This window comes from Acipenser ruthenus, chromosome 4 (genome assembly GCF_902713425.1).
Source record: "Acipenser ruthenus chromosome 4, fAciRut3.2 maternal haplotype, whole genome shotgun sequence".
NCBI classification, from domain to species: Eukaryota; Metazoa; Chordata; class Actinopteri; order Acipenseriformes; family Acipenseridae; genus Acipenser; species Acipenser ruthenus.
Window position 1 is genome coordinate 9639847 of NC_081192.1, and position 288358 is coordinate 9928204.

General features: G+C 38.2%; 6 protein-coding genes and 1 long non-coding RNA gene across 9 annotated transcripts in view; 5 read left to right on the plus strand and 2 right to left on the minus strand.

Annotated features, from left to right (window-relative positions):
- Positions 1–2830, minus strand: part of LOC117399604 (tetraspanin-13-like) — a 12504-nt gene extending 9674 nt beyond the window's left edge. Inside the window, exon 1 of the mRNA XM_033998893.3 lies at positions 2590–2830. Coding sequence (XP_033854784.1) covers positions 2590–2652 — 63 coding nt within the window. The 5' untranslated portion in view covers positions 2653–2830. The remainder of the gene's footprint in view (positions 1–2589) is intronic.
- Positions 2831–13309: 10479 nt separating this feature from the next.
- LOC117399311 (uncharacterized) lies at positions 13310–25733 on the minus strand. Of its 2 annotated transcripts, none has more exons than XR_004544074.3 (5): positions 25415–25733; positions 16682–16843; positions 14983–15048; positions 14291–14574; positions 13310–13724 (listed from the first exon to the last, which is right to left on the minus strand). It is a non-coding gene; the product is annotated as an uncharacterized LOC117399311 (long non-coding RNA). The 2 variants fall into 2 exon arrangements; XR_009328391.1 differs by having other exon boundaries at positions 14348–14574; positions 25415–25731.
- A 34-nt stretch (positions 25734–25767) lies between these two features.
- LOC117400406 (ankyrin repeat and MYND domain-containing protein 2-like) lies at positions 25768–40858 on the plus strand. 2 transcript variants are annotated; one of them, XM_034000317.3, is made up of 11 exons: positions 25768–25973; positions 26454–26518; positions 30436–30574; positions 30849–30947; positions 31240–31400; positions 32380–32594; positions 33117–33252; positions 35834–35962; positions 36218–36362; positions 36629–36786; positions 40707–40858. In XM_034000317.3, exons 1-11 carry the CDS (start codon positions 25907–25909, stop codon positions 40734–40736), a joined length of 1344 nt encoding a protein of 447 aa, XP_033856208.1. In that variant the 5' UTR covers positions 25768–25906; the 3' UTR covers positions 40737–40858. The 2 variants fall into 2 exon arrangements, with proteins under 2 accessions (XP_033856208.1, XP_033856207.1); XM_034000316.3 differs by lacking the exon at positions 40707–40858 and having other exon boundaries at positions 36629–38462.
- Positions 40859–54903: 14045 nt separating this feature from the next.
- LOC117400407 (sclerostin domain-containing protein 1) lies at positions 54904–58061 on the plus strand. Its single transcript, XM_034000318.3, has 2 exons — positions 54904–55338; positions 56467–58061. The coding sequence occupies exons 1-2, from the start codon at positions 55137–55139 to the stop codon at positions 56904–56906; spliced, it is 642 nt and encodes a 213-aa protein (XP_033856209.1). The 5' UTR covers positions 54904–55136; the 3' UTR covers positions 56907–58061.
- A 5896-nt stretch (positions 58062–63957) lies between these two features.
- LOC117399487 (D-ribitol-5-phosphate cytidylyltransferase) lies at positions 63958–130391 on the plus strand. Its single transcript, XM_033998713.3, has 11 exons — positions 63958–64216; positions 64305–64549; positions 65572–65851; positions 79958–80107; positions 87358–87462; positions 88969–89014; positions 95790–95884; positions 101669–101758; positions 103076–103168; positions 107160–107291; positions 130162–130391. The coding sequence occupies exons 2-11, from the start codon at positions 64314–64316 to the stop codon at positions 130264–130266; spliced, it is 1332 nt and encodes a 443-aa protein (XP_033854604.2). The 5' UTR covers positions 63958–64216; positions 64305–64313; the 3' UTR covers positions 130267–130391.
- Positions 130392–204295: 73904 nt separating this feature from the next.
- Positions 204296–222729, plus strand: LOC117400771 (homeobox protein MOX-2-like). The gene is made up of 3 exons (XM_034001097.3): positions 204296–205069; positions 216802–216974; positions 220282–222729. Exons 1-3 carry the CDS (start codon positions 204571–204573, stop codon positions 220498–220500), a joined length of 891 nt encoding a protein of 296 aa, XP_033856988.3. The 5' UTR covers positions 204296–204570; the 3' UTR covers positions 220501–222729.
- Positions 222730–229675: 6946 nt separating this feature from the next.
- The window catches only part of LOC117400687 (alkylglycerol monooxygenase-like), a 74320-nt gene continuing 15637 nt past the window's right edge, over positions 229676–288358 (plus strand). The window contains exons 1-12 of the mRNA XM_034000963.3: positions 229676–229930; positions 234836–234966; positions 236851–237002; positions 270567–270670; positions 271275–271370; positions 273863–273929; positions 274714–274779; positions 274960–275039; positions 275359–275493; positions 276186–276302; positions 279454–279536; positions 282704–282809. Coding sequence (XP_033856854.1) covers positions 229808–229930; positions 234836–234966; positions 236851–237002; positions 270567–270670; positions 271275–271370; positions 273863–273929; positions 274714–274779; positions 274960–275039; positions 275359–275493; positions 276186–276302; positions 279454–279536; positions 282704–282809 — 1260 coding nt within the window. The 5' untranslated portion in view covers positions 229676–229807. The remainder of the gene's footprint in view (positions 229931–234835; positions 234967–236850; positions 237003–270566; positions 270671–271274; positions 271371–273862; positions 273930–274713; positions 274780–274959; positions 275040–275358; positions 275494–276185; positions 276303–279453; positions 279537–282703; positions 282810–288358) is intronic.

A 288358-nucleotide genomic window follows, 5' to 3' on the forward strand; every position in this document is an offset into this window, starting at 1 on the left:
CTGAGGACGACCATCACAGCACTTCAATTGGTCAATTGTACAATTTTTATTCATTCATTACTTAAAACAGGGAAGAGGTAAAAATAACTCAACATTTATTCTGAATGTCGCACAAAGAAAAAACAACAGTTGGAGAACCCTGTAATAAATAGGCTATTTGATCAATATGTACACAATCGAAATCCTGCTAATGGTTGGCATAACAATGCCGGTATTTAGTTTCAGTTAATTAAGTAGTCTCAATTTTCCCCATTTCCAGTTTTGCCAACCCTGGTCCTGGAGACACAATCCTTTAGTGTTGACCAATTAAGAAAATAATTTGTTCAATTAGAAACAGAAGACCCAGCAGCTCTCCAGGACCAGGGTTGGCCACCCCTGCATTAGACGCTCCAAGAATAAAACAGGTTATGCAAACCAGTCCCGAAAGTGTACGTTAATTCCACAGCATTATCACGTGCTAGCATGGAAAGATTACAAACACACATATTTTCAACTTCCTGTTGTTCCAGATTAGAGGACTTCCCACATTCAGTGTTGTGATTCATGCTGGCTGTGAATCAATTTCCAAGGAAAAGGTTGTTACTTACTGTACACTTACAGTAAAATAAAAATCATGAAGCAAGCTTGTAGGACATCAGACTAAATTATAAAATATGAGTCTCATCCAGGAAGTAATACTTAGAGATCTATATATTTTGTTGCAGGAGAAATACATGACTGGAAGCACACAGCATATGGTGTGTGTGTGTGTGTTTGTGTGTGCTCGTGTGTGTGTGTGTGTGTGTGTGTGTGTGTGCTTGTGTGTGTGCGTGTGCGTGTGTGTGTGTGCTTCCAGTCATTGGCGGAGCAAAATAAAAATACTTCCACATTTGAAGACCATTTTACACCACGTTTACCATTTGTTATTTTCTGTGATGCATTATTTTATTCTCAGTTAAGTCAATATGCTATAATGGTCAACACTATCCTCACTTTTTTAGCATCCAATTAGTTAGGCAGGTTTTAACTTAGTGATATTTTCCATTCGTTCATATTTTTCTCAAAACTCATGGGCTTGTTGGTTCCTTCATGCTGAGAGCATATTAAAGGAGTGATAACCTAGGCATTCAAATTCAGTTTCTTATCTTGTATTAGCATTTCACAATATTACCACTGGTCCCATTTCTTTGTGTGGAAGATTTTTTCTTCACTTGTTTTCGCTTTAGAAAAGTATTATTTCCATATGTCAGACATACTTACATAGTCCACAAGTGAGGCTATTTAAGCAGACCATGGAATTGTACATAACAGGAGGAATGAAATGTGTAAACCTAAACCTACATAATTGTCCTTGTAAAAATGTTAATATCCCCAATACAGAAAATAAATCAGAAAACACAAATATTTACCATACTAAGGGGACCAGTGACATTGCTAGCTAATATGCAGAAAATAATTTTAAAACTGGGCTCATAACTTCTTTGAAAAAGTGATCTTGTTTTACCACTAAAATACCTCTTTCAAACCTCATAGAGAATGCATTCCATGCAAGCCAGTTTTTCAAGCACTGAACATTTAGTCTGAGCTCTCAAAGAACTTAATGTCATGCCCCAAGCTGTGATAATATTAAGATAACAAATGTTCAATAAAAAACAAAGAGATCAAATTAAGTCACCTGCAAATATTCCCTCAGTCTGATGCTCAATAGGAAAGTGCTAAAAATAATTACAGTCCAAAGTTCCATCAACAGTGACAAGGCTCTCTCATATATATATATTTTAATTATAGACCTTTAACTATATGGAAAAATAACGTGTCATACAGTTGCCTCACATTGTTTACATTCCCACTGTGTGTGGGTGTTGTCACAGATTCCCCTGTGCACACACATTTGAAGGGATTTAATCACACTAATGGGCTGACACAACCATGTTCCGCAAGAAAATTACTTTTAAATCCTTTTTGTCAGTACTTGATTTTCTCCCGCAATTGTTGAGCTGTATTTAAATGAAGAGAAGAGCAGCTACATGTCGAATAACTGAAGATACACACATTAAACGAACTTGTTTTAACGTAACTAAGTTCTTGCTTATACAAGTTACATCTAAAACACACACACACACACATACACATACATATATATATATATATATATATATATATATATATATATATATATATATATATATAAAATACTGCAAATTAAATTAGTTGATCAAAAACAAACAAAAAAAAAAACACCACACAACATTTTAGGTAGCGCATTTTTAACACGTCTATAAATAAATTAAAAAAAATAATAATAATTCGAACATACTTTAAAAACAGGAGGTCATGCCATGGAGTTTTATTAGCACAGCAACTCCCAATATGCGGCAGTGCAGGTGACTTCCCACAGGTGCTTTGGCTACGTCATTCCAACGTTTCATTTAGCAACAATTTGTAGAATAATTCCTTAAGATTTCACTCTACGTTATATAGTGTATGCACAAACAAAGGCCTACGTTTATACACATTTGAACATGAATAGTGGCTATAATTACCCATACAGAAAAAATAATAATAATAATTCTTATTACCAGCCTACATCAGGTTATTTCACATACTCACAACGTAGAGAATGTTCAGGGCGCAGAGGGCATTCTTGGAACACACAAACCCGCCACAAACCATAGTGAATGCTGTAATAATTCAAAAATTAGAAGGAACAACAGATTATTTTAACACGCGAAGAAAAAAAAGATAAGCGTTGCAAAAACCTATATCAGTATTTTCACAGCAGTCACATGCATACAGAACGTCTTGCAGCGAATGCAGTGTAGATCAAGCAGCACAACCAGAAACACCTACAGTGCTCCGATTGGCCAATGTGCCATTTTCTTTAAACATATGCAAACCAATGCGGAGATGCATATGATTAACCCGCACTTCGCGAGATCAACATCCGTATATGACGTAGTTGAGCAAGGTGAGTCAGGGTTGGCAAGGCTGAGATACAGTACAGTATGTAAAATGTTATCTTCCTATTTCGTGCAGGTTGAAATCTACCCATACATTCTTTCATAAATGAATAATGCTTAACCATCACCTGCAAACTGTGTGTACCTATAACTAGTATAGCAAGGGACTAGTGGTTTGTACTTAGGGGATTTGATGATGATTATTATTTTTCATCTTCCAGTTTATTGTCAAATTACCTTTACACAAAACATATACAGTACAAACAGAGTTAGTTTCCTTTCATCTCACTGTGACAGGGTAACTGAGTTTCATACATTGTGTAGGGGATGTACCATGTGAAAAAGCAGAGGGCCAGTATCACATTGCAGATCCTCCCCCCACCAGATCCCCCCCTTGGATAAATTCTAATTATGAGCAGCCATGGCAGATATTCCCTCTTCATGGAAGATCTTTATAGAATACATTTCTATTTCTTCTTCTTCTTCTTCTTCTTCTTCTTCTTCTTCTAGGGGGTATGAGGTGGTAGATCAGTAGATGGTAGTTTATTGGGGGGTGCAAATGCATACACAAACATACACAAGTAATGTAATGCTGATCTTTTTCTGTTAGTATGTCCCACCCCTTTGGTTTCCTTGGTTAATAATTGATCATTTTTCCTCTGAGTTTGAAATAAGGTGATGAATGTTGCATGAGTATGGTGTAATGGGAGCCAGTATCAAGGAGGTAGGTCAGATTAAAGCAAGTGGATTATGCAACTGCAAAGTTAGTGCATCTTTATTTTATTCATCCATCAAAATTGTTTATAAAGTCGACGTTGAAAATATCTGTCTAATTTCCTTTGCCGACTGATTGGTAGAATAAGTCACTTTTAATACGGTCACACCTGTCTGTGCCTAGACTGCAGAATTCTCAGTGTTGGTGTTTAGTTTCAATTTACCACTGACTGATAAGCATTGACTGAATATTTTAGCATTGATAATGGTCAGGTTTCACTTCTGCGGAGCAAAATTGCAAAGGCAAGGCAAATATTCTAAAGAGGACTGTAACAGGGTACCCCCCACACCCCCAGGGTACCCCCCACACCCCTGGCTTAATTTGTTTATTTTGTATTGTCTATTGTTGTTTGATGTATGTATTGGTTCACGGGGTATTGCTTTGGTTGTGTTTCATGGGTGATTTAAAATGCATACTTGTATTTGGGCCCCGGTGTCGGATACAATAGTTTCCAGCATACAAAACGTCCTAGTAGGGCTGGTTCAGTCGCATTGTTCCTTTAATTAAATGTTGGCTAATATTTTTTTGGAGACGTGTAAAACATGTAGGGTCAATTGCAACGAAATGAAAGCAGCGTACTAAGTGGGGATGACCCCGTGGTTAGTTCGCAGCTCCATTACGTACTAAACTAGTTCGCAAGTTAAATAAGCAACGAACTTGGCGGCTGAAGTTAGTCCACAGCTGCGTACTAAAAAAGGTCTCAATTGCAACAAACCCAAAAATAACTGCTGCTGCTCTCTAGAGGACTACTATAGTACGGGACTAACTTAGTCTAACTCTTGCTATGAACTAAGAATTTTAGTATCGTTCTAAGTGGAATAGTGGAAGACATGTGAAAGTCCCAGAATGTACTGGCAGTTTATCTTTGCTGAAATACTAATGTGTGCATATAATATACACATATATGTGTCTTCACTATATTTGAAGCATCTGCTGCCTGTACGTATATTGTAATAGTAAAATAAAATTAACGACTACAATACTGTTAACTACTAATAATGAAGGAAGGTGTCGGCTGCTTTACAGTCATGCATGTAGAGCCTGTAGTATGCGACAGTATGTTTCACATTTGAGAGACGTATTTTTTTTTGGCGGGGGGTCGGGGGGACTCGACACTGGTGGTTCTTAGGGGCGAGCAGGGATATTGAGAAATAGGGACACAGTTGGTACAGGTATAATGTGAGTTAACTGCTATTGTACGTAGTCGGAACTGGAAAAATAAAATAAACAGTGCTCTTCTCAGGGAGTTTTTAGAAATTATTATCTATGATACTACTTCGGAATACCACCCCTTCCCTGTTTTGTACTTTTGTTGTGGTCCAATGAGAACGGTGTCGAAACAGCCCATCTGTGTTGACCACGGTTATCCTTTACTCCCTTTAAAACACCCTGGGCCCCACTGCACCAGCTGCAACTGTCTGTATCATGTATAAAACTAATGTTGTAATCAAAAACAGAATTAAAAATTAAACCAGCTTTGCTAGTTTATTTCATGGCATTGCACTTGGTTGAGTATTTTATTGGCAGTCCGTGTGCCTTGCTATGGAGTATTTTACCATGCATATATACAGTATATCTTAAATAAAAAAAGAAATGATTACGTGCACACATATAAATATATGTTAGAGACTAATTAACATTTATGTATAAATGTCGGCCTATTTGTAACACTGTAAAAATGATTATTAGCTCATAATATCGTAAAATACATACATTACTGTTACAAATATTTCAAATGTTCTGATTCCGAGCCATCCCGTATCTACATATTGTCAGAATAGAAAAGCGCACCCATTGAATATAATGAAATATAATGATCTCCACAAAAAGACAGAATAGTACTATGATAATGTGAATACAATCAATATGTTTTTGCCAAGGGGACGTTGTGGATTCACAGTGATGTACTGTCTGGTGTTTTGTCCGGTTAGAATATTGCCATCTGTCAGCCACCATTTGTACTGCAATTGAACATGGATAAGCTAATTGTAAACAAAACATAGATAATTAATTGCCCACAGTTCCTCATATTTTAGGTCAATTAACCCCCAGAAATCAAGCTAACATTTACCTAGCAGGTTGTCGGTATACTAAGCCTGTTTGAATTTCAATCAGCCTACAAGTAGCATGGCTTCCTGATAAAAGACTACAAAAATGGCCCTCCAAAGTCTATACACACTGCCCTGCCACAGGCCCAGTTTGTAAAACCCTACGACTTTGTGTTACCTGCAAATGGTGCAATAATGAAGATGAACACAGAATGTCAGGAATGGGCAACTCCAATCCAGAAACAACCTTTTAAACTAAGTTTAACCAATTTGGACTACGTAATGGTATTTTGGGTAAGGTAGTCCTAGATTAGTGTTAATCAGGATCTGTGAAACCAGCCAATAAAGTAATTGTAGCTAATAAAATAATTCCATCAATCTTAATAATTTTGCATTTCCATTAGTTACATAGGTCTCAGATGTACAGTTTGTATGAGGAAATATGGGCTTGAAATATCAGAATTATTTTATTGTTGTTTAGATTTACTTAAGATAATTTTCTGTTTCAGTCATTACATCTAGGTGACTTTTTAAAGCTTTGATTTTTAAAGAACACCTGTGGCCTCAGTATAGCTCTCAGAATCATGTCAAACCAGTGCATTTGATAGACCAGACTGCAACCATTAACCTGCCCCAATGTAACACATTACCTCCAGTGGATGAACAAAATACTGCATTTGCTTTATGCTGTTTAGAGAAAGCATTGAAACACAACAATAAACCCTAGTTGAGAAAATGTTAATGGATAACAAACATTTGATCATTCTTTTACTGTGTTTGAATTTGACAAAACAGACTTAAAAACAAATGTGTGTAAATACAACCTATATTTAGTAATTATAAAACACCACCAGAGGGCAGCATTTCTATTGCATTTTATTCAAGATGACAATTTAGACTGGGCAACAACAAAAAGAGGGGGTAGCTAATCCAATTTGATCCCCATTCCGAGGTGTTTAAAATAAAGGTATATAAAGACACATTAGCATCAGCATATATCACATTATTTTGATATCATTAGATATTGTGTGTCATATGTCATGAGCTAAACCTTGAAATTCAGTTTAGTAATTACCAGTAACTTCTCTCAAAAAGCATTTGTAGTATGTGTTGCAGAGTGATGCAGTTTTGCAGGGAGACAAGTTGATAGTAACTTGGAGGTTAGACAGTATTTCACTCCCATACCAAGTTTCACATTAAATAAATATATAGTATTACTTGTACTTGTATTGTAACACTTGAAATGTATTTGCTTACGATTGTAAGTCGCCCCGGATAAGGGCGTCTGCTAAGAAATAAATAATAATAATAATAATAATAATAAATAAACATTATTTTTAAAAATAACAATATAGCAATAAACCAATATGCTAGTAGACTTTATATACCTGTAGATTCACACACACACATTATATATATATATATATATATATATATATATATATATATACACACTGTATATATATATATATATATATATATATATATATACAGTGTATACATATATATATATATATATATATATATATATATATATATATAGTAGCGATCCGTGCAGTTGTCTTTGTCTGTGCCAATTGGTCCTAGTGTGCGGCTGAGTGCCAATGAGATGTGCCTGAGCCTTAGTACCCTATCTGCATAACGGGGCATGGCTAAGGTTATAAAAAGGTGCTGTGACACAATTTTGGTTGTTGTTGTCACTGTCTTGTAACCTGAGTAGCTGAAAGAGCTGCGGTCTGTGTGTGTGAGAAAAAGGTGTGCTGAATAAAAGCCTTTGAATGAAACAAACGTCTCTCGTTTTCTGCCTCCTGATGAAACGCTACATTGGCGTCAAGCAGTTAGGAGACAGGAGATGGACCAGTGGACCCGCTGCTACCTGACCCATTCCAGACCCAGTGGGATGGTGGCTGGAGGACCTCCTCAGTGGCCTTCAGGACCAAGGCTGGTGCCTTGCCTTCGGGGAGTTCGGGCACAAGGGAGGTGCTGTCTTCTCGAGTAACTGAGAGGGAGGTGCTGCCCGTCCGGATGCCAGAGAGGGAGATGCTGTCTGCCCGAATAACTGAGGGAGGCGCTGCCCGCCCGGGTGCTGGAGAGGGAGGTGCTGCCCTCCCGGGTGCTGGAGAGGGAGGTGCTGTCTGCTCGATTAACTGAGAGGGAGGTGCTGTCTGCCCGGGTGCCGGAGAGGGAGGTGCTGTCTGCTCGATTAACAGAGGGAGGTGCTGTCTGCTCGATTAACAGAGGGAGGTGCTGTCTGCTCGATTAACTGACAGGGAGGTGCTGTCTGCCCGATTAACTGACAGGGAGGTGCTGTATATGGTATATATAGGTGTATATTCGTAATACTAATATTATGTATGATAATGTATTACAAACAATATAATGTGCACGATAATTAATATTACCAAATGTTTGAGGATATGTTTCCGAACACAAAAATCACGTAAGTAAATTGCTCACAAACAATTATGGATTAGCAGCATTTGACTGATCATTTATATTAAGAAACCTCATTCCATGTGAACTGTGATGCACAATACATACAATATAGTTGTGAAGAGACTAGGGCAGCTGCATTTGAACAAAAAGAAAACGCAGTGCTTAAAAGTGTTTTTCAAGTATCTGGGAGATCCTGTTGTTCATGATTATTAGCCTATTATTTTGTTTATTATTATTATTATTATTATTTATTTCTTAGCAGATGCCCTTATCCAGGGCGACTTACAATTGTTACAAGTTGTCACATTATTTTTACATACAATTACCCATTTATACAGCTGGGTTTTTACTGGAGCAATCTAGGTAAAGTACCTTGCTCAAGGGTACAACAGCAGTGTCCCCACTTGGGATTGAACCCACAACCCTCCAGTCAAGGATCCAGAGCCCTAACCACTACTCCACACTGCTGCCCTTTATATTAAGCGATTAAATGGTTGAATTGATTGTATGGAAACGTGCCGTTCTCCTCCTAATGACGGATTTCAGTCAAAGTACATTTTTAAACAAGGTAGAAATATAAATACATTTAGCAATATATTCATATTGTTATTAATAATCAATCAGATAACTAGCCTTATATAAACATAACTAAAATATTCATGTTTTTAAAAATTATTAAAAATATAATAGCCTAATAATAATAGCTTGTTTTATGTATGAGAAGTCTATGTATATGTGTATAACGTATCTACGTGTTTCTTATACAAAAACAAGAGTTGCACCACAAATAAAAAAAAAAAAAGCAAACCAAAACCATCCTTGAAGATATACAGAGGACTACAATCTACCTGGAGAGATCTACTGTCCATTGTATATAAATATCATGTTTTAAAATCAGCCTTCTAGTGTAAAAACAGCTGACAATTCTGAAAAGGATGGGAAATTATCAGGTAAGGCCAGCACTGCCGAGAGGAGAGGAACAGGAGCTGCCTCTGCCTCCACCACCAGAAGGAGGAGAAATTAGGTATGGGAGTGCCTACCCAAGATCCAGAGAGGGAGGAGCTGCCTACCCAAGAGCCAGAGAAAGAGCCAGAGGGAGGAGCTGCCTGCCCGAGAACCAGAGAAGGAAGAACTGCGGGCTACAGAGAAGGGGGAGGAGGTGACGAGAGCACATCCACCACATCCCGGACCACCACCCATCTGGTGTCGTTGGGTCAGGTACCTTGCCCTGAAGTCCAGCCTTCCAGCAAAATATAAGGAAGCTGGACAAGCCACATGGGGGTGAACCAGGAAGTGCTGGAGAGATTGTATGTGTTGCAGTAAATTGTACCGGTGAAAAACCTTCATGAAGGAATATAAAATTGAATAGAAAGTTTTGTTACTTTAGCCGATTTTGAGAATTGGAAACAAAGTAAATTCAAAACTAAAAGTGTATTGTTTTACTTGGTGAACAAAACGTTCTTGTGGGTTGTGTTCAGCCAGGAGGCTGGACAAGCAAAGGATCTGCACGGAGGATACCAGGAGCTGCAGCGCCACAGAAGGGAGACGGAACAGCTTGGCGACACAAACCGTGTGACTACCACTCTGAGTTTGTTTTGTGTGTCAGTGCGCAAGAAGAAAGTAACTTAAAAATCACAGGGCATGTATTGGAAAGAAAGATGCAATTAACATCTGCAACTATAAGAAATCAGTGATTATAAACGTGAATTATTTACCTGGAGGGACTGAAAGAAGTCACTGTTCCTGGATGATCCACTGGGAGGCGTGCAAGTTAAATACTGTCACAAGAAACACTATATCCACAGTTACCACAAGAAAGTTTTTAACTTACCTGGGATATTCATTGAAAGAGACAGCAGCTCAGTATCCTGCTTGCTGCGGTTGTATATATTGGGGGAGTGGGTTTCACTCTATAAATAATAAACATGCCAGGTGGCTTATAAAATACTACTTTTCAGTCTGGTCATTACAAGGTACAGCAATGGTCTTGACACAATGTCTGTGTATGCATATGCACACATATATATATCTATTATTATTATTTGTCTATTTAGGCGACTTACAGAGACTAGGGTGAGTGAACTATGCATCAGCTGCAGAGTCACTTACAATTACGTCTCACCCGAAAGACGGAGCACAAGGAGGTTAAGTGACTTGCTCAGGGTCACACAGTGAGTCAGTGGGATTTGAACCGGGGACCTCCTGGTTACAAGCCATTTTCTTTAACCACTGGAACACACAGCCTCCTATATATATATTGTGACGAACTTGCACCCACTCAGGTTCGTTGCCCCTTTAAAAATGGACCCAGACACAGAAATTGGGGGTTCAGCGCTTCCGCGCACTTTTAATAATACAAACAGAAACACAAAAACAAAACAAACACCTTGCTCTTTACGAGCACTAACTTAACTTTCAGGAACACCCTGACTACAAGTAGGACGGCTAAGCCGTTTCCCCACCAAACAAAACCCAACAAACTAAAACCACACAGGTTTGACACAGCACTTACTTCTATATGACTGCTCGGAGACAGAGCACACTATCTGCCTCCTTCTATACAGCAGCACTGAGCAGACTGACTGCACCCCGTATATACCCTGCACCTGGTCCTAATTTAACAATAATTACCAGGTGCAGGGGATAATTAACAATTAACACAAATGTGCATTCGCACATGTTTTCTACCATGCAGGGAGGATTAACCCCCGCCCTGCTGTGTTACACTTCCCCCCCCTTAAGTGCACAGCACTGATCGGCCATTCCAAGGCCACATCCCCCCCCCCCCTTTGACTCCCTCACCTCCTCTGGCTCCCGAGATGGCAGCTCCAGCCCCTCTGGCTCCCGAGACTGCAGCTCCACCCCCTCTGGCTCTCGGGTTGGCAGTTCCACCCCTTCTGGCTCTCGGGACAGCAGCTCCACCCTCTCTGGCTCTCGGGGCAGCTGCTCTACCTCCCATTTCTGGAGCAGCAGGTCCAGCTCTGTAGGCTCCGGCTCTGGTAGCCCTAGCTCCACTCTCCACTTCTTGTTTTGCTCTTCCTGAGCAGCTGTATTTCTTTTGATCTTCTCGATCAATTCTTGAAAATCCATTTTTTCTTTTTACTGGGTCGTAGGGGCGCCCACAGCTTCTGACACCACGTGTGACGAACTTGCACCCACTCGGGTTCGTTGCCCCTTTAAAAATGGACCCAGACACAGAAATTGGGGGTTCAGCGCTTCCGCGCACTTTTAATAATACAAACAGTAACACAAAAACAAAACAAACATCTAGCTCTTTACGAGCACTAACTTAACTTTCAGGAACACCCTGACTACAAGTAGGACGGCTAAGCCGTTTCCCCACCAAACAAAACCCAACAAACTAAAACCACACAGGTTTGACACAGCACTTACTTCTGTATGACTGCTCGGAGACAGAGCACACTATCTGCCTCCTTCTATACAGCAGCACTGAGCAGACTGACTGCACCCCTTATATACCCTGCACCTGGTCCTAATTTAACAATAATTACCAGGTGCAGGGGATAATTAACAATTAACACAAATGTGCATTCGCACATGTTTTCTACCATGCAGGGAGGATTAACCCCCTCCCTGCTGTGTTACAATATATATAAATGGGTCACTCCATATGAAATCAAAAACCTTGACCTCCTTTGATTTGGATTTAAATGTCCATGCATGTTTGCCTTTGGGAGAAGTGGTTACAGTATACATTGTAGGCCTGAGTGAAATTCCGTTCATGAGATACAGCTCATCAAAGTTGACCCATTTTGGACCCCCCCCCCAACCTTTCCATGGTCATAACTTCCTCCATTGACACAGAAAGGTAGTTTTGTTGTTGTTTTAAAGCTCTCGAACGGCACTATATTCCAGATAAATATTTTTGTTTAATTGTATTGGGTGTGTAATCGCTTCACTTAGAAGACTCACCTGACACTCTGCATTCAACTCTGTGCTGTGCCTCAACTAATGCAAGGCACAAAGTGAAACTTGCAGGAAATGTAGATAAGGGTCTAGGCTAAAATCTATCAAAAACTGACAAAAATCCAAGGTTATGTGATTTGGCCTGGTTGAGGTCAAGGTCACAGATTCACACAACTTTTTTTTTTTTTCTTAATATTGTATTTCACATCAGTTTTGATATAATGCATATATAGTTCTATTTGAGAGCTTTTAAACGACACCAAAACCAGCTTTCTATGTCAATTATGGAGGAAGTTATGACCATGTAAAGGTAGGGTGGGTGTCCAAATCAGGTTAAGCTTTGATGACCTCTATCTCATAAATGAACTGAGGCCTACAATTCACAGTGTAACCATTTCTTCCAAAGAAAATAATATGTGCAAAAGTTTATCAAAATCAGAGGACGTCAAGTGAAAAATTGGCATTTTTTGATTGATTTCATATGGAATGACCCATATATATATATCTGTGCCTCATTATGCTAATCAATATTTGGAAAAAGTGATTGTGGAATATTCTGCTCTTCATGCAATTCTGGAATTGTCTTTGATGCTATGGCAGACATCAATGTGTATCTGCTGTAGGTTTCATAAGCAACATGTTGACAAGCAGTATCCTATTGCAGTGGGGTTAAGCCATTATCTGAATGTCATAAAACTAGCTCGAAACGTATAAATAAACACCTAGTTTTATAACATTTATATCCTGTAGTTTTTTCTCCTGCTGAAAAGTGAGGCTAGCTTTGCACTGGTGCAAACATAATGCAAACTGGATCTTTGCAGAAATGGTCACTTTGTTTATAATCTGGATATTGAAAAAAGGAAACGTTATATCAAAATATCACGACTAAATTGTACCAAGTTTATGCTGTGTTAAGTTTGTGGCCCTGTGTATACGACAGATATTTAAAAAAAGTTAGTCAGGTTGAAACGGTAAAGGGTGCTCTTGTTGACCCGAGGTGATAGGATTTCAAGTGTAATTGCAGTGGCTTTTATGTTTGAACTCTTGAACCCTGAAAATAAAAAAAAATAAATGCCCACAATAGGCAGGAACTCTTAAAAACATCAAATTACATAACCCTGTTTTGTTAAAGAACAATAAAATCAGAACTATGAGGTGACAGACTGTGCAGAAGACGGAAGGGATTTAATATATAAAACCCATTTATTAAAAAAATCAAGTAACATAAACAAGTCAATAATGAACTATAAAAATACGGACCAAAAAATAAAAACTACAATAGGGGTGTTCTCATAATATCTGAAACGAGTCTGTAGTTGTTTCATTTCACCTCACTTTTGCTATATGGCTCTTAGATTAATGGCTTTTCCTTTAATGTAGAACACAATAAGCCAGAGGTAGAGGCCCACAGAATACAATTGATACCACAAGGCTACATCTACAACATTTACTCTGCATTACAAAGGAAAAGGCTAGCCTGCAATGTCTCATCAGCTGCTGGAGTGAAATCATTTTTGCTGCCAGAGGCAACTGAAAGATGCTGACTGCTTTAGACTATGTCTTTATGATTATTGTCTTAGTCTTCACATGATTCAGACTCTGAAAAAGAAAGAGAATAAAGAATTGCATGAATATCTTTGCATTGTTTTATAAATACTGTACCCCATGTCTGAAAATGAAATAAGAATATATAAAAGTGAAGTCAGACGTATTGTCTGAGTTGTGCTGAACCAGGGTAAAAAAATGTAATCTTATCAGGATACCTAGTGTAGAGATGTTTAGATAAGATTTCAAATAGAAAAGTGATGCTTTGATGCAGATACATAGCAGTTAAGTTGTTTGTGAATCCAGCTGCAGGAAATATAATGCGTCAATAGTTTGTAAATAAGGCCTATTTTTTTAAACTATACACACCACTAGATGGCAGCATTTCTACTTAATTTCATTTAAGATGACATTTCAGTCTGATAAACAACAAAAAGAGGGAGCAGCTAGTCGAATTTAACCACCTATCTGTGTTTATAATAAATGTATACAAATCAGATTACGAATCTGCAAATATTATATTTGTCTTAGGGTGCCATGTAAATAGGATTAGCAAAACCTTGTAAATCAGTTTAGTTACACAAGGTAACATATTTTCAAAGGACCTACACAATACATACCTAAAACAAAAGTAGAAAATGGACCAGTCGCTCAAAAGTACTGAACTAAATAAGTACCTTCTTCAGCATTTTAAAGCCATTCAATAAACTTCTTCATTTGCTCCAGAAAGATACTTTTGCCTTTGGCCACGTGTGCTTCTTTGTACCTCTTCAGAATGGCTTCTTCACTCAGGTCATCAGTTGCAATGCAGAGCATTTTTGGGTCAGGTTTCAGAAACGGGCAACTGGGTCTCAGAGAATGTATGATAAATGTATCTATAAACCATGGCAGTCACTGTGCAGTTCTGAAAATAATTGAGATGACAGCATCTTATTTTCAATAGTCAGCATTTCAAAGTGCGTTGTCTTGATCATTGTTCCTAATTGTTTTTGTTCGATTACTAAGACTGAACTTGACCTGTAAGGTGATGTACTGGCTAATTCCCATTTTATATTCAACTTGATTGCTTTATTCAAGGTTTACAGTTCAGCACATAATAAGCATAGCCTTAGAAAAATCACAACCTGTTTGCCAGTTTCCCTCAGAGTTCAGAGAAAATAGCAGTGCAACATTATAAAATACTGTAATTTTTCACTTTATTCACCCAATTGCTGTTGTTTAAGAAAAAAAAAAAACCATTAGGAATGCAAATTTGAACCCGTGTAAATCTATCCAATTCAAACTAAACTGAAATATCTAAAGATAATAATACCTTCTTGATTTCTTCTTCAATCACCTTTTCGAGATATTTGTATCACCTAATGAGCTTATTGAAGACCTGAGGAGCGAAAACTCATTAGCAAAGCATACAAGTATGTGATTAAATATAATTACTGTATCTCTGCATGCATGGCAATTATATTTAAATAAGCAGTACAAAGAATGCATGGGTTTTCACAATTTAAAAGCAGATTGAAGAGAAATACATTTGAATACATGTTTAATGGACTTAGTAGTTTGAGCAACTTTTGGAACGGTAAGCACTCCATCAAGAGCTCCCTTTAGGTTTACCCACATTCTCAAAAATGTGTAAACTCACAATTCTGATATAAAACAGTTCATCACAAGTACTTATGTCGGAACAGTGACATCACATTTTTGAATAGGCTAGGCAGCAGTTACTTGTCCATTGTAAGATGTATAATGAACATGCATATAACTGAATGCCAGTTGTTTTACACCAGTGGTCCCCAATAGGCAGCCCACATCAGGCCCTTGAAAGCCTGATTCATGGCCCGCACTACGACCAGATATTGTACTGTTCAAATCATACTATATTTAGAAAAATAAAAGCAGTGTCTGTGACATCACGCGAGAACACAGAAGGACATGAGAGTGAGAAAGGACCTGTGTGTGAAGCTGAGGAAAGTGAGAGAGAAGGGGTGCTTTTCAGCAAAGAAAATGGTCTATTCCGCGGAAACAGCCAATCAATCACTGCACAGAACAGAACGTCCTTCTCAGCTCTCCAGTGATGTCAGATACAGTGAGGGTGAGAGACTCTGTATCTGCAGTTGAGGAAAGTGTGGAAATTTACAAGGACAGGAGCAGTTATCACAGTTAATTAAAAAACAAAGCTTACTTTAAAAAAAAAAAAGGCTTCCAAACGGAAGTCGATAGTGAAAATCGGTAGTTTAATTGCGAGTGGATAGAAGAATATTTACTAGGCCGTGAGAATGGAAACCTAACCTGCTGAGATGAAACACGATCATTTTAATGACAGCTTTCCTTTGAAATCTACAATCCGCAAAGAACAAATTAAAGCTTAATTTCTTCTTACAGGCGTTCTATCCTTATGATCAGTCGAACAGCATCCCAACAGGAAAATGCGACCGCAGCATCCTTACGGGTAGCATGACACTGAAGATCCACTGAAGTGGAGCTTGTTAAGGCCTGTGTAATAGAAAGGCTGCATGAAGTGCTCAGTAATGATGAGAAAGTGAGTAAATCAGCTATAGATCTGTAACAGGGTTAAGCTTTCTTTGCACTTTATTTAGTATTTATAATTTAAGATGTGTCGTTTTTTATTAGTTATTTTATATTTATGTTTTTTTAAAGCATACCGCATTGTAATTGATTAGTTAGTCCAATTGTTTGTAGCTGAATACTTTATAAAGCTTCATTAAGAAGAACGAGGGAGCTGGGAGGACGAGGACGAGTTCAGGATAACAAGCAGTTTGTGTGAGCATGGATGTCGGACTGGGAAATAGGAGCAGCGGTAGGGTTTTCTGAGAAACTGCTACTTTGTGTGCGAAGTTTATGAACTGTAGCGTATGCTGGCAGTGGTGTGTATCTGCATACAGTCAGCACTCGGATATCCGTTTCCCAGATACACGTCAGTCACGTTTTACCGCCCTTGTATTAAGAATAAAATCAATCCCCATTATATATATGTAACAAATTAATCTACTTACCTGTCACACGGGATTTCCGACTCCATCACCAGTTTTGTGATACAAAGCCCTTCTCTTCAATGTTACAATTTATTTGAATATCCGTCGCTGCCCGTGGTTTTTTTTTCCTCTCCGCATGCCAGATCAGTCTGTGCAGTTACACTGCGCTTCATCCAGTTTCACCTGACGAAAATGCAGCCAAAACAAAGCGAAGAGACAAGCTACGACAATGTAATCATTAAACAGTTTTAGATGCTGTGATGTATTTTTTGTAAATCTGTGATCTTTACTTGTTTTTGTGCATTTTCATTTGCAAGTGAACTGTGACATTAGGGCCTTATCGAGCACTATATTCTGCAATTTTTAATACTGACTTTGGATACTGTCTTTTTTAAAAATCTTTTGCTAAATTGCATTACCTTTTACGTTGTGTGCAGTTCTGTGCATGGGTAACATTTTGATTTAATTTTACTGTTGGGTCGTTAATGAGGAATTTTACATACTGCCACAATACGTATCAGATTTAAAAGTATGTACTGTATTACAATCCACATGCCGTCTCTTTCGGCAAGTGATATTTTCAGAATCATATGTTCTGAATTAAAATACTTCTGTTGAAAATATAGTACTGTACCAACAAAACCAATACAGTACATCTAAATGGAAGCCTACTTATTTTCAGATATGTATTTTTGATATTGTATCTTTTTTGTGTTCCCTGAAAAACGGGCAAGGGCTGGAACGGGGCAAAATGAAATAATCACAAAATGAAATAATCACACTGTAGTGAGAGGGGTAGGAGGAGATCTAGAATGACTCCTATGTGATTATTTAGCCTGTAAAATGAAAACCCAGTTCCTTTCTTTGATAGCTGTGAGAATGGGAATATTTAGTCCATGGAATACATGCTCGATATCTGAACTCCATTGGAGGTGAGATTCAGGACTCGCTAGGTTTTGTTTTGTTGGAGCACCACGTTATTTTGATTTGAATATATTTTGTTGACCGAGTCCTCAACCACGTCTCCAATTCACCAGTGCAATTAACTCTGGATTGTTGTATTCTGCTTAGGTGCCCTTCAGTGCTTTATAACCTGTGAGGCTGACATGTTAACTACTGTGTCTAATTTGTGAAGCTGATATGCGAAGCGAATATGCCTTTGTTTTTATGAAGCCCTGGAAAAAAGGATCCATTTGATATATTTTATTTTTGTAAATGCAAAAAGCATATTTTACCTTATAAATAAAAACACTGAACCCCATTTTGCTTGTCCTCTACTTTCCTTGTGGTTCATGCATTGCTCCTTCCCAATAAAATAACCTGTGCTGTTAAACTACAGGGGAAAATTGGGAAACATTAAATTTTGGTTGCTCTTTTTTATAGAAGTGGCGTAGTCGGATTACTGCACGGCATGATGGTGGCTTAGCCTGAGTGTAATTTCCCTGCTGTAGCCGTGCACACCCCTATACTGGTTTGGTTTCATTACCCACCCCTGTTACAGATCTGCTTAACCAGATTCCGTTGTCTGACAATAGCGCAGTAAGACATGAGGACTCTTTTAAAAAGGCTGAATTTATGTCTATTGCACGATGAATCCTGCGACAACAACATTGCCCAGTTGTCAACTTTCGTCCGCTTTTTTGATGACAAATCTTTTAGAGGAGCTGTTATGATTGCTACCTTTGCACGGCCAAACCACCGGAGAAATCATTTTTGGAGAACTAACCGTTTTTTTTTTTTTAAATAACCATCTGGATTTCCGTAAAATAAGCTTGATTGTGAATATGCTTGGTTCTCAAAAAGGTTTAACCAGCCGGCTGGCTGCACAAAACCCAGCTGTTGTTTCTATTCACTGACTAATTCACCAGACTGTGCTCTGCACAAAATTGATTGAGGAACTGGTGAACACAATGGCTTCAGTAAGGAAACTTGTTCATTATATTTGAGGGAGCTCCAGTCTTCAGCATCAACTCTTCAGCCATCTCAGAGGATGTTTCGGCTATGTACAAAGATTTGTTGCTACACAATGATGCGCGTTGCTTAAGCAAAAGTTAAATACTGGAGGGGTATGCGCTCTTCAAAATGAGATTTGTGTTTTTTTAACTAAACACAGTAGCCAGCAGGAGAGAAGACAGCTACTGCATTCTGCATCAAAAACATTTTTTAAAAAGCACAATGTGCTCATTCAAAACTGTTTTAATTCTGAAAAGGTTGGAGTGGGTACTTTGGGGGGTTTTATTGACAGCTTCTGGGTTATCAAAATGCAACCTTATCAAAGCCCCAAGAATAGAATCGAGCAGTTCACAAACTCAGACTGAGCATTCAGCCAACAGCTTCAGAAAACAGTGGTGTAGTTTACATTTGAAAAGAAACTGCCATTAGTGTGTAACTAAGAAGAACATAGTTGATAAAAAAGAACCAGAGCTGTCGCCAGAGGCCAGTACAAACCCGGACTACATGTGTTGTGCACAGGGGTAAAGGACTTTGTATAATTATACAGCATTGTAATGAGGAAATCTCTTTGCTCAAACATATTTCCTGTATTACTAATATTCATGATCTCTTTGCCCTTCCCTCAGCAATTTACTGCATTTAATCCTGTACTTTAGAGTACTGTAATCTTTCAAGTGTTATTTAATCTGTAGTATTTTGTATTTAATTATATCCTGATGTAACTATCACTGACACTGTTATCTGCTCCGTTATTGAATCATATTTTGTCATACTTGTACTTGCAAGAACTAAAGTCATTGTATTTATCTTGCTCTTAATTGTATTATTACTTGTACTGTGATCCTTGAAATGTATTTTTGTTTACGACTGTAAGTCGCCCTGGATAAGGGCGTCTGCTAAGAAATAAATAATAATAATAATAACTAATCCAAGCCTCAACAAAGTTCAATGCATGGGTCAGTGTTGCTACATTGATATTTCAGGATTTGTATGGATTGGACGATTCCCTTTCAGCTCCTAGTCTTCACAGAAGTACAGTACATGTGATGATATGCAATATTTTTAAAACCATATGGGGAATGGTTTAAGGTAAATACAAGCAGTTTGCTTACCAAGCATGCTCCCTGCAATGAGGATGTCAAAGAGGGTGTCTGCATGGCGACGGTAATCTAGTCTTGATCAGGTGACATCCAGAAACTTTTATTATTATTATTATTATTATTATTATTATTATTATTATTATTATTATTTATTTCTTAGCAGACGCCCTTATCCAGGGCGACTTACAATCGTAAGCAAATACATTTCAAGTGTTACAATACAAGTAATACAATAAGAGCAAGAAATACAGTAACTTTTGTTCAAGCAAAGTACAAGTGTGACATCCAGGTCACTCCCAGCCTCATTGAGACCTTGAATAATGATGTCTTGAAACACTGTAGGCTCGAACTTCTCCTTTTCATCTGCATAAAAAGATTGCAGTGTCAAATATAGAAATGGTCTTTTTCTGTATGTATTATTATTCAGCACCAATTCATTTCGTCCCCTCAACCGATTCTAAGCAATTCCAATATTTTAATTCAGCGGGAAGTACTATACACGCCTACATTACAAAAAGTTAACTTTCACAGCTAGCAATTGTAGGACCCGAAAGCTGTCAGTTGCTCAAGTTGTGTGGTTTCTAACTTCTGAATATGCAGAACCCAAGAATAATCCCTGGTATTTATTTCACAAAGAGCACATGGTATATTTGACATTGTGGAACTAGATCATGTTAATTAGTAGTAAAGCCCATATGAATCACCTATCCCTTGATAACATGCTGTTTGTTTTGTGTGAATGTGGTGCCTTGAGGGACAATTTCCATTCCTTGCTTTTGAAAGCAGAGGGAATACAATTTTTCAAATGTTAAAAAAGTGAGGCTATAGGAAGTGAATTCAATACCAGTAGTTATTTACATATCAGAACTTCTAGTTCTAATATGTTCGAATATGCTTTAGGAACACACACTGAACTCCCAACCTTTTACAGAGGTCTGTTTCTGTGCTTTCAGAAATACTGCTAGACAGGCAGACGGATACACTATGCAGATAAAGCTGCCATTGCACTGAAGTCTAAGCCATTTAATGCTTTACAAGGAGACAACTGTTTTTGCATTTTAACAGGTGTCAGATTTTTTTTTTTTTTAAAAACTGGCTAACAAATGTTATGCTATATACAGTAAACAGTCCCATTAATATTCATTTGTTTACACTATATAATCTTACACAGAGGTTACCAGTGTGGACAATGATCAATGGGCACAGTTTCAAAAGGCTGTTTATTTCAGCTATGAATGGCAGCGTGACTAATACGATTTTCTGGATTCAGTCAGACACTGTTCTACATTATTATAAACCAAACACAGGGTATAATGGTTGTGCTTGGAATAGTCTTTCGTCCATTATGGATAATGCCAGTGATACACCTTAAGTGTGTGGGTATTTCAAAGTTACATTTTTACCATTAAACAATGGCTAGCTCCAGAGCCTAGTTTGAACATTTTCAATGGGTGTAAAAACATTATAGCGCAGAAAAATCTTATGTATTCATTTTCAAGTCAGATAAAAAGAAAACCTAATGGTTTTGTGAGGGTAATTAAATATCTTTGTGATGGAGACTGATAAAGACATAACAATACAGGATTTTATCCTTTAAGGTTTTCCTTATATTGTGTGGTTGCACAGCATTACTCCTACTGTGTTGATTTTCAAGAGAGCTATGGTGTGTTTAACTCTGTGCCTCTTAAATTGGAGTAAAATCAACAGCCACAACAGGCAATTAATAGACTAACACATAAACAACCACATAAAGCTCAAGGGAATACAATTATAGAAACAAACCTGCACTGTGAAATCTAGGTATTGGACAGCTAGTGGGTATGATATTAAGGTTATCAATAGTTGGAGTCGAATTTGATATTGGATCAGGTAAATGCAGTTTGGTTATATCAAATTAAGCAAACATGAAACATTTAAAACAGAATAGGATAACTGTTGCTTAGCAACAGCTGCACATAACCCTTTTCTTGGTTTTGAACCGCTGGCCTGTTAGCACTGGTTTCTGTTGCTTATTAATAAACTTCCTGAAAGTCAAGGAAAGAACCGAATTGACCACAATTTCACAATTAAAAAGAAAAAGATGTATGTGGCAAATACCTGGATTTGAATCGTGCTTAGGTCATGAGTGTTATTGTTTTTAGATGAGTATTCCAGTCTCAAAAAGAAAGACCAAAGATTGGGTGTGCATCACAGGGCAGAACTGAGACATGTTTGCATGGCAATCAGGGAAAACATTGACAATGCAAGTGTTACCCTGGATAAATAGAGAATTCAGCTACCAATCCTGCATATTTCAAACAGTACTGCACTATGAAGTACGGCTGCTTGGCTCTTGTGCAAAGAAATCATTTTGCAAATTGTACAAATTAAGACAGTAAAACAATAAAGGACACACATGTTGTGGTTATCCAGCTGATGTAGGCTGCAGACATTTGGTTCACAGAAGAAGCAATGGTGAACACAATGAAAACAATTCCCATAGGGTTGCTGTTGAAGCCCATGCCCCATAGTTAATTAACTACTGAATACAAAACATAGAGACAAAAAAGACAGCAAACTGAAAATATCTGACAGGATAGTCAAAGCTAACCATATAGAACATTTGTTGTAACTACCCTGGGAGACATTTTTCTGAAAAATAAGATTTGTAATACCTTGAAACTCTCCATGCGTACTTACTATCTACTAAAAGGAGAACATATGGCAGAGTATTGGATAAAATCAATTTTAGTTCATTTCTAACTAGAAGCCACTGTACTTACTACTTCTTCCTTCTTGGCAACTGTTTTGGGGATTTGAAATGTTTTATACCACAAAAGCAGATTATACAAATATAGGTTAAAATAGTGATGAAAAATAAAAAAAATAAGCAGGTGAGTAAATACACTGTACTTTCCAGCTAAAGTTTTCCAGCAGTAACAAAGGTTCACAAACTCTGGCTCTGGCCTTGTATGTATGTATGTATGTATGTATGTATATACAGACGTGCTCAAATTTGTTGGTACCCTTACAGCTCATTGAAATAATGCTTCATTCCTCCTGAAAAGTGATGAAATTAAAAGCTATTTTATCATGTATACTTGCATGCCTTTGGTATGTCATAGAATAAAGCAAAGAAGCTGTGAAAAGAGATGAATTATTGCTTATTCTACAAAGATATTCTAAAATGGCCTGGACACATTTGTTGGTACCCCTTAGAAAAGATAATAAATAATTGGATTATAGTGATATTTCAAACTAATTTGTTTCTTTAATTAGTATCACACATGTCTCCAATCTTGTAATCAGTCATTCAGCCTATTTAAATGGAGAAAAGTAGTCACTGTGCTGTTTGGTATCATTGTGTGCACCACACTGAACATGGACCAGAGAAAGCAAAGGAGAGAGTTGTCTGAGGAGATCAGAAAGAAAATAATAGACAAGCATGGTAAAGGTAAAGGCTACAAGACCATCTCCAAGCAGCTTGATGTTCCTGTGACAACAGTTGCAAATATTATTAAGAAGTTTAAGGTCCATGGAACTGTAGCCAACCTCCCTGGGTGCGGCCGCAAGAGGAAAATCGACTCCAGATTGAACAGAAGGATAATGCGAATGGTAGAAAAAGAACCAAGGATAACTGCCAAAGAGATACAAGCTGAACTCCAAGGTGAAGGTACGTCAGTTTCTGATTGCACCATCCGTCGCTTTTTGAGCGAAAGTGGGCTCCATGGAAGAAGACCCAGGAGGACTCCACTTTTGAAAGAAAAACATAAAAAAGCCAGACTGGAATTTGCTAAAATGCATATTGACAAGCCACAATCATACTGGGAGAATGTCCTTTGGACAGATGAGTCAAAACTGGAGCTTTTTGGCAAGTCACATCAGCTCTATGTTCACAGACGAAAAAATGAAGCTTTCAAAGAAAAGAACACCATACCTACAGTGAAACATGGAGGAGGCTCGGTTATGTTTTGGGGCTGCTTTGCTGCGCCTGGCACAGGGTGCCTTGAATCTGTGCAGGGCACAATGAAATCTCAAGACTATCAAGGCATTCTGGAGCGAAACGTACTGCCCAGTGTCAGAAAGCTCTGTCTCAGTCGCAGGTCATGGGTCCTCCAACAGGATAATGACCCAAAACACACAGCTAAAAGCACCCAAGAATGGATAAGAACAAAACATTGGACTATTCTGAAATGGCCTTCTATGAGTCCTGATCTGAATCCTATCGAACATCTATGGAAAGAGCTGAAACTTGCAGTCTGGAGAAGGCACCCATCAAACCTGAGACAGCTGGAGCAGTTTGCTAAGGAAGAGTGGGCCAAACTACCTGTTAACAGGTGCAGAAGTCTCATTGAGAGCTACAGAAAACGTTTGATTGCAGTGATTGCCTCTAAAGGTTGTGCAACAAAATATTAGGTTAGCGGTCCCATCATTTTTGTCCATGCCATTTTCATTTGTTTTCTTATTTACAATATTATGTTGAATAAAAAATCAAAAGCAAAGTCTGATGTCTATTAAATATGGAATAAACAATGGTGGATGCCAATTACTTTTGTCAGTTTCAAGTTATTTCAGAGAAAATTGTGCATTCTTCGTTTTTTGTGGAGGGGTACCAACAAATTTGAGCACGTCTGTATATATATATATGCCTTATCCATGGCACACTAACTTCAGAGACTAGGTCAGGCTTTATGCAAGTGTTATATTACCTCATTGAAGTCATGTGAACAGCATGGAGTTCACACAATGTTTAATAGAAGCTAGGCATGTTGTAGAAAGAACTACATTGATGTATGTTTGCTGTACTTGAATATTAAACCTAACTAAATTGAATGGGCAAGCTAATTGTGGTTCTTTCTGTGATGTTTACAGTGGCTTTTGCTCCAATACTGAACGTTAATATCACCTGTTATTATCATAGGACAGAAACTACTCACGAACCATTGAACAAGCTTGTTCCATGAAAGTGTATCAACTAGATTAATTTGCACCAACTGCTACAGAGGTCTTACCCTCATTTAATCTGCTGCGTCAGAATCTGCAACAGCAGTGTGCTACACTATGTAATAGGATGGGGGACCACACACCCTGCCTCAAGTTATACCAAGAAAAAGTTAGACCATGACACTGGAACAAGACCCAATAAAGCCATGCACTGTATCATTTCCTAGGCATTGGGGGTATAGTGTGGAAGTCTATATGTTTTGACATCACACTTTTTTTTTTTTAACATACAGAGCCTCTTATACAGTTGAGATGAAACTTTGTGGAATAATCTTTAGCTCACATTGTTGATTGAATCAGGGAATAAAAGAACACCCCAGTACATCCATAAATACAGTGCACAGCTAATGTTTATCTTTAGCAAGAAAACTTATTTTCTAGTTATGTAGGCTTCATTTTGGTTCTGTTTATTTCTTAGTCCTGAAGTGTCAGTGTTAAAATCTTCTAAATGTAATGATCAATCACTAATTAACAACAACAACAACAATAATAATAATACTGCTGTATTTAGGTAATAGTTGTACATAGTGTCCTGTAATCAACATTTAATATTATATACACTATGCAACATGCCCAATAATAAAGCCACTATCATTATCCAAATAAAATAATACAAACGTGTATTGTGGGCACAATACCTATACCTCTGAGTATCTTAGTAGCTTAACACAACTCTGCATCTACAGCAAACAGTAACAATTTAGTATGTGACACTTACCGCTCAGTAGTTGCCGTTGTTGAGAAGACGTATTTTAGACAATTCAGGAGTCAAGAGCAGATAGATTCACGTGGACACTACGACTACTCTTCAGCCTACTGAACTAGAAAGGGACTTTGACGGGACCCGGCTAAATGGGGGTGTTTCTCTATTTAGCCAGATTATACCTCAAATAAGTCTAACACATGACTCCCCAAAACTGTTTTAATATGTTAGTTATAATTATTTAAAACTTTTAAAACGTATATGCCTTCTTTCACCCTTTGTATATATGTGCTAAAATTGAACAATTATACATTACCAAACCCCTCTCTGGTTGCCTAATGGAACATCCAGAGGAAGTCTTAACGCGCCGAGCTGTTTATACTCTGTTGCTTGTGAACTGATGGGATGCAGGAAGGTTCCCTTGTTTTAGGAACACGTTAGATTTTGTATACACTATATTGCAATTATATGAATAGTTCTCCAAGTAATATTTAAAATAATAAAAGTATGGCTCCTCCGAAAAAAGGAGATCTTGCCGATGAAGAGAAAGAGTTAATAAACGCTATTACAGCAGGTAAGATGGGGGCGTTATATGTAAGGGATTTTCAATAAAATTACATACAATTATCATGCTTTTACTGTACATACTTTATGTTAAGCTAGGTGTTGTTAAAAATACGTGCATTAAACATTTACAGTAAGTGAGTAGCTCTCAACGTTTATTCTATCTTAAATTTTCAGAGCGAATGTTTAGTTTGTGTAGGCCTACATGCATGAAAATGGTATTGGTGTACAGCCTAGGAAGACTATGTATATATGTGTGTGTGTGTGTGTGTGTGTGTGTGTGTGTATACACAGAATATTCGCCTTGCTGCTATTTCAAAGTGAGATACTGTACTGTCTGTCTAATAAATTCTGTCTTCTTAGTCCAAGCATAATGCACGTTGTTTTTATGTGTTCCACTAGTATACCGATTGCATATTAAAAATGTAGCAACTTAAATATGCCAAACTATATATTTTGATAAATATAATTAACTTTATTTCTTGGATAGGAAATGTGCAGGAGGCGTCAAGAGTGCTGGGATGCAAAGGTGTCCGTGTCAACTGTTTGGATGAGGTGAGGCAGAAAAAAGGGGAAACAATACTGTCACACACAGTGTTCCAGCCAGGCTGTTTTAATACTACGACTACTACTAATAATAACAACAACAACGAGCCATTTTAATTTTTCCATGGCCTCAATTATAAAAGTACAAGAGCAGGCATTACACAAGCTCTTTTTTTGAATATTTATCCAGTTAAACTGTTGTAAGAACACTGGATACACGATCTTAAGGGTATATTTATCCTCAAAACTACTTGAAATGAAAATTAAACAATTATTTCTACACAATAGATTTTTTTTTTTTTTTTTTTTTTTAAGAAATCTAATCGTTATAGTTCTATTGTCATAACTGCTGTACAAGCTTTTCTGGCTATAGCCCCTTTCACGCTGGCACTCCTACCCAGGTGAAACCACGTACCTGGGTCATCCCTGGCTTGACCTGGGTCCCAGCGACCCACCTCAGGATGTGGGTCGACACGTTTTGACCTGGGTAGAGCGAGACAAAATGCATGACTGCTGTTTGTGACCCGACGCAGTAACAAACAGCCATGCCTGGGTGAAGGTTTCACTTTCGCAAGGAACATTTCTATTTGTTCTGTTTAGCCATATTTTTGTTGATTGAGTCACAGCATGAGCCAGATTGCAGCAGGGATGTAGAAACATTTGCTTTAATCAACATTTGGGCCAACAGTTAAATCCAGAGAAGCTTGGATGGAAGCGTCAGTAACAAGCTGCTTCCAGAGCACTGATACGTGCATTGTGTACTTGCATCTGGCACCCAGGTCAACCCCGCTTTATCAAAAGCAGTGTGAAATCGCGTACCCGACCCGCATGACACCGGGTCCTGACCCGGGTAGAGTATGTCAGTGTGAAAGGGGCTTATGATTTTAAACATCATTCTTTTGCGCCTGGCAGAGGCCTGTCACACTTGTGTGTAATGTGGCAGATTGTGCTGTACTATGATTATGGGTTACACTTTACACACTGATATACCCTGGCATACCAAAAAAAATGAAAAAAACAGTACTGTTTTTTGATGCTTGGGGAGGCGAGCTGTCTGTTGTCTGTTCTACCCTCCTAAGACTGCTTGTTATCTAAATAAGTTGGCATCCCTGAATGGATCTTCGTCCAATCGAAATACATTTGCATTCATACAGTGGATGAAGGTCCCGGTGACCTGCTTTTAATGATGCTGGTCACTCCAATTCTGACTGGGGATGTAATCTACTAACATGTTTGTTTATTTCATAATCACTTTTTTTTTAGACTCTCAGGTGTCTTATTTTATAAAAGTCCTAAATAAATGAATTACGCTATCAAATGTCCGTACAGCTGTCAGCCATGAAAGAGCACAATAATCTATAGTATATCTTGAAGCATATGGCAAGGACTGTAAGAGCCATTAGATTGCACTCACAAGTAGAATGATAATAAGAGTTTACTAGACAAATTGGACTCTGAGAATTCTGTTGGAAACAGCTGTTGCCGATCTTTCCATGGGCCTGTCACAATCATATGAGAAAGCCTTGTTCAGTTCTTGTCCACTCTGCTTGGTCTGACTTTGACAGCAGCTGCTATAGAAATACAAAGCCCAGCATTACATCATAGTAATGTATATTCAGGTTTAGATACAAACAAAATTGTCTAGTCCTAATGTGAAGTTTCTGAGTCTGAATCAACAAGAGCTATTGGGGGGTCCCTTAAATGTTAGGCTTCAATTTTATTTTCTTAAATTAACATTTATAAATTTAGATTTTTTGTATTGTATTAAAATTTTATATATATATATATATATATATATATATATATATATATATATACATATACATACAGTGCCTTGCAAAAGTATTCAGACCCCCTGACCAATTCTCTCATATTACTGAATTACAAATGGTACATCGAAATTTCGTTATGTTTGATATTTTATTTCAAAACACTGAAATTCAAAATCAATTATTGTAAGGTGACATTGGTTTTATGTTGGGAAATATTTTTAAGAAAAATAAAAAACTGAAATATCTTGCTTGCATAAGTATTCAACCCCCACACATTAATATTTGGTAGAGCCACCTTTCGCTGCAATAACAGCTTTAAGTCTTTTGGGGTAAGTATGTACCAGCTTTGCACACAGTGTCGGAGTGATTTTGGCTCATTCTTCTTGGCAGATTTGCTCCATGTTGTTCGGGTTGGTTGGACGACGCTTGTGGACCGCAATTTTCAAATAGTGCCACAGATTCTCAATGGGATTGAGATCAGGACTTTGACTGGGCCACTGTAGGATATTCACCTTTTTGTTCTTGAGCCACTCCAATGTTGCTTTGGCCTTGTGCTTGGGATCATTGCCTTGCTGAAAGGTGAATTTCCTCCCAAGCTTCAGTTTTTTAGCGGACTGAAGCAGGTTCTCTTGCAGTATTTCCCTGTATTTTGCTCCATCCATTCTTCCTTCAATTTTAACAAGATGCCCACCCCCTGCTGATGAGAAGCATCCCCACAGCATGATGCTGCCACCACCATACTTCACTGTAGGGATGGTGTGTCTTGAGGCATGGGCAGAGTTAGGTTTGCGCCACACATAGCGCTTTGAGTTTTGGCCAAAAAGCTCTATCTTGGTCTCATCTGACAACAAAAACTTTTCCCACATCGCAGCTGGGTCACTCTCATGCTTTCTGGCAAACTCCAGACGTGCTTTCAGATGGTACTTTTTGAGTAACGGCTTCTTTCTTGCCACCCTCCCATACAGGCCAGTGTTATGCAGAGCTCTTGATATGGTTGACTGGTGCACCATTACTCCACTCCCAGCCACTGAACTCTGTAGCTCTTCAAAGTGATTGTTGGCCTCTCTGTGGCTTCTCTCACAAGTCTCCTTGTTTGAGCGCTGAGTTTTGAGGGACGGCCTTTTCTTGGCAGTGCCTGGGTGGTGTGCTGCAGCTTCCACTTCCTGATTATTGATCCAACTGTGCTCACTGGGATATCCAAACACTTGGATATTATTTTGTACCCTTTCCCTAATCTATGCATTTGTATTACTTTATCTCTAACTTCTGTAGAATGCTATTTGGTCTTCATTTTCCTTCAGATTCACAGCCTGACCAATGATCCTTCAACAGTGGGGTTTTTATCCAGAAAATGTGACAGCAACTTTAATGGTTCACAGGTGGAGGCCAATGGTAAGGTAATTGTGTCCTTCTTTCATCGGTGTAAACTGGGAGCTTCCACAGCACAGGGGTTGAATACTTATGCAAGCAAGATATTTCAGTTTTTTTATTTTTCTTAAAAATATTTCCCAACATAAAACCAATGTCACCTTACAATAATTGATTTTGAGTTTGTGTTTTAAAATAAAATATCAAACAGAACGAAATTTCAGTGTACCATTTGTAATTCAGTAATATGAGAGAATTGGTCAGGGGTCTGACTACTTTTGCAAGGCACTGTATATATATATCACATAAGCTGCAGTATTACTTGGATGTGATATGTGATATTTTAACTGCAGGTCATGGTGACCTGCTATTTCTTTGTATTGGGATCAGCCATATAAATATGTGATATCTAAAAAAGGAGATAGTGTATAAATAAATTGGCCTCCCCATAGTGTTCATGGTGCTTGGATTTACTGTTGCAACAAAACATTGTGGGACCAAGTTGATCATATTATTGCTTGGCTGTTTGAAATGGAAATGGATTTTGGTTTGATGTATGTTTCTCATATGCTTGTGAAACAGATATGGATATTCTTCAGTTGATGTGGCTTCATCAGGAAAGAATTTCTTAAATTAAGGTTCTTGTGTGGAACCTTGCAATGGTTCTACATAACTTACCCCTCTGTCTTAAAACATAATGCAGAGAAAGATTGTATGAATGATGCTGTGCAGCCAACCTTGGAATGCAGAAGGATAAACGATAAAGAACAAATATTTATTTTCCAGCATGGGATGACTCCACTGATGCATGCAGCCTACAAAGGGAAAGAGGACATGTGCAAGTTGTTACTACAACATGGAGCTGATGTAAACTGCAATGAGCAAGAGCATGGATACACTGCCCTTATGTTTGCAGGGTTTTCAGGTACATTTTTAGTTATAAACAGGTTTGCTTATGGCTACCAACATACTCTCAAAAGCTTTTGTGTTGCCTTAAAATCCCTTAAAGTTAGACAGACATACTGCAGAACAATGTGTTTCAAACCCTGTTTAATTAAAAATACAACCACATATTTCACAACCTATTTTGCAGAAATCATTTAAGGTGTAGCAATCGTATTCACAGGCTTATGTAAACATCTTCATTTCTAACCTAATGGCTCTGGTGTTGAACTTTGTCCTCCTTTGTGAAACCCTAGGTAATAAAAACATAACTTACATGATGCTGGAGGCTGGAGCTGAAACGAATGTAGTGAACTCTGTTGGACGGACAGCAGCGCAGATGGCTGCCTTTGTAGGTAAGCTGGACTGAGCTGGTTAACTTGCATTTTAGCCTGGCTTTGAAAAATAAGAGAGGGGATTGAAAGGGCTTGTTATGTTTGTTAGATAGGCCTTATTCCTAGCCTAGAGATATAGGCCTACTCTACAAAGAAATTTTACAATGTGGAGGATTATATTTTTCCCAATTCAAATTGGTATTGTTCACTTTCTCTGCCAAAGGAAGGGTTGTGTGTATGTTTTGTTTATAATAATTTGTTTTCTGGTGTATTGAGAATTTATATTTGTTCTTTATGTATTTCTTTTTATCAGGTCAGCATGACTGTGTGACAGTTATCAACAATTTCTTTCCCCGAGAAAGACTGGATTATTATACAAAACCCCAAGGTCTTGATAAAGAGGCCAAGCTTCCCCCCAAGCTTGCTGGACCCTTGCATAAAATCATCATGATGACTAACCTGCACCCTGTAAAGGTAGAGTGACTGCATCCGGAAAGCCTTTCGCGAGCTTAAAAAAACTGAGGAGAACATCTAATGTCACCTTCACTGTGGCCTTTAGGTCAAGTTGTGGGAATCTCACAAAAAACGAAAACTTTTGTGTTGGTAATTTTTAACAACTTCTTAAACACCATTTGAGGTATTGACTTTACAATTGCAGGTATAACCCTGCATTCTAATTGTGTTGGTGACATTGACATCTAACCAAATATTACTGCCATATTGAGGTTGGATGACTTTTTAAATTTCTAGGCTGTACTTTTCTTAATATTGGGTACAGTGGTGTTGTCTTCTATTTCTCCATTTAAGTCACCAGTGTTTTCTATAAATAATTGAACCGCTTTACTGCCACATTGTTTTGATCTGTGGACATATCAATGATACAATCTTTTTCACACTTCCATTTTACATATTTATAAACCATTCATTCCTGTATGCCACTCCCCTTCAGTTATTCTTCGGGGATGTTTTGTTTTTGTTCACAGTAAAGGCCATTCCAGTCTAGCTTTCCGTATGGCTGTTATTTGGAGTTATAAACTGCATTATTTCCAGTTAAACTGATTCATAGATTCCTATTCCTAAGTATAAAAGTCAACCCCATTAGCCAAGAGCAAAGCTCATCAATATCATTTTAGCCCCCTAAATAAAAGCATTCTGCATTCCCCCCCATACAATAAATGTCACACTGTTACCATTCATATAGAACTATTTCTCATTACATCCCAGTCCATTAGTTGTTCAGTCAGGATTCACCAGATTTGTCAGTACATCTACAGTGTCCTGTTGAAGGTAGTGTAATTGGATTCTGCAGTCTGAAAAGTTAGTACACAGACTTTGCTATGTAGGAGGTGCTTATCTTCCCTTTTTCGGCATGTGAAGTCTAAAGACAAATGGACAATGTACAGTAGTTCAGTTATTTATTTTGCACTGTTTGCTGCTTTCCTGGTTTACACAGATTGTGATGATGGTGAGAGAGAACATTCTGCTGGCTGATGCGGCTGCCCTGGGGAAATGCTATAGAGTCCTGGACTTGATCTGTGAGAAGTGCTTCAAACAGAGGGACATGAATGAGGTGCTGGCCATGAAAATGCACTACATCAGCTTCATTCTACAGAAGTGTATTACTTTCCTAAAAGATCGTGAGGATAAGCTTGATGGCCTTATTAAAAGGTTTGTGTCCTACTTTACACTGTATTGCTTTTTCAACATTGATCTGACTTAGTGAACTCGGATCTCGGTTTATTAACCAATTGGACTTTTCAGCAAAATAGTGTGTTTATTTCTAACAACAATAATGTCAGCAAAGTTATGTGACCTTACAAAAGAGTATTTAGTTATTATGAATAATTGTTATAACATTGAAACTGCAATACATTTGCATACGTTATTTTAAAATGTTACCCATGTCTTCATCATTCCAGTTCAGGGTTTGCAGTGTGTGTCACTGCAAACTCTATTCTATGACTTTCTAAATAAAGCCAGTAGAAATTAACCTTTTCACTGCCACATCATTTTTAACCTCTGGATATATAGTCGTCTTCACATTTCCATTTTGAAATCCTGTTTACAAGCCTCTTGGATTACACTACCGGGGATGCTTGGTTTTTGTTCACAAAAACTCCCCATTTCTAGTTTGTATTGAGTTGGGCAGCGTGAGATTTTTCTTAAACTTTTTTTTACATCTTCCAACAGTTTGTTAAAAGGAAGAGACACCGATGGTTTTCCTTCATACCAGGAGAAGTTCATCAGAGAGTGCATTAAGAAGTTTCCTTACTGCGATGCCACCCTTCTGCAGCAGTTAGTCAGGAGCATTGCCCCTGTAGAGATTGTAAGTAGTACGTTGACTTGGCATGGTATTGCAAAATGTTACATTTAATTATTGTAATTATTTCCTTAAAATCTTCATGTGGATTTGTGTGGACTATGAAGATACAAAACTCTTATGAAGTAGGCGGGGCATGTGACTTGAAGTTCCATGGCAATGCATTCTGATACAGTACATAGCAATGCGCGTTTAAAGTCCTGGGGCCGTACACTTAGAAATCTTAGGAAAAGTCTTAAGATGTTTAAGATTAGGGCTGCAATGAATACATTTTGACCTTCAAAGGTTCAGAATACATTACCGAAGCAAGGTTTGAACCTTCAATGGCACTAATTTGCATAATTTACTGGTGACATCACCATAGCTACTAGTTTATATTTTATTGAAAATCCTACTTTACAGTTAATACATATAAATTGAATAAAACATTCACATGTATTTAAAATACGTTCTATAGAACAATTATCATGTTTTTATAATTTAAATAAAAATACATGTTGTTTTATTTACACTTAATTGATGCTGCTTGTGATATATAAAGTAAGCTTGCATTGCAGCGGTACCAACTGCAGCTGACCTGGACAAAACAAAGCTTTATTTAACAGTCTCCATTCCATGCAGGTTATCGGTCACATTTTACTACTACTAAAAATATTAATAATAATACTAATAATAGTATGAACTTACACTTGTGAAGTTTAAGTGACAAGTGTAAGTTTCAAAATCAAGAACAAACATTAGAATTATCATCGGAAGATCCAATAACTAAACATGCTGCTGTGCATAATAGTTAAACAGCAAGGCATAACTTCAATTAAAATGTACTTGAGTTAAATTAATAACTGAAAAGAATATGCGTGCATCCACACCATCTGTCCCTTTTAGACCAATAATAATAATAATAAATCATTACTGTTTTACAGAAGTCATTCTGATCTGAAATATGCTTGTTAATTAACATTAGTGTTTACATCTAACATGAAAGCATCTACGTGAAAGCCAATAAATTGCCAAACATTGCTTTTCCTTCCTCCTTTTCCTATTGCCCAGAAATTACCAGGCTTCATGTCAGATTCTTTCACTTTTTAAAATCAGGAAAATGAAAATATTTTAACCGATGTGACTTGTCCAACACAAATCCAGAGGCTGAAAGTTTGCATCCTTGTAACACGCTGACGTTGGCTATCCAGTGTAGCCCTAAGCTAATTGATACATTGATTAATTGTTGCATCTCTACTTAAATGTCATCTTAAGAGGAAAACATAAAATATTGAGAAATGTAGTGCTAGGACCTAGTTAACTGGTAAACAGTGTTTTAAACAATATTCATGGATTGGGATTAGGCTATTTATTGTTATTGTTGTTTATTATTATTATAATTATATACACGTATCTAACGTAAATGTATTTTTCCGCAAGGCTAAAAAAATTAAATGCAAAGAAAATCTACCATCTATATGCAAATCAATAGTGATGCGTACAAATTACATTGACACATTTGTTTGGTAGTTTCAGACATAGCAATTTAGCTTGATCCTTGAGATGCGTGTTTCTTTTTCAGCATAGCTACCAAGTCAAGATAAAATTTAACTCACCATTCCAAGCAGGTTCAGTCACAGTCATATTTTACTACTACTAAAAATATTAATAATAATACAAATTGTAGTATAAGCTTATGCTTGTCAAGTGACCCAGGAGGTTGGTTGTGCCTCCATGTTACATCAACAGTCACTGGACAGTTTGCATTCATCTTTTTTTTTGGTCGTCTGAGGATTTAACAAAACAATCCCAAACAGCAGAGGGGTTTCGAGACATTTCTTTCAATACAGCTTATGCTATATAACGCTTTGCTGTCCAGATGGCGAATGAAGAAATTAAAGGCTTGCCTCTGGACATCAAGCTGGAAGGGGGAGGGGCGGACAGTGCTCCGTTTTCAAAATTAAAATTATTAATGTTGGCGTATATTTTGTATGTTTCAAACATATTCTACCATAGCACGTCTCTTAAACTGGCTTGTACACTAGGTGTTCAGTACATATTTTACTGAAGCACTATAACCGCTATAGGTTGTTCAGTTTGTATCCAATGCACATTGGCTCTTAAGAGTTTTTCACTCGTACCATCCTCATGCTTGACCTAATTGAATAGGTATGTTAACTGTTGTGCATTTGAATGAACAACCAACCAAATTCAATCATATGTGTTCCAAAGATACCAACATCAAAAAGTATAACTTGCCTGCTAAACAAATGCCAGCAATAGATTGTTTTCATTTTTCGCCACTGGTGACAAGCTATATATGGTATCGTGCACAGTGTTTGTCCTTTTTCTTGTAGAATGCTGATAGCTTAGCATTTAGCAGAAAAATCACTACCATAAAGCATAGACCAGTTTTACACAGGTGTCTTCTGTAGAATTTGACCCCCCTTTTTTTCTTTATGAAAACATGACGGATGGACAGTAAGAAACACAGCATTTTTCCTGCGTAAAGCCTTGAGGAATAGTAGCAGGGGTGTAACACAGTGTCCTGGTCAAATTCAAATAGGAGTAGAATTTGAGTTCCCCTGACAAAATGTCTTCGTTCTAGGGCAATGATCCCACCGCTCTCTCTGTGCTCACCCAAGCCATTACTGGCCAGGTTGGTTTTATCGATGCTGAGTTTTGTACGGCCTGTGGCGAAAAGGGAGCTGACAAAAGGTGTTCTGTCTGCAAAATGGTAAGCTGTTGTCCATTATCTTTTAAACAAATATATTTAGTAAAACACAAGAAAGCTAGTATGATGTATTTTACAGTACACACTAGAATAATTATATTTTAGTATTGTATTATGTATCTTTATAATATGCAAAAATACCTGGAATCTGACTGAGTTGCAGGACAAATGTAAGAGGTGCTGACAACAAGAATAATTAATAATATACCAATTAAACAAGTTTTTATCTTTTTATTTTTTTTATTTATTTATTTTTAGGTGATATATTGTGCCCAAGACTGTCAGAAGCAACACTGGTTCACACACAAAAAAGTCTGCATGAAACTACAAAATCAGAGAGAAAAACATGAAGCAGAAGTTGCTAAACAGAAAGAAAAACAAGAAAAAACTAAACCAAACAAAGGTTAGTTATTTAAACCAACTTTATTACAATGTCAAGTTTCAAGATGCCTTTTATAATTTTTTTTTTTTTTTTTTTTTTTTTTTTTTTTTTTACAACTTGAACAAAATACTGAATGTATTGAAGCTGTTATAGCTGTATGTGGTGCCCTAGGGTTACTGAAGTTGTGCTGTGAGTGTTTGATAAGTTGTATGTGGATGTAATGCATATTTTGCTAAATATCATTGTGGGTGATTGATGCTTTGCATCATCATATTTAATATTTTTAGGTGAATCTGAGGAAACAATAGAAGACACTTCAATTTCTCAGGAAGAACCCAGTGATGGCCATAACGTTGAAGAGAAAACACAAAGTGGAGAACCTATAGCTTTGAGCGTTTCAGAGAGTGGGATAAGTACAGCAGCTTCTGAAACTAAACAGACCTCTGTGAGTGATGTTGTCCTCACAGGCTTGGCCTAAGTCAAGCTCTGGTAATACAGGTGCACTTATAACAAATCCTGTTAGAATGGAGTTCCGTTTACAATGTATTGAGGAGGCGTGTCCCTGCCAAACAACATGGGCTTTAATGAGGAATTTCAAATTGTGTTTACCAATTTGTTTATAAAGTACCGATTTCCATTGTCCCTTGTGGAGTGCACCTGTATATGAATCTGTGCTCAGCAAGGTCACATACCACCAATGCTACATGGAAAGAGCAGGGAAGTACATTACTAATTATTCTGCACTGAAGTTCATGAATGGGATTCCACTTGAACAGCCTGGCACACATATATATAATTTTTAAAGCAGATTTAAACCCAACATATATATTTTTTTTGAAAAGGGAACATGTTTCATGAAATTCAGAAGAGTGGTTCTTAAGATGTACTATATCACATTCATAAGAGTTACCAATCACAAGTCAGATAAATGATTTAAATAGGTTGCTGCAAAGAGGTGAATGTGCAGGTGTGACCTAACCTTACTAATATCTAGGTGTCCCTGAATAGTTCTAGTCTACTCTTCAAATATAGGCAACATATTTTAATATGAAGAAACCACCCGTGCAGTTGTACCCTAAATGTTACCTATTTACTAACAAATCACATTGAATGTCATGCAAGCCTGGAACAATCTGTATCATGAAAAAGTATATCTTTGTGACCTTTGTCCACCATGTAAAAATATACTAGAAATGTGACCTGCGTAAGGATGGGCAAGTTCCTCCATATATCTCCACATTGTGGTAACTGAGTAAGTGGTTCTTTACATATCTGGAAAATGTAAGTGCATAAAGACAGCTGGACAGTCATCTCTAGACACAGATTCTAATAGTACCTTGTGCTAAAGTATGACCAAAGTTTAACCACAATTAGATAAGCTGTACTTCTGTTAATGAAACTCTATTTGAGCAACATTTCGAATCATTGAAAATACCATAAAAACATTAGGGGACAACAAAATGTGTTAGTGTACACTTTGCCTTAGGACTGTTTTGTTTAACAAATGTAATTTAAAAACTTTAGATTCATGTGAAAACAAAACCAAAAATCACACACACAACATAGGCTTCTTCATTACATCATTTGGTCTCTAAGCTATACTGATCAGTGTTACAGAAAACGACGTGTGTTGTGCTTTTCCCTGGTTGTTTTATAAACCTTTGTGGAAGACGCATTCCTTAACTTCATTTTGAAACACTATTTAAACTACTGCGTAATATAATTAAGCAAAAACAAGGTCCGTGTGTGATGCCAGAATTAAGTGAAATCAACGATGACACATATGAAGTAATATTTATAATGGCATTTTCTCATTATGTTTTTGATAATTTTAAGTTTCAATCATAATTATAAAAATGTACTCCAGGGAAGTAGATCAAGTCCATATGAGAAAGCTATATCTTCACTAAGTGACCTTAAAGGAGCACAAAGTGCTTGTAACTCATACCAATATCATGTTTCACTTGTGTCACAACAGTCATTATTAACATTACCAAATATGTGGATATATTAAATTAGAAATTTAAATTTTTGAATTACGTATTTGAAAGTTTGTGCATTAGTCATGTCGTTTAAAATATTAAGTATTTTTTTTCCCAAATAAAATGGTGTTAAAGTTGCTGTTCTTTGTATTTGTACTTGAGTATAACTATTATTATTATTAGTTTATTTAGCAGACACCTTTATCCAAGGCAACTCACCTTACAGAGACTAGGGTGTGTGAACTATGCGTCAGCTGCAGAGTCACTTACAAAAACGTCTCACCCGAAAGACGAAGCACAAGGACGTTAAGTGACTTGCTCAGGGTCACACAATGAGTCAGTGGCTGAGGTGGGATTTGAACCGGGGACCTCCTGGTTACAAGCCCTTTTCTTTAACCACTGGACCACACAGCCTCCTATTTTACATTTTAGTCTGTACAATTATTCAGAGTTGTACATTAATTACAAATCATATACAGTATTATGCAGGGCTCTACATTTAGATTTTTGGAAATTTATAATTTCTAGAAATTTCTCAAACACAAATAATTATAGGAAAAATCTTTTGTAGCAAAAGTTGTGCTTTTGTGGATGAGGAAAAAGTTACAAGAAATACATGTCTACAATTTATTTTATTTATTTATTTATTTATTTATTTATTTATTTATTTATTTTTGCAAAACTAAATAATGCTAATTCAAAAGTATTCACACCCTTTGATGCTATGATAATATTGTCTAGAAGGTGCTAGGAATTTCAATATGATAATGCAGAAAAGTCTAGAAAATGTTGGATTGTAGAGAAAAGGGTTAGGCATAGGATGATTGCTGTTACCAATAAGTCAATATGGGGGAAAAAATAGAGCTATCTGAAGACCTTAAGCAGAAAATGATTTACTGTCATAAAGCTGGAGAAGGATACAAGAAGATTTCCAAGCATTGGAGTATCCCAATTTCAACTATTGCTTTTATTATCAAGAAGTACAAGACTCATGATACTGTCACAACATCCCACGGTCTGGAAGAAAGTAGGTTCTTTCACCAAGAACAAGTATAATTGTGAGGAAGGTTAATAACCATCTGAGATTGGCTGGCTGCCAAATATATTCAAATTGAATTGGCTGCAAGTGGAACTGGAGTTTCCATTTCAACCATAGGTCGAGTATTGCATGGTGAAGGTCTCAATGGTTGCAGACCAAGGAAAAAGCCACTCTTAGAAAAATATGTTTGGAGAAAGTGGTGAGGTGTACAAAGAAAAGAACACCATACATACTGTCAAGCATGGAGGTGATAATATCCTTATATGGAGCTGTTTTTCCTCTAATGGCACAGGAAATTTTGTTCCAATACATGGTAAAATTGATTCCATAGCATAACAAAAGATATTGGCCAATCATCTAAAACCCTCCGCTACAAAACCTGGTTTAAAGCGGAACACGACAACAATCCAAAGCACACATCAAAATCTACTTCAGAATGATTAAATAAGAATAAAATCAAGGTTTGAAATGGCCTAGTCAAAAAAATATTTTTCCTATAATTATTTGTTTTCTAGAAATTATAACTTTCCATTGGGGTATGTAAACTTTTGACTACAACCGTGTGTGTATATATATATAGAGAGAGAGAGAGAGGCTTGCTACTTTTCGATTTTAATCGGTAAAGCTCGTAAACGTCGAATTCCTAAAAAATATGAATTCGACCAAAAATAATAATTTAGAAATCATCTCTAGTTTGTGTAGTTTGTATACGTGCTGTCTGTCCCGTCTCTGTTCCGCTCTGAATGGCTAGGGGTCGCGGTCAGTCATTTCAGTGGTCCCTTAGTAGGCTACTGCAGTTTCACTCAGTCATTTCATCTTGTTCTGACAGATCTTGTTAACTGAAACAGCGCTAGAATTCTCTCATTCGTGTAAATGACTGCCAATCATAAAGACCTGCACCGACTGTGCACTTTCATTTGCCAGCTATAGTGCCTGTCATTCAAAGCTCCTACTTTGAAATTAGCGGGTTACAGTGTAGGTGAGCTGTTTCTATAGGTATACGATGACAGTTGCTAGTTTGATTCGAAAATGGGGCACAAGAGGAAAACACTTATTTTGTAAATCTGTTGACATACAATGTATTGCCATTTTAGTCTTAATGTTTTTAATATTCTTGAATGTTTATTTGTTGTTTTTTTGCATTTGAATAACTACTAATTACTTAAAGTATTCACGTCAGACAAAACTAATATTAGAGTATGATTTATATATTGTACAATATAATCAAAATATATTGGCATATATTCTATAATACATTTTGTCATCTTCAGTATATTGAAATATATTAATCAATATATTACATTATATTTCTCTATATATTAAAATATATTTTTGTTCTGTAAGGGTGTGCAGAATACCCTGACAGGAAGCTGAAGTCTCCGCGGCAGGACGAAGCGGGCCCGTCTGCCTTGCCTTCCAGTGTGCAGCTGTGCTGAAGCAGGAGATGGGTGCAGCGCAGACTCTGAATAACAAGTGCAAGTTAGTTGTGGTCAGCTAATGTTTTGTTCTGTGCATATTATTTTTACTCGTAAATTTACACTATAAAAGTCTGTGTAATACACTTTTTTTATATACTGCGTTTTCTACGGTTTATTTGAGACCATTGTTAAATTTGTGTAGGATCTTTATCTTTACAAGGTATATCTCCGCTGTGACCAAACGTTATTTTTGTTGCATGTTGAATATGATAAATGGGTTTCGCTAAATGAGACGTTTCTCAATGCCATAAAAAGCATAGAGGTTGATTTCAAACATTCTTTGCTTGAATTGAAAAAAAAAAAAAAGATAAAAAACCTGGTAAATTCTTATTAATCGCTTCGGACCTTTTGCCGAAAATAACAGTTTTATGTGCTAAAATATAATTGAGCAAAAGCTTAACTTGGGTGGCTAAGAATGTATTTTTCCAATTGTTGCAACTACATGTGTGCTGCCTCGTTGTTTTCCAGTTAAATAGAAATCCAGACTTCAAATGTGACTAATTGGCTTGTTAATGAACCTGAAAATCAATAGTTGTTTCAATAAAATCAGTTATAAGCAGGAGTCGCAAAGGGCATTGCGAGAAGAAGAAATTAAGCTGTCCCTGTTGAAAATCGAGACATATAATTAGGTGGCAAAAAAACTCTCAGTGCAAATGCATTGCAACCTCTATTTTCTCTCAAAAAAATGCGCCTTCTGAAAATCAGGCTGATTTATTGTATCCCAAATCAAACAGTTTGACAATTCGATCCCATTGTCCAGCTTCCATGCGATGTATCTGTAAATCCATTGGTGCATCTTTTTCGCTACAGTCACAACAGACAAACACCTGCTGCTATCTTGTAAACCATTGCTGTGAGACTGGATATGATGTAAATGAAATGTTGAATTCCCAACAAAAAAAGCTGCTGTTTTATCTGCAAATCTGGGAAACTGACATTTGTTTCACTGTCATGATGAAGCCAGATTAAGTCTTTCTTGCACTCCAAATTTCTGTCATTTTTTTTCATAATTTCTTTCTTTATCATTATTGATTTAAACGCTTTACTTTTGGCTTTTTGGTGCAGTCGATTGCTTAGTTGTAAAAAATCCCAAATTGTAAAAAATTGCCATGTCAAGGGAACGAGTCTTACCAGCAGCATTTCAGTACGTAGTCTCAGACTGTGACTGTAGAACAGATACGACGTGCGGCTGGAAAGTTCAGACTAGTTCATTTACGCTTTGTAAAATGGCTTTGTAAGTTAGTTTTTTTCATCTTTTTGGCACACTGGCCCATTTTCCTGGGTTCATGAAATGGAAGCCATTATACAGTTAAAGTGTTACCGACTCAGTCGGGCCTGTGGTGCTATATAACTACCAGCCAGACCGCGATCTCTGCCGTTCCCAGGCCGCCGGGACACTGTTAATGTCGAACCCTGGTATGGCAAGAGTTCGCTTTCAAGTTTCTAAAGGGCAGGTCTGTGGTGTAAGTTTGACAGTAACTGTATTCTGTGGACCATTCACATTAAGTGTAAATAGTTATTTTTGTACTCGCACTTTAACTTACCTTTTTATTTTAAATATGTGCTTTTCCCATTAATATAAAGACTAGCAAACATATCACAACAGATAATACATATTTAATAAAAATGTAGAGAAATGATCCTCATTTGTGATCATCCAGACCTTATTCTAATCGAGTCCTTAATTACTTAATTGAACAATTAAAGAACTGCATGTAACCACCAGTAGGGACCACTGATCTACTGTATACTGAAATATACCACTAACACCAAATGCAGATATCAACCAATTTTAAAGAAAATTTTACTTTTTTTTTTTTTTTTTTTAAACAAAGGACCCAGATCTCAGTTTTCTGCAAATTGTCATTATATGGAAATTCAGTTAAACAAATACAGATATAAAGCTTTGTTTGCTGTACCTTATTGTTATTAAGTATTTCAACATCTGAAATCACAAGAGATCAGTGACTTCTATTAAGCAGAAAACAATAGTAATTAAAATGTTACATGTATGTATACGAGGTAATGCAGGCACAATTCAGACTGATAAACCAACAAAACAATTCTATATTGTACAGTACACACGGTTTTGGAGCTTTTTGTAAGGCTGTATACCAAAATGTTGAAAATACAAAGGGGGGTTATAGTGCACCTGCAGGCATTACAGCTTCAGAAACATATTGTTAGCATTCACAAAATTAGTATATTCAGGGCATCGTCTGAGAAGGTTCACAGCAAAATTAACTCCAACCCCCAGATAACCATAATACCAATGAGAAGGAAAACAAAGCTATCAAACTACAGACGTGCTCAAATTTGTTGGTACCCCTCCACAAAAAACGAAGAATGCACAATTTACTCTGAAATAACTTGAAACTGACAAAAGTAATTGGCATCCACCATTGTTTATTCCATATTTAATAGAAATCAGACTTTGCTTTTGATTTTTTATCCAACATAATATTGTAAATAATAAAACAAATGAAAATGGCATGGACAAAAATGATGGGACCGCTAACCTAATATTTTGTTGCACAACCTTTAGAGGCAATCACTGCAATCAAACGTTTTCTGTAGCTCTCAATGAGACTTCTGCACCTGTTAACAGGTAGTTTGGCCCACTCTTCCTTAGCAAACTGCTCCAGCTGTCTCAGGTTTTATGGGTGCCTTCTCCAGACTGCAAGTTTCAGCTCTTTCCATAGATGTTCGATAGGATTCAGATCAGGACTCATAGAAGGCCATTTCAGAATAGTCCAATGTTTTGTTCTTATCCATTCTTGGGTGCTTTTAGCTGTGTGTTTTGGGTCATTATCCTGTTGGAGGACCCATGACCTGCGACTGAGACAGAGCTTTCTGACACTGGGCAGTACGTTTCGCTCCAGAATGCCTTGATAGTCTTGAGATTTCATTGTGCCCTGCACAGATTCAAGGCACCCTGTGCCAGGCGCAGCAAAGCAGCCCCAAAACATAACCGAGCCTCCTCCATGTTTCACTGTAGGTATGGTGTTCTTTTCTTTGAAAGCTTCATTTTTTCGTCTGTGAACATAGAGCTGATGTGACTTGCCAAAAAGCTCCAGTTTTGACTCATCTGTCCAAAGTATGATTGTGGCTTGTCAATATGCATTTTAGCAAATTCCAGTCTGGCTTTTTTATGTTTTTCTTTCAAAAGTGGAGTCCTCCTGGGTCTTCTTCCATGGAGCCCACTTTCGCTCAAAAAGCGACGGATGGTGCAATCAGAAACTGACGTACCTTCACCTTGGAGTTCAGCTTGTATCTCTTTGGCAGTTATCCTTGGTTCTTTTTCTACCATTCGCATTATCCTTCTGTTCAATCTGGAGTCGATTTTCCTCTTGCGGCCGCACCCAGGGAGGTTGGCTACAGTTCCATGGACCTTAAACTTCTTAATAATATTTGCAACTGTTGTCACAGGAACATCAAGCTGCTTGGAGATGGTCTTGTAGCCTTTACCTTTATCATGCTTGTCTATTATTTTCTTTGTGATCTTCTCAGACAACTATCTCCTTTGCTTTCTCTGGTCCATGTTCAGTGTGGTGCACACAATGATACCAAACAGCACAGTGACTACTTTTCTCCATTTAAATAGGCTGAATGACTGATTACAAGATTGGAGACATGTGTGATACTAATTAAAGAAACTAATTAGTTTGAAATATCACTATAATCCAATTATTTATTATCTTTTCTAAGGGGTACCAACAAATGTGTCCAGGCCATTTTAGAATATCTTTGTAGAATAAGCAATAATTCATCTCTTTTCACAGCTTCTTTGCTTTATTCTATGACATACCAAAGGCATGCAAGTATACATGATAAAATAGCTTTTAATTTCATCACTTTTCAGGAGGAATGAAGCATTATTTCAATGAGCTGTAAGGGTACCAACAAATTTGAGCACGTCTGTATGTTCTGATAGTGTGACCCTGTGGTAAACATCATTTCTTCAAGCACTATTAGCTACATTGAAACAACACTGCAGGAAAGTACATATTGCTTCCATTTGACTTACTTAGCAAGATAAAGCTCGCTGAGATCTGCTTCTCTTTGAAATCCATACTTCTGCAGCTGGTCTTTTATTGCCTGGAAATAAAGAATACCTTGACACTAGTTTATATGTTGATTTTTAGAAGAACCAGTCAAATGTTTGTAGCAAGCTTTTGCTCCATTTACACTTTTTTAATCAAATGTTGTACATCTCTACAATGCTTGACTCAGCAGGTGTTTGAAATGCATTCAAATTATTTTCTGCACCATCCTTTTCGTATGAAGCCATAGCCTGTCGGGTAGCATCTTAATTTGAGTGTCCATTTGAACTGTTGCCAACATACTATGTGTATTGGTATTTTTTTTCAACACCAACATACTGTAACGTGGTGGCAAAGGAAGCAATCCAGGAAGGTAGTCTGGTCTCAAATGCACGGTTTATTTTACAAAGAACAAGCAGTTCAATAAAACAAAGGCAATACATAATAACAAACACAGGATAAATAAAAGTGTTTAACAAACAGGCAGGGAGATAACCCACACAAAGCAACCACAAGCGAAGGGGACCCTGAACTCAACACCCCCCCCCCCCCCCCCCATCCTACCCCCGGGTTTGTCTGCCTCGTCGCTACACAGCCCACCCTCCTTGTTCCCAAGGGGGGAAAAGTCTCGAAAATGAAGGCGATCCCCAGGGTCTGTATTCTTGTTATTATTATTATTATTTATTTCTTAGCAGACGCCCTTATCCAGGGCGACTTACAATCGTAAGCAAATACATTTCAAGTGTTACAATACAAGTAATACAATAAGAGCAAGAAATACAATAACTTTTGTTCAAGCAAAGTACAAGTGTGACAAACCACAATTCAATACTACAGCAGATAATAGTGATAGTTACATCAGGATATGATTAAATAGTGATAGTTACATCAGGATGTGATTAAATACAAAGTACTACAGGTTAAACACATGGCAGATTACAGTATTCTGAAGTACAGGATTAAATGCAGTAAAATAGGGGGCAGATAAGAGCAAAATAAAGCACATCTAAATGAAGGGTGACAGTGTCCCAGGATACAAACAGAGGAGTTCTACAGGTGCTGTTTGAAGAGGTGAGTCTTAAGGAGGCGCCGGAATGTGGTCAGGGACTGGGCAGTCCTGACATCTGTAGGAAGGTCGTTCCACCACTGCGGAGCAAGGGTGGAGAAGGAGCGGGCTCTGGAGGCAGGGGAGCTTAGCGGAGGTAGAGCCAGTCTTCTAGTGCAGGCGGAGCGGAGAGATGAGGTTCTGGAGGTAGCTGGGTGTCTGTAGGCTAGTACAAGAGTCTTGAACTGGATGCAAGCGGAGTAGTGGAGTAGCGTGGGCGAAGCGAGACAGAGAGAACACCAGGCGGGCAGCAGAGTTCTGGATGAGCTGGAGCGGACGGGTGGCGGACGCAGGGAGGCCAGCCAGGAGGGAGTTGCAGTAGTCTAGGCGGGAGAGTACCAGGGCCTGGACCAGGAGCTGGGTAGCATGTGTGAGCCACTTAATTGAAAAATCAATTAAGACAGTCTGTAATTTATACTCATCAATTAGAAATATTGAATTTATTTATTTATTTATTTGTTTGTTTGTTTGTTTGTTTGTTTGTTTGTTTGTTTTAAAAAATAGATAGAATTGAAATGCACAGTCGCAGACAAAAGTATTTGGGCAGTTAAAAAGAAAAAATTGAAAAACCACAAAAAGTGATTTCTATAATTTCTAATTTTTCTATTGAAAAATATAACAAAGTAGAGATTCAGCTTTATAATAAAACAACACATTATTACATAACAAACTGGCCACTGAATTAAAGGAGTGGGAGAGACGCATGAGATTAGCAGAATATTTTTTCAATTAAAATATCTCAGATTCAGAGGGTAATTATGAGCATGGGATTAAGGTTAATAGTACAAGCACATGGACTCCTCCGGATGGAAGAGATAAATGGTTAGATATGTATATTGAAGTAGTTAAACAAGAAATAATAGCAGGACTAAAGAAAAGATGTAAACTTAATTTAACCAAGCTATGACTGAGTTGTTAAATGATGATGATATAATGATAAGACCAGCAGATAAAGGCTCAGGAATAGTGATAATGAACACAGATGACTATATGAAATCTGTAGAATGTGAATTAAATAATACAGATACATATGAAGAAGTTAAAAGCAATAAGATCAATAAATCGGTAAAAGAGGTTAAGGAAATTGCGGAGAGACTATACAATAAAGGAATTATATCAAAAGAATTAAAAAAATACATGCAGCCACATAATGCAAGAACAGGCCTAGCAAGAGGAAATCCTAAAATGCACAAAGAAAATCACCCTATGCGAATGATAGTCGGTACAATTGACACACATAATAGCTGAAATAGCAGAAAAACAACTTAGGTCGCACACTGAGAAATTACCAAGCTATGTTAAGGATACAACACAATTTTTAAAAAGTCTTGAATCACTAAAACACAACCTTCCAGAGAATACAATTTTATTTTGCATGGATGTAAAATCCTTGTACCCAAGTGACCCTCGTAAAGAAACTTTAGAAGCTTGTCAAAAAGCACTAGATAATAGACTAGATAAATCAATACCAATAGCAGAGGTGCTGAACATGATCAATGTAGTTTTAGAAAACAGTTATTTTACATTTGTTAATAAGAGTTACAAACAAAACGATGGTACATACATGGGGAAATGGGAAGAACAATTACGTAGAAAATCGGAAAGAGAACCTTTAGAATACATTCGGTTTGTAGATGATATTTTTGGGGTTTGGACACATGGAGAAGAATCTCTTCCAGTTTCATAAAATGGCAGATGAAATACACAGTAATATTAAGGTGGACCTTCGATGGGCAAGAAAAGAAATAGGATTTTTTAGATACCATAGTAAAACTTGAAGAAGGTTCAATTGAGACTGACCTCTTCTGTAAACCTACTGACATGCACCAGTATTTACACATGTCCTCTGCACATCTGATACACACTAAAAGGGCAATCCCAAAGGGTCTAGGAATAAGAATACGAAGAATATGCTCTAAAGAAAGTGACTATGTAAAACAAAGAAATGTATTAAAAACAAATCTCAAAAAAGAGGATACAAAGAAAGAATTATAGAGATGGAGTTAAGAAAAGTGGATAAACTAAAAAGAGATGATCTACTAGATTATAAAAATAGAGATAAAAAGGTCAAAAGAGTCCCAATAATAATGACTTACTCTAAACTTTTGCCCAATATTTCTAAGATAGTTTGGGAACACTTGCGGATTCTACATAATTCAGAATTTTTTTTTAAAAAAGTATTTCTTAAGGCCCCAGTTGTAGCATTCAAAAGAGAAGCTAATTTAGGTGATATTTTAGTTCAAACAGTAAACATAAAAGAATAATTGACAAAATAGGTTCTATGAACATGTGCACCAGTAGATGTAAAGTGTGTAAATACATAGACAAAAGTAAAAATATAATTAAACATAAGAACACCACATATCCACTAAAAACTAATACCTACTGTAAAAATAGCAATGTTGTTTATGGAATAGCCTGTGAAAAATGTGATGAAATCAAATATGTTGGAGAGACTGGAACTGCTTTATATAAAAGAATTCAGAACCACCTTTCGTTAATTAGAAATAAAAAAATGAATGAACCAATAGTACAGCACTTCACCAGTCAGGGACATGACATAAATGATGCACTACTCCACACTGGGTAGCAGTGTGGAGTAGTGGTTAGGGCTCTGGACTCTTGACCAGAGGGTTGTGGGTTCAATCCCCAGTGGGGGATACTGCTGTTGTACCCTTGAGCAAGGTACTTTACCTAGATTGCTCCAGTAAAAACCCAACTGTATAAATGGGTAATTGTATGTAAAAATAATGTGATATCTGTATAATGTGAAATAATGTATAATGTGATATCTTGTAACAATTGTAAGTCGCCCTGGATAAGGGCGTCTGCTAAGAAATAAATAATAATAATAATAATAATAATAGTATTAGAACAGCTCAAATTAGACAATGCGACATATAGAAGAATAAAATAAAGTAAATGGATAAATAGACTGAACACGATTATGCCAGCGGGACTCAACAGAAAAGAATGAACTAATTAACTTCAATAAATATATAACATTTAAATAAATAAACAAAATTCATTCAAAAGTTGTGCATGCTGATGCGCTGGGGAGGCCAAATCTAGACTGATCCTCAGAGCCAGCATTGCATGATATAATAAAAATATAAGTTTATATAAAGTAGTGTTAATTAGAATTAATACAGATTCAAAGATAAAAGTAAAAATGATGTCACAATATATAGAACACCATTACATCATGTAAGAATAAATCATGGATTTGAATGTAAACAATAACAAGTAGTTGTCATGCCGTCAAAAACCTATAAATACCTCCAATGTTTTGATTCAAACACAGGCTCCCTTGAGAAAGATATGTACAACATATCGAAACGTTGGGCAGCTGGCTCTTTGAGCTAATATATATATATATATATATATATATATATATATATATATATATATATATATATATATATATATATATATATATATATATATATAATTAGCTCAAAGAGCCAGCTGATATATATATATATATATATATATATATATATATATATATATATATATTAAACAAATAAAATGTAAATGTGTTTATGTATTTATTTTTATGTAGGAATAGTTGAATACTTAATATGATTGTATTGTTATTTTTTTACTGTGAAGAAAAAATCAGTAAAAACATTAAGAATCCATATATAGCTCACCACTAGAGGGCATACTTTCTCTTCCAAAAGATTTGGCGACAACAGCCTCAGTAAAGAAGTCGGTTATGTTTCATAATGAATACTGTTTTTTCCACTATTAAACTGTACAGTAACTTGTATTTACATGTTTAAGACTGTTTTTATCAAATTATTTTGGAAAACCATGCACATAGAATCAATCATTGTTTACATGCCAAACTCAATCAGTTTTACAGGAATCGATGTGAGACGCATAAACCCAATTTAGTTAAGCAAACAATAATGACACTATGTACAGTATGAATTTGGGAATAAGATTATTTGGTGTTCAGCGAAAAAAGTGTGTTGTTGTCCTGGCAAGATTATAGTCTGTTATGGGTATTCACCAGCCTCACAATGAAGAAGCCAGGATATTGGGGCCAACATTTTTCCTGTTAGGACAAATTATTTTTATTTATGTATTTATTTTATTTTTTAAAATAAATACATTTTATTAAATGTATAAATAGCATACATGCAATGTTATAATACAAACATATTTTCAAATATATAACTTTAACATTCATACATGTAGAAATCTAAATCCACAACCAATACTCATACCTTCAGTGATATTTATTACATGATAGGAATACATTAGTATGTTACACTGTTTATATATCCTATCTATTTTTGTAATTTTAAGGAAGTAATTTGTTGGCACCAGTTCTAACTGTACAGAGAAACGTTGGGACCATTTAGGACCAGTTAATATTATTGTTCTGTGTTGCTTCTTGTTAGTTTTATAACGTTAACATTCTTCCCATAGAAACAAATAACAGAAATTAAAACCATATCTTACTCTTTATGTTGCTGAATAAAAAGTATTCCTGAAGCAGATTACCTGTGTGTGTGCGTTTTTCTTTAAATAAATAGTCTATACTTTATAGCAAAAAACATTTTTAATCAAGAAAAATCAAGGAGGCAGCCAGCTTCTCAACTGGGCACTGCGGGACAGAGAGAACTTTTTTAAACAAACACTTTCAAGTGTCACTTCAAACTGAAGCATATTCATTATGTGGACTGTCTGATACAGTAAGGCTCCTCAGGGATTTAGACAGATTTCCATGAGCCCGTGGCCTTCCTATTCTTTTGTTCTTTATGCTACACTTTCTATTGTCCAGCTCTCATCAAGCTTCTCCACCCTGTATTGCAGTGTATGCTCTTTCCTGGTAATGGACACGCTCATGCCATGTATCCTGTCAATATATCCAAAACTCACTTTTTCACCTAGCAGTCTATTATCTTCCCCTTTCTAGACCTATATGTCACAGCCATTGTGGCTATTGAGCGCTTTAAAAAGGCAATCTCATATTTCCGGTTTTTGAAAAGTACAAATTGACGCTCCAGCGTATCATATATACTGTAGTGTGATTGATCTTTTAATCTGCCACCCAAAAAAAAAAATCCCACTGCTTTTACAGCAAAGCCTTTCCATCCAAATTCAAACATCATCCCTTGGGATTTTGGTTTTCTTTTTCATTGAAATATAAGTCCTTTTAAGGAAAGGTTTAGTATCTCTTTTGATAAACAAAAAAAAAATCTAATTAGACAGGGATATTATGAAATCTCACAAAAAGTAGAAGATATTATTACAGTCTCGTACGGGGTATTCATGTGGATTACATTTCATATAAATCAGGAAAGCCTGTTTTGGAGTATTTATTAAAATTCAGGTCACTTTAAGATGCTGTAAGGTTAGTGGATACTAGGCATGACTTAAAGATGTAAACTCAAATATAGTTACCAATCAAATATGCTTGCTTAGTCTTTTTTGCTTTTAATGAATTGATAGATTATTGATTTGCCTCTACAATAAAAAAAATACAAGGAACAATGTCCATTGTATTAATAATTAGTATTTTTGTGTTATATAAATTCAGCACAAAGAAGACAGCCTGCTCAGTGTGTTACTAATTCACAAATATACAATTGGTGCATCTCTTAAATAGACTGGGTATATGCTGCACACTACAAACAAACTATTTTCAAGTGCATTTTTCAAAGTCTAAGAAATTATAACTCCACACAAAACCACAGACCTCTCTAGTAAGAAAAGATTCCTCACATTTCAAAATTATAAATCTGCTACATTTGTATCTCAGCAGAAATGTAATGCCCTGTTTTGCTCAGTTAAATTATGCTGTTGAAGTAAATATGCCAAAATGTGATTTCCTTTTTTGGTTTCAGAGCTTTATTAATGGAGTTTTAGTCAACCTAAATGACCAAACTTTGAAAATGAGGCCACTGGTTCAAAGAGTTAAACATTGAAAAGCCCATCTGTTTCCTGTTGCAGAATGATTTATTTCTATGTGATTGATTTGCCCTTAAGTGTAATCAACTGCAAATGTAATCAAATACATTTAAATAACATAGTAATTAAAAACTTTGGGACCCTTAGTAGAAGTGAGCCAGTAAAGGACAGTAATTTGCGTTTACACTCAAATCCAATTATTTTCCAAACTGTCGCTTTTACAAATGAAAATACATTGTTGTAATTTCACAGTTTCCAATTGATTTGAGCTCTTTTGTATAAACATCCCGTAGAAAGGCAAATGCAAATAGCTTTTGTCCAAACAGTGTATAGAAGGCATGTATCTGAGAGGAAGAGATTGTGTTCATTTTATATAGCCATTCACAGTACACAGGCCAAAATTCATATAAATTATCTTATGAAATAATGTTTTTCACAATGTAGAGTAATTTATACTATTCTTAGAAACATTCGAACATACTGCAGCTTTTAGGGGGTGGGTTAAAATACTACTTTGTACAGTTGATTTGTTTCTTTTTTGGTAAATACTGCCATACAAGTTTTACTTTTATTATAATTGAGTATTGGTCATGTTTTTAATTAATATTTGTAAATGCTGAATGTGTTTTTCATGAGTTTACATAAAAAAAATAAAAAAATAAATAAAATGTTGTAATCAAAGAATGCCCCCCTAGAGGTTTTTAGTGAACAATTCAGATCAATGATCTGCAGAACGTTATCAGTGAGAAAAAAATAAACACATGGCAAATCACAGCACAGCACTGCTTTGCTGCCCTGACCTTCAGCAACAAAAATGACTTTGCTGCAATTATCACTGAATTGTAATTGAACATATGGATTATGTGGGCAGCCGTGTGAAATGATTGTCACATGTCAATATACAATAAAAATGTTAATTCTACATTAAAAAAAAAAAAACATTTTCTTTTACCTCAAGGCTTTGTAAGCTTCAAATGAGAATCAATAAAACCTGGGTACGTCTAACCCGAATCTCTTACGTTCCTGAATAGCATAGTAAGTGGTGTGGAAGTGAGGAGGCAAGAGTATGAGATGCTATAATTCCTTCGAAAGATAAATTCAGCTTATTTTTCGCTTTATTGTTCATAAAGTTTGTATTTATTGGATACAAAAATTAAATTTTTAGTTTTTCTTATGTTTTTGTAAAATAAAATGCTGATACAATATTATCCTGTAACATATTTTAGAAGGTGATAGATTGAAGACATGCAATGCAAAATGCATGTCTGTGGAAAGTGGAATTGTTTTATAGAGCATAATGTTCCAAATAATAATTTCAGGAAATTGTATGTTTTTTTTTTTTTAAAAGAATAAAATGAATGTTCTGGTTTGATTAATTGCCACGTGTCTTTGAGGTTTAGGCAACTTATTTTATTAAATTTAAATGTAATTTGCCTAAAAGGAAAGTGGTACACTAAACATATGTGTTTTAGTTAAGTGTGACCAGGGTGTGGCAGAATTGTGACTCTCATTGATAGAGCCACAAAAAAGGGACAACTGCTGCTGGAGTGTCCCCCGACAGATATGAAGAGTGCTCCCATCATGTTTGCCACTGAAAATTAATTTGCCAATATAATGGGATTTTCAACATTGAGCATCCATTGTTATTAAGGCAGGCATTAACAAGGTTCCTGACAAAAGTAATAGTCAGTAAGTATGAAGCTAGCCTACAAACAGAATATATTTTGGATCATATTTCTGAAATGTACTCGGATCAGTAAAGAATATTGCCTTTACTTGTATTGCTGAAAGGTCTGCATAAGCAAGGCAGGTTATGCAATAGTATAAAACACTACAGGGAGTATTGATTTGAGCATTTCCACCACAGATTGATCCCTATAGCACACAATGCGACTGGAAGGACAGAGTGACTGAACTAGGAAGCTCAGTGTCAAATTGAATCATAAGCAACAGTAGAAGTAGCAGATGAAATAAAAGCCAGTGCCTTTTGTAATGGTTTCATTAATAATAATGTATTCTTGTATAACGAAACAAGAGTCACAATGTGTGTGAGAACCGTTTCAAAATACAAACCGAATCTGATCCAAGTAATGAGTTGCAAACCTAATGTCGAGTACAGGGTCAAAAATTCAACTTTACCATGTTACAGGGCATCTGCTGCCAATCAGTTATCTTCATGGCTGGCTGAAAAAAAACAAAACAAAACAAAAAAACATTATACATCTTTTGAGTTGCCAGTGGTTGTAAATATCTCCCCTGAAGAATGTGGCAACAGTGCAGTCTAGAATGTATTTTAAATATAAAGCATATAGTGTATCTGTCACTATTGCCAGAGACAGTTATATTATAATTATTCCCAAAACAGTACGTTTATTAGAGGTCATAGTTTGTGGCTTGGAAATTGTGAAAAACACCTTTTTTTGTGGTTTTTCTCCTTCTTTTTGGGTGGGTGGAGTTTTCACTTTAAAACAATCAGAATTCTATGATTTGTCTGTTCATGCAGAAAAATATTATGAGTGTCAGTTTCATTTTCAAGCTCTAAATTATATATTCTTTGTCATTTTCGATTGCCGCTGAAGCACATGTATTTATTTAATGTCTTTGTAAGTTAGTGCCATACTATGCAGACACTCGACTCACTTTACAGTGCAGCAGTGTTTGATCTACAGTACAGTAGAGCATTGTCTTTCAATGCCCTTGGCACCCAGTTCTCCCAGTTTCAACCATTAACGACTTTACAGACCACATTAACAGGAACATATGATAAGGTAATTCCTTTATGTCAGAGGTTTTTTTTTGTCTCACTATCTTTATATATATATATATATATATATATATATATATATATATATATATATATATATATATACTGTACATGCATACGTTATACATAACATATTGTTTAATACTGCATTGCTTACATGAACATTTAAGACCTGTCACTGTAATAATACTGCCACTTGGAAGGTGTGTCTATTTACAGCAGTACTGACACTGCAGTCAGGTACTCATCTCTGTAGTTGCCTTTCTTATTTGACGACTGGCTTGTGGGCGTGGTCGTATGGGAGGTCACGCCTACTTTCATTCTAAAACTTTCCGCAAGTTACACATGAATGAATGCCAAAAACAACCCGCGAGTATATAAGGAGAGCAAGCAATAGTAATCCCAATACGGTTGGTGCGCATCATTTACTACGTTTTTAGAGTTAGGGAAACAGCCATGCCTCTGCACAGTATTGAATGCCACATTTTAATCTTAGCTTGTGTTCTGCTGATAAACTGTTTGGCTTTCAAAAACGATGCTACAGAGATTCAATATCCACGCCTGGTTAATCCTGTGGAAGAGAATCCTAACAACGATACATTAAACCAGGCGAGAAATGGAGGAAGACACTTAGGAGGTTATGGAACTGATCAAAATGGTAAGGTATTGTATTAATGTATTTATATCACTATTTCTATTCTTCACTGTGTAGGATAGATAGATAGATAGATAGATAGATAGATATAAAACTAAGGTAAACGCTGACAGGTGTGCAGTATTGTAAAGTGAGATGTCAACCGAAATTAAACGTTTCCGCGAAGAAAATGCTTCCTTCTCCAAGCAGACTAACCTGTTCTGTGTCGAAAGGGACATACACACATTGCGTTATTATGTTTTTTTTTTTTTTTTTTTTTTGCAACGTATCTTTAATATACATGTATTTCGACATGTGGTTTTTGCATTTTGTTCACAGTTTATTCCAAATATAGGACACAGTATTATTTAGGGATTAGCAGTCTGAAGACAGACAAAGCAGCACATTGCATTCTTTAAATACATTGTAGTTAAAGAAAAAGTTACATATTTTTATTCTATTTTATATAGCTTTCTTGGACACATGGGCTATTTAACCATTAAAGTCTATTATGAATCTACTCAGTTTACACATTTCAAATACCTATATGACAGTCATGTCAGATCTTGTCATTAGGATGTGCACTTTTCATAATGGGAATAATTCAAGGCTCAAGATGTTGGTCATATTGCCAGGGAAACTTTATAACAGGACTTGGTTATTTTCTGGTTAAAGAATAAATACATAAAATATATAGTTACAGTAGGTAAAATGTAATAAAATACATAACAAAAAAAACAATCTCGCAAGGGTGTGCTCACAAAAGGGTTAATATCAGTCATTACACAATGTCATGAAATAACTCTGGCAAAAACAGTGCACAGTTCATAGAAATCAGCAGACACCCAGACATGGCCGATGAAAAAGTGGATTAGACCGTATTCAGCAAATGTAGGTGTGTCTCTTTTATTTAATAGGAGTTAATTTAGCTGGAGAGGAAATCTCAGATTATATTTTGAATGCTGAATACCTTGAGACACTGCATTCATTCATTAAGATATTTCATTATTATCTCTACTACATATTGAATACTTTCAGAAACTTTAGTTAAGGAAACGTTGGCTTTAATATGAATCTAATCAGACAATAATCTTTTTATTTATAAGTTTCAGTTTGAAGGGCTAAAGGTGTGTTTTTGTTTGGCTTCCACAGACCAGGCTCAGGTTGGCTGCAGAGAACTCAGGTCCACCAAGTACATCTCAGATGGGCAATGCACAAGCATTAACCCTGTGAAGGAGCTAGTTTGTGCTGGTGAGTGCCTGCCTGCTCAAATGTTGCCCAACTGGATCGGTGGTGGCTATGGCAGAAAGTACTGGAGCCGAAGAAACGCTCAGGAGTGGCGCTGCGTCACAGACAAGACCCGAACCCAACGCATCCAACTCCAGTGCCAAAACGGGAGCACAAGAACGTACAAAATAACCGTGGTCACATCCTGCAAGTGTAAGAGGTACTCTAGGCAACACAATGAGTCCAGCCACAATTTTGAGGTGTCTTCTCCGCCGAAGCCCATTCATAATCACAAAGGGAAGAAGAGATCAGGCAAGACGGGCAAGCACAAAGTTAACTGGCATGAACCAGAAGATAAAAACTGAACTGTGACTGTAACCACTCTGTAAACATTTTTCAATTTTTTTTGTTTGTCAAATGTGTGACCCTAATGGGACATGTGATAGGATGGTAGTGTGTACCTATGGCCCTTACAGTCAGTCGTTTGACGTCTTTTGATTTACAGCGTTTACGGTGCTATGAGGTATTAGCTGAGGTTACGAACACCAGACTGGAACACTAGTCTAAACTATGTGATATAGAATGGTATTTGAACCAAGCGGGAAGGTCAAAAGCTAATTAAAAATGACCATGATACTTAATAACAAATACTTAACTGTGTTCAAAGGTCTTTGAGATGCCCCTCTCCAATATGAGATGTTTTGTTCATAATACCCACATTTTAATTAAACAGATATTCCATTTGCGGACCAGACATGAGCTTCATGTATAATCATCCAATAGAAATACTATGAAGTTCTAGCTTATCAGCTCAATGCATGATCTAAGTCAGAAAGAATGCAGACCTCTCTACCGCGTACCACAAAATTGCCGGGGCTTATCGTTCATTCCAACCCTGTTATGATCGGAAGTCATTTTTAGTCACAGTGGAGCCATAAAGCATAATAACATTTAATCTTGTCTGTTTAGAGAAGAATTCTTTTCATCTTTGCTAGCCAATTCTGAATATACTTGTTTCAATGTGTTAACGATGCAATTCATAAGTAGTTCATAACAATATGAAAGCTCTGGTATAATTAAAATAAGCCTTTTACTGAAATTGTTTCATTACTACAATAAACAGACACATAGAAACACACCTAAATTACATATTTATTTTACTCAATGTTATTATTTAATGAAAAACACATGGTACAACAGAATTGTCAAATATATTTTTTGTTATGGTCCAAAGAAATTCCTAAGTTTTGCACCTGGAATTAAGAATTTAAATACTGTATATAATGTAATATATGTTTTTTTTGGATTGTAAAGCTTGTTTTTTTTTTTATAGCATTTTCTTAACTAAAAGCCATCTCTGTTAACAATGTGTTGAAAACAGGTGTTTGTTTTTAATATACTGTACTACTAGAGACAGTTATGTCATGTATAATGAAATGATAACTATATATGTTTTTGTTAATGTGCAATCTTTGAACCACAAGTTCTTTGCAAAAATAAATATTGCTATTTAAGTATTAATATAACTTTGGTCTCCTGTCAGTTTTAATTGTTTACTTTATTATAAAATGTTTTTCTCAATACATTTTATTTCTTTACTCATATTAACATAAACTGCAACCAAAGCAATGAGTTATAGTCATCAAAATTATAAAAAATTAGCTTAATAATACAATATGCAATACAAAAATACTACATTTTTGGCTGCAGTATATATTCTAAACCTCATCTTTGGTTTGTCCCCTTTAATGTGAATGATTTTACCCAGAGTTCTAGGTCAAGGTCACCTGAGAATTCAGGAAGAACTTGAACAGTGCAGCCATGCTGCTTGGATCCATCATTTTGGTCAATTACAACACATACATGTATTTCAATATGAACCTTATGGCCCTAATGTTACCTTAAGTAAGGTATAATATTGGTCAAAAAAAATCAGCAGATTCATTTTGATACATCATTTCTCAAGCAAAAGTGATTTCTCGACTAGCCTAAAAAGCAAGCAGTGAGTTCTTAGACAGGGAAGTTCATCTTATCGTCACATGGTGGTTACCTCTTTCCTACTGTAAAACTTCTTGCTTCACACAGGTACGTGATCACTATGTAGTGGACTACACTCCATCCATACTATATATCTTCTTCTTATTATTTATTTCTTAGCAGACGCCGTTATCCAGGGCGACTTCGTAAGCAAATACATTTCAAGTGTTACAGTACAAGTAATAATACAATTAAGAGCAAGCATATCGACCCGTATGCAATGTTAGGATGCCCATTCTATTTGTCTTTTTCACTCTATCTACACGGTGAACACAATTATCAGCCATTTCATGACACTGATACGTCACATTTTCAATTTACAGCTGTGGTTGGGTGTATATGTAACCAACAAACTTGATTTTCCCACTGACTGTCTAATTTGACTAATCAGACTTGACTCCCACGTCAAGTTTGTCGATGGGTGTTTATTTACTTCCAAAAACAGCTCCTCTTGTTCAGTTCTTCTAATGGTCTCTGGCAGGGGGGGTCAAACTCAATTTTATCAAGGGCCATTTTGTAATTAGTTATTTCATTTTATGGCCAAAATAAAATCATACACATCCTCAAGGGTCGATTTTATCAACATACACCCAGCCGGGATGAGCCACAGCTGGAGTATTTAACAGCACTGAGTTCATCGAACCACCTTCTCTCAGGTGTAAGCCTGGGATAACCAGAGTTAGGTGCTTGTTGCAATCAATCAAGGGTGATTTCCTAGTGCTGTAAAATACCCCAATAAAATCCAGCTGTGGCTTACCCTGGCGGGGTATAGGTTGATCAGATCAACCCCATATCATTTGTTTTCTCAAAAAAAAAAAAAAATCCAGTTAATGTACAGCATATTATAATACACTCTTTATATTTGAAGTTTGAGATGTTATTGTGCATTATTATGCCCATCTGCTTCATCATGCGCTCTCTGGATCCAGGCCTTACTGGTTGTTTATCTAAGGGTTAATGGCAATTAGATATCATGGGGGGCATGTAAGTGGGGCATGTTGTATAAAATATTCATATCAGAATACCAATACAAGCAGACAGAATGTGCATTTCCACATTTACTCAAAGTGCTTTAAGGAGAGCTCTTCATTGAATATTTGGCAACACTTTGAAACGAAGACTGCAAATGTTACAAGAAGGTGTGGAATTTCTTTCAATTAGGAAAAGTAATGACGGTGTTATAATATTTCTATTATAAAGATACAAAGGGTTGAGTTTCAGCTTCATTGATATAAAACTGTAGCCTGAGGTTTATTTAATCCTTTGTAAAGATTTATGAGTCAGGCAGACATTCTGTCGGTATAATCAACATCTTGGTCTTGATTATGATCTTCTGTCAATCTTTTTGATTTGTGTTAAAAATTGTTCTGAGTAGTTCCCTGTTAGTTTTATACTGTTATAATTATTTAATTAGAAATGTATTATAACCAGTGGTCCAGTACCCAGGGTTCCAGTCGCTAGGTAAGAATAGACACAAGACGATCCTATCACTTTTCAATTCTATTTTTCATTGGTCAGTATTTGTAGTAACAAAATCAACCTTATCCTTGTCCAAGTTGTATTTTTTCAGTTTTTGTCAAAGTAACAGTGTCCCATTGTATGTTTTCTATGTGAATATATGTTATATACTGTATCTTCTTGAAATATTATGGCTTCACTATTAAACACGTGTCTGAATATGGAATCTACAGAAACACCCTACTATTATACTATTTTTTTACAAGGTTATATCTTCCAAAATATGTTGTATGTCATCTTGAAATGCTTTGCACACAGAGGCCAGGCCCTTTTTTTAATGAGCCTCATTTTGCAATCGTGACACTTCAGCTATTAATCTGTCAACAAAATTATAAAGCCAAGTGATTAGAAGAGGATTTTCTTAAATAGTTGCAGCCTGGAATTGGTACCATTTTTTATTTTTTAAATAACTTAGTGTTGAATAATTTGATCACTTTTTAATAGGAAATGTGATTACCTTCTGCAAACAATTTCAGCTCCTGACAGTCAAAGCACTATAAGATTGCCGTGCAGTAGTTTGATCATGCAACCCATCTCCAACCATGATGTCTCATTATATGAATGGATCATTGCATTGCAAAATTTCACTTTGTCTGCATCTTTTTGTGTTTCCGTATGCCTTTACATTTTACCACTCATTTATAAAATAAAACCTATGATCCAAAACAGAGCAACTTTTTTTTACTTTTGAAGAGTCAGGTACAAATGAGATTTCTATTGCTTTTAAAGTAAGTCTGAAATAGTGGTTCATGACAGCCATCAAAGTAGTAGAGTAGAACCTATGATACAACTTTCTAAAGAAATCCATTAAACAGCTGTTAAATTCCTGCAATCCTTTACAGGGGATTATTATTATTATTAGTTTATTTATCCTTTATCCAAGGTGACTTACAGAGAGTAGGGTGTGTGAACGATGCATCAGCTGCAAAGTCACTTACAACTACGTCTCACCCGAAAGACGGAGCACAAGGAAGTTAAGTGACTCGCTCAGGGTCACACAATGAGTCAGTGGCTGAGGTAGGATTTGAACCGGAGACCTCCTGGTTATAAGCCCTTTTCTTTAACCACTGGACCACACAGCCTCCATTGCAGATGTTAAGATAATTGATGATGATGTTGTCTGTGGTAACTAACGGCAACTTATACTCACAAAAAACTACTGATATATAATAAAACATGATGTGCAACCAAATTTGGAGCTTGTCAACATGAGCTAATCTGTGTTTGTTTGTGACAGAAAGTTCAATAAGGTGTCCTTTGGCCATCACATGCGAGGCATTTGTCTGAACTCTGATGCATTGGTCTTTCAATTTCTCATAACAATTGTCATCAAGAAGTACACAGTATCCAGCAAATTGACTCCTTCTTGCCAATGTTGGTTCAGTGATCTCCTGCATAACGTGAGGCAATCACAACAGTTGCTGTTTCAGAAAATACATCTTGTAGCAGAGCGGATCTCTGCCTGGAAGAAATGTGTTGGGGATTGGCAGGGATAGGGTTAATTTCTGTTCCTGCCAGAGAAAGGTGGGGGTGTGGCTATGTTCGCACAGCCACAGATGTAATTCATTTTTCTGTTAAAGTGCCACCTGCCCATAGCAGGTATTTAACCAGAGGAAAATGTTTGTCCTGGGCAGTCTCCAGTCTGTGAGAAGAGCCTGTGTGGTTTAAAACAAACAAACAAACAAAAACAAACGGTAGTGTGAACCTTTTTGTTTGTGATGTACCATGTATGTTTTGTAACTGGTAAACAGCTTAGCTGTCCAGTTGATTAGTTTAAGGACTGAAAAAAGGGTAGTTAGTACTCCTTTAGTGAGTTAGGTTTTTGTTTTGTTCTTTTTATTTTTATTTTTTTTTCTGCAACGAATAAATTGAAGCACGAAAGTGTTGTTTAAAAATAATATTCTTGTCTCTGGGTCTGCTTAAAAAGGGCTATTGAACCTTTAAAATAAGAACAATCTTTCACAATCTATATACATAAAGACAAAGATACACATTTTTCATCTGTTTCAGTCAGATTGCAACCTTACAGAAAAACTGTGTTTGCTTTTTTTTAGGAAAGGCACACTTCAAGTTTAAAGAAAGGACTACTGACCGTGCCGGGAACTACTGGAAGCAAATGGTAATGAATGGAGGAAGACAATGTCTGCAGAGGAATCTGACATCTGAAAGATGTCATTCAATGCATTAATTAACTTAACACTGAATATGTGAACAAACTATTGACCAGAACAGTAAACAATGAGTTACACATAATGTATCTTGTAAATTATTGGGGGGGTGGGGGGGTGGGGGGGTGGGGGGGGGGGGGGGTATCTACAACATGATGGCAGAATTAAAACCTCAAAATTTTGAGCACAAATATTGGCTAGTTACATGACAGTTTTTATGCTAATTACAGCAGGGTCCAATGAATCACATTTTGATTCTAAATATTTTACAGTTTGAAATAAAACTCTAAATGCACTTGTGCTGTTGTTAAATCATTGTGGTTTTGAGTTTAAACTGATTTTCTCCTGTTTTTATTTGAAGATATACAGCAGTAGACAACCCTTTCCCTGATGGTTCTTGGTGGTGACAAAATGTAACATTCAAGCAAGGGTCATATTTCCCCAATGCATGCACATAACATAATCTCATGAAAGGCACATTTTCTCCATTAAAATTTAAATATTCATGATTTACCCTACACTGTGATGATAGAAAACTATAAAACATGCACACACTCAAATGTCTTATCTTGGACTGCATTTCTTAAAGCATTAGTAGATTCCAAATGACATAAGACTCACAAATGTAATCCTTGGCATGCATAACAACATAACATTACTTGTAAGGAACAATGAAGCTGTTTGTTTTTACTGTTTTGGATTGGCAGGTGCTTGATACATGACTACTGAAGAGACAATTAAGAGGATATAGGCATTCCAATTCAAGCCAATAAACACCTGCCAGTAATATGATTTATTGAAATTCAACTTCATGATTCCCAGACTTACACAATGCTTGGAAAGGAAATAATATCTAGAACTGGAATCTTTATATCCTGAAAAAAGGCAGATCTTCAAAACAAAAGAGAGGGGTGGGTGGAAAGGGGACAGTCTACATACAGGACCAAACTCTAAGAAAAATGTAGTATTCCTGTTGGAATTCCAATATTTAGATTTTTATGTGAGGATTTGGACACCAAAATAATTCTCATTCATCTCACTTGTAGGGACTTAAGTGAACTATGAAATTTGAATACATTGTAATGATTTGTGAAGTCAAAGTAAATCTGGATGGTTGAGTGGTCCATATAATCTCATCTTGTTCCAAATGCTGTGGGCTGCCAGTCTCATCTGCAATCTAATCTGAAATTTAACTCTGCAATGACATTTTTGTGTAATTCCCATTTATTAATCTTTACCAACCTCTATTGTCCTGATGGTAAACTAAAAGGTGGAACCCATTCCTGCCAGCCTGCGATAACTTGGGGAGGATTCAAACTACAACACATTTGTAATGGTAGCCTAATAGTTAATATTATATTATTCCCTTGAGCAACAATATATGGGTATGGTGTTGACGGCAATATCATTTTATGAAGGCATTCAAATTATAGCATACTGTCAAACATAAATGCTATGTTGTTTTCACTAATATAAATTACATGGAAACTAGGTAACAAATGCTGCAAATACATGTAGCCTATTGCACTGAAGTATCAATGTATACGTTCATTATATTTATTAATTACAAGCGAAGCACAAAAAACCCTGGACGTAATCAACACCTAGTCATTGTATGCACAAAGAAACCTAGCGTTGTTAAGGATTAAGAACAGGTTTATTTCTTTCTATGGAATTCCACTGCGAAATTATTAGTTGAGTGAATTATTTTTTTTCTAAATTAAATGGCCATTTAATGGGTGATTTTTGCCCCCAGTTGTTTTCGTTTTAAACATACAAAGAGCGTTAAGTTGAACAGACCCAGTCGTACACGAACAACAATTACAGAATATCCCCACACCACATTGCTTATCAGGCTGAATAGTCGTGTTTCATCCTACCACGTCATTGCAGAATTATTGCAGGCAGCTGCTGCGACTTTCTTCTCCCTAAAACAAACAACGGCGTTTGTGGTAAATTCACAGTTATTTACTATTTATTTAATTGTTAGAATTATCGTATTGCCTTTTTTCTGTCTAAGTAACTTCTCTGTTCCCACAGCTTTTCTGTATGGAAACCGACAGAAAATACCCCCACAAGGCCAAGGCCATCAAACCAGCGACTCGCATTACAACCGAGCCCGCTTTGAATTGCAGCTGCACTGATAGCAGAATGGTCGGTTTCCCGGTGGCTGTAGTGCTACCAGCGGGAGGGTCTGGGGAAAGAATGGGACTGTCGACCCCCAAGCAGTTTTGTGATTTTTTGGATAGACCATTGATAAGCTTCACCATTGAAGCCTTCGAGAGGTAATCAATACGGACTTCTCAGCTCAATTGATGCTTTTAAAAATCGTCATCCTAATGTACCGTCACATATTATCAAACAACCGACCGCTAGACAGAGATAGCAATATTTTGGGATATTCAGCTGTGACAAACGCATATTTTGTTGTCAGTGTAGTGAAACCGGTATTTTTTTTTGTTCTTGGAGTGTAAAGGTTTAGGACTTTCACAGACCAAATTAACATCCTGTACCTGTGAAATCTGATCCCTTCTCTAGCCTTGCAGTCGAATAAAGTGTATTTCCTACACTTTCATGGCACTTTTAACTGATCAGGAAAAAAACCCCGTTAACCTTACATTATGAGTCCCTGTGTAATTGTGTTTTCTTTCGATATGACTCAAGACTACAGCATACATTTTAAACGGTAAAAATGCACTCAAGCAACTACTTGCATCATTTGCAGTCAAGCGGGAATTTGCAGAAAGGAAACCATTCCACAACTTATCTGATGGCGGAGTCAAGCGATTTAAACGTAATTAATTTTAAAATAAATGTATCAGAACGAGTATTCACACGCCTGTATATAGCACTAGAGGTAAAACTGCACGGTCCTTTACTGTGTAATCGCCTGAGTGATGTGTCTGCATCAAATGCATCACCTGTTTAAAAGTAATTAACAATGACAGTGTATCATGGCTCGAATGGCTGAATATTGCGCGACGTGTAGCTTTGCAATGTGCTTTTCCATACATACCTTTGTTTCATTCTGCTGTTATCAGCTGCCACAAATAATACACATGGAGCAATCATTAAGTATAGAAAGCCATACAGGTTTTATCCCTGGGTCTTGCTCTTTTTCAATATTTTACACTAAATAATAATAATAATAATAATAATAATAATAATAATAATAATAATAATAATAATAATGTAGCTTAGGTAGGTCAGTTAATTGACTACCGTTACAGAACACAGCAATATAACATGCCCCATAACTATAAAGCAACACAGTGTAAGTAACTAAACATTGTCCTTTTTTTTACAGAATTAATTGGATTCAAAACATCATTGTTGTCGTGGCAAAAGAGTGCATTGATTTGATGAAGACTATCATTCACAAATATAGTCACAAAAGAATTACATTGGTTGTTGGAGGACAAACACGGCACAGATCCATTTTCAATGGCCTCAAAGTCTTCACAGACAGCCAGGTTTATGATTCCAAGCTGACAAAACCAGAAGTCGTCATCATCCATGATGCAGTAAGACCTTTTGTGGAGGAAGATCTGCTTCTTAAGATAGCCACTGCAGCTAAAGATCATGGGGTATGTACTTTCCACATTATACCTAAATGAAAATGTCACATTTTTGTAAGGACTTTTAAAAGAAGTGTTCCTACCCCCAAGTAAGCCACACTCTTTACCTTGAACATGTTTTCCTCCAGATTTCCATTTTGAACCGCTTTGGTCAGTTTAAGTTTCTTCCATTTGCAGTAAAACAAAAAGAAAAAACATGTATTCACGTTATTTACCCCAAAACATGAGTGTGACAATTAAAATGTTATAAAAATAATGAATACTAAATATATGTGTAGTGTTGTGGGCTCTGTTCCCTTTAAGTTGTGCATTATGACTAAGATGATGTCCCCAGCTAGAGTTGTCATTTGAATGGAGTCTGTAACAGCCAGTCTGTAGTAGACAGTACAGAAGCTTCAGGGAGTTTAAAATCCTAGCCTTACCTCATCATTTAACTACACCAAGTCTTTTCTGTTACTAATCTTAAAAATAAAAGCAGAAGCTGCATCTGGGGTCAGTGAAGAGCATCAGGATTAACTTGAAATGGACAACATTTAAACTTCAGAACTCTATTATGTGTTTAGGTTTATCCACTGTTTATGTATAAATAAGTTGTACAGTAATATGTTTTTGAGCAATTGTATGTTGGTCTTAAAGTTAAAGGTCATAAAGGCTACCATTACTGTTTCCTCTGTATCACAAAGGGCCTTATTTGGTATTTAAGGTCAAATATACCTCTTATCCAGATCTGTATTGATGTGGTCAGCTTGTTTTTGGTCAGCTTGGTAGCAGGTAGGGAAGGGAACTTCTTTAGCCAATCCCCTTTACATTGTTGAATAGAGTATTCATTGCATTCCCATGTATTAACACTGGCTTAGAGAAACTGAAATGTAGCTCCAGATACAGTGATTTTTGTGTAATGTCACACAAAACAATGCTAACTCTCTTTCAATTTGTTTCCACTTTTTTCAGTAGTGTAAATGTTTGCAGCATAGGGTGCACTATAGAGCAGGTTAGATTATTTTATTTGTATAATCAGTTTTTAACCTTTAATCTCCTTCAAAAGTATTGTTTTTACTGATTTACAGAGAATTTAAAGAGAAAAACAATTGTTATTGATCAGTTCTTCAGAATATTAATTGGGAGATCCCTTACAGTTCAAACTTTCAGGACTGAGGAGAATGTGTAGCTCAGGGTTTGTCCAATCCTTATGCTCCAGTCACCCAAGCACATACGTGTACAGTCGGTGCCGCCTAATTGGGCTACTGATAATCAAATTTTTTGCTTAAATGGGATACCATTCTGGGAGACTGTTCATCCCAATCCTATTTATGTAGTTTAATTGGGTCGTGACTTTGTTTAATTGGGAGATAGTATTTTCAAATGATGAACGGGGATCGCTTTTCAGAGCAAGACAGTTTCACATAGAACAGAAAAGTAATTACGCTGTGAATTGCGTAAATTGCGTAAACCGTGTTGAACTCTTGAAGGAGCTGGAGTCTCGGGCTTCTGTAGCAAAGAAAGTTGGCATATCAACATCGCAGGTGCCTCTCCTGTGATAAGATGGAATTTCATTAATTTTAATTTCATGAAAAAAAAAAAAAAAAAAAAGATTAATTTTGTTTAGGAATAAAAAAACAAAACACTTGACTCATTTTAAATGATATATTTAACATTTATTCATAATGTGATGTAATTCCATTCTTTTTCTTTTCATTTATAAACAAAAAGTGTGAATCTCAAACTTCTCACGTTTAATTGGGACAGCCGCTTATTCAGGATATTTTTACTTCTCCAGAGGCACCCCGATTAAAGCGGCGCTGACTGTATAAAGATAAAGTAAGAGTGTAATTTGTCTTGTTTTAAATTCTTTCTTGTCAGGACACATGGTCTCCCAACCATATTTGCCTGTGTTGAACAAGCTACAACAAAAAACAAAGGTTGTTGTTCGTTTTTTGTATTCAGAAGCTGAAAAATAAATGAAAAATGTACTAATCTGTTTTTTGTTATTCAAAAGTTGGAAAATGAATAACAAAAACCAACTGGTTTGTTATTAGTTTTTTGTTGTAGGCTTTGTGGTCCAGTGGTTACAGAACAGTGCTTGCTACCAGGAGGTTCCCAGGTCAAATCTCGGCTCAGCTACTGACTCACTGTGCGTGACCCTGAGCAAGTCACTTACCTCCTTGTGCTTTGTCTTTTGGATGAGACTGAAAACCGAGGTCCTATCGTAAGTGACTGTGCAGCAGCAGTTGTTGATGCATAGTTCAACCCCTAGTCTCTAAGATGCTTTGGATAAAAGTGCCTTCTAAATGACTAATTCATAATAGTTAATATTATTCAAAAGCTGAAAAATAAAAAAAAAAGAACTAGTTTGTTTTAGTGCTGGGACGATAGTGTTTTTTTTTACTATCGATGCATCGTTTTCATAAAGACCCGATGCATCGTTTTTTCATAACGCAAAAGAAACGTGTAAATAATAAGTACATATATCTTCATCAAATCTAATCACAAAAAGTAAACGTTTCTCCAGTTGAACTTAAAACTAAACATTTCTAATTATGTATGTCTAGTCACACTGTCGGTGAGGTTTCACAGAAAGTTAATAAAACATTACAAATATTACTGTCTTACCTTAAGATTAGAGAAATAAAAAAAAAAACTCCAACGGGGAACATAAGAATAACTATTTACAAGTCCAACGTAACAAAGTCTGTGCTCTCTCCAGAGCTTATTTTCTGTTTTTATTCAGAAATATTATGGCATCCACATTCTCCGGTTTCAAAGAACAGTTTGTTTACAAGCATCCCTGCTTTGCTGAACACACGCTCGCTCGGGACCAATGTTGCAGGGATACTTAACATGCTCTTTGCCAAGGCTGCTAGGTTGGGAAAGCGTTTGGTTATTTTTCCACCAGAAGCATAAGGATTAAGGATTAAGGTTTCCTTGGAAGTAGTGTGTGTTTGTTGCCGTCCACGAAGTAACAATTCCATTGCTTGTTCGGTCTTCGTTTTCTTTTTAACAGTTAAGTCCTCTGTGCTGCACTCACTTGTACAGGCATGATTTCCGTCATTTTCGAGGTTGTCCTCCACCAGCTCACTAGTTTGGAAGACAGTGCTTCAGACACGTGGGCTTTGGCCTGTTAGGATAGGAAATCCAGATGGCGAAATCGTGGGGTCAAGAAATGACACAAAGCAGTGGCATAACCTCATTACTCGGGTCATTCAGCTGATGTAAACAAAATTGCAGAGACAAATTACGCACTAGCTTATCTCTCAAACTCTGTATAACTAAATTTAGCAAATCAGTTGAATTTGAAGACGACGGTGTCTCCCCTTCATCAGGAACTTCAGTCAGTCTATGTTTTATCCCGGTTGCAAGAAGGTACAAAGAACTAGCCGTAATGTTTTTCTCTGCACTCAAAAGTACTGTAGCCAGTTCGAATGGCTGTAGTAGAGGTAGTATCACAGCCATTAGCTTCCACTGCTCAGTTGTGAGATCTAAAGTAGCTGCGTCAGACTTTTTGGTCAAATCTGGTTTTGACAAAACAGCAATAACTGGCCATTTTAATTCAAGGCGGCATTCAAACATATAATAAACCATGTTCCACCTTGTTTGTACATCTTGTATTAACTTGAGTGGTACATTTTCTGTGTTCAGCATTTCTGTTTGTTTCCTATTTAAAGCACTTGTTGCCATCTCACTCTTTTTAAAATGTGCAACCAGTCTCCTTGCTGCTGCCACTAACGTATGGACTTGTCGTACATCCTCCAAGCTTTTCTGAATACAGAGATTTATTTTGTGCCCTGTACAGCTCACTCTTGCCATGCTACCAAAAAGTAACACAGCACGCTCGCTTGCAGAAAGCAAAGACATTGCTCTGCACACGTTGGCCGCTATTACTTTTGTAGCCACTCTGTGTTTATCGCTTCTGCTAAATTCACAGCTGTGTGTCTCTCATGTAATTTTCCTGTCGGTAATACTTTTGACTCATTCCCAGTTTTGCTTAATGTAATGGCAGGTGACATGCTTCTTGTGCCATGCATAGTGACAGACATTGAATTACACTCCTGACTTAAATCTTGTCTAAGCTTTTCCTTTGCATGTTCGTGATCCAGAGTAATGAATTTGGAGATTGTCTTTCGACAGGGCATTTCATAGCCCGGAGCAAGATTCAAAATCAGATTTTTAAACACAGCTCCCTCTACTATAACAACAGGTCTTATATCTTGTGTGACCACATCCGCTGTCAGGCCTGTTATTTCTTTTGCTCTGACGCTTTTTGGATCAACTTTCTTTCCAAAATAAACTGTCACTGAAGGGGTTGCTTCCTTTTGTTTTTTACTTGTGTTCCCGCTGTCGTATTTTGTCGGGTGCTGTCACTAAATTATCCCGCAGGTTGGTGGTATTACCACAGAAGCTCATTAAAACTCCACAAACAGCGCATTTTACCTTTTTACAATTTTTTTTTTTTTTTTTTTTTACAAAAGAACTTCCAAACATCTGACAGCATTATTTAAAATTTAATTAAATCGACAATTTAACTAGCAAAATCTGATCTGGAAATGCGGCCTACCTCTAGTCTCTTCTCTAGGTTTTTTTTTTTTTTTTTTGTCACGCTTACTCTGAAAATGTACGTGCTGCGTGTGGTCAGGGAGGTTTTATTTTATTATTATTTAAAGGAACCAAAGGAAAGGCAAGGAATAAGAGTGTATATTTAAATTTTGCCGGTCCTAATAAAAAACGGTCCTATTAATGAACTGTCGATGGTTATTTTATTCATCGATGGTTATTCCAACGATTCAATGCATCGATGCATTGTCCCAGTCCTAGTTTGTTTTTTGTTATTCATAAGTTGGAAAACAAACAATGAAAAACAACCTGGTTTGTTGTTAGTTTTTCGTTATTCAAAAGCTGAGAAACAAAAAAAAAGTTATTAAAAAAATTTACTACGAGCAACGAACTTGGACTTCAGCCTCCCGAAGTTATCACTATCCAAAAAGATTCTGGTGCCTGCATACTTTCAGAAAAAGTTTCAGTTCTACCAGTGAGGCTGTGAAGTGAACTGATCAATGTCAAACCCTTCCAATTGTTACTTCATTTCACCTGTCAATCCTACAGGAACCAATTTGTTTAATTCCGTCAACAGTTGTATTTATACTGTTATATTTTATTTGGTGATGTTGAAGGCACACTAAGTTTTCACCCACCTATGCATTAAGAGTTTTAAGAAATAAAAATGACTTTGATTACAAATGTGAAAAAATCTGTAATCAGTCTTAACTTTGAAGAAGCAACTCCTATAACATTTAGATACTAGGTAGTAATTTAGTGCCTGAATTTCAGAGGCAGTAGGAGTAGTTATGTGGCTGAGAGACTTACACTAGTGTTATAATTAGGTTTTGGTGCAGAAACATGCACGTTTCTACTGGCAGAAATACAGGGACTGATGGCTAGTGCTTTTAAATTTGTTCAGACAGTAAATGTGGCTGTGGATGTTTGCCATTGCAATCCATTTGATTTGTATAAACATATTTTCCAGGCATTTACATGTGGTAACAATTCTTATAAAATAGAATGGAGGGAAAAATTAATCATCCTACAGTAATTATGATCTGTTGCCCGGCTCTAAGCCAAAGCTGATTCAGACAGAATCCCTAAGAGACAGCTATGATTTGTAACCTTGCCTAATCTGTGGAAATGATTGGTAACATTTTAACATAAATTTACAAACCAAAAATAATATATTAATAAAGGAAGTCTTGATGGCAGTAGCTTTCTGATTTGGGGCACAAAATTGATTTTGTTACCCCCTGGGATAAATCACGGCACATTGTTTAAATTTTAAAAATGGTAACATGATGTTAATCTTGATATGTCTTGTTGCCATTCTTGGTCACTTTCAGCACATTGGGACACATTTCCGTTGTACCTTATTTGAACTAGTGTAATGTTTGTATATATACATGTATGAGGCTGTGTGGTCCAGTGGTTAAAGAAACGGGCTTGTAACCAGGAGGTCCCCGGTTCAAATCCCACCTCAGCCACTGACTCATTGTGTGACCCTGAGCAAGTCACTTGTGCTCCATCTTTCGGGTGAGACGTAATTGTGACTCCGCAGCTGATGCATAGTTCACACACCCTAGTCTCTGTAAGTCGCCTTGGATGAAGGCGTCTGCTAAATAAACAAATAATAATAATAATAATGATACAATGCCTCTTGAAATACCTCCTGTCATGAATGGCTTGGTGGGTGACGTCAGACCAGGAAATACAACCTCCCAGCACACAGCTGTTGGTATATATAGTGTTCGAGGGATTAACTGGTTGTCAATTACCTTGTTTATCCCTTGACCACATTCTGCACAGTTTTTTTTAATGAGCATGGTGGACAGCCAATTTGTCAATAAATTATTAGCTGCCGACCACACATTCTCACGGGAGGTATTTTGGCAGAGGCGACAATCAAACATCGTCCCTGCCAACTACATTTAACTAAAATAATAATACAAATACATTAAACAGTAACAATAATAAAAAAAACATTACACATGGCCTTAACTGCCACCTCTCCCCTTAAAGACCTAAAAGTCTCTCTCGTTGGCCTCGCACAGGAACAGAGGCAACAATGAGGCCACGGGTAGCGGCAACAAAACATCCCCGGGGGTCGGTAGCAAAGGGAACCGGCCTCCTGGCTGTGCCAGGCGGCAACAGCATGCCTCCTAGCTGCGGAGGTGGCAACAGCAGCTCTGGTGGCAGTTCTGGCGGCCGCGGTCCAAGGCCCTTCGGCAGTGTCCACGCTGGCAGCAGAAATGATGATAGTGGTGCAAGAAACTCCTCCAGAGGTCACGCTGGTAGCGGAAAGGCTGACAGCGGTGCAAGGCCCACCTCCAGTGGCAGGTTATTTTTTACTAAATAAAATCATATTACAAATAATGAAAAATAATTATACTTTTCCCAGTTATTGCAATTAAAATTAAAATCCTTCATTGAATTAAGGTCCTGGGTTAAACACAGTCTACACTCACGATACATGCATGTGCATAAATCCTGCGACCCGAATGTCTGATTCAAGTCCCAAATAATATCGTTTAAATTAGCAAGAGTCCACCTATTAGTTCAGATGTTCACAAGGAATGCTAGTGTTCCACAATTATATTGGTAATACAGTATTAACGTCTGTCACAGTAATTTGTCTGTTTCCCCTTTAGCTTCACTATCATTTATGTCTGTTATATCGGAGATAAAAAGAGAAATCAATCTGTCATTCGATAATGTAATGCAGTCAGTAACAATTAAGTGGATTCTCAAAAATATTTTGGAAATAAACAGACACTGAGTGATTTCAAATCGCTGATTTGACACAATGTAGGATAACTGAAGAACAGTTAAATATAGTACATCGTGTGTAAGTAGTATAAGTGTTTTTATGTTGTACCTGTATGTGGGCAAGGTGAAATACGGGGGGTTATGGTTGGGGGATAAAATAAGAGTTGGTTCTCCGACGCCCCACCCCTCTCAAAGTTCACCAGCCGCCACCGATCATTATTAGTAGTAGTAGTACTAGTAATTATTCTCATTTATTACTATCCAAATATCCGGCAGTTACGTTTTTGCTGGACTTGAGGGCTCAACTCGGACTCGGTCCTATGAAGACTCGGTCTTGACTCGGACTCGGACAGTCCTGGTCTTGGTCTTAACTCAAACTCGGATACAGTGGACTCGACTCCAATACTGATGAACAGACGTCCTCAGCCGTTGATGAAGAGGCATCCTCAGCCGGTGCCGGACAGGCAACCCCGCATGGTGCGGGACAGGTGTCCCCAGGTGGCGCAGGCTCGACGTCACCAGGCGATGCAGAACAGGACAGGAGCAATCCCTGGGATGCGATGGCAGGAGCGGACCCTCAGGAGGAGATGACAGGAGCGGACCCTCGGGAGGAGATGACAGGAGCGGACCCTCGGGAGGAGATGACAGGAGCGGACCCTCGGGAGGAGATGACAGGAGCGGACCCTCGGGAGGAGACGGCAGGAGCGGACCTTCGGGAGGAAAGCACAGGAGCGGACCCTCGGGAGGAGGGGGCAGGAGCGGACCCTCGGGAGGAGGGGGCAGGAGCGGACCCTCGGGAGGAGGGGGCAGGAGCGGACCCTCGGGAGGAGGGGGCAGGAGCGGACCCTCGGGAGGAGGGGGCAGGAGCGGACCCTCGGGAGGAGAGGGCAGGAGCGGACCCTCGGGAGGAGAGGGCAGGAGCGACCCTCGGGAGGAGAGGACAGGAGGCGACCCTCGGGAGGAGAGGACAGGAGGCGACCCTCGGGAGAAGACGGCAGGAGCGACCCTCGGGAGAAGACGGCAGGAGCGACCCTCGGGAGGAGACGGCAGGAGCGGACCCTCGGGAGGAGACGGCAGGAGCGGACCCTCGGGAGGAGGCGGCTGGAAATGACCCTCGGGAGGAGACGGCAGGAGCGGGCCCTAGGGAGGAGACGGCAGGTAACAGCAACTCTGGAGCTTCTGGCCAAGGCGGTGGCAGGAGCTCCTAGTCTCCCCCTGGTGGTGGTAGTGGCAGCTCCTCTCCCTCTGATGGTGGAGGTAGAAGTAGCTGTAGAAGCTCTCCCTCTGGTGGTGGTGGAAGCTCCAGCTCCTTGTGTGGTGGACGCTGGAGCAGCAGGTAGTTTCCCTCTGGCGGTGGAGGTGGGAGCAACAGGTTGTCTCCCTGGAGACTGGTGCAGCTGTTCCTCAAGAGCTGGAGACAGCAAGGCTTCTCCCAGTGGCGCTGGCAACAGCGGGGCTTCTCCCAGTGATGCTGGAGGCTCAGGCTCCTCTCTCTTGGGTGCTAGACACTCGACCTCTGCCCTCTTGGGCGTTGGACGCTTGAGCTTCCCTCTCTTGGGTGCTGAATACTCGGGCTCACCCCTCTTGATCGCTGGACACTCAGGCTCCCCCTCCTCCTCCTCCTCGCAGGCAAGGCCCCATCTTGAGGCCCAGAGAGCTTGGATGAATTACACAATAACTCAAACAAGTATTGTGCTGGTCTTAATCCAGCATGAATAGCAACTGTTTTTAGTTTCTTTGTTCATACTTTCTCTCTGTCTCCTTTCTACTCTACTCCACAACCAACATCCCAGCACACAGCTGCCAGTGTATATATAGTGTTCTAGGGATTAAATGGTTGTCAATTACCTTGTTTATCCCTCGACCACATTCTGTATGGGTTTTTTTAATGAGCATGGTCGACAGCCAATTTGTCAATAAATTATTAGCTGCCGACCACGCATTCTCACAGGATGTATTTTGGCAGAGACGAGAAGCAAACTGCATTTAACTAAAATAATAACAACGCAAATACATTTAACATTAATACGAAACGAAACACATTTTTTGGGAGTGTGATGGGGTGGGGCATACCCCGTCACACCCCCAAAAAAGGAATAAATGAATAAAGATTGCCCAGAGTAAATGTTTTTGCAACAAGCTGTGGATTATTTTCATAATAATCTGTGCAAAAAGTTATAATACTAAAACAAATTATAATATAAAGCTGCTGAACCTTACATACGTAGCAGGGCCTGGGATGTCTGCACCAGTGCACCTCTGGCACCTCCCCAGCTGATTTGCATCTGTAGCTCAAGGGAGCACAAAAAGCAATCTCTCTGTGGACCCCATTAAATTGGTAATATGAAAATCATAAGCATATCACAAATGTGAACTAGTGTCTACTCCTTTCTGTTTATACTACTTGTTGCTGTTCCCTTGAGTAGTTCAAAAAAGGAGAGAACCATCCCGTTGTTTAAATAAACAATTTAGGACGCTGTGGCCTTGTGCATAGTTCTGTGATAGGGAGTTAGCTAATATAGGCTGATTGCACTCATGGGGACATGGCAATTGCTGGGGCCTCCATCTGGAAGGAGGACCAGAATTAGCAAGACTCCAAGTAGAGTTCTAAAACCCATTAGTGGTTTGGTATCATTTGCTGAGAAGGGAAGTCATTTGTAAATTTGGCTTCTTGGGTTCAGGGCGAGAGCAAAGGGTGTTGTTCAACTGGAAACCTCATTCAACGACATCAGTATTCTTTCTTTTGATTTATTTTGTCCTTCCAGGAATTAGAAAATGAGTAGTGAGTGGAAAAGCTGGAATGCATTAACATGTCAGTTAGGCCGGCACCTGGGACAACTTTTTGGCATAAATATGTTACCAAGTCCTTCAAACCTAACTATATATACAGTGCCTTGCATAAGTATTCACCCCCCTTGGACTTTTCCACATTTTGTAGTGTTACAACCTGGAATTAAAATTGATTTAATTGGGATTTTTACCATTTGATTTACACAACATACTTAACACTTTGAAGGTGCAAAATATTTTTTATTGTGACACAAAAGTTAATTAAACAAAAAAAAGACATTTGTTGGTTGCATAAGTATTCACCCCCCTGAGTCAATACTTGGTAGAAGCACCTTTGGCAGCAATTACAGCTGTGAGTCTTTTTGGATAAGTCTCTACCAGCTTTGCACATCTATGGATCCTGCAATTTTTGCCCATTCTTACTGGCAAAATTGCTCAAGCTCTGTCAAGTTGGATGGGGACCGTTGGTGAACAGCAATTTTCAAGTCTTGCCACAGATTCTCAATCGGATTGAGGTCTGGGCTTTGACTGGGCAATTCTAAGACATTCAGGTTCTTGTTTTTAAACTACTCCAGTGTAGCTTTGGCTGTGTGTTTAAGGTCATTGTCCTGCTGGAAGGTGAACCTCCGCCCCAGTCCCAGGTCTCTTGCAGACTGAAACAGGTTTTCCTCTAGAATTTCCCTGTATTTGGCTCCATCCATCTTGCCCTCAATCCTGACCAGTTTCCCAGTCCCTGCCGATGAAAAGCATCCCCATAATATGATGCTGCCACCACCATGCTTCACCGTGGGGATGGTGTTCTCAGGGCGATGAGCAGTGTTGGCTTTGCGCCACACATAGCATTTTGCGCTAAGGCCAAAAAGTTCAATTTTGGTCTCATCAGACCAGAGAACCTTTTTCCACATGTTTGCTGTGTCTCCCACATGCCTTTTGGCAAAATCCAAATGGGATTTGATATGGGTTTTTTCAGCAATGGCTTTCTTCTCGCCACTCTTCCATAAAACCCAGCTTTGTGGAGCGTCCGGGTTATAGTTGTCCCATGGACGGTTTCTCCCATCTCAGCTGTGGATCTCTCCAGCTCCTTCAGAGTTACTATTGGCCTCTTGGTTGCTTCTCTGACTAATGCCCTCCTTACCTGGTCACTGAGTTTTGGTGGACGGCCTTCTCTAGGCAGAGTCGCGGTTGTGCCATAGTCTTTCCATTTTTTAATAATGGATTTAACGGTGCTCTGGGGGATGTTCAACGTTTGGGATATTTTTTTATAACCCAACCCTGATTGGTGCTTCTCCAGAACTTTATCCCGGACTTGTTTTGATAGCTCCTTGGTCTTCATGATGCTGTTTGTTTAGATATGCTCTCTAACAAACTCTGGCTTTCCAGAAACAGGTGTATTTAATCTGAGATCACGTGACACTTTAATTGCACACAGGTGGACTCCATTCAACTAATTATGTGACTTCTGAAGGCAATTGGTTGCACCAGAGCTTATTTAGGGGTGTCACAGCAAAGGGGGTGAATACTTATGCAATCAAGACTTTTCAGTTTTTTATTTGTAAATAATTTTGAAAAATATGTAGATTTTTTTCCCCAGTTCGACATTATGGACTATTTTGTGTAGATCAGTGACAAAAAATCCTAATTAAATCCATTTTAATTCCATGTTGTAACACTACAAAATGTAGAAAAGTCCAAGGGGGGTGAATACTTATGCAAGGCACTGTGTATATATATATAAATTGTTTTAGTTCAAGGTACAGAATTCACAGAATTGAAGCTTGCAGCCCAATGTCAAACTGGAAGACAGAACCAAAATCAATTAAGGTTTTGTAACACTGATCACAGACAAACATGTGCCTTGTTCCCTTTCCAGATTAAGCCAATTAAATACTGTGATAATACTAATACTAATATGATAATAGTGGCTGATATGTCGAATACTGTTCTAAAATTTCAACCCCCCCCCCCCCACCCCCGGATTATAAACTGAAGAAGTAAGATAATGTTTCCAGAATGTATTCTGTATTTGTTATCAATTTGTGACTCCTAGCTCCTATTATTACACCGTGTAACAATTTTTTTTTTTTTTTGGTTCCTGGGTAGTAAGTGTTATTTCCTAATTGCTTATGCCTCAAAAGTATAGAAAATGGCTATTATTCCCCACAAACTTTGCTTTTGTGACCAGGACAGTGATATTTTGAAATTTACCTATTTTCCAGAACATTCCAGATAGATTCAGTGCTGAGTAAACTTGGAGTAACTTCTAGAACTTTCCAGTAATATAAATAGTAGTATAAATACAGGGGCCTTAAGCCCACCAGTTCAGTTTAGTTCCAGCTGCCTAAGTGGATACATATCTGCATTTTTCTGAGATGGCATCAAGGTCATAGGAGACTTCAAAATGGTGGCATTCCTGATGGGTCTCCACGGTGGTTTTACCAAGTTTCCCTGCTATCTTTGCCTTTGGGACAGCAGGGACACCAAGGCGCACTACCACAGGCGGGACTGGCCACAGCGGACCGAGTTCTCTGTGGGGAGGAACAACGTCAAGTGGGAGCCTCTGGTGGACCCCCGGAAGGTGCTGATGCCACCACTGCACATCAGATTGGGCCTTATGAAACAATTTGTCAGAGCTCTAGATAAGGAGTCGGCAGCCTTCAAGTACTTTCAAGACTTCTTCCCTAAGCTGTCTGAGGCAAAGGTCAAAGCCGGTGTCTTCGTCGGACCACAGATAAAGAAGATCCTGGAGTGCAATGAATTCCCCAAGAAGCTCACTAGTAAGGAGAAAGCGGCTTGGAACAGCTTTGTCGCAGTGGTTCGGGGCTTCCTGGGCAATCACAAGGCCGAAAACTATGTGGAGCTGGTTGAGACTCTGGTGAAGAACTACGGCACAATGGGCTGTAGGATGTCCCTCAAAGTCCATATCCTTGATGCTCATCTTGATAAATTCAAGGAGAACATGGGAGCGTACTCCGAGGAGCAAGGCGAGCGCTTCCACCAGGATATACTGGACTTTGAACGCCGCTACCAAGGACAGTATAACGAGAACATGATGGGAGACTACATTTGGGGGCTGATTCGTGAAAGTGATTTACAGTATAATCGTAAATCATGGAAAACTACTCACTTCTAAATCTTTTGTAGTCATTTTTGTATTACTTTAGTATAAATACATGTTAATTTGGATTCATGTGTTGTTTTTTTCTGACTTTATGTGAACGAAAAGACACAAATTCGCCCGTTTTCTCATTGGAAATAGGTACATTTCAAAATATCACTGTCCTGGTCACAAAAGCAAAGTTTGTGGGGAATAATAGCCATTTTCTATACTTTTGAGGCATAAGCAATTAGAAAATAACACTTACTACCCAGGAACAAAAATTGTGTTACATAGTGTTATTATTATTTATTTCTTAGCAGACACCCTTATCCAGGGCGACTTACAATTGTTACAAGGTATCACATTATTTTTACATACAATAACATTATTTTTTACACATTATTTTTACATACAATTACCCATTTATACAGTTGGGTTTTTACTGGAGCAATCTAGGTAAAGTACCTTGATGAAAATCTAGACTGACTTGTGTTTGGAATCTTCTGTTCAGCGTACTGTAGTTTGCATGTAATCACTTTGGTATAGATATTAATCAATAAAATACATTTTGATGTACAATTTGAAAGGGAAATCTTTGAAAAATATCACGGTATTGACTGTCAACGAATAGGACACTTGCTGTAATGTCTTTTTGCTTGAAGACTCATTTTAATTAAATGAAGAATGAGCAGATTTGCACCTACATGTATGCATCATTGAATATGAGCTGCATTTTTGGAATTTAAATTTATATTTAATCATTACAATTTACAAAACTTCTAAAGTAATTAAAGGTTTGCAAATCAGTGATGTGGGCACTGAGCTCCCATTAAAATTGACAGGCCTGTCTTTCTGATTATAGGGAAGGATATGTCATTTTCACCCATGTAATTCTAAACCAAAATTAATCCAATATTTTGCAGGCAGCTGGAGCCACCCGACCCCTTGTTTCCACTGTGATTGCCACAACATCGGAGGGCTGCCTGGACAGTTCACTGGAGCGTGCTAAATACAGAGCTAGTGAAATGCCCCAGGCATTTTTATTTGATACCATATATCAAGCGTATCAGCAGGTAAGGCACCAGATGTTGATTTAACTTGACATTTTGTACCAACACAAGCTTATGCTACAGTGCTTGTTATGAATTACTGCCCTTTTTTGTTTCATTAACACTTATTGGATCCCTATCTAAAAAGATTTAAATGTAATTCGATATATATTTGGTACTTTGTCCCTGGTTCCTAAAACAATACTATTCATTGATATAATTCATTTTCTTTAATGATCAACTTATCCTGCTGTGTTTTTTTCCCCAAGTTACCCTTTTGTTATATTTTTTTCTAAACTCTTGACAATATAATGGAACTTGGCAGGGGTGAAATTATAGGCATTATTGCAATGGTGCCCAAGTTACAAGCTCTTGCAGTGTCTAAAAAAAAAAAGTGAATTGTAGCGTAACAATAGGAAAGCATGGGGGCTCCCGAGTGGTGCATCCGGTAAAGGCACTCCTCTGGAGTGCAGGATGCGCCCTATGTCTTGGAGATCGTCGGTTCTAATCCAAGATATGCCACTGCCGACTGTGGACGGGAGTTCCCAGGGGGCGGTGCACAACTGGCCAAGCGCTGGAACCCTAACCCTAACCCTGAATCATTCAATGCACAGAGCAACTACTTCTAGGCAGTTTTTTATTATTCACGTGAGCCGCGATATTTTCCCTCAGGCATTATTTGCGCATGATTATTAAAAACCAGAAATTATGGTGAAAATTTGACTTTCAGCTAAAAGTTGGGATGGGGTGATCGTTCAAACCAGAGCGTTGACTTGGCAGAATCCGTATAAAAAAAAAAAAAAAAAAAGATAGAGACCTGGAAACAGATGGGTTTACAGTACAGTAGCTTCGTATTTGGTACAATTTAGATTATCTTGTAAATAATAAATAAAAGCTACTGTAAATGTATCCATTTTCATATTTTGCTATGGCATAGTAAAATCCATGTTCTAACTGTGTGGGTGGCTATTTATTTATTTTTTTTTAGAACATTCCACATAGCTTTTCTGTGACCCTCTGTTGTAAATTAAAAAATAGAATGTTTAGTTTAAAAAAAAAAAAAACACACATTTTAACTTTGATAAATACTTTCTAGTAGTATTTCTGTTGATTCACTATGATATCAGAATTTGCATTCAGTTCTGTTTTGGAGTTAATATTGCACTAGTAGGCCTATACACTGCATACACCAAATGTCTCTGAAGTTATTTGTGTAGTTCTTGCATTTTAAACAGTTTTGGTTGATTGATTTTCATATTCATTTTCCTGTCAGTAAATTATATTGTGTATGCAGTATTGTCTTTTTCTTTTTTCAAACCCTGTGATAATCGTTAGTCTTTATGTAAATACACTGTATAAATACACTAAACATGTTTTTATTTTTTTTATTTTTTGAAGGCACATACAGTAATATTAGCCATCATCAGGTCTTCATGTTGTATATATAGTATTATGAACTAGTATACAACTTTCAGGGCAACAGTAGGGTGACCACCTTTTCAAAATGCAAAAACGGGACACCTGCCATTTCTTGTGCTGGGGTATATTTCCATATTTTTACTGTTTCCTGGGGGGAGGAGTAATGATTAGTTGTGATTGTGAGAGTGAAATAATTAGAAATGGAACCAGCATAAAATATTTGTGAGCTACTTTTTCCTTTAAGCCTGTATTTCAAATTTATTTGTTGCTTTTATTGTTGTGGACTATTTGGCTCTCACTTTAGTTGCTGATCTGTCTCGATGGCAGCGCGCTGTGTTTATTCATTTAGAAAAAGGGAAACTCAGGAAAGAACAGAAATGCTGCACTCTGACTGAAACACTCTACAGCATGTTGCAGCAGAGTTGTTATTTGCATGAGATGGGATGTCGGTGTGGTTCAGTTGTGCGTACCATGTGAAAGGTTTCTGGGGGCACGCCTGGATATATACATACATTTTTTTTACTGTTTTAACTGGCGAGCAAGTGTAAGGGATTGCAAAATAATGCGGCAGAGACGGTGCTATGATGTGCTATAAACAGATATGCTGTGGTTTGACTGTGGTGCTAAACTGTAAGATTGCACTGTGTCTACAAATTCGGGACAAATTACGTTCTGGAGGCATTAAGCCCGGACTGGGACTTGATCTTTACATTTCGGGACTGTCCTGCCCAATTGGGGATGGGTGGTCACCCTAGGCAACAGGTCGCCAACATTAATGGAGCGAAATTGGTCTTCTGGGTGTGATTCTGCAAATATTTTGGCCGCAAATATTTCTGGATTTACAGTATATGTTTTATTGTTGTTACTTGGAGATGAAAGTAAAGATGTAGCTCACTTGAGCAGATTCTCAGCATAACACATCTTGGCTCCTATGCTTACTTCAATGTTGTTTAAACTCATTAGCTACGGTAATTTTCCAAATATAACATCCACCCTTTTACAAACATTGAGAGAATTTTTGTGTTTTATCTATGGGTTGTGCACTGTTTAAAAGGTGTGCTGTAGGGGGCTCCCGAGTGGCGCATCCAGTAAAAGCACTCGCTAGAGTGCAGGATGCGCTCTATAGCCTGGACGTCGCCGGTTCGAGTCCAGGCTATTCCACAGCCGACCGTGGACGGGAGCTCCCAGGGGGGCAGCGCTCAATTGGCCGAGCGTCGCCCGGGGGGAGGGAGGGTTAGGTCGGCCATGGTGTCCTTGGCTCACCGCGCAGCAGCGACCCCTGTAGTCTGGCCGGGCGCCTGCGGGCTTGCCTGTAAGCTGCCCAGAGCTGCGTTGTCCTCCGACGCTGTAGCTCTGAGGCGGCTGCACGGTGAGCTTGCAGTGTGTAAAGAAGCGGGCGGCTGACGGCACACGCTTCGGAGGACAGCGTCTGTTCATCTTCGCCCCTACCGAGTCAGCGCAGGGGTGGTAGCGGTGAGCTGAGCCTAAAAAATAATTGGATTTCAAATTGGGGAGAAAATAATAAAAACTAATTGGCAACGACTAAATTATAAAAAAAAAAAAAGGTGTGCTGTATACTGGGTTATAGTATTTTACATAGTATATTATACATTATATAGTATTCTACATTATATTATACTATGTTTTTTTTCTGATAAGGCATGTGTTTTATTTCATATTTTACTGTTTGTCTATTTCAGTATTTCCAGTGTGAAATATTGTGTTTTTCTGCTTAGTCCTAATGGTAACCACTCGGTCAGTTTGAAGGGTTTGGCATTGCCTTTCACCCTGGCTTGAGGGAGAATGCATGGATAAACCACCGATGCCATTACCCTCATGGTGTCATAATTTCTCAAAATATTTTCTTTTTAATAGGCCGTTTTACAAAGTGTTTTATAGCACAGGCACTTGATTCTAAAAAAAGGTTATAACGTGGTAGGAAAGTACAAAACATAAAGTGATAATTGTGTTCTGGCAACAGTGTGATCTACTTTTCATGATATTGGTAGCTCTAATTTTATATGTACAGACATTTTGGTATTGGTATGTTGTTATATATGCATACACCATGAATTGTTCATGGAGTACTGCTATTATTCCCTGAATGAGGATGTATGAATAACACGCCAGCCCCCATACAGTCGATGTATGGAAAATAATGTTTAAACCTAAATAAACAACTACATTTTGAGGATTACTCTCCCTGGATCAAGTGCTGCATCAGTTTAGCAATGTGGTATAATTTGGAACAGTGTGATTCACGTGGTCATTCTGTCTTTGAATTTGAATTAATGGAATATAGTATAGATACCCAAATTCCCTCTGCACAGCTTTGCATTTGAAAAAGTTATTCAATGCATGATCTCTCAACACTTGTTGTATTAATGATAAATATATTTCCATTGTGGTATCCAAAGGGAACATGGAGAAAGTGATATACAATATGAAGTGCTGTCAATATGAAATACAGCAACATGTTGCATTAGAAAGGCCAGTGATGACTCTCAAAGGCAAAGTGTGCCTTAGGCTATTGTACAAGCAGAATACTTCAAAGAACTGTGTGTGGCATTCAACACATACTACAGGATACATTGAGAGACAGTATCTTTTAGGGTGTAGACTATGCATGTATATAACAAACTAATATATAATTTAAAATACAATTGCCTAGTGGCAACCAGTCAGTAGGAAGTTAGTTATTTTACCACCATTATAGAATAGTTCTTTGATGGTCTATACAGGAGTTACCAAGATTAATAAACATCAGATACAGCAGTAAGCAAGTGCCTTCCCATTTTGTATTGTTTTCTTTAGTTTAGATCAATTATGTTTTTGCAGAAGCTAAATATATACAAAATAAGTTGGGTGTTATTGCTGTTTATTACCAGGCCAGGGACACCCACAGCCAGACTCCCCCCCATTGGTCAACGCTGCCCCAATGGCTCTTTTAACCCCTACCCTAGAAGAAGAGTAGGGGCGGTGGGGGACTGTGGCAAAGTGGTAATTAGTAGCAGGTGTGGTGCGGATGCAGTAATCCCAAGAACAAACAGACAACAAAGTACGGGTGAAATGGTTAATTTAATGATTATTAATCCAATGGTCCGATGACCAGCCAGCAAATAATAATGAACTGGCAATACACAACAATATGTATTGCACAGTAATCAAAAGATTTGCAGTCCCGTAAATAAGCACAGTACTAACACACACAATTAGACACACACACGATCACAAGCCCAAAGTGAGTGCTCTCAGTGCTTGTGGTGAAGTACAATATAATACGTGCTATACTTGTGAACAAGTGCTGATAACAATGTGAATCGTGACTGTAGTGCAGTGTTGAACAAGTGCTGATAACAATGTTAATCGTCACTGTAGTGCACTGTAGTTGGCCGGTTTTGTGCTGGCCCGTGGCGACAGCTCCGGATTCGTGTTTAGCCGTCTAGTGCTATATAACAAAAACACAGACAGTTTCTAAACAGACACGAACAAGCAAACAAAACACTCACGAATATTTTCCTGTATGCGTTCTCTGCGTCTCGCATGGTCCTTCCAGTCTCTCAATAAAACCCAAGTGAAGGAACAGATTACGAGTCTCTGTCCCCTTTTTATTATGTCACGCATGACCCCTTGGTAAACTAATGCAGCTGCCTTTACAATCAGCGGCTGCTACATTGTTTACCTTCCGGGTCAATACGTTCCTGCAACAAGGACTCGCCTTCTTCCAGACTGGCCAACTCCCCGACCCGGGAAAGAACTGTCAGTCCAGCCCGTCTAAAGAACTCTGTCCTTGATGCTTAGCGCCCTCACAGGTCGGGAGGGAGATTTACAACCAAAACTCCATTATATGTCCATCACAGGGACCTGTTTAAATGCGTCCACAAAGTCAAGTGTTTTGTGAAGATTTTAGTGCTTTAAACAGCTGGGCTTGTTTTAGTTTTTTTTAGCATTACGATTCCATGTAAGGTTCGATTTGAAGGTATCATTCAAGAAAAATGAACCTGTTTCATCCCAGTAATTTTACAAAGCTGCCATTGCCATAATGCCTTGTATATCAGAAACAAGAAGGGATTTCATATCAGAAGGCTGTGGCGGGGTGCACTGCTCCTGTGCGTATTTTATGTTTTGTGTGGTTTGTTATTGTCTGTATGTATGTGTTGGTGCATGGGGTAGTGTTGGTTATGTAGCACAGGTTATTTAAAATGTATATTTGTATTTAGACACAGGGATTGCACAATCACTTCACGTGCAGATTAAAGTCGGTATTTATATGCGGGCACAGGGAGTGCACAATTAATTCTTGTGCAGACTGTGCCGAGATTCAAGTGAATGATTAATTAGCAATCGGGTCCCGGCACAGCTGTAGATAAAAGCAGTCACGAATCATGCACGGGGGTTAGGTGTTCAGAGGCGGAACGGGAGTCGTAAGTAGGAGAGAAACCTAAGAGAAGTAAACAGTGCTAGTTTAGACCAGCACGATACTTGGTTGTTTGTTTGTTTGTTCCGTGTCTGTTAGTCTGTTTGTTTGTTTTGGCCATTGTGTTTCGTTTTGTTTATTAAACCTTTGTGTTTATTTGTTTTACAATAAACCGGTTCACCAATTCACTCACCATTCTGTGTCCATATACTTCCTGGTCTGACGTCACCCGCAAGCCATCTTGCCACAAAGGCATTAATCCTTCAGGATTATATACATCCTGACCTTGTTGAGGCCATGCAGGCATGCATGCATTTCTGCTTTGTAGACATGTTAAGTTATTGTGTTAATGTTTGGTACAGGTCAGTTTGACACATACATGCCAACAGTCTCTATATGGTCGGGACAGTCCCTATTTCATTGCAAATGTCCAGCGTCCCGATGCATAGGAAGAAAGTTCATTTATTCTGCACAATAGAGTTAGTGAAAACCACACGCTGTGCTCTCTGTGCGGTTGACACATCTGCTGATCACTAACTAATACAAAGGTAAGAACGCTTCATTATGTCTATTTCTACTGTCATAATGGTCGTGTCGTGTTGAGTTGGGGGGGGGATACGTCTATTATATGATGAGTGTTTTTTGCTTATGACTCCATGTGTGTGATGCGTATGACCCCCCCCCCCCCCCCCCCCTTCAAGAAGCTGTTTGATGAGATTCTGGGATCAATAAGCTACTAACAACCAAACGAGCAAGATGGGCCGAATGGCCTCCTCTCGTTTTGTAAACTTTCTTATGTTCTAAAGGTATCCTTTCAGTGCAGTGCATTCTTTTTTAGGAGAGCATGTTGGTGTAATGTATAAGAAAAAAAAATAATGAGACGACGCATAATACTATCCCTAGTGTGGTCTATTGTGAAAAATCATATTTGAGATGTTGTTGTCTTCTTTTACTTGTAACACAACCTGAAAGATACAATACATTAAAAAGATACCACAAGATAGATTCAAATGTTGCAATTTGCTATAATTATTGCGTTAGTCCTATTAGTACTATTGCATGACATTGAACCTTGTAAAAATATAAATCTATATTTTTTCTGCTAAATACCTAGCCTGTGTTCTTGTCCCTTGCAACAAATAAATGTACACTGTTTCTTTAAAGTGTACAGCTACCTTGGATAAATGCGTCTGACAAATACATTATTACTACTACTACGACTACTACTACTACTAGTACTACTACTAATACTAATTGGCTGAGAGGTAAGTGGTTTGATACAGCACTTGCTTTGTCTGATGCCATGGTGAATCCAAAAGCCTGTTTGGGATAACTGTTGGTCCGGATTGGTTTAATCCAGCTTTAAATAAGTATATGTAATAGATTTTTGTATGTGAAAAGTTAGATAATTATCAAACCCATAACTTTATTTTTGCAGTGCAGCGACTATGACTTTGAGTACGGAACAGAATGTCTGCAGCTAGTCCTGCAGTACTGTGGCTCCAAAGCCAAACTTATTGAGGGACCACCCACTCTCTGGAAGGTAAGGTTTAAAGTCTTTTTAACCTCTGCTGAACGTAAATATCTTTAGCGAGCTGTTAATGGTTGACTCGTTCACACCTGTCCCATTATTGGGCACTGTCTTAGCTCCATATGTGTTAGCTTATGTGGAGCCTGCAAATCATACATGAATGTTGTCATTCACTATTATGTGTTTTCAGCTCTTGTGGGGGTTAAACTACAACAATCTCCCTGTGATCCAAGATGCTAACCATGCCATCATCCCTTCTATGTACAGGATGACATTTTCATTACCATATTCCATGCACAGCTGTTGGCACCTAATGTTATTGGAGTATGCTGTCTCAATACCCTGTTTCAAAACACTAAGAGGAAATGCGTGAACATTTAAACATGTTTTTGCCAAATTGTTTCAAATTGTGTTTATTAACTCGAAAATTGTTAACATCATACAATGGTAACTATTGTGTATTTTAATAAAGGAGAAACATTCTTCTGACCTTGGTAAAAAAATATATATATATATATATATATATATATATATATAATGTATATATATATATATATATATATATATTTCCTCGCTTTGAGTTTCTACTAGCTTGACTGGCCAGCACTGTGCAGGGAGTGGTTTGTTATTGTCAACAGATATAAATTGTAATTTAAAAATAAGCCTTCAGTGAATATTGTGCGCTCAAGGGATCTTGTTAGCATAATAACTGCTGTTATATATTTTTATTGGTTGTTTAAAATACATGCCAAATACTATTATGGAAAGGTACAACTTTTCTTGCTATGTCATATTAACACTTTGCATTGTCTGCCAGATTTTACTATGAACTCTGTTAAAAACAAAAATGGTTAGCATCTTGCTGTGTTTATGCATTTATCAAAAGCTGGGCCTGTAAATACAGAAAATGCAATTTGTTACATCTCAATATTGCTGTAAAAGGCAGGAAGTATACTTCAAGTGATACACTGTATAATACTATTCACAAACTATCTGTATGACTTTTGTTTCTCAAGTTACTGTTTATCTGACAGTTATTAATTGAACCGGGATTTGATTCAAATCAGCCTCAGTATAAAATGGCCACCTAATCCCCCACATTGTTTTCATTCATTTTGAATGGAAGTGCGTTGTAAGACAGTATCTGTCAGTCTCTTCTTTTTTATTGCACAAAATGTTAAAGAATGATATTTTTGATATTATGAAGGTTTGTTTGTATTAAGTATATGCAGGATAATACTGTAAAAACTGTACAGGAAAGCAATCTGGGTTTAAAAAAAAAAATGTTGAAACGTTGTAAATAGTTACAAAATAGGCCACGATTATTTTAATACTTAATTTGTCTCTGGTGAATAACACAACCATTTCACGCCGGTGGTATTTACTGTAATTATGTGTTTGACCACGTCATTTCTTTACTGTGCTTACCATGTTCAGTCTTTCCTTCACGGTATTGCTTTCGTATTGGTTTTTCATTTATTTTAGCTTTTAGTCTAATAAGGTTTGTATGTCCTTTAGGTGACCTTCAAACGGGATCTGTTTGCAGCTGAATCAATAATTAAGGGTACGTGATTGTTGATTCATTTTAGCTGATTGAACTAATCCAGCTATCAATATGTTTACCATGCACTATAGCAGACTACTTATTTTGGAGTCTTCCCTTATGGTAAAAGGAAAAATATATGCAAATGAATACATCTGTTCACAGGTATTGTTGCAGTTGTGCAATTGTAGTGAATAACTTTAGGGGAAATAGGTTTAAGACTTCAGTCAATCATCTGGTATATGTACATATTTAAAATGTCAGAGAGCAGGGCCTACTACTTATTAAAAAAGAAATGCAAGTCATGTTGATTATGGAAAAGTTTCTTTTTTAAACACAAATATTGCAAATACATAGTAAAAGAACAGAAAAAACTGACAAGCTGTAACATTACTGTGCAAATGTACTTTCTGGATGTTTGTATTAATACTGTATATTTTTATCATAAGTGCACATTGCTATAAGATCTGAAGTTGGTGATCAACTTTCTGATCTGTAATCAGTACCAAATCTGCATAAACCATCCCTTTTTACTCAGTGAAAAATGCCAGGGAAACAGAATGACATAATAGGCCTTAATTTTGCACCAATCTTCACCATCCTACCAGCCTCCTGTAGACTTTTCAGATTGTTTTTGGCTATAGTCTGACAAACTTTCAGTTTTACATAAATATTTTTAACCTGTGCATGCACTCATTCACTTTCTTACTTTAAACGGTCCAAAAACATTACATCCAGCTAATTTGCGTGCTCAACACATACTGTATAGACTAGAGAACGCCCAGAAGTCCTTCAAGTTGCTCAGGGGTGCAAAGTAAAACGTATTGTTTATTGTACAGACAATACACATAGCCATGGGTAAGCTAGTTAAGCACCATTTGCTTTTTATTTCCAACATGTAGAAGTATGGAAGCCCTGAACTGCACAGGACAAAAAAATTTAATAATTTAGGGGATTATCTCATAAAGACTAAAATAGAGAAAACATCCACAGAAAAAGGCTATTTTTCAAAAATGTAGTACTAGAGGCGCAAAACAATTACATCTAAAACAAAATGGCCAAAATGGTTTAATAGATCAATAGATTGCTTTTCACAAGTTTTTACAAAGGAGGATACGGACAACATGCCCCACATGTCGACCTGTTCTTATCCAGTTTTAAATAACTTTAGCATAACAGAACAAATCCCTTGGGCCGGATGAGATCCTCCCATCAGTACTTAAAGAAATGAAAGAAGTTATTCACAAACCGCTAACCAAGATCATGCAACAGGTTGTACTGACAGGAGCATTGCAAACGTAATGCCGATCCACAAAAAGGGAGACAAAATCGAACCAGGTAACTACAGACCAATAAGCCTGACTTCTATTATATGTAAACTTATGGAAACTGTAATAAGATCCAAAATGGAAAATTACCTATATGGTAACAGTATCTTGGGAGACAGTCAGCATGGTATTAGGAAAGGGAGAGCGTGTTTAACTAACCTGCTTGTTTTTTTTGAGGATGCAACATCGACAGTGGATAATTGCAAAGCATACAACATGGTATAAAAGATTAATTCTCAAACTGAACGCAGTAGGGTTTCAAGGAAATGCATGCACATGGATCAGGGAGTGGTTAACATGTAAAAAACAGAAAGTACTGATTATAGGAGAAACCTCAAAATGGAGTGAGGTAACCAGTGGTGTACCACAGGGATCAGTATTAGGTCCTCTGCTATTCCTAATCTACATTAATGACTTAGATTCTGGTATAGTAAGAAAACTTGTTAAATTTGCAGATGACACAAAAATAGGAGGAGTGGCAAACACTGTTGCAGCAGCAAAGGTCATTCAAAATTATCTAGAAAGCATTCAGAACTGGGCAGACACATGGCAAATTACATATAATATAGAAACGCGTAAGGTAGTGCACGCAGGCCATAAAACTGTGATTCAAGCATTCCAAATTCTAAAAGGTATTGACAATGTCGACCCAAGGGACTTTTTCGACCTGAAAAAAGAAACAAGGACCAGGGGTCACAAATGGAGATTAGATAAAGGGGCATTCAGAACAGAAAATAGGAGGCACTTTTTTATACAGAGAATTGTGAGTGTCTGGAACCAATTCCCCCAGTAATGTTGTTGAAGCTGACACCCTGGGATCCTTCAAGAAGCTGCTTGATGAGATTCTGGGATCAATAAGCTACGAACAACCAAATGAGCAAGATGGGCCGAATGGCCTCCTCTCATTTGTAAAACTTTTTTATGTTCTTATGTACAAGATACCTTCTTTGTATGAGAGAATCCTCTTTTGAATTATTTTTTTTGTATTAATGCTTCAAAGTAAAAACTTCAGTCACTTTCACATCTGTTTTGTTTAAAATCTCATTTGACTTTTCATGATAGGTGATCATTACTTTTTCGTGAGTGTATAGATTGTATTCTATGTTTATGTATTCCTGAATTACCCATGTTATTGGTTACATTTTGAGACCTGTAGTCTTTGCTGTCTTTATTATTATTATTAGACAGGCCTGTGTGGTGCTCCATGGTGAATTTTCTTTGTCATGTTGGAATAATAATTTCATATTTGTATTGAATTACATTTTTTTACAATATGTTTGTCACATTGATAGTAAATGGTATCATAGAAAGTATGCAACACTGCCAAGTGACAAAACAGTTATTTATTTGTAATGCATACTGTTGGTGTGCATACATCTTTAAATAACACATTGATTTGGACTGTTTTTAGTTTAATTTGTATTAAAATACCCACATAGTCCACTATCAACCTATCCATGTAATGCATCTACATTTAAACTGTACACAGATATATAATCTGTGTCCTATGAAGTACAGTATTTAGTATGTTAAATATTACTATATTTAAAGGATACATTTCATTTAGCTCTTTCATTGACCCACATGCCTGTTTGTCTGTCATGCTGTACATTTTGAACACGATAACTGTTTTGATTTTGCATCAATCTACAAGAAGCATTTTATTTTACACTCCTAGCCTTCTATAGCAGTTTCAGAATACATTTCACATGCATGTTCATAACCAATAAAGTAATTTCTCTGCTATCAATACAGATTTAACTTTACAATTTATCCATGACTGCACCAGTAGATTTCACAAATAAAACAGCCAGTACACAAACTGAAATACTTATCCTTGGGGTGACCATTATATCTCGGTTTGGCTTCTAGTTATATCACAGAAAACAAATGTTTTGTGTTAAAAGGGTCTCCTTCAGTCTGGCATGTGTTTACTCAGGGTATCACAGGGGTCTATTTTAGGACACGTGTTGAGCATTTTTAATAAACAATCTGCCAAAACATCTAAAGTAAAAACATATGGAGACAGAAATGTATTGCAGCAATCCTCAAGTGAGGAATAATGATATGTTTTATAGTTGCTGTTTTCTTTTTGTTTTGTTTTTTGGAATGGAGTATAGATTATTAGTCTGCGAGTAGCTTTTTCTAAAATAATCTGTGATATGAGTAAGCATGGTCTGCTATTCATGTTTACTGTGACGTTTAATACCCGTACTGTTACTTTTCAAGGAAGGTTTCAATAAGGGTTAAAAAAAAAAAAAAAAAAGCAGCATTTTTTAGATACAGTACCTGCTGACTAGACATACCGCTCGGCTGAAGTGCTGACTTCAATTAGGCGGTCCAATTTTCATATTTACAAGACTGTGATTGCTAAACTAGTTTGTGATGTTAGCAGCCTGAGGTATTAGAATTATTCTGAAGCTATCACAACCACACATGGCGGACTTAAAAGAAAATATTTTAACCCCAAAATGGCAGTCAAATACAGTCGATAAAAAAAGGCCATACTTGTAATAATGAGTTTAACAAACCATTATTGAGTTTTTAAAAATATTATGGGGAAACAAACATGGTCCTCTGTCAACCCCTATAAACTCAAAACAATCAAACGTATAGCAGGCTCAAGACACTGAATTCACCAAGGACATTTCCCTGAACAAAATTAAATGTAGCAAGCCACATTTTATTGTATGATGCTGCAATAGACTTTCATGTTTAAGGTTACAAAGTTAAAACACTCAAGTTTAATAAAAAAATAATAATAATATTTGAAAACACTATGATTGAATCAACCCTAATCACGATACAAACTTACCTTCGGGTGTTCACTGACCTTAGCGTCACACTTGGAGCAACGATCAAATTACATTTTCTAGTGTTAATCTTGGTTTGCATACAGACTGTGCCTGAACATTGAATTTGGCACCATGCTTCCTCTGGTGACAGAACATAGTTTTGGAGTGCGGCCCCTTTGCTTGATGGATTCAAGCCCCCTTCCCCCATCTGATGTTGGGTTTACAAACAACTCGCTTGTTTTCAATTACAGCCCGATCGGCTACAATTGTCAATTTCTCTCGGGAAGGGCTTCAATAAATTTGTTTCTAGTTTGGTATTCTGTTTTGTTTATAGGTGTATGGGTATGGAAGTATACAGAAGTCTGCACTGCAATATTCAAATTTGACAAAATATACAGTATATACATTTGTGTTACGTTGCATGAACTCTGACAGTTTGGTACTGTCTGTAGACAGCTAGTTGTACTGGTCTTGCTGGTATTAAATAGGTGTGTTTTAAGTAAAGGCGCTTTCACTAAACAGCGTCTCTGCTGCTGTTGCCGTGGTGGGTTTTTGATTTTGGTCAAGAAGCCGGGCCATGAAAGGAAGTGATGCACACCTCTCTTCTAAAGGGAGCCCTTTACGGGGCTTCAGAGGCAAATTCATTTCCGTTGCGTGTTCTTTTTCTTTTGAATGTAATAGCGTGAGATTAAAATAAAGTGAAATTATGAAAATAGACACATGACTGAATCCAATAACCTTACTGCAGCTATTTCTTGTATAGTTCATAGAATTTTAAAAATGACTGGTAAATGTAAACTTATTCAAACAAAACTTGCTTATAAAAACATATGATCTACCCTTTTATCAGATCGAAAACATATTGGACAGTGACAGAGGGCTTACATTTTTGGGCTGTGTGTTTTGCTTACAGTATGTGAACCAAGTTGAGCTGTGTTGGTCTTGGCAGTCTGGTAATGTTACTAGACTCGGTACGTCTGGGCACGCACTGCAGGCCTGGGTGGGCTCAGCAGGTCTTGCAACATGAACACAACAGATCTTTGTTAATAAAGTAGATGACACTGCGTTTGTTTAGAAATCCATTAGCAAGCAAAAAGGCAGCCAGAATATTAAAGCCGTACAACCAGTCTAATAGAAATCAGGATTGAATACTCTGGTGTTCCACAAATTAGCTCTTTAAACAAGAGACTGATGGAAAGATAAAAGGTAAGCACTGTTTTAAGTATTGTTGAATATTGCAGTTGTTTCCTGAGGTTTCTGGTGTCATTGCTGGAATAGAAAAATCAGCCCTTAGTTGAGTCATTTAAACCAAACACACATATACAAACGCTTCTGCAAGTGTCGTCGTCAATTATATCATAAAAAGTGTTCACAAAGCTAAACCAGATTTTTTTTTTTTTAAATGTTTGTTATCTAGGATTCATTTTTCTTTTAAATGATCAGTATTTTAGCGCCCAGCTGACTATATTAATGTTGTAATAGTGGGTATCCTAGATGTATGTCTGTCTTCAGCACTCGTCGTAGTCTAGGTGCCAGGATTGTTTCTTGCAGGACATCAGGGGTCAACCGCGGTTTGGAATCATGTTGCTGTTTTGTTCAGTTCCAATGTCCAACTCAACAATTTAGACCTTCATAGTTACAATTAAAGAAAACGTAGAATAGAATTTTGGTTTAGAGATTTGGCAGCTTATTTGAATTGTGATTACAAAACCTTTGCATACATGTTAAACTGTATTTTAAACATGCTGTGACAGGGTAGCATCGGAATTGGAGCCAGAGACAGAAAGCTGCACTTTAAGCGCTGGTGCGTTTATTTAAAGAACAAAAACACTGGAACAAACCAACAGGGCACGAGGGCCAAAATAAAAGGGTTAAACAAAAGACTAAACAGTTGTAGGTGGGGCATTTGCCTTCACTACAAAGTAATACAAACTCACAGTGTAAACACTCACCTGTAAACTCCTCGAAACAAATGATTTGTCCTTTTTATACATGTGGCCAGATTTAACCCCACCCCTGCCAACCTTACACACACACTATTTACAGCAGCAGGGCTTCTGCCCTGCCACACATGCATTTTTGTGTATCAGTTTTATGTCTCTATGAAGTTTTCCACCGGACATAAGGGATGTAACAGTACATTTGCTAGTAGTTTTGTAGATGTCTCCTGATTAATTAAGCAGCTGTTCTTGGAATGTATGCTTTCTAGGTCATGTGTTTTCCAGTCGGCTATACATTATGGTGATGCTATTCTTCAAAGCATTATATACTAAATGGAAACGAGTGATCTCTTTGTGCTGAAAAAAATGGATACAACATGTTTATGCCTTTGTTACTCGGCATTAAGTTTAAGTACCTGTAATGACTATTTTTCAAGTTTTCAAGTTTGGGACACAAGGATCACCTGTATTTTAAATCCTTTTCTAGGTGGTGACCATTTGTTAATTATTTTATTATATATAAATGATTCCTGTGTAATTGCATGTATACACAACGTATGTCCGAAATGGATTTGTTGTTTGAAACACATTTCTCTTTTCTCTGACCAAACAGAGAGTGGCACAAAGGCACACCATCACTTGGATGTATAAACAAATAGCTGTGGTGTGTGCAGTTTTATGTTGTATCTTGCTTCTGTTTGTAAAATTGAAGTCTCCAAATGTTCTGTTTCAGAAAGCCTTTCCCAGAAGGCCTGTGTTATCACAGGTGTACAGCAAGATGCAGTCCAGTTAGCTCACTGCCTTGAGAAGACATTGACACAGATCATGGTAAAGTATCTCTGTAAAGTATGTCTGTAAAGTCAATGACAGAATCAATGTTATATTAGCAGTTTGTGATAACCATTCCACATACTGCTCTTATTATTTTGTATCTTGCTCTTAATTGTACTGTAATTCTTGATATGTATTTTTGTATACAACTGTAAGTCGCCCTCGGGAAGGGCGTTTGCTAAGAAATAAATAATAATAATAATAATAACTTACTGTAATAACTGTATCCAACCTGGGTGGCCTACACTGGAGACATCTGTAGCCATTTTTTTTCTAATTAAAAATGTCCTGCTTTCTTCATTTTCTTATGTTACACAGTATCTGTTGCTAGGCTGAACTAAACAGAAGGCCATTTTACTGTAAAACAAACACTACATAAATAAAATAATTAGAGGTGAACATGCATTTTCTATTGCTGTTATTTACCATTTCAGCCATTTTTTACCTTCTTAATGCAAGTACTCTTGCCCTGTAAGCCGAACCATGCATAAAGCATAAAACTCGACCATGCAAAACATAAATTGTACATGATAATAACTCTAAACAAATCACTAATCTGAACAGGATCCAGTCTCAATGGTGTTTACTATAAAGACTAGAAAATAAGCTAAAACATTTAAGAAACTAAGCTAAGTGTAAGCGTTTTGGCGAGTGACTTCATAAATGCTTTGATCAATGCTACAGTGCATAGCACAGCACCGTATCGCTACACATGTGGAACTTCCTGAAATTACCCTACCTGTAATTGTAAGCATAATACAGGGGGTATTAGTATGTTTCCTTTCAAAATTACACCCCCAGCTATGCTTTTTTGTTCTCAAATTATTCTATTGATAATTGTGTTGGGTTTTTAAAAGCTCCAGCAATCTGAGTTATCATTGATTATTCTAAATATTACTCTGCAATTAATGCTGAAGTTGTATATGCATAAAATAGCATGCCCATTCATAGGGCTGGTCTTAACACAGACATCCAAAAAGTACTTAGTTGCATTTACTGTAGAAAATATTTTACAGATGTGTGCTTTTCTATTCATTTGGAACTGGTAGTTGGGGTCAGCTGCCATCTAGAAATACATTTATTTAAAAAAAAAAAAAAAAGGATATTTAAAAATCCTTAAATTGCAGCCAGTTAAATGCCCTAAAAACAAAACAAAACAAAAAAAAAACATGAAATGCCAAGTATCTGAATAATTGGTTGATTCGTTATCCAGAAATGAGAGTGGTTAATTTGCAACCATTTTCTGCAGTTTTAAAGTTAATTGGCCTTAAATCCATAAGCAATTAGGACACATGACCGCATAGGTTTTTCCTCTTTAGAATCAGCTGAACATACATTAAGGTTGTACATCTTATTTATGTATGCATATATAAATATATTTATAATATCTAATTACTGATACATTATTAGTTGGCATTCTTATAGTTCTGTCTTAGCTAGATGTCTCCCTTTGCAAATATACAGGTGTAGATGAAGGACCATATAAATAATAGTAACTTCAGTTGGTGTTTTTCTTTTTATAGACACTTGCTAATGTACTGGCTTTGTGAATTTCCCACAGTGTCATGCCACAATGAACAGGGTAATGTGCTTCACCTAAATACATCTTTTAATGTTTATTCTGTTACACAGTTTCAAAGTTTGTGGCGGTTATTTTCAAAGGAGATCCACTGGAGCAGTGGCTATCAATCTGTGGTCCGTCGGCTCCCTTCAAGTGGTCCGTGGAAAGGTTACATAATTACGGAAGTGGCAGCATAGTTATAGATCCCATTGCAAACCCAACATTTGTGACCTTAAAAACTCAGCTACAGAAGTAGGAAGAAAATGCATACATGGAGAATATCTCCAACTTAAAAAAATGATCGAAACTCTCCGGCATATATAGTTTTGGAGTGTCTAAAATCTATTCTTTACTGGGGATATATATTTTTTTTTAAACAAACAATTTTATGTATACAATGCTCCCTCGCTATAACGTGGGTCTCGGGGGACACACAATATTAGCTTTATAACCGAAGAGTGTTATAAACGGGGGAGGGGGTGGGGGCTGCCGCGGGACACAACACACATCTGACTAAAATACAAAATAAAAGAACTCTCTCTCTATTGTGCACATATAGTGAAGCAAAAATGTAACATTCCGTGAAATACCCATTATTATTTATTTCTTAGCAGATGCCCTTATCCAGGGCGACTTACATTTGTTACAAGATACCACATTATTTTTACATACAATTACACTATTTTTTTACACATTATTTTTACATATAATTACCCATTTATTCAGTTGGGTTTTTACTGGAGCAATCTAGGTAAAGTACCTTGCTCAAGGGTACAGCAGCAGTGTCCCCCAATGGGGATTGAACCCACAACCCTCCAGTCAAGAGTCCAGAGCCCTAACCACTACTCCACACTGCTGCTCCATGCATAAAGCACCATGTAATCAATGCTATATTTAAAAAAAAAAAAAAAAAGGTAACATTCAAACTCATGGATCATTTTAATTAGTAGTTTTTAAACTATAAATAGCCTGGCTAAATGGCGGCTGGGTGTTCAGTTCAAAGCGACAGACAAGCAAACCAAGTGCGAGAAGGAGAGTGGGTTGGGCGAGGAGAAGAGGGATTGGGCTCGCCCCAGGTTAGGCTGCTGGAGCGGGGCTGAAGTGAAGCTGAAGCATCTCATCTCCCGGAGAAAGCCGCAGCTCCTCTCACAGCACAAAAGTAAATACATTAGGAAAGATTTAGTTATAAAACAAATGCTGAATAAGATGTCTGTGTTATAAAGTGCCAGCTTTTCTTCAGTTCAGATACTGTATCAAAAGGGAGAGACAGAAACAGAAGTTAGACTTAGAAGTTGTTTACAGTTTGAACAACACTGGTACTGTATTTACTGTTGAAATAGTGCATGAATCACTAGTATAGGGAATTGGGGGACATGCTGTAGGAGCGTTATATCCGAGACGCATTTTAATCGAGAGCCTTATAGCGAGGGAGCACTGTATGTCATTCCACTATAGGCTACATTGGAAAATTACTAAATTAAAAAAACAAACAAACAAACAATGCTTGCTTGCTTTCCCCATTTAATATAGCATACTCACACAGACCTGAACAAAAAAACTCCATTTAACAAATGATTCTGGAGGAAACTATAAGGTCTATAAATATACGACAGCACGAACATGTTATTTAGGGTTAGAGATTGATGTTCAACATGTTGATACAGTGCTTATACACATTGCTTTTTTGTACAACCTTTTGGTTTATTTTTGTTTGAATAAAAAAGGTGCACCAGCACTTTCACCCGCAAGTACCGGTATGCCTCTGTGCCAGCTTCCTGGTCTAGGGATGTCATTGCCGTCCTGTCACAACATCCCAAAAAAAAGTTTATTCATTTTCATTTTTGTACATTGCAGTTCCCTTTCAAGTACGAAATGTATCCATTATGCAATGGGTTATCCTATTATGCCCAATTCAACTGAACACTCTACCAAAGCTGCGTCTTACACCCGTGACATCAGCACTCCTGTCTCCGCCCCTACAGGAGACAAAAATGAGAGTGACCTAGCATTCGAGAGAGCTGAAAATTTGCTATCTTCGACCAGAAGCAGTCAGATTAGCCTGTCTTATTTTATTTCTGCTTGTTTTTTTCCCCTTAGAATAAACCACTGAGGCAAAAAATTGTTTAAATAATTTATTTGTCTGTTTTTGCGGCCTCCTGGCCAGTGGCAGCAGCGGGCTTGGCTGCACCTGCAGATCGGTGACACATTATTATTAATATTATTTATTCTCTTTTTATACTTCAACTCCGGCTGGAGTTTAATTAGTCTTTTTTTATACAAGCATATTGTGAATTTAAACTATGTTTAAGTATGTATTGTGGTTGAAACTGCTGTATTTGTGTTTCTTCCTTTTTTTATTCCAGGCGCTGTGCGTGCGGCTTATTGATTAAGCAGTCGGAGCAGTCTGGCTCAGACTTGCTTGCAAGCCAGCGCTCCTGGACGGGCACTGTGTTAGCTCTCGGGCTGCACAGACTAACTTGCGGGCTGTAGCCCAACAGTTAGAGCTTTGCTCTGCTGCCCATGCCACAATAGCAGGCAGCTTCTGCACCGCTTTGTGAAGGCTTGTCAGTGGGATAGAGTTGTAAGCAGGCGCTCTCAGGTTCTTGCATTGCATCCCTCTGTGGATGCCTTGGTCACGCGCAGGTTGCGTAGGCCCTGCCAGTACCAACCGTGCACCGTACCACACCGTGCACTGTACCATGCACCATACCGTACCGCACGTGCACTGTACCATGCCTCTGTGCACCGTACCACAGCGCACTGTGAACTGTAATACACCGTGCACCGTACTGCACCTTACCGCACCGTACGCCGTACCATGTATACCGTACCATGCTCCCGCACCATGTTGCACCGTACATCATTGTGTACTGAACAATGCCACCGTGAACCGTACTGTACCATGCATACTGTACACCGTTGTACACCGTACCATACATACCATACCGTATCGCACTGTACGTCGTACCGTACATTGTACCCTATTCAATACCGTGCATGTTACCACCCGTGCGCATTACTGAAGTCTTGCTGCAAAGATGCTTGGGTTCCATTCTTGCAAGAAGCCTATCCCTTTAGAGGATAAGCACGATCAATGCGTGTGGTGTCTTGGTGCTGAGCATGTTCTGCAGGCATTACAGGATCACTCCTTTTGTGAGGCCTGTGCACTGTTCACCAGGACGCCGGCAGATCGTGCTCCAGTCGAAAAAGCATAGAGGCAGAAGCCCCTCGTCGTCTTCGGCATTGACCTCATCCTCCACCCCCCAAGACTTAGGAAGGCTAGCTGCCGTCACTGCCCGATCGCATGTGGGAAGCCATCTCAGCTCAGAAGGCACTGGCTGAAGCACGCCTGGCACAACCCGCCCCTGCACCCCCTGTGGTGCAAGCACTGATAGCTGCTCAGCGGCAGCTTTGGCTCGTCCAGGCACGTGTGCCTGATAGTGACAAGGCCTCCCTTTTGAATGCCTCGGTCACACCAGGCCATACATTCGGTCCAGTGGTGGATGAACTTTTGCTGAAGTCCCAGAAGGTGCGCAGATCCACCAAAGAACAGGTTCGCTTGCTGCCCAGAAAGGCTCCTCAATCCAGGAAGCAAACGGCGACTTGGCATCCTAGGGCTCAGCAGCCCCAGACTCAGCGGGCGACAGTGCCTGCAGGTTGGGGGGCTCCCCACCATAGGGGTGGCCAGACACAGAGGGGGCACAGCCGCCAATTCCGCCGACCGCCTTATGCACAAAAGGCAACGGCAAAACCACCAGCGGCTCAACAGCAGCCCTATGGGTTTTCTGCCACAGGTCCAGGGCCCTTATACAGGGAGCCAACTGGATTACTGCCGATAAAGCACCACGAACATCTGGGTGCTCACCACAATATAGCTCAGCTACTCGCTCCAGTTCAAACAGGGCCCTCCGTCCTTTTCGGGAGTGCTTATGACTTCTGTCTCCAACCCTCAAGACATCCTGGTGGTGTTCCAAGAGGTGCATGCCGTACACCGCTTAAATGCTCATTACTTATTAATTTAGAACCGCAGAAAATTATGCATGAAATGTGATCTGCCGGCAAATAAAACAGAGAATCACGTTAGAAAATAGGCAGATATTTTTTAATGGATTAACAGGTGGAAAAATTCTGTGGATTTTCCACCGAAAATGAAAGCCCTTTCAAAAATCGGGCCCTGTGTTCCAAATAAATTATTATTTATTTTTTTTACTTATTCACAGGTGGAAGTCATATCAACACCAGTCGGTGAAGAAGTGTCCTGCATTCAGAATATTTCAGCGAAAGAGTATCGTAATATTATTTATGTCATTGTAAGTAAAGAAAAAAGTACAGTACTGTGTATACATGTTCTTATGTAGAGAACTTACCGAATTCAACCAACATCAATTGTATACATATTTATTACAATGTTGTAACAGTTACTGGTAGATTTTTGTGTTTCCTCTTATTCAAGAATTTTACTATTTACAAATTTGCCCCTTGCTTGAAAATATTGGAATGCCGGAATTGGTGCTATCTTGGTATTCTGCCGTTAATGGTGCAAACCCTCTTTCTGTTCTTTGTTTGTGGTCAAGACTGTTTAAGAGCTGTAGTAGGTGCAAGTGTCGTTTCTGAATTAATGAGTGTAAGGTTGTGAAACCAAGGGTTAGTGTAGATACAGGAACAGTCAGGATACCAATGTTGAGAACAAAAATCAGTGCTTTATTCTGGCAACTGTAATATGAACTGTAATTTCTGACAGACACAGACATTTTTAAAAAAATGTTCGCTCAGATATTTAGATATTTGCCCCAGCACTACTTTCAGGTAAAGATCAAGAATCATTTACTGTAAACCCTGAACACTTACTTTCTTAATAGAATTAAACTGTGTGTTGTTTAAGTAGTAGTACAGCAAAATAAAAAAGGGGAAGTGCAATTATGCCAGTTTCTTTGTTTTTTCTTTTTTTCCCATTTACAAAGAAATTAAAGATAGTTATAAATAATCCAAATAAATCTCTCAAAATTTGTATTATTATCATAACAACAATCCTTATACTTTTGATTTCTGATTGTACTTCACTGTTAAACACCGGTAACATTGGTAATGTTTATTTAAGAGTGTAGTCGATTGGCTAGAACAGCGTTTTGGTAAAATCAAGAGTCTCTAGAAGTATTTCACTGTTTGCGCTGCCCAATATGACATCCTTCTTTAGGTTTAGATTACTGGTACTACACTACAAAATGGACCTTTTCTTGGTGAAACTTGAATATAAAGAGGCAGAATAAATACCCGGACTCCAAAATGTAAATGTCAGTTGTGCAATTAGTTCTTACTGCTCTTAGTGGTTAAAAGGTTTGTTGGAAGCTTCCTGTTATAGAGGGACAGATTATATTTGTATTACCTGTTTTATGTTTTACCTTTTGCGGACCCTTGTGTTCCACTCAAATAAATGTTACAGCTTGTGTGTGTGGTTCTCTTAGAAGCCTGCATTGTATCTATGCTTATGACATGCATAAATAAGTATTTCATTTCATAAGTATATAAATACCTATAAGTATATAATTTGTCTAATCACAAATACTTGTTTTAAATGAACTGTTGCAGCCCTCTTGAGTTACAGCATGATTGTTTTATTTCCCCCTCAGGTCAATGACACTGACCTTCAGGAAATAAAACAACTTGTGGAATCAATTGGGAATACCAGTCTACCAATACTATATCCTGTTGTTGTGATCATGGTAAGAAGATTGCATGGTATCTAATATTTCCACAATTTCAGAAACGTAAAATTCTGTGAGCATTTAAAGTAGTTTGGCCAGTGTCACATTGGAGATTTGCAAAACTGTCATAAGATGTATTCCATAAGGGTAGGAAGGATTAATAGGTGAAATAAACCATGAAACGGGGCATTAGACATGCAGGGGAAGGCACAAATTACAACAGGATAACAATATAATCAAAAATGTTTACTGCAAATATAGTCTAAAGAGAATTGTTTCCGCCATTCCATGCAGAACAAAGCTGATTGCTCATTTTATAAGAGTTGTCCCTGACAGATATTTTTACAATCTTACTTGATTATGTGTTCCCTCGAGCATTGTTTTTTCTTTGCGGTTCCCACTTATAGCCAGCACATGTTATAATCGCTGTAAACACTTAGATGTCCCACAAAGGGGCACCTTATGTCACGGTGACTCAGGGTGTTATAGTGATGCCAAAGGAGATGGAAATCCAGACAGCATGCTAAACTGTTCTCTCTCACCCACCAAGGCAATTTTGTTTTCATTTTACACTAACTTAGCAAAAAAAAAAAAAATCCCCTAGTCTACAATGTCTGCTAATATAGTCATGTAACATCTGTCCTTGTACTGCTGCACCAGCTGAATCACAACATCTTTTCTGGTTGCCGCTTTACTGTACTATACCTTCTGTTCTAGTACAGGACAATAGTTTACACAGCCACATTAGAGAAGTTTGGCAAATTTCCAAAATGAAGTTGTATCTGTGAAGAGTTTTACATATTTTTTTTTTTTTCGGACTTCCTAAGAGAACATACACAAAGGGTTGTGTTAAGTGATTGGCCTTTAGTGCATCAACACCCTATACATGATTTCCCCAAGGCAGCATACCTGCTTTCACTGTTCTTTGGCTTAATCAACATCACGGCGATACTTTCTCAAAACAGGTAACTCCCTTTGCTAATGATATGTAGAGTGATGGATTCTTCAGCTGAAAGGCAAGCAGCCATGGCTTAAGAGATAACAACAGAGTTGATTAGTAGGCAGATACATAGAGAAATTCAAGTCAAGAATGTTAAGTTGATCATTCTGCCAAATCCATGCTGCAGAATCACCCACCTAACCCTGCTCTTCAAAGACTTCAGAATGTGCTAACATAGTATGTGTTCACAAAAACACCTCATTTATTTATGTACACATGCATTCAAAACATGTTTTATTTGGTTTAAATGGAGTGCTTATCCTCATGGTTTTACTTTAAATATGTATAACAAGAGTAGACATCCTGTCTCTTAAAAAAAGAACAGGGCTTTTATATCTCTAGAATGAAGCTCACCTATAAATGAAAATGAAGGTAACCCAGATGAATTCCAGTTTTGTGGCCATTAGCAGCCTTGGGCCCCAGGTACTATTTAAAATGCAGCAAGACACATACTTGTTTCTTAAAGCATGCATGTACGTGCAGGAAACATTACTTCCTGTATGTTTTCCCAGGTGAAAGAATTTTAAAATAACCACAGACCTCATCCATTTGAATAGTGATTTATTGTATTGCTATTAGCAGATTCAAGCTGTGGCAGTTTTTAGGTATGCATTGAAGTGAAAGCCAATCATTGCTGATAATTAAACATTTCATTTGATACCCAGTACCATTTCAAGTAATTCTTGATTGAAAGCTGGTTAGCATATAGTCTGTGCTGAACATGACTATTGTGTTGGTGCACATAGAACTGTCTTTTATAACTAGCGTATTCCTTCGAATTTAAGACACTTTTAACCAATTTTTTCTTCTAAAAAATGGCTTGCATATTAAATTCGAGTACAGCATAGTGATGCGTGAATTAAAATCGCCAACAAAAGATGTGACTGCCCGAGTACACAAACAGCAACGTGACTGATTGAGTTGAAGGCTTCCCTAGTAGAGGTCTGCTCGGGCCTAAATTTAAAACCTGATCCGAACCCGACCCGACCAAACAAAATCCGGACCCAACCCAAGCCTGAGATCTTTGAATTATTTGCATACCCAACCCGACCTGACCCAACCATGTCCACAAATATATTCCTAACATACGCTATTGCAACTAAGTATCTTCAGTGTAGAGTATTCCTGGTTTCCAGTTAAAACGCAAATAAATAAAGACAACAACAGCAAACTTTGTTACCATAAATAACCACACAAAGGATGCTCTTGCAAATTCGCATACTCATTTTGGACAAGCCTATATCATATCAAACTGCTAAATTAACATTCAACAACAAATATTAGTTGTATTTGTATGACCGACTGTTAAAATTTGGTGACGTTGGTGTTTTTGCAACTGAACTGTATCCCGTTAAGACCGTCACACAGCATTTGTTGACAGACTGCACAAAATGTCAGTTTATGCCGAGATGATTATTGGTTGTTAAGTTGCATTGGGAATTAATTATATCCTGTGGTTACTTAGTAAAGCCCAGCAGTGCAGCATTTGACAGGCTGCACAAAACGAATAAGTGGGTTTATGAGACGATATTAGAGACGTAATTTCTCAAAGAACCTGTGGTGCATGGCGAGTGGTTTTTCAAAAATCATGAAGCAGGAAGTGAGTTTTAGGAAGCACTTGCCCACTTAAAATTAAAAACGCCATAATCCACTCACTGATAACACTAACCCGACCCGAGCCCGAACCATAATGTACAAACTACACCCGACCCGACCCGAATCCGACACCGCTGGGTCCTGTCGGGCTTAGGACGGGTAGCAAGGCTCTATTCCCTAGTAGTTATCCTACGTAACGGACACTTTTCTTCTTGATGTAAACGAAGCAAGCTTTCGCTCGCGCCCGCCTGTGTAGCTATGGCTGTGTGCAGTAGCCTTTTGCTGGCGCTGCTGCGTTAAGGCTCCCTGGGCACACCTCCCAGCCAATCAGGACCTCCCGATCAGCTCAGCTCCGGGCAAGCCTTTCTGTTTACCACAGCAGCAGCGTTTCGTTATTAGGCTCAGTTCTAATCAGACCCCTGTATTTTTCTACTTGCCAAGCAATATCACAGTTCACAAAAAGGGAGAAAAACGTAATCACAATTGAAAATGAGAAGCAGCACATAACTGTAATGCTTTGTGTGACAGCAGATGGCTGCAAACTGCCTCTTATATGAGTAGATGCAGGGCAGCAGTGTGGAGTAGTGGTTAGGGCTCTGGACTCTTGACCGGAGGGTCGTGGGTTCAATCCCCAGTGGGGGACACTGCTGTTGTACCCTTGAGCAAGGTACTTTACCTAGATTGCTCCAGTAAAAACCCAACTGTATAAATGGGGAATTGTATGTAAAATAATGTGATATCTGTATAATGTGAAATAATGTATAATGTGATATCTTGTAACAATTGTAAGTCGCCCTGGATAAGGGCGTCTGCTAAGAAATAAATAATAATAATAATAGATGCATTTTTGTAAATGCATCTTTATTTGATTTTTTTATTTTTTCCTCAAGTTGAGGGTGGGAAATTTGGACTGCGTCTTAAATTGTAGGGCATCTTAAATTCGAAGGAATACTGTAGTTATTGCAGCTTTATGCACAGCCCCCCCCATATGGCCCACAGGGAGCATGTGATCTGCCTACCAAATTTCAATGTGCTGTCCCTAGTGACTCTATAAAAAATAGTGCAATGGAACAGAATTAGTCTGTAAACATTTGTACTTACCCCCCATCTCTGTCTGCTACTGTTTTCATTGTATGTGGGCTACAGTTGCTGCTTACATAAACCAGGTAAGGTGTAAAACAATGTGACAATGACGACAGACTAAACAGATCTCATCACAAGAGTATTACCTTGGCAATTTAGAGGTGTTAAGAATAGATTCACTGACCTGATTGTCAAATGGAAACAGTGTCTTGCAATTTTGACTTGGGTTGTAGTTTTGGAACAATGAGGCTTAATTGCTTTAAATTTGGTATGCTCAAATTCTTTTCATTGAACAGCTATGTCTAACAGGTTCCTGTAATGTTTTCATAGGTGCATTTGAACAAGTCAGAAAGTATGCCTTTCAGCAACAATATGGATGATCTGGGCGCTATCAGACTCCTTGCAAAGGAAGCAAAACAGAAGAATATTTTGGTTTATGGTCTCCTGGTTAATTATCCAAAGGTATGCACTTCCTATAACATGCATAAGTCATAATTGCAATAGCAGTTAGGAATGTCCTTTTTAAAGAAAATCAAAGTGATCGGTGGAATTATTTAGCTCTCTTGTCTCGTCATGTTTCCACTGGAGGCAATATTCTGTACCTCACTTCTGTTCTATTGTGAAAATAATAATTAACATATCTAGAAAACTTAAATAGGTTACCCAGTGCTTTCTTTGAAAATAAATATAACAAGTGATTAATACAATTATCATTTATGTTTGAATTCATAATTACCCAGTTATGTTCTAGTTAAATATAGTGATTATTTGCATTAGTTACAGTGGTTTGAGATGGCTCTGCAGTATCATGGGCATGCTAAAGATTCCTAAGGTTAAGGGGTTATACTGTCTTTAATATGTCTTCCATGACTTTCTCTTTGATTATTGGTATCATCTAATGAAAATGAAAAGTTTTTTGACCACATTTGTTTTAAAATCTTGCCCCATGTAAGAAATTAATGATACATACTTCAAACAATTCTATCCAAGGGGCCAGGGGATCTCTGTGCACAAAAACACCAGTGTCAATCTAGTCTGGATTTTGGACAGTCAACCTTAATTGTTGTTTTCACTGGGAAGACTTAATCCAGCTATATATCATATTAATTGCAATTGAAGCATCACCAGTGTTTTTTAAGAAGATAAAACACAATGTATGAACTCTGACTGTGTGCCTTTTAAATGGAATTTTAAATTGCGACAGGGGTAAAGTATGTACGTTTTTTTCTTCTTTTTTTCCCACCATTTGGGAACAAATGGCATAATTGAACTTGTTCTTGTTTACTTTTAGCTTATTGAGTTTGAATATATATTGAGAAACTACTTTTGTAATATAATTTTTTTTCTGTATAATGTGCATCAGTGAACAGCCTAGGGTTACAGCAGTTGTATAATGTGTACCTTTTATATAAATCATACATCTTGTATACAACTCTATCCAAAATGCCATAGCATACTATGTATTATATTATTACCATAGTATACAGTTAACTGTATACAGTGTAATGCACACCCTGAATATACAGTAAATCCCAATTTTTGTAAAAGGCTGCTGATTATATTTTATAAATGGTATATAATAATTGTATAATAATTTCTCTATAGTATTATTAACTGGAATATCTAGTGCTTTTAGTTTTTTTTTTTTTTTTTTTTAAGTATATATGTGGTTAGGGTTATATATAGATATCCCATTAAGCATTTCAAAGCTGTGTTATACATAAATATACCAGTTTTAAGTTGTATTTAAGTACTTTGTGTACAATATAGCTGTAGTAATTGAGTGCATCAAACATATTAGAAAAGCAGCTTACTGACTTTGCCAAAGTTGATCCTAATAAAAACAGAATTGCACTTTGAGATCCAAAATGCTTTCCTATTTTACAGTTGAATGCTTTTAATTTTATAACAATAATTCATACCGTTTGTTTGACATTCTCACGGAAGTATTTATTGTGACATCTTTGAAGAAAAGGAAACAGAAAACTTTTCTAAACAAAAAAAACAGCAGTTGTTTGTTGATTTTTGTTGAGTGTTACTTCCTAGACATTGCAGGTGTCCATGACCTTAAAAATAACAATAACAACTTGTTTTGAAAGAATAGCTGCTGGAGCAGTGTGGAGTAGTGGTTAGGGCTCTGGACTCTTGACCGGCGGGTCGTGGGTTCAATCCCAGGTGGGGGACACTGCTGCTGTACCCTTGAGCAAGGTACTTTACCTAGATTGCTCCAGTAAAAACCCAACTGAATAAATAGGTAATTGTATGTAAAAATAGTAAGTCGCCCTGGATAAGGGTGTCTGCTAAGAAATAAATAATAATAACTAGATGGTAACTTTACAAGTAAAGTTGTGGGTCTTGCTTTATTGGGAAAGTGGTCAAAGAAGCTGATTTGTGTCAAAAGTCACATTGTTTACTAATTGTCTCATGTTTAGAATGTGCTAGAATTTGAAATTTCTCAAAGTTCTATGACAGTTAATTCAACAGTGGGAAGTAGCCTACTGAAAGAAGTTGATGCGGTTACTAAAACAGATGTACCTCTTGATTGGTAGATGCCATTCCTGTTTTGATTTCATATTTGAATAGCTGAGAAGTAGAGGAAGATGTCATACCCTCTTACGTTTTGTCTAGCTTGTTGTGAAAGTGGTCCAAATTTCAGTTGTTTAGAATAGGTTTGAGAAAATTTAGTTGATGCGGCTACTAAAACAGCTGTACCTCTTGATTGGTAAAAGTTATTTCTGTTTTGATTTCAGATTTGAATAGCAGAGAAGTAGAAGATCACATATGCTCTAACTTTTTGTCTTGTTGGGAAAGTGGTCAAAGTAGTTGATTTGTGTCAAAAGTTACATCGTTTACAGTAAATAGAATGTTGGAAGTCTGGGAGTTTTTAAACAATGGGGAGCTTCAGAATGTTGAAAAAAGTCCCATGAAAGTGAATGAAGATGGACAGAAAAAGGACAAAAACCTTAATAGTTTAAAAAGTATAAAATATATCAAAAAGTTGTATACAAGCACACTATTCCAGGCTGGTCTATACGTTTTAAAGTTTGAACGGCGTTTCTAGCTTAAATGGTGTAAGAGGAGTAGCGTGCCAAAGAATAAAAAGAAGTAGAAGAAGTAGTAGTATGTCGAAGATTTAAAGTGGGGACTCTTGCTTCGCAAGCCCCACTAATAATCATCATATAATGTATAAGAATTGAGGGCACTGTAATAACAAACCAGTGCAAGTGATTGATTCAACAAGTAAATTAAACAGTAGATTAAACTATTTTGTATCTAAAATGTATTTTTAATTATGTGTCTAGAACCCCATTCAATAGGTATGCATTTATTTGGTTACCACTATCTATGTTCATATGTGTGAACAGTATTTTTTATGTCTTGCACCTCTTGTTTTCAAAGAATGTTGCTTAATAACTGACAGTTGGTGAGGCTTAGGTGGTTTAAAGGATTTAAAAAATACACACACACACACACATATATCCTTTCAAAATATTTTCATACCTGAAAAGTACATGTACACACAAATTTAGACTATTGAAAAGGGACCAGTTCCATCCTTTTCTTGTAAAAATATTGCAATGCAGCATCTTGATTTCACCATTTGTTTCCAAAGAAAGTAACATAATCTTTGTCCCTTTTTTAAATTGTGGTCTTATCCCCAATAACATTTTTTTCATGCTCATGTGCATGTGTTAGAAGAGTCACCCAATCCTTTTAAAGTTTTACGTTGCGGTCTCACTGGTGTGAAAGGGCTGTCATGGTGATATATAGGGGCTTTTAATCCTCATTTCTGAGTACCCTGATGTTTACATGTAGACTGTTTCCTCCCTGCTTAAGAAGTAAAAAAAGGAATGTTAAACTTGAGATCAGATAAACATTTTTGTAAAGCACCAGGGCCCCACTCCATCACCTGTGCCATAATTCATTAAAATGATTTATTATGAAATGTATGGTGAAATTCTATACCAAGATACAGTATCTTTACTTTCCATAGAAAAGTATAGACGTATGTTATCCATTGTCATTTTTTTTTCAATAGGATACATAACATGGAATGCTTGTAGAAAACATGCATTTAAGCTTGTGTCATAAAAAAGAGCTGAAAAAGCATGCATTTTCAATGCGTGTACATTACACTCAAAGTAAATCTTTAAACCATAGATATTCTCAATCCATAGTTCAATAGCTTTCTAATGAGAGAATGCCTGGTACTTTTAAAACAATGCATCAGGTATATTTCAAAATAATGCATCAGGTATAGTAATAAAGACTAAAACGTCACTAAATTAGTAACTAAATTAAAAACAATTTTTTTTGCTGACAGTGTACTAAAATAAACTCTTAAACAAAAACATTTATTTGACAGAAACTCTGACTAAAATGTGTGCTGATCTCCACAGAGGCTAAGGCCAGAGATACACGAGCAATTTGTAAGCAATTTTTTCTTGGCAACTCAGGTTGACAATCAAAATTTAACATGTGTCTCCAATTGACAACTTGAGTTGTCATCATATTTTAGAATGGCAATCGAGTTGTTGGAATAGACCACTGCCCTATTTTCAGTAATTTAGATGAGCTATGAAAAAGATGATAAATGTTGTATTACTGATTTCCATTACATGAGATTAGGTGTTAAAACTTCATCTGATATAGGACTCGGCGCGCACCAACTGACATAGCTTAGTGTAAACTAATGTGATCCGTCTGCGTTTCCTTCCATCTCATGATGTAACTATCCTTCTGCCTGGTGTTGATGGCTGAAGTGTAATGCTGGCTCCAGGGATCAGCCTATTTTGTCTCCCTGGCGCATCAGAACACACAATGGCTGCAATGCTGGCTTCAGGGATCAACCACAGTGCGGCCTTCCTAGTGCCTCCCTGTAGCTTTTATTGTGCAGAATCATGATAAAATCGTAGTATCATTGTCTGACGTTTTAAATGTCAATGAACGATTCTTCACTGACAGTGAATATAGCAGCCTTAATACATTATGCTGCTAAGCATGTATATATTTAATGAACCTTTCTTCTGTTCTATGCAGTGCTCTTTCTGTTTTTTCTTGATGTATTTCTGTCAAATATGATCGTTTTAGCTGCCAGAAAGCTTTTTTTTAATATACTTGGGAGCCATAAGGAATATACGCTTAATGTAAAATGAACGAGAGAGACTGGGTCTGGGCTATGCCATCTGACCTTTTTTAGCCAGTAGGGACAGAAACATACTTTTGACACGGTAAACCGTGAACCCGATTAACCTTGGTATAGAAAAAATGGTCATGGTATCAAAACCATGGAAATGTATACCGTGACATCACTAGTAGAGTCAAAGGAATAATAACATGGGTTGTTTACACAGAATATACAGTGTTTAGTCTGCAGTGGTTTTGTTAAAAGTTGTAATTAAAAAAGATGAATAAATTACTGTTTGTTCAGCTTTGATTGAAAACAGTCAAACACAGAAGCATTGCATATATTTACAGTCTAAAATAATTATTTAAATCTAAAATAGTTTCTAAACATTGACATCCTAAACTTACAAGGGTTAGGACAAAAGACTGGAGCCAGGAAACATGGCTCAGTCCCTGCACCCTGAGTTGGTACAGTAAGTTGTGTTGAACTCTTGCATCGCTGCAGTTTATTTAGTGAATGCAGTTTATGTATTATAAATAATGTTATTGTAACATAACATTCCCAGGTTTGGATAGCCAGTGCATTACTTGAAGTTTAATATAGAGCTAGAACTAGAAGAAACTACTTGACTGGAAGCCAAAGGCTGCAATAGGCTAGAAAACTACTGGAAGCATGGGCTTGTGATTGGAAATGAAGACAGGCCTGTTTTAATAAGATAGTGTCTTTGCTGAGAGAGCGAGATTGCAGAGTTTGCAGAATAGAAAATAGAAAATAAAGCCTTAGTCTTTGTGATTTGCCCCATTGTATACTTTAGTATTCTTTGCACAGTTGACTGTTCACTCCCAATCTCTCACTGTTGCAGACAGTAGCCCCTATTTTTTTTGTTTTTATTGTACAGTACCTATTAGATTTAGGTTAGGTCCCCAGTTTACTGTAAACTGTGCTGAATAAAAGACCATTATTCTTAAAATCAAACACGATAACCTTTCCTGTTTGGTTTTTACATGTGGAATTCTATAGATATGTTAGATATTTACTAGTCCTATACGGAAATGTGTGTTGACACTAGAAAAGTGCATTTCCAGTGTGCCTTGACCAAGTACACTATAAAGAATTAAATTGTGTGAAGGAAACCTTAAAGCAACAAGTCAATAAATTGCTGGTTATTCCTGCCAGAAATGATGAAGTAACTCATGGATATACAAAAGCACTAGGGTGAAAAAGCGTATCCATACTTAAACTAACAAAAAAAAAAAAATAATTGGCTGAATGGAAACACAATGTAATCGGGAATGCAGACAACCAGGCACCATATTCTGTTGGACGTTTCCTTAAAACAAGTACTTTTTCAGTTATCTGGTTAATGTTTCAGAGGATATGTGTTAAGAGTTTCGAAATGGACAAAATGTTACAGGCCTATATTAAAAGACTGAATCACTTTATACTATGCTATCATTGGGATTGAATCCCAACCTGCCGCCATATGTACAGTAAGAGCTGTGGAAATAATACAATTGATATATATAAATTTTTTTTTTGTGCATTCAGTTATTATATTCATATTTTGTACAGTAGCCTGGAATCAAGTGTTGGTGCTTCTGTTGTGGCCGCAGAATGAAATGCTTCATTGAAGCCCATATGTGCATATCACATGGTTAATAAGCCTAATCCTTTGCTCCAATGTTAACATCATTTTTAGAACATATTAAATAAATATATAAATGACAGCTAATTAGTCCAAATTCTTACCTTTCAAATGAGCCGTTGACGATCACTTGTACAATTGGAGAAATGAAGTGGCGAGTGTGAGTGAAACGGCAGTGAACAGAGCCAGAATGTTGGCTACCATGTATGGGGCGACAAGTGTAAAAAAAAAAAAAAAAAAAAATGTTTTTACAGCTGTTTTTTTTCCCGGATTTAATGTAAACCGCATTTTTCTTCCTAGATTTAACTGGAAAAAGTCCAGATTTAGCAAAGTACATAAATGTTAACAAACACATTCTTAAAACTAAGAGTTTAATGGCAACTCTTCAACATACAATGCCAAATCAAATGTGTCAATAGGCGTGGGCTTTTTTTTTTGTTGTGAAAACCCAGATTTATTTTTTCAGATTCATTTTTTTACATTTAATTGCTAAACAATCATGTTTTTCAGATGTATTTCAAATTGTATGCTAAAAAAGGGGTACGGCATGGAAAAGTTTGTGCACCACTGCTCTAAGGTCTCAAACACACAGCTCTATATCTGCTTATAGTTAATCAAATGCATGATAGATACAGTACATATGGGCTTCAACAGCTCCCCATATGGATATTTTTGTATTACATTTGATATTTGTGTTCCCCATGAATTTGTGTTCTGTGCCAATACAATAATTCAGCATGTACGTCAGCTTGAAAAGCCAAAACATGTCTGTATATTCGCTCTTTCTTTCTTAAAAGCTGTGCTCGTGTTAATTACATGGAAACTGGTAAAAAAAACACTTTGTCAAACAACCAATTCATGGAACTGTATAATCTTTAAATTACAATGTAAAATGATGTCTGAAAAATGTCACAGGTGAGTATGACTACAGTATGTTTTCTTTTATCTGATCAATACCTTTTTCATCTAATCATGTGGTGAAAGCCAATATACAAGGCATACGGAATACACTTGTTGATAATATGCATTCCCATAATGTTCCAATATTTTTGAGTTATGCAAAGGTATTCATCAATATGTGTACTTAGTTTATTAGTAGGTCAGAAAGTTATTATGTGAAATTCATGTTGGATGGAGACAGATTAGAGTTTTGCTCTTTTTGGTTTTCATTGTCATGAAATGACGGTCTGCTTCCCAAATCTATCTACAGAGACAACAAAAACATTAAATGTTCGTGATTAACAAAAAAAGAAAAAACTGTGTCAGCATTTGTAATGGGTAATCTACTGAAAATAGGAATGTAACCAGTTTTTTTGGAGGGGTATTTCTGCACACATATGGTGTGTCAGTATACATGCTTTCTCCTGCTGTTAATTAAATAAAAAAATAACTCTGCAAATAACAAAAGGCAGTACCGGCATACACTACCATTAATATAAAGGTAGAGTATATTCATATTTAGGGGTTCTGTTTTTATTAATTTCATTTTTCAATGCTTATTTTTAGCTATTTTTGTTTCATGTAAATCTTTTTTTTTTTTTCTGGGCTTTCGCTTTTTATATACTGTATGAAATTATTGTTTTCGGATACTTTCTAAAATGCTTGGGCGTTTTTTTTTTCTGTCAAAATATGTATTGTAGTAGCTGGACAGTACTTGCACACTTAAGTTGTACCTTCTTTCCTTTGCTGTCTTCCACAACAAAATCCTTTATGGTCACAGGCACATTCTTCTGGGGTTTTTGTATGTAGGCATTTTTTTTTGCCACAATTTGCAATTCTGTTTTAAGTCATCCGTATCTTAACTGTAATACAGCTTTAAATCCTTTGAACAATTCTCCATTCCTAATTATAATCTTGTTTTAAATCTCACAAGCGGAGTCCAATACAAATGGTCAAGTGGTCAACATGAAATGAGTAACCATTTCCACTGTTTTTCTGACGTTTTCCGGTATTTGTTGGCTATACACCGATTTCATTTTGTATCTGGGTTGTTTTATCGGTTTTTATCTGTTAAAACCGAAAATCAGAAGCCCTAATTGTAGTATATGTCTTTGGTAAACCGAGTACTTTGGTTGGTAGATGATGATGTCATATTTATTTATTTATTTATTTATTTATGGATAAGAACAGTTTTTGATGCACACATTTTGGATAAACAAGTCGTTTACATACTGTTTTATATATATATTATCTGGGGACAAAAGAAAAAAGCTTCTATAGTGTACTATAAACTATGTAGTGAAGTCCTGAAGAAATTATGAGTTATGATTTTAATGTAACCAAGAGACTTACTATGATGTTTCCCACAAATTATCTCTGTAGATGTGATCTGCAACATAAGGATTCGATCTTGGAAACTATTATGTGCGAGGAACCTTGGATATAGTTTAAGAATTAAATAGAATGATCAATTATATCAAACTCCTTCATTAGGTCCAAAAACATTAAAGGCAAATGTGTTTTTGAATAAACTATTTGTAATGATGTTATCAGTAAATTCTGAGAAAACAGAGGTGGTTGAAATGCTGAAAGGGAACTCAGGGGATTACATGTACATGTTTGAGTAATCTGTTTACAAGTATATGGCAGGCATATGTCAAATAACTCTTAATTTTTACCACAGTTGATGTTCAAAGATAAGAATTTCTGTACAGTAGTGTTAAAAAGGTGTATGTGTAGGTCTTTTGTTCAGTTCGAGGGGTTATCGTTTATTATTATTATTATTTGACAAAATTGGTTATTAAAAATAAACACCACTCAAACACATCAATTTTCAGTTTCTATAATACATTGAATGTACGTTTCATTAATACATACGTTAACTTACTGTCTTGGAGTGAGGATGTCCACATTAGGTTTACAACAATGTAGAACTCTGGATGCATTCTGAATTTTGGATGCATCCAAGAATTTTGAGAGATTTAATTTTATGGCCATTACCGCCCGCGTATCTATCACACTACTTTTACTTGTTCTTTGGGGTTTTTTTTTTGCCCAACCCATCGTATGACTATAGTGTAAGATTAAACATTCATCGTGGTACTGTGATTTAAGGTTTGATATTTATGTAGATATTATTATTATTATTATTATTATTATTATTATTATTATTATTATTATTATAATAAAGTTTGTGGTCGTTATAATAATAATAATAATAATAAAGTTTGTGGTCGTTATAATAATAATAATAATAATAAAGTTTGGGGTCGTTATAATAATAATAATAATAATAAAGTTTGGGGTCGTTAAGTCCATTGCTAAGCAAATGATGCATTGACTTTCTAGTGTATTACGTATGTGCACAACATTGATGAATGATCAGTAGCATGTCTTTGCATGTACAAACAGTGTGAATGATTGACATTATTTACAATATATTGCCAAAAACACAGGTCAAAAATAAAAAAATGAATGTTCTAAATGGGTCTTTGGGGTTTTTTTTTTTTGGTTATTATGGGTTAAAACTGAAAACTTCAAGCCCTGTATATGTGATATAATGTAGGTAATAATCTTACTGGTTAAAGACAACATTTTCTGAGGTAAAAGGAAGCTACACATTCCTTTTCATTATGGAGATTACTCATCCAATCTGTGATAGCGACATCATTAGGTTGCTGTTTCATGATTAGTTCCATATGCATATATATATATATATATATATATATATATATATATATATATATATATATATATATATATATATATATATATATATATATATATACACACATACCGTATATTGTTTTAACCTCAGATTCAATCCCATGCTGATTGTGCAGTGTAGATTTAAAAAATAGCAAAAGTATCAATTGTAAAGTAAGACATTGATGTAGAAAAGGCCATTCGGCCCATCAAGCATTTAGAACTCTGTAAAAAAAGTGCTTCCTACCTTCTGTTCTAAACGTACTTTTACTCAGCTTCTATTTATGCCCTCTTGTTCTTTTCTCTGTGCTAAATTTGAAGTAGTCTTTGGTTAACTTTATCTATACTTGTTTCTAGGCTGAAGAAATTTAATTATTTTAACCTCTCCTCAAAGCTCATGTCATTAAGTCCTGGGATCAGCCTACTTGCCCTTCTCTGTACCTTCTAGAGTCTATTATGTCTTTTTTGTAGTGAGGTGACCAAAATTGCACAGAGTATTCTAGGTAGGGTCTAACTAGGGCATTGCAAAATCTTAACATAACCTCTCTGACTTAATAAGATTAGCTGTGGCAGTGAAGCTAGAAAGGCAGGTTGTTTGAACCTTAATATCTATTTACCCACAAATTTGTCCACCATTTTTTTGTTCCTTCACTAATATATCAAATAGTTGATGGGAGCAATACCAACAAATATGTGTACTATGTGTCTAAGGGAAGGAGTTTACAAATGGCACCCCATATAAGTAAAATGTATTCTTAAGAGATTCTATAGTAATATCATATTAGCATGTCTATATACAGCTTGTCTGTCTTTCCTGAAACTTGTGGCACAGTGCTCACATGGGTTCCTACTCTTTTCCAGTTGGGTGCCACTCCAAAGGCTTTTCGCATCATCTCATCAATGCAAAACCGTAGTGCTCCATCTAACAACCATCTAAATGACATTTAAATTGAATTGAATTATATTAAAAATGCTACCTTATTCAGGAATGACTGGCTGTACTACAGGATATTCTAGGCAACCTCTGTCTAAAATGTGGGGGGGTTTTATTAAATGAAAGGATCTTTACTCACATCTGTATGTGTTAAGTACACATGTGCTCAATAAACAAATGGCATGCTTAAAATGTAAAATATACTTACAAACACACATGTCTTAAAAGTAAATGTAATATAACCCAAAAGAACAAGTTATGTCACATTGTAGGTCATACTAAAAAGGTCACAGACACACTGACATGCCTTGACTAAATCGTCCTACTGATTAGATGGAGCTCTCAGCGTCCTTCTTTTTGAGAAGGGAAAACTACATCATATCCAATGTGTTGTAATTTAACCTCTCCCCACAGGACCATTTAGTCAAGACCATTTTTTTCAAGGCTGCTGTTTCCATGACCTACGATGTGACATAACTGGGTTGTTCGGTCAAGGGCTAAATTAAATGTACTTTTAACACATGCCTGTCTGTCTGTGTGTATACTTCATATTTTAAAACTTTGAAGAAATTGAACTCTAGCATGTCATTACATGTCTGGAGCGAGCCAGAATATAACATATTTAAAAAAAACACACTGCAAGAAAATGACAATGGCTAAATTATTATACTAGCTCTGTACTTTTATCATGAATGTAAAATGAAAATTTGGCATCAATAAATAAGTTAAACTTTGTACATTATAAAGCGGCTCAGTTGGCAGTGATGGATCAATCAAGTTATGTGTGTTAGAGTTTAAATTGAGAAATGGTACCTTTTCAATAACTCACATGAGGCTTTCAAAAGCAGTCGTGTATTGTCAGCTCATAGTTTCCTGTCACCCACTAACTGGTGTAAGCAAGTTTCTCTTTTTAACACTAAAGATTTGAGAAACTAATCAACATACTGTTTGTTATCCTATTATTGTAAAGTTGCCGCTGCATAACATTGTTAGATGCTTGACTTTTAGGATAAATTAACTAAAATAACAGCAATGGACAGTATTCTGTTTTGGTTGTGCAGATTCTCTGGCATCTTTACTTGATTTTCTCTATGTGTGGTAACTTAAACATAGTAGATTACTTAAGTACATTATGCAATATGTCTCTAATTGCTTAAGGATTATGTATACCTTCAGTAGTAATTTACCCTGCTTACATTCTTCATTGCTTTACACTGTACTGGGTTAGGTTTCTACCCATGTGGGCGTGTGAGTTCACAAGCTATGGGGTTTATGAATGTATCCTGGCAGAAGTCGCTGATCTCACATGTACATAATGACACCAGTTGTGTCTTTGCACAACTGACTTCAAACAACTGACCCGTTTCCTAACTTGGCTTCCGTAAAGTATATTGTATTCTTAAAAAATGGTTTTGTTTGTGCAGGTGCATATTTCACTTCTGCTTTATTTGTCTCAATAATTATTAGCAATACAACTAGTGAGTAACAAAAAATATCCTTTTGGTTCGTGGTTCTTGAGAAGTCATGGCAAAACAAATAGGCAAAGCAACAAAACTCAGGATCATTCATAATGAAGGCAGACGTCATAAAATAGCGTTATAATGGTGTTAGTGATCCCCCCTCTCATAATGGAGGCACAAACTAGTGGTAGCAGTGTCAGACCTATGCGTACACTCTGAGTTGGGGTGACAGTTCTCCTGTACTTAACTAGATATGCATGGTCTTAGGGGAAGCTTGGGTCTAGCTGCCCTCTCCCCTATTGAAACGAAAAGGCAATTGATTTTAGATGTATGTATTTACAATTATTGTATGGCGTGGAATTTAATTATGTGCCCAGTTTCTCATGTTAAATTTGTTGAAGTTGAAACACGAATGTGAGTAGGCTCAAAAACATGCATACTGTTATAAAAGAATAAACAATACAAAACAATGAACTCACCTCGTGTTTCCTGCCTGCCGGCTGACTCGTGTCTGCTGTCACACAGGTGTGTCTACAATATATAAAAGGGTCCACATTCCTGTTATATAAACAGGATGGTTCTGGGGAAAAAGGAATGTGCCACTTTTGAAGGATATTGACTTGGCATTTTAATGGCAGAATGCAAATTCAGCAACATTTTGTTTGACAATTGACATATGCATTGGCTTTCTACCAATTCTTACATTCTAGTAATTAGCCCAAAGAACAGTATCTTATCACTGTTCTATTTATTTATTCATTTACATTTCCCTTTCAAGTACGTACAGTGCATATAGAAAGTCTACACCCCCTTTCAAAATGTTCAACTTTTGTTGCCTTATAGCCTGGAATTAAAATGCATTAAAATAGTTTTTTGGTTTTTTTTGCATTTATCTACAATTCCTACCCCACAACTTCCAAGTGAAAAAAATATTCTAGAAATTTATAGAAAATTTATTAAAAATAAAAACTGAAATAACTTGGTTGGATAAGTGTCCACCCCCCTTGTAATAGCAATCCTAAATTAGCTCAGGTGTAACCAATCGCCTTCAAAATCACACACCAAGTTAAGTGGCCTCCACCTGTGTTAAATTGTAGTGATTCACATGATTTCAGGATAAATTCAGCAGTTCCTGTAAGTTCCCTCTGCTGAGTAGTGCATTTCAAAGCAAAGACTCAACCATGAGTACCAAGGTGCTTTCAAAAGAACTCCGGGACAAAGTTGTTGAAAGGCATAGATCAGGGGATGGGTATAAAAAATATCAAAGGCCTTGAATATCTCTTGGAGCACGGTCAAGACGATTAGTAAGAAGTGGAAGGTGTATGGCACCACCAAGACCCTGCCTAGATCAGGCCGTCCCTCCAAACTGGATGACCGAGCAAGAAGGAGACTGATCAGAGAGGCTACCAAGAGGCCAATGGCAACTTTGCAAGAGCTACAGGCTTTTATGGCCAAGACTGGTCAAAGTGTGCATGTGACAACAATATCCCAAGCACTCCACAAATCTGGCCTGTATGGTAGGGTGCCAAGAAGGAAGCCATTACTCAAGAAAGCCTACCTTGAATCCCATTTTAAGTATGCAAAAAAACACTCAGGAGATTCTGTAGCCATGTGGCAAAAAGTTTTGTGGTTTGATTAAACTAAAATTGAACTTTTTGGCCTAAATGCAAAGCTTTATGTTTGGCGCAAACCCAACACAGCGCATCACCCAAAGAACACCATCCCTACTGTGAAGTATGGTGGTGGCAGCTTCATGTTATGGGGATGTTTCTCATCGGCAGGGACTGGGGCACTTGTCAGGATAGAAGGGAAAATGAATGGAGCAAAGTACAGAAAAGAATTTGAGGAAAACCTGCTGCCCTCTGCAAGAAAACTGGGACGGAAGTTCACTTTTCAGCATGACAACGACCCAAAGCTACACTGGAGTGACTAAGGAACAAAAAGGTAAATGTCCTTGAGTGGCCCAGTCAGAGCCCCGACCTAAATCCAATTGAAAATTTGTGGCATGACTGAAGATTGCAGTCCATCATCGCTCCCCAAGGAACTTGACAGAGCTTGAACAGTTTTGTAAAGAAGAATGGTCAAATATTGCCACATCTAGGTGTGCAAAGTTGGTAGAGACCTATCCCAACAGACTCACAGCTGTAATTGCTGTCAAAGGTGCTTCCACCAAGTATTAACAGGAAACACATGAACTCACCTCATGTGTTTCCTGCCTGCCGGCTGACTCGTGTCTGCTGTCACACAGGTGTGTCTACAATATATAAAAGGGTCCACATTCCTGTTATATAAACAGGATGGTTCTGGGGAAAAAGGAATGTGCCACTTTTGAAGGATATTGACTTGGCATTTTAATGGCAGAATGCAAATTCAGCAACATTTTGTTTGACAATTGACATATGCATTGGCTTTCTACCAATTCTTACATTCTAGTAATTAGCCCAAAGAACAGTATCTTATCACTGTTCTATTTATTTATTCATTTACATTTCCCTTTCAAGTACGTACAGTGCCTATAGAAAGTCTACACCCCCTTTCAAAATGTTCAACTTTTGTTGCCTTATAGCATGGAATTAAAATGCATTAAAATAGTTTTTTGTTTTTTTTTGCATTTATCTACAATTCCTACCCCACAACTTCCAAGTGAAAAAAATATTCTAGAAATTTATAGAAAATTAATTAAAAATAGTGCAAAGTTGGTAGAGACCCATCCCAACAGACTCACAGCTGTAATTGCTGCCAAAGGTGCTTCCAAAGGTGCTTTCAGTTTTGTATTTTTAATATATAATTTTTTTCTCAATAAAAACTTTTTTCCCCTTAACAGTGAGGAGTATGGTGTGTAGATAAGTGGAAAAAAATCCTCATTTAAATGCATGAAACTCTGAGGCACTGACACAACAAAATGTGAAAAAAGTTCAAGGGGGTGTAGACTTTCTATAGGCACTGTATGTAGCCATTACATAATGGGTTAACTTTGTTTACCTGAAAATTCTGAGACGTAACAAAGTTGTCACACAGTGACCGGCAACATCACCCCGCCAGTCTCCACCCTTCCTGGAAGGCACTAGACTCCACGATGACAGTTGAACAGCACCATTTTCTTTTCAGCCTGATTCGAGCAAGCTGCAGAGAGATTCATCGTTTGAAACGGATTCATCGAAAGCTACGTTTTTTTTTGTTTTTTTTTTGCGGAATTATTTTTTATTTTTTTTTTGGTTCCTGGGTGGTAAGTGTTATTTCCTAATTGCTTATGCCTCAAAAGTATAGAAAATGGCTATTGTTCCCCACAAACTTTGCTTTTGTGACCAGGACAGTGATATTTTGAAATTTACCTATTTTCCAGAACATTCCAGATAGATTCAGTGCTGAGTAAACTTGGAGTAACTTCTAGAACTTTCTAGAACTTTCCAGTAATATAAATAGTAGTATAAATACAGGGGCCTTAAGCCCACCAGTTCAGTTTAGTTCCAGCTGCCTAAGTGGATACATATCTGCATTTTTCTGAGATGGCATCAAGAGGCTGCAAGCATCCGGCAGACGCATTTTGCTATGTCTGCGGTCAATTTATCAAGACAAGAGCGAAAAAGTACTCCGTGGAAGCATCTGCTAAGATGTGTGAGGCCTACAAGGCATATTTCGGCATGCCCGTCAGGGATCAAGACAAACCCTGGGCACCTCATTTCACCTGCTAGCACTGCAAAAAAAACTCTGGAAGGTAAGATGGACAATTGTTGCTCGGAATTTTATGTTATAAAATTTGTTAAATTTTTTAAAATTGTAAAGGTTTTTAATTTTAAAATGTTTTACAATTTTCAGTGTTATTGAAAAAATATATCATATATGAAAAATGTTGCGAGAATCTCTTACACATTAGTCATGGGTGAAATAAATGTATTTTTGTAGGATGGTACAGAGGGGAAAAGAGAGCCATGAAGTTCGCTATCCCAAGAATTTGGCAGGAACCCACTGACCACTCAAGCAACTGCTACTTCTGCATGGTGGGCCCTTCCAAGCGGACCAAGTTCTCTGTGGGGAGGAACAACGTCAAGTGGGAGCCACTGGTGGACCCCCGGAAGGTGCTGATGCCACCACTGCACATCAAATTGGGCCTTATGAAACAATTTGTCAGAGCTCTAGATAAGGAGTCGGCAGCCTTCAAGTACCTTCAAGACTTCTTCCCTAAGCTGTCTGAGGCAAAGGTCAAAGCCGGTGTCTTCGTCGGACCACAGATAAAGAAGATCCTGGAGTGCAATGAATTCCCCAAGAAGCTCACTAGTAAGGAGAAAGCGGCTTGGAACAGCTTTGTCGCAGTGGTTCGGGGCTTCCTGGGCAATCACAAGGCCGAAAACTATGTGGAGCTGGTTGAGACTCTGGTGAAGAACTACGGCACAATGGGCTGTAGGATGTCCCTCAAAGTCCATATCCTTGATGCTCATCTTGATAAATTCAAGGAGAACATGGGAGCGTACTCGGAGGAGCAAGGCGAGCGCTTCCACCAGGATATACTGGACTTTGAACACCGCTACCAAGGACAGTATAACGAGAACATGATGGGAGACTACATTTGGGGGCTGATTCGTGAAAGTGATTTACAGTATAATCGTAAATCTCGAAAAACTACTCACTTCTAAATCTTTTGTAGTCATTTTTGTATTACTTTATTATAAATACATGTTAATTTGGATTCATATGTTGTTTTTTTCTGACTTTATGTGAACGAAAAGACACAAATTTGCCCGTTTTCTCATTGGAAGTAGGTAAATTTCAAAATATCACTGTCCTGGTCACAAAAGCAAAGTTTGTGGGGAATAATAGCCATTTTCTATACTTTTGAGGCATAAGCAATTAGAAAATAATACTTACTGCCCAGGAACAAAAATTGTGTTACATAGTGTTTTCACTCCGGCTGGAGTTGTATCTCTGAAGAGATTTTTTTTTTTCAAGCTATCTGTATTAGTGCTACCTAGTCTGGGCTCAGGCTAGTGTGTGTACTTGTGTCTTGTGTGTGTATGTGTGTGTGTGTGTGTGTGTGTGTGTGTGTATATATATATATATATATATATATATATAATTTTGTACAGTGTCTGTTGTTACTGTATAGTGGTAGAAACTGCCTGTGTGTAGCTTTCTCTGCTTTTTTTCTTTTTCAGGTGCACTACGCGAGTTGCTTTTTTTTTCAGCTAGCAGCATTTTCTGGAACCAGATTGTGTTTGCTGACTCACACTCCTGTACGAACAGTCTGGTGCTCAGCTGGCCGGCTACACCGACCGATCCTTTGGCAGGAGCCTACCGATCTGAGAGCTTGATTCTGTGTTGATGCCGCAGTGGTGGGCAGCTTTTTAGCACCACACTGTGAAGGCTTTTTAGCTCAGGCTATCAAGCGGGCACACACAGGCTCTGCTGTGGTACTTCTGTTCTTGTTATCAGTGGCCTGTGCGATTTGCTTCCAGCCCCATCTGCTACCACCGCAGTTGCCCGTGCACTGCACCAAGACGGCTGCACCAGCAACGCCTGCCTGTACATTGGTCACCGGTACCTGACCCGTGCACTGCACCAAGCCGCGGACACACCAACACCAACTGGTACCGCACCGGGCCGTGCATTGTTCACTAGTTCCGTCCGTGCACCGTACCGCACCGCCATGCACCGCACGGGGTCGCAGCAGCCTTGGTACCGCACCGAGCCCGGCCGCACCAGCACCGACTGGTACCTCGCTGACCCGTACAGTGTTCACCGGTACTGCCCGTGCACCGCACTGGGTCGCAACTTCCTTGGTACCGCACCGGCCCATGCATGGTTTACCTGTATTGCACCGAGTGCCACACAGGCCTGTGCACTAGTACAGAGACGTGCACCGTACCGGTCCGTGCATCACCCCATGCACAGCACTTGGTAAGAACCCTGTCTTGCAGCTATACTATCAGTCTGCACTGATAGCTGATAGTATAGCACATTAGCTGATAGTATAGTACATTACCACTGAGCCAGTTTCTGGTAATCATGCCTGGGTTCCACCAGTGCACGCAGTGCAATACAAACATCCCACTAGAGGACCGGCATACACTTTGTTTGTCCTGCCAGGGGATTGAGCATGCGTCTCAAGCCGTGAAGGAGCGCCTGATAAAGGAGCCCTCAAACTCTCTCGCCCCAGCTCAAAGGTCGCACTCTACCTCTGTGGAGCAGAGAGGCTCTCCTCACCCTGCACACGCCTCTGCTTCACTGCTTCTCTTCATCCTCGTCATCGTCCTCTTCCTCTTCCTCTCCACCCCCGCGCAAGAGAAAGAAGGAGAAGCCTTCCCTGGCCCTGCCCTCTGAAAGTTTCAAAGAGCAGATGGACAGAATGTGGTAGACAATCTGTGCGCAGCAGTCTTTGTTGACTAGCCTGTTAGATACGCACACTGCTCCATCTGCCCCCCTGCTCCGATTCCACTGATGGAACAGCAGGTTGAGGATGTAACTGTCTGGCAGCAGGACGACTCTGTGCCTCTTGCAGCCTCAGAGGAGCCTAATGAGGACATGGAGCAAGAACCGGAACTCGGGCCTTGGACTGAGGAGACTTGAGTTGGAAACCTTTTCAGTTCCCCTTCCCTTTTCTGGGGAACTCGCAGCCCTGTTAAAGCATGCCACCACAGCGCTACAGGTGCCCTGGCCTGAGCAGAGTGATCCCAGGAGGTCGATATTTGATCAACCCTTGGCTTCGGCTATGCAGACCTCTGGTCCGCCTGTCCACCCGGATTTTCTGCATGAGGTCCAGTCGTCGTGGGATCACCCTGCGGCAGCCCAGGCTGTTCCACGGTCGGCTGACCTATTGTACAAGGTACACGAGGCGGAGAAGCTGGGTCTTGGCCACTTCCCTGAAAACGATTATGCAGATGGATCAGTCGGATATGACAGTCCTGGGCCGGTGTGGTGACCCACTGCCTTCCAGGACATGACCTTTCCTTCACAGAGCCGGTTTCCTGGTTTCTCTGGGCTGGTATGCTGATTGTTGAAGCAGAACATCTCAATTTCCGGGTAACTTCTCTCAGACAGGCCGCCTTCAATCATGATGATAGCAATCAGGCGATCTTCATTACTCAAGCGGGGCATGGTCGTATCTTTCCAATGGCTATTTATACAGATTCTTAATTAACTCATTTTGGCAATTTTAACTCAACTCAAATACCAAACACTGACACCTGGCGTTTTTATGAAATCACATGATTTGAGCTAAGTATTTTGTTATCCCAAGGAACAATACTACTCAAACAATCAACAAACCTATCTGTTCACTATTTAAAATGTAAATAACATTGTGTGTGTGTCCAATGAGCTATTGATGTAAAACTTAGACTGTTAGGTTTTCATTGTGCATCAGTATAGAGTAAAACAATGAAACATTGCATTTAAATTTATTTAACTGATTGGCGGTTTCAGTTAGAGAAATCATATCATACGTATTTGTTTTGTCTTCGATGAAAGGCCCTGTAACTAACAAACAAACGGAGATAAAACCAACATACTGTATGAACCTGTGTAAAATTGTTTTGTTTTTTTAAGATTATGCTATATGATCCAAAGTCAATCGCTGTGATTGTGTGTGTGATCAAATAAACAAAGATAAACATACTGTACATTTGGGAATGAAGTTGTGTAAAAAGTAATAGCTTACAGAACAGAGATAATACCTACTGTACATTAGTGGTTTTGAAGATAACATTATCTTGTAATAAGACACTGAAAATATATGTAATTTAAGCTGCAGGTATTACTCACCTGCATTGGCCGTAGTTTGTCATTTGATGTTTCATAAAAACAAAGTCCCAATTTTTATATGTACAGTAAGATGTGGGACTATTATGGTTTAACAACATGAGACTGATTATTTGATAAGGTAATACTCATGTACGGTGAGTTAGCAGGGCCATCATCTTGTACTATAGATTTGTTGCACATAACTTAGACATGTATGGAATAGTATGGGAAATAAAACCACAACCAGATATTTTTTTAAGGTTATTTATATTTTGCCTCTTTTATTTTGGTTACACAAACACATATTTTTGTTTGAAATTACCTGAAACTTGAAAACACTGGAAACTGGTAGCTCCAAACACTCTGCAATACAAAGGAGAGATCTCGTATGTTTTTATTTTATTGACATAGCCTCTCTGTTTTTAAAATATACCTTGCTTACGTGTAGCATAACTTAAGGTATAGCTAGGGCTTCTGATTTTCGGTTTTAACCAATAAAACACCCCCCATACAAAAAAAAATGAAATCGGTGGATAGCCAATAAACACCGGAAAATGGAAATGGTTAATCGATTTACATTAACTTTACCCTTTTCCCATTCAAAAATAAAACCTACTACAAAAATAATAAAAAATACATTTCTCAGTACTGCTGGGCAATGTCCTGCCTTCCTGACTTGTATCTATCATTGATTTGTTCTGAATACTTTAAACCCGCCTGAGTGGCAGCACATTCTTACATATCTATTGGAGACTCCGCTTGCGAGATTTAAAAAGTGATTACAATCAGGAATGGAGGCTTGTTTGCGGGATTTAAAACTGTATTACAGTTAAGACACGGAGGATTTAAAACAGAATTGCAAATTGTGTTGAAATGTATAAAAATGCCTACACACAAAAACCCCAGAAGAATGTGCCCGTGACCAGGAAGACGGCAAAGGAAAGAAGGTACAACTTCTTAAGTACTGTCAAGTTACGATACATATTTTGACAGGAAAAAAAACGCTCAAGCAGTTTGGAAAGTAACCGAAAACACTAATTTCATACAGTATATCAAAAACGAAAGCCCCGAAAAAAATGATTTACATAAAACTCAAAAAAGCCAAAAATAAGCACCGGAAAATACAATTAATAAAAACCGAAAAACAGAAGCCCTAGTTATAGGCTACATATTTAAAGCAGAGTGAGGTCCAAAAAGGTTATCTGTACATTTGAATCAGTACAGCAAATAATACGAAGTTTTAAACTGCACCACTCTTCCAATCATATTAAACTTTATATCCTTATTATAATCTAGGCTGTGATCACCTTTTATGAGTACTAACACAGGTTTGTTGACCAATTAAAGTTAGAATTTAGTGTTGCACTATAAACATATGTTTAATTGCTGGCACAGTCATCAAGGACCGGAATGCAGCCCTATCTGGACAGCTCTTTTTGTGTCAATATTTGTTTTCAAAATCCTGAATTAGCTCTTCTTATCATGCAAGATTTTATAGTAACACTAAATTGGATGCACTGTTGAAGACTGTTTCTTGGGAACCACTTATAAGAATATGAAACATTAAGTTATTGAACTAAAACAGGCACTTCACAACTTTTTTTACAGTTTTGTACTGCTGTTGAATTACAAGACATTAATCAAAATATGAAATCTCATCTAAGCATGTGCACTTCTAATAAGCAATCATTATCTGTTGTCGTCAAAGACAAACTTGGCTATAGTAAGTGGTAAGATTAATAGTTTAAAAATACACTTTTATTGCTGTTGTCTACACACTAATAACTAATGTTTAGTTGTTCTATGCATAACATTGTGTTCCTGGAACTAGGATACATTCTGTAAAATCTAATTTCCCCCAAATGTGAAACCTTAGAAGGAACACAGTCTCTCAAATAATCACAGAAGAATGCTATTAAGGCTGTAAAGATATTGCTTTAAAATTGGAGCCTTTAATTGGTAAATACATACGCCTCCTTCAAAACACTGTATTTGACACCACTGTTCTTTGAAACTTATGGGTGCAACAAAAGACATTAATTTAAGGGACAGAGTGCCAAAATCTAAAGAGCTTTAAATTGCATGCAAATGTGTTGCAGGGTGTTCCTTTTCATTTAGTTGGACATCATGCTATTTGGCATAGTGCATGGATTAGATAATGGGATTAACCTTGGAATCAAGCTTCATGTCTGGAAACAATTTAGTATCTTCAGAAGTTTAAAGATTGGTTTCAGCCATTCATCTCCACCGGTAGGAGTAAGCAACTCGATAGAAATATAGTAATGACAGCTAGCAATTGAAACACATTCTGTTTTAGAACATTTATCATTTGCTACAGTGTGACAGCATTTCATCCAAATAAAATAACTACCATTGATGTTATTGGAAATACCTGAATGTGTATTGTAAAAAGTTTCAGCTTTAATAATTAAATAACCTTGTGAGTCAGCAAGCTAAGTGTAATTTTGTAAGGTTGTTTATAGTATTGCCTTAATCTTTTTAGAGACAGATTTTGTTGTGACATGGGAAGGGGGATAGAAGGGTTTTAGATTGCTGTGTAATCTTTTTTCACACCTAACATACAGCAGAGGGCAGTGTGGAGAATTTTGAGCCATGGAAATAGCTGAAGTAAAATATGCGTCTTTTTTTCCTACAGATATGTAATTAAATGTTTAATCATGCTAGTGTTTACTGTTGCTTTTCCTTCTTCATTTTTCACATTGAATTTAAGCACTAGATAACCTGATCAGCAATCTGATGATGTTTTTTTGTTTGATCTTTCTTAGGACACAGAGAAATGGAACGATGCTGTGGCAAATGTATGTTTAATCGCTGGCACGCTAATCAAGGACAGGAACGCAGTCCTAGCTGGACAGCTCTTTGTTGCATGAAAGTGCGACACAACTGCTCTTCTTACCTGTGGTTTCCACTAAATATTTTAAAAATCATGGATTTAATTAAGGTGTACATTACTAGTACCATTTAAATGAAATAAAACTGTACATTTAAGAGGAAACTACGGTATGGCCTTGTGTTTGAAAAATTACAAAATACTATCAAAACATATCCGATTGCCTTTGTTTACAGAAGAATAAAGGCAGGGTTTTGTTCTAATTATAGGATGCCCAGTAGATGCATTGAAAATAAATACTACTTGACATTCAAAATGTTCATTAAACCTGTCAATGAAAGGTACTATACATGCCCAGCAGTTACAGTAGTCACCTTATCAAATCTAACCATGTTCAAAAGATACTATTTAACAGGGAATGATAACCTTTAGTTTGGCCTAGCTCTGGAGGGGGGTTAACTGAAGTAGGACATTATTATCTTACTGTCAAACAAACTTGAATTCTAATTTAGTCTTGTTTTTAGATGCATCCAGTTTGTTTGGTGAACCAGAAAGCCCCTTTCCGTTTCCAAGATGTGTTTGTTCAAATGAATAGTCCGAAACCAGCAATTAAATAATCATGTTTGATAGATAACATTCCACTGAAACTGCTATGACAAACAAGAGTAGAAAAGATATTCTCCAATAAGAAACTACTGTGTGAGTGAAGCATTTGCAGTAAATTGGACACAGTGGTTTTACAGTGGGGGTGGGGGTGGGGGGGGGAGCAAAGCTAGCATCATTTTTACAAAATGTGCTAGAAAGTAAAATGCTACCTTTTTGCTAAATGGTTCTGTAAATCCACTATGATCCAGGACTTTGTACACCATGTATTTTATTTACAGCATTACAATCCTTTGCAGTTTTAAGTGATAGTCATATTTATTAAGCTCTTTGGCGCACATATTTTCCCAAAGCATTGTCCACTTACATAGATAGTAACCTAAAGATATATATATACACACACACACACACAATTTACATACCCCAATGGAAATTTATAATTTCTCGAAAACAAAGCATTATAGGAAAAATCTTTTGTAACAGAAGTTTTGCTTTTGTAGATGAGAAAAAAGTTACAAGAAATAGACTTTATTTTAGAATTTTTTTTTTTGCAAAACTCCAAAAATGCTAATTCAAAAGTATTAATACCCTTTGATGCTATAATAGTTTTGTCTGCTAGAAATGTCAATATGATAATGTAGAATCTAATTCTAGAAAAGTCTAGATAATGCTGGGTTGTAGGTGAACATTCTTAGAGAGTATAAAAGAGTTAGGCATGGGATGATTGCTGTCATTACCAATAAGTCAATATGGGAAAAAGTAAAGAGCTGTCTGAAGACCTTAGGCAGAAAATTATTTATTTTCATAAAGCTGGAGAATGGTACAAGGAGATTTCCAAGCATCTGAGTATCACAATTTCAACCATTGTTTCCATTATCAAGAAGTACAAGACTCATGGTGCTGTCACAACGCTCCTTCGGTCTGGAAGAAAGAAGGTTCTTTCACCAAGAACAAGTAGAAGAATTGTGAGGAAGGTTAATAACAATCTGAGATTAGTTGCCAAAGATATTCAAAGTGAATTGGCTGCAAGTCGGACTGGGGTTTCCATTTCAACCATAGGTCGAGTATTGCATGGTGAAGGTCTCAATGGTTGTAGGCCAACGAAAAAGCCACTCTTAGGAAAACGTCACTAGTTTGCAAAATGGCATTTGAATGACGAATATTAGTTCTGGTCAAAGGTTTTGTGGAGTGATGAAACAAAAATCGAGCTATTTGGTCACGCTGATAGTTGTTATGTTTGGAGAAAGTCTGGTGAGGCGTACAAAGAAGAGAACACCATACCTACTGTCAAGCATGGAGGTAGTAATATTCTTCTATGGGGCTGTTTTTCATCTAAAGGCACAGGAAATTTAGTTCCAATACATGGTAAAATGGATTCCATAGCATACCAAAAGATATTAGCAAATCATCTGAATCCCTCCGCTACAAAACTTGGTTTAAAGCGCAACTGGACGTTCCAACACGACAGTGATCCAAATCACACATCAAAATCTACTTCAGAATGGTTGAAGAAGAATAAAATCAATGTTCTGGAATGGCCTAGTCAAAGTTCCAATCTAAATCACTATCGAATCATGCCAAAAGCTTATTGACAAATATCCTAATCATTTAAAAGAGGTTATTATTGATAAAGGTGCCTCAACTAGCTATTAATTTCATTTTCCTTGACAGTGTATGAATACTTTTGAAGTTTTGGAGTTTTGTAAAAAAAAAGTGCAAAACTTCAAAAGTATCCACCTTTTATACATTTTTCCTATTTGTTTTCGAGACATTTCTAGAAATTATAAATTTCCATTGGGGTATGTAAACTTTTGACTACAACTGTGTGTGTGTGTGTGTATATGTGTATATATATATATATGTGTATATATATATATATATATATATATATATATATATATATATATATATATATATATATAATTTAACAGTGAACAAAACAAAGTCACTAATAACCGAGTTCAGAAAAACAAAATATATTGCTCTGCAGAACAGTGTGTTAATCATTTATACCTGCAGTGTTTGTTGTTAAGATTCAGATTGGAACTCAGCCGTGAAAAGAAAAACAGGTTATAACTTTGAACAATATTGAACTGATCCCTACTTAACACCCAGAACACAGTCTACTGTATGTAAATACAGGATTGTCATACAACCACTTAGTGCCTCTTTGCATTGCTGCTCTCCATCAAGTGTTTTGCATACTGTATTGCATTCGATCATGGAAGCCTTACACTTTGTGACAAAAGGTATACAAGCTGGTTCATACATCAATCATGTGAGTGTTCTGGAGGAAGATATCCAGTCTCTAGTCATGCGACTGTCTGGCAATGCAAGAAAAACTGGTTGCCAGAGCTGTGTTTGAACTGTAACTTGCTGGTCTCCTGGTGGTCACAAGATGAACCAGCCTAGCATTTACAGGTTTTCCTGAGTAGCTTCAGTAACCTATAGCGGTTGTCCTAAAATCGTGTTCCGCATTCTTTTACACCACCATTTTCATTTCTCTGCATTTTTTTTTTCCACAGCAGCAGTGCAAAAGTGGTCAATTGAGTTTGAAACAACATCACTGCCACCTGCTGGACACATGAAACATAAGCTTAATAAAATCAATGAAAAAAACAAAAAAAACAACTCAGGCTATCCAACACAACTTTCTTGTAATTTGTTATCTGAGGGTAGTGTGGGTGAGTTAAAAAATGGAACAAAGCTTCAATTAATATTACACCACAAGTAAGGTTGATTGAGTCACAGGTCTCTGAAGTTAAATACGTTTTTCAATTTAATAATGTAATTATGTGAATTAATTGGATCTAATACAATGCCATTGTCTACTATTACAGTAAATACATCTAGAAAATAGGTGATACACATGATTCTGCAGCTGATATCAATATTAACTAGCACTCCAGAGGTCTGGTTTTGACACAGTATATATGGCCTAGGTACACAGGACACAGGTCTCTTATCCATACAAATGGACAGTGGGTGAAAAGAATGCACAGGTAAAGCTGAACATATCTATTCTATTAATTTATATTAGGTGTACGGTCTTGTTTATTTAAAAATGAAGCTGGATCCCTGTGGCAAGTATTCAGCCATTCTATTGATTTTAGTTGGAGCCCTAATATAGAAACGATAACAACAAGAACTAGCAACTTGAAACGCTTTAGGCAGGGAAATATAAGCAAAGCTACAGTTATGTTTGTAAAACATGCATTAGTAGGAAGGAATCTGTCAGCAGATCAGAGAAGTTATGCTTGACGGTGCATTTAAATAGAGCCTGTGATCCTTCACCTGCACAGTAAGGAAGAAACCTTTCCTGTTTTTATTTTCTAACTATGAATAGTCTTGTACAACTACAATTTACAGGCATTAGGATTTAATCCAGCTTTGTACTGTTTCTTGGTTTTAAGGAAGTCAGCCTGCCATTTGCACCTGGAATTTTGACTAGTAGGTAAATGGATTAGCACAGCAGGAAAGGACCATTTAAAGGAGCACTGGGGCACCCCCTAGTGGATATCTGACCAAGATACAGTAACTGATTAAATATGAGTAGATGCTAATGGTAAAGACAAGAATCAGTGAGTGACAAAAGATTTCTAAAGGGTCGGGTCCTTTGAAATGAAGAGGCTCATAAAAATGTAGGCAAGATTTTCTTGAAAATGTGCACATACTTCTTAAATTCATTGGGATTTAACCCTTGTCTCGTGTTAGTCTTTCCTAATCCTTCCCCTGCCGTTTCTTGTCTGATGACTGGAATATCCTTTCTGAGGGATTACTGACCTTACCAATAAATTAAACAGATAAAAATGTGTCTGCCAAGACTAGTACTACATTCAATGTTATACCTGCCTTAGGATTTTCAAAGATCCAAATCGGGACACATTGTTAAAAAATTGGTAAGACTAATTAAACCATTTAAATATAGGCTATTTTAATGATTATTTAAATAGTCGTCGTCTTCTTCTTCTTAATAATAATAATAATAATAATAATAATAATAATAATAATAATAATAATTTTCATTGTTTAAAAGTCACCAAAATACACGTACCTTTTATATGAAATCAGGACCTTGGACAACCAATTTTGTACTTTCTCAGCAAATTTTTTAGGTTCCACCTTCATGCTGAATTGTGCTACTTATCATTTATCACTTAGGAAAGTTTTGCTTGTATATTTTATTTTAAATTTTGTATCTACTTTTTTTGTGTTTTTTTTTTTTAAGCATGCTTTGTGTTCATAAACCGTGTCTGCTTGTTTTTGTTTGCTCCCTGACTCTTGCCTGTTGAGGGGAGTGGTTTTAATTGATGCAAAACAATGTATAATATGCTCAGAGCAATTGGAAGGAAATTCAAAAAGAGGTCCAGCTATAAAGACTTCAACACAAGAAGGCCGGAAGTTAATATTAACTGTGAATAGCAAAAACGGCAAGCTTATGGGATATTCTGCCCTGATTTAAAGATGAAAACATTCAGCAACATGAGGAAGACATTACCTGTAGACAAACAGAAAAAGCTTTTGAGAAACTCTGAGGTGCTTTTTCATCACTACGGACATATCTGCTGCTCAGCTACCACCAACTTTAAGCAACATGTTCATCGGGCTCAGTACCAGACTGCGATCTGGAGTCACAGTCATAAACCTAACTTTGACATTGTAGATCCTGTTGGACACGGTTGGGAATTAGATCAGGAGGGACATCTGCAACCAAAGATGTTCGAAGGAGAACCTGCTCTCATTGAAATGAGGGAAATTACACATCTGTATTGCACAGACCATGACTGCAGACTTAACAGCAAATGTGCATGCCATGCGGCAGGCTTGTCAGGTATGGAGTCATGTGCTTGCAAGGCCTGCTTCAACCCTCACAATGAAACAAATGTCATTGATCGTGAAAGTGATGAAGATTAGTAATCTGTAGGCAGCTTGCACAAGGAGCTAGGGTATTGGTTAAAGTTTTTTTGTTTTGTAATCAAATTGAAGTTATCACACTTTGAAGAGTAGCATATGCAGGGATGAATTGATTTAGTTTGTTTAAAATGTAAATGTTTAAAAAATAAGCATAAAATGAGGACAACGTATTGTATATACATCATTTTAACACCAAGAATTGAATAATAATAATAAAAAAACTAAGATGCATAATTTGTTAGGGTTTATTAGCCGGACTTGATGAAATTAACATGTTCTCAGTAAAATATAATGAAAAACACATGGAAATGTTTCCTATATAGAATAAACTATCCTCTGCTCGGTCTGTAATTGATATATTTATGTATATACATGTCCATTAATAACCTGGTGTAACTGTCAGCTCATTCTGTCACATGTAAGTTGCCCTACACACAAGATCAGACATGATTGCTATTTGGCCCCTGAGCGTTCTTCCACAAGGGGTGTCATCATGAAAATGCGTAAAACCCCCCCCCCAAAAAAAACAGTTCTGCCACCATTTCTGATCACCACAAACAAACTTTTTACATATAAATCTTCTAAAAAAATTAGGTTGTGTCTTGTTCTACCGTGGGGAGGGGTACCCGACCACTTTATGGCAATGGCCGCGGTACTATATTGCAAGATGTGCATGCCATGAGCGCTTCTATACTAACGAGTCACGCACAGAGCTGCCTCGCTGGAGCTTCAGTGAGGTAGCTGCAAATTGATTTTTTCAAGTATGGATTTATATGACCAACACACGTGATAAGTAATATCTTAGTTGTCATTTTAGCTTTTTAAAACCGATTGTGGTATTTTTTTAAAGTGACGATTGTATTAGAAAAGGAAACATGGACTATTTATAACTTGACAAATATGACTCGTGCCCCAAGATGCTAAACCAAAAAAAAAAGTGTCAGTAACTTTACATTACACAAATACAGTAGTAGTAATTACATTTTTTTTTAATATACAAAAATTGCAAAACTCACTTAAAGCAACTGTTTTAATACACAGCGATTTTTTGCCTGCTATTGTGAAACTGCTCGCTCCGTTCAATAACTCCTAACATATGTTACAGTGCGCCACAAGAGAGCGCTCTGCTTATTGAAGACACCCCTGGTGTCTGGGCTAAATCCCGCCAGATCTGAACAGCTACAAAATTACCATATTACACATAATTGTAAATTAATATTGAATATAAACTCAATGAAAATGCATTGCGTACCGAGGAATAAGCACATATGTCTGTGTTAATCACTTTATAAAAAGGCAGAGTGCTATATAGTCCAGAAGAGAAGAGTTGGGTTTTACACGTGTTGTCTGAAGAGATGTGTCTTGAGGAGGTGCAGGAAGGTGGTCAGGGACTGGGCAGTCCTAACATCCATAGGAAGGTCGTTCCACCACTATGGGGCAAGGGTGGAGAAGGAGCGGGCTCTGGAGGCAGGGGAGCGTAGAGGAGGTACAGCCAGTCTTCTAGTGCAGGTGGAGCGGAGAGGTCGGGTGGGGGTGTAGGGAGAGATGAGGGTCTGGAGGTAGCATGGTGCAGTCTGGTCAAGGCTTCGTTAGGCAAGTACAAGAGTCTAGAACTGGATGCGAGCAGTGATCGGGAGCCAGTGGAGTGAGCGGAGCAGCGGAGTAGCGTGGGAGAAGCGAGGCAGAGAGAACAGCAGGTGAGCAGTGGAGTTCTGGATGAGCTGGAGCTGATGGGTGGCGGACGCAGGTAGGCCGGCCAGGAGGGAGTTGCAGTAGTCTAGGCGGGAGAGTACCAGGGCCTGGACAAGGAGTTGCGTGGAGCAGATGGTGAGGAAGGGTCGGATTCTTCGTATGTTGCTCAGGAAGAAACAGCAAGTGCGTGCTAGAGTAGAGATGTGCTGGGAGTAGGAGAGGCAGGGGTCCAGGGTTACTCCGTTCTTGGCTGAGGAGGAGCGAAAGAGCATGGTAGACCCCAGAGGAATGGAGATAGAGAGGTCAGAGAAGGGGGAAGATGAGGAGGGGAAGAAAAGGAAGTCAGATTTAGAGATGTTAAGTTTGAGGTGATGCGAGTGCATCCAGGAGGAGATAGCAGACAGACAGGTAGAGATATGGGAGGGGATGGAGAAGGTGAGGTCCAGTCAACAGCCAGCTTTGTGGGTAGGAGGGGATAGAGAGAGAGAGAAGTTGAAGGAGTGAAGGAGAGGAAGGAATCCAGCAGAGTGTGTGGGGTTGGAGAGATGGATATTGAAATCACCTAACAGGACAGTTGGGGTAGACAGAGAGGGGAGGGAGGAGAGGAGATAGTCAAGTTCATCGAGAAAGTGAGTGAGAGGTCCAGGGGGACAGTACAGTACAATTAGCATTAGAGTTGACAGGGAGAGATTAGTTGGACAGCGTGAAATTCAAAGGTGTTAACAGAGTGCGGAGAGGTCAGAGGGGACAGAAAAGAGTAAGGAGGGAGAGGAGAAGACCAGTCCCACCTCCCCATCCAGTGAGACATGGAATATGGGACAGGACATAGAGAGAGGACAAGGCAGCAGGAGTTACAGTGTTATCAGGAGAGAGCCAGGTTTCAGTGAGAGCAAGGAAATTGAGAGAGAGGTGGGAGGCAAAGGCAGAGATGAAATCAGCTTTGTTAGCAGAAGAGTGACAGTTCCAGAGGGCACCAGAGGGAGTGTGGGAGAGGAGAGAGTGGGAGGGGAGGAGAAGCAGAGGGATGAGGTTAGAGGGGTTATAGGAGCAGCGGCAGAGAGAGGACAGCGGATGGGAGTGAGAGGACAGAATAATAGGGATGTGCGATACAGTAATAGCAGGACAGGTGAGACAGATAGGTACAGTAGTAGTGGGAGCAGGAGCGGTGGGGGGAGGGTACAGACCTGTCTAGTAGTTGGCGTCTTCCACAGCGCTGCTTGGATTTTCTCCAACAGTCTCTCCTCGCTGGACTCCCACAGCTAGACTCCCGGCTCTTTGGTAGAGAGGCTGTTTGGTTGGCTGCCGCTTCGTGCTGGTGCACAAATAGGCTAACTGTCTATTATACTAAACTGCGCTAAAGACAATATTTAAGCAATACAATAGTTTCAATGCACTTCAATGGGACCACACAACTACACAATGCTGTGTGGAAACCAATCAAATTGAAAATCAACCTCTATTCAATTGAATTACACTCACCTGGTACTAATTACAAACAGTAGATCACCTAATTAAAACAGCACTACCTTCACAATGTTACAATAATCAATCAATTGGTTCCCAACTCCTCTCACATAGTTCAGCATTTTGATTGGTTCATCTGTCCAACCTGCTTGCTCTGTCACAGTTTAAGAATAAGCATGATCCCTGTGTACATCTGCTTTACAGACCCCCGCCTGATAAGGCTGAAGATGAAAGATGTATAGGGGGTGTACCTCCAACCATACGAATAGTTATGTTTGTACTCAATATGTGATTTATCTATTGCCATTATAAGGGGCTTGTCATGCATATTCATAAACCTGTTCCTGACCTTCTGAACCTATTCAGGAGTGAGCCGGCAAAATCCTGGCAAAGATGATGGACAGATGAACCAGTCAAAATTCTGAATTTTGAGAGGAGTTGATATTGTATGTTAATACAAATATCAAAACAATTGTGATTATGTTGAAAAAGATGTTGTAGGAATACGTACAACAAAGCAGAAATCCGGGACAGTAGTGTATGTGTTTTAAACCCTATAGCCTGTTTAGTGACACTCTAATTAAATACTGAATTAAACAATTAGGCACCATCAACATGATATAACTTAGAGTGACCAGTCATCTTTTGCTGAAAATCTTTAAAATGTCCTGGTTTTCAGCCACTTCATGAAGCGTGACACACTCTAAATAAATGTTGTCAAAATAACGTAAACAACAACTTCTAGTTTATGGCACTGTAACAGGGTGAAGTGTTAGGTGTGTGGGTCGTCACTGAATAATAATGAGGCAGACACAGAGCACTGGGTGTTGATACATCGCATAGGCGGGCAGATTTAAGTCAACACAGGCTGTCACTAGGGTAACAGCCATGATAGCCCTAGTGTCAGATTTAATAAAGAAAACAAAACAAAACAAAGCTAAAAATAAAAGTTTGCCACACAAGGCGAGCACTAGTCTCACAAAAAAAAAGTGAAAATAAAATAAAAAAATAAGTCTAGGGTAATCAAGAACATTATTTTTATAAAGTGATTAACACAGGCGTAAGTGCTTTTTCATTTAGTTTCTATTCAATATGAATCTACAATTGTGTGTAACACGGTCATTTATTTCAGTTCTGCCAGGATTTAGCCCAGACAGAGCAGCCAGAGGTTGCATGCACCCGAATCCACTACATCAACAAAGTCAATAAAAAGAGCCTGAATCAGTGAGTAAAAAAAGAAAGAAAGAAAATGCCAAAACGTAAATTTATTATTATTATTATTATTATTGAACTCAATAGAAAAGTCAGCAATACTTATAACACAATATGGCTACTTAAACTAAATATCCACAAATTATACACACAGGAGTGTATTGAAATTAGTTAGCTGCTTATGAAAGGATGGCTATTTAAATTAACCTATATTTAAATGGTTTAATTATTTAACAATGTGTCCCGGTTCTGAGATTTGAAAATCTTGTCACCCTAACCTAACAGGAAAGTGGTTTAATCTAGCTGAAAGCATCCCCAACACTTATAATGATGTATACCTTTGGCCAGTAGTGCTTGTTGCAAAGATATAGATTGCATCTCAGCCATGAAAAAATAAATAAGTTATACCTTTGACCAGTATTAAACTGATCGTTGTTATGAACACACAGAACACATTCAAACGTATATACAGGATTGTTAAACAGCCACGCATGGCCTCGGCACGGTTTCTACCCATCAGGTGTGGATAGCTGGCTTAAGGAATCCACACATGTTTTGTCTTGTTTGGTTACAGTTTCTGACAGAGCAGAGCGCTATGTGACTTGATGTGCTAGTATCTTGTGCTGTATCTCAATAATAAAAAAGGCACTCCACTTTTTGGAGCTTTTTTGTATTCAGATATCCAGGTCACGCCTACATCAATCAAGCAAAAAAGCAGTCCCTGGCCTTCAACATATCATGGATATAGAAAGTACAATTATATACAGTAGTCTTTTTGTTCTTGCAAACTTTTTGTCATTTTAATGCTGTATGTGTGTGTGTTATGTTTATGCATCACTACCATATGTATATTTTCTATGATAACAATACATTTGTAGCCTGCTATAAACTGAAAATTACATTTGTATACATTCATTTACATATAATTGCATTGCAACCCTCTTCAGCTCGATATATATATATATACAGTGCCTTGCAAAAGTATTTAGACCCCTGACCAATTCACTCATATTACTGAATTACAAATGGTACATTGAAATTTCGTTCTGTTTGATATTTTATTTTAAAACACTGAAACTCAAAATCAATTATTGTAAGGTGACATTGGTTTTATGTTCGGAAATATTTTTAAGAAAAATAAAACACTGAAATATCTTGCTTGCAATAGTATTCAAACCCCACACATTAATATTTGGTAGAGCCACCTTTCGCTGCAATAACAGCTTTAAGTCTTTTGTGGTAAGTATGTACCAGCTTTGCACACAGTGTCGGAGTGATTTTGGCCCATTCTTCTTGGCAGATTTGCTCCAGGTTGTTCAGGGTGGTTGGACGACGCTTGTGGACCGCAATTTTCAAATAGTGCCACAGACTCTCAATGGGATTGAGATCAGGACTTTGACTGGGCCACTGTAGGACATTCACCTTTTTGTTCTTGAGCCACTCCAATGTTGCTTTGGCCTTGTGCTTGAGATCATTGTCCTGCTGAAAGGTAAATTTCCTCCCAAGCTTCAGTTTTTTAGCGGACTGAAGCAGGTTCTCTTGCAGTATTTCCCTGTATTTTGCTCCATCCATTCTTCCTTCAATTTTAACAAGATGCCCACCCCCTGCTGATGAGAAGCATCCCCACAGCATGATGCTGCCACCACCATACTTCACTGTAGGGATGGTGTGTCTTGAGGCATGGGCAGTGTTAGGTTTGCGCCACACATAGCGCTTTGAGTTTTGGCCAAAAAGCTCTATCTTGGTCTCATCTGACCACAAAACCTTTTCCCACATCGCAGCTGGGTCACTCTCATGCTTTCTGGCAAACTCCAGACGTGCTTTCAGATGGTACTTTTTGAGTAACGGCTTCTTTCTTGCCACCCTCCCATACAGGTCAGTGTTATGCAGAGCTCTTGATATGGTTGACTGGTGCACCATTACTCCACTCCCAGCCACTGAACTCTGTAGCTCCTTCAAAGTGATTGTTGGCCTCTCTGTGGCTTCTCTCACAAGTCTCCTTGTTTGAGCGCTGAGTTTTGAGGGACAGCCTTTTCTTGGCAGTGCCTGGGTGGTGTGCTGCAGCTTCCACTTCCTGATTATTGATCCAACTGTGCTCACTGGGATATCCAACACTTGGATATTATTTTGTACCCTTTCCCTAATCTATGCATTTGTATTAGTTTATCTCTAACTTCTGTAGAATGCTCTTTGGTCTTCATTTTCCTTCAGATTCACAGCCTGACCAATGATCCTTCAACAGTGGGGTTTTTATCCAGAAAATGTGACAGCAACTTTAATGGTTCACAGGTGGAGGCCAATGGTAAGATAATTGTGTCCTCATTAGGGCAATTTCTTTCATCGGTATAAACTGGGAGCTTCCACAGCACAGGGGTTGAATACTTATGCAAGCAAGATATTTCAGTTTTTTATTTTTCTTAAAAATATTTCCCAACATAAAACCAATGTCACCTTACAATAATTGATTTTGAGTTTCAGTGTTTTAAAATAAAATATCAAACAGAACGAAATTTCAATGTACCATTTGTAATTCAGTAATATGAGAGAATTGGTCAGGGGTCTGAATACTTTTGCAAGGCATATATAATATATATATATATACGTTTGATGGATTCAGAACTGAAGATACATGCACTCTGGGCTAAGGACAAGATATTTTACAACACACAATCAACATCAGCATGTATTGAATGCTACTGATGGCATACAATGAAGTAACAGAGGATGTCAATATTTATGGGCACTGATGTATCCCACCCAGTCGTTTTGAATTGGTAGTACATGGGTAATATTTGGGGTCCCACTGCATGTTATGGCATGATGATGGATTTGTTCAGGGATACCAACAAGGGGTTTACAACAGCAACAACAACAACTTCGATTTATACAGCGTCTTATCATGGGCAGACCTGCACATCTCAAGATGCTGAACACAATTAAAAAATACAATATCTAAAAGAGAAATAAGCAAACCCATCATAAAATCAGGACATAAACACAAAAAGCAAATTTGGCTTTAAAAGCAAACAGGTAGCAGAGTACAATTAGAGATGCTGTTCTCAAGGGCCTTAACCAAATGCGAGACCGATCAACTGACTGGCAGTTCCTGATGTTAGCGGGGAGGTCATTCCATAGCACAGGAGCCAAGGGGCTAAAGGAACAACCAGTGAGACCAACCCGTTTCCCATGAGGAACAACCAGCAGACCAGCCTGGGAGGAGCTAAGTGTACAAACCGATGGGTAAGGGCAAAGTAAACCAGTGAGGTAAACAGGACCAGTACCACTGAGTCAGCGATAACTTCAGGGATACCAAGATGTTTACCGAACAAGGGGTTTACTGTAGTGGTTCAATGGCAAATAAATGCCCCACCCCCAGGTTGTCCTTCCTAAATAATGGACACGTTCAGGAGTATCACTCCACTTGTGAGATGGCTTGCTTATTAAAATAATGTACATAGATTTAAAAAGCTGACTATTGTCTTTTGAGCAATACGGCATTATTAATAAGCATTCCTTGTTGTAGAAAAATACATCACATAACGAGAAATATGCGAAAAACCGAAACTCCTGCATTACATACTTTTTTTTTTGGTACCTCAATTCTTCACTAGGAATTCATTTTCAGTTTCTTAGATTATACTGACCTCTGTTGGTAGTAAAAAAGATTGCAATTGCTTTCAGTATTTATTCTAGTGGTCTTGACAATGTTGTATACTAGCATGTGTTACATATGGGAAAAGAGAACTGAATCTGGAAACTAGAACTCAAGAGCTCATCCTGAACTCAGGTCAAGACCTTATCAAAAATACCTCGATAAAAAACTGAATACTACACAACTATATCTGAGTAATTGCAATGAAAACCACTCAGAATGCTTTATAATTACTGTGCCCCTTACTTTTTTCATCCGTTCAGGTTGATATTAAAATGACAAGCAACCGCGGACAGCCATCATCAAGTAAGACGACCAACACACTCTCTGCAGATAACACAAAAGACATCTGTCGTCTTGGTCCACTACTGTAGATCTGTGAGGTCCTAGAGACGTACTGGGAGGCTTCTGTGGTCATGGGGGCAGGCACACTGCATAAGGACAGTGTCTGTTCTATCTGGCAACATAGTCCTAAGACACTGGACAAAACAGAGCATACTGGCATGACAGCATAACATATACAGCCCAACAGTGACAGTGAGGCCATCCCTTCCATTAAACATCTGTGTCTGTATTCTGTTGCTCATCCAGTATGACACTGGAAAACTCTTGGCTGATCTGTGCTATTGGTGCTGCCCTCTCAAACTGGCATGATACAGCACATTCCACTTGCCCATGTAAACACAGTTTCATAACAGTGGACCTCATGCACCTCCATTTTGCTGGTGGCGATATCACTTGTGTCATGCATCTGTGGCATTGGTGTCCTGTTTTTGAAGTGCTCCATTTCCTTCCTCTCCATGTTACTATGAGACTGTGTTATGCCACTGAACATCAGCAGTTCCACACAACAGACTGCTATGCTAGGACATCACATATATTCATATTACAGCACTACTGGTAATCCTCCTGTCATGCACCTGTGTCTCACGATCGACCATACATATCCACTGCCCTGCATGCAGCTCCCCACCCCCACCCATCAAACTGACAGCACATCAAACATGTGGATGGCACACTAGACACTGACCATGGCATTGCCACCCCTACTATTAGGCTTTTGTGTCCTACTAGACCTGCCTAAGCAGTGCCCTGAGTTACATGCATTTCCCTACTTTTGTCATTTTAATATCAATTAACAGTTTTTTGCAAAGAATGTCCTTTTTTTGAGAATATATAGTTAGAAAGAAAACCAGCATATTGTAATATAGAGCACTATAAGTAAAAATCGCTAGATTTGTTAACTTTTGTAACATAAGTTTTGCTTAATATTTATATTGCAAGCAATGTTATCTTTCTAACGATATTGTAACATGACACCTGTCTTCACAGATAAAAGTACAAAATTGAGATGCACAATAATGTAGTCATAATTCATGATTCCTTGGCCTGTTTATAAGCAGGTTTTTGTTATTGACCATACAGAGGCCCATTTAACTTTGCTCAATTGGGTTGGATGTACAGTAATGGATACCACAAAACAAAAGAATGCATTTAACCATTTATTTACAATTTCACTGATGGCAGCCTGAAGTTTTTTTACCATTTCTCAACAGTGAAACTCCCTGGCATTTAATTGATAATTGATTAAGAGATCTTGCTTCTAAGCTTAAAACATAGCAGCTACAAAGGAAAACAGTCCAAGTAATGCAACTGATGTGAAATCAGAGTTTTAAAACTATTGCATTGTAGCGGACAATGCAGTCAAATGAGGGTATGGCTGGATACTGAAATACACAGTTTGAAATCATTTTGAGAAACTTGCAAGTTAATATTTTTCTCTTCTCTTGGTCAGAGGTAGACAAATGCAGCTTTGTGAAGCTGGGTCATAAAAATTCTTTTGCATAATCACGAACTGGGATGTCTGCACAGGCAATTCTGGCAGACTTTGATGAGACACAGGCACGGATGAGTTTCTCCTCCCCTCAAAAAAGCAGGGTTGGGGGGAGTGGTCAATCACCCTTGACAAGACAAAGGAACTTTGGTCGAACTGTAAATCACGAGCTGTGGGCAAGGACAAGGAACATAAGAATATAAGAACATAAGAAAGTTTCTTGCTCGTTTGGTTGTTAGTAGCTTATTGATCCTAGAATCTCATCAGGCAGCTTCTTGAAGGATCCCAGGGTGTCATCTTCAACAACATTACTGGGGAGTTGGTTCCAGACCCTCACAATTCTCTGTGTAAAAAAGTGACTCCTATTTTCTGTTCTGAATGCCTCTTTATCTAATCTCCATTTGTGACCCCTGGTCCTTGTTTCTTTTTTCAGGTCAAAAAAGTCCCCTGGGTTGACATTGTCTATACCTTTTAGGATTTTGAATGCTTGAATCAGATTGCCTCGTAGTTTTCTTTGTTCAAGGCTAAACAGATTCAATTCTTTAGCCTGTCTGCATACGACATGTCTTTTAAACCCCGGATAATTTTGGTCGCTCTTCTTTGCACTCTTTCTAGAGCAGCAATATCCTTTTTTGCAACAAGGTGGCCAGAACTGAACAAAATATTCTAGGTGAGGTCTTACTAATGCTTTGTAAAGTTTTAACATTACTTCCCTTGATTTAAATTCAACACTTTTCACTATATATCCCAGCATCTTGTTGGCCTTTTTTATAGCTTCCCCACATTGTCTAGATGAAGACATTTCTGAGTCAACATTAACTCCTATGTCTTTTTCATAGATTCCTTCTTCAATTTCAGTATCTCCCATATGATATTTTTAATGCACATTTGTATTGCCTGCGTGCAGTACCTTACACTTTTCTCTATTAAATGTCATTTGCCATGTGTCTGCCCAGTTCTGAATGCTGTCTAGATGATTTTGAATGACCTTTGCTGCTGCAACAGTGTTTGCTACTCCTCCTATTTTTGTGTCGTCTGCAAATTTAACAAGTTTGCTTACTATACCAGAATCTAAATCATTAATGTAGATTAGGAATAGCAGAGGACCTAATACTGATCCCTGTGGTACACCACTGGTTACCTCGCTCCATTTTGAGGTTTCTCCTCTAATCAGTACTTTCTGTTTTCTACATGTTAACCACTCCCTAATCCATGTGCATGCATTTCCTTGAATCCCTACTGCGTTCACTTTTATGTGGGACTTTGTCAAAAGCTTTCTGGAAATCTAAATAAACCATGTCATATGCTTTGCAATTATCCATAGTCGATGTTGCATCCTCAGAAAAAATCAAGCAGGTTAGTTAGACACAATCTCCCTTTCCTAAAACCATGCTGACTGTCTCCAGGGATATTGTTACCATACAGGTAATTTTCCATTTTGTATCTTATTATAGTTTACATTAGTTTACATATAATAGAAATCAGGCTTATTGGTCTGTAGTTATCTGGTTTGGTTTCGTCTCCCTTTTTGTGGATCGATATTACATTTGCAATTTTCCAGTCTGTCAGTACAACCCCTGTGTCAAGAGACTGTTGCATGATCTTGGATAGCGGTTTGTAAATAACTTCTTTCATTTCTTTGAGTACTATTGGGAGGATCTCATCTGGCCTAGGGGATTTGTTTATTTTAAGATCTCCTAGTCCCTTTAACACTTCTGTCTCTGTTATGCTAAAGTTATTTAAAACTGGATAGGAACGGGTCGACACGTGGGGCATGTTGTCCATATCCTCTTTTGTAAAAACTTGTGAAAAGTAATTATTTAATATATTTACTATTTTTTTTTCTTTGACTATGATTTTGTCATTTGTGTCTCTTAGACATTTAACCTCCTCTTTGAATGTTCTCTTGCTGTTATAATATTGGAAAAACATATTATAAGAAGTGGCCCAGAAACAAACCAACCAGAGTTTAGGCATGTTGTGAGACTTTAAACACCACCCATGAATTCAATGATCCAATCAAAACGGGTTGGGGTTTAATTCAAGACTGGGACAAGCAAGAAGTCATGTTCTGAAGTGGGGGTAGAATTAGGTCCGAAAAATGGCTAAAATCAAGTTATGAGAAGGCTAAGAGTAGGCTGAAATCAGCTCTGAAGAGGGCCCTGCTCTCTGCTCTGCGAGAGACTGAACCAGGAAACAAGACACTACACTGATCCGAAAGCGGGTCTTTGTTTTTATTTCGCTGCTTGAAACCAACCACGAAACAAACTGAAGCAAAGAGCCAGCAGCTGTGCCTCGGGAAGGTCCTGTAGCCCATACAAAAGAATTGAAACCAACCACAAAACAAACTGAAGCAAGAGCCAGCAGCTGTGCCTCGGGAAGGTCCTGTAGCCCATACAAAAGAATTGAAACCAACCACAAAACAAACTGAAGCAAGAGCCAGCAGCTGTGCCTCTGGAAGGTCCTGTAGCCCATACAAAAGAATTGAAACCAACCACAAAACAAACTGAAACAAAGAGCCAGCAGCTGTGCCTCTGGAAGGTCCTGTAGCCCATACAAAAGAATTGAAACAAGAAAAACAAGAACACGTTTACAAACTACATAAAATTGCAAAGCATTATACCTTCTGAGAAGTCAAAGATAATGTTGGAAATCAACAGCTGCCTCCCTTCTAAAATAACTATTGTTTTGCTGAGAGCCGACGCAATACAATGCCTTTCAAACGTTTTCTTTTCTTTCAGTGGAACTTCAGATCCAGAGAGATATTGAAAATACTAATGCAAAGTAGACACTTTGTGTGATCAACCATAATTAATATTAGTATCTTAGCCATGTATGCTAATAATGTTGTGGTCATTGTAATCGTTTGACTAAGGAATCAATGAGCTGTATACTGTTTACAAATATCTCTAACCAATAGTCTTTCCTTTCCGTATACCTAACACACTACAGGATACTCGCACATATATGCTGCAGTTGAAAATCAATACACTGAACCTAAGTTGTCTAGTATTACAGAAAGAAATGTATCTTGGAAGGCTAAGAGTTTAGTATAATAATGCGTGTTACAAAATACCGGTAAGTAATTTTTGTTATCTACAGATAAAAAAGGGTTGTTCGCTAATGCGCTTAAAAAAATAACAAAAATATTTCACAAAGAACACATTGCACCATAAACCCTTTAACCACCCTGTGGAAGGGTGGGGGAAAAGCTGGGTTTCTAAACACCCCTTGGGTGCACTATTTATTTCTCGCCACAAGGTGGCACTAAGACACCGTTGCTACCAACGATGGTAAAGGTGTCTCAGTGCTCACCTATAGCGCACACGCCATTGCAATAAATCATATGAAAACAGAAGGCAAAAAGAAAACAAAAACAAATACCAAAAATCTACAAAATAAAGGTACTGCACTCAGCAGCCAAAACAAACCCCAACCGTCGCTAGCCGCACGGCCCAGGACTTCGTCCTACACTCACCCTGTTCCCTCACTACCCTATACAATTCTGGGGTCTGCCCATTTATTTTCCCCGCTACACTTATTCTTTCTTCGGCGTTGTCTTTTCTTTTTTTTTTTTCAAGTCGCGCGTGGCTCTCTTCCAGCCCCGCTCTGTCCGTCCGTAGGGTCTCTGCTGGCCCATTCACTATAATCTGGCAGACCTGAGGAAACAGTAGAGCATTATCTTATAGGGCCAACAATCACCCCAAGACCCGCCTCCCAGCCATTCAGAGAGAGGGAAAATCCACAGACCCCCTCTCCCACCTCCCCGTGTCATGGCCATGACTGACAGGCGGTTGTTGGACGACTGCTGCCCTCTTCCTGCAGCACTGTGAACACGCCAGCAGAGTCAGCACAGATCTCAGCCCTGCTACACACCTATACTTAGCACAATCAAATCCCAGTTGTTTGTCAAAATAAAATCATCAATGTAGTTAAAATGCCCAAACGTACAGTAATACTAAGAGGTCAATTGTATTTTGAATAACCATACTAATGTAAAAAAAACTGGTATTGTAGCTGCTGTTTCATAAACACATGCAAATACCCCAGCAGCGCAAACAAACACTTTTTTTTTTTTTTACCAGTGTAATAATTGATCTTTTCACCCACTATGACAAAATCCACAGACCACTTCTTAAATTCACTGAAAACAATACAGTTCCGTCCTCAACCTCCTTTCATTTGGCAATGTTGATTTAACCAAATGAACTAACTAAACATCTATCCAGGATGCAAATCCTGATATATTAAATTAATCAAATATGTCTAGAGCTAATTAACTCAATTCGGGAATTCTGGAAAACAAAGACAACCGTGTATCAGCTTCATTGATCATCTGTACCGTGTGCTATAGTGCCAGTGGCTGTAGAGTACAGGTATGTAAAAACAAAAACAAACCATGTCTCACTTATTTTCTTGACTGATTCATCTATCAATTATCTACTGCAGACGCAGCCATAGTAGAAAATGAAATGCCCCTTGGGAAGACTATTGTTACCGCCAAGGTGCAATGCCCCCAGCCATATAGCCCCCTGTTGGTAATAAAAATCTTCCCTCGGGTCAATAATTTTCTATTATAGCCCTCCTCTGCAGTCCATATATATATATATATATATATATATATATATATATATATATATATATATATATATATATATATATATATATAATTGTATGTGCAGTAATAGTTCTAGAGTACTTCCAAAGGTATTGTTGCTCTCACAGGTACAATGCCAGATTTCTGGCTGCCTTAGGTCATTAGCATTATAATTTATTATGTCTCAGGCTGTATTTAAAAAAAAAAGCCAGTGTCTGAGGTTCATTCAATCACAAATCATAAACGTCAGTGGTTTTATTATATTTCCATTAGTGATGAAAATACAGTTTGAATGAAAAGTATGAATTTGTGTCTACCAGTTCTAGACACTGAACAATTATTTTCATAACCTAACTACAGAATTATAATTGATTATGGTCTTCATTATGGTCCCTGGAACCACACCAGTTGCTAGTACTGTGAACAATCAGTCTTAGACAGCTTAAAACTGTGTCGTTTTTCTTTCAGCTGTTACCCCATTGCCACAAAAGGTTATAAAAATATTCAAAAGCAGAAAAAAAAGCTTTTCTAATGTCTCTCTAGCAACATGTGCATGGATACCCAAAACAAATATAACTGTATAAACTTATGACCAATGAGAATTTGCCAAATACAATAATGTTATCTGGAGTCAGGAAAAACTATTTCAGAGGTTATCAGTGGTCATTTCTGGTGCACTTGACCCATGATGTCATCCTGAACTTGTCTAAGGATTTACAGTCTTTATAAATGTTACTTCATTGTGTTTTGTATTATTTGTGTTAGATAACACATTTCCTTATTTTTGTCAGCCATTTCCAAAATCAGTTGTATTAACATATACGTTAAATGCAATCTGTAATTTATTTAGAAGGAAATTAGGGTTGATTACAAATTTCTGTCTTTAGTTTAAATCTAATACAGTAATTGAATAACATAACATTAAAAGTATTCAACGTTGCTTCATAAAAAAGAAAAAAAAACTCATTTTACATCATCCCATCACTGGAAATTGAGGTATAATGGATAATATAATGATATACGTTTTAAATAAAAGTTAAAATAAGAGTCTGTTTTGAATGCATTGGTCCTGGTTTTATGACAAGAAGAATCTGCAGGTAAAATTTCAATAGCTTTGGGAGTCGACAAGTTCATATGACCTCAGAAATCAGTTCCCAAGTATTTCAAATCCTCTGTTGAAACCAGTAATGGTCAATATGTCAATTAATGACATTTATTTTGATTGAAGTAAACAAGAGTACAATCAAATGAACTATTGATCAATTATTATAACTGATTTTTATCATAGCAAAAGCACAAATACAATAGGAATTGGCAATTGGGCTATATATGTATTTTTTAGATGCTTTAGTTTTTCGATTTGGAAGCTTTCTGCACTTCATGTTGGATGATTGCTGAAAGCATGGTCTCACACATACAGTATGTAAATATAAAAATGACAATTTATTATTATTATTATTCCTAGACAAAGATGTCTGCATGTACACATGTCTGTACTATTAGTGCAAAATGCTTTATATTGGACCTGAAGATAGCAGAGAGGGCTGAAATTATTCTTGGTTTTTAATTTTTTCTATTGTTAGTGTCACAGGTGACTATCACTGTAGTGTGTGGGGTGTTTTGTTTTCCTTTTGTACTTTATTGATAATTGTTCTTTTTGTCACATTATTAACAATAGCTGCTATATTGAAACTATTGCTGTTAAATTGAAACTATTGCTGTTAAATTGAATAGTTGACGTTTGTGCTAATAAACTTTTGTAAACTTTAAATTGGTCTCTTGGTCATGTGCTTGGGAGTGGTGCTGGTAATTTTATAAGTCCTTGCTCACTAAAGAACCTTAACGAGGATTTTCCTCTTTACCCTGTTACCATCTTGGGAGTGGTGTAGCAGCTACAAGTACATTTTTTAATTAATTCATAGGTGTTAAAATCTTATTAAACGTCAATACATGGCGGCAAGTCCCGACTGATAAATGCAAATAATACCGCAACATTTAATTGTTATAATATGTTTTATATGTAGTGGTCAATTTGACCGCTCCTGGTCGGAATAGGTATGACGGTATTTTATCTCCCTAATTTTTGCAGCTACGCCACTCTTTCAGGGTAATTAGTACACATATTTAGGAAAAGTCAGGAAAGCACAGCTCTGTATCTTAAACACATGCACCGCAATTTAAATTTAAATTCCAAAAACGGTCAAAATGACCGCCTTGGTCATTCTAGTGTGAAATTCTCCTTACATCATCTAATTTAACATTTAAGTGAAAAAAGGATAATCCCTGTGGAACGTTACATTCAAAGCTTATTCTACAATGCCTTACCATATGGGAACATGCAGGACACGATTTTGATTCTGTTTGTGACAGCCCAGTTCTACACTTTTGACATCCACATATTAGTCTGGACACATGCCTGCCTGTCCCCCTTTTCAGAGAGAGTTTCCCACAGGTAATGGTTTTGGACTGATAACTGATAACTATTTCATTTATACATTTTAATTTCATCACAGAGGGCTATTCTGTTAGGTATTCCTCCCATCCAAAATATCTGAGTTAGCCAGAATTCACTATTTTTCAAAAGTCTTAGACATGTTGCATTTTTCTACTCTGATGCATTATGAGCATCAACAATTTACTCAAAGCCTCCACTAGTGTTTTCTACTAATATAAAAACATTGACTTGCATAAAGAAGGAAAAACATTGAGTGAAATAGCTCACATCACTCCATTTTCAAGGTGTGGTATCCGAAGCATAATCAACAAGTACAGAGAAACATCATCTGTAATTGACGAACTCAGGACTGGAAGACCCAAAAAGCTGTCTAACAAGGATGAGTAATACTTGAAGATAATATCCTTAAGAAATAGAAAGAAGACAAGCGTTGAATTGACAACAGAACTGGAAGAAGACACAGGTGTCGTTGTCCATCAAATCAACTGTACTTGTTGATTATGCTTTGTATATATATATATATACGTTTTTTTTAACTCGGTTCTTCTTAACCTTTTTCCACTTAACTCTAATATTTCAGATTTCCGAGTTTCAAAGCAAATTGACATTTTTTAAATAAAGCTGAATGGTGTTAGATTATTCATGTTAAGTTGTTTGTTTATGATATCTAATGAATATAACAGACAATGACACTTGGTACTAATCAGAACAAAGCAAAGTATTTTATTTATTTATTTATTTATTTATTTATTTATTTAACAAAACTATGCGTGTATTACACTTACATCTTATTAGGCAAAACAAATTCAATATATCCAATAACTATCCACATATGACACTACAAACCATCCTCTTTTCAGTAGATTTTGGCATATTGCACCAATATAGAGTGGGGAACAATGGGCAAAAAAGTACTGTGGCAGGAGAGCAAAGCCCTGTGTGTAAATAGGGGGCAGAGCAAGCCCTACTGATAAATGTGTTGTGTTATTTGATGTTTATTGGGAATGGGGCAATGTATTGTTATGATTTAAGTTGTATTGTTTATGTTTATTTAAACGTGTGATGTATTGGTATGATTTGAATGTATTTTTTGTTTATTGAAAACGAGTGTTTGGTTTGTTATTGTGTGGCAGCGTGGAAGGGGTTAAAGCTCCATCCCACTAAACTCGTATAGGAGTGTCACCATCTCCGGATTGATTAATTCATTGCTAATCCAGAGATGGTCACATGTATAAAAACCTGCAGCTTTTGTTGTTCAAGGTGGGTGTTCAAGGAGGAGGAGCGTGAGCGAGCAAGATCTGAAAGAGAACAAAACGAAAGTAAAAAGAGAGGAAAACAAGCAAGTGCCACGCATGCTGGAAGGACCAGCATGCTAGTGTCATAGGACCATCAGTGAAGGCGACTGCCCAGCCTGACCTGAGTATTGTTTTGTTTTAAGTGTTTGAGACTTTGTTTTGTTTAAACCTTTTATTTTGCTCTGTGAGCTTTGTTTTTGTTTGTTTGTTTTTGTTTAAATAAATACGTGCGCCCCAGCACTTTCAACCGTGCAAGTACCTACCTGTGTCTCTCTGTCGGCTCCCTGGTCTGGGTACGTCACCATTCGAACCAATCTGTCACAAGGACCCACCCAGTGGCTCATCCAGTTAAAGCGCTGCCGCTGGGAGCGCAGGATGAGTCACACAGCTTGGACGGCGCCAGTTCGTGTCCTGACTATGCAAAGAGGCTAAACTTTGATAGGGACTCTGAAGGGGGCGTCACATTGGCTCTGACGCTCCCGGGGTTGGGGATGGGAAACCGGCAGGGACTCATTCTCCTCATCACGCAACAGCGACCCTACTGGCCAGACACCGAGCACATTCAGAGTGGGGAAAAAAAGCAGGACTGATCTCTGTAGCCTCGGTAGCCTGTCCTCCTCTGCTCTGGATTGCTCGGCGTAAAAGCAATTCTGGCTTTAGGCTTCTGAGATCGGCGGACGCTCACACGCCCTCAGAACATTTGTGCTGTGTGGTGACCTGCTGTGGTGATGAGATAAAAAATAAACATAATTGGACATTCCAAATTGGGGGAAAAATAAATACATTGGCAACTCTAAATTAAAATAAATAAATAAGGACACACACCCCCAAACACACATATAAATATAACCAGGTCCCCAACAGGTCCCCTCAAATAAATGCAGTTTAAAATGTTTATTACATGAAAATATGGCCCAAAGCCATTAACTAACAACAAAACTTAAAAAAGAAAAGAAACATTGGTAATGGTCATGAAAAAATAAGGTTTTACTAATAGGTAATGGTAGTTACAGTACTAGAATTCTCCACTAGGGGAAATCAGTCAAAACAGCAAGTAAAGGCTTTTGCATGGAATGATGCCTGAACCTCTCACAGCATATAAGCAGTAAGGCGGGGTGAACCCCTCCTGATACTGTCCTAAAGCACCAAATAGTTTTGCCTAGATTGCACCAATACACTAGTTGCTGACCCAAGTTAATATTGCAACAAGTAATACCTTTATACAGTTAAAACAATCAATGGGGTCGACAAAACGAATAAGACCAGAAACGGTGTATAAGAAACAGTGGCTGCACATAATTAGCACATAATTAAAGTTCAGTGTGTGGTATGCAGCCTCACCTGCTACCTTCTGCCTTAACCTTTAATGAAACTACATTTCAGAAATGAACTGTCTTGTCACGTTTTATTTTTTTCATGTTTTTTTAACCTTATCTAGTCCCACTTGTGCAGCTGTTTCTGCTTTGCTCCAATCGTTTTATGTCAGAGCCATCTTTAAACCTCAGTCTTCAGTATGTTGTTTAGCATTATTTAATAAATATAAACAAGGTATAATTCAAAATGGTTCCAGTGAATACCCATTTAAAAATATGATTTTTTATCACTGTATTTTGTGTTCCTTTTTTTCTTTTTGTGCAAAAGCTACATACTATTTTTAAATAACACATGTAGTTATGTACGGGGTGTGAATTGGAATATTAAACACAGTGAAAAATGAATTATACGTTTTTGCCGTGGTTAAAGCTTCCCACATAGTAGAATCTAGCAAGAAGTATATAGTTCCGTGGGGACCATTTTGAGGATAGCTGGTTATAATTACCAGTAATGACCAGCGATCACTTCCAGCACCTGATAAACAGAATCTTTTTGCAATCTGGGTTCCACTTTTTGTTTATTATGTTAGCATCTCTTTATACACATTTTGACCACAATTATTGCATGAATTTACACTCAAAGGATATTTCATAACAACAGAGTCTGTGTTGTAAGTATGCCAATACACAAATCATTTATCAAACCAAGCTTGGTGAGGAGTTAAAGAACGAAACTGTGGGAAAAAAGCAATATGTATGTGCGTGTTTGTTAACAATTCTAAATGCAATTAAACAAAGGGGTAGAATGGGATTCTTGATTGCCTGACAAGGTATGCTGTTAATTAGTCTGCCAGAAACTGTGCAGTATGCACATAGTCAGAGGACTTGGAAGTCATTTTCAAAGTAATACTTTTGTAACCTTTACTTCTTGCACATTATTTTATTACTACTTGTTATTTTAGGCAATCGGACAAATCCATTGCTTCTTTATTTTCTCAATTACTGTCCTATTTGGAGCTGGACATAATTCTGGAGATAGGTTCAGTTGAACTCTTTCCCAAAACTAAGATCACACTTCTGGCTTCAGAGTTCCAAATCATATTATGAGGGCATATTTTTTATTTCAAACTCAAATTCCATTTGAAAATGTACATTGGTCAACAACATGTTGCTTTTTCAATTTATTTCCACAAGACAAAGGGACTGCATCAGTTTGTAATAATAGAGGTTTAGTTACAGCCTATGAAGATCACTAGTTTTTGCTGATAAGAGTCAGTGAACTTCCCTTGTACACTAGGTAACAGAAAATACAGTGCATAATGTTCTTACTGTATTTCAAAATCAATCCATATAAATAAACCCCATATAAACTAACCTATATTTGTCACTGAAGATATATTTGAATATTGACCTCTTTATTATTATTATTAATTTCTTAGCAGATGCCCTTATCCAGGGCGACTTACAATTGTTACAAGATATCACATTATACAGATATCACATTATTTTTACATACAATTACCCATTTATACAGTTGGGTTTTTACTGGAGCAATCTAGGTAAAGTACCTTGCTCAAGGGTACAACAGCAGTGTCCCCCACTGGGGATTGAACCCACGACCCTCTGGTCAAGAGTCCAGAGCCCTAACCACTACTCCACACATAGCTTTCAATAATATTGGAAAAAACTATTAATTGCTAGTTTATATTAATAAGTTGGTAGTATGGTTTGTGACATACATTTTGTGCAAACAAAATGTTTCTGGCACATTTACCAACTTGATTTTGCACTGAAGTTACCGTTTTTTTATAGTTATTATTAATTCAGTGTTAATCATAACCAAATTATGGAAATATATACATTACATAATAGCATGCAGTGTCGTAATTCTCCATGTAAATTATGCAATGAACATTTTTAAATGTATCTACGTACTGTATTCAAACAATAAATAATACAGCAATGGTCAATATTGTTATAAACCACCAACTAAAAATAACAACCTAGATGAGTTCGGATCAAATTCTAGCGCTAGCTGTACTGAACAGTACATGCAATTTATTATGTTTTTTTTGTTTTTTGTTTTTTTTTTTAGCTAAAGATTGTCCACTGGAAAATTGGTAAAAAAAATAAATAAATAAATAAACAATAGTTGCAGAATATTGATACCTGGGCTGACTATGTAGGGTAAACGTTGCATGACAAAATTGGCTACTGGCTCAATATTTTGAGTTGGTAAATTAAAGTTCTTGTTTTCAATAGATTTCTTTGTACAAAACAAAACCAATGTCAATCGTTTAAACAAAGTGGAATGCTTACAAATTCTATTGGGCTTTATTTGTGTCTTGCCCGGGCAGGTCTTTCATTCAGTATGCTCTTTGGAGCTTGTAGCTTTTACCTCTGTTTCAGATAATATACAATCTGAGTTTTTTGTGCAATTTGTGTTTATACATACCGGTACTACTAATATCTGTTTAACAAATATTTGCACCAATTGTCCCATGAGGACCAGTACGTTAAGCTAAACAAATATGAACTTACATAATTTAAAATATATTCTACTAAGTGGAAATTTCTTGTCTGCGGAAAAAAAAAAACAGGCTTGTGAAACATCTGTGTGAAGAAAAGCTTTTGAAAGCATTTACACCCCATGGACGATTACCATTTCCAAACAGCCTGTGGGTTTATCAGCAACACATGCAGGCTGTATATTACCAAGGCTTTTTCACAAAATTTCTTTAAACTGAGTGTGTTTAAAACTCAACAAAACTTCTCAACAAAACTTAAGGAGTGATTTGTTTAGCATGCCACATTAATCATTTGATATTTCCTGGACAAAGTTGTCACAATTCCACTTGTGGGGCATTTTCATCTTTTTAACAGCATTTTAGAGGCACATCAGCAGGGTACTAGATGACATTTCCCTGTGGGCAGTAGACAACGCAAGCTAGCGTGACTACAATCCTATAATGTTTGTTTGTAGCCAATGTTCGGGGTGGGCCCTTCTTCACAGCTGGCAGGAGGTCCAATTACCTTTCCTAATTTGCTAGTAATTATATCATGCAGTGGCTTTTAGTATAATTAGTGACCGATTGTCTGTGTTTTGAAACCTTTAAAACAAAGGACAGGCTTGCTCCATTTAAGGTGGTACCAAAAAGAGGCAGTCATGAAAAGTGGCAGAGAACATGGTGGAAAGATTTATATCTATTCTAACTTCACTAATAACTGGAAAAAACACCATTACAGAGCCACATTTATAACAAGGAAAATAACAGACTGTGTACAATTGCTGTATGCTGCAATGGTATACTTGCATTTGTAGTCTATATTTACGTTGTTAATGTGGTTTAACCTGGTGGATTTTGATGCTTGCAACCTCTCACTCCTCTGTCTGGGTTAAATCCAGCCAGAACTGAACAGCTACAAAATTACCATATTACACACAAGTGTAGATTTGTAATGAATATAAACTAAATGAAAACACATAGCGCACTGAGGAATAAGCACGTACGCCTGTGTTAATCACTATATACACATAATGGTCTTTTTTACCCTAGCACCTTGTTGTTTAATTTTATTTTATTTTCACTGCAGGTGCCATTAACTAAAAACGGTTGTTTACGTTATTTTGACAAAAGGTATTTAGCGGGTGTCGCTCTACATGAAGTGGCTGAAAAACTGGACTTTTTAAAGATTTTGAGCAAAATGTTGGGACACCGGGGCCTTCAATGGAAAACCGGGACTCTCCCGGCTAAACCAGGACATCTGGTCACCCTAATAGCAATAGCATTAAAGATCATATTTAATATGATCTGCTTCCCAATTGTGTTATTATTCATTAAAAATTAATAAAATCCTACAAAACTCAGCCCTAATATCAATTTTTACTTCTGAGATTGTTTGAGGTAGTGAAAGTACATTTACCAACACTAATATTTCTATGTAATACCCAAACTGTTCTCTAAAAAAATATATATGTTCCTAACTTCAAAAACAGGTTTGGGGATACAAAACCTTATCACCTTAGCATACAGTCTGTGTTCTGGATTAATGAAACCCTGGGTGACCGTGATGTGTGCACTTCAAATGATTTTAAAAAAGTTTCCTAAGACATTGGCACTCAATTTCTGCAACTCTAGATTTTGTAATAGACATGGGAAACATAAAAAAGCAGGAAACAAAAGTCTCGGTTGACTTCTGGTGCTATGCTAATGAGTCTGGAATCAGATGGCTCAGGTTTCCTTTCTGCAGTGGCTGACAGTCAGTATAGAGGATACTTGTTTGTGGGAACTGCTGTTAAATTATCACAGAGATAACTTTCACATAAAATGGCAAATGCGCTGCTGTACTAACAATAATTCAGTATGAATTATTAATAGCGCTAGACTGTTCATAGTTTCATCTTCCTTTCTGGAAAAGGCACACAGACCTTGTGGTGGTGTAAGCGGGGATGGCATTATGTAGAAACCCTGCCAAAATAAATAAATAAATACAATAAATCAGGTAGCTGCCAAATATTTGCAGTTCTTTACAATGGATCTTTCATAGACTTCTGGGTGATTCTATAAAAAAAAAGTACATCAATAGAGAATTTAAGATATACAAAATGTAAAAGTGTAACTGGCTTTTTTTTAACAGACATTCCAACACCTCCAGGAAATTTGAACTGCTACCAAAGGATCTGATTTTAATTTGCTGCTACATCTGTACTGGAGCACATGTGCGTACACAACGCACACAAAGCCACTACAATGGAAAAAAACCACTCTGTCCTTGAAATACAGCACCCACATTCTCCTTTTGAAACCACAGAGTCTTAACAAAGAACTAATTATTCCGATTACACAAAACCAGATTTAACCCTCTAGAGAGGGGTTGAGGAGAACAATACAATTATTTATTTGAAGAGAGTGATTATATATACAAAAAATGCAATATGGTACTGCATAGCCAAGCCTACATTTAGTACCACACTACCTCTAGACCCTAAAGTGGAAAGTTTGAGTTATACAGCTCCAAACAAAGAATATTAGGGAATTTGTGTCATTGATATAAATGACTTGGACCAAGATTCACATTGCAAGATTGTGAAATCTTCAGATAATACCATACTTGCGGGAGTAGTGGACTCTGAAACTGCAGCCCAGTTGATTCAATGGGATTTGGACCTTTGTGAAACTTGTGGTAAATTTATTTGAATGTTAAGAAATGTAAAGCATTGCATATTGGGCGTAATAATCCAGGTTATAAGTATAACATGAACGGGATTGAAATGGGGGACAAGGACTTTGAAAAGAATCTCAGGGTTATAGTGGAGTCATCATTAAAAGTATCTTGCCAATGTGGTGAGACAATTAAAAAGGCAAATAAAATGTTAGGCTGTATTGCAAAAAGCACAGAATGCAAGACTAGAGAAGTCATGCTAAGATTATACAATGGCCTAGTTAGACCCCACCTAGAATGCTGTGTACAGTTTTGGTCCCCTCACTACAGAAAATACATTGTTGCGTTTGAGACGGTACAGAGAAGGGCAACTAGGCTGATCCCAGGACTTAATGGTCAGGATTTTCCAAAAACAGTGTTATTGTATTGGACTTATGGTACAGTAACGAGAGCTTTAGTAGCAAGTGATTTTCAAACAAAATTTGTTAATGAAATCAATCCGTTAATGCTTTGAAATTGAGTCGATGAGGTCATTAATGAATGCAGTTCTCGTTAAAAAGCTTAATTGTCGCAGGTCACGTACATCACTTCCTGTCTCAATGACTAAACAACGGGAACTTGTTAATCAAAATGCACATTAACGAGATCAAGAAAAATGAATGGAAGCATAATTCGCTGTTATGGAAAATACTAGCGTACAGGAAGACGGCTCTCCCACAAGCGAGCAGCAGCCAAATGAAAACAGAAAAATAATGGGAATATCTATTTTGTGTGTAATCGGTAAAGTTCATTAAAAATGCACAATTCACATTTAAAATGCTGATTTACGATTATCTGGTGTGTGGGTAAAAATTGGACGTAGTTGTTAGCTATTGACATGAGTCATCAGTGTCTGTGGCAGTGAATATGTCTAACACACACACGCATGTAATTGTATATAACTCACGTTTTGTTTGTCCGTGGCCAAGATGTTTTTTTTAAATGTCCGTCACATCGACATGGTGTCGACCCCTGCACAGGTGTTAAAAGCCAAAGATCTGATTGTAATATCTAATATGCCGTTTTCTATACCAAAATTTCAGTTGTATAATTCAAATACAATCTACAGTAGATGTCAGCTGTCATGTGAATGTATGCAGAATTCAGATAGGCTACAGTTGTATTGATAATTTATTGGTAGTAACATTACACCGGGTGCAGTAGTGTGGAGTGTGCAGTGTGGAGTAGTGGTTAGGGCTCTGGACTCTTGCCCGGAGGGTCGTGGGTTCAATCCGAGGTGGGGAACACTGCTTGAGCAAGGTACCTTGCCTAGATTGCTCCAGTAAAAACCCAACTGTACAAATGGGTAATTGTATGTAAAAATAATGTGATATCTTGTAACAATTGTAAGTCGCCCTGGATAAGGGTGTCTGCTAATAAATAAATAAAATAACTCCTGTACACTCCCTCTGTACTCTTTTGTTCATTAAAACCCTCCTTTTCCAAGTGCCTTTTCCTGATAAATTATGACAATTAACATGTATTTGCTTTTAAATTCCCACACAAACAAAATAAATAGTCGCAAGAAGCACTGCTCATTAAGATATTAACATTATTTTGTAAATCAACATAAGTTCTGAAATCACATTAGGTCAGACTTGATTCTGTGCTGTTAATAACAAAATAGGCCTAACAACCACTTGAAAATGCTAAAATCAATGCTACATACCGATTTCTTGATTAACACTGGAGGGAGTTATCATTTATGACCTTTTGAAAATCATGCCCAATAACATGAACTATGAGGACAGGTTAAAATAATTAAATCTCTTCACCCTAGAAAAAAGAAGGGAACTTGGCAGAAGTCTTTAAGATCATAAATGGTATAGATAAAGTTAACCCAAGACACTGCTTCAAATTTAGCTGAGTAAAAGTAAGTTTAGAACAGAATGCAGAAAGCACTTTTTTTACACAGAGCTATACATGCATGGAATAGCCTACCAGGTGAAGTAGTAGGATCTAAAACTGGGAACATATTAAAAAAGACTTGATTCTGTGCTTTTAAATGCATTCCCTCCAGTAGGGAAGAAAGGTGTGCTAACAAGGGGCAAGACTTGATGGGTCCAATGACCTTTTCCTGTTCTCAAACTTTTCCTATGTTCTTAAGTAAAATCTGCAAAATACTTCAAATTCCCAAAATGGACATATGGGGACCACTTAATAATGATATTGTAAATACATATATCACTTCCAGGAATTAATGTCCATGCCTTTCTTGAAGAATCGAAAGGATATGAATACAAAATGTAGTAGATTTCATTAGTATCTGATGTCACAATCTTAGGATATTAATTTATTGATTGTAAAATGTAATGTATTTATTGTCCAGTGCATTAAGTTTATTTTGGGTGTAAGCAAAAAGGGTAAAAAAAAAAAAAAAAAAATGGTGCACTGTTTATTCACTAGTGACAGGGATGGAGTTTATCTACTGTAAGGAACCCATACGACATGCAAAGTTATGTAATTGTATTCTGAAAGGGCAGGTTGTGTAAACAAGTTATTAGATTGTTAGAGAACGGATAATATCATTTATATTTATGAAAGATTCATTTTTGTTGTATTCTATGCTACAGAATAAATTACATTTCTGGATCAATTTCACATACAACAAAATGAATGGCTGAACAGCTGGATTTGGGGAATGTATTCCTGTGTTACTATGCACATGCAAAGCTTGACACAGGAATACATTCCCTAAATCTAGCTGTTTAATTTAGGGTTAAACATACTTTCTTCTCCATACCTCCATGTACACTATGTACACTATAACACTTTTTAAATTATTATTTATTAATTATTATTTTTGCCTCAGCGGTCCGGAATCGAACTGCTGAACCTCATCACTAAAGGCAAACACACTACAGTTTCGCTAAAGAGGAATTTCCCCCTAGAGGCTTTGTAGTCAGTGTCTTTATGCACACATACAATGTGCCTATCTGGCACATCAGGGGTTGTTCATCACAACATGAAGTACTGTATTTATTCCTCTCACGAAACAAAAACCTAATTGCTTACTCAAGGCTACACAACAGGGCCTTTGCCTCACTCCAGTAATACATCTCTAACAATCGAATATGCTGTTTATGAACTGCACACTATCCCACAGAACATGGTAGAGAACATCCCAACTGGAAGTATCAAACCAGACTGCAAAGGGATCGTGATAAAGGAGGAATAGCATACATAGATTAAACCTACAGGGAATCAACACAAGATGCCCTAACTATGGGTTAGTCAGAATTCATAGCAGAGTTTGTATTTTCCAAACAGCAACACAGTGATGTACAGATTCACCAGTGGCTGCATTTAACTGCCATGAATTTGCATATCCCCCCTTCCGAGTATGCAGTGCTTCTTAGAGGAGCGAAGGTGTTATTCAGACCCAGTATAGATGTGTCTTTCAGCTGCTGTTCTGATCTCTTGGATACGTCAGCCAAAATAGTTTTGGTCTTGTGAGCCATTTTTATATAACTTACAATAAATCCTGGGTTGTAAGTTAGTTAATGTCTATATTATATAAATGGTTTTGTCAGCATACTGTTGGGTGTAACAGAATACTTTCTAACCAACGTTTATGTCATTTCCTCATTTAATACCAGATATTACATTATTACTAAAGTCGAGATGCCAAACTTAAGACTTGAATTTAATCTAATTAGAGATATAAGTAAGGGGCCTAAAATAGTTAGACATTTTCCAAAATATGCACCACAAAGCATTATGTGGTAATGTCTGACCTTGTAATTCTGCAGGAAAACCAGGACCCTTTCTGCTCATGATCAGTGCCACATCCAAAACTCATAGATCAGAAGAGTTCAACTAAAGAGGAAGAAAGAAATTTATAACTAACGCAGGCTCTCCAACTCTAGGAAATGAACATAAAAATTGTAATCTGTGCCTTTTTATAGAGGCCAGTCACTTTAACTGCCCTCAACCACAAAATGTACTTTTAGGCGAAACAATGTAAAATTGATTATTTTATAATTACTAGTCAAATTTACAAACATGAGTGCTATTGCAAGTTATTCCAACCTCTACATAACAATTAGAAATTTACCAGCAGGATGCCATTTTAATTACAATGTATAGTATGTATTACTCCGAGCAAACCCTAACAGCAGAACTATTAGCATACAACATCATTAATAGTAATGGAAAAACAATGTATTTGGCCCAGAAACAGTAGCGCTGTCACTGTAATACCATTTTTACAGCACATGAACAATTTGAACCAATCAATCAATGGTTCCTACCATTGTATGTTTCTGCTTTTATATCACACCATAGTACAGTACATTAGTATTTCCATGGAATCTCATTTGTTGAAAATAACACACATATGGCTCTTAGATTGTGTACTGTATCTGTAGTTTATTCCACTGCTGGATTCAAGGGCTCTCTTTTAATTATCCAAATGTTTTGCAGAACCGCATTCCACTCTATTGTTGTTATATTAAATACGTGGGTGAATAACTTACCTCTGATGGAAACAGCAGCAGTGCAGTAATATAGAGTCCAACAACAGCGGTATTCAGATCCAAAGCTGTTTATACTGTAAATACTATACACCCCATACCTCTACTGATTTTACCAAGACATTCCGAGAAGTGATTTACGTTTACATGTTGTATAAATTCTGGTTTACAAGCTCCTCGGTTTCTGTCTTTATTAACTAAAAAGAAATGTAATATTTTAGAACAGTCGTCTGAAATACTGTACTTTTTTCACAATGCCAACTTTTCATTAAAACATTAATTAGAAAGTCTTTATGGCATGTTTTGGGTGGCACAACATATTGAACAAATACTTTTATCCTTTACCAGAAATCTTGCTAGTGCCTCTGCAGTCCACATATGCTTGGTAAACCAGTTTAAAAGACAAGGAAAGATGGTTGTAAATCCCAGACATTTTAAGTGTTTTCTATTAAATGTAAAATAATTTCTACCTTTAGAATTCCAGTGAAGTGCCATTCAATCAGCATATGTTCAGTATAGGGAATGATGATTTTACTGTATTGGTCAGGATTACATATTTACATGAAATAAGATAAGCGTTAGTTACACATTTCTTTTCTACTTTCTTTTTTTCTTCCCTTGGAGATATCTACTGATTGCAGAATTATTATTATTATTATTATTATTATTATTATTATTATTATTATTATTATTATTATTATTATTATTTATTTCTTTGCAGACACCCTTATCCAGGGCAACTTACAGTTGTTACAAAGTATCACATTACAAAGTATCATATTACAGATAATAGCAGTTATAGAATACAATAAAATCAGTAGTAAGAGCAAATTAAAATGAGAGAAAATAAAAAAAAATTACAGTAAATAATTACATTTGAGAGTGATTATGACTAAGAACCCTGTCAGACAAACCAGCATAAGAGAGAAAAAAAACCTCAACGGGCACACGCCTGGAGTTAAATGGCCAAGAGCTTGTGAGAAAACTGCATGGGACACAGTAAACACAGATCTCTGCTTTGCATTGGAAAGGTTAAGTGGGACAGTTGAAAAGAAGCTGGATAAATTTGGGGACATCATCTATGCATATGGAAACGAGAGGTTTGGAGTTGAAAAAAGGAAGGAAAAAGTACAAACTATTCCTGGAAAGTCTAGACGGCAGCAGGAGATTGAACGCTTAGTTAGAGAAAGGAGACAGCTGAGGAAGCAATGGAGAAGAGCAGAACAAAGTCAGAAGGAGGGACTCAATCTCTTACAAAGGGTCATAAAAGATAAGCTTGCAACATTGCGCAGAGCTGAGCACCTACGGAAACGCTACAAAAAGAAGGAGCGTGCGAGAACTAACTTTTATAAAGACCCATTCAAATTTGTAAAGAAGTTATTCACCAGTGAGAAGAATGGCACACTAAAAGCATCTAAGTTTGAGCTGGAGAGATATTTGGATGAAACACATACAGATTCAAAAAGGCAGGAGCCTATGTCAATTCCTTCAGACATCCCACCTATCAATCCACCAGAATACCAAATGGAGGACTGTGCACCTAAGTGGAAGTAGAGCGAGCTCTGAAAAAAGCAAGTGCTTCATCATCTCCAGGGCCTAATGGAGTTCCGTACAGAGTGTACAAGTGCTTCAGGAGTTCTACGAATCCTGTGGAAATTGATGAAAGTGGCATGGGAAAAACAGGTTGTACCAAGAGCATGCCGCCGAGCAGGTGGAGTCTTTATACCTAAAGAAAAAGATTCTACAAGCATCAGTCAGTTTCGCCCTATTTCCCTATTAAATGTAGTAGGCAAGATTTTCTTCAGCATTATTGCTCAGAGATTGTCAACTTACCTATTAAAGAACTGCTTCATTGACACTTCAATACAAAAAGCGGGCATTCCAGGTTTCCCAGGATGCTTAGAACACATCAATGTGATCTGGCAACAAATTAAATCAGCTAAAAAGGAGAGGAAAGAACACCATGTGACATTCCTGGATTTGGCTAATGCATATGGTTCAGTGCCACATGAACTTCTTTGGGCAGCATTTGATTTTTTCAGTGTACCGATGACAATAACAAATTTAGTGAAAGCTTACTTTGGAGATTTGCAATTTTGTTTTTCAGCTTCAGAATTCAGCACTACATGGCAATGCCTAGAAGTTGGAATAATGGCAGGATGCACCATTTCTCCACTGGCTTTTATTATTATTATTATTATTATTATTATTATTATTTATTTCTTAGCAGATGCCCTTATCCAGGGCGACTTACAATCATAAGCAAATACAGTAAGTGTTACAATACAAGTAATACAATAAGAGCAAGAAATACACTAACTTTTGTTCAAGCAAAGTACAAGTGTGACAAACCACAATTCAATAATACAGCAGATAATAGTGATAGTTACATCAGGATATGATTGAATACAAAATACTACAGGTTAAACACTTGGCAGATTACAGTATTCTGAAGTACAGGATTAAATGCAGTAAAATAGGGGGCAGATAAGAGCAAAATAAAGCACATTTAAATGAAGGGTGATAGTGCCCCAGGATACAAACAGAGGAGTTCTACAGGTGCTGTTTGAAGAGGTGAGTCTTAAGGAGGCACTGGGCAGTCCTGACATCTGTAGGAAGGTCGTTCCACCACTGCGGAGCAATGGTGGAGAAGGAGCGGGCTCTGGAGGCAGGGGAGCGTAGCGGAGGTAGAGCCAGTCTTCTAGTGCAGACGGAGCGGAGAGGTCGAGTGGGGGTGTAGGGAGAGATGAGGGTCTAGAGGTAGCTGGGTGCAGTCTGGTCAAGGCATCTGTAGGCTAGTACAAGAGTCTTGAACTGGATGCAAGCGGTGATTGGGAGCCAGTGGAGTGAGCGGAGTAGCGGAGTAGCGTGGGCGAAGCGAGGCAGAGAGAACACCAGGCGGGCAGCAGAGTTCTGGATGAGCTGGAGCGGACGGGTGGCGGAAGCAGGGAGGCCAGCCAGGAGGGAGTTGCAGTAGTCTAGGCGGAAGAGTACCAGGGCCTGGACCAGGAGCTGGGTAGCGTAGTTGGTGAGGAAGGGTCGGATTCTTCGGATGTTGCTCAGGAAGAATAGGCAAGTGCATGCCAGAGTGGAAATGTGCTGGGACCATGGTGTCACAAAGACGGCCGGAGTGGGTGGCGTCAGACCAGAAAGGAATACACACAGACAGACGGTGGTGATGAGAAGCTGAGTGCAAATGGTAGCACTCAGCATTTATTAACAAAGTAAAAAGTTTAAACAGAACACAAAAACAGGACACGGCACTTCACGCCAAAATAAAGAGACAAACAAAACAGACTATACAGTAAACAGACACGGTGAGTTTTAAATAAACAAGTATCGTGCTGGTCCTACCAGCACGTAATAGCAATTGATATTTAAACTTTAGCTTTTATTTCTCCTTCTCTCTCACCCGTTCTCCACTCTCGAACACCCAACCCCGAGTGAGTCAAACGTGCATCTATATATACTGTTGTGCTGGGATTCAATTACTAATTAATTATTCACTTGAATCCCAGCACATGAATTAATTCTGTGCAACCCCGTGCTCACATACTATACTTTAAATGCACGTGAAGTGCAATCCTGTGCCTAAATATAATTATACAATTTAAATACTCGTGCTGCACACACCCATTTATATCCCGTGTACCAATGACTATACACCAACATTTAACACACCACATGCAACATACAACACATAACACACAAATGCACACAGGGGCGGGGCACATTGCCACACATGGCAATGGAAGTAATCATTAGGGCATCAAAATGGGTAGTGGGAGGAGAGCGCTTGGCTTCTGGAATGTGACTACCACCAATTCGAGCATACATGGATGACATGACAACCATGACTACAACAGTAGCCTGCACTAATTGGTTATTGGGCAAATTAACCAATAACATTGAATGGGCACGAATGCAATTCAAGCCCACTAAATCAAGGAGCATCTCTATAATTAAAGGTAAAGTAGTAGATAAAACGTTCTTCATTAATGGTGAGGCAATACCAACAGTGTCTGAGAAGCCAGTGAAGAGTCTTGGGAGATGGTACGACGGGGATCTAAAGGACACAGTTTGTGTGGGAGAAGTTGGACAAGAAGCAGTGGAAGGGTTGAAGAGCATAGACAGCAGCGCTCTACCAGGCAAACTAAAACTCTGGTGCTTTCAGTTTGGTCTACTGCCGAGGTTGCTGTGGCAACTGACTGTGTACGAGGTTTCTTTGACAACAGTAGAGAAGCTGGAAGCTTTAATCAGTTCATACATCAGGAAATGGTTGGGAGTTCCACGCAGCCTCAGCAGAGTGGGACTTTATGGTAAAGGAATACTGCAGCTACCAATCTCTGCTCTCACCGAGGAGTTTAAGTGCGCCAAGGCCAGACTGGAAATTACATTAGTAGAGTCACGCGACAAATGCGTAAGGGAGGCAGCACCTGTGTTGAAAACTGGAAGAAAGTGGGCGGCAAAGAAAGCTGTGGAGGATGTAAAGGCTGCCCTTCGAATTCGTGATATTCATGATATCAAGTTCAGCTTGGAAGAGGGGGTCTTGGTCTCAGTTCAGCTCCTCCTACATGGCACAAGGCAGCCCCAGCTCAATGGAGGAAGTGGTAGTCAATGAGGTGCAAAAGCAGGAGGAGAGGATGAGGTGTATAAAGGCCATTTCCCAGGCCAAGCAGGGAGAATGGATGAGATGGGAGAGTGTGGAACAACGCAAGATTGGCTGGCAAGACCTATGGTCAATGGAACAGAGCAGGATCAGTTTCCTCATCAGGTCAAAATATGATGTTCTCCCATCACCACAGAATCTAAACCTCTGGGTAGGAGAGGATCCCTCATGTCCTTTGTGTTCATCACCTGCAACATTAAGGCACATTTTGACAGGATGTCAGATGGCTCTTAGCCAAGGATGGTTTACTTGGCGCCATGACCAGGTGCTGCGATGTTTGGCCTTAGTATTGGAAGACAAGCGTAACATGACCAATAAGTTGCCACCTGTTCCATCAAAACATTACACACAAAAGACAACATTCCTCCGCCCAGGAGAGCAACCACCAAGAAAAGGTGTTAAAACCAATCCTCGCCCAGGACAACTGGAAGCTGCTAGAGACTGGAAAATGCTGGCAGATGTTGGTCAACGGCTTATTTTTCCAGCTGAGATTGCCACCACTAACCTTCGACCAGATATTGTCTTGTGGTCTGGATCAGCACACTTGTTCACCTGGTAGAGTTAACAGTGCCATGGGAGGATGCTGTAGATGAGGCGTATGAGAGGAAGAAACTGCGGTATGCTCAACGAGCCACTGAAGCGGAACAGCGAGGATGGAGAGTCTGGGTTTACCCAGTGGAGGTGGGTTGTCGAGGATTTGTGGCACACTCTACAACCCGGTTTCTCAGAGACGTCAGATTCAGTGGCCAAGAGTTGCGTCGCACAGCTAATCTGCCGGTGGGAGAGGAGCGGAGGGGACGAGAGGGGGTGTAGGGAGAAATATTAATCTGGAGATAGCAGAAAGGTCGAGACAGCGATAGGCAAGTACAAGAGTTTTGAATTGGATGCGAGCGGCGATAGGGAGACAGTGGAGGTAGTGGAGCAGTGGAGTAGTGTGGGAGAAATGAGGAAGGGAAAAGACAAGGCGAGCAGCAGAGTTTTGGATGAGCTGGAGCGGACAGATAGCGGAAGCAGGGAGGCCGGCCAGGAGGAAGTCTCAGTAATCAAGGCGGGACAGTACCAGGCCCTGAACTAAGAGCAGTGTGGAGTAATCGGTGAGGAAAGGGCGAATTCTGCGTATGTTGCTGAAAAAGCGACAGGAGCGTGCCAGAGTAATGTGCTGAGAGTAGGAGAGGGAGGGGCCGAGGGTGACACCGGGGTTCTTGGTGGATGAGGAGGGAGAGACATTGGTGGATTCAAGTGGAATAAGTGGAACAGAGATAGAGAGATCAGTCGTGATTTGGACAGGTTGAGTTTAAGATGATGCAAGTGCATCTAGGAGGAGTGGCAATACACAGGTAGAGATACGGGAGGAGATGTGGGAGTCAGAGGGGGGAAAGGAGAGGACGATCTGGGCATCGTCAGCATAAAAATGATACGAGAAGCTATGGGAGGAGATGAGGGGACCCAGGGAGTGAGCCTTGGGGGACACCTGTAGAAAGAGAGCAAGAGGCAGAGGGTGAGCCATGCCAAGACACCCGGTATGAGGAAGGAGGAGAACAAGGCAAAATAATTGTTAATACTGTAAAGAAGGCACTGTTTACACTTGTAGGAACATAACAGGTTAATAGGATTTAGCATATTGGTCTGGAGGCAGCTAGCCTAATCTCCATGACCACCAGAAAGATAAAGAGTGTAGCCTATTATTCTTTGTGTTTTTAACTTATTGTACAGAAGCTGCAAAATTATAATAAAAGAGGTATAAAGGAGAAGCCTAGCTCAGAAACTATACTTGGGGGAATTAAATAAATGTATATTTGCAGAAAAGTTGATAGTGTGTGTTATATTTTGTTTTCTTACAACAAGAGTTTAGTTTTAGTTTTAGTTTTAATCTTTCATGAAAGTGAATTACAGCTAACAGCTAGAATCGCATGGTGATCTATGAACTTGAATAAGGGGTGCTGAATCTTGTTTTCCTTAAAGAACAGATGAAGGGGTGTTAAAATGTTTTTGTGCAGTGATTCTAAGTAAAGGATATATATCTGATTGCTAAAGAATTAAGAACGATTTTGTAATATCCTATTAATTAGAATTCACAGAATTGATATTGATTTATTTACTTACTCAAAACGATTATCCTGCTTGCATACTCATATTATTATATCTACAGACTTAAGAATTTGTCTTAAGGAATAGTCAAATTGTAGACAATGAATGTCTTGGATATAAGCTAAATAAACAACTACTAATAAGAAATTGCTTTCACTTGTAATTGACATTTACATTGAGATTCTGCCTGTCCATTATTGCTTACTGATATTAATGTGCTGATTTTTAATATTTTAATAAAATCTTGCTGTGTACTGCATTTTATTCACAAACTTAAGGAGGCAGTGTGGTCCAGTGGTTAAAGTCCAGGGGTTGTAACCAGAAGGTCTCCGGTTAAAATCCACCTCTGACAATGACTGACTCACTGTGTGACCCTGAGCAAGTCACTTAACCTCCTTGTGCTCCATCCTGCAGATGAGATGTTAAATCAATGTCCTGTTGTAAGTGACTCTGTATATAATGCACATTTCACAGCCTACCTCTGTAAAGTGTTTTGTGATGGTGGTCCACTATAAAAGGTGCTATATAAAAATAAAGATGTTATACAGTATATATTATTATTACACACATTAGTCACTCATTCTCCCACACACACTGATACAACAAGTTTACCTGAACATCCATGGTAGCAGCAGCGTTATTTCTCGTGGATGTCACATAACCATTAACCATTAACCATAATGCACTGCAGCCCATATATTATTCTATACATATTGAACATTTTGTATTGTGTTGTATTATTTCAGGCACATGACAGCTAATTAAGCAAATATGTTTCTTTCAGGAAAAAGCAGCTAAACATTTATTTGTTTAAACCCTAGAGAAAGAGGGGCATCTTTTCTAGCCTGGGCTAAGGCCACTTTATTTTAATGTTTTAACTTTTGTTTTTGTGTTAATAGAAGTGCCTTTCAGCACTTAACCACATTTGTGTTTTGTTTGTGTGATTTCTGCCTGCCTGACTAGGCTATGCGTTTTAAGAAGTCTCATAGTTAAAATGTTTTGCTACAACTGTGCATGAGTCAATAAAAATGAATCCTGAAAATACACACCTTTTCTTTTAACATCAGTATTCATGCATTTTCAAAGAAATAAGTAAATGTAGAATAGATACATATATGTATTTCCAGAAAAAACACATCTTTCTAAAGACATTTAAGTTTGTCCAAATGACCCAACATAAAAATAATTTGTTTACAATTCCTCATATTGTAGCCCAAACCCCTAAAACTGTCAGCCAACTAATTCGACACAAAATGGAACAGACTAGTTAAAAAATGAACAGGAACATGAAATAAATAAGGAACAACTTCAATTAAATGTCATCTGTTGTCAAAGAACTTCAGATACAAATTGAATGTATGCATATTCAATCTGCAGGTATATGAACATGAAAATAACACTGCACTCTAACATGTTTTAATGATTGAAAGTTACTTGATTAAAAAAAAAAAAGCCAAATTGTATAAAACAACAGTGTCTGTAAAATCCTGAGAGTATTTCCCAACCTTTCCTTCTTGTGCAAAGCTGCACAGCATGTCTTATTTTAGGTCAAAAGTGCCCCAAATTTCAAGTCTATAAACTGTTTACAAAAATGAGAAAGTTTACATGATGTAGATTTATAACATATTTACTTTTGGACTCCACCCACCCATTTAACCCACCCCTGATAAAGATAATTAGCCCAGATTAAACCCATGTACTGTTTCTTATGTGTAAACATGTCATGAATACATATGAAATGACTGGAAAATGTTCAAAATGAAGGTTTTGTAATTAGCACATTTTCAGCTAATCAGACCCTAAAAGGTTGGTCTAGTATAAACATGGCTGTATTGTACGATACAGCCCATTAACTATGAAAATGCATTTTGTGTGGTCACATTGTTATCATCAGTTTGCAGAGCACAATTGGTTGCATGCTCCACCACAAGCATGGCAAGATTAGGAAGGTTCTGTTCACAGTGTATATGTTAGAGTATCTTTGTTTACAGAAGGAAAAATGAAGTTTTTCTTTGCTGATTATTAGCTCAGAGAAGCTTATACATGAGTTGTGGGTACAATATTCTGAGATTTTATGATGAGTCTGATAAATTAGTTAATCTGTCTAAATATATCATGCTAAAAGGATGCTGCAATTACAGTAGCTATTTTTGAAAGAAGATCCAGTGCTCACATTTTTCCATTGCGTTAATAAAAGAAAATCAATTCCATGGAAAGTAGCTTTTATTCACAAGCTAGAGCATAGTTGGAAAAGGAATACAGCCTGTTTAATGATGTAATAACCATCAAATTCACTCAAATTTCCATTCTGTGTATGGTTGGCTTTCCAAATCACTACTTTATTACTGCCTGGTAATATTACTTCCAGGGCTTTCTTTTTTTAATGGAAATGTTTCATATGATAAGTTGAAATTAGCATAGGAAACTTAGTACTATTTATAAGGTTAACAGTAGGCCCAGGCATTAAGAGTAGATTCTCAGTACATCTCTGTTTTAAAATTGAACTTACCCTGGCTTATGTGCTTTATTTATTTTACTTGGTCTCAGTTCATTCTTGACCCATTATGATAATTTAGAGTTCTAAAATCTTCCTCCCCAATATTTCAGTGACACGATTGTGGCTGTGCTCATTTCGGTAAGGCGGTTGGTGCTGACTGATCATTCACTGCACAGCTGCACATGCACTCACCTTTACCTCTGTTTTTGGTTTTTTATTACTCAACAGCCATAGATGGAGTTAGATCTGACCACTCTTCCGACTCTGTGTTTCTATTGCGACTGAAAACTGTGCAATACAAGTTGCGTATTGCGTGTATTATTGACCACATCGCATACCAAATTGTGCTAAAACATTGAATTGCTAATTCGTATTCCATACTATTCAGTACATACTGTTGATACATGCCGTGGTCACCAACTTTTTCAGCACAGCAGTTATAGGCCTGGCAAAGAAAGTATGTGTCTGTTATACTTATTGATTTTAAAATGTCACGGCAGTTTGAATAGGGAATTAGGATGCCACATAACTTGATATTATCAGTTATAAACTATATGTAAAAAGACACTGATAAAGACTTCAAGTTAAAATAATTGTTGACATTTATTATTACATTTTCCTTTTAGTACTACTTTATTATGATTTATTTGTTAAATGCTAACATAGTCAGTGTATGGTAGTACTTCATTTTACACACAGTTGATTGGTAAAAGCCATGCTTTGTATGTTCAATGTCAATTGTGTTTTTGGAAAGGGTAGATACAGTTTGTGATTACTGAATGCTAACACAAAGAAACATCAGGATAGATTACTGTCTGGATTGCTTGGCTAAGCAGTTTAAAAAATAAACAGAATTTGCTGTGACTGATTTTGGAGGGTTCCCAAATGGTTGTGTGAGATACAACAATAACAACTTTCATTAGCCTGGGACTGTTGCTGAAAACTCCAGATTCAGCAAATGACCTTTCTGCAGCTGAAAGATATGTAAACAACAATGTATTATTTGTGTACAGTGAGTTGATATATATATTTTTTCATATTCCATGCTGCTACATTTTCCAGGTCTTATTTTTGAATCCAGGTCAGGTAAATTGTACTGCTCCATATAATGTTGCGCTGCTAAGCAGATGCAGAGCTTGATCTAAGGAAAGTAATTTTCCATATTCAGCTATTACGGGTTTAAACATACTTTCTTTTCCCTACATTATACTGTACTTGCTATATAAAGATTACTGATTATTATGAACGTTGTGGTTATTTCACTCATTAGGATAGCTGTACACAAACCACTCAACCCCTTAAGGAGCTCATGGGTTATTCGGGTAATCTTATCTGTAATAACAACAATGCTTGATTCATGTTAGTGCCTTAAAGCGAAATTGACTTTATTCAAATACATATAATTGATGTAATATAAGTACATGTTATATATTTTAGTTGTGGCGTCACACTAGGGGTTCTGTTTTTCTTTTCTTTTTTTTTTTTTAATTGTATTTACATTTGGTTAAAAAAGACAAACAAACAAATCCACTCATGGTATGAGAAAGATGCACAACCCATAGGCTATAATGGCCTATTAAAAAGTAGCAGAGAAAAGAACATACAGAGACAAGCACTGATTTCACATATTTTATTTGTGATTGCAACTGGATGTTGTACACTTAAATTATCTTAAAAAGCCTAGATGAGTCTTCTGCTTTCAACAATTAATTGTATTTGCTGAAATTGTCTCTGAAGCTCGGGGTGGGACCAATTTACTGTATTATTATTAGGGCTTCTGATTTTCGGTTTTAACCGATAAAACCTGATAAAACACCCCCGATACAAAAAAAATGAAATCGGTGGATAGCCAATAAACACTGGAAAAACGGTGGAAATGGTTAATCAATTCACGTTGACATTACCCTATTCCAATTAAAAAAATAATAATAAATACATTTCCCAGTGCTGCCGGGCAATGTCCCGCCTTCCTGACTTGTATCTATCATTGATTCATTCTCAATACTTTAAACCCGCCCCAACTACTGAATGCCAGCAGATTCCTACATTTCTATTGGAGACTCCGCTTGCGAGATTTAAAACAAGATTACAATCAGGATGCAGGCTTGTTAGCGGGATTTCAAACTGTATTACAGTCAAGATTCAGAAGATTTAAAACAGAATTGTGGCGAAATGTACAAAAATGCCTACACACAAAAACCCCAGAAGAATGTGCCCGTGACCATAGGGATTTCGTTGTGGAAGACAGCAAAGGAAAGAAGGTACAACTTAAGTGTGCAAGTACTGTTGAGTTACTACTATACTTATTTTGACAGGAAAAAAAAATGCTCAAACATTTTGGACAGTAACCGAAAACAATAATTTCATACAGAATTTTCAGGGCTTTCTGTATTCATACAGAATACAGAAAGCCCTGAAAAAAAATGATTTACATAAAACTCGAAAATAGCTAAAAATAAGCACTGAAAAATACAATTAATAAAACCCAAAAAACAGAAGCCCTAATTATTATTATTATTATTATTATTATTATTATTATTATTATTATTATTATTATTATTATTATGTATTTATTTCTTAGCAGACACCCTTATCCAGGGCAACTTACAATTGATACAAAATATTACATTAAATAATATCACATTACAGTTATAAGGTACAATAAAATCAGTAGCAAAAGATCAAATTCAAATAAGAGCAAAAATAGAGATTACAATAAATACATGTAAGAGCGTGTTCGACTAAGAGCAGTTAACTCATAGTAAAAATATTTGCTTATACGAGTACCTGTAACACAGGAAAGAGGAAACTTCAGATTTCAAAGCATTGTATAGTATGTTCCTGCAATCTACAAAGGGACTTTTTTAGAATGATGAAATGATAAAAAAGGAAGAAAAATGTTTTTTTTTTATTTCTTGTTACCTTTCATTTAATCCAACCCAAACTTTAAAATTCTACTTGGCACATTCAAATAAAGAGACAGAAGTCTTGCGTCAAGCCCAGCCTTTAATAATATGAAATAAGAATAATATTTAAGATTTGGTTTTAGCAGAGCCTTGAAATTCAGGCTTTTTATGTTCTGTCAAGTAGCAGTTTTCATACTGTTACAAAGATGATAAAACACATCTGTGCATAGCACAAACAACATCTAAAATGAGGAGAATACGGGGCTCCTGAGTGGCGAATCCAGTAAAGGTGCTCCGCGTGGAGTGCAGGATATGCCCTATAGCCTTGAGATCGCAGGTTCGAATCTAGGCTATGTCACTGCCGACCGTGACCGGTGGTTCCCAGGGGGCGCACTAGCGACTCCTGTGGCTTATAGGGCGTCTGCAGGTCTGCAATGAAACCATTCAGATCTATGTTGTCCTCCAGCACTATAGGTCTGATGACTTCGTTGTGGATCCGCAGTGCGAAAAATGACGGCTTGGCAGGAATATGTTTCAGAGGATGCGTGTTTCAGCCTCCTTTTCCCAAGTCGCCGGGGGGTTGCAGCAGTGAACCAAGATCAATAATAACAGACCTGGCAATTCCAAATTGGGGAGAAAACTGGGGCAAAAATCATTGGAAATGACTAAATTAAAGAAATAAATAAATAATAAAATGAGGAGAATACAACATGAGGAATAATGTTAACTTGTATCCTTTCAAAAAATAAATCAGAAATTCATGGAAATGGAAATTCAGAAATCTGGAAAATTATTGAATTCATAAGTTAGATTTGAAAGCTCAGCTTAATAGGTCTATGCTTTTACATTCACAAGCAGTATAGAACAACAGTCTTTTTCTGTGCAGGACTAAACAACTGAAGTCGTCATAACATTCTCATGTAGCTCACAATACATTATTAAAAAAATATATGCTATCTATCCAGCTGGTATATTACAGCTTTTTTGGCATCACCTGTTGCTATACCCGCTGTTATAACAGAACACTATATTCTCTATTGCAGCCTTATATTGAAGTGAATTATTAGCACTGGCAGCAGTGTGGAGTAGTGGTTAGGGTTTTGGACTCTTGACCGGTGGGTTGTGGGTTCAATCCCAGGTGGAGGACACTGCTGCTGTAGCCTTGAGCAAGGTACTTTACGTAGATTGCTCCAGTAAAAACCCAACTGTATAAATGGGTAATTGTATGTAAAAATAATGTGATATCTTGTAACAATTGAAGGTTGCCCTGGATAAGGGCGTCTGCTAAGAAATAAATAATAGTACCTGTGTGGGTGTTCCAAAGCACATTTCTTTTTCAAAATTATAAATCATGGAACACAAGGCAGCCAATCAAAAAGCAGTATTGCTATACAAATAGTTCAACTTTTGTTGACTTTTGTTGAATAGTTCAACTTTTGTTCTTATCTACACATATACACATTTACATTTCATTTATATTGGATAAACATTCTAAAATGGCAATGTCTAAATGACAAGTGACGTGTTCAAGAAGGTGTATTTTGATCTTGTGTTTTCTCTGGAATACTCCATGCTGAATTTGTATTAACATGAGTGTGATGATTTTTAATAAGATAATGCATATTATCAGTGTGTCATTTGTATAACAATGTTTATAGTGGCATGAAAAGTAAATGACAGGGAACTGTAAACTTGGTTTATTTTCTGCAAGGAGAATCCGCCCCTAACCAACATGTCAGCAAGCGTATAAAGGCTCTGTGTGTTATTCTCTCATGTCGCTTCTTTTGTTTCAGCCTCCTCCTCCCCAGCCACTACCTTGGAGCGTGCCTTGTACTGCAGGGAGGTGGCCCATAGCCACTTCCTATCTGCGGCACTGGGATGCATGTAACTGTAACATGTTTTTGCAGTCGGCCTCGCACAGGTAGCAGTCGTGCACCCAAGGATGAGGCCTCCGGCCAAATGTATCATTCACTCAGGCCATGAGCACCCATCACAGTCATTGGGCCCTGAGCGCCCATCACAGTTCATTAAATCACCTGCAATTGCAATCAATAAATCATTCATTCATTGCAGATTCTCCGAGCTGAAATATAGTAAACTGAAAAGTAAATTTACCATGGTAAACTTTAAAAGGGTATTTTTATCAAGGGTTCTAAATACTCTTCATGAAAATAAGAGATCCCTGTTTTTTTATAAACTGACAAGGGAATCCAATATATATATATATATATATATATATATATATATATATATATATATATATATATATATATTTAGCACAAGTATATATATATGTTAACCTTTAGGTGTAATTCGTTGGGCGTTCCATAGCTGAGCTTCCAATTTTTATGTTTGTATTCGGCTTCTCTAGCTTCCCTGCCAGCTCTCAGTGGGGACGGGATTAGCCACGCAAATTACTTCCAGGTGGTGGGGTGGGGGAGGGGGGGGGGGCAGTTCAGTTTCAATCAAGTTCCAGTCTCTCTGTCAATAGCTCGTGCCGCTCTGTTTGGTCAGGTAAAAAAAAGGGCGAGACCAGAGCAGTATGGGCAATCCCATTAGGTAGCTTGCATGTCAATCTCTCCTTCTTTTTTAATTATACACCCAACACTGCTTCGCCCTTTGTCTGTGTTTGTTTTTTTTTTTGGATGCATCTCAGACTTGGCGTGGTATACCTTGGTAGCTCGTTTTACCTTATCCAAATCTTTTTCGCGACTTGTTTGTTTAAACCTTTGTTTTTGATCCGTGTTTATTATTTATTTAAAAAAAAATCTTCTTGTTTGTTTGTGAGAGCTGTTTAAGCTCGGGAGTCCAGGAGGACCCGCTAGCATGGCGACCAATTTCGAGTTTTCCTCGGAGGAAAGTGATGAATTCCCACCTGGGCAAGTACAGAGGTCAGTCCGCCCCATCCTCCTCCACGGTCTTGAGCCTGAGCGCACTCCCGAGCAGAGCCCTGCCGTTCGGCGCACAAGGCAGGCAGTCACGCAGCCCCAGATCAAGACTCTCTTTTACAAAGACTGGACCCAGCCTAGGCTGCTCATGGTGCTTTTTAATCAGGCTATTCCCATTCCTACCGGAGCCAATCGGGAGGAACTGTTTCGGCTGTACTGCAGTACTGCGTCAGCCACTCCTGTTTTCCCACCAGTCAAAAGGAAGAGAAATGCTTCTCAGAGCCGACGCCCTGGCCTCCCGATTGCAGTGCCAATCCCTCCTCAGCTGCAGGGCCTCGACCTGCCTGCTTCTTCGGACCCACCTCAGGTTAGACATCAAAGCCAGACCAATGCCTCTGTTTCTCCTGCTCACAGCACGCACCTTCCTCCTCAAGCAGCGTCTGACCTGGACACCATCAGGATCTGTATTATGCAGGACATGAAGGCCCTACAGCCTATCACCGACTCCATGAGGGACATGAATGCCTGTCTCGGTTCCTTGGAGGCCCGCTCTTCACCAGCCCCTCTTCCCGTCCTTACAACTTCCTCCTCCGTCATCAAGGTCATCGATCCTACTCCTTCCTTCACCCTGTCTTCTGCTGCTCCTTCGACCTAATAGCAGTCGTTCAGATCCAGGCGCATCACTGTTTCTCCTGCCTTAGGCAAATAGATTATTGATGGTGAGGACATTAATCTTAGTCCTCGTTCTTATAGCCACTGCTGAATTAATTGATCATCGTACAGTCAGCTGTGGTGATGTATCAGTGACACTCAAATCTACTGGTCCACTTTTGCTAAAAAACTTAACTATGGGGGAATTTGTGTTGGCTTTTTCAGCCTACAGAGACGTGCTATGTAGCGCCTTTCCTCACCACCGAGAGGAGTTGGATCATTATCTGGTATACATAATTGAGCTGTCTGTCCGTTACGGTGGTACAATGTTCTTTCTGCAAAAGAGCTGCTGCTGTCCTGGGAACAGAGAACGTCATTGTCAACTGGGCAAAACCAGACATAGATCTGTTTCACAGGATTTTCAGGGGATTGAGAGCCTATGCTTGCGGGGTTTATGCATCAACAAGTCTACCCACTACCCACCTTTGTCCGAAAGCCGCGGCCGCCGGAACTGCTATTTCATCACGGTTTCCTAGGACCTCTTTCAGCTTCAGTCGGGCTTTAATGTCTGCCCACCCTATCCACGCTTCAGCCCCTCCAGACACCTCTTCTTCTTCAGACAGGCTTGGTCACCCTATCAGATTCACAGGGGGCTGTCAAATCTGTAATAATTTCAATTACTCCATTTGCAATAACAATACCTGCCGTTCCCTTCACACTTGTTCTTTTTGCGGCGATGCGCACTCGAAATCTATCTGCCCTTCAAAGCGTGGCAAATGACATTCAGTCCTGACTGTCTCTTCTCCTGTGAACGTCCCTGCCTTAATCGAAGCACTCAGCCTACACCCTGATCACCAATTCGTGACATGTCTCATCAATGGCCTCCTTCACGGCATCTCCACCGGATTATCTAGTCTCCCTTCTTCTTCTCTTTCCTGCTCAACCTCTGTTCAGCTATTTCAGACCCGGAAGTGGTCACCTCTCTTATTAAAGCCGAACTGGAAAAAGGATTTATGGTCGGCCCATTCCCGGCCCCGCCATTCCCAGTCTTTAGGATTAATCCAATTGGCATCGCCACTAGGAAAATATCTGGAAAGAAACGTCTAATCATAGACCTCTCCGCTCCCAGAGGACAACCCACCAGCAGTATCAATTCTCTAATTCCGCTAAATCAATTCTCTCTTCATTATGTCACACTCACAGATGCTATCAAGTTCATCAAGATCGCTGGTCACGGAGCCTGGCTTTCGAAGTCAGACATTACAGATGCCTTCAAAGTTATGCCGATTCACCCGTCCCTCCGCCATCTTTTTGGAATTTCATGGCAGGACTCATTCTTCTTCTCCACTCAGCTCACTTTCGGATGCCGCAGCAGCCCAAAAATCTTCGATTCACTTTCTGAAGCATTGTGCTGGATCCTTCTTAATTCTTACCATGTCCCATTCCTGCTCAATCTGCTTGACGACTTTATCCTGATATCTCCCGCTTCTCATCCTCCGGCTAAAAGTATTCACCATCTCAAATCCCTGTTTACTACCCTGGGCGTCTCCCTCTCTGCTGAGAAGACTGTCGGCCCCACCACCTGCGAGTTCTTAGACATTACTCTCGACACTGTCAAGTTCGAGGCCTGCCTTCCCCTGTTTAAACTCACTCGGATTCGCCAGCTGATTTCTTCCTTCCAGAGCTCAAGGTCCATTTCAAAGCGTAACCTTCTCTCTCTTCTGGGTCATTTCAATTATGCAATTCGCATCATCCCACAAGGTCGTACTTTCATCTCCCGTCTGCTCGCTCTTTCTACCACTACGAAGTCTCTCGATGCCTCCATCATCATCCCAGATGAAGCCAGGAAAGACATTGATATGTGGTCCATCCTCCTTAACCACTGGAATGGCCTTTCTCTGTTTTACGATGACGCCATATCAGCTCCAGACCTGTTTACAGACGCCTCTCACACAGGATTTGGAGGATTCTTTGGATCACAATGGTTTTCAAGTCCCTGGCCCCAGGAAATTCGTTCCCTGTCTCCTCAATTGAAATCTTCCCCCCTTCTGGAACGTTATCCTATTGTAGTTGCCACCCTGCTCTGGAGCCACCTATGGCCCACAAAATCAATTGTATTCTTCAGCGACAACACCTCTACAGTTCACATAGTGAACAAAGGGCGCTCATCATCTCCCTTAATCATGCAGCTTCTTTATCGCCTGGTCTGGATCTCTGTGTCCAATAACGTCATTATTCAGGCCCGCCACATTCCCGGGACCCTTAATAACACCGCTGACACTTTATCTCGCCTGCAGGTCCCGAAGATCCACAGAAGATCCCAATCCGCAGCAGGTGCCTATCAGCCAGCTAATATTCAACTAAACTCCACACTCTCTGCTCTCCTCCAGTCGGCCCGCTGTTTTATGGAGAGCGCTCTAGCCCCATCCACATGCTCAGCTTACTCTACTGCCTGGTCCTCCTTCACCACCTTCTGCACCCAGAATCAGATCTCTCACTCCACCTTTAATCTTCAGCACTTACTGGCCTTTATCACATATCTCAGACTATATCTCAACCTGGCTCCTTCCTCTATCAGTAACTACCTATCAGGCATCCAGTATCAGTTCTGCCTTCAGTCCATTCCATCTCCCCCACTCCTTTCCATTCCTGAGGTTCGCCTGATGATTCGAGACATGGAGAAGAGCCTCCCTCCTTCCTCCACTTCAAGACAGCCCATTTCTTTGGACATTCTTCTTCTCCTCATCTCCACTCTCTGCTGCAGATGCTTCACTCCTTTCGATGACATCGTTATGGAAGCGCTATGCTTAGCTGCTTTTTTCGGATTCCTACGCTGCTTAGAGTTCTCTGTGCCATCATCAACAAGTTTCCCAGCTGTAGGATTGCGGCGCTCTGACCTCACCCAAGTCCCTGGGGGGCACTTCATCCTCTTTATCAGATCTTCTAAAACAGATCAGCTTTGTCAAAGTCAGTACGTCCAACACTCAAAAATTGACTCTTTTCTCTGTCCAAGTTCTGCTCTGACCAAGGACCTCGCCTCCAGGAATTCTTGTCTTCCTACAGATCCTCTTTTCATCGACTTCTCAGGAACAATTATTACGTGACACTGGTTTTACTCTCACCTCAACTCCTTCCTGACTGGGACCGGGCTATCCTCAAAACTCTACTCCTCTCACTCTTTCCGGATCGGAGCAGCCACTTCTGCAGCGCGAGCCAGAGTCAACCAGCACCTGATCAAAAACATGGGGCGCTGGTCTTCTTCAGCAGTCGAGTCTTATATCAGATCCTCTCCTTCAGACATTGTAGCAGCTCAAAAGTCCTTTGTTAGTATGCCTGGAGTGGGGGCGCCCTCTCCGCCAGGTTCATCAAAGGTTTCCCCCAACTAGGGTTTTTTTTTTCCTTTCCACAGTGCGGATGGTCTCCAATCCATAGTCATCATTACTAACCTCTCCCTGTATTTTCTCTTCTTTACAGCTTCCTCTTATCTATGTGTGCGGCTCAGCGGTCTCTTCCCTATCTTCACGGTGTGGTTCCTCGCCACCTAGAGGGGACCCCCGACCACAACTATTCTGTCGCAGCTCATGCACTAGCCTCACCAAGGCCACAACCTTGCTATCCCATCTACCTTGTTTCCTTTCAGGTCCAAGCACCTTTCTGCCCCTTCTGGTTGGCCGAGTCCCCACCTGCCGAGCCAGGCCCCGCCAAGGGGGGGGGGGGGGGGGTTCTCTATTTTCGTCTCTCCAACACGGACCCGAGACTCTTTATCCTAACTCTCCACGCCGCCCAGCTGCCAGCCACGCTGCCTGGGGATGCTGAACTGAGTAGTGACGGATCTATCCCTTTGTCTTTTATGTCTCTCATCGAGAGTGTCTTTTATGTTTGTCTTCTCAGTCTCCTTGTTCGTCCAGCAGCTAAGAGACGCTGCCTGGTTCCGACCTGGACTGAGAGCTTTGTCCTTATTTGTTCTGTCTCTCATTCTCAATAGCCGCCCAGCAGCCAGAGGATGCTGCCTGACCCGGTGAGACATGAGAGTTCAGAGTGTTTTACGTCGTATGTCTTGTCCAGCTCTTCTTATCTCATTCCATGTTACATAAGCTCCCCCTTTCCTCAAATTAAACCCCCCTTATTCTGCACTACTCAAGCCTTTGTAAGTGACCAGTGAGATATATATATATATATATATATATATATATATATATATATATATATATATATATATATTTAGCATATTTATAAACTGAGCAAATTGCAGTTTCAGTAACAGTCTCTGGCTAAGCTGCGCTGTGCTGTTTAGATCAGCTTTTTGTTTCTAATCATAAGTTTCATTTCAAGGGGTTGCTCTCCCTTAGGGTTTAATTCTAAAAAAGTATCTGGTATCTCTTCTACCAGTCGGAATCTGAAACGTTACCAGGGAATTTTCTTTTAAAGTTTTGTGAACTGTATTCTAAAAATCTTACATATTTTTAAAACATTTGTCTCTCCTGAGTTTTAAAAAAAAGGACACATCTTTTTGTGTGATAAGACTGTATTCTACAATCAGGGTGGCATAAAATAGTGTGGTTAACATGACTGTCCCTAAGGATTTGACTAATAATTCCTATGGTTTCTGCAAACATTTACCCCAAACTCCATAATGCGGATTACAGTAAAAAAATGTCTGACATAATAAATTCTTGTTTTCCTAAATTTAATATAGCTCCCTGAGTGATACATTTCTTACCTAAAATAAGCAACGTTACTTTGTTTTAGTATGTACATATAAAGTACATACCTTGCAGCCTTCACAAGTTCATGGCTAAGAGCAGGATTTTCAAAGACTGAAAATAACGGCTACTTCGAGTAACAAGGTAGCAACCTATATAGTATTACCAGTCCAATGTAGGCACATTCCAGGCTGGGCTTCCTCACTGAATAAGTGCCAGTACTCTGCCTCTGTCTGACAACATCCCTATTGTTTCCTATTGTGTAATTAATACTCTGCTGTAACCATAGCACTTAAGTTTACATGCACGCACGCACACACGCACACACACACACGCACACATACACACACACACATATATATATATATATATATATATATATATATATATATATATATATATATATATATATACTTTTTTTTCTCTCACTCTCTCAGTCCAGACACCATTGTCTGTGGTGGTGGTGCAGGTTCATGCTCCTGCTGTTTAGAAAGAGCTGCAGATGGCGGCAGGAAGCCCTCCCCCTTCCTTAATGAAGCTCCAGAGGCTTCAGAAGATTCTGGAACCAAAGCTATCCTTCCCTTCCAAACCTATTCCCCAAAGTCCCGCTGTGCAGAAATCTCCCACAGACCTGCTACATTTTTGCCTAGAATTTTGCAGTTGAAAGACAGAAAAATCCCTTTTTCCCTTTTCTCTTTTTATCCCTTTCCTGACTACATTTTGGTATTTGGTAAAAAATTATTTGTGTTTTTCAATGTCAAATGCAATATTTCCTGCCACATAATATTTGACCTTTTCACGAGAACAAAACAGAGTTGTTATGATTTTACATTTAACACAGAGATTTTGGCATTACATCTGCTTGTCTGAGGAGCAATTATCTGGCTAAATAGAAGAAAGATCCCTTTAGATCGCAGATAAGTCATAATGTTGTGGGTCAAACAATGCATCAGGCTTCAAAGAACCAGTCTCACGTCGATATATGTACAATATAACAATAACTGTAAGATGTTGGACATGCTGTTTCCTATCTTCATAGATCACTTGAAATAACTTTCAGTACTTTTTCAGCATTATGAACTGCTTCGGGCAACTCCTATCTCGTAGCTTGATGATATTACATTTTTGGCTACTGTCCCAGAATTAGCATCTTCATTCTTTCTGGTAAGGTAGCAGCACAGTGCACGCTGATAAAAGTCAGTAGATGCACCTGTTATTCTCACTCAAGAGTTTCCCCGGGCTGCTCATATTATTCTCAATTGAGAGTTCCATCGAGCTGCTCAGGTTGCTAGGATAAGGTCATGCCCAGCAGTGTCTTTTGGGATGAATGAACTCAATGGCTTATAAGTTTTAGACATGCTTATTTGTATTATTAATTTTATGTTTTAGACACCATTAATACATCATTTTAAAATGTCCATATCAATCAATCAATCAATCAATATTTATTTTATATAGCACCTTTCATAGTGGACCACCATCACAAAACGCTTTACAAGATAGTGAGGAACAATGCATAATACATTAAATACAGTGAAATACAGGGCATAGTACATTAAATACAAACATTAAAAAAACAATGCAAATACACTAAATATAGGCATAATACATTAAATAAAAGGCTAGGATGTGAATTCTAAACATTGTGGATGCGTGTGTCAAGCAGAATCATACGAATAAGATGGAGTAAAAAAACTGAAATAGCAATTTAGCTAAAAACAGATACCATGCTTAGATAGCATTAAAAGCAAGAGAGAACAAGTGGGTCTTGAGAGTTGATTTGAAGCGAGCGATTGTGGGAGCTGCACGCACTAAAGCTGGGAGAGAGTTCCAGAGAGTCAGGGCCATGAAGCTAAAAGAGCGCTCTCCGAGTGTGGTGTGCTTTTGCTTGGGTATAACCAGCAGGTCTAAGTCAGAGGAACTCAGCTTGCATGCAGGGACATAGCGGGTCAGCAGGTTGGAGAGATACTCTGGACCTGTGTGATGGAGGGCTTTGTAGGCAAACAGGTAGCCAGTGCAGCTGGGCAAGACAGGGGGTGATGTGATCATGTTTTTTACATCTGGTAAGGATCCTAGCAGCAGCACCAGCTGTAGTCTGTTTATGGTGTGTGACTGATGACCACCGTAGAGAGAGTTGCAGTATTCGATTCAAGAAGAGATGAATGCATGGCAGAGTATCTCTTCATCTGGGAGGGAAAGGTAGGGACGGACCTTTGAGATGTTTTGGAGGTGGTAGAAGGAGGATTTGACTACAGAGGAGATTTGGACATCAAAATAGCGGTTACTATCCAGAAGTACACCAAGGCTTTGTACAGTGGGGGAAGGCAGCAGCAGACAGTTTCTGAGGCTCAAGGCAGCGATACTGAGATTCTTCAGTTGAGTTTTCGATCCTAGTAGAAGAAGTTCAGATTTGTTGGTGTTGAGCTGAAGAAAATTGGCAGACATCTAGGTCTCAATGTCTTGTATGCAAGCTGAGAGCTGAACCATGGCAGGGGGACATCCAGGGTCTAGTTTTAAGTAGAGCTGGGTGTCATCTGCATAGGAGTGAAACATGAGGCTACGTTGGTGGATAAGGTGACCCAAGGGAAGCATTAGATGTTGAAAAGAAGAGGCCCGAGAACAGATCCTTGGGGGACACTGCACGTGACTGGGTTTGTGTCAGCACTGCTTCCATCATAGAAAACAGACTGCATGCGCGCAGATAGGTAAGAGAACAGCCAGGAGAGACAGGTTCCAGAGATCCCAGCATACTTCTGAAGGTGGTCAAGAAGAATGCTATGATCTATGGTATCAAAAGCAGCAGTTAGGTCAAGGAGGACAAGGACAAAGGGAGCAGCAGCATCAGCATTGAGCAAGAGATCATTTACAATCCGGAGCAGAGCAGTTTCGGTATTGTGATGTGGCTGGAAGCCAGGTTGCAGAGATTCAAGCAGATTGTTATCTGTGAGATGTTTCGACACTTGGCTGGCAACCGCCCTTTCAAGAGTTTTGGAGAGAAAAGGAAGATTGGATATGGGACAGTTGGATAAGACAACCGGGTCAAAGGAAGGTTTTTTGAGCACTGGCATTACTCAGGCAGTCGTGAGGGGAGCAGGAACCAGGCCTGAGTCCAGGGACAGGTTGAGAGTGTGCATAATGGAAGGAGCAAGCTCAGAAGCACAGAGACGGACAAGATTTGTTGGCCAGGGGTCCAAGGAGCATGTGGCAGTAGTTGATTTCAACAATAGGCTGGAGACATCAGTAATGGAGAGATGAATATTTGGTTTACCGTGTCCCAGAGATATGAGTTCGGAAAAGTATGTTACCCTGGCAGCAGCGAGCACACATCTGTAGCTACTGAGGTGATCGGTCCAAATCTCTCAGTGAACTGTTAGTCCAGACGACCTCCATTTGCGCTCAGACTTGCAACAGGCAGACTTAAGCAGTCGAAGTTCAAGGGTATAGCATGGACAGTTTCGATGTTTCTTCACTATTTTGGTTGTAAGCGGGGCAACTGTGTCGATGATCTGAGTAAGGGTGGCATTGTAGAGGGACACCGCATCATCGACGGAAGACGGAAGAGTACCAGTCAGAGGGGAAGAGACACATTCTGATAGTATTGTAGGATTTAGCAGATTTTGGGGATGGAAGGAAATAACAGTATCAGCAGTAGCTGAAAGTGCAGGAAGATTAATATTGGCAGTGATTAAGAAATGGTCAGAGAGAGAGATATCTGTGACTGAGAGATTGGAGATACCAAGACCTCTGGTGGTGAGCAGATCCAGGGTGTGTCCATGGGTGTGAGTGGGAACGTTGACAGATTGAGAGAGTCCAAGACAGTCCAGGAGCATGACAAAGTCGGTTACTAGAGGGGAAGAAGGCAAATCGACATGGATGTTGAAATCACCTAGGAGTAGAATTTTGTCAGTTGTAGTGCAGATTAGGGAGAGGAATTGTGAGAACTCTGCAATAAAAGCAGAGTTATAATTTGGTGGATGGTAGATAACTCAAAGGAAGAGATGCTCAAAGGAAGAGAACACTGCCACAGAAAGAGCTGTGGCAGCAAGCACAGAGTTAGCAATAACAGCAGTGCCCCCACCTCTACCAGTGAGGCGTGGCTTGTCAAAGAGAGAGTCGCCATCTGGGGTGGATAGATGTAGCGAGGTCTTATAATTTAGAGAGTGCCAGGTTTCTGCTAGACAGAGAAGATCAAGATTAGTATCAGTTATAAGTTTGTTGAGAAGCAGAGATTTGTCAGTCAGAGAACGGCAATTCAGGAAGGAGAATTTACCGTTTGTAGCAGGCAGTACAGGGGGAGAGAGAGTTAGTAGCGGTATCTGAAGCAAGTACTTACCAGTGTTAATTCTAGGAGAGGAGAAAGAGTGAGCACGCTTTGTCCAGGGGATCCAGACGTTAGGTGTCAAGGTAGGAATGAGACCTCTGGTAGCCATTAGGAGAGATTTGGGAAATGTCCTCGCTCTGACTGCCACAGCTCAGACTGCCCTTGGACGTGTGGCCCGTAGATTGGCTGGTGCTTAGAACGGCTGGCGTTCTAAGACACTGTTTGTAAATTAATACTATCCTGAAGGCCTGGAACCGTATACTTAACACACGTTTCTAATCAGCCTCCAAATTCAACACAGCCCAGCACACAAAGGAAATCTAAATTTCAATTTAAGTGAAGTCTGGTTACCTTAGCAGTCAACTTAACTGTAATTCACTTCCCTATTTCGATGTTTGTTTCAGCCAGCGACAGGAAGCACTCGTGTCTCTTCAGTTACATTCACAAACTTTCGTAAAATGCTTACTGCCACTGTAATTGTACACAGGACATTAAATACCAAGATTGCTCTGGTTGTGAGCTAAGGTCAGAGCCAGTGTATCCCTGTTCCTAACCAGAAGCCTAGTCATTCCAAACTGTCTTTCTGGCATTTTGTGTTGGCTATTTATTCACAGGGATACACTTGTACCAAGTTACTCTTTAACTTCCACAGAATAATAACAACGCGTACCAAATTTTTATTTTTTTTTGGTTCCTGGGTAGTAAGTGTTTTTTCTAATTGCTTATGCCTCAAAAGTATAGAAAATGGCTATTATTCCCCACAAACTTTGCTTTTGTGACCAGGACAGTGATATTTTGAAATTTACCTATTTTCCAGAACATTCCAGATAGATTCAGTGCTGAGTAAACTTGGAGTAACTTCTAGAACTTTCTAGAACTTTCCAGTAATAGAAATAGTAGTATAAATTCAGGGGCCTTAAGCCCACTAGTTCAGTTTAGTTCCAGCTGCCTAAGTGGATACATATCTGCATTTTTCTGAGATGGCATCAAGGTCATAGGAAACTTAAAAATGGTGGCATTCCTGATGGGTCCCCAAGGCGGTTTTACCAAGTTTCCCTGCTATCTTTGCCTTTGGGACAGCAGGGACACCAAGGCGCACTACCACAGGCAGGACTGGCCACAGCGGACCGAGTTCTCTGTGGGGAGGAACAACGTCAAGTGGGAGCCACTGGTGGACCCCCGGAAGGTGCTGATGCCACCACTGCACATCAAATTGGGCCTTATGAAACAATTTGTCAGAGCTCTAGATAAGGAGTCGGCAGCCTTCAAGTACCTTCAAGACTTCTTCCCTAAGCTGTCTGAGGCAAAGGTCAAAGCTGGTGTCTTCGTCGGACCACAGATAAAGAAGATCCTGGAGTGCAATGAATTCCCCAAGAAGCTCACTAGTAAGGAGAAAGCGGCTTGGAACAGATTTGTCGCAGTGGTTCGGGGCTTCCTGGGCAATCACAAGGCCGAAAACTATGTGGAGCTGGTTGAGACTCTGGAGGAATTGTAAAAAGAAGATTCCAAGGGTAATGGGGTTAAATGAGGCATTCCAACTTGAGTTATAATTTTGATTCAAAGCTTTTTTGAAAAACAGATATGGAAACAGCTGAACTTTTTTTTTGGCTCTGACCAACTAGTATTTGGCTTGATCTTCACTGTTGATATGTTTTTACCGACACTTAGTCTGATTTATTCTGTTTTGAAATGATAAATGACAAGGGTCTCTTGTTTATTGTAAATGTTATATACTTTTGGCCAAATTCTTTATTTACAAATGTAAATATGCAAATACATGTCCTTTTAGAAACTTTGAAAAAAGGCTTGCTTTCCAATTATTTTTTTTTTATTTAAAAACAGACAAATCCTTGTAATCTACTTTATTTATGTATTAGCCATCGCAAATGCTTTATAACTATATATATATATATATATATATATATATATATATATATATATATATATATATATATATATATATGCAATTACACATGCCTGTAAATCAAGCAAACACACATAGCTTAGAGACTGCAGCTCTTAGATGTAAAAAATAAATAAAATACAAAATAAAGAGGCAAGTACTTTTAAATCATATATATATATATATATATATATATATATATATATATATATATATATACAGTGCCTTGCGAAAGTATTCGGCCCCCTTGAACTTTGCGACCTTTTGCCACATTTCAGGCTTCAAACATAAAGATATGAAACTGTAATTTTTTGTGAAGAATCAACAACAAGTGGGACACAATCATGAAGTGGAACGAAATTTATTGGATATTTCAAACTTTTTTAACAAATAAAAAACTGAAAAATTGGGCGTGCAAAATTATTCAGCCCCTTTACTTTCTCTCTCCAGAAGTTCAGTGAGGATCTCTGAATGATCCAATGTTGACCTAAATGACTAATGATGATAAATAGAATCCACCTGTGTGTAATCAAGTCTCCGTATAAATGCACCTGCACTGTGATAGTCTCAGAGGTCAGTTTAAAGCGCAGAGAGCATCATGAAGAACAAGGAACACACCAGGCAGGTCCGAGATACTGTTGTGGAGAAGTTTAAAGCCGGATTTGGATACAAAAAGATTTCCCAAGCTTTAAACATCCCAAGGAGCACTGTGCAAGCGATAATATTGAAATGGAAGGAGTATCAGACCACTGCAAATCTACCAAGACCTGGCCGTCCCTCTAAACTTTCACCTCATACAAGGAGAAGACTGATCAGAAATGCAGCCAAGAGGCCCATGATCACTCTGGATGAACTGCAGAGATCTACAGCTGAGGTGGGAGACTCTGTCCATAGGACAACAATCAGTCGTATACTGCACAAATCTGGCCTTTATGGAAGAGTGGCAAGAAGAAAGCCATTTCTTAAAGATATCCATATAAGCCACCTGGGAGACACACCAAACATGTGGAAGAAGGTGCTCTGGTCAGATGAAACCAAAATCGAACTTTTTGGCAACAATGCAAAACGTTATGTTTGGCGTAAAAGCAACACAGCTCATCACCCTAAACACACCATCCCCACTGTCAAACATGGTGGTGGCAGCATCATGGTTTGGGCCTGCTTTTCTTCAGCAGGGACAGGGAAGATGGTTAAAATTGATGGGAAGATGGATGGAGCCAAATACAGGACCATTCTGGAAGAAAACCTGATGGAGTCTGCAAAAGACCTGAGACTGGGACGGAGATTTGTCTTCCAACAAGACAATGATCCAAAACATAAAGCAAAATCTACAATGGAATGGTTCACAAATAAACATATCCAGGTGTTAGAATGGCCAAGTCAAAGTCCAGACCTGAATCCAATCGAGAATCTGTGGAAAGAACTGAAAACTGCTGTTCACAAATGCTCTCCATCCAACCTCACTGAGCTCGAGCTGTTTTGCAAGGAGGAATGGGCAAAAATTTCAGTCTCTCGATGTGCAAAACTGATAGAGACATACCCCAAGCGACTTACAGCTGTAATCGCAGCAAAAGGTGGCGCTACAAAGTATTAACTTAAGGGGGCTGAATAATTTTGCACGCCCAATTTTTCAGTTTTTTATTTGTTAAAAAAGTTTGAAATATCCAATAAATTTCGTTCCACTTCATGATTGTGTCCCACTTGTTGTTGATTCTTCACAAAAAATTACAGTTTCATATCTTTATGTTTGAAGCCTGAAATGTGGCAAAAGGTCGCAAAGTTCAAGGGGGCCGAATACTTTCGCAAGGCACTGTATATATATACACACACTAGACTCATGCTGTATTGTTTATAGAATTTCATTTACAATTATGAACATGTTTAAGAACACAAAATGCAAAATAACAGACAAATATTCAATACAAAGCTCTGATGGGCACACATCTCCTGTGTGCAATTAAAAGTGGGATCAGCAGTGTAAGTTGCTTCTATCTAAAGTTATCACTTTAAATATAGTCAACTGGTAAATGTAATGACAGTTAATGATGCACAACTGACTGAAAACATGGACTGTAAAGATATAACCACTGTAGCAGCCTAAGGTTTCTTTCCTGAAATGTTTTCAAGATTTTGTGCTCCCAACCACTATATTAATATAAAAGTCATTTGAGTTGAATTACAACATACCACATGCAACATGAAACAGTTTCAATTAAGTGGGGAAAAAAAGTTTGTACTCAGTGGAAAATCTGGGACCAAGGATTCAATATTTGAAATGAACAGACTAAAAAACTGAATGTATCCAAATGATTTCATAAAAAATAAACCTTCTGGGAAGGGTGGGTTTTTGTAATATAATGAAACTAATTTTTTCAAGATGCCACGGCCTTAGTGCCATTTCTCAAACGAGCTACCGCGTGCTTGATCTTGGATGCCTATTCTTAATACTGTAATAATATTGTATGGACTTTAAATGGCACTGCTGATGGCAAATGTTTGAAACAGCAATCTAACTACAAACATTTACTCTTACACCCAAGTTCAAATGCAGTTCTAATACATATCTGGGTTGTTTAATTCCATAAACCTTATCTGTTGTGCATTTCCATTCGCTACATAGGTCTCGCAGTTACTATTCCTGTTTCACTTCATCTCAGACCACGCAAAACCACATCCGTCATTAGGAAAGCATCATGTTGGTAAATGACAGGAAAGAAGGCAATTTCCCTCTCCAGGTGAAATGACCAAGAAAGTGCAAGACTACCTTAAAGTAAGTCATGCAAACAGAGCCTTTTTTAACCTAGTACCAGTTACCAGCATGAGAGTAGGTAATTTTTCTGAGAATTTATGGAATTATTTTGATAGCTAGGACCGCTTTATGTTTTTATTTTTTCTTTGTAATGTTTTATATCAGACACAGTTCAAATTAATGTTCTCTGCATCTCACAGAAAAATCTTTTCTGAGCAGCAGTAGAGGGCCTACATGTGTAGTGAACTGACTGGATGTTTCTGATACAGCTGAGCGGATATGATGTTACATTATGCTTTGTGATAAGCGGCAGTATGTTGTGCGTGCTTTATAGCAACAGGGGACTTTTAATGGAATAGCAAACACTGTTATCTGTTTATAACACATAGGGGTTAGAGTTCAAAAGTGCAGATGTTGTACTCTGTATGATGTTATGCAATAAAATACAAGAGCTGGGTTAGAGTTGAATAGTTACCTGATTAATAATGTAATGTTTGATATAAACAAAAAATACTTACTGTTAAAAAGCTAATTAGTCTGATCTGGCAAAACAACAGGGTTCATTTTCAATAGATTAAAGTGAAAAATGATTTCAAGGATAAGCATGAAATCCACTCAGAATGTTAAGATGATGGTTGATTTATAACTATCTGTTTTTTCGGTTTTTATTACTTTCATTTTTCGGTGCTTATTTTTTAGCTATTTTTATGTAAATAGTTTTTTCTGGGCTTTTGCTTTTTATATACTGTATGAAATTATTGTTTTCGGTTACTTTCCAAATGCTTTGCCATTTTTTTTCTGCCAAAATATGTATAGTACTCAACAGTACTTGCACACTTAAGTTGTACCTTCTTTTCTGTTTTCCACAACAAAATCCTTATGGTCACGGGCACATTCTTCTGGGGTTTTTGTGTGTAGGCATTTCTTTACATTTTGCCACAATTTGCAATTCTGTTTTAAATTCTCTGTATCTTAACTGTAATACAGCTTTAAATCCTGTGAACAAGCCTCCATTCCTGACTGTAATCTCGTTTAAAATCTCGCAAGCGGAGTCTCCAATAGAAATGTAGGAATATGCTGCCACTCAATAGTTGGGGCGGGTTTAAAGTATTCAGAACAAATCAATAATAGATACAAGTCAGAAAGAGGGACACTGACCAGCTGCACAAGGAAAGGTATATATATATATATATATATATATATATATATATATATATATATATATATATATATATATTGTAGTCGTACTAGGTTTTTTATAAAATGGGAAAGGGGTGGTTAACGTGAAGGGGTGGTCCACTGCTTTTTCCGGTGGTTTCCGGTGTTTATTGGCTACACATAGATTTAATTTATTTTTTGTACCAGGGGTGTTTTATTGTTTTTTATCGGTTAAAACCAGAAATCAGAAGCCCTATTTATAACATACCCTCAGCATTTTATTCTGATAAACAGAATAATTAATGACTTACCCCAAAACATATCAAGATGATTGTCATTGGTTAATCTATACAATAATACTGAGCAATAATAACAAAAATATTTTGCACAACAGCTGAGAAAGCACACTATTGTATTACTTGTATTGTAACACTTGAAATGTATTTGCTTACGATTGTAAGTCGCCCTGGATAAGGGCGTCTGCTAAGAAATAAATAATAATAATAATAATAATATTGAAAATGTGCTGTGATGCTCAATGGGTTCTTCCTGGTTACCAAATTACATCAATAAAATTAACAACTAGCCCTGTCCTCCAACAGTCGAAACCCATTTGACTTTTACTAAAAGGTCACCTCTGCTAAACCTCTTGGGTTTTCTCAACTAGAAAATAGTTTTGCCTAATATCCTCCAATTGTTAAAACGTTACATCATCGTGCAATCATCTGGAGACGTGCTAATCCCAGATCAATCTTGTTTGATTGTGAGGGGATGTGATTGTTCTGCATTTAGGCTGGAAATGGTTGGGAACTGTATTTCCCAATGTGCTTTATGAATGAAAGGAAAATTGCACCATTGAGCCAAGTCAACGACCTCAGTAAGTGAAAAATATGCACAGGTCAATGAGGGCTGTTATGATAACCCAGAAAGGTGAACGGCAACAATACACTTTGTGTTTTATGCTACTTATTTGCTGCACTCATAGTATTTAAGTAAACCTCTCAATGAAATTTGTTTTCAGCGTACCGTACATACTTGTATGAGGGGAATCAAGCCCATTATTTGAATGTCAGTTAACTACTGAAATTGAAGCACTACCTGATCAGTAAAACATGTACATGTATGTTTTATGCATCAGATGTTTTACAGGTGTGACGGGGTGTCCCGCCCCTTTGTGTGTGTATATATATATATATATATATATATATATATATATATATATATATATATATATATATATATATATATATATATATATATATTTAGCACACATTGCAAAATGTACAGATGAGTTATTCAAGTGAATGAAGTCCTGGGGGTCTAAGATAAACACAATGTGTTAGAGTACAGGGAAAATTATTGTTATTTCTTAATGTTTTTTAACCACACTTTTTAATCGACAAGTTTCCTGATGTATGTGTCATTAATGTGTTTGGATGCTATCTGTAGCCAGGTCAGGTAGATGATCTGATTGTTATCTGCCCACTGAATGGAACAGTAATAATGACTGACATCCCATTCATACAGGCCTGTAGGTACCTACCAGCCAGCTTTTATGTGCAGCACCTTGTTATCAGAGATTTGCATTTAAAATAAACTATTGAGACATTTTCAAGCTTTTTTTCCTACAAAGTATAAAAGTAAAAATATTAATAACAATAACAACAACAACTACAATAATAATAATAATAATAATAATAATAATAATAATAATAATAATAATAATAATAATAATAAATTTCAAAATTAAAATAAACCAGCTTTAAGATATCTGATATACCATACTCATTTCTAGTTTTGTAACTTTAACTGGTATTTTTCTCATTTTGAAAAAAAAGTTATTCAGTAATGTATTTGGTTTAATAAAGGATTCATGCAGAATCTTCAAAAAAGGGTTATGGATTATGTGCATTGACAGAGCAAAACAATATATAATAATTAGGCACAGCTGCAGGATATATTTAAAGAAAAGAGGGAGCTGTAAGATCATATAGCATTTACATCACTTTTATGAATGGCTAGTCCTATTAAAGTGGGATGGGGTACCGGAGGTCAAGTGAAAAGCTGCAGACAGAATACTTTCATTTGCATGTTTGTATTGCAGGAGCCAAATTATAATTACATTATGATCAAATCCTGGTTATATTTGTAATATTGTGTGACGTGTGAGATACATTACTTGTAAATCATCATTTGTAGAAATATGTATATGAAGAAAAATATTAAATAATTTTGCAGGAACAATTATTGTAGGTTTGTTTCAGGATAATAAAGAAATATTCTCTCAAAGTTACAACAAATTCAAGGCAGGTTTTAGCATGCACAGGAACATGTTGAACATTGCTTGAAAGCTTTCAATCAATGAATGGACAATGGGACACCAATGATCAGTCACTACGGAATTGTGTGTCCATGTTTGCATTGTCTACGATTTCAAAGAAAGACACTTTACAAGAAATCACTCCCCAGAATTAAGACGTGTGTCTTTTACACTTTACAAATAATCTGGATAATAAGTAATCTGTTTTTTACATAGTTGCATTTCATTTTCAAATAATCACTAACTAAATCCACCACCTTCTCCATTAACTGTAAACTGTAAAGATGTTCTGGCCTGCAATTTTTATCCATAATGTGACATTAAAAAGAAAGGTATTTCATGTGAGAAATGCATTAGTGCAGGTCCTGAGTATTGTATTGCTGTTTAGATGCAATGCACCAACATATTAAATTGCAGTATGAACATATTTTGTTTACACATCTGGTTGTGTATTTGTAATGTAAATGCAATGTAATAACAAATACATTTCAGTGTAATTACAGACACTTAATGTATCGTGTAAACAACTAACCACCTGTATCTCCAGGTCTCTAGACAAGCAGAGCTACAGCTGAAACTCCAATGATGTTCTATTAGCTAGCTAATACCAGTGGAAGTCAAAAATTACAGAATACACAGAGGGTAGTGTTTTGCAATTCATTTTCAAATAAAAACTGGAAATTGAAACTACATTTTTCCTTGTCAATGTTCACAAGTCAAGCCCTTTGTATCTTTAAATGCTTCTCCCAAAGTTATGGGATTTAGGGGTCTATTCATAAAGGGTTAACGCCTGTTGAAATGAGAAAACAGGAGTACATGATCGGATTTCGTCTATAGCCGCCTATTTAACGGCAGCTGCTATTCATAAGAGATCATTCAGATGCGTTGTTAAGCCCCAACTGTTTTTGTCTATGAAGGCATGTTTTAACAAATTGAGAGAAAGGTTAACGATTACTTCATTAGCATAACGTTTTCATCGGTCCTGAGCGTCAACCTGCTATTCATAAGAGTGAACGACAGCAAAATGCTGTTGATAACAAGGAGTTTTTGAACGCTTTCTACAGTCAAGTCTAAACTATTTTATTTCTACACTTGCTCTGTTATACAGTTTTACATACCCATGATTAACAACAACAACAACATTACTATGACTACAACTACTAAGACTACTATGACTAATAATAATACATTAAAGGATTGATGGTTTTAAATGGAAGTAAAATCAATATTAAGGAGTTGTTTATCATTCATCTTATACATATGTTACAGCATGTCATTATCAGTATTACATTATAGTACACTTCATAATAGAAATCAGTACTTTTGTTAAAGTATTCATACATGATGGTTTACAAGCATACATTTTACAACTTTTTTTCTGTTTTCAAAGTTAGTTTTTAAAAATTAAATGTCTGATATTTATAAAAACTGTTCTTGACAGTTGTTGCCTTTTGTTAACAATAGACTACCGTATACTATTTAAACAATACCAAACTCCATCAAAACAGACTTTAAAAACACATGTGCACATCCATTTACCCCAGTGATGAGTTATCAAAAAAGAAAACTGACACAAAATGTACTGTTTAAAAAGCTCAAGTGTAAGCGGTCACATGAATATATGTACATACTGAAAAGCCTTCTGGAAGAAGAATTTCTCACATTTCTAACAAAGGCTGACAATGCTTGCAATATAAATCTGGAGGAGAGGTCTGCTTTGATTTGATACAGTGCTAAGAGTTTTTTTTATCTACACTATCAGCTATTTATGAGTTTCTAGACACTCAGGCCTGGATGTTCATATATGAGTCTAATACCTCTTGAAATGGATTCAGTCTGTATCCCTTGGAATTGAAAAAAGATGAAACAAATTGAAATATCTGGTGTGAGAAAAAAGATAGAAATCCTTTACTTAAATTCAACATAATAAACACTACAGCCAAGAGCCTTCGACGCATGTGTTCCTGTTATAATACAGTAAAATAAACAATACAGAGACAATACTTTGTTGTTCAATATAGGTGCTCAATATAGCAAATATGGTATATTACATAGAATACATTTTCTCCCTCAGAAAGCATGGGGCACAAATTATTATTTAAAGACAGAAATGATAACTAAGCAATGATATTTACATATTCCAGACATATACATTTTGGTTCAAATATGTTTTCATTTGCTTGTTTTCAGATATGGCACACCTGTTTAATCAAACTACATATACTGTATTTTAAAAATGGTAAACTCTGGCACCCCGGGACACACAACTGTTGGAAACACAAATCTGTCTCATATAGTTCATTAGTGAGAAAACAGTTGATCAAAGCTCAGTAGAAAAAACATAAACTGTTAAAACTAGTTTATATTGCCGCATATAGCCTGTTTTCTATTTTTAGTTTTTTATAATTAGCAGCTTTTAATGCAGGGAAAAATATAAGCCTTTTAGTCGTTTAGAAGTCAATTAAATGCAGCCCCACTTAAAATTGAGTGCAATTTTAAACCTTAACCTTAAATCTTTGAGCGACCATGTTTAAAAATCACACTTGTTAATTTAGCCATTTAAAGGCCATTTAAATCCAACTTGACCCATGAAGTCACTTTTTTATTATTTGAGAAAATCTATTTAATTACACAGTGTGTTTTAATATAATGTGGAAATATTCCATAAACACTTTCAATTTAACTTTTCTAAAGCCAAACATTACGTTATTTATGGAAAGCCACTTTCAGCAGTTTTTTTTAAAATTTTAACCAAAGCATTATCTCTGCTAAATGACAATGTATCAAAAAAAAAAGAAAGCCTTATGGGAGCAAAAGAGACTTCATAGACGTGCAATTCATAACTTGATTGATTTTAAGGTCCTGCTTATAACTTATAAAGCCTTAAATGGTTTGTCCAGTCTTATTTAAGTGACCTTTTTAATGCCATATGTTCCTAGATGGCCACTCCGATCCCAGGATCCTGGGTTTCTTATTATTCCTAACATTAAAAGATTACAGGTGGCACAGCCTTCAGCTACAGGGCCCCTAAACTATGGAATGATCTGCCAAGTTCTGGAAAGGAAGCTCCAACTGTTGCAGCTTTTAAAACCAGACTAAAGACACATTTTTATAATCTATCTTATTTATCCTAAAATGATTGCATTTTTCTTTCTCTTGTTTTTTGTTTCTTTTATTGTCTTCTCTTCTTTGTATTGCTTGTTACTTCTTTTACAGCTGTCAATATACTGTTCTGTCCATGTAAAGCGCTTTGCAGCAATTTATTGCGAAAGGCACTATATTAAATAAAGATTGACTGATTGATTGATAAGCAACAATATATAAATAGGTTGCTGTTTTACTTTTCTCTGCTGCTGTACAAAATGTGTGCTTTTCATTCCATTTAAAGTAGATTGTTACAATACAATGCAATACAATACAGCTTGTTAGCTATTCATTTTTAATTTTATTTGGCATAGCATATATAATTCAGTACATAATAATTTCATATTTCATAAATCATATTTAATTATTTATATTGAAATAACTTATAATTCATAGTTATATTTATTGTGTTTTATTTTTTATTTTTCATGTTATCATGTATTAATTGATTTTCAAGCCAGCCTGAAACCATTTGCAGAATTGAAAGCTGAGTGACTATTATTACCCTTACCCCATTTTAATATTATATTATAAAACTGCTCCAAAATGTCACCTAATTAGTACACAGGAAATCATATGTATTTGTAAGAGGTAGGCATAGTGTTCTTCAACAAAGTTTAAATATACACTGGTATAATATATATACTTTTTGTAAGCATTTCAAAGCACAAATATACTTTGGTCCCTTAGTACAATACATTTTAAAATACAACACGGCAATTCTATAAGTTGTTTCTTATTTATTGAAAATATTCTACAGGTTGTCACTATTGTCTGTCCCTTAGATTTATCTATGCAGTTTTTCTTCATACATAACCCAGTTCCTGGAAGCTGATTGACAGGGACAGGTTTGTGAGAAGGTGTTGAGCATGTTGTTAACATCTGACACCCAGGAACAAGACGTCTGCAAGTCAACTTACAGTACTGTATACACAAACCCAAACTCACAGCCTTCCCCCTAATTACTTATGAACAACATAAATATTACAGCAACTAAAAACAAAATTCCATACAAAAGAGATGTGTTTCTTCTTTTAGAAAATTAACCACTTAAAAAACATCCTTTGAATTTAAAAGTTATTTTTCAATCCCTAAACACTACAGCCGTGCCACACATAACACTGCTGATCAGAAAGCTGAAAGAAAGAAACCACATGTGTATTAATATGGAATGAATGACTAAATAAACATATAACTTTACAGTGTAACTAATTGCCCTAATTTGAAATGTAAACATACAGGTTTTTAACTTACCAGCGGGTCTCGGATGTGGTTCTGCAGAGCTTCAGACCACTGGTAGAGCAATATCACAAACCGTTTAAATGTCTGCAAAAGTAATTTCCCTCAAAATGTACTTCATTTCCTTTCTCAAGAAGCCTCTAAATGTGGTACAAGTGGAAAGTTTGGTTTAGGCTTTAATAGTTGTATAGTATACATTGGCTGGGTTTACATGCACATGAAAATCGACTCTACAGTCTTGACTCTGTGACGTTGTCACGCGAATCGGTGATGTTGTCATGCAAAACAGCAAAAGAACGTCCTTTGGTCAGCGCGACTTTAAGGGCAGGGTCAATCGCTTTCTCACGATAAAAAGATAGCTGTAAAACCCCATGTAAACTGGAGATGGCATTGTGCTTGTGGCTCAAGAGGTTTCAGCAGTCAAGATCCTGTTTTTCTGAATTAATATCACGTAATCTCCAGCAGAAAGGCCATCCAAAACATAGACCCCCCCCCCCAACACACACACACTGTACATTTATGGAGTACTTCAACACTAGAACCGCCATGGTTCTACGCATACCTACAACCGCCGGTACATTTTAAACATCATCAATATTAAAATGAAAGACAAACTATAGGATACAACTCAAAAGTTTTATTCAAGCACATCATATTAAACATCTGCACAGCCAAATGCCGTATTTAAATTAACAATTAAACACAACATGGTTTATTTTCGAACTTACCACATATAAAGCACTACTTAAAACTATAATAAAACAAACATTTCAAAAGAAACTAGTGTTTAAAACAGGTACATGCACATACAAAACTGTAAAAACAAAAGTAGTTTTAAAACAAAAGTAACATATGATTTATCTTGCGTGTGTGTCACCTGCAGCACAGAATCCAGGTTGCAGTTTTGTGATGAAGCGCTGTGGCTAGCTTCAAGATGAAATCTCTCCTACATTGTACAAAACGAAGGAATTGATGGCTGCCTGGTCCATTAGAGATAACAACAGGCTTGTATAAATATATATTTATTTTAAATTGAATATTGTAGGTTATATTCAAAATAAAAACATGTATTGTAAAAGGCGGTTCTAGTGTTAATGAAATGTAACTTTTAGATGTTCCACAAACACACAAAAATATAAATTCTAAGTAGTAAAACTTGTAGAAATTATATTTTATATAATTTTGTGTGTATGTGTGTGTGTGTGTGTTGGAAAAGTAACCAGGCAAACAAGTAGCTAATGCACGGCATAATTCAGAATGTGCGTGACAACACGTGGATTCATGTATCTTGTTAAATGTTTTTATCTTCATGGCAACGCATGCAAGCTCTTCTCACGATATTACAAGTCGTTCTTTCCCTCATTAGTATGCAGACAGGGACATTAAAATATCCCCTCCCCTAAATCACTATGACTGCAGTAATTTGCATTGTCACGGCCCGATTTGTCGTCCCAAATCAAAACTCCATGGAAACACAATTCCTGACGGCCAAAACATTGTGAGGAAAACTGTCATGATGTGTCCATGTAAACACCGTCACAGAAAGACTGGATCAACAATATAATTATTACCTATAATAATAGACAAACAGACAGATAGAGGTAGACAGACTGGCAGTCATAGAACAAATATACTAAAATACTGAGCCATACAGTTGCCAATGTCTTCTAAAGATATTGTAAGAAAGATTGAATACAAATAAAAACGAGAGTATGGAATTACATTTTTACAATTCACATTAATTTTTACAGACCAAAATGTTCTATATTACAGTTGGAGACTATTAATAATACCTTGTAAGCTGTACTAACATAGTGAAGGCATATCTGTTAAAAACAGAACAGTTAATTAGATATCATATCCTGCAAATTGCTGTCAATAACTGCACCACAAACTTTTCAAATTAATCTTGAAATTATTAAACAGCAGCATACTATACAGGGTTAAAAAGAACCTGTATCCAAAATAAATTGCACTTTTTTTCTAAGATAAACCATTTTAATATTGCAGATTTATTGTAAACTGTATTTTAGAGGGAGATCACATGCATGTGGTCAGTACTGAGTCTCTGACCCAGCCTCCAGCTCACATTACACACTATTTATAACATCCCCTTCGCTTTCTCCCCCTTAAAACAGCTCCTTGGAACCACCTTTTACTGGCTTCAACCTCCCCTGTCATCTGAGAAACTCTTCAGCAGCTTATCTTGGTACGTGTGTTTATCCAAAGCAGCCTGGCAAATGCTGTGAATGACTTGGATTATCTGAGCTCCCTTTAAAAAAAAAAAAAAAACGTTGGTATCTGCTTTTTTGAGGGCTGATCGCATGCGGTGAAAACTGAAAAGGGTGTTGTAGTTTGGATCATCTGAAGTTTTCCTCTGGAACCTGACACTTGCATGCCATGGATCATACACTTTTTGGCTGCCTGCGCAGCCCCCATGCCCCTGCACAGGGCTTGCACCCGGCTTTCTCGCAGTCGTCTCTTGCCCTCCATGGAAGATCAGACCATGTGTCCTACCCGGATCTGTCCACCTCCTCGCCGACCTGTATTATAGCTGGATATTCCAATGACGAGGGCCTGTTTGCAGGTCAGCATCACAGAGGGCATCACCAGCAACACCACCAGCAGCAGCAGCACCACCAGGCTTTACAGCCTAACTGGAACATTCCTCAGATGCCCTCTCACTCAACTGCCACCAGACATAGCCTCTGCCTTCAGCCCCCAGACTCAGGATCTCCTGATTTGGGAACCAGACCCCCGAACCTGTGTGCCAGCACACCAAGCCTGAGTACCAGCACCCCAACAGGGGCATCTTGTGTACCAGGGGACTTTGGCAGACAGGCTCTGTCCCCAGCAGAGGCAGAGAAAAGGACTGGCAAAAGGAAAAGTGATAGCTCAGGTAAGACATTAATCTGGATACTGTTAAATATATGCTATGTAAGGTAATGATTCAAGTTTTGTTTACCCATACTGACCCACACAGTCATGCTGACTCATAGTAAAAAATATCTGCTCTAGAAATGATCTATACTTCAAAATGTTGGTATATATAAATAAACAATGTGCAATAAATCTAAAAATAATACATACAAAAATACAAATGGAAAGGACAAGCTATATTTTGAAACAGAAAATCTAATATAGTAGTCTTGAATTGTGTGAACAATTATGGTTAATGTGTTGTGTGACCTATGTAATATGCAGCTTTTTCAAAATTCAGATTTACACAACTGTTTACCCACTTAATCATTGCATTTAATTATATGAGAATGTAATGCTCCACCAATATTGTTTTCACATTAAAGCAAAGCTGAGTAATTTTAAAAGATTGTTGGTTTAGCTGTATTTCACAAAACACTATGAAAAACAATAGGCTGCACTTACTTTTCATTCAACTTCTACCTGCTTGGATGTTTGCACATATACTGTATAGCATGGACATGCCCATGCTTTTAATATAAAGGCTATATTGTAAAAATTCACAAAGTCACTCGTTACCTTGTGAAAGGATCAGTGACTTATTATAAAAAAACATGCTGTAATATTATTTAAAAGACTGATCCTTGTATTGCTGAAAAAAAGAACTCCCAATGACAAAAAAAAACACTGTTTTAAAATCATAATTATACAAAAATGATTATTATAGCCTTCATAATAATATAACAAAAATGGTAATAGATTTTGTGAACATGTATATACTATAATATAATTCTTATTGGACGGTAGTATAAGTACAGTATGTCATTTGCTTTTATACCTCTTACAGCTGTGAGTTGGTTATATTATTTTTTAGAGGTACTCTGCTCATAAAAAAAAACCAAAAAAAACAATAATGTCTTAAAAAATACGTCTATGTTCCAAACAAATACAGTATGCCACTTGTAATTAATTTTAGTAATTTAGTAATTAATCTGCATGGCAATTTAAGTGTGGACTTGTTAATCTGTAGTATTTTATAGGCCTATAATTAATTATAAAAGCATTAATTACCACTTTATTATTATTATTATTATTATTATTATTATTATTATTATTATTATTAATATTATTATTATTATTAATAATAATAATAATAATAATAATAATAATAATAATAATAATAATAATAATAACCCTTAAAAGTATACATTATTACATTTGCCTTTATCATGCTTTATGTTGACCACATTTGCTTTACAATGAATGGCAATGATTGTATATACTTTTCTCGCTTTGCGTGGTATACTCCAGTAAAAAATAAATAAGAGTAAGTATGTAGAGATAGCTAATCTGGATCATAATGTTCCCTATAAAGTCTTGTTAAAGTAAAAATCTTAAATAAGTGATGTATTATATGGGTTCCATATCTATAAGCATTACTTACCTTTAACTTTGGAAGTTAGCGACTCCAGTAAGTTTTTTTTTTTTTTCTTTTTACGCATTTTGTAAAACACAGCAAAACAGCTATGTATATTTTTTGAATAGAATAACATGCCTATAACATATTATTTAGTTGTACGTTTTCAAACTGTAATAGAACAGTTTGTGATAAGACTGCAGTCTCTGGAACACTGGTTGTTATTGCTTTCAAGTTATTATAAACACTAAGTACAGCCTGTTATTATTATTATTATTATTATTATTATTATTATTATTATTATTATTATTAATATTATTATTATTATTATTATTATTATTATTATTATTATTTATTTCTTAGCAGACGCTGTTATAGAAAATATACTATACAACATGTTCAATGCTTCCATAATGACAAACACATTTTAACTAGAAAAATGTGAATTTAAATTAGCACAGCTTTTATTGTCCACATTTTCAGGACTGTGAGCACTTAGACACAAACACCCTCAAATGAGCATTCTTAGTTAATTAGGCCTGCAGCAACAGACTTTGAAAATAATAATACAGTCTTTAAATGACTCAAGCGTGTATGAATAGGGAATATGTTCTGTGTTTAATTGCCCTGAGCAAAATCTTTAAATTTTTTTTAGAAAGAAGTAAAGCTTTTTAAAGGTTAATATAATATTTGAATTTGCAATTGTCTTAAGCAAACAGTATAAACCTTACTGGTACTTTATGTGGCATATGCCATCTAAACCACTGAAGCCAGTTCAAATATCGCTGTTCTAAAATGAGGAGATTAATACTGTACTATGACACATGAGACAACAGTTAGTTTCTGTGGGTTACCATCACTGTTAAAAGAATACAGTATAATCAGTATAATCCGGATTTCTTTGAGCCGTCTTAGTCCCCCTCAATCTAACGTAACAATGTACCTATTTGTCACCTGAGTTTTTGGAAGGTAAATCTATATAATAAATAGAATATTCTGTGTCTGGAGAGAGTCGGGATGCTTTATATTGCTATAAAAGGCAGTCAATAAGAAACAGAATATTATCATCCTTTATTTGCTTTAGTGTAGTATGTTTTGTTTTTGTCAGCAGAGAAAATAAATGAGAAATCCATTTCTATGTTAATCTTTGCAATCATGCAATGAATTGTCTATACTTTAAAGTGTGAATTATTCCTCTGCAAACCCATAGTTCTTTCAGGATTGCATTTCTGTGCCAAAAAAGTTACAAGAAAAGGTTGTTTGGTCAAATAAAATAAACTGTAGTATGTAAAGGATTAGCACAGCATCAGCATAGTCATTATTGGCTCTTTTGACATATTGGTATTGCATTAAAATAAGTGTCTGTCCAAGGTGGTTAATAACCAGCACAAAACACAAAATATTGGTCTCTAGTCACAAAGATTTAATTTACTAGTATTAAAGGCTGTCTATTAATTAAATGTGCTATTGATAAAAACTGTTCTGGACTGATATTAGCTTCTTTAAAATAAATCCTGAAAACTGGTATTGGTGCTTTTCACTTTTTAGGGTGTGTTCAATAGACTTAAAGGTGGCAGACTTAAATGTAGCCTCTCTTCTTTTTTCAATAGACAGAAATGCTCTAAAGAGACACATAGCATTGCTATGTTTGGTTTTCATAACCGTAATACACACATTTATATTAACTCTGTAACAGTAGTTTGATCTTAAGATTGATCGAATAGACACCGTTGACTCAAGTTTACCACTTATTGAAAATACATGCAGTGATTTAAGGCCAAATGATTGATATATTAAAAAGGCTGAATGTCAAGCAAATTGCCTTCCTAATATATATAGTCTGAATAGTGTGTGATTCATTTTCTTTTTTTATTAGCTTACCCATATGTACTGTACATTCTGAGTACTGTGGGATAAAGAACCCTCAAAGTCAGTTGAATCTGCACCTTAATAAACTAAAAACATACCATTTTATTACCTCCTTAAAGGTTTTGCCACCGCCATGCAAATGAATAAATGTTTTTTCTACACCTCCTAGAAAGATCTAACCCATACATTATATCATTCTAAACAAGTGCACAAAACTGCATTTCCGGTTTACAGCAACACAATCTCTACTGTCCAGTATATATTGGAACATGTCTTGGAAAATCCTAATATTTTTGGTTGTGTATTTTTAACCAATTAGACCACTCATGTTTTTCATATAAAATAAAGTGTTTTAATAATGATACTGAATTATTTACATTTAAGATGGCCTTAAAGCAATTTTATCAATGCAGCAATGACAAGTGATTTAATCTCCTAAAAATGCATGTTAATATCATAAGGATTTAAAATGTGAGTATAAGTTAGCAGGCTTTCCTTGATTATTTCTATGAAAAGGTGAAATTCTTTAGGCTGTTCAGTGGAGTATCTAATTTATGATCATACATTTTTTCACCTATTGAAAGTTTTAACCCATATTCTATTACTTTGACATATCTGTCTGCCAGAACAATCTTTGAACAGTACCATTAGCAATTTAAAATGTATTGTCCAGTATGCAGGTAATAAAAGTTTGTATTATATTATTTTTGTATTATATGTCACTGTACATCCTTATTTTTATGTTGCAAAGGTTATGTTTTCAGAATTAACTCTAATCAAATCATGTACAAATAATCTCTAATCCCTTACCCAGATACACGTCAGTCGCGTTTTACCGCCTAGGTGAGTTGCCAGGTAACTGGCCATCTTGGAGCTATTGTTGTACAAATCCAGTCAGGGCAAATATCTGTCTGAAGCCGGGTGTAACTCATTGCCCTCAAATAAAACAAAATAATGTCTTAATATTTCTCGAAAAAGACAACTACAGTACTGCTAAATAGAAGCCTACTTATTTTAAAACACAGTCCTTTCAACAAAGTATTGGATAGGTGTGCTGACTGTACAATGCACTATTATTATTTTGTTTTAGAAATTCATCAGATATAGTGATACAGTCAAATGGTATTTCTTCTATGGCATTTATTTATTATTAATGTATGTGAAAAATATTTTACCAGGATAAATGCCCCTGAGATTCAACAATATTGTTTTTTACAAGGGCCTCCTGGGGCCCACAAAGCCTCACTGTGACATCCATGCAAATAATACAAAAACATACAATAAAGAACTTCACTGATGTTTTATATATATAGATTAACAATACACTTCCATTGTCCGAACATCAGGGAATAGATTATTTTTCATGAAAAAGTAGGATTTGTATTACAGAATAGAAATCTTATGGAGGAGTCAATGGTTAGAAAATAATCTGTAAACCTTGCCTCTTGCTGGTTTGATGAAGAAAGACAATCTGTCCAAAAACATAAACACCACACAGCTGAATATCTAGATATGACAACTGCTTCATTTCACTGTAATCTTTGATGTGAGTCTATCACAAGGATGGCTTTGAGTGGCGTGGGTGGTGATGTCAGCCTCCAGGAAGCAGCACACAGACAGATGGTACGCAGCCGTATATTTATTAAATAATAAAACAAACACGTTTTATAAAACACAAATAAAAAGGCACATTGGCCAAAGCAAAACAAACACAAACCATTTTAAATGTTACTAAAACGAGTACCTTTCACTCTGTAGTCGTGGTAGCATTCGCTCTCTCTTTCTCTTTATGTATGTCTTTTCTCCTGAGCTCTCCGTTTAATGAGCCTGGAGTTGGATCCTTTTATAATTACCTTATTAAGGCTCCAGCCACATTCCCATGAGATTTATAAGGATGGGGATTTAACACCAACAACACATTATAAGACTTTTTCAAATAATAAATAATAATGACGGACGGTTCCCGTCCACCCGTACACAAAAATCAATAATAACAATAATAACAATGATAATACAAATGAAAACAATAATCATACATAAATAAAATATACACAACGGGTGGGCACCCCGTCATAGAGTCCTAAACGGCATAATTAGAATCAGGTTTCTGCAGGCATTCTATATGGAACACAGAGCTATATTTCAGGGGTTCTAATGCTTCATGTAACACATCTTCTAATTATTGACTACTAATGCTTTTAGCTGGATCGCAGAATAAAACACTCTGAGGTTCATTATATAATAAATATTAGTTAATATGTCATGTGTTGGGAGTCTCTTATTTGTTAACCTTCATTATTCAAAGCTCATATATTACAACTAAGGTGAGTCCCAATTCTTTGGATAAGCAGTTGTTTTATTAAATCAATAATCTATTGCTTTATTAATAGGTCTTCAGATCTTCTGATATATTTACACTTGTGTCTGGTTAGTGTGAAAATGATTTTTCATTTGAAATGTTTTTTTTTATTTTTTTTTATTTTAACTTTATTATTTTAAGGTTGCTTTTAAGAAGCACGCCATCAGCTGGTTGCCTCAAATTAGAACAACTTCATTGCAGGCAACCGGACCGTGGCAGAAGTGGGGAATTTAAGATCTGTTTTTTCCACTGTGTCATCTCATTCATCTACCCAAAGACATTTAAAAAGCACAGTAGATATGTTGAGATAAAGTGGCACAGTTTAATGACAGTGATAAAGTAATGTAGAGTAAAGTATATGTCACTTTATAAGATTGCCCAAACTAATGTTACCACCATTCCCTGGGGATTTTTCTGTTCCTAAAGCTATATTTCTGTTGTAATAATCTCTTGATTTTGTATTTCACAAGGGCAATCACATGACTGACAGAATCACCGTTAATAGGTTGAGCTTCTCATGACACAGACTGTTTGTTATTTCAAAGAAAGTACCTGTTCTACTATATATGGCAACCTTTCATTTCTGTATATAGAGCAACTGTGTTGCTATAGGATTTCATTTATAGGAATCCTGACAAAAATAGTGTTGAATTAAATCACATGATGCCATTGTCTATCTATTTAAGTTTTTTTTTTTGTTTTTTTTTTGCTTCTTGTATTTTTTTAATTTTATTTTTGTGTGTTTTACAGTGCTCTATTTAGACTTGTTGTTTTCATTCCTAATTAGCTTTTATTTTCAAAATTAATACATGTTTGGGATCAAGGTAGATTAATTACAGAATTGAAACTTGAATCAGATTAAATTGGTATATTATATTCGCATGAACTTACTTGATTATTTAATTTAAAAAAAACGGTTTCATGAAACAAGGCTTTGCTACTGGATGATGTAAGCTCAAATGTCTTAATATGAGATGATTTGCCATAGGATTTACAGCAGCAACCATTTAGCAGTGTAGCTATCATAAAACAGATTTATATGTACAGAATTTATTTATAACATTTAAATAATAATCATGAGATGTGATAATGCAAGTAGTAGCATTTCACTGACCATGTTTTATATGGATTGTGTCTGCATACAACTATGATTCAACCAAAAATAAAGATTAAAAAGGTACATCAGACTTGCTGTAGCTAAAAAAAATGACACATCTACTACAGATCATTGGGAAATATACAGGATATACTGGCAAACCCAGGTCTGGATGGATTTTGGAATAGAACTACTAAATAAATCAACTGTTTTTAGTATTTTTTTGGGAGCAACCATTTTCACAAGCATCCTGTTTGATAGTTATTGCTTGTGTGCACACATTGCTCTAAACTCACTGTGTGCATTGATACAATGTTGCTTTGTTACATATTGCACTCTGTAATTTAATTTCTAGGCTAATATTTTGCAGCTATAGTGTAAATGTATAGAAAGCAGCCACTGCAGCTTACATGTAACTGCATATTCGGGAATGTTTTATGTAAATGTGTTTCAATTTGTTGAAAGGCATTTTAAAGACAAAAATACTTTAAAAGCCAAAATACACAAAATGTACAACAATGTGGCATTGCAATGTTATTCATTACACTGCACATGTGTTGTGGATCACTAATACCACAGTCAGTAACATTTCATTGTCAACTATCTTCTATTTTAAATGAACACACTATTGCTGTATATAAACACATGTTATCAATCCATCAGAATTTCTAAAGCAATGTTGATGCTGAAATTGCCAATAGAAACACCTTTCACTATTTGTGTGACTTTTAGACTTTCTTGCAGAATACATTGCAATTTGTGAGTCTGGAAACATGTCTACATTGTATTCAAATATGGTGAGTGACGGGTCATGTTTCTGCGTGAAGGATTATGTTTCGGAGCGCAAGGAATCAGGTTGCAGCACAAAGGATTATGGGATATATAGTACTTGGGAGAAATGCTTCTATTGAGTCAATGAAACCATGTCATATTTCGTAAAAATTCTTTGCAGATTTTCACTATGATAAAAAATAAGGCATCAAACTGTTGAAGTACATTTCACTTTTGCAACATTGACAAATTATGACAGTACGAAATTATTATGAAAAATGTTATTTTCCGAGCACAGTCACGTATTGTTACACATGCGCAGAAATACTGAGTAACAGCACAGATATTCTACGATCAGCACAGCATTCGGAAAGGTAAAGCTGAAGAGACTTTTGAAGCTATATCAAAGATAGTATGTTCATATCTTTGGTTATGTTCTTTATTGATTTGTAAAATAAAGGTATTTTTAACAGTTTTTCAAGAATACATTAACCACACAAATTACAGATGGGGATGCCTGATTCAATCTCTTGCTTTGTCCCAGTAGATATATTGTTATGTGTATTGTTAATATTTGTAATGTTATGTATTCCCAACATTACCAATGCTACCCTAATGTTACATATTTAAATGCTGTTACTCTGTATTTGTGCGCACACAGGACTGTGCTCAGAAAAAAAAAAAAATCATAATAACAACGACCTGTCATAATTTGTCAATGTTGCCATTTTCTTCAAGAGATCTTGGTCAAAAGTGAAATTTACTTCAAAAGTGTCATGCATTTTTTTATTAAATAGGGAAAATCAGTGAAATATGATATGGCTCCATTGACTCAATATAAACATTTCTCCCGCGCTCTATATATCCCATAATCCTTGCGTGCCAAAACATGACCTTTCGCGCAGCATATCCAGACCCCTCCCTCGCCAAAATATGACCCGTCGTGCTGCATAACCAATTCCTTGTGCACTGATCCTTCACTCGCTGCATTTGACAGGCATTTGTCTGAAACAGTGCCTCATAGTCTACTACAGATTTGCTGAACTAGTCACAACATGTAAAGGTCTCTGCATATGTAACTTTCTTGATCTCCCTTCTTACTTTTTACGGGGAGGACTTATCACATGCGAAGCCATCGTAGATGGTCAACTATGTGGGCATGCCTCGTGCACTGAATGCATGCCTGCCACAGGGCTCCCCTGGGTCCTAACCCCTTCTAGGTACAGATGGGGATTGCAGTAACTACAGCAGACCGTACATGAGTTTTGCAAATTAAAGGTTTGCTAACATAAAGAGGTTTAACAGTAGTTTTTAGCAAAATACGGGACAAGATCTGTCCCAGGAGTTGTCCAGTAGAAGGCTTCACAAAACCGGAGTCCTGACAAATAAGGGAGAGTTGACAGGTCTGCATACTGTAGTATGGCCAATCACATAGTATGGTGAGGTCATGGGGGACAAATAGGTTTAAGCACAAGTTTGTAAGTGTAAGCAATATGACCAGAAAAATACACTACAAAACCAATGTTCTCAAATATTTATTTTTATCTTGAGCTGCAATAATGTTCAAATGTGCACAGCAAAGTTTAACAGACCCAACTGAATAGCACTTAAGATTATACGGTATTAATAGCCATGTAATTACATTGTAATAGTCAGGTACATTTTAAATGGTACTTGCTCTTACATGCTACCTAATTACATGGAAATAGCCTTTTGAACTTTGTACATTTTATTATCTGATTTAATTATAAGTAACACCCTGTAATTCCCATGTAATTACACACTTATTCAACCCTTAGTTGCTATGTATGGCAGGAAATGTTAGTAGGTACATGGTTACGATCATATTATTACATGTTTATGTGCAATATGTCCGGTAATCTAAAGTGCTAGCACTAGTTGTATATCTCACAGTTATTTATCATTTTAAATGATGTAACTGTTAGATAATGAATTTACAATTAGTATTACCAAGTTAATGTGTCTACATAATAAAATATTTAATCTGCATGCTAAATGACATTCTAAACTACATTATCAGTAATGCTTGGTTTTAAAACGATGTATTGCAGTTAGTGTAAGGTATTGCTGTTGGACCTTGAATTAGGTCCTTTTGTAAGACCTTAAAGGACTAACCCCATGAGTGAAATCTACAATTGTAGCCCCAAGGCCTGAAGGATATATTTGTTGTAAGAGGGGGCAAATACACCCATAAACATATGACATTTACTTTGGAATCAACCTCCTAAAGTATATGATCAAGCACTGAACCATTAGCACTTTATAATTACCAGATTGAAAACAAATTACAATAATGAAATAAAAGTTCCAGACTGACAAAACATGGCATGGGCACGTTAACAACTCCAACCCCTTCTAAATATAATGACACCGCAGAGTTAATAGAGGCTAGCTGTCAGAATTAAAGTACATTTCTTATGTACTTTTTAATAAAAAAATATCTTAGCATTTTGCTAGATTGTTTCTGTTTTTATATTTGAGTGAGTATTTATATCATTGAAATAAGTTTAACTAACATGTACAGATCTTGAACCCAGTTTCTTCTATAAGTTCAACCAGATTGTTTTAAACAAACTTTAAAAAAAATATAACAGTAAAATCTTTTTTTCTATTCTATTATAGAAGTTAAATAAAAAATACAGTTATAAAATAATTTCATATACAAAGTGTATATAATAAATATGTATTATGTGGCTTTTGTGTTTCCATAGACGTTCAAAAGTTCAGCAGACTCTTCTTGCACACAGTCGTGTTTGGTCACTACTCTCTAATTGTGGTTTGGGATGTATCCAGTAAACAGTTAGGAGACAATCTGTAAGAAAATATTTATGAAGAATCACAATGTAATCAAATTCGTCCAGTGTGTATCACAAACAGATATATATCATTCAGTTAAATTACAGCACACATAATCCCTGTATCACATCTATGAAGACAACTATATGGATATACAACTAAAATAACTAACAAAGCAATGTAATAATTGCATTTTGTTTTCGTTAGTAATAGAAAACTTGACATAGTTTGCAATGTTTCTGTGTTTACAGGAAGAGTTTTAAATTGTTTGTTCTTGATGCCCCTATCTTGATACTATCCCACAACATGATATTGAATTACCTATCAAACTTTAACCTTGTTCTTCCAAACATATATTCTATCCACTGGGCCCTGACCTCAGTGGGGTTTTACCATAGTGGTAATATTTGAATGTGGTCATTGTTTTATAGGTCACTCTGTGCCGCATGGTGAGATCCTTAAGAATGAACTGTCCTCAAAGCTGAAAATCCTTAATGATGGGTTCCTAGTGGGAATTTCCATTAAACTGTTGTTAGCTTATAACATTAACTCTCCTGTGCCCTACGCCTTTAAGGATTGTATAATGATTAACATTCAGCACTGTTGTGTCCTTTGTACCCACTTGGATAATACTGTAGATCAGTACTTCCCAAGACTGTGCCGTGCACTTTGCTCCAGTACGGTAATTGCCTTCAGTCAGCAGAGCAGTTAGACCCTGGATGGAATATTCTGACATTTGATTTTAACCACTTCTGCAACATTAATATTGAATCAGATGTGTTTTCTTACTTTCAGTAAAACATACAAAATTCATTTCATTTGAAAAACACAAATAAATGAATGGATAACCTTTTTAATATATATACAGCATAACAAATAAACATAAACAAAATACTTTTTAAAAAGACCAATGTGATTTATTGTGACATTAAGAGCCTTGTTTTTTTGGGAATCATAAAAAGAAACAGCTCGATGAATTGGGGGCAGTTATAATGAAATAAACAACGGACCTACATTTTATGTTACTACTTCTTCCTCACTGAAAATTATAAGGCAATGTATTTATAAATGAAAAATATAAAAGAAGCTTATCTCATACTGAAGATATAAAAGCAACCAATTCCACACTGACCGATATAAAAGCCAACATATGTAACTACAGCTGCTAAAACCCAGTTCCACATGCTCAAAATCACACAGCTCAAAGCCACTTGCAACCAGTTAAAGTGTGAATAAACCATACCAGAAAAATACAAGTGATTGACAACTCTAATTGTTTCTCTTACCTGCTTTTTTTTCCTTCATTCTTTTCATGCATGCACGTGCAGTTTATCACATTACATTTCATATGCTGACTGGAAAATGTTCTGTTTCTAATTTCAGACTCCCAAGATGGGAACTACAAGTCAGATGTGAGCGGCAAACCCAGGAAAGAGAGGACAGCTTTTACCAAGGAACAGATCAGAGAGCTTGAAGCGGAATTCGCCCATCACAATTACTTGACAAGGCTGAGAAGATACGAAATAGCTGTGAATCTAGATCTCACTGAAAGACAGGTATGATAAATATTTATAATAATAATCATGTAAATGTGATTAGCCAGAAGCTCTCCGACGACCTTCAGTTCTCCTAAGCTGTTGGGGGGAATTGCTGCAGTGAGTGAGCGTAATTAGACAATCTAAATTGGGGAGAAAATTTCAGTAATAATTGGGCACATGAAATTAAAAACAAATACAAAAATAAATGAATACATTATTACATGTCCATGTGAATTTGAGTCACTTTGCCTATGACATGGTCTTACAAAACTTCAACCATGAAAATGTCTTTCTCACATTGTTGTTTGGAAGGTATGATGCCATTACAAGGGCCATAATATTCAGCTACCACATATATTTAACCCATTTCTCAGTTGATAATCCCATGCTTTGAACTTGACTGAACTGTAACTCAGGAAGATTAATGGTCCACAGAAATTCCTTACCCATTCAATCCCAATGCCAAGGCCATTAAAGCTGCAGGCAGTGACCAGATTTGTATTATTCAGGAAGACACAGGGAGGGTCTTTATTGACCCTAGTATACATTCTCAAATCCCCAAGATGAAAAGGTAAAGCAGTTATTTTACATTTTGGTACCTACATAGTGCCTTCTCTTCAATGTAAACCGAAGACTTTCCCTTTACAATTTTACAGTCAGGTAAAAATTGGGAGTGGGAGATAACCCAAAGGCCATATATGTTCTATTTGTGATTAAAATACTTACTCTAACAAAGTGGCATTTCACTCTGAGAAAACATGTGTATACCAATAAACAAAAGCCAGGTATTTTCCTTTGCTTTCAAGATACAGTAGCAAACATTTCCTGGTAGTTTCATTTAACAATTTCTTACCAGTATTTATATGTTGCTCTTTCATATTATTTTGCACTTTCTTTGATATGGTACACAGTTTATTGGTTCTTCTTTCAGCCAGGAAACAGACAGGACCTGCAAAGCTCTGTCTAGGAGATTAGCTTCTCCTAGAGGAACAAATCTCCAAAGTACTTAGGATCTCTAGAATGAGAGACGCTAATGTGTGTTTATCATTGTCTCTAATTACCCCCTTACAATTTATATTTACAGTTTTTCATTAATGTTAATTATGACTGCTACTGGACTGCTCTAGACATTACCATGGCATAACCTGAGTAAGGGCTGTCAGTTTGGCCTCCAAAATGCATTCAGACATACAGCTATGGCCAAAAGTTTTGCATCACCTAGAATTTTAGGATAGAGATATAATTAAAAAACAAAAACTATATGAATATAATTTAGATATTTTATTTAACAACATGTAATCAAAGAAACTACAAAATTATATTGCAAAAGTCTACCGGAAGCCACAGTAGTAGTACAGTATTTCATGTTAGATTTCGAAATGTCACATTTTTTCATTTTTGTCAGTTTTTCATTTTATATGGAAAACTGCAAAGCGGTATGTAATTCAATATTTTAACGTAACATTATTCAGCAGGTTTAATTTGACTTTATGAAGCAAATTTAGTTAATTCTATAGCGTGATGCAAAACATTTCGCCGTTGCTGTACATATCTGGATCCTGTAGCTAGGTTTGTGTGGTTATGTGTTGACTATACTCTTGAATGCTTCCCTCAGCAAGATCCAAAATAGAGTGCAGATTGCCTACTATGGCATGTTACTTATAGCAATAGCTTCAATTATTTATTTGAGGACACTGAGATTTTGAAAGGTTGCTAGTGCCCTTCAATGGCATCGCAGTCTGTATGTTTTTTATTGGGTGATCTATCTATCTATCTATCTATCTATCTATCTATCTATCTATCTATCTATTAATTAAACAAGAAAAACTGTGGCCTCTCATGGTAATTTGAAATGTATTTTTGTTTACGACTGTAAGTCGCCCTGGATAAGGGTGTCTGCTAAGAAATAAATAATAATAATAATCATATGCACAAACTTTGCAAACACATGGGACACTGTCATGTGATTTAACAGAAGGCTTGCGGCTTGCTACATTTTCCATCAACACAAAGAGCACATGTTCATCAGTATTGTATGTGTTCTGTCTGCCATTACTGTTTATTTGTAGATCTGAAACAAAACGGAAGATATCAAGGTTGATTAATAAGGTTATGCAAGTCCAACCTGCATTTCTTTCCTTAAAAAACAATGTAAAAACTCCAGGGTGAGTCCTGTTTCATTAAGTAGGTTTCAGTCTGTAGTGTTGAATGGATCTTTTCTATACCTCTATCCAACTATAATATGGTGATAGTATGATACTGTGTTGCCAGTGCTGCATTTTTTTATAAAGAAAAGGAAATGTTTAAAATATGTATTTGTCCCTCATAAACATTACCAAAACCAAAAATTAGCGTGTACTGTATTTCAAAAATATTTAAAATAAATAATCATACTACTATATAACAACAAAAAAGACCAACATGCAAGTTTGTGTCGAGCAGAAGAAAGAATCACCTATCCTTTGATGATTAATGTTTAAATACTTGACAGAAATCTGTGGAATAATTGAGTAGGAAATGTACACCACACCTGAAAGTAGCTTAGAAGGGTTAGAAGTGTCATAAATATTTGTTTTTGGTGTTCTAGCTGGTAGTTAAAATAAATCAGACGGGACACACCTTTCCCAGAGTTTCTGGTCCTGGGGAGATGCACAACATAAGGTCATATCTGCATCAACTGTTTTAAGAAACAGCTTAATCATCAGTCTGGGAGACGTAAATACTTAACAACTTGTCGACTAAGGGAAAGAAGGAAAAGTTTGATGCCAGAGAGCAGATGTGCCTAATACATCAGCCTATAATTTCTGGTATAGAAATAGCTGGCAAATGCAAACATTCTAATCCTCCTCTCCTCGTAGTATGTAGTGTTTCACCGTTTCCATCTATTTCTAAGAACCCATGGGAAGCCATTTATAAGCAATTTTCATATTTTAAAGATGAGAAAATATGTTGAGGATATTTTTTTGTTAATAACTGAATTATTTGCAAAGTTGATTGAGAAATAAATCTGGAACATAAAACTTAAATATTGTTTGATGTAGCGATTAATTTGATGTAATAATAATAAAAACATTGTGACTAAAATCCCCTCCCCTTTTGGGTGTTATTGTTTGCTGGTGGTAAAAACTGTTACATTATTTTAAACGTATTTCTCTGTAAAGGAACGCCAAATCAGAATGTCAGTCTGCCCAAGCATGTCAATACTAGTCTGTACTTCAATGAAAGTGGTGATTACTAAATCAATTCTTGAAATAAGTGAGCTTAGACTACTTAACTTAAATGCAATGTGTGAGCTTAAACATATTACTTTCCTGTTTTCTTCCAGGTAAAGGTTTGGTTTCAGAACCGGAGAATGAAGTGGAAGCGAGTGAAAGGAGGCCAGCAAGGAGTTGTGTCTCGAGAGAAAGAACTTGTGAATGTGAAAAAGGGAAGGCTGCTTCCGTCTGAGTTCTCAGGGATGGCAGGGCTCCACCATTCAGCAGATTCCTTAGCAAACGAGGATAGTCATGACAGTGATCACAGCTCCGAGCATGCGCACTTATGACGCACCACAGAAACCAACGTCCATACTCAGGAAAGACGTGAAATGAAGGAAACGCATCTGTAAAAAATAATGGAAAAAAAGCAGGCCTGTAAAGTCTGTTTTGCTTATATTAGAAACCTGGGAAAAGTGCCTTAAAATTGCAGAATCTGAAGAGGCCAATGGCTTTTGAACATTCCATATTTTGTTCTATTCAGTGACAATGGGCAGGTTTATGCTTTGGCTTGCACTGTTTAAAACATGCCTTTATCATTTACGACTGTGTGACAGTTATGTAATAATAAAAAAGGTGCAGCAAAAACTTGTTCAGCTAAAACTACAAATATAATGATTATGTAAATAAGTATCACTGTTTTATTATCTTCACTCTAACAATCATTTCCTATTTGCAGTATAACAATCCATAAAGTAATAAAAAAATGCTAGTTGCTAATGTTGCTAATCTGATTGTTTTTTGTTTGTTTTTCCTGAAAAAAGAAAAAAAACATTTAAGGTATTTTCTTCCGATCATAATTAGGTGGTGATAGACATTTCTTTTTATTTGTGCTGACGAAGATGGACACACTCGTCTTCTGAAACGTGTGCCGTCAGCCGTCTGCTTCTTTTCACTCTGCAGGCCCGCCATGCAGCCACCTCACAGCTACAGCGTCGGAGGACCACACAGCTCTGGGCAGCTTACAGGCAAGCCTGCAGGTGCCTGGCCAGTCTACAGGGTTGCTGGTGTACAGTGAGCTGAGGACACCATGGCCAACCTAAGCCCTTCCCACCCAGGCGGTGGTCGGCCAATTGTGTGCCGCCCCCTGGGAACTCCCATCCACGGTCGGCAGTGGAATAGCATGGACTTGACTCCATGCAGAGTGCCTTTACTAGATGTGCCACTCTAGAGTCCCTGTGTTAGACATTTCTGAATACTGTGATTGCAGACTACAAAATACTATAATTGAACCTTAGGTTATAGGGTTAAGTTTGTGATTAAAACCTTGTTTTATTTATGGAGGAGTTCTGTTCATACAATATACATGAAATACATTTTTAGAAATATTACCAGAGGCGGCAGACTAGGGAGGACCAGGAGCTGCTGCAATCTGAATTGATGCTATAAATGGAAACTCCCCATCCTGCAGAGTAGGGAATATACAGGGCGCTGCACGTTCAAAAAAACAAATAAATAAATAAAAAATATGTATAATATAACACCAAGATACCCCCACACCCAATAAACATGGAATGATGCAAAGACTTAAACAACACAATCACGTTTTCCATGCTTATACAGTTACATACTTTATTAACCAGAGTTGCATACAATGCTTTCCTATACAGTACATACCAGACTTTCAATGCTTCTCTATGTTTTCACTTTGAATTCATTTTGCTTTTACCATGGCATACCATAAGAACCGTACAGTATTTAATACAAGTCCTTCTTATATCTTATAAAATGGAGCCTCATCATTTTGCCAACCATTTTTAAAATCGCATTTGCCACCTCATCCCTGGTAGCCTGCATGAGATGTCATCAACTGAATTGCACAAATAAAATGACTTGGTTGTTGTATAACAATAATACACCCACATCAAGACAGTTGGGGCATAAAAGGCTCGCTGCTTACTGACTAAAACATGTTTAGAAATGCCAGTGAAATCCCTTTGTTTAGGGTATTTGTGATGAGTCAAAGGGGTTTCGGTCTGTAATTCAGCCTCCCGACAGTAGAAGGCATCAAACCAACTCGGGACTTCCCTTACCAAGGTCTCGTGACCATGACGAAAGTCATCTTTATGAGGGGCGGCACCTTGGTGAGGGGAGGAAGTACGAGTATGTAAATTTCCAGCCACTGGAGTCAAGTGAGTTATAAGGACACTTGTCAGTTGGGGATTGGTGTTCCACTGACTACAGGGGCGGGGCGTTGCATACTAAAGGGAACGTACTACTGTGTTTGGGGTGGGTCCTGAAAAGCATAGACGGGGTGAATAGGCTGGAGGGAGAGAGGAAGCATTGGCTTGTGTTGGTTTCATTTTTGCTATCACGGGGCGGAATACACATTTACGTTTTCTTTTCTGTTTTATCCCTTTTTATGTCCGGGGATATTTGTGAAGAGGACTAAGGAGTTTCCGAACCCTTCTTTTTATCATTATTCCAGCACCCCCTCTCTCATACCATTTTTCTTTTGTTTTGTTTTATTTTATCGTGTAACAAATAATATTAATAAAACAAATTTTATTTTGGTGGCACGTAAATTACTGTCTGGACATTCCATTATTACTCACACGCCTCACAGTATTATTGTTTAAATAAATTATATGGTCATTAATAGTGGCACCTCAGGGGCTGAAGCATGTACTGAATGCTAGAAACTTGCATTTTTCTGAATTGTCACAAAACCTGTCAGAAAAAAAAAATTGGAAAAACACCTGTAGACAATCATTATATAGATCTACTTATTTTTTTGCAAATAGGACCTAAAGAAATTACTATTCTACTTAACACTGAATTGCTATGCTCAGTTTCATTAATTTAATTAATAATTAATGTAATAAGAAGCATTTTTATAAATACAAATTGACAGTTTATATTGGCTTTTGTACATGAAAGACGAGAATATTATTCAAGAATAATACAAATGACAAAATATACTGCTTCTTCTGAGAAACGATTTATATTTTCATAGTATTTATTAGTGTTGCATGGAAAATCTTCTGGTAATCCAACAGGAAAGCCAAAAACCTGCCTTAAAAAGAAATATTGCAAATGTTGCTCGGTTGCCGGACACAATGTTAATTTGTTATCCAGATTAAATATATTTTAAAGCATAACTAAAAACAAAACAATGTAAAGTTAATGGGCAACATTGGCTAAGTTTACAACAAAAGTAGAGGCTATGCTATTGTTGCTAAAAAAAATCCTCTTTTTATTTTAAAGTGGTTTTGCAACAAACTTAATTGTCATTTTATGATAATTAAGGAGGGCTTCAGATGTCATGCATCAAGAAAACCATGTGCTGTGCTAAAGCTGTGCCAATAGGCTACTGTTACTACTAATTCAAACTATCTACTATTAATGTGTGCTTTGCTTTACAATTACTCAGCAATGCAACCTTCAGAATAGGTACATTGTACTATGAAGTTTATAAAACAAAATCTGTCTGGTAAAAGATGTATGATTCTTAACTCAAAACAATACATTTTCAAAGAAAGACTATAACTACAGTATAATAATTATTATAAGAGAAGTACTTTGTATTAAAATATTTGCCAACACCAGGGTTTGATCTCTGCCCCCTCCAGAGATTTACCACTGTAAGTCTCCCTGGATAAGGGCGTCTGCTAAGAAATAAATAATAATAATAACACACATTTCCAAAATCTTGAAAAGTATAGTACCATGACAGTATGATGACATTAAAATGATAGAAAACAAACATAATAAAGAAGTTGCTACCTGTCAAAGCTGCAGATAAACGTTTCTAATTGTACTTTTTTTAAAATTCTAGACAATAAAAGTACATTTTCTCTCATGTATTACCAAAGGAATGCTTCATTTTCTATTGTTCTCGTGATTCCGAGTGATAACCTTTAACCGTCTACTGTAGTTAAGTGAAGCTGAAATTGTTAAAACAATACAGTCCTACTTTCTTATTGTTTAGATACCTAAAGAAAATGTTTTTAACCCTGGTCATTTTGATCTTGGATGAAACTTCTACCTTGATCCATTTGGGAAACCCTTTCCTTTAGCAGGAAAAAGTATTATTACAATAATAGTCACATGCCAAAACCAACAGTGCAAACTAAATGCTTTTCCACACTTGATTAGAATGTCAGATTAATTTGTGCTTGGATTTTAGAAAAACAATACAGCAACAGAATACAATATTGCAATGCTAAGAAATCTATAGCTGTATTACATCAAATTAAATGTATTTTATTTTAATTTCATAAAGTTAAAAATCGTCTTCAGATTCAATGCTGTGGTATAAAGGAAATCTGGAGAAGCCTGCCTCTCAGTAATGTTGGGCTTCGTTACATCGGCCAATGCAATTGCCCATACTCTTGGTACATACAGTAATTAGTCTTATTACAATTTCACCCAATTGTTTTGGTAGAAGTTATTTTTCATAGCTTTGTCAAGGTCAAGTTAAAGTTTTTGTGAACATGACATATTGACCTTGTTTGATGCTTTATGGTATTATTCTATATTATTTTTTTTAACAGTGACAGGCTATGAAAGAAGATACCGTGCTGAACCTGATACAATCTCAAATGTGCCGGGAAATAGTGTTATTTTCTTTTTAAATGTATTTAAAAATACGTATTACTGTATATTTGCAATACGTATGTGCATGCAATTATAATGCAATGTGTATCTCACAGGGCCATGTTATTTTGGACGTAAATTGTTACCACAGCAAATTATAAAGTAGCAAATTATTATCAATGCTGTCTGTTGAATGAGCTGTAGCAGATGTTGGAATATATATATGTATGCTTGTATTAAATGTCTCACAGCTTTTGCAGACTGTTTGGCACTTTTCCATATGGTCTTGCCTGTTGTCTGGTATGAAAAACTGTTAAATCTACGGCTAATTAGGTATGGGTCATGGTAGCTGAATGCAAGTCAAGAGTTAACATCCAGAAGGTTGACCTAATGGATTGGATCTTGAAAACTTTTTATTGTATGTTTTTACTGCCTGAGACTAAGTACAGTACATTAAAAAAAAAAAAAAAACAGATACAAACATATGTAATCTCTACAGTGCAAGCCAACCTAAAATGTATACAGTACTACAATTAAAGTTTCTCAGCTGCCTGGTGTATCTTGTAGTATCTTGGATCTTCCACAAAGCAATGTGCCAGAATTCTACTGTCCAATAATTGAGAAAGCGCTGATGACAGCACACATGAATATGGATACATTCATATTTCAGAAGAGAAAAGCCAGGGACCGGTTTATCTTTTTATGACACTGTCATCTGCAGTTATTTGTACAGTATATTACAGTCAGCCTGGGCAGTAAACCAATTTTCTTTGCCATACTAATAAATATATTGTACAAGCAGGTAATTCTGACATCCTAGCAACAATAACACTTACATTATTTAATTTAAACAATCCAAACACATACTAGAAACCATATAAATACAGAATGTACCTTTCAAAGCAACTGTGGCTGTTTCCCGTACTAACAAATTTATCATTTTGGACATTGGTTACATTTGAGGGCATATATATTAGTGCTGGGATAAATATCTGAATATTTGAACAAATATTTTTTGACGTGTATTTGGATACAAAAATCAGATATTCGTATTTGCTATAAATGACAAAAATACCTTGCATTTATTTACCATCTCACCAGAATTTGCACGACAGTTTAAAAAAATGGCAAATGAAAAAGAGATCTGCAGGGGCTACGTAGAGCTTCGGACGTTTTCGTTTAATGGCAGAATATTCGAGGCTTGGATTGCTTCCGCTGAGCGGCCCCGTGGGATTGGATAGAATAGGAAAGAGGGGTCTCATTGCGCTGGAGCCTTGCTGGGAAGAGGCGCTGCCTCCAAGACTGGTTGTCCCGGCAACCCTGAAAACACATAATAGCTGTCCGGCTCGCCGAGCATGTCGACAGAAAGAGGAAGGAAACGGCAAGGTGTTAAGTTAGTTTAGGACTCGATCGCTGAGCGCGAGAGCAGGCCACATCCCGAATTCGATTAACCCTTGCGGTCCTATGTTGGACCAGGTCCGACATTACAATTTTCCCTTTCCGGTCCAATGTCAGACATCATCAAAAAGACGTAAAACACAGGTCTAGTCATTTTTTCACCGGAAAAAGCTGAGAAAACCATTCAAGACAGCTGCTTCTGCATCCAGCGCTCAAAGAATATCACAGACATTTGAAGAGCTTTCTGAGATATAGTAATAAAATAATGACTTGGATCGCGTTATTGACGAGTTTGGTGATAAAACGAGTGATCAGGAGATGATTTATCAGTATGCACGACTATGAAGAGGTATGTGAAAAATACAGCGAACAAGGGGTGGGGCAGGGCTGGAGATGCAGTACGGAGTGTCCTGTTGATATGCAGTGCCTTTTAAACCTGTTTTACTGTGCATAAAATACTTTTAAACAGCGCATCTAAAATAAACTGCGCATGTGAAAATAAATTGGACCTGATGCACCTGAGACGCGCTGAAAAAATGGACCGCAAAGGGTTAAGGGAATTAGAGTAAAGCCTCATCCTGGTGAGGTAGAGTGCTTAGTTGCACTGATGCACAATATGGCCGTGCTGAGAACCTCCCTCAACAGAGGCTTGCGGGTGTTGCATCTAACCTGAGGTCAGGGAAATGAGACTCACTACCCCCAAAAGATGGACCCCTGGCTCCCCGCAGAACCCCACACCTGTGTCACGCATCACATGTACTAGAATGAAAACATACAAGACAAACAGTGTAGTTAGTAAAATTAGACTATATGATTTTATACCTGCCGCTCAGTGGAGAGGAAAACCCCCCTTTGTTAGGAGGAAACCTCTGGTTAGGATAGCCCCAACTGAAGGCATACTAACTATTCTTTGGTGGGCTGCAGTGATGTCAGAGAATGATGAACAAATGCAGCCCTCTGACGATGTCCAGTGCCACATGTTCTTTATAAGATGTTGATTGACGTTAGCTTAGCTGCTGAGGTGGCTGCTCCTATCCTGAAAGAGTGGGGAGTATACAATTAAGGTGGTAGCCCTGCTCTAGAGATGAGGGTGGCTAGGTGGGTTGAGAACCAGTGCCTGGTTACCACTGAGTGTGAACTGTCGATGAACAAAGGAGCCGAAAGGTTTCTTCTGGGACATGTACCTTGACATGGATGTATACGGGCATATCGTGGAGTTAAGTTTGGAAAGCTGAATGAATTGTCCTTCGTGCAACTGATCCATTTTGGAGGTGCAAAGGCAGATGATGAAGTAGGAGTCAGGTACTAGGCTAATATCGCTGGAACAGATGCCGAGAGAAGGGAAGCTGGTAAGGCATAGGGTTTCCATCAGTAGATCTTTGAAAGGGGAAAAACAACCTATCCGGAGGATTTGAATCAGCGAGAGGAGGTCTGTTGATATAGGTAGCAGAGACGTGGAAACGGGCTGAAGTTTTTGCTATCCCTCTAAGCATCAGCTGGATTAATGTGATTGATAATAGGGTCACAGATGGTATGGACAGGAGGCGATAGTGGTATTGGATGCCGGAGATGTGTTTCTTCCATGGAATATAAAAGCCAAAATCCAGTCCTGGTTAAACGGAATGGGTTGAATTTGATTTTGGGCGCAGAAGGTTGAGAAGGAAGACCACGCTGTCGAGTATGAAGATCTTGTAGATGACGCTAAGGCGGCTGCCATGTAGCGGATTGAAGCAGGTTGGAGATTATTGTATTTATCTGAATAGCAGGTCCTGGAATCGAGGGAACTAGTTGCCGGAATCTGGGGACCTTTTATATTGCTTTGGCGGAGTGCTGGAGACAAGCAGTGGCGTCAAGTTGTGTTAGCTGCTTGTGATCCTGACATGCTGTAGCCAGATTGGATTGTCAGCTGTGAGGGCCGGGGTTGAGAAACCAGAAGTAAGCGTGACTGGGGCTGGAGTTGCAGAGGCAGGGATAATGGTGGCTGTAGCTAGAGCCTGATTATACAGTTTGTGAAGCCTGGAGGCATGGTGGCTACAATGGCTTCCGTGACTGGTTGCATTAATCCTTTAATGTCTTTAATAATTATTATTATTATTATTATTATTATTATTATTATTTATTTCTTAGCAGACGCCCTTATTCAGGACGACTTACAATCGTAAGCAATACAAGTAATACAATAAGAGCAAGAAATACAATAACTTTTGTTCAAGCAAGTGTGACAAACCACAATTCAATAATACAGCAGATAATAGTGATAGTTACATCAGGATATGATTAAATAGTGATAGTTACATCAGGATGTGATTAAATACAAAGTACTACAGGTTAAACACTTGGCAGATTACAGTATTCTGAAGTACAGGATTAAATGCAGTAAAATAGGGGGCAGAAAAGAGCAAAATAAAGCACATTTACATGAAGGGTGATAGTGTCCCAGGATACAAACAGAGGAGTTCTACAGGTGCTCTTTGAAGAGGTGAGTCTTAAGGAGGCGCCGGAATGTGGTCAAGGACTGGGCAGTCCTGACATCTGTAGGAAGGTCATTCCACCACTGCGGAGCAAGGGTGGAGAAGGAGCGGGCTTTGGAGGCAGGGGAGCGTAGCGGAGGTAGAGCTAGCTAGAGCGGAGCGGAGAGGTCGAGTGGGGGTGTAGGGAGAGATGAGGGTCTAGAGGTAGCTGGGTGCAGTCTGGTCAAGGCATCTGTAGGCTAGTACAAGAGTCTTGAACTGGATGCGAGCGGTGATCGGGAGCCAGTGGAGCGAGCGGAGTAGTGGAGTAGCGTGGGCGAAGCGAGGCAGAGAGAACACCAGGCGGGCAGCAGAGTTCTGGATGAGCTGGAGCGGACGGGTGGCGGACGCAGGGAGGCCAGCCAGGAGGGAGTTGCAGTAGTCTAGGCGGGAGAGTACCAGGGCCTGGACCAGGAGCTGGGTAGCATAGTTGGTGAATAATAATAATAATAATAATAATAATAATAATAATAATAATAATAATAATAATAATAATATTTGCTTATTTAGCATATGCCTTTATCCAAGGCAACTTACAGAGACTAGGGTGTGTGAACTATGCATCAGCTGCAGAGTCACTTACAATTACGTCTCACCCGATAGACGGAGCACAAGGAGGTTAAGTGACTTGCTCAGGGTCACACAATGAGTCAGTGGCTGAGGTGGGATTTGAACCGGGGACCTCCTGGTTATAAGCCCTTTTCTTTAACCACTGGACCACACAGCCTTATAATATGGACTGTGTTAGCAGAATATTACACAAGGACTGCTGTGTTTTTGTTTTGTTTTGTTTTATTTTCATTTGTCTTAAGAAAAGAAAGAAAATTTAAATTGAAGTATTATTTCCATTCTGGTCTTCAGTTTCCTTTGTTACTCCAACATATACAACCAGAGAGAGAGAGAGAGAGAGAGAGAGAGAGAGAGAGAGAGAGAGAGAGAGAGAGAGAGAGAGCCTTATCACATGACTATGGCATATCCCCTTTTACTGATAACACTTTAATCTTTGTTCTATGTTGTCAATAGCCATATCTGAGCAAAGCTGCACAAACAGTACAGCTGAACTTTTGGATTCATTCAATCCTGAGTGTAAAAACTATAGAACTGACAATCCGTGTGAGAATATATTCCTTTTAAAACTCAACGTATCAGCATGGCTGTTCATGAAAATCCAGCTGTTTCTCTGTCTCAGGGTATTCGTATGATGTTTTATGTTATGACGCCGAATGAAACTGCATTCAGAAACGAGGAAGAGGTTCCAGACTATGTCCAGCAGGTGAGGATCATTTTAAAGACATATTTCCCCCACCCCTTCGCAAGTGCCTTAATTTGATGGTGTTTTATTTAAAGAAAGCCATACCTCTGTCTAAGAAAAGCACCAGGAAGAGAGTGACTACTTCTTGATTCCTTGATAAATACTGGATGTTTGTTTGTAGCAAATACAGGTACATTGGGCCTTGATTTGTTGTTTTAAGATGTTAAAAAATGCAGACTTTATCAGTCCTGTGCCTCACAATAGGCACACTGCTTATTAAGTGAATACATGTGTTTGTTATTGGACAGTAAACATTTTGAATGGCCTGCTATAAACTATTTTGCACGAGAGGGAGTAATGCATTAAAGTGTCTTAATTAAAATCCAGGCGTGGTTGTAACAAGCCATTTTTATTACTGAGTAAACTGAAACAATTATGGTGTTTTATCAAGATACATAATGTTAAACATCTTGTGATTATTTGCTTCTGAAAATTCAGAAAATCCGTTTTAGAATTATCCCAGTTTAGTCCAGCTCTTTATGGGATATTCAGAAAAGCATAAGTTATAGTAGAATCAACTGTAGGAGTATACAGTATTGTAGTCTCTACGGCATCAATCCCAATCCTTTTTTTGATGTACTGTACAGTATGAGCTAAAGCAATCTAAAGGCTAACATTCTTTCTGCATTCTGTATACTTCTGTACACATACTGGAAAACAAATCTTGCAGATAAGGTTGAAAAAAAAAAGTTTCTTAAGGTCTCCACAGACCATTTTTTAATTGGCGATGAGACATTTTCGCAGCGACATGACCATACACACCAGAAGCAACACAGAGGCGATACGACAGGTTTGAAAACTGCCAGATCTATACAACTGTTCAAAATTGCTATTGACAAAACTATGATCAAGACTGGTACATATTCGTGAACATGATGTGGAAATTACGAGTGTCTAATCAGGTGGTATTTCAACATATATGGCAATAAATCATACACACCAGGCTTATCCAGTTTCTTCGAAATGGACTCCCATATATTATCTTTCAAATCTTTATAATTGTGATGCCCTTTGTCACAGAGCTCTCGGTTTTCTCTGTCATTTTGGTACTGTTTCACCCTGCTGGATCACGTGCATTGAATCTGTTCTCTGATTGCTCAATGCCCTAGTTGAAGCGTGTCAAATCGCAAAAAATAGGATTCAGTCCTATTTATTTAATATTGCTCCAGTGCCACCCTGGTGCCACTTCTGCGTGGCCTGTCACTTTGCGTGTGGTGTGAAAGATACTTACGGTATCAAAAGTATAGGTTTGATTCATTTTGATGCATCGTTGCACAGTTCCGCTTGCCGCATCGCGTCTGGTGTGTAGCAGCCTTTAATGTGGTGCAGTAACCATCATTAACCAAAATAAAATAAGTTAACTTTTTTCTAATGTTTGCATCAAGGTTTGAATGTTACATTCAACTGGGAATACAGCTGCATAAATACGAAGAGTGGTATTTTATTGCCAATAAGATACATTTGTTTAAGTTACGGGTTATTCTACATGCCATTATTGAATTGGGAAAGAACAAAAATTGTTTTAATATGGTACTGTGAGAGGGGAGGGATCTGGACTGGCCGTCAGGCGCATGCATGAGTTTGTAGGGGGTTCGGACACCCCGTGTATTCCCACGCTGTCAGGCAATGTCTTGTTGAGAGGAGTCAGCTGTGAAGAAATCGGCTGATGCTCTGTCATTGGCTGGGGGGTGGGACTATACAGGGTGAATGGCTAAATAAAAAGGCACTGTTTTGTATCCTCTCTGGCTCATACAGGAAGTATAGTGGAGCGTGACTTCACGGCGGAATCCTGATACTGTGAAGTGAAACTGGAAACTCTGGAGCAGCGAGTCGGGGAGTGCGGCAACTCCAGCGTGAGACACACAGACCCGGTGGTGCAAGCAAGCCACGCACCGGTTATTTACTTGTCACTATCTTAGATAGTTAGCCTAGCGGGACTGAGCCGTCCTACAGTATGTAAGACAGGATATTGAGCAGTGCCTGTTTTCCGGGGCTTCCACCGCTAGAGGAAGCAACGAGCCACGGTTAATACTTTATTTTGTAGTTTTTCCTTAAAGTGTTTTGTTTTCCTTTTTCCTTTCCCCTTTTACTTATTCATTTTTTGGTTTACACACCTGCGTGTGTGATTTATGAAGATGGGGCACAATACCATTGCTAGTAGAGTGCCACCAAACTGTCACAGAAGCACCTGCCAACTGAGCGAGGAATAATAAATCTGGGCGCCTGTGCCAGCGTTTCATATTTGAGCTTTGTGTCAGCCTTGTGTTTTCCCACACCCTTCCACAGGTAAATTACATTTGCCCGGAGGATGCAGCTGAACATGTGCTATAGCTGTATGTTTTTGGTGAGTGACACCACTGTAAGGAATTCTAAAATTGCATGTCAATTAAACTTTTCTAGACAAGACATTAAATGGCAAGTAGAATCTCTAAGCAATTGACTTTCATTCCAAATGGCCATATTCTGCGATATACTTTCCACTTCTCATGTACAGGGACTTTACAAAAGCTTGCATTGACAGCGTTCCACAGTAACTTGTCACTGAAAGCCTGATTCTATTGACGTCAGAAGTTTGAATTAGAATATAGTGGATGAAAATTCTTCCTTGCTATAGGTAAATTGGGCTTCATTTTTATTACAGGGCAAGGTACTAACGCTAAGGCAAAGGTTGCTAGTGCCTGATTATGGGGCGCTAGGTGTGCGCAATCAGACGTTGCTTTATAAAGGGATTTGCCATTCAAACTAACCTGCTCCTAGTAGAGCAAACCCTAGTGCAGTAATCCCATCTCTATAATGTTTTCTTTATGAATAGCTTAATATACAGGTCACTATTATTCCCTATTCCTGGAGAAAACAAGTTTAAGAACATCTGCTGTACATATGTTGTACTCTGCCATGCAAAGCCATAGTTCAGAGTTCACAGTTTCTCAAAGAGTCTCTTGACCATTTTAAGAGCCTAATATGTATTGCTTGGATGTTTCAGAACATTGTTTTAGTTTAAATTAGGTTGCAGAACTATCAGTATCTATCAGCAAAGCCAGTTTTATATAATGCCCCATAAACTCTTTAATAAAATGTGTGCAGTTTTGGACACAGAAACACATGCACTCCAGACCTGTTTTCTCGAACTGTACAATGAAACTGACCTACTACAAGAATATCTTGTTTAAGAACATAAGAACATAAGAAAGTTTACAAACGAGAGGAGGTCATTCGGCCCATCTTGCTCGTTTGGTTGTTAGCAGCTTATTGATCCCAGAATCTCATCAAGCAGCTTCTTGAAGGATCCCAGGGTGTCAGCTTCAACAACATTACTGGGGGAATTGGTTCCAGACCCTCACAATTCTCTGTGTAAAAAAGTGCCTCCTATTTTTTGTTCTGAATGCCCCTTTATCTAATCTCCATTTGTGACCCCTGGTCCTTGTTTATTTTTTCAGGTCGAAAAAGACCATGGGTCGACATTGTCAATACCTTTTAGAATTTGGAATGATTGAATCAGATCACCGCGTGGTCTTCTTTGTTCAAGACTGAATAGATTCAATTCTTTTAGCCTGTCTGCATACGACATGACTTTTAAACCCGGGATAATTCTGGTCGCTCTTCTTTGCACTCTTTCCTTTTTGTAACGAGGTGACCAGAACTGAACACAGTATTCTAGATGAGGTCTTACTAATGCATTGTAAAGTTTTAACATTACTTCCCTTGATTTAAATTCAGCACTTTTCACAATATATCCGAGCATCTTGTTGGCCTTTTTTATAGCTTCCCCACATTGTCTAGATGAAGACATTTCATTTTTCTATGGATGTTTTCTCTATTCTACTTCTGTTAGTCTCTGCTTCATACCTTCAGTTTGCTTTTCTAAAATTGTAAACCTTAGTTTTAGTCATTACTTTTTGGGTTTTAAAAATCACTTCAAATGAATCCATGTTGTGGTCTGAGTTTGCCAGTTGCTCTCTGACCTCTGTTTTAGTTATTCTGTCTTCGTTATTTGAAAAGACTAAATCCAGGCATGCTTCCCCTCTAGTCGGTGCCTTGACAAATTGCGTTAGGAAGCAGTCATTTGTCATTTCCACCATTTCAATTTCATCCGTCGTGCTCCCCACCGGGTTTTCCCATTTTATATGGGGGAAGTTGAAATCCCCCATTAGTATGGCTTCTCCTTGGCTACACGCATTTCTAATTTGTCATTGTATAACAGGTTATTTTTCTCGGCGTCTGAATTTGGCGGTCTATAGCATGCTCCTACTATTATGCCCTTTGAATTTTTGTCCATTATTTTGACCGATATTGATTCAGCGTTTTTTTCTTCGTCCAGATTTAACACCTGGGCTTCAAGACTATTTCTTATGTATAGCGCTACCCCTCCGCCTCTTCTGTCCTGCCTGTCTTTCCTATACAGTGTATACCCACTAATATTATATTCGTCTTCATCACTCTCAGACAACCAAGTTTCTGTAACACCTATCACATCGTAGTTACTTGTTAATGCAATGGCTTCAAGTTCTAACATTTTGTTTCTGAGACTTCTAGCATTTAGATAAATACATTTAATAGCTGTCTTACCCGAGTTGTTGCCCTTGTTTTGATGTGGTCTCCCTTCTGTTTTTTTGTTTTCTCCCCCCTTCCTTTCTAGTTTAAATGCTTCTGGACCTCCTCAAGGATCACTGAGTAGATTGGTTCCCTTTTTGCTTAAGTGCAGTCCATCCCGCCTATATAGATAGTCCTTGTTGTAGAATGTGCTCCAATGTTCAAGAAAGATGAAGCCTTCCTGTGTGCACCACAATTTCAGCCATCCATTTTGATTTCCAGCTGACCGTTATTGATTTTCTTGTATTACTCATGTATTACTTTGTCTACTTCTAGGCTACCCCTTTGTTTATTGGAATGTTGGTCCTTGAGTTCTTACTGAGCTGGGTTAAGAATGGGCGGGCTGCCATCAGGGTTAATGATGGAATCACTTCACTTTCCGCAGGCGTCCTATCCAGACTTCCAGGGTAAGTATCGCTGTTAAACTGTATATATTGTATTAGAAGTATTTTACAGTTTAAAACCCTCCTTTAAAATTAATTGGCATGAGGCACCCGAGTGGTGCATCCAGTAAAGGCACTTCACGTGGAGTGCAGGATATGCCCTATAGCCTGAAGGTTGCCGGTTCGAGTCCAGGCTATTCCACTGCCGACCATGGTGGGAGGGCTTAGGTCAGCCAGGGTGTCCTCGGCTCAACCTCACATTAGCAACCCCTGTAGACTGGCCGGGCGCCGGCGGGCCTGCCTGTAAGTTGCCCAGAGATGCATGGCCCTCTGACAATGTAGCTCTGAGGTGACTGCATGGGGGGCCTGCAGAGTGAAAAGAAGCGAACTGCTGACGGTACACATTTCAGGGAGGCATGTGTCCTTCTTCGTCCCTCCCGAGTCAGCAGGGGGGTGACAGCGGTGGGCCGGGTAGAAATAATAATTGAGCTTACAAAATTGTGGAGAAAATAAGAAAAAAAAATTATTTGGATCATCCACTAAGTTAAAAGCATATTGACAGCTGATATTATGTGTCTATTAAGTATAGTATATTAGCTCTAATCAGACTGCACAACACGTGCTCAACTTGGTAGCATTTACATGGATGTCGATGCAGTTGCTGCTCGTAGGCAGCCCTTGTTTAAGGAGTTGCACAAAATTGAAATCCAGAATTTTCTGGGGGTTCCAGGAAGGCATAGTGACATCGCCTCGCTCTGTAACCCCAGGGCTGGGAGCACGGTGGTCAACACCCTAGAAAAAGGTATCATAAAATTCAAGAAAAGCCCAAACCTGTATCTGGAAGGATCCAGCAGAGGTCCCATGTCTGAAAAAATAAATAAATCAAAGTGAAACTGACATTTCTGCATGTACCGTCAAGTGCTGTTTTCAGTCACTAGGCATTTTCACTTCCAATCTGCAGTTACTTGATGACTGGGTATTAAATATGGAGTCTGTGCAAAGGTTTCACCTGTACAGGAAACTGAGCTGGATTTCAAACAAAACTTTGTTAGCTCAAAGTTTTTATAAGATTTTCCACTTTTACTGATGCTCTGTTTGCAAAGCATTTGTAATAGACTGCCATTTTTTCCCATACTTAACTAAAGCCACACTTAGGTACATTGCTGTTAGGAACAGACCCCTCACCTGATGTTGATACAGTATTTGCAATTTTGTATTATTATTATGTTTTGCTTAATGCTGTCTAGGTTGTAGATATTGATAGTAAATGCATCTGAAATGCTTAGGTTGCCAATACAAAGAAATGCCAGTGTTTTACCGGGCAAGGACTATACATAATTAGTTAGAACATTCAGTATATAAATGGTTGATATATAATTTCTGTGAATAGGAGAGAATAACAGGTGATCTTTGGAGAGCTAAACCAGATTGTTGAATATGTTTGTGTGACATCTTTCTGGCGAGTCACCGCTTCAAAACATTAGCTAAAGCTGCAGTGTCCCATAATTTGCACTGTAGTATTTGATTCTAAGTGATTGAGTGTGTGAGTGAGTGGGTTTTTCTTAAAGCAATACAAAAACTACTTAAGACAATTTACTAGCCCCTAAAATATGTGTCTGGGTTGTTTACTACAGTATATGTTTTAGTATCAGTCCTGCAAGTAACTTATTTGGTGATTTTTTTTTGTTGATTTGAAGTGAAAAGCTACGGTTGAGAACAATCTACAGTAACCCAATGTGTTATTATAACAACAACATTGCACTTACATACAGCTTTCACAACCAAAAAGGATGTCCTACATTTATTTTTTTAATATTTCTAGCTCAATGGTAAGAGAGAGTTCTTCACTAATAATGCAACTTGTTAAATGTCTTCAAAGTAAAAAGAAGGCCTCTTTCATTGTTTTAGAGTCTTAGCAAAGAGTGTGGAGCTGTCTACATACATCTATGTTTGGAACAACTACAGATTACTGGAGCTTCCCTGGGACTCCCCTTGGACTTGGTGGCTGACCTTCCTTGGAGTGGACTTTGGATATTACTGGGTTCATCGTTTGTCCCACGGTAGTGTTTTTGTCCAATGCTATGTTGCTTTTATATATATATTGCCTTCCTGGCTGTCAAACACCATAGTTAAATATTTTTTTGTATCCAATTATGCTGTATATTACAATTCTAAGGATGCTATTGAGAGACAATTGTTTCACTTATCACTTTGCACTTTACAGTACTTCAATTCATATTAAAAGTAAACTGACAGAAAATAATGAGCCACCCACATGTAGCCCAATATTAAGTACAGGAAAGAGAATACGGTGGTAGCCATGGTGAAGTATAGCGCATTATTCTCCATGAGAAAATGGAGGTCAGTATGATATGGAGTTCAGTTGACCTGTCCTGCATCTTCTGCACGCATATCAGTACTTCTATTGCATTAGAATCAAAGGGGATGGGACTGTTTGCTAAAATTGTATATTAAATATTATTATTATTATTATTATTATTATCATTATTATTATTATTATTATTATTATTATTATTATTATTATTAAAATGTTCTAAAACCCTGAACAGCAGCCTATTTACATGTGGGGCCTATACCTTCGGGTCATTTCCCATAATGACATTTTCTCATTGGCCTGACAGAGCAATTATTTCAGTCTCTGTAGCTATGTCCAAATCTTTTACTTTCTGACACTTTTCCATTTTAATTTGAAACTAAACACCGAAGTGAGAACAGATGCTGCACAGCCAGGAGTTACTGTATGACAAGAAACATGATCCTGCAAGCAGTTTGAAATGATATTAAGCAGGGTGCAAATCAATCAGAAAGCGTATGCATTTGATTGATATTAAGCAGAGTAGGATAATAACTGTTTGTTTTTTTTTTTTCATTGACTCCCATTATATTCTGGCCAGGACATTTCAATATGGTGATAATATGCAGAGCATGACATTAAGTGGGTTTCACTGTATTATTATTATTATTATTATTATTATTATTATTATTATTAAATGTAGGTTAAGATACATTTTACAGTGAACCCTTAATAGTATTTCAATGAAAATGTTTAGTTCACCATGAATAGTTTAAAATACTATCTGTTTTTTTTAAATTAAAATTAGGTTTTAAATAGCTTACAAACTGACAGATACAGGTTCTGATGTTTTTGCTATAAAACAATACTAGTGCATTGATATAGTAGTCTGCATCTACTTTGTTGGTTTTGGTGAAAACAATCATTAATTTTAGGGTTGTGTTACACAATTACATGTTTGCTACTGTATGTATAATGTCCATTGTATTCCCTTTTAATATCAACTTTATTCTGGCTGATATTATAAGGACATAAGAAATATATTATTATTATTATTAGTAGTATTAGTATTATTAGTATGAATGTATTTATTTATTTGGCAGATACCTTTATCCAAGGCAACTTACAGGTGTTACAGGGCAGTACAGGGTTACAATGCAAGATTAATTTTTAAATACAGAAGAGTTTACAGTAATTGCAATAATACTAGTAGAATACAATATGAACTAGGATGCAACAAGTTGGCATTACAGCAGGTTGTATCTAATGACAGTAGTGCAATAGTGCAAGGATAGTGCATTATGCCATGTATTGGACCTGTAAGATGTATCAGTTTCCTATCTTGCCGGATCACTTGAAATAATTTTCAGTACAGCATTATGAACTGTTTCAGACAATTCCGATCTATCCCGAAGCTTGGCTGTATTGTTAACATTTTTGTCTGTCAGGTTATGACAGGGTACTCCAGGTCCCTGCGCGTATTTCATGTTTTGTGTTATTTTGTATTATTATTATTATTATTATTATTATTATTATTATTATTATTATTATTATTATTATTTAAATGTACTGTATTGTGTTTATTTAAAAACACACTGTTTTATTGTTAGTATTATTTATAGCCTGGATGGGATTAAAATGCCCCATCCAGATACAATTCTGAAAATGCGTGGTCAACAGCGAGTGCTTATTGACAAACTGGCTGTTGACCACACATATGATAAAACCCTGTGCCGAATGTGGTCGTGGGATAAACTAGATAATTAATAGCCAGTTAATCCCTCGGCCACAATATAAAAACAAGAAGCTTTGGCTGAACGGCATTGAGTGTGCTCAGATGAGGGACCTTAAAAGTAAGAATTAGAGAATATAAGCAATTGCTACTTGTGCTGGATTTGGACCAGCACGATACTTGTTTGTACAGTGTTTTGTTTTGTCTGTTTGTTTTGGTCATCATGCCGTTTATTTTGTATAAGTGTTCTATTTTACTTAAACGTTTTATTTACTATTAAATCTACGCACAGGGCATTCATTACCCCAGTGCTGTCTGTGTCTATCTACTTCCTGGCCTGACATCACCACAAGAGTCAGCCTGTTACACAGGTGCACCCCAATAAAAGTCACCTGTTATTATCACTCAAGAGATCCCGAGCTAACTTTTACAGACAGTGCAGACAGTAGTTACTCAGGTTGTCTGCCTGGCATCACATGCAGCAGTGTTATCTGGGATAAATTAATTCAATGGCCTATCGGCTTTCCAAGCATTCCAGTATATCTTTTAATGTGTTGTCTCATGCATGAAGTCAACTGACAAAAGCACACATACCAGGAGCAGGGTGAATGTTAAAGTCTTGGAATAAACCCTAACAATTGTAATATTATAATAAAATATACTTTTTCTCTTTTAAATAAGGATGATTTACATTAATTTAATATTTTCAGTGGACGGGTGTAGACTTACTTATAGTCCTTTTGGCCACCCAGAGAGATGACAGTTTTTTTTAATACATACAGTATTTGCCCACACTTGACCTGTTTACTAAAATGGAAGAGTGAAATTTAGAATGTATCCCTTGTCTGAAAGAAGTTCAATTTGTGTTCCCTCCACGGGTATTTCCTGAATATGGTCCATTAGCCATGGTCTTGATTTGTAACTTTTTTCCTTCTCAGTGTGCAATTCTTGTTACTTTCTGATTTGTTTATGTACATATGCACACTGTTTTTACAGTATATTCAAGTTCTTTCTGAACTCTTGGTCTGCATGCTGCTAAAGCAGACTACAGTGAGTAAAAGGAATGTTTTGTTTTTATAATTAGACTGGTTTCACAGTGCTCTCAGTTTTGTTCAAGAATAATTTTAATTCAGTAAATTTATTATTATTATTATTATTATTATTATTATTATTATTATTATTATTATTATTATTAGTCATAGTAGTTGTAGTAGTCATATTAGTATTATTATTATTTACATGCATTTGCATGGTAGTGTACCAATGCTGGTATATGTATTTTATTTAATTATAGTCACAACTTTTCTTTTTTATTTCATGTGTATTTCATATAAAAACCCAGGGCATGGGTGATGTTTTGCAATGAGACAGCCAACTGCTTCTAACACGGAAAGTATTGCGTTTGAAAATTAAATGGACCCATCTGATATAAAACATATTAAACCCAGACTGATGTAAAATACCTAGATTAACCAAGTCTGGTGGGTTTAACATTAGAAGGACAAGAGATGTACTCATACCTAGAAGCCCTGCAGCAGTCTTTCTGACGGCTGTATTCAAAACACTGTAAATAGTATAACGAAAGGAGAAACAGTCGGATGTAATTTGTTTTTTAAAAAAAAATTTATTGAGTATGTTACATAAACATCTGAACAACCGAAGCATATTATATTATATTATATTATATTATATACATATTATTGTATATATATATATATATACACACACGCATTTATTTTACAAATCACAACAAGAAAATGTAAATAAATAAACATCTGAAAAGACATTGGTTTACAACATACACTGAAACTGAAAATAGCAATACATTTTTAACTTTTCAACAGAAATGGGTTTATTATCAGATGCGCAAAAGCAACTGAACGACGTAGATAAATAAACTCAGAAGAACTTTCTGCACAGGGCACAGCTGCCTGAAGATTTATTTTTATTGCACTTGCCAACCTGGCATTGGTGTCTCTTGCGGCTCTCAGCGGGGTTGCCAGCTTCAGCTGTGGGTATGCGCTTGGCAGTCTCTCTCTGTTCCAAATGCTTCTTGCGAAGTTCCTGTGCTAACTGTAAAATATATTCTCTCCTTGGTAAATTCTTCTCCGTGCATTCTTTGTAAAGTACTCAGGGGTTGATGGCTGCTAGGTCCAATACATTGTAAAACACCTGAAAAGGCCAACGTCAGGAGCCAGCTTTCACAGAATACTTCAGTGCCATCTGACCCAAAACATCAACTCCATATTTTCTTGTGTTGTAAAACTCCACGGTCTCTGGTATTTATTTTCACTAGTCCCGATGCTAGTTGACTGACCAAAACAGCACAGCTGGAAAGCAGGCGCCAGCCTTTGAAAAGGCTGATTGAAAAACAATAGACTGTCAGTCATTCACTCAAGCAGAGAGTAGAGTAATCTAATTACAGCTAAACACACTGTGAACTGGTAAATAAAAATATTAAAGTAGAATACCGTTCTGTACATTCAAAATACAATTGTTTTCTGTGTGGCCGTCAATGTGACTGCTCCCTGGGCTTTTAGGTATAATGTAATATATCTCCTACATTTCTGCACTCCCGCGTTTCGTGCTTGGTAAGAATATTTAATACATACGGACAGAAAGGTACATGAACGTGCAGCCCCATATATGTTACATGACTGGAGAAAATTACATTTTAAAACCAAAAAACGCCAAAATGACTGCCGCGGGGCTTCTAGTGTTAAGACCTAGATGGATCCAGACCAACCCGTAGCATCTCTGTCTGGTATTTTATAATTCTAAATAAAATGTGCTATTGAGCCTAACAGCATGCTGATCTTGAGATATGTACATCTTAGTTATATGCTGTGTCAAACTCATGATCTATATTACAGATTTTGTTAAATTCCCTTCTGCCTGGTCCTCATTGGCTAGTGGTAAATAACTTGTAGTCCATATTATTTTTATCTCTGGAACCTTCTAGAACCATCCTCTTAAGTACTGATGAGTATTCCCCCCCCCCCCCCCCCCCCCCCCTGATAAATCATGCTTGATTTATATGTTTCAGTACAATGGGTGATAATGTCATCAAAGTTTTTCCCCAAAGTGGTTATATTGCTGTAAATCAACTTTTGGCCTAACCCTTGCTTGTTGACTTTGGAAATAGTTCAAACCTAATATTTTAAATGATATTATTCTATCTAGGTGCATAACGCCATTTACTTTACTGTTCCTGTTTTGCATAATGATCTTATGTCCAGATATTGTAAGCTATACATAAATAGCAAACAATTAAAATAAATAAATGCCAAACAAATAAATACTGTAATAGTATCTAAGTCCTAAATGTTTCCATTGATCCTTTGTTAAAGATTTTTAAGACATTTTGTCGGTGCATGTGCCTTATCCAAATAAGCATTCCAGAATACACAGGTAGGACAACTTTGAAGAATAACTGCTGCTCTTAAGAGGCTCTCTTGCCATTAATCTTTGGTTTCTAGGCAATATATATATCTTTTACAATTCAGTTAGCAGCTCTAACCCTTCAGCTTATAAGAAGGATTAAGTAGAAACAGGTTACTGATAAATGATTACTTGTTGATCTTATTTGTATGCGAAGAGAGGCCTTTGGGGATTTCTCTGAGCCGAAAAGGCACACAAATTTTTGGACTTCCAAAAGGAAATGATGATCTAACATAAATATCCAGATGTGCTCTGCAGATGTATTAGGTTACAGTTTGTAAGAGCTGGTTGTCCTACCTGTGTCTTCTGAGAGGAAGTTGTAAATAGTAAACACATTAACTACATGCTCATAGCAGGAAGCATCGTCAGCAGTACTATTTTTCTTTTTAACGCCTTCCTCTGTCTTCTTTATAATATTTTGGGAGTTGTAAATCAAGTTTAATTTCAGAGGAGACAAAAAAACAAATCAGTAATAGTAGCTGTTGTCCCTTTCATCAGTTTTAAGTAAGAATTTTATAGTCCTGCTATACAGTTTACTCACACTTTTCACTTGTCTTTAAACTCCCTGTAACAGGGGAGATCTGTGCTGACTCGTCTGGCGTGTTCATAGTGCTGCAGGGAGAGGGCAGCAGCTCGTCAATATCCGCCTGTCAGGCATGGCGGTGACACGGAGAGGGGGGAGAGTGGGTGTGCGAACTTTCCTTCTCTCCGAGTGGCTGGGAGGCGGGTCTTGGGAGAATTGCCATTGGAAAGGAGTGCGGCGGGATACACACACCTATTGGTCATTTTGGATTACGCGACGCGTTATCCAGAGGCCATTCCATTCCGATGTCCGCTAAGTCTGTTGCCAACGAGCTCGTGAAGGTTTTCTCCCGGGTGGGGATCCCCAGGGAGATACTGACCGACCAAGGCACCAACTTTATGTCCCGGCTAATCCGCGGAACATGTAAGATTTTGGGGATTAAGACCATTAGGACCTCGGTGTTTCATCCTCAGACCGATGGTCTTGTGGAGCGCTTTAATAAGACCCTTAAGAGCATGTTGCGCAGATTTATTAGCAGTGATGTGCGTTACTGGGACCAGCTGATTCCTCCCCTTCTCTTTGCGATCAGAGAGGTACCCCAGGCTTCCACGGGATTTTCGCCATTCGAGCTGCTGTATGGGCGAAGACCCCGGGGTGTGCTCGATCTGGTCAGAGAGATGTGGGAGGAACAGCAGGATAATTCGACTAATGCAGTCCGGTATGTGTTGGACCTGCGCAAACGTCTTGAGTCTGTAGGGAAATGGGCGCATGACAATTTGCAGCAGGCACAACACAGACAGGAGACCCAATACAATAGAGGAGCCCGGTTGCGCACATTTCAGCCGGGGGATAAAGTGCTTCTATTATTACCCAGTTCTGAGTCAAAACTCCTGGCTAAGTGGCAAGGACCCTTTGAGGTTACACGCCGGGTTGGGGCGGTGGATTATGAGATCTGCCAGCCGGAGCGACGGAGAGAGAAACACATTTATCATGTTAACCTCCTGAAGCCCTGGCTGCAACCGGAGGCATTGGTAGTGGCGCAGGCAGATGACGTCACCGACCTGGGACCTGATCTTTCTGTGTTGGCGAAAACAGGGTCGGTACAGATTGCAGAGAATCTGACACCTACACAGAAATGTCAGGCTCGGGCGCTGGTGACGGAATTTCCTGATGTGTTTTCTCCCGTCCCGGGGCAGACTCGGGTAGCCCATCATCACATTGAAGTTGAGCCGGGGGCGCTAGTTCGCCAGAGGCCATACCGTGTACCTGAACGTAAAAGACAGGTAATAAAAACAGAGATTGATGAAATGCTGAGACTGGGGGTAATAGAAGAGTCCCAAAGTGACTGGAATAGTCCAATTGTTTTAGTGGATAAGCCGGACGGGTCAACTCGATTTTGCATTGACTTCAGGCGAGTTAATGAAAAATCGAAGTTTGACGCTTATCCCATGCCCCGGGTAGATGAATTGCTGGAGCGTCTAGGCACGGCTCATTTTATGACGACACTGGATTTAACGAAGGGGTACTGGCAGATACCCCTGACCCCGGAATCCAGAGAGAGGACGGCGTTTTCGACTCCCTTCGGATTATACCAATTTAGGACCATGCCCTTTGGGTTGCACGGAGCACCAGCCACTTTCCAGCGGATGATGGATCGCATTTTGCGGCCCCATCAGCAGTACGCCGCTGCTTACATAGATGACGTGGTTATCCACAGTGAGGATTGGCCGAGTCATCTGTGTAAGGTAGCGGCAGTATTGCAATCCTTGCGGGAGGCTGGGCTCACTGCTAACCCAAAGAAATGTGCCATTGGGAAGAGTGAGTCGGAGTATTTGGGGTATCGAGTAGGGGGTGGCCAGATCAGACCGCTGATTGCTAAGGTGAAAGCCTTGGCTGACTGGCCGGTCCCTACAACCAAAACCCAGGTGCGCTCTTTCTTGGGACTAGCGGGCTATTATAGGAAGTTCATTCCGAGCTTCGCCACGCTCGCTACGCCCTTGACAGACCTCACCCGGAAGGCTGCCCCAAATACGGTTCAGTGGACGGAGCCGTGCCAGAGGGCCTTTCTCGCCTTGAAGCGGAGGTTGTGTAGCAAGCCAGTGCTATGCAGCCCGGATTTCGGTAAGAGGTTTACCCTGCAGACGGATGCGTCAGAGACAGGTCTCGGGGCAGTGTTGTCCCAGGAGGTGCGGGGAAGCGAGCACCCGGTCCTGTATATCAGCAGGAAGCTCCTTCCCCGCGAAAAGAACTATAGTACCATCGAGAAGGAGTGTCTCGCGGTAAAATGGGCAGTCGAGTCACTCCGGTACTACCTCCTGGGGCGACACTTCACCCTGGTTACAGATCATGCCCCCTTGGCATGGCTTCACCGGATGAAGGATAACAACGCCAGAATCACGCGGTGGTACTTGGCCCTGCAGCCCTATGCCTTCAGGGTTGTCCACCGAGCAGGAAAGCTGCATCAAAACGCAGATTTTTTCTCTCGGGAAGGCATGGGGGTGTAGGATTTTCGAATGGACCGGTGGTGCCATTCTAAGGGGGAGGATATGTAACAGGGGAGATCTGTGCTGACTCGTCTGGCGTGTTCATAGTGCTGCAGGGAGAGGGCAGCAGCTCGTCAATATCCGCCTGTCAGGCATGGCGGTGACACGGAGAGGGGGGAGAGTGGGTGTGCGAACTTTCCTTCTCTCCGAGTGGCTGGGAGGCGGGTCTTGGGAGAATTGCTGACCCTATAAGTTTTATTCTGCTGTTCCCTCAGGTCTGCCCACGGAGATGTAACCGGCGTGCGGAAGCGCTGGAGGACAATTAGCCGGGAGGAAAAATCCCAGCAAGATAAAGAAATACTAAAAGACAGAAACCAAAGAACTAGCGGTAGCGGGGAGAACTCTTGGGCAGACCCCGATAAAGTGTATAGCAGGCTGAGGGAGCTGCTAGAGTAGGACGGAGACCCGGACCGTGCGGGTAGCGACGGTCGGGGTGAAGCTGCCGAGCGCAGCACTCTTTATTTTGTAGTTTTGTTTACTGTGTTTTGTTTTCCCTGTTCCTTTCGCCTTTTGATTAGTGTTTTGTTTTGTTTTAACCTCTGTACCCTGTACCGCTCTGGTATAGTTGTGGCTCTGTCGCTACCATAGCTGGTACGGCAAGCCACAGACAACAGCGCCCTCTGCGGGCTGAACCCAGAATCAGCTTCTAATAAAACTGGACACCTGTGCGGTGTTTTCAGACTCATCTCTCTGTGTCCTGTGTCAGTGAATTACCCACCACCCTTCCACACTCCCATATTTAATTTTTGAAATTGTTAGATATTGTAGTGATCCATGCAGTCATGTTTGTGAACTGTAATCCCCGCTGTCTATATGTGTTTACGTGTGAAATACGCCCCACTCTATTACGCTGCTGCTTTACCTTTTGTGTGTGTATTCCCATGTATGATGCAACCCACCTGCTTATTTGTCTTCACTGGTCTGTTATCATTGGTTGTTATCTGTTGATTGTCTGTGCCCATTGGTCATAGTGTGAGGCTGAGCTCTGTACCCTGATTTGCATAAAGGGGTGGAGCTAAGGCTATAAGATGGTGCTGCAGTGCCATTTTGTGTGTTGTTATTGGAATAAAGTGGTTGAATGCGGAGAAGTGGACAGAGCAGTGGATTCTGACGGGTGCGAGATAGCATACGAAAATAAAGAAGCATTGAACCAAAGCTTGCCTCTCCTGTTTTCTGCCTCCTGTTGAAATGCTACATTGGCATCAGAAACTGGATTTGGGATGAAACCACCAAGTGTCAAGCAGGAGCAGTTAGGAGATGCAGAGACGTACAATGAGCTGGAGCAGCTGAAGGAGCTCAAGAAGGAGCTCGGCCTGATGGAGGAACAGGCCAGGATCAGCGAGGAGAGACTCTGAAAGACGGTGGTCACTGGCAGCAGAGCGCATGGGGCCTGGCTAGGTCCCACAGGGCATCACGCCAGATATCTGGAGCCAGGAGAGACCGTCGGCTGATCAACCTGATGGCGGCAACCGTACACCAGGATGGCAGAGTGCGAAGCTGCCCAGCTTTGACGGCACCACAAGCTGGGAGGCCTTCCACGCTCAACTAACCATGTTGGGTAAGCTGTGCAAGTGGAGCGAGGGCGACAAGGTACACCAACTAATGGCAGCACTGAGAGGAGATGCCCAGATGGTGCTGCTGAACATGGCCGAGGAGGAGATGGGCAGCTACCACACCCTAGTGTCCACCCTCCAATGCCGGTTCGGCAGTACAGGAGAACAGGAGCTGCTAGGAGCCAGGTTCCAAGGCGAGAGCGGATGACAGGGGCGAATCTGGCTTGACTAGACACCAACTTGGAGAGGGAAGCCTGGTGGGCGTATACGGACGCTGCAGGCCGGGATCAAGAGGAGCAAGCCCGGTTCCAATTCACTAAAGCCGTGGGACCGGGTGAGCTCCGCAAGTACCTGTGCCTTGCCAAACCCCGGTTGCTCCTGTGGGAGATTGTGGCCATCTAACAAGCCATGCTGGGACAGTCCGGGCCACCAGCACCCACCAGTCCCCGTCTCTGCTGGGGATGCGTGCAGCCTTGCCACATCTGTTTCTATTGCCCTCGGCAGGAGCTGTGACCCAAGCCCAGTCAGCCACCGGCGGGAAACAAGAAAAGGCTGATGAAAAAGGTGAAACATCGGGCCGGGTCTTCAACCCCCACCAACTACCAGTGGGCCAGTCATTGTGGGGAGAACCAGTGTCAGGGCACATCTCCATCTAAACTGCCAGGTGGAGGACGTGCCCTGCACCGCACTGATCGATACTGGATCCATCGTCACCCTGGTCAGGCCTGACATCTTCCAGTGGGCCGGCAAGGCCAGTCGGGCTAAAGTGAAGCACGAAACACATTACATTTTGGCCTGATAGAGGCGTTTGATTTCGCAAATATCCCTCTTGAAAAATTGGACAACCAAAAGTTACGTAAATTCTTCAGACTGAGTGTAGCAAATGGTGGAGCGATTCCTTCATTAGCCCAGCTGAGACGTGAATGCCTACCTAATGTTGCCGAGTACCACAGCAGGAGATTATGGAATTGGTAAAACAGTCGACTAATGCCCAAGATCAGTATGTGTTACATATTTGTTTTGCAAGGCCTAAATGGTGAACATGCATCTGACATAGAAAGCTGTCATTGTAGATACACTTTACAAGAATGACAGCTGTAGCAAAGAAAAAGAAAAAAATATACAAGAGAAGAGTTAGGAAAAGCAGTAGAAGAGGTAAAGGCAGGAGGAAGTTTTGCATTCTGTAGCAAAGAAATATAGTATTCCCCACACTACTCTGCAGGACTACAAAAAGCAGAAATACTGCAACAAGCAGCACACTTACAGTGCTTTCACCACCTCTGATGAGGCAGCACTAATCAGTTACCTCTTATGGATGGCAGACCATCGCTTTCCACTCACTCACCAAGTCATAAAGTGTCTGGCCTTAAATATAATTCAGGCAAGTGGAAGACAAACCCTTGTGAATATAGAGAAGGGTCTGAGTGATAATTGGTGGTCACGCTTCAGGAAGCGCCACCCTGAAATTTCTTCAAGAATGCCAGACCACCTTGAAAGATCAAGAGTCCATGCTGGAACCACAGAAGCTATAGAAAGCTTCTTCAAAATGTATGAAGACCTGCTCATCAAATGCAATTTGCAGGGAAAACCAAATTTACTTTATACCTGTGATGAGACAGGACTTGGTGACAAACCCAAATCACGGGAGCGGGTGTTGTGTTCCAAGGGAAGGGAACATGTATACCAGCAGCAGACTACTACAAGGGATCACATCACAGTACACTGCAGCATTAGTACTTCTGGCCACTCAATCCCCCCTTCATTATTTTCCCTCGCACAGCATATCCAAGCACAGCATATGCTTTAGAAGGACCACCCAAGGCACTGTATGGTGTGTCAGCAAAGGGGTATGTGGATGGTGAGCTCTTCCAGAGATGGCTTCGCTATTTTGTGAAATATGCACCTGCTGAAAGGCCCCTAATTTTAATCCTGGATCAGCATGACACCCACATCTCCATGCAAGTGGTTGAAATTTGTAGGGATAGCCTCATTGAAATCCTCTGTCTCCCAGCACATATAACACACATACTGCAGCCACTTGACATCAGCGTGTTTGGGCCATTGAAGAAAGCATTTACTACCATTGCTTCTCGACTTGGTTAAGTTCGGGGGGATCTGGTGATTGGCAAGAGCCACTTTTCCTCCGTATTAAAACACGCCTACACACAGGCTGTGTCAGAAGAAAATATCAAGATGGGATTCTGCAAAGCTGGTATCCTCCCTTTAAATAAAAGTGCCATTGATAGCTGGTAAAGCGTGTTCCCTCCTTTACACCAGGAAACGATGCAGGACAGTAAAATGCAACTACAACAGCCAGTTTCCCATGGGCCATCATGTCCTACCAGTTTCCCCTGGGCCATGTCTGACCTGCCACATTATCACCCCAAATAATCCACTGTTCAAACAGGGTATAATCTCAGAGAATCTGGCAAACATCTTGGTGCCACCTTCCTTTGATCGCACCCAGGCAAAGAGAAGAAGACTGCCCCTGCCTGCATGAGTCACTACTGCCTATGACTATATGAAGATGCTAGAAGAAAAGGAGAATAAAGAAAAACAAAAAAAACAAAGAAGAAAAATAGAGAACAGGAGAAAAAGAGGAGAAGAGGGAAAAGGCAAATAAACCAAATAAAAGGAGAACAACAACAAGAATGCCAGTGCCAGTGCCAGAGAGCAGCAACAAAAATGGTACTGTGGATGGGAGGTGTCTGAGGAGGACCAAACACACTGTGCAACATGCAACAGAAGGCAGCCACCCGGGTGCAGAAGCAGCTCTGTACATTGGGCTCAGTGTGACTACTGCACTCTCTGCTTCCACATGTTATGTGCAGCTGTTGAAGAGCCACCTGAAGAAAAATGGCTGTGTCACAAATGCAGTCTAAGTGTTTAAAAGGGATTCAGCGACTTATGTAGTTATAGTTGTAGGAGTGGCTTAACTTAATTAGTTAACAGCTAAAACACAAAGTGCTCTTTTAGTTTGTTCAGTTTGTTCCCAACTGAAGTTTATTACATAAAATAAAAGACAAAAGTTTAGTTATTAATTAATGATTGTTCACTAAATGAACTATCATTAAATCATTTTTTTCTCACTTTATGAGTTCACTTATTTATTTTTTCCAATATATTATCTCGACATGATACTTATTATATCTGATAAAGTAAGGATGATTGCCCACTTTGCCAAACAGGTGAACACAGCAATAACGACCCATGATGTCACACGGAACACAAAGCCACAGCACTTGTAGTATTTTTTTTTATTTTTGAATCGCTCTTCCTGCGGTGATCAGATGCATGCCCCTGATCTCAAACCCGAGTGCATTAGAGGACATCTTGGAAATGCCTTTGAAAAAAACTCTAATTGCTTTTAAAGTATAAAAAGTTGTCAGGATGTTAACAATGAAAATAATAATACAGGTACATCATTTTAAACAGTTGGGGATGTATAACGCTATATTTTTCGGAACACCGCCACTTACTCTTTAAATTCTGAGGCCTATTTTGTCACCAAAGTAAAATAATTTGCGATGCAAGCAACTGTCAGTTATTTGTCCCTGGTACTGTCCTGAGGGAATGCTTTGTTAACTAGAGCTCGCCACCCCTTTCCCACTGCTAATAGGCAGAAGCTTGAGTTAGTGGACTGTGGGATGAGTCGACACAGGATAGGAAAATAGAAGCAGGAACACAAACTACACATTTTAGACACATGTTCCTAAAATTAGTATGAGGCATGGGAAAAGAATTGATATGAGTCACGGGGAAAGATTTGGTTTTGGAAAGGACAGGGTCAACGTGGCATGCATTTCTGACCAACAGGACATGTATTTACATAAATTACACTTTAAATATCACCCTGTACATCCTGACCACCCCTATATACTACCAACTGGATTTCTTGTTCACAGCCTCAGTTAACTCCCAGGTTCCACTCCCGATTCTCCATCTGACTCTAAGCTTTTACATTTGAAATGTTCCAGGACATTCAGGTGCCAAATGTCAAATCTTTGTAATTCTGTTCTGTGCTATTTGTAGTGTCCTTTACAAGCCACTCCACTTGCTGTATTTGTCCTTGCAAACCTTTTTTTTTTCAGCTGCACACCTATTTTTTTCCCCATGCCTCTCCACCTCCCCCCTTTTTTTTTTTACATTCCATGACTTTTTTCCAGTCACTGTGTTATTTTCCAGAAGCACCACTCTTTTTTCCCGCCACCATGTATTTTTTGTTGGCTATCCTACCCTTTTATCTTGTCATCATGCCTCGTATTACTGTCATTTTGCCTGTTTTCCAACCACTCTTCCTCTTTAACTTCAAATATTAAAAAAATATATTTTTGGATAAAAAGCAGCACACCATTTTAATTCGCACTGTAGAGGGTAATTGCTTCTCAATAACTTAAGTCTCCAATTAATTTCATGAATCTTCCTCTCCTTTCTCAAATGCCCAAACCGCTGCATTGAAAGAATCCAATCGCAACATAGGAGGGTTGTTGCTAGGAAGCTGATGTCACTGCCCTGTGACTTTTGCTAGTGTATTGCTTAAAAAAACACTTCAGAAAGTAGATATTTAATTTGCTTTGTGTTAGTGTGCTTTATTTTTAATTGTTCTGTATATTCTGAAATGAGAAATGCCGGTTGTGTGGAGTTTGCTTCTTAAACAACAGTTTATGTTTTGTGGTCCACAGTCCTTTTTTGATAGTGATTTTTAAATATTTATTATTCTAACAACCAATACAAATCTAAAAACTCTTCTTTCTAATATGTTGTAGCATTTCACATATACTTATATAGTGCTGTTTTTGCTTAGATCATTATTTGTCAGGCTTAACATGTTTTTTCTATCACAGCAGCTGATTCTGAAAATACTTCTAAAAGCTGAATTTCTGAAGTGAGGGGACCACTATGGTGTAAGTTCTGCAACTGTGACCATTATGAGTTAGCAAATGGAGAAATCTATTCAAAATCAAGTTTTACAGCTTGTAGCAATTCCCATGCTACATAATGTGGGTGTAAGTCTCACCCACCTGTCCCTTTAATTAGGGTCAGTAGCCTGGCCAGGTCAAAACTTCATTTCCCATAGTTCCTTGCAACCACCCTCTGTTCATCCTCTCTCCCCATTGGCTTATTCAGATTTCCACCCCTCCAATCTCAGAGCTCCTTAGTAGCCAGCAGTTGTATTAAAGCTGGCTAATCAGACCTGAGGGAGACTCCCTTTCTCAGAGGAATCCATTTAACTACAGCATTTTCTCTACTTAAATTTCAGTGAATCCATTAACATCTTTAGATAATTCCAGTGCATCCGTTTATTTTCTTTTGTCACTGCGCTTTGTCTAAACTGCTCTTTTTGTTTTCACTGTTACTTGTTTAAGTTTAGCTGTTTTTCTAGGTCTGTTTAGTGTTTGTTGTTTTATGTGTGACAGCCTCCATTTTTTCCTGATCCTCCTGATTTTTTCCAAACAACTGTTCACCATTCAACTCAACACTACCGGACAGTCTCAACCATTTCAACGTACTCAATGTTTTCAACCTTCTACAATCACCATCATTTCGGGACACTTTGCTGGACTGCTTTATTTGTGGGTGAGATCATTTCTTTTTTGTTTGGATTTTTTCTACTTTAATTTGATACTTTGTTTCCTGTATTTTTTGTTATTTTGTTACTTTGTATGGATTTCAATTACCCTGCTTTACTGGACTTGTTGGGCCTACCTGTCATTTTCCCACCATTGCCATAGAGTTTTTCGTCTGTATCTATTTATTTATCCTTGGTCTTTATCTGTGTGTGTTGTGTTTGTGAGTGTGGGTTTATTGGAGACCCTCCGGACACCATTCATTTCTACTTTGTGAATCTGTTTAGCCTTCTGTTTGTCCCTACATATTTATCTGTGCCATCTTATTTCTTACCTGTTACCTGCAATTATTTGAATTCCTTTCTTATCATTATTCATTTCATTCATTTGTTCATTTTTTCATTTGTTGACATTATTGTTCACAATAATAAACCGATTGTTCTTGAAATTGACACCTCTGACGTCCCTGCTTTTGCTGTCTGTCACTCTTGCTGACTTATTTAGCTATAGGAATAGGGCCAGTAGTTTATCCTTAGGGAGGACAGTGCAACTGCTTCTCAGTTGTGCAGAGTGATCGTTACAGAATTGGTGGCCCGTACGGGGACCCTTTGTGTCATTAAATTCAAATCTAAATTCATCAGTTTAAATTGTTGGGAACTTAATGTCAGAAATGGAAAATCAGACCTTGACTTCGCTAAACTTCTCTGAGATTGGAGATAGACCCCATGTGACTATCAGAGAGCCTATCACAGAGATAACAACCCGCATTAGTGACCTGTACATTACCCAGGAAGGGGCAGATCTTTCTGGAGGCGATGATGATGAAGGGAACCTTACTGACAGTGTTGTGATAGGGCAATTGACTGAGTACTGTTCCCATCTCACTGACCGTGTTGAGCAACTGGAAACACAGCTGTCTGAGTTACAGGAGAGCAGCATTAATCGTGAACAGGTCCTGCGAGGTTACATCGAAGGACGCTTCGCAGATATGGAGAATCGAAGGCAAGAGGCCCTTGACGAAATGGATAAGGAAGTGGTGAAGTGCCTGAAACGCCGCGATGTGCTGTGGGGAGAAGAGCTTAAGAAACTCTTCAAAAAGACCAGCACCCCTCGTCTGCCACTTTCTTTGCCGTCTCTCTCCTCTAGAAAGCAGTCTGCACCACAACAATTCTCCTTTGACGGTGGGTCTGCTGATTACCATGGCTCCAGAACTGAAGGGAGTCTTTCCCAAGCAAAGCTGCCCATTAAAATCAACTTCCCAGAGTTTGGCGGGGAGGCCAGCAGCGATGCCATTGATTTCCTGGACAAATGTGATGAATTCCTAGCGCTACGACCCATGACACCAAATCAGATCCTGGCAACCATGTCCAGTGTGCTGAAAGGCTCAGCAAAGAGCTGGTGGGTCGCGGAGCGCAAGGGAATCCAGTCCTGGGAACAGTTCAAGACTGTCTTCCGTCAAGCCTTTCTGCCATCTGACTTCCAGACCGAAGTGGAAGACCGACTCCGCTCCAGAGTCCAGCTGCCTGACGAGCGAATCCTTGACTTCGCCTACGACTATCGTGCCCTATGTCTGCGCTGGAAGCCAGACTTGGAGGAGTCTGAAGTGGTTCGACGGATTCTCAACAGCTGTAATCCCAAAATGGCAAGCTGTCTGAGGGGAACGGTGAAGACAGTGGCAGAACTGGTGCGCATCGGGACCCAGGTGGAGAGAGACAACGCTGCCCAGCGGGAATACTGGGTCAAGTCAAACTCCAGCAAAGCCTTTCAGGACAAGAAGAGCCATAAAGGAGCTACGAAGAAGCCGGCAGAGGTCAGCATGGTGAGAAGCCAGAAGAAGAAAAATATAGTTCCTGCTGCAAGCCTGACTCTGCTGATCGTGGATGTAGGCGTTCGAGGGCTCCAAGGGCCTGCAGTCCTGGACACTGGGAGCACCTTCACTCTAATGAGAGAGAGTCTCTGGAGGATGATTGCTCATCCAGGGGAAGAGCTGGAGTCTGCACAGGACCAGTATTTCATGCTGGCGGATGGACAGTCACACCAGGCCAAAGGTCAAGTTCGCCTCACTTACCTTCTCCACGGAGAGATCTGGTTTCTAGGCACATATATCCTACAGGATCATCACCTGACGTTTCCCCTGGTTCTAGGCTTGGATTTCCTGGAGAAAACTCATACCCAGATTGACATTGTCAATAGGCAGTATGGTGTCAAACATCAGAAGGATTTCTCCTACCATCCTTTTTTGCCACGGTATGAGGGGGAAGCTTCCTGGGACAGGTCCTTATCGAGTGTCAGCCTCTACTTCCATACATCTTGCCAGCCACCTACCACCTCTGATCCAAAGCCATGCCAACCGGCGAAGGTGACCATGACCATCACTTCAGCTGAACCATCTCCTGTCGAGCAACAACTCCAGAACCTCCAGCAAAAGTGGTCTTCAGTCTGCACTGATAAGTTGGGAATGACAACAGTCACCCGTCACTCCATCTCCACTGAGGACGAAGTCCCTGTTCGGGGTCGACTGTATAGAGTGTCTCCACTGAAGAAGGCTTTAATCAAGGAACACGTCCAAGACATGCTTCTGGACGGAGTTATAGAACCATCTAACTCCCCATGGTCCTCTCCAGTGGTGCTCACAGAGAAGAAAGATGGTGGTTACAGGTTCTGTGTGGACTACAGAAAGCTGAATGCAAAGACTGTCTTTGATGCATATCCCATGCCCCTCATTCATGACCTCCTGGAGTCCCTGAGTGGTGCTGCGGTATTCAGTTCCCTTGATCTACGCTCGGGTTACTGGCAAGTGGCGATGGACTCAGGAAGTAGAGCGAAGACTGCGTTTACCACACCCTTTGGTTTTTATCAATTTAATGTAATGCCATTTGGGTTAAAAAATGCTGCAGCCACTTTTCAACGGCTGATGGAGAGAGTGTTAGGAGACCTCCGAGGGAAGATCTGTTTCGTCTACATAGATGACATAATTGTCTATTCACCAAACTCGGCACAGCATCTTCAAGACCTCGAAGCTGTCTTCCACAAACTTCATCTGGCCCGTCTTACACTCAATCTCAAAAAATGCCACTTCTTTAAACACACTCTCCATTTCCTTGGTCATGTGGTTTCAGGTGAGGGTGTAGCTGCTGATCCCCTCAAGCTCCAAGCCATCCAGGAATATCCCATTCCTACCAACTTGAAGGAGGTTCAACGGTTCCTAGGTTTGGCAGGGTGGTACCACAAGTACATCCCCAGGTTTGCGGATATTGCTGCCCCACTTAACAACTTGAAAAAGAAAGATGTCCCCTGGAAATGGACAGGAGAGTGCCAGAAGAGTTTCAAACTCCTCCAAGAAGCTTTGATCAGTCCTCCAGTCCTCGCTCACCCGGACATCAACAAGACGTTCCGAGTCTTTACTGATGCCAGCGATATAGGACTAGGAGCGGTACTGACTCAGCTAGAAGGAGATGATGAGAAGGTAATAGCCTACGCCTCCAAATTACTGAACACTGCCGAAAAAAACTACTCCACATCTGAAAAGGAGTGTCTCGCTGTCGTGTGGGCAGTAGAAAAATGGCGGCATTATCTGGAGGGGATGGAGTTTGAGGTTGTCACTGACCACGCTGCACTCTCCTGGGCATTCAATAACCCAAAAACCTCTTCCAGACTGACCCGCTGGACTCTTCGCCTACAACAATTCACTTTTACCGTTATTTACAGGAAAGGTAGTCTGAATCTTGTACCTGATGCACTCTCTAGAGCTCCACTTGTACCACCTTCAACTCCTTCTGCGTCAGTGTGTGCTAGCAATGCCCCTGCGAGTAGCATGGATCTTCCCACCACCATGGACCAGATTGCGGCCGCTCAGTCCAAAGACCCAGCTATCTCTGACATCATCAATGACATTGCTTCCAATTCTGCCAATGATAACCGCATCTCCTTCATCCAACATCAGGGACTTGTGTATCGCCGGGTGCCCATTCCTAAACAGGGATTCCGATACCAGCTGGTTATTCCGGAACAGCTGACGGATTCCTTCCTCCACCACTACCATGACAACCCTTTGGGAGGTCACCTGGGCAGGATGAAGACCTTGTTGCGCATGCTGGAGGTTGCATGGTGGCCCTCCATCCGTAAAGATACATGGCGCCACATAAAGGAGTGTCAAACCTGCCAGAAGTACAAACCATCCAACACCAAACCTGCAGGTCAACTCCAGTCCACTACTGTGAAGGAGCCCGGAGAGATGCTGGGTCTGGACCTAATGGGACCTTTCCCAAGAAGTAAAAAAGGTAACACTTACATCCTGGTCATTGTTGATTACTTCACAAAGTGGGTTGAGCTGTTTCCATTGCGGGACAGTAAGACCACCAAAATTGTGAACATTTTGACGCAGGAAATATTCACTCGATGGGGAACACCGCAACACATTCTTTCAGACCGTGGACCTCAGTTCACGAGCCAGCTACTCGCAGAGGTGTGCAAGACCTGGGGAGTCGTACAAAAACTCACCACCAGCTACCACCCACAGACCAACCTGACAGAACGCGTGAACCGCACCTTAAAGACCATGGTTGCATCTTTCGTCGGGAAAAACCATCAGCTGTGGGATCAGTGGCTACCCGAGTTTCGTTTCGCCCTCAACACAGCCAAACATGAAACCACTGGCTTCTCTCCTGCAGTACTAGCGCTCGGAAGGACCATCAGAGGCCCATTGGACCGATTAATCGCTGTTGCTCCTGCTCCATCCACCGATCCCTACCAACTGCTAGATCGCCAGCAGCAGATTGCCGAAGAGGTGAGGGATCACGTTGCCAAAGCTCAGAAACGGCAAGCTCGGAATTACAATGCCCGGAGAGCACACTGTCAGTATGAAGAAGGTGAGTTAGTCTGGATAAGATCTCACCCCTTATCTGATGCCTCCGGAAAGTTTTCCGCAAAACTTGCCCCTAAATGGTTTGGGCCAGCTCTTGTAACCAAGAGACTTGGACCCAACAACTACAAAGTCAAGTGGGGGGAGCCAGATTATGTCAAAGAGGATACCGTCAATATTGTTAATTTAAAACGCTACTATGGCGTTCGTCCCTTGCACCTCCAGTGTGGGGGGGGGGAATATGTAGCAATTCCCATGCTACATAATGTGGGTGTAAGTCTCACCCACCTGTCCCTTTAATTAGGGTCAGTAGCCTGGCCAGGTCAAAACTTCATTTCCCATAGTTCCTTGCAACCACCCTCTGTTCATCCTCTCTCCCCATTGGCTTATTCAGATTTCCACCCCTCCAATCTCAGAGCTCCTTAGTAGCCAGCAGTTGTATTAAAGCTGGCTAATCAGACCTGAGGGAGACTCCCTTTCTCAGAGGAATCCATTTAACTACAGCATTTTCTCTACTTAAATTTCAGTGAATCCATTAACATCTTTAGATAATTCCAGTGCATCCGTTTATTTTCTTTTGTCACTGCGCTTTGTCTAAACTGCTCTTTTTGTTTTCACTGTTACTTGTTTAAGTTTAGCTGTTTTTCTAGGTCTGTTTAGTGTTTGTTGTTTTATGTGTGACAGCCTCCATTTTTTCCTGATCCTCCTGATTTTTTCCAAACAACTGTTCACCATTCAACTCAACACTACCGGACAGTCTCAACCATTTCAACGTACTCAATGTTTTCAACCTTCTACAATCACCATCATTTCGGGACACTTTGCTGGACTGCTTTATTTGTGGGTGAGATCATTTCTTTTTTGTTTGGATTTTTTCTACTTTAATTTGATACTTTGTTTCCTGTATTTTTTGTTATTTTGTTACTTTGTATGGATTTCAATTACCCTGCTTTACTGGACTTGTTGGGCCTACCTGTCATTTTCCCACCATTGCCATAGAGTTTTTCGTCTGTATCTATTTATTTATCCTTGGTCTTTATCTGTGTGTGTTGTGTTTGTGAGTGTGGGTTTATTGGAGACCCTCCGGACACCATTCATTTCTACTTTGTGAATCTGTTTAGCCTTCTGTTTGTCCCTACATATTTATCTGTGCCATCTTATTTCTTACCTGTTACCTGCAATTATTTGAATTCCTTTCTTATCATTATTCATTTCATTCATTTGTTCATTTTTTCATTTGTTGACATTATTGTTCACAATAATAAACCGATTGTTCTTGAAATTGACACCTCTGACGTCCCTGCTTTTGCTGTCTGTCACTCTTGCTGACTTATTTAGCTATAGGAATAGGGCCAGTAGTTTATCCTTAGGGAGGACAGTGCAACTGCTTCTCAGTTGTGCAGAGTGATCGTTACAAGCTCCTAGTGGTCTTTTTACCACCTCACTTCAGTGATTCAGCTTTAGACCCAGAGGCTGAAAAAAGACCCATTTCCTGGGATGGTTAGTATGTTTGGTAAACAACGATCTAAGCAGCAGCAATAAAGAATGATAGAGCACACTCATACTAGTATATTAAATAAGTAAGAAATTAAATATTCTGATTAGATCAAATGTTCCTTTAAATACAGGGTCATTTTAAAGTCAGGTGACCAATGCCCTAGGGTGACCGCCTGAACCTAATTGGATGGGACAGTCCCTAAATATAAACACAGACACAGAGCTAAGACTGTTTAGTAACAATGCTGGAGCACAACTTTGCACACGAGAATGGGAAGAAGCTTTTCATTTCACACTTCAACGATTATGACAGGACTTGATTGTTTCCTGCATCTACACATAATACAACGCGCCCTGTACAGAGCGTTGACAAAAAGTGTTTGGAAATCACACATTTGGAATTTATGTTAAACGTCTACTTTTCCCACTGGTTAAAGACCAGATGAATAATATATCTGTGCTGGAGGTTTTTTAATACCATTATAACCCACATTAACCTCCCTAAAAACAAAAAGGAATTACTCAGTGGAACTGTAACCCGCCTTCAAAAGAAAATGATACTTCTTTATTTCTAATAGTTCTTTAATCTGTTGAACAGACTAAAACTAATTTAGCTTTGGAGCAGTAAGTATTGCAGCTGTGCTTTATTCATTTAAATTAGTATGTGCTGAACAGAACAAAAAAGTTTCTAATGACAGTGACCAGGCAGCATTGCTGAAGTTTGACTGCTAGTTTCAACACAAGTGACAGGGCGCCAGAAAACATTGAAATCATGCACATCAAATATCCTGTTGGAAGTGCATTTCATTTTCTTTTCATCAGTGCAGCATAGACTTCGCCAGCTTATAGTGAGCTGTAATGTACTAATACAACTGCCTAATATGTCATTGGAAAAATCATCATGTACATTTGACACCAGGTTTAAAGATTACACAAATAGCATTTTAAATACAATACACTTTCCCACTTCAGTATTCTCCATTAGCATAATCACACCTCATAGGCAACTGGTCCAGAACTCGCAATGCAGTAATAATTTGCTTACATGCTGAATACTGTATTAGACAAAGAATTGCATTCCATCTGATTCCATTTGTGTGAAAGATGTAAAACCGTATGCTTAGCAAAAGGTCACGAGTCTGCTAAGAGTTGCCTTCACTGTGTGTCAGGTAGCTAGTCCTATCACAGCGTCTATCCACTAGTGTTGGATATGATCAAGGAAAGAGTGCCATAGGAAATAACACATAAAATACTGGATTTCTAATCTCACCACAAAAATACTTTACCTTTAGTCGCCACTTTTTTTTTTTTTTTACATTTGTAGGGAAATGATATACACCAAAAAAAAAAAATTGGCAGTTGAAGCTTTGTTCTGACATTGGTGTGAGGACACAGTTCATCATGAACCTTTCTCGTTTCCTCTCCCTTCAGAGCTCAATGAAAGAAGTCCATTCATTCAATTCTCTGGGTACTTTCGTAAAAAAAAAAAAACAATCTAGCGCATAATACCACATCATCACAAGCACTGGAATCCTGAGTAAACCAAAAGATTGGAGAGCTGACTGCGTATAACAAATATAGTACAATATTCCTCTGTTAAAAAGTTAAAATAGTTTCTAAATTGTACAATCAGGCTTTGTCATTTGCAGTCAAAACATGTGATATACCTTTTTTTTTTGGCTTTAATTCAGAAGAAACTATTTGGGTCTGATTAAATAACGTGATATTCAAATAGGGTCCAACACCAAATGGGAAAATGTTTCCCAAACAAGCCCCAAGTGCCCATTTTCAGTCCACACGTCAATGACTATGGCATGCCTTCATAGTGCTGGCTGGTCTTAATCATATATTCCCAAAATGTTAGCCTTTTACAGACTCCTATTTTGTTCACACAGAGCCAGCTGCTCTGTTTACAGCTAGCAGGGTGAGCAATCAACACCTGCCTTTCACAGCAGGTGCCAATTAGGATTTGTATGGGGAGAAAAACAGTTACTAAAGTTTACATCAGAACAACATCCAGATGGTCAAATCCCATTGGTGTGTTTATTATTCACATTGTAAGCCAAAAATCAATTACATGTGAATTAAATTGAGACCTGCATTATACCCATATTTTAATATGCTGTAAGCGCATTATACTTGGAAGTTGTGATTTTTTTTATAGGGAAGGGTTAAAAATAAAACATTCTATTGAAAATAAATTTTAGAAGCAAAGTCCAGTCAGTAGACTATTTAATTTGCTAAAATTTCTTCAGTGTTTGACTGTATTGGATGAGGAGTGGTTGACAGATGGCAGAGATCATGGCTACTAGGCCTAAGAGCGGTTGACGGACATGCCCTCTGGATCTGTGAGTTGTGTTGTGTGGCAGTTGTGAAGACAAACAGATAACTTTAATACAAGAAGAGGCTGTCCCATGGAGTGGGGGATGGAGGTTTTTTAAAGAAGAAATCCTCTTGTGATAAAGCAGGATTAACCCTGTTGGTGGGGCCTTCATAAATCTTCCTCTTGACAGGAAGTTCCTGGCGATGCAGGTTGGAGGGCGTACAAAAGAATCAAAAGATCCAGGATGTGAAGTCTCTGTACTGTACATGTGAGGATTGCCTCAGGGACTCTATAATAATATTAACAATAGCCAAGATTGCAAGGCATGGCTTAAGTTCACTCTGTTTGCGTTCTGCTGTCTTAAATAATGGCTTTTTGTCAATTTCACCGTGCCAGTAACCTCAGCTTTCGTAATGGGATCATTTTTCTAATGGCATGGGCTCCATTTATTTCACAGTAGTGGATTTTACTTTGTTTTTTTAACTTTATAAATAATGTATTTCAAGCATCATTATAGCATACATATTGTATGACATATGCTATTACAAAAAAAAAGTGAGGTTCACTTGTTGAGGAGACAGCATTGTCTTCAGGAGCAGTATAACTAGTTTTTAAATTAAAATGAGTAAGATCCTTGGACTGTGGTCACTAGTACACATGACAAAGCCACAGGATAATTGGATCTGAAAGTCACAAACAGTAGGCCTCCATAAATGATGCTACATTCATAGCACAATTAATAACAACATGGACTTCACTCTGGTGCATTCTTAGTTTGTGTTGTTCGCATGCCCGGAGTGGGGGTGTCATCTCCGCCAGGTCCACCAGAGGTTTCCTCCCATTACTTACTCCCTTACTAACCCTCTCATCTGCTGTCTTGCTTTTCCTAGCTGGTGTATATGTGTGCTGGCATGTGGCCCTTTCCTAGTCACGGTGCAGTTCTGCGGGGAAAATGAGGCTCTCTCTCTCCCGGCCTCGGGGCTGGACTCAACATCCTCTGCCGATGCATCTCAGGTTCTTCCACAGTGTCAGAGGGGACCTCCAGCCACAACCATTCTTTCGCAGCTCATTCACTTTGCCTCGCCTGCCAGCTCTATCCTAATCCTACTCTTACTCTGCCCAGGCTCGGTTCCTCACCTTGCTCCGACCTTCTACACATTTCTTTTTTCCCGGGTACCTGCCTGTACCCGGCCTTAGAAGCTGAGCTTCACCTCGACCACAAGGGCAACTCCTAGTGACAGGCACCTGACTACTTTTCTTTTCCAGGTTCTCCAACCATACTCAAGAGCCTTTCTGTCCCCAACACCGAGTGGAGGGCACTCTTCCCTATCCTGTGTGTTTTCCAGTTCTCAAACTGTACTCAAGAACGCCTGTTCCCTCATGGGTAGAGTCAGTCTTCCAGACTGACTGAGAACGCTTCTCCAGTCCTCCGAGAGTGAGGGTCTGTCCTTTCTCCTAACACTCCCTAATAAAAGCCCCTCAGCCCTTGCAAGCACCCTGTGAATGATAGTTTGAGTGACAAGGCATCCAGTCACTCAGCAGATTACAAAGCATTGAGCCTGCTGCATACATTTACCAACATTTAACTGTAAATTCAGGATCTGCACAGGCTAGATTATCCCAAATTACTTTATATTTTTAAAGAGGCATTGGCTAACCTAGCCTATTTTAGATATGTCTACGGCAGGCAACTACAACTAAACTTTGCTTGAGGAACCTCAAAAGATTTTGAAAATGGTTCATGTGCATTTCATTTACCATGTCATTGTACCGTTTCAGTGACAATCTTTTCTATTTGCCTTGAGACTTACCCAAACTTATTTATTTGTGTATTATTCATTCACTTTAATAATGTAACTCTGTTTGTCTGGTAGCACAATGATCTGGTCGGTTGCTGTTTCCAGGACTAGCACTTTGGTTTATATGATGACATAATTATTTGTTTGCATTTGGAAGTTTGAGTTGACTCCTAAATATATCACACTAACAGACTGCAGTGATAGTTGAAGCAAGACTGTACAAACCTGTGCACATCAGCTAGTATCGTTTGACTTGCGTATTTGCGACAGTACATATTTGATCTTCTTCATTTACGCACAGTACACTTCATGAACTCCTAAAACAGAAGCCTATCCGCATATCCCAGTGCACTTTGTTTGGTCACTGAGCTGTCAAATTTTATGGATATTATATGGAATTTTATATGGACATTTAATACATGTCTTCATGCAAAAAAAGTGTTATTCATTTTGTAATAGCATTATTTTCCTCTGCAGTGGTCATTTCCTGTTGATAATTGATCTGTTCTTTCATTAACCCTTTGCGGTCCATTTATTCAGGCGCGTCAGGTCCAATTTATTTTCACACACGCAGTTTATTTTAGACGCGCTGTTTAAAAGTATTTTTTTTCACAGTAAAACAGGTTTAAAAGGCACTGCATATCCACACGACACTCAGGACTGCATATCCAGCCCCGTCCCACCTCTTGTTCGTTGTATTTTTCACATACCTCTTCACAGTGCATACCGATAAATCATCTCCTGATCACTTGTTTTATCACCAAACTCCTCAATAATGCGATCCAAGTCTTTATTTTATTACTATAACATCTAAAAAAAGCTCTGCAAATGTCTGTGATGTTCTTTGAGCGCTGGATGTGGAAGCAGCTATCTTGTTTGTTTATGTCCGTGTTATCTCTGTGGTGCCGGGGCTATATGTGTATTGCTCAGCTCTGCCCCCTTTGTTTTATTGGCTTCTCTCGGTTCCTATCGGTCTCACTTGGCCATTGAATGGTTTTCTCGGCTTTTTCTGGAGAAAAAACAACTAGAGACCTGTGTTTTATGTCTTCAGGGAAAATTGTAATGTCGGACCTGGTCTGACACAGGACCGCAAAGGGTTAAGTGTCCCATCTCTCTAGTTGTATTCTTCTTAAAACGTTATTATTTAAGTCATGTGTGCTATGCTGCCTAACGTTTTAAAATATTTTATTATTTGAATGTTATAATCAAGCAGCAGTGTGGAGTAGTGTTTAGGGCTGTGGACTCTTGACCAGAGGGTCGTGGGTTCAGTCCCAGGTAGGGGACACTGCTGCTGTACCTTTGAGCAAGGTACTTTACCTAGATTGCTCCAATAAAAACCCAACTGTATAAATGGGTAATTGTATGCAAAAATAATGTGAGATCTTGTAACAATTGTAAGTTGCCCTGGATAAGGGCGTCTGCTAAGAAATAAATAATAATCAGGATCAGGAAAAATCAGGAACAATTTCAGACCCTACATGTAAATTGGAATGTTATGGTGAAAGTATTTATTTTTTTATGCCACGTTTTTTCTTAGATAACAAGAATTATGCAACACTATTTTTAACAGTAAAATTTCTCAATTGTGGTAAAAAAGATCAAATCAGAACTTTGAACTAGAATGTGTTTTTACTTGTACCTTTTGCCTTAATAAGGCAATAACATTTCTGCAAAACATTTTACAACACAGCTGTTTACACAAAAGGTTTATGTGATTTAAAAAAAATATGAGTTTTTTCAAAGGAGAAATAATTGATTTTAATAGTTTTTTTTTATCAATACTTTGTTTCACAATGATCTATAAAAAATATGTGGACAGCTTTTCCAGACTTTATATATTTCATGTATAAAAATAGTGCCTCTTTAATGTTTGCTTGTTTTAAAGTGGCGTTCATTCATTGTTTTTTCATGATAGCCCACAGATTTACCATTTAAGGCAGGTGACTGGGAAGGCCATGGTAGCAATATTCCTTGAGTAGATTCAATGAAATTCTCTGTCAACCATCAGACAGCATTTTTTCTGGGACTTAACGTAACAGCCAATCACGTTTCTAAGTTTGCATATCCTACGATTTCATTGGCTACTGCGAATGTTAATCAACTGAAAACAAAAACTTTTCTACACATGGAGGGGATTAGTTATTAGCTGTGGGTTGTATTTTATGTATCTATTTGTTTGCTACAAGCCTAATATATTTGAACATATACAAATACCCTAGCTTAAACCTCCTTCATGAATTTAAAATATGAAGACAAAAAAATAATAATAATAATAATAACTTGAAGTAAATGTAGTATTGCTACGTGAACGAATAAAATGCAAAATAACACACTTTATTCCTTAAGTGTCATTAGGAGACTCTATTATTAGAAATGTATTTACGCGTGGATACACCCATAAAGAAATTGCAAGACTCACTGAAGCTATTACGAAGAAAAGGTATACACTATACTTATGATATGCTTTTTTTTTTGTAATGGCTTCAGTGAGTTTTGAAATTTCTTTATGGGTGTATCCATGCTTTCTGATGGTTGACAGAGAATTTCATTGACAGAGGTTTTCCGTGACTCGAAATTCGAGTGATGGCGGACACAAAATACAAATGATACCTGATACAAATAACGGCTGACATATAAAAACACATGAGGGATGACAGAAAAAATGATTGAGAAATGACGACTGATCGCCAAACTAAATGATCCATGACAAAGAAATTCCTGATATCTGACGCTGAGACGTGAGAAATGACATTGTCCTAATATGGACACCGTACAAAATGTTTCCAAGAAGCACCATCTTATGTGAATGTGACTAGTGTAAATTCAGGGATGAAGACACTTTGACATGGCATTGATATATCAGCAGCGTGTATAAAACTCCTTCAACAGTGCTTGATCTATTGGCCATTTATAATACATATCCAGTAGTTGACAACTTGGCAAAACCTATTATTAATTTAGACTTGTATATAGACTTTCCAAAGTAAAGGTTAAAGGCTGTTGAATTGTCAGTATTGTCTCAGACAAGTCTTCTAAAATGGAAGTTGACAGAGTAATTTATCAGTTGTGCATGAGCATGTCACTGCATGTAGTCAACGCTGCCATCCACTGTAGAGCTGCTGGACACCCTATGCACAGCCCAGCCTTTTGTGACTGAAGCCTAGTCGGGCCTAATAGCATTGTGTCTAAGGCACGAGAGAAGATGAAAAAGAAATCTCCCTCCTTGGATTCAGAAAATCTGATATATTTAATGGTTCGATTCCAATTCAATGCTACTTGATCTCGTCTGATTTAGTTTTCACAGCTTTTCAGGGTTTTGCTTTGTCAGGCAATGAAGAAATACATCTTAGCAGCATTAACTTAGTGTAAATTAATTGCATTTTATGTATTTTACAAACATACCAGTGGAAAGACTCTACATTAAATCTGTGTTTTGATTGTTTTTATTCTTTAACTTATATGTATTCAAACTTAAACAACAACAGCAGTCTGCTAAGTTTTCAGTTGATCAATTTCTAGTGATTGTTGAGTATCCGGATCCTGATTCTCCTTGGATATAGTTTGCTGTTTATGAATCCTCTGTACTGGAACCAACGACAGACTGATCAACCATCTAAATACAGTCCTAGCAGACCCCCCCCCCCCCCCCACAGTTCAGGGGCCAGCCCCCCTGCTGCAGCTTTCCCGCCACCACTCTGTTACAATATATTAAACCATACTGTTCATACAAACTATTTGAAATTCCTGTTAGATTTTCATTAAAAATTATAGTTCCCTCTGTACTTATTTTCCTCTGTACTTATTTTCTCCTAGTTCATAGTGAAATACATAATTTAATGAAATATTATTTTATTGAACACATTTGTTTGACATACTATTTATTTGCACCAGTTAGCCAACACATTGGCATCTTGTAAAATAACAAACAACAGTACTTAGGTATTGGGGATAATTGTTCTTATCCACTTATCATGTGCTCTTAATGGACTTTACTCATATAAGCTAATATTTTTACTAGAAGTAAACTGCTCTTAGTCGAACTCGCTCGTAAATGTAATTCTTACTGCATTCTTTACTCTTTTTGTGATTTTCTGCACTTTGATATTTTGTAAGGTGGTACTTTGTATTGCAATATTTTGTTATAACTGTAAGTCGCCCTGGATAAGGGCATCTGTTAAGAAATAGATAATAAATAATAATAATAATAATAATAATAATAATAATAATAATAATATGAACTTATGTAATTACCACATATCTATGGCAGAGGTACTATTCTTAATCAGAAAAAATGGCATTTGTACTAAAAAATGGTTTGTCTAGACATGTTATGTCCCGGATCAAGTCCTAAAAAGTATGTCAATCAATATGTCAAAATTGTCTGTAGTCCAAAATAGCTCAAAATGATGCAGCGCAGAGTCTGCCTTGTTAGTCTTTTTTACTTTGTGGGAAAATGTTTCAATGGTATTCATTCTCATCTTTAAAGAGCTTTCCATCTGAATATCAGCTGCCAAACTATGTGGTGTCCTGTGGAGTAAGAGGATGAGGACATGGTTTGCAATGGAGCTTAGCTGCGCATATACTTCCTACCAATGACACGAAACATCCATCATCTGTAAGATCAGCCGAGATAAATGAATACGGAACTATAAAATCAAACAATAGAGGGATTATCTGCTAGGGTGTTTTAATGTTACCAGTACTTACATTTCCTTCATTTGTTTCTGACAAGTGGAAAACAGTCTTACTCAATTCAAGGTGTTTATTTGAACTTCTGTAGTTTACACTCCTTTTTTTTTAAAAGGAGTGGCTTGTAAAAAGTACAACAGAACAAAAATAATACCACTGTGATAAGATGTAACTGATGTTTTGGTGTTCTCAGCAGTGTTAACATGAAATAATTGCACTCAGTTATCATTTTTGCCTCTCACAATCCACTTCTAAAACTCAACCAGCCTTTGTCACTCTCTGTATTGTAATCCACCACCTGCTTACTTGAGAGAAAGACTGCGACTCCCAGAATCCCTTGCAACATTTGTTTTATCCTTCTCACACATTTGTGCAAGTAAAAGTTTGTATAAGTAAGAAAAAAGACAAGGATGGTGTATTTGTAATGATTCATAAGGCAATTCATATAAAATTCTTGATGATCCATAAATCTGTTTCTGACCCTAAATTAATTTTTTTTTCCCTCTCAGACTACAGATTCCTTTTCTTTTTAGGTCTGTTTCTAGAGCACTTACACAGGTTTTTCCAATGCCTAAGGATTTTAATGACGCTGCGTGTACGTGGCTAACAGATTTGTCCTGCGTGTTTGCAATAGGTTATAGAAAAGTTCAGTTTGTGTTACTGTAGCATGTGGCAGCAAACAGCCAGGTGTGTACAAAATGTACAATTAGTATGTAACAATATACCAATGTATTTTTAGATTATTTTGGATCAGTCGTTGCAGCTTCAACAAAAGTATACTGCAAACCCACATGGTATTCTGGGTTTTTAAATGTATTTTACATTTGACGTTCTGTCATAAAAATACTGATTTTCATTTTAAAAAACTTGTTTTGTGGATGAAATATGTTACACAAGGTACTAATAATATAGCATATTAAAAATAGATTCAGCAGCTTTCTTTAAGTAAAAAAATGGTGAACACTTGAGTTTTCTAAAATGTACTTTAAGCATGACTGAAATTAGGCTCTTGGTCTTGCTAGAAAGAATAAACATCATATCTCAAGCTTGACATCTTTTAGTAGTAAAATTGACATATGTGGAGAAGTGAAGCACAGTCACAGTGTTTTTACAGCTGTAGTGCATTGACTGAAGGGTTGTGTTACACACAGTTTGTGATAGGAAGCAAATGTTTATAAAACAACTAAGGAGACAGGTCTTTAACCTGCACCTTTTGAGTTTCTTTGTAAAATATATACTTCTAGTAAAAGAAAAAAAGAAAGTAGCTTACATGTATCTGCTATGTAGTAACTGTGGCTACTCCTGTACAGTGTGTCAGGATAAAAAGTACAGCAAGGTTTGGTATGACATGTTTTATTTTCTTCACATTTGTTACTCAAATGTTGCAAACACCACAGTGTTTTGAGTAATATAATCACATTGTAAAAATATTATATCCCCATGACTATACCAGGCCTCTGTGACTTTATAAGGAAATGCCCCAAAGCTGTCCACATTTACTGTACTTACAGAAACGTCATTTTTTAAGGGTCACTCCATAAACTGAATGTTTGTTTTAGTGGGGCATGCTTCTCTAGAGCAATCATTGTCACATTCCTGTGTTGAAGAGCATTTTTACAAAAAAACAGCAATGTGGTATTTGCCTTCCAAAACTTGTTCTAACAATTGGTCTCACTGATCTATGAAGAGCATGTGTAACAAACAACATACAAGAGATATTTCTTTGACCTAGTATGGTACCAAACACATGTTTTTTTAAAATGAAAATGCATGTTTGCTATAACAGGTGCTTCATTTAAAACTATGCATATAAATAGAGGATGGAAGTCCAATTTTAAGGAGTTATTTCCTAACCTCATATATAGTCATCATAGTCGTCCTACAGTTTTAATTCTAATGGTACAGCGTGGCCTGATCTCTCACAATTGCTGGCAGGGAACATGTTCACACCTTGACATTAATTTTCTGTCCACTTGGCCAATTGTCAGATAGGCTGGTTTCTTCATAGATAGGCTGCTGGGATAGGCTGCTGGGATTTCTACACAGTTGTAGTGAAGGGTAGGGCACATGTAGTTCCCTTCACAGCACAGAAAAGATATTTACTTTGCCAAAATGCAGTGGAATGTGTGGTCCGGAACTGGGAAAATAATAGGATTGTGCAGAAGAAGCCAAGATCTGGGAGGCCTGTGAATGTTAGCAAACACGTGTCACTGGATAATAATTTAGAATGTGAAGAAAAATCCCAAGATTAATGCTACACATATCACAAAGGAGATGAAAATATAAGGCAGTGCTGATTTATCTGCACATCTGCAATCTAATGGGTTCGTAGCCATGTGATGTGACAAGCATTTGAAACAAAACAGGACATCAGAACTTTACGAAAGTTAAAAAAAAAGACTATTATAAAATGATATTATGGGATGGTGAAATAACATTTGTATTCTCAAAGAAAGTCCAATAAACCGTCTCCATACCTCTTCCCTTTTCGGTTTTATATTGCCCAGTTCCACTTTACTGGATACCTGTCTTTCTTCAGCAACTCAAAAAAACAGATCCACTGGTATCACCAACCCCCCCAACCCCCCAACCTGCCAGACAGACACTTCAAAAACCAGAGCAAGTGAGACAGCGAAGCATAACAAATTACACATTTACCATGTCAGTGAGTTAGAAACATGTGGCTAGTGAGGCAGTCTTTATGCAATACATCATGCTCAGTGGGAGCTCATTCCCCATTTTAATTTTGACATGTTGTCTACATTCTTCCTATGTTCAACAGAAGTGAATATAATGTGGGCCGCTCACCAGGTACATCACAGTTCAGAAGATTATAATTTAACCACTGCCCTGAGACAGTCATTAACGCAGCAGTATGCATCATGGGTAAGTGTTTGGTGATGAATGTTGTGTACATGTGTACCTGCAAACCATAGGTATAATCACTTTGGCTGTAGTTGGGTCAGAATATATTTTAGCTCCAGCTGACAGTTTTAGTTATCCCATTATCCCTTTTCTGCTTCCTGCAGTATTCTCAGTCACATTTATATCAGGCAGGCAAAAGAAAAATGTGGTATGATTTCTGTTAACTATCTTTAAAATATGTATGACATTATTAATTTCCCAGGCAATTAGTCTTTAATAAAATATTGCAACATGCTCACTTAAATGGCTTATGGGTTCTGCACAGTTACATATTGCAATCATTCATAAGGAGGCTTGGTGGTCCAGTGGTTAAAGAAAAGCGCTTGATACCAGGAGGTCCCCGGTTCAAATCCCACCTCAACCACTGACTCACTTTGTGTGACCCTGAGCAAGTCACTTAACCTCCTTGTGCTCCGTCCTTCAGATAAGACATAAAACCAAGGTCCTATTGTAAGGGACTCTACAGCAGCAGCAGTTGTGATGCATCATTCTCCCCTAGTCTCTGTAAGTTGCTTTGGATAAAAGCATCTAGTAAATGACTAATTATCATTTTTATATTTTCAAGCTGTTCTACCTACCAATGGCATTGTTGGTGCCTCCATCTGTGTTTGCTGTTCATTTACAGTTCAACCTGCTCTACCAATTCTGGATTCACACTGAGGTATTAGTTTGATCTATATTTATCAGTTTTAAGATTTCCTTTCATAATTTATGTTTTATTTTTTTTTAGAAAACTCAGGAAAAGTTAAATAAAATAATGACAGAGGTGTGTTCCATTATTTGTTGATTTTACCAGACTAAACCCAGTAATACGTCTTTAACAATGCTGTAATAACACGATAGACAGGATAGTTTACAAAAATACAAAATGTAGTACAATAAGAACAATAATACAATACAATAATATGCGTTTGCTCATTCAAGTTGCCACTATCATGTTTTTGTCATGACTTTAATGACTTTTGAAATGGTGCAAACTGTTTCTCTGGATTTGAGCAGGGTATCAGCTGTACAGTTTTTTTTATTAAATAATTTTTTACACTTTTATTAATAATTTTTAAAAAAGTATATCTAGTATTGATTATGTATAATAGCTGAAAATAGCAGATTGCTGCTAAGTCAAGAAACTGTGCAATCTTTATATCAAATTTCACCAAGGGTTATCCACCAAATACACCATTCTTTTGTGAATTCAAATCTCATCATGTCTCCCAAATGTAACCTGGGAGCTTACTGGTAATGTCTATCAAACCAAATGCACACCAGTGCAGTGAGTGGCTTCTTGCTTCACAATGCTCCTGATAAGCATTATGAAGCACGGGGAATATCAATATAACCTTGATTTGCTATTAAAAGTACAGTCACTATTTTACCGAGGGAGCTATACTGCAAATTGAAACGATCAGTATAGTGAACCCAAGGAAATGTATTCTTCTGTTCTGACTGTGTCTGCTGGGGCTTCTTAGAAAGACGACTCCCTCAGCTGTGCTTACGCAGTGAAACGCTTTTATGGTTTGCTGGCGTTGAGTCAAAACCTGTATTTAATAAAAAAAATTAATGAGACTTTATAAAAAATTGCACAGAGAAGCACAATGTATTATATAGGCAGCAGTGTGGAGCAGTGGTTAGGGCTCTGGACTCTTGACCGGAGGGTCGTGGGTTCAGTCCCAGGTGGGGGACACTGCTGCTGTACCCTTGAGACCCTTGAGATTGCTCCAGTAAAAACCCAACTGTATAAATGGGTAATTGTATGTAACAATAATGTGATATCGTGTAACAATTGCCTGGATAAGGGCGTCTCCTAAGAAAGAAATAAATACATTATATATATATATATATATATATATATATATATATATATATATATATATATATGCATGTCTCCAACCAGGTCTGCTGATATATATATATATATATATATATATATATATATATATATATATATATATATATATATATATATATATATCAGATTTAAAGTTTTGGGAGGTTCAGAATGAAAAATCTCCTGTCGCCTTTTTGATGCTCTTAGTAAAATACATCATAATAATTTGAAAAGAACTCAGATTTTATTTGATGTTAAATGTGTAATTGGCATAAAATCAACCTAGTAAATCTAAGTTAAAAATATAGTAATGCATGTCTAGTTCCATGATAAAAACTTGGCTGTGACTGAACTCTTGCATGGAAAGTTTCCTCTGAAATCAAAACTTGAGTCAGGTCAAACTTTTTCACATCGCCCCAGTATTTCAAAACAGAAACTTCACTGTATATAGCTTTTGAAAAACTTAAATCTTTATTTCAATTGTAGCTCCTGTTTGAACAATAGGGAAAGGCATAATACACAAGACACAAGACACAAGACACTTAATTAGTATTCAATTAGTACATCACATTTATATATATTGAACATATTTCAGCAATTCTATTTTCAGGTGAAACTTGAATATTGGGATGCAGAATTCTTAACTCACAGCAAAATGAACTCACAACCAAAATGAATACACAAGCAATTAAAATGGAAATCATCCTGGTAGTACCATACCAAAAAAATGTGTTTCACAGCATCAATTAGTAAATGTGATTTATTGGCCTTTTCTACTACAACAAAAAGTTGTATTCAGACTTGGTTGAGATTTGTGCCTCAATGCACTATTTATTTTTATTTTTTTTAGGACATCAACATCTCTCTGATTGGAAGAACTATACTAAGATTGAATGCATTTTAAGCTTAAGTCTAGAGCATGGTTTTAGTGAAGTATTCTGCTTGTGTGACAGAATTAGCTGCCATTTCCCCCCTGCTGAGTTCTTTAGGATCATGGCACTCCCCTGCTTCTCCAGATTGTTTTACTTCCAATCTATAAATATTGTTCTTTCTCTATTTTGGAAATGTGTCCACCTCAAATTGTTCATGCTTATTTGAGCTGAGAACTGCCTCATCAGATAAGAAAACACTTGGCCAGGTATAAATCAGGGTTCACTGTGGATTTCAAAGTTTTAGACCATACAACCCTGCAGAACTCCTAGAGATCTGGCCTTCCCCGCATGGAAATCAGAAGACAGATACAGCCACCAAATCCATCTTTCTTTCTTTCTTTCTTTCTTTCTTTCTTTCTTTCTTTCTTTCTTTCACTAAACACATTTTCTCTGCAGCTTGTTAGTAACCTTGGCCCTGTGGAACTGGTGATGAACACTCCAAGTCACCACAGAGTTCATCACGGTGAGTACATTGGAATGAGTACATGCCTATTATGCCTCCAGTGTAAAAGTTCACAGAGTTTTAAATGAGTTGACAATGGTGATGAAATATTTCTAATGACAGTCAAGGTAGCTATTATTATTTTTATTATTATTATTATTAGTATTAGTATTAGTATTAGTATTAGTATTAGTATTAGTATTAGGTAAGTGAGGGCGGCACAGTGGTGTGGTGGTTAGCATTGCTGCCTCACAGCTCCACGGTCCTGGGTTTTGATTCCAGCCTCAAGGGTCTGTCTGTGTGGAGTTTGCATGTTCTCCCTGTGTTCTCGTGGGTTTTCTCCGGGTACTCTGGTTTCCTCCCACAGTCCAAAGTCATGCTGGGTGGATTGGACTCTCTAAATTGCCCCTTAGTTGCCCTGCGATGGAATGGTGCCCCGTCCAGGGTGTAGTCTCGCCTTGCGCCCTATGTCTGCCGGGTTTGGCTCCGGCTTACCGCAACCCTCTATAGGAAAAGCGGTTACAGATAATGGATGGATGGGTATGGTAAGCTATTGCTAGTTATTTGTAACAGCCAAATGCAGTAGCTAATAGACAATTCACAGCCTTTTATACCCTACCCACACTACCTAAATACTTCTCGATCAACACACATTGAAACCATACAAATTTACACAGTCAAACAATGATCATTATATATAGTGTGAAAATGGTACTAGTGAACTATTGTACCTACTGACCATATTGGTCCTACAGTGCAGTAGTTTTAGTAGTTATGTCAACTGTCATGTATTTTTAACTTGCAGGTAGAAACTCCTACTGTATTGACAAAAATTATGCAGGGACTCTAATTATATGGGATAGGATTTTTGGTAAGTATTCTTTCTGATTATGTACTGTCATGTTATAGAAATACAAAACTCAATGGCAAATCCTAAACATAACATGCATTTATTGTGTTGGATTTATTCTTGGTATGTCACTATTATTGAGTTAATTATGGGATATGTTGCTTTTTATTCACTGTATCTTTCTATATATTGATTTTCTAGGCACATTTGCACCAGAGAGAGAGAAAGTTATTTATGGCCTAACTCATCCAATCAACACATTTGAAGTCCTTTGGGTGCAGGTATAGACTGAAGATATGTTTTGTCAATGGAATGCTTTTAAAGGCTACCAGGCAGTCTGAAGTGTTTTTTTTTTTTATTAATGACAATTGTTTTGATATTTTTATGCTACATCATTGGTCATAAATCAGCAGGGGAATAAATCCAGCCAGAAGCTGGTGAGTTCAGTGTTTCGATTGGTTCATCTGTTCATTAGAAATGAAAAGTTTCTAAACTATGAGGAGGAGCTGGGAAATGGGTAACAAAGCATATAAATTGTTCTTACTTGTTTTTAGCTTCAACACTACATCCATAATTGTAGATGTTCTTGCTTGTTTTCAGTTTCAGCACTACGTCCATATTTGGAACACTCTTTGGGATACCCCTGGCATCACAAACAAGCTGTCTGTTATTTTCAAAGGCCCCGGCTGGGGACCAGGCAAACCAAGACTGGGGCTGCCTGAAGAATTGCCTGAGGTTAGAAAAAATGAATATGTCATTTACCAGTATCTTTTTGCAGTGGGTTTACACATTGGGTTACCAAGTGACAATATCAATCAAATAATGTATGCTTCTTTCATACTCAGGCTGTTGAGCCTCTATAGCACTACACTTGCATAAGCAACATCACAAATTATGTATTTAAAATCACAGAAAATCATTTTAAAGAACACTAATACTCACTGTAAGACCAAAGTATATTCACACACCAAATATGGGAAAACATAATTTCTTGTATAAATTAGGAACTGTAATATTTAAATATGCTGTTGATTTTTCAGCACAGTCAGTGGACCCTGACTGTCTTGGAAGTCTGTCAAATCTTTTTCTTTATTATCTCCACTTTTTTACATTTATAGGTCACCAAACATGATTATATCTGATTTGCACTAATCTGTCAATTCAGTTTAGTTCATTTTTTAGGAAGGCAAAATAACTGGATTAGCAGAACTAAATCATAACTTGATCTTACTATAGGGTAGGACAAATGCATTAAAAAAAGGGGACTGTATGTTTCAAGATTAGATGTTTGATTCCATTCAAATACAGCACAATAGTAAAATGGTATTTGCACATCCACAAAAATATAATGAAGATATTGGACAAACTGTAAAAGACTTCCTAGTCTTCTGAATGATTGCAAGTAAAATCCTTTAATTTATTTCTAGATCACTGGAAAGGAGGTCCCACATAACCCATCAATACCAGTAGCACTGCAAGCCTATGTTATGTTGCAGTTCCTGTTGATGCTTGGCATTTACCATGAGATGTTTGCTACCAAGGCTGTAAGTAGTCTCACTGTAGCACTCACACAGTGATAGCAGCTTGTAGACACCATGCGAAAGTTGTTTTGTGGAATTTGCAGGGGTTGACTTTTGCTTAGAAATATTTTTCCTTTGACTTTAAACAGAACCACCAGTTCTAAAAAAAAGATATCACTTTTCATATTTTCCCTGTTGTCTTTGGAATTTAACAGGGATCTTTTGGTCAGGCAAATGTGCTGTCATCCCTCCCCTAATACACACACATAAAGAAAACATTTAAATGGAGTGAAGTTCTTCCACTCGGTTTTACCTCCACCACGTTGCTTTCTTGGGGCTCCAGGCCAACTCAGTCCATTGAAGTTAGATTTGGTATAAATCATGACCAGTAGTGATTGAAACTGATCCTAGTGGTCCAATGGTAAACACAAGTGCCTAAATGTATGCATGACTGCTCCCCAAGTTAGGGTTGTGGCGATCCATGTGGAATTTGGAATAGTCAGTACCCTTCTATCTCCCATGGTGGGAGATTACACAGTTTTAGTCCATTTTTGGTGCTTACAATGATACAGTTATATTTCTCCATTGTAATAATGGCATCTTTAAAGGTTCAGTGCAAAATCGGCCAAGTTACATTCTAAAGATCAATCCACACAGAAACCTTGTAAGAGGAAAAAAGTAAAGTCAACCAGGGATGTTTTGATATACAGCATTCTAACTGAACATGTTTCTAACAACTTTTATTCAGAAAATCTGTTTCCCGAATATGTTGTATGAATAAGATCACTGTAATAGGTAACAAATTAAACATTTACATGCTGGGTGTATGAAAATCAACTCTGTCAGATCTGCCTTAGTTTTTGAAATTCCACAACTGGAAACTTGGCATCTCTGAATATATCCCTTGGATTTACAGTTAAAAAAATACAGTAGTAACAATTCAGATAAGAAGAAAACTCAGCTAAAAACAGCTTAGCCCAAGGTTGGCCAAACAGTTGCCTTGAGGACAAATTGAGCTTTTATACATTTTGACAATGTCTCTCAGCTCTGGTTATAAACTCTCACACAACTATGCATTACAAACTGCAACTTCAGCACTTTCTCTTCCAAAAAGAGACAACTTTGACTTCACAGTGAATTTCCCATAGGTCTTGATATCCGGGTCCTGGTTTGGTTGCTTTTAGATTGTAGACTTTGGCCTGCAGAACTACAGCTTTTGTCCACAACCAACAATTGTCTGTAGCTCAAAGATTCCTCCACTATCAAATGAGCTTAACTGGGAATTTGTAACTATGCAAGTGTTGAGCAGCACTAGAACTGTTATTAATTTAACTGTGTCAAGTTTTCCATAAAAATGGAAAATTGCCTAATTTAGGTTTCTGAAAACAGCACTTTATTACTTTAAAAACAAGTTTTATATACATGAAACTTCCCTAGACTGCTGTTGGCATCTTTAACAAGACTGGAATGGTTTAATGAATATCAAACGTTATGTATGGATCAAAAACAGATTTGTAACCACTATTTAAATAACTTTTTAAACAGGGCCATGGACATTTAAAGATAGTATGTATGTATATACAGTCGCTGACAAAAGTATTTGGGCAGTTAAAAAAATGACAAAAACCACAATGAAAGTGATTTCTATAATTTCTAATTGTTCTATTGAAAGAAATTATAGAAATAACTTTCTTTGTGTTTTCTCTCATTTTCTGTAACTGCTCAAATACTTTTGTCTGCGACTATATATATATATATATATATACTGTAGCGTACTCGGTTTCCGCAGGCAGGCGCATCACACAGAGCGAGGAAATCCACACACAGGCGGAGGGCGGGCGCGAACCCGGGTCCTCTCGCACTGAAGCATAGCGCCGATACCGCTGTACAAAAGAGCCGGCTCCTTTGCAAGGAGCGTATATCAGGCTTATGTCTCTGTGTGTGATTACGTCACCTACCAGCCCTACTGCTGTCTTACCCCGTGCACGCTACACTCTCCCCTGCCAGCCTCAAGTCCGCCCCGGACTTTCTAACCAGGCTACATTGGTGTCAGAGTGGACGCAGGTACCCCAGCACGCACTTGTCGGACTGTAGCCTGGTTAGCAAGTCCGGGGTGGACTTGAGGCTGGCAGGGGAGAGTGTGACTTGGTTGTACAATATGTGCCTCTAACTGTAAACCGCCTGTTGAAAGTGGAAGGCACCGATTGAGCAGCTGAACCAGTGTCCGTATTGCAACAAATGTGTAGGAGTCATTTAAAAGGGTTATGTTTTACTTACAACATATCAAAATATGATCATTAAATGTATGAATACCCTGATGAATCAAGCTGCCCTGGAGAAATATATAGTAAAATGTCCAAAGAATCTGCCAGTTTTCTATCTTTTCCATGAACACTAGATCCAACCAATATAAGAAATATCTGGTATACTTGCAGGCCATTAGGAAAAACAACTCGGTAACATAATGGCAAAAATGCGTTCATTCTAGAGTGCTTATGTTGTAAGGTTTATGAATTAAGGTAAACATAGAATGTACTACTGTGTATGCTATTAGGATGAGACCAGACCGTGTTTAAAATTTTAATAATGTTTACCATTTATTAGTTCCACATTACTACTGTACATTCTACATTATCTCACAAATTGTCAATATAATTTATTCCTTTAACTGTAACTCCATTCAAGTGTTACCAACCTTTAACCAATCTCTTCTACAAGGTTACCGTGTATAATTGTTTACTGTACATTTCTGCACATGCTTTATCTCTCCAATCATTTTAAACCTAAGTTCATCTTTAGTAAACTTGTTTGACATTATACATTGTACTCTCATATGATATTTCCATCCTACAATGTGGAAGGATACATTGTCTCAAGCCCCATTACCCAAAGAGTACATTTATACTCTTATTTCTTATTGTAACTCAGTATGCCAAAAACAGCTATGTTTTTTTGATCAAATGCAGACACTGGTCTCATTTTTAATGATGCCAGCACCACCCTGATATATCTCATGGGTCAGACCTGGCATTAATCAAATTCAGAAAAAAACACTGTTCATGTATTCACTTTTGGTTCCAGTGTTTAAAAAAAACTTTTGTCAGTGCTTCAAATTGTTAGGTTGTTATACTTGTTTTGATGGAATTGTTAAACAATGTTTTGCTTTATCAAAAAGATATTATCACAGATAACACTGCTCCTGAGGATTGGCTACATTACACTGACGCTGACATGCTTCGGATTCCTGATAGACCAAAGGCAAGGCTTGTTTATTTTGCTTATGAACTTCAAATCCCCAATTATCTTTGGTTAATACGTTTATGGTAATCTTTTAAAACACAGTATCAGTATAAATGTTCAGTAGACTTATAGTTTGTATCAGCCAAAACTCACTGTTTAAACATACCATTGCTCCTCTTTACATATTAAACACTAAGGGCTAGTAAAGGCGCTTCATGTGGAGTGCAGGATGCACCCTATAGCCTGGAGATCACAGGTTTGAAACCAGGCTATGTCATTGCTGACCATGACCAGAAGTTCCCAGGGGGCAGCGTACAATTGGCCGAGCGCCACCCGGGTAGGGAGGGTTTAGGTTGGCAGGGCAATCCACGGTTCACCGTGCACCAACAACCCCTCCAGCTGATAGGGCGCCTACGGGTCTGCGGTGGAGAAATTCAGATCTGTGTTGTCCTCTGGCCCTATAGGTCTGGTGGCTTCGCTGTGGATCCACAGTGGGAAAAATGATGGCTTGGCAGGAACACGTTTCAGAGAACGCGTGTTTCAGCCTTCGTTTCCCGAGTCGCGGGGGGATTGCAGCGGTGAACCAGGATTAATAATAACACAATTGGGGAGAAAACTGGGGTAAAAAAATCATTGGCAATGACTAAATTAAAAAAAAAAAAAAAAAAAAACACTAAGGGTGAAGTAGAAGGACTGGAGCTGCTCTATCCAGTGGCCCACCTGACCCTCCAGCCCTCGGAATGTCAGCAACCACTGCAGGGCAGCATGGTCGGTCCAGACTGTGAATGGGAGCACACAAAGGTAGTGGCGGAAGTGGCAGACCGCCTTGTTGAAAGAGCGGCTGAAGTACGCCACTTCCTTCTCTCCATCAGGCCCCGGCTTGAAGAGGACCGCGCCAATCCCCTCGTTACTGGTGTCGGTGTCCAAGGTGAACAGGAGACTGATATCAGGTGGGGAGAGCACTGGGTACTGAGTCAATGCTCCCCGCAGGTTGTCAAAGGCGGAGCCCCAGGAACCTTGTTTGCTGCCGTTGCCGACCAGTCCCAGACCACGTTGATTTTCGTCTGCTCAGTGCTGATTCCCTCTCCGCCAACCCAATGCCCCAGGAAGGTGACCTCTCTCTGCAGGAATGATACTTGCCAGGGAGCAGCTTGAGCCCAGCCGCAGCCAGTCACTGGAGCACCAGGTGCAGTGAGTCAAGGGCCGTCTGGAACGTGGGCCCATGGATGAGGAGGTTGTCTGGTCAGAGGTAACCAATGGGACCTCAGCTTGGCTGGCGCAGCCTCCACTGTGTCGATGTCATGTTGCACCAGGTGTGTGTGGCCCACTTCCTCGGGTCAGGTGGCAAAACAGTAGCGGTATTCCAGCAGCAGGTCCCACAGCTGGGCCTGGTGCTCCAGGCTAAGCCCCTCACAGCTATGGCGCCAGACAGCGGTCACTGCTGCCAGGACAGCGTCTTCACTGACATGTGACTAAGGCTTGGCTGGGGCTGTAGGCTGTCTGCTGTTCAGCCTGAGCTGGGCTGGCTGGAACTTGCGTGGTTCTGGCTCGGACCTGGACTTGGACTGTGCTGGTCTGGAGCAGAGGTTGGTGGAAGGAGTCTGCCAGCCTTGCGGGGTCATTCCGGGTGGTGAGCTGGCTCCCCTGGTCGGTCCCCCCACAAGAGCAGGACTCGGGTATAGTTGTTGGTAAAGGTGGTAAAGGTGGTCCTGGCTCCTGCCAGGCTGTCCCGGGATGCGAGCAGGCTCCCCTGGTTGGGCCATGTCAAGAGCCTGTCCCCCCTGGGAGCGAAGGAGCCCCTTCCGAAGGTTGAGCTGACTGTCGTCCTGGACGGCAGAACCACACAGGATGGTGGAAGCTGCACCATCATTGGCACCAGCTGGATGGGTTCCTGTGCGGCCTTTTTGAGGACATCGGACCTTACCAGGGTGACAGTCGATCAGGGCAGTGCAGGGGACAACCTCAATACAGATAGGGACATGGCAGGAGTCCCCTACCATGGTTCTCCTCACCACAGCAACTGGTCCACGCAGTCGCGGCATGCTGTCAGCTACTTCTGGGGGGAGTGAAGCTCCATTTCCATGGCTGTACTGTCGGGCTCTCCTGGCTGGCAGCGGCGCAGTGTAAGGCGATGTGGCTATACGGTGGTTGGTTGCTGACAGGCATGCTGGGAATTCGGTAGGGGCCGTGCTGTCCCACTCACGTGGGCCCCTTGCTGTTTCCAGAGGGCCAGTGCGGTGTACTTGCAGGCGGCGGTGTGGTGGTTGTTGGGCACTGGCGCTGCAGGTGTCCTGGCTTTCCACAGCCTCAACACAGGCTTGTGCGGGGACCGGCCGATCGGGGGTCCTGTGTGGATGTGGCCCAGAGCAAAGTGTTCCAGGAGTCAGGTGGGGGTGGACTGACTGTCCTTGGCCGCCCCTTCTTCCATCTCGGCGACCTCCCAAATCTTGCATGGGCCCAAACACCTTCCTTCTCAGTCGCCAACTCAGGTGCTTCCTGCAGTGTGTGTGGCTGGGCCAGTTGCACATGTAGCTCCCAGGCCCCAGGGCCTCCAACAACCAAAAAAACATGTGGGCGTATGCCCTCTTTGTTAGTCCCTATATCACCGCTGCTAGTACCCTCAGTGGCTCCCCTGGCTTTCTCCTTCGGCTGCTGAGCTTGTTGCAGAGCTGCCCGGGCTGTTGGCTGCTCCCAAAACAGCACCGCAACACCCCTGTTAATAGTTCATATTTATAGATATATTTTTTGTGACAGAAAGAGCTTAAAACACAACTTCAACAAGCCCTACCCTTGTTTAACCAATTTGATTGTATTTTGGTGAGCCCCATCTAAAATGTAAGCGCCTGTAGAGATAAACATGCTTTCGAAATAATTGACTAAAAATGACCACAGGATTTAGGAGTCACACTTCTTTTTTTTCTTTTTTTTACAAGCGTCTAACGGGTAAACATGCTTTATGAAAATATCTCTAAATATACATTGGGCTATTATCAAATAATAGATACACTTTACATGTGCTTGAATCAAGAAACCACAGTGTAGGCCTACATATTTAGCAAAGCCCTTTTTATATATATTTTTTTAATGCATTGCTTTGGTGATAATACGTTCTCCTGAGATGGCTGCAATGGTGGTAAACCAATGCAGGACAGCTCTTTAATAACGTGTTGCATTTTTCACTGCAGACCTGATGCTGCTATCTGGGAATCAATTCGGTGTCTTACATTTCTTGCATTCCATCGATTTGGCTATGTGAAAATGGTCTTCGCTTCCTTAGCCATACCCACTGAGGTAGGTGTTTATTACTAAATGTATTCTCTTTGAAATGTAGTTAATACCATTTTTGAAACCGCAGTTTTCTTTTATGTAAATGTTTCTCATATTCCAAAAAAAGAATTGCAACAATGGAATACATGCACAGTTACAATAGTATAGTAGTGGTATGTTCAACATTAAAAGTATACTTTGGTATAGGAAGTGTAGAGTTAACAACCCCCTATTTATCTTTTGTAATGGCATTGGGAGGGCAGATCAAGAGCTGTAAAAAGTTTAGTCCAATTATTCAATTGTGGATATTTCTAATAGGTGCTGCCTTACTTTTTAAAGGATATGGAACAATCTTGATTCTTAGCATTCTTGACCGCCACCCTTTAGGGATATGTACCCTTTTGAAAGAAATGTCTTGGTTGCAGAGTTTCATTGATTAAGTTGGTTTGTGTTTAGGTGTAACAGCAAGTCATTATTGAGTTCCTTGAGCCAGTGTGTAAGCTGGCTGCATTACTAGCAGCTTGTGCTGTGATGTATAGCTCCAGATGCTTGGACCAATTGACCGTAAAATTGCTCTCTGTTTCTGGCAGTGCAGAGAAGCTGTAGCTTGCAGCCGACCCCCTCATTATTCTCTTCCTTCCCTGCCATCCTGGCTTTAAGAAAATGTCTGGAATCAATTAGAAACGTCTGCTGTTAACTAAGGGGCTGATGAGATTTGCACGTGAGTTTGGAATTGCGCGGCCTTTTATTGTGTCCATGGACATCTGCAGTTTCAGGTGGTCATTTTTTTTGGTAGAAATTTTCCAGGATTTATTTACAATAAAAGCAACAGTGTTTTTAAATCATAGTTTTAACAATCAGTGGAAAATTAACTGGGGCTGGAACTGTAATTTCTACAGACTTAAAATTCAACTTTAAACATTCAAAAAGAACACGGCAGTCTCTTTGTCTTGTTATGTGTATCTGCTACTAGTGTAGTGTTAGAAAGTGGTACATCGTTAGAATGTGATACGAGTACCAAAACTTGATCAGTGTAGTGTCAGAAAGCGGTACGTTGTCACATTGAAAGTGCTACGCTGTCAGATTTTGATACATGTGCACTCAATTGTGAATTATACATAATTTTTTTCCAAACTTAAACTGGAAACAGACAATCAATTTCTCTAAAATGAAAAAAAAAAATCACGACGAACAAGACAAAAAGAGAAGTCCACCGCCAAGTTGCACGTTATAAAATGTACAAGACCCAATGTATTGCATATGATAAATATTTGCATACTATTTTCTTAATGGTGGAAAAATATTGTAGCGATCTCGGTTAACGCAGGCACTAAAGCCTAGGACACACAGGAGCGGCACTGCTTGCGAGGAGCGAAGCGGGGCGGCGTGCTGCAATACCGCTTTGCTTGGTGAACACACATGAATGGTTGTGAAACGGCGATAAAAAAAAAGAAAGACAGCCCACCACCTCGCAGCACTGTACAACAATGCAAAAAATGAATATCATTCTTGAACTTTTACTGCTTGAACCCAGAGTGAACGACCATGTCCATCTCCAGACATTTTTATCAGGATCTAACGTTATAAGTTCCTTATCAGAACACCACTCATAAATATTTGCCTTTTATTTACCTAATGATATGTATGTAAAATATGATATTTATTTTGGGATACAATGTGAAAGCCTTTTTCTACAAAGAAACAGCTATTATATATCCAGCACCGCGCTTAACAAGACTAGACTGTGGTTCTGTATCTGTAGTTATACATTGTATAGGAGCTGCTATTATTAAGGAAAAACGGGATCACACTGGTATTTGATATATGATTTATGTTTAAGATAAGTAAATTACAGTAAATATTTCAAAATAATAATTTAACATTAAAAATAACTTTTTAAAACAAATACAGTACACCCTCGCTGTAACCCCCTTCATTATAAAGAACCTTTGGCTATAACGAACCTGGCCCCTGGACCCCAAATAACAAATAAATAAATTAAAAAACAAGATAATATAAACACACACTGCCAACATCCCGGTCTGTATGCATGGGATGCCACCTCCACAGTGAAGTCAACTCTTTTGTCTTAAAAAAAGCGAAAGCTGTATAACAATGCCTCTGAAACGAAAATCATTTTATGTTGCAACAAAGCTGGAAACTAATTAATCGCTTGAAAAAAGGAGTAACACAGGCATATCTCTGTTGTGAATATAGGTTGTCAAAAAGCACTGTCTTTTGGATTGTTCAGCAACCATGCAGCAAAGCAAAACTGATTTAAGAAAAAAACAACAGCAACAACAACGACTTAAGGATCTGATGAACTTTTCATGTCGGGTTGATTTGGAATAAAAGATCAGATTTGTTATAGCGAGGGTGTACTGTATGGGGATTTTTTTAAAATTTATCACAGCCATTCTTTGGTCATACTAACCAAACCTGCTTAAAAAAAGAATGTTATATGCAAACAAATCAGTTTATCTTTTCACACCTCAACGTTGATTATTGCTTATGTGTCTTTTGTCATATGTATGTGTAGATAGATAGATAGATAGATAGATAGATAGATAGATAGATAGATAGACAGATATATAGATAGATATTAGGACTCCAACTGACATTTTTAAAACCCCAAAATCTTTTCGTGTTCTGCTTGGGGTTGACCCATCGCAATGCAGAATATGCGCTTTACCTTTACTTTGAACTTCTGAGTTTGAATTGCTCTCGGGGGAGCCCCAAATGTGTCAAACTAGGCTACTTCGGAAATAAAAAAATAAAAAAAAATGTTATTGCGGTAATAATTACATACATTTTACATTGCATTTATTTATATAGCATGAAACTGAAGACGATCCTGTATGAAGAGAAATGAAAGCTAACTTACTTTAAGAAAGGAACGTACTGTATTGTATTTAGCATATGTTCATCCACAACTTTAAAAACTCAATTATAAATCTTACGTAAAACTATACAAATAAAACAACTGTGTACAATTCTACCCATAGAGCATGCTTATTTAGTTTTCATCCTTTCATGTAAAAACAAGACTAGTTGGAATTATTCTCCAGTGTTGGAGTTGGAGTCAAAATATATAATACAAAATTAAATAAAAATGTTAATGCAGTAGCCTAATAAATACTTTGCAGACCTATGCTTTTAAATAAAATGATCAAACCATCCAATTTATTTATGTATTTATATTTAAAAAGTGCACATACCGTGTACATACCGTATACACAATTGGCAAAATTTTAAGGTGTAAATGGAGACATAATTATTTTTGTCCAAGAGGTTGTTTTCAAAATTGTAACTTTAATCGTGCCAAACAAGCTGGAGGAAATTAAAGTTCCAAAATAAATGTAGGAAAACTAATGATATATAGTCAAGCTGCTAGATATAAATGGTCAAGATTGTTTGAATCACAGAAGAAATGTGTTTTGAAGTCGAGCCAATCGATTAACAGTGGCTTAAACTAGGAAAAAATAAATTTAATGGCACTCATAATAAAAAGTGAGTCAAATGAAAAACTGTGTGCCAAAACATTTTAAAAAGATTTTGTGATATATAGCACCCTTAAAGTGCTTATTGCAATTTATTATTGTGCAGGACTTTTCCCTAGTAAAGTGCCAGCAGTGACCTGTGAATTTATAACCAAGTGGTCTCTCCTTATTGTTTTAAATGGCACACATGGAACACATGCTATAGGGGCGTTGCTATTTCATTTTAATGATGTAACACTTGGGTTTGCTAGACCGTTTGAAGGCTGCAGGAACACAGAGTGGTTAAGTGCTTCAGACATTGCATGTCCCACAGTAATTACCGGCTGGTTCCCAATAATGGCTATTGGCGGCGACCCACAAATGAAGTCATAGCAATTTAAGAGGAGAGCTAATAAAAATACACCTGCCTCATAGTCTTTGTTGGTGCTTTGAACTTCTATTTGCAGTCCACAGTGTTAACCAAGCTGTATTATGATGTAGTTCTTGTGAGGGCATTGTCTGAGGTTACAAATTATCTGTGACCATTGCGACCATTCAGATTTTTGTGTCATGATGACATCATCTACTGTGGCTGGAATTGTGCTTTTGTGCAGCTGATAGTGACCCAGTCTGACCTGTCTGTGCCTATGACTGGGATGGAATTCTGGAAATGTACATGTCAGATAAGAATCAAGGATTATTTTTCTGTTTGTATGCTATAATGGGAGAATGATTATCAAATACTAATCTGGCTCATTTGAAGGGGAGGAAACATGTATTTGTTGTGCAAGTTTCCTTTTCCATGAAATCCAGAATTGGTCTATTTTTCTTGCTACCGACATGCTAGGATCAAGGCTGTGAATAGTCAGATGGGAAGAAGCAGTTTTTAAAAACTTCCTCATATGCCATTCCCAGCATCCCGGCTCTAACAAACTGCAGTAAAACAGTTCGATTATAGCATATGTGACAAAATATGTGAAAGACAAAGTACATCACTTTAAATGTTATTTAAGTCTTGACTTGGAGCCCATACAGTGGCACTGTGAGGTATTTAGAGGTCACAAGCAGGTAGAATTACATTATTGGCAGTACATTTGAGGTGGCTGGTAATACTCTGTGGCACTGGCTGGAAGGACAGAGTTATATAGATCACAGGAGGAGGTCATGGAATAATAAGGTCTGGAAAACTTTTTAAGAAATTACATCATTTCAACAAAAAAGAGCAATGCTCTGAGGGATTGAGAGGAAATCTCTCTTTTCCCCCAAACTGAGAAACTTTAAAAGTGTTATGTCGTTTTTTCCTGGTAAACACTCAACTAACCACCTACATACAGTATTACTCAGATTGGGAAATTAAAATGTTCAATCTATGTTTAATAGGAGAGGAGCGTATATTCTGTACATGAATATGAATTCACTTTGAAATGAACACGTATATGTGTCAGTTATCGGAGGCTTTTTTTTTTTTTTTTTTTGGAATACAGAACTAGTACAGTAGTTTTATAGTTGTATGTATATCACAGTTCAGTTTTGCTTACTGTATATCCCCTTCAGGCTTTTGTACATAAATCATGTAATGCAAATATATATACAGGTATATAGAAAAACTTTAATATTGAAAAGTACTTTAAATAGTCCCTTCTCTAGAAAGCATTACTAGAGAAGGGACTGAAGTTTGTTCCAGAAAAAAGATACATAAATAAGGATAAGTTAAGAATAGAATTAAAAGAATGGGAAAGATGAACAAGCAGAACACTTTTATGAGGAAGCACACACAGTTTCAGAACAGGTAAATGAATATGGAATAAAAATCAAAAGAAAGTGGTATTGGACTCCTTCAGATGGAATAGATAAATGGTTAGATGTAGTTAGAAATGAAATAATAACAGGCTTAAACAGTAGAGGTAAACTTAATTCAACTAAAAATGAATAAGATGCTCTAAAAGAACTAATAGAGGATGATGATATCATTATAAGACCAGTAGATAAAGGTTCTGGGGTGGTAGTAATGAACGAAGTTGATTATATGAAAGCAGTAGGGACTGAATTGCAAAATATAAATACATATGAAGAAGTACAAACTAATATCATAAT

Coding starts and splice junctions, on each gene's coding strand:
- LOC117399487 (XM_033998713.3), top strand. CDS start 64,314: ATGGAAACCGACAGAAAATACCCCCACAAGGCCAAGGCCATCAAACCA. Junction 95,885..101,668: donor AGACATTGACACAGATCATG/GTAAAGTATCTC, acceptor ACTTATTCACAG/GTGGAAGTCATATCAACACC. Junction 101,759..103,075: donor GTAATATTATTTATGTCATT/GTAAGTAAAGAA, acceptor TTTCCCCCTCAG/GTCAATGACACTGACCTTCA.
- LOC117400406 (XM_034000316.3), top strand. CDS start 25,907: ATGGCTCCTCCGAAAAAAGGAGATCTTGCCGATGAAGAGAAAGAGTTA. Junction 30,948..31,239: donor GCAGATGGCTGCCTTTGTAG/GTAAGCTGGACT, acceptor TCTTTTTATCAG/GTCAGCATGACTGTGTGACA. Junction 35,963..36,217: donor GGTGTTCTGTCTGCAAAATG/GTAAGCTGTTGT, acceptor ATTTATTTTTAG/GTGATATATTGTGCCCAAGA.
- LOC117400407 (XM_034000318.3), top strand. CDS start 55,137: ATGCCTCTGCACAGTATTGAATGCCACATTTTAATCTTAGCTTGTGTT. Junction 55,339..56,466: donor TTATGGAACTGATCAAAATG/GTAAGGTATTGT, acceptor TGGCTTCCACAG/ACCAGGCTCAGGTTGGCTGC.
- LOC117400771 (XM_034001097.3), top strand. CDS start 204,571: ATGGATCATACACTTTTTGGCTGCCTGCGCAGCCCCCATGCCCCTGCA. Junction 205,070..216,801: donor AAGGAAAAGTGATAGCTCAG/GTAAGACATTAA, acceptor TTCTAATTTCAG/ACTCCCAAGATGGGAACTAC. Junction 216,975..220,281: donor TAGATCTCACTGAAAGACAG/GTATGATAAATA, acceptor GTTTTCTTCCAG/GTAAAGGTTTGGTTTCAGAA.